At 44.5% G+C, this 245979-nt stretch overlaps 3 protein-coding genes and 1 long non-coding RNA gene across 12 annotated transcripts; 2 read left to right on the top strand and 2 right to left on the bottom strand.

Annotated features, from left to right (window-relative positions):
* The first annotated feature begins 33873 nt into the window (after positions 1-33873).
* Positions 33874-56430, top strand: NAA30 (N-alpha-acetyltransferase 30, NatC catalytic subunit). 3 transcript variants are annotated; one of them, XM_054826923.1, is made up of 5 exons: positions 33874-33999; positions 34294-35199; positions 42628-42751; positions 44799-44854; positions 52701-56430. In XM_054826923.1, exons 2-5 carry the CDS (start codon positions 34297-34299, stop codon positions 52836-52838), a joined length of 1221 nt encoding a protein of 406 aa, XP_054682898.1. In that variant the 5' UTR covers positions 33874-33999; positions 34294-34296; the 3' UTR covers positions 52839-56430. The 3 variants fall into 3 exon arrangements, with proteins under 3 accessions (XP_054682898.1, XP_054682900.1, XP_054682901.1); XM_054826925.1 differs by lacking the exon at positions 44799-44854; XM_054826926.1 differs by lacking the exons at positions 42628-42751; positions 44799-44854.
* Positions 56431-74798: 18368 nt separating this feature from the next.
* CCDC198 (coiled-coil domain containing 198) lies at positions 74799-86420 on the bottom strand. Its single transcript, XM_054828827.1, has 6 exons — positions 86134-86420; positions 82961-83037; positions 79072-79158; positions 78288-78386; positions 77692-77857; positions 74799-75486 (listed from the first exon to the last, which is right to left on the bottom strand). Exons 1-6 carry the CDS (start codon positions 86348-86350, stop codon positions 75239-75241), a joined length of 894 nt encoding a protein of 297 aa, XP_054684802.1. The 5' UTR covers positions 86351-86420; the 3' UTR covers positions 74799-75238.
* A 5300-nt stretch (positions 86421-91720) lies between these two features.
* On the top strand, positions 91721-94607 carry LOC129207601 (uncharacterized). Its single transcript, XR_008577480.1, has 3 exons — positions 91721-91936; positions 93216-93296; positions 93768-94607. It is a non-coding gene; the product is annotated as an uncharacterized LOC129207601 (long non-coding RNA).
* Positions 93492-224957, bottom strand: SLC35F4 (solute carrier family 35 member F4). 7 transcript variants are annotated; one of them, XM_054828783.1, is made up of 8 exons: positions 224714-224957; positions 117078-117266; positions 112740-113037; positions 104987-105206; positions 98408-98533; positions 97117-97309; positions 94903-94992; positions 93492-93900 (listed from the first exon to the last, which is right to left on the bottom strand). In XM_054828783.1, the coding sequence occupies exons 1-8, from the start codon at positions 224814-224816 to the stop codon at positions 93659-93661; spliced, it is 1461 nt and encodes a 486-aa protein (XP_054684758.1). In that variant the 5' UTR covers positions 224817-224957; the 3' UTR covers positions 93492-93658. The 7 variants fall into 7 exon arrangements, with proteins under 7 accessions (XP_054684758.1, XP_054684760.1, XP_054684759.1 ...); XM_054828785.1 differs by lacking the exon at positions 224714-224957 and adding an exon at positions 162366-162427; XM_054828784.1 differs by lacking the exon at positions 224714-224957 and adding an exon at positions 131334-131465.
* Positions 224958-245979: the final 21022 nt, after the last annotated feature.

The following is a 245979-nucleotide window of genomic DNA, read 5'->3' as shown; positions in this document are numbered from 1 at the left end:
AAAGTGACCAAGCCCTGTGTCAGTGGTATTCCTTTAGCTCTTTAAAAAAATCAACAAGTGTTTTATATATTTTGAATTTCGTTGCAGGTATCAACTGTATGAGATCTATGCAGATAGCTTTGCACAAAGACTTTCAAAAGGAGTGGCCAAAGAGTTCCCCAGACTTATTATTGTATTTTGGAGGGCTAGAAGAAAACTAACGTGCAAACCCCTGAAAAGAATAACCAGAAGGACTTAAATAAATAGTGGCTTGTCAACCTGACATTTTTCCCAAACAAAATAAAGGGTATAAATAAGAAGTTAATACAGAACTCACTTAATAAAATGAATGTGCTTAATTTCATTAAAATTTTGGGATAATGCAATTAATGCCAATTAATATGAATTTAAAGCAAATATATACAAACAAACTTTTTAGATGAGAGTGCACATTTAGTTGGCAAAGAGAATCGATGTAACAGACCTCTAAGAAATTAAAATAATCCAAACTGCATGTATAACCCATTAAGCAGTAAAAACAGGCTGACGTTTCCAAACGCAGTGGCAATGGGGAACCATCATCAAACATGTTTTGGAGCCCGACTGTGTTACTTAACGCTTTGTGGAAGGTATGGAAAGAAATGGGGAATTTGAAGAAGAAATGGAGAATGAAGTTTGCAGTGGGTGCAGTGGCTGAGAAGCAGTAATAACTGAAGGGGCTGAAGCCCTCATTCAAACCCCGATGGTTTCAGTGTCTCAGGAAAAAAAAAAACAAACCCTAAAAAGATAAAAGTATATGTTCCAGCACAAGCAGGTGCAAAGGTGTGGATCTGAGAACAGATGCCATCGATACAGGATGGGAGGAAAAGGGGGCCAAAGAGTGTCAAGAAGACGAGGTATGTGGCTTAGGTGTGCATTGCTGTGGCCAGGAGAACCAGAGTGCTCACTGAATGCACAAGGAGCAAAAATGCAGGAAGAGTGCTTGGTGCTGGCGTGATTCTCATCAGCCTGCGTGACCCCCGTTTCTAGAAAAACATCCAGACTCTGAAGTTTCTGAGCATTCCTGAGCTTCTCACCAAAATCTCCCTTGTTCTTCCCTGCCCCCCCCCCCCGCCCTTGCTACCCCTGCCTCTCCCTCAAAGTGCGGTGTCCAAAGGGTTGTATCAAGGTGCCATGGTGAGGAGAGGGATCTCCTTAGGTGTCATGGGAACTTCTTCCCCTCCAAATCCTGAATCATACCAGAAGCGAGACAGGACCAGGAAGCCCACCTTCCCTTGACTGGTTAACCACTGCTGGAGAACAGCCTCCCAAGTCCTGGGGAACACCCTCCCACTACAGTCACCTCAACCGTATCTCCTGAGCTTGTCAGTCATACTGGGAGACAGAGTCAAAAGCATCACCAGTGTCCATGTATGAGACAGCAAGTGTGTCGCCCCCCAAATTCACAGGGCCTGTTCCTCTCACCGCAGAAAGGAATTGGTCCATCTACCACGGTTTGATGTCGTCAAATCTGTGCCGGCTGTTACTTATCACTACTCAGTAACCTGGTGCTTTTCTAGTTTTCTGGAAGCCCTCTCCTCCCACCAGGATCCCAAGGTATTTGGGAACAGCTCCAAGATGGTATATGCCAGTTCCTCAAGTATTTTGGGGTAAATCCTCTTACTTCAGATAATTTCTAAGCAGCTACTTTTTCTACATAATTCAGCGCTTCCCCCCTCTGTGTTTTTATCCTGGTTTTACCAGTGTTAACTACTTTGTCCAATGTTAACAAGTAAACATGGAAACAACAAGACATTAAACTTTTAACGGCAGTTGTCCTCTATATATTCACGCTATCCTAGAAATTTCCCACACTTTGTCCTATTTGTACAAGCCCTGCTAAGTTTTAAGTCATAACAGAGCTTGTGAGTAAGTCCATGTTTGTCCTTCACTACTTTTGCTGTCTCCTTCACACCACCTTGTTCTCTCATCCTTTAGAGGATGGCAACACTTTAGAAAATACCCTCTCCCCTGGGCAACCTTGTCTCTGACTTATTGCCTGTAGGCATCACTTACCAACTTTCTGAACATACTGAAATTTGGTCCTATTCCCCTTCTTCCCCATGGCTGGAGTTCACCAAGCTTTATTTTACTGTCATCATCTCCCACATTGCCTCCTGCTGTCCCATCACCTGTTGGCTCCTCACTCCTCAGACTGGGATCTGAACCTGGATCATGTTGTATCTGCAGCAAGAATTTACCAGATAGTCAACGTGGACAGAATACAAGGTATTACCAACAGCACCTTTTAGGGTAGCGAAAACCAAATCTACCCAAAGCCGTGTCCATCCTGAGAGCACCATGGCAGGAAATCCCTGCAGCCCTCAATCCCAAAAGAGCCGTTAGATGAGAGTTTTGTGGATCTCAGTTTGGGAAGTGCAAGTTTCCTTGGAAGAGCTGCCATAGCATCGTATGGCTGTCAGTGGGAATTCCACAGTGGCATCCTGGGGTTGTTCCTAAACTCCCTTCCTTTCATGCCACCCCAAGTTATTCAGGTTCAGGGAACAGAGAGTAAGGTTTTAACTCTCAGTCTGACTCCTGTTGATATTAATGCTAAAATTTCATTCAGCACAAGTAGGACCCTGTATGGGCCCAGTGTAGGCTACTTAGATAGGTGCATTGCCTCAATTATCTAAAATTTTCCTTCATAATTTCCACAAATCTCATTTTGCTCTTTGCTGCACCAATCTGCCAATTTTTGCAAGAATAAGATGATGATTCATGCAGGGGAGCAGGATCTGAGAGAAAAAAGGCTCTCTTCTCGAAACGTGAATTCTCTCTCTTGTGAGCAAACTGGCAATAGAGCCACTGGCGCTCTCCACCCACACCCAGATCCAAAGGACCAGAGGTTCATCGCTTACTGCAGCCTTCCAGGAGACAGGACAACTAGCAGCGTGTTCCCAAGAGGCTTTCAGGATAAATCAGCACCCTTGGATATTGAAAGCTGGTCCATAAGGGGCTGCTTCATCTGCGGGATGTCTGGAGGGACAGCAGTCCCATCGGTCCATCCCAAATCAATGGGGCCAGACAGGAGCTGGAAAACAGAGGAGCTGTGCTTCTCCCAGGGGAAGGGATGTCCCACTGTGCCCCGAACCTCACCTCTCCACCCACAAAGGGGCTGCGGGGCTCTCCCAAAAGACTTTCCCATCCAACATGTGCCCATTCGCACAGATGCGTCATCCTCAACGCATCAAGCCAAATGCTGGTGGGGAGGTCTCAACCCTCATAGGGGTTTTTTTCAGGGACTCACAACCCAGAATGCAACTAAAAATCACACATTTTAAGGCAAAGGCCTGCCCCCTTTTCCCCTTCTTGCTTTCACAGAGCCTCCTAGAAACCTGGTTGAGCTCTAGATAATTTTTTGAAATCCTGATGCCATCTGTAGCGACACGTAACAGCAGAGAACTAAACCCAACCTATTTTCTTCCCAATGAGATCAGCTGGTTGCTTTTGATTTTCTCTAGAAACCTATCTCTTCAGGATCTTTTTTTTTCTTTCTTCTTCTTCTCTTTTTTTTTTTTTTTTTTGAAGTCAAAGTCTGTTTCCCGTTTGGTAGGTGACCTGTTTAATGTTTTCCCTGTGTCTGGGAACTCCTTAGTGTAATTAGCGACCTTTGAACTCCACAACTAATCCTGAGCTATTTTGTATTCCTTACTCATCTTTAAGGCTGGACCTTTCTTTTCTTTTGAGTCCGCTGCCACAATTAAAGAAGAAACAGCTGCATTTCAAAGGGATTCCAATTCCAGAAGCTTAATCGTGATTGACATGTTCTTATTCTAAGCTATAAGAAACTCTAAGAGTCCTTTCTTGGGTTAAAACTTCAATCATTTTCTAAAAAATTATCTCAATATGGATTTTATTCATTTTCTTTGATAACCATTCTTTGCAATTTTTTAACTTGAAAGATGCTTTGAGTTTGCAATGAATATGAACTGCGCCCACTGAAAGAATGAATGGTGTCAGGCGCAGGCTAGATGCAGAAGTGGCTAAATTCCATTTATTGTCAAAATCTGATTATGAAACCTGACGTCTGCCATGTAGCTTGACATCCTTCCATATGCCCAAAAGGTAGGAGAGGTGGAAGCACCTGCGAATGAACCCCAGGAAGGCTGCGGAGGGAGATGGCAAGAAAGCATTCTCCAGAAATCTACATTTTTTTAACCTGTTTTTCCCAATTTTTATAGCGCAGATTAAAAAGCCGTTGCCTTCCAGCCCTGGAAGAGCCCTTCTTCTCTCTTCGAGAAATGAATTCTCCATGAAAAGTCACAGCAAAAAGCGACTGCCATAAACCAGGGATAATTCGTACGGTTTAAAATCATTGCCACACCACCACGACAAACCCTGAACAAGTCTGCGGTGCTTCAATCCCTTCCGAGGGCTGATCCTAAAAAACGATGGCAGCCTGTTGGGTCCCGTTATTTAACTAACTCCATCTCACCTTCAAATTCAGCGCAACCTCCAGAAGACGGTCTTAAAAAGAACAAAAAAAATCCCAAAGCCTGAAAATCTGTTTGTGTGCGTGTGTTTGCATGGATCCACACGCGCGGTGGGCACGCCGATCCGCGGGCATCGCTTGCAGCCGCGGGTATAAACCTGCACGAAATGATCCCAAGGAGCCCTGGGTAAGGCAGCAGGCAAGACCCGGTGTTTCTAAGACAAAGGTCAAATAAAAAAAGGATGTTAATAAACAGCCCTCTGGTTTAAAGGGACTTTTTTTTTTTTTTAAGGATTACATCTTAAATTCCAACAAATCAGATTTAGGAGTTACTGAAAGTGAAATTGATCCATCCCTCAGCCAAACTTTGCAATACTTTCCTGTTCTGACATCATTTAGATAGTTAGCTGTATTATCAGATTAAAAACCATTGTACAGGGCCACTGAAAGGAAAAGGAGCCAAAAAGCTAAACACTGCCTGAATTCTGAACCTTTTAACCTGGCTGAAGTACGTTGGTCCCTGTTATGCAAATACCTTCAATCCTCTGCTAAGTTCAGTGGAAATAATTTTCTTGAATGACAGGTTTATTCAGCAAGGATTCAGTTGGCGATTAATCCCCCTTTGATCTAAGGTATTTCACTTAACTACCAGTTACCTCGTCCTGACAAAGTGCAACCGAGATTAGGGAGATCACTAGAACACGACCAGGGTGTGCGTTTATTCTCCCCAACCGTTCAAAGCGAAGGGCCAAGAATGCAATCTATTTTCAGTATTTGAAGATGGAAAGTCCTGTCTCCTAAGTTAGAAAGTCAATTGAATACCAAATGGTGTTTGGTCCTGACAGAACGGGACAAACGGCTGAGACGTCGTCTTCAAAACCAAGATATTCCCACTAACCGGGTTTTGCTATGACCTTGTTTTGCAGCCGGGTTTTTCGTTGCTCTTACAAAGCTGCCGCTTTATTTCAGATTAGCACGTGGCACGTGTAGAAGATCTCTGCTTTTGAAAAAGCAGATAAGGCACAACATTTTAATCTGCTCAATATTATTCCTTGGGATTCACCTGGCTTTTTGCTAAAAAATCCCTTTTCTACTTCTCCAGCGAGTACAGGCGTGGCGCAATATTTTTGTGCCAAAACCTGCTCACGAAGGAAAATACATCGCCACAGATTACAGAAATCATTCACTGAAATAAAAGATTTAAGGCAACTGATCTGTGGCTGCCTGAAGTAATATATTTTTTTCCTCACTTACTCATTCACCAATATGTTGTCTTTTTGCTGAATTATGACATCATTTTGTAGAAGTGTAAACTGCAAAAATGCTGCAGCGACCCAGACGGCACCACGGGAGCACGGTCCTGATCCGGGGCTTAGCTGGGTCAGCCCGTGAGAAGCTGATTACGGGATTGGGTGTAAAGCTGTATTTTCTTATTGCAAGTGGAAAGGCGGAACAATATCATTTGTGGTGGGGGTTTTTTGGGGGTTAAAGTGGCTGCCAGGATTTTCACTCTGAACTCTCTGATTTTAGGGGGGTATTGTATGTAAATATACCTGTGAGAGGGGAGAAAAATTATTTTATTCCACTTTTAAGACTTTCCCCATCCTGAGATATTAGGCAGTTGCTCAAACAAATTCCTTGTCTGCAAAATCTGTTAAAATCAACCTCCTAAGGCGAAACCGTGTACATATCTGAGCTGTATTTGGGCATTTCTACGTCCCACAGGCAACCTTTAAAACATCCTTCAGATATGCTGTTGGTTTTTTTATTCCCTTATGTTAAATACTTTGAATTTTTAGAATGCTGCTCCGCAGGGTGAGTACTTTCATGTGAAGGGGCTGTAGCCCGTGCTGGGGTCCCCCCACCCCGGTTGCATCCCCTCCTCATTTACTCCCATTTCCAATGAAAATTTCCAAAGCGTTTCCTTGTGGGACTCCTTGCCCGCAACAGCCGTAAAATCCCCCCAAAGGCTCATCGAAGGCCCCCATCACACTTGATCAGGTCAATAATACACAAACTAAGAAGGCTTTGCACTCGAGACAGTAACAGCTTCTTAAGAGCCATTACAGTGTAGTGGGTTTAAGAAAGAAATCCTTTTAAGAAATGCCAAAATCTGGAGTAACATGATAGTCTGTAAGGCTTTAGGGTCTTTCTAGTAAATATAACGTTACATGTACTTACGATTCGGTAAAAATAAAAAGGGAGTATTTTAAGATATTTTCTATATTTACTATATTGGCTATACGAACTCCACAACGAGCCAGTGAGGGAGAGAAATTAAGCTTTGAAAATAAGTCCGAACTGTCGTCTGCCTAACGCTACAGCATAACAAATACGACCCAGTGACCACAAGCAATCAAAGCAAAGACCCACAAGCCCCATGCTGATCTCCGTACTGCCTCGTTGGTGAAAGGTAATTGATGACTCGATTTAGCTAATGACTACGTTAAATTATTTAGGAAGATTGGGTTGTATTTATATGAGATATAGAAAATGCCTCGACTGCATCACTTGCGTTTTAAGCAAAAAGAAAAATGTGGAGGGGGTGTTCTTCCTTTGCAGTGGTTGTGTGAGTCTGTGTTCATACAACATATACATATGTAAGTATATAGTATAAATAAGGTGGGAAATACCTTAAGGCAAAATATCTGAATGGCGTTTATCAGTTTCTTTGGCTGTTTTTCCCAAATCGAGCAATAATAAACTTTCATCAAATACATAATATAGGATGATAGTCTATTCTGATTATATTAAAAGCTATTTCCTAATTGATCATAGTAATCTGTTGCTTAATTTCTTAAGAGATAGGGGTTTGTTCAAAACCAGAAGGCATCTCCAACATCCCTAGCGTGCGGATAGTCTCTCTTTTCAACCCTCAGCAGCATTTCCAGAGGACAAACACCTTAAACCACTGCACAGAGCTCTGTTTTAAATGTAACCTACAACAGGTCAACCTCCTAATTTCAATAAAGGGCAGGGATATATTAATAAAGGAAGAACTTGATTCACTTCAGCGACGTCGCAGTTTTCCTGGGAAAGGCTGATATTCTTCAAAGGCCTTTTCTGCCCCCCGGTGGTGGCACTAAACCAGCGCTTCAGCTGCAAAACCCAGCCTTGCGCTCGTACTTGTCATCGATTGATGTTGCTTATATATGTCGCGTGGGTTATCCAGCAGGTCACTGGTTCGCTGGTGCAACTGGTTTGCTGCACCCTGATATCGTGTGAGCATTGCAAACCCCTTCGCTCTGCTGCCTTGAATTCAGCCATGCAGTTCTTCACCCTTTTTATTTTATTCTTTCATTTATTGCTCCTCTAGGTAGATGTTTCCTCAGAGTCTGGCTAGAGGTAGCTTAATTTTGGGGATGGAAGAGGATTGGGAATGACTTTGTTACTGAAGCGTGGCCTTGGCAAATATTTAGGCTCATTCTCAGCTTAATTCTCTGCAGCGGCTACCGTCCCCCCCGAGCCCAGAGCAGACACACCTTCAGCCCCAGCCACAGCAGCTCCCTGGGATGGTCCAGGTGAGCAGAGGTACATCATGCTAGGGAAACCTCTGATGGCTACGACAAGCTGTGCAAAGGTTTGAAATGGACTCGGGGTTATATTCTCAAATTGCTATGAAAACACTTTGCCACTTGCAGGACTTCTCCAAGGTTTCTTCCAGTTTTCGGATGCCACACCTGCAAGACTCGGGCGGGAGCACAATATTATGAGCCTTTCACCCCTAAACTGCATTAAAAATGCAACAGCAAGCACGAACTATGATTTTGTTTCCATTTACCTACTTACTGGCAGAAAAAGTGTGTCCATACTTAACCTTGAGCTTAATTGAAAGCCAGTAGAAACAAGGTCAGACTCCAGTTGGTACCGTTGTATTTATTGATACCAATGGGTAAGCTGAGATTGCAGACTAAGCAATTAGAAAAATAACGCTTCACGTTGCTAGAACAGACACATTTGGCCTGAAGTCACAGAGAGAACAAGCAGCATGAAACGACATCAATCCATTCCTACAAAATCACTTTTCGAATCGCTGCACTCCCAATCCTTGCACTAATGCATCATTTATGCTTCTCAATCTCATTTGTGTTTGTCCAAGGAGCAGGCTGGAGAATAACTGGTGCCAGATGAAGGGAGTTTTATTGTCCGACCAATTTGAGAAGAGAATTGGGGGGTATCACCGGGGGAATAAGTCATCTCTAGACATTTCTTCACCTTCTCAACAGGTGCACATATCTGTTTCTGCAGCCGAAGGGAGCTGCTTTCCTACCTGAAACCGTAGATCCATAGGCAAGCTCCTGGTGGCACTTCTAATTCAATTAACTTACTCACTGGAACTACCGGAGAAACTAAATATGACGAGAACAAGAGGAGAGGCTGGGCCAAATTAATAGGATGAGATCCTTTTACAGGCTGGCCAGCAATCCTGATCAGCAGCCCTGAAAAGCAAATTGGAACAAGCAAATTGCTGTTGAAAAATTCTTTCAGCACTCGGCTGTTGCTACTCAGCCGGTCATTGCTGGGAGTCAGAGGTTGAAAAATCCCGGGTTGGTGCTGACAATGGAGGCATTATTATGACAAACATTTACATTTTATTTATTGAAGTGTTGGAGGTAGATTAGGCTCATCTTCAGCTGCTCTGGATGGGCTGCACAATTCTGAGGGAAGACTAGTGGAAACAAGCATTTTATTGTGGGGGGAAAAAAAATAAATCATATTTCCCATTCCCAGCCTAATGAAAGGAAACTCAGGTTTTGAAGATTACACTCAGGAGAAAGCTTTTGTCCCCCAGGACTCCTTCTTTTTAGGAAAAAGCACAGTATGGGGGATTTTTCCTGATTCCAAATCAAGTTCTCTTGAAAAATAATGTCATTTTATGCATATGGCTGACTTGACATGTGCTTTATGCAAAAGTCCTGCTGCTTTCCTTCATGGAGACCAGGGTACACAGCAAACAATCCGTTCAAAGTGTCCAATCAAAGCTTTATACAGATGCAAACTAGTGTGTGGGTATTGTTTAAGTGGTTGTGTAATTGAATATAGCGATCACATATGCATGGGATATCCGTTAGCTTGTAAAAAGAGTAATTGCATGTTCATAGCGGCAATTTCCACTGAACCTTTTGACTTTAAATAAGCAGTGGAGAAGGAGAGGGAGGGGAAGCTGAGCTGGGCGAGCAGAGACAAGTACGCACATCATCAAACAACCTTCTTCTGACTTACATCCCGGATTTTATTTTTATAAATAATGAAGCACCGATGCATCTGTAGAATAAATGTTGGGGCAAAGAAAAAGGAAACATGCCCAGTTAAAGCCCAAGTGAATGGTTTCAACTGGAAGAATAATTACAGTGATTAAGCGCAGTAGTTCCTCTCTCTCCTGGCAGCGCTGGCTCCAATGCAGCAGGTCCCACGCCAGGACTCGTGTTTTTGGGGAGGGGTCTCACCTCAGATGTCCAAGCGGGGGGCACCATCTCTGGGATTCTGACCTAAAATGCTCGGGGCCTGCTGCTATAGAGGAACGACATCCATTGCCACCCTTCTCCTCGGCTCTTGCATGACGAGGCACACAGCAGAGAGCGGGGCTGGGGCTGATGTTTTTCGCAGTAATGGCCTCAAATCCAGCTCTGTCCTTGTCAATTATTTGGGAAAGCTTAAGCCCCAAATCCTTTTACTCTCTCCTGCCGCTCCTGCTTGCTGGCCCATAGACAAGAGCCAAGGGAGTGCTTGTTCACGGGAAGATTTTTTTTCAATTTTTCTGCGTTTTCCTTCTTCTCTCCTTGACATCTGGGGGCAGAGTGGAAGACAAGAGAGAGGGCAGCAGCCAGTCCTTGATCCTCGGGTCAGGAGAGTGCTGGCCCCAGGCCCAGGCTCGGCACAGACCCCATGGGTAGGATTTGAGTGTTGGGTGCTCTTGGCCAGCGAGGATGCTGGTGACCTGTATGCCCAGGCCCTGCCTTTCCCTAGAAAGCTGTGAGCCTCCAGCGCTCTTCTTCTCCAACAGGAGAAGCCATGCTTGTCCAGCCTGCCTTGGTGTGTGGTCATGGTACCAGGCAGGGGCTGTGGCAGCGCAGTTATGAAAGGCAAGAGCATTTTTTGGGGGGATCTTTTGCCTGTAGATCCCAAAGGGGGGCACTCCATGGGCCACAACATCTCTCTTGCCCCACACTCCAGAAGTGGCAGGAGAATAAGTCCCAAAGCAATCCATCAAGGAGCATCTTGCAGCAAACACATGTGCGTTCCCTCTGGCTCTTCCTAGGCAGCAAAGGCTAGAACAAGCCATGACAACTCCAACCTGTGCTGGAGGTTTGATGTCACGCTCAGCCAGCTCTAAGATCTGGGATGATGGCCAGAGTCCATCCGGATCTCCAAAGCTGCACCAGATTGAATTGCAATGAGACCACTCTGGCCAGCAAAGCTACTGCCCCAAGATTTGTGTGCCTACAAGGAGGTGTTTTCCTTCCGATGGCCCAAAAACTGGGCCAGAAAACATCCTTTCTGTCACTGCCCTTCCACATTCCCTTTTCCCCTCCTGTGTCTGGGTGATGGTGCAGCCCCAAAGCAAGGACCGTTTTTGGTTTGTGTCTTGCACAATGCTACCAGCAAGTTTCACAAAAGCACAACCTAAACAACTTGCTCAAGCAAAAATCTATAGGTGCTCCTGTCAGTGTCCTGCTAAAATGTATTCTACAGTGAAACTTGGAGCAGCATCATGCACTAAGGAAGGATGGAGAGGAAAAGTGTCCACTGGTTTTCTTTTGCAAAAGCATGATCACGTATGAAAGGAACCATTTCACCTATTTTAGGTGGGATTAGCAATAAACCTTTATTTACCCCCCGAGAAGGGGTGTAGGATCCCTTTACACACCCTTGTAAGCCTAAAGCCACCCTAGCAGTGTGAATAGTTGGACTACTGACAGCTGGTCCAAAGAGTAGTGCCACTGTATTAAATTCTTTGCACCTTTTTAATTCCAGTGACTTTATTTAAAGCATTCAATATTTTCTATCATTTTTGTTTCAACTTATTTTTAGCCTCTTTTTCACTGTCAAATGTATTGAAGCTGACATAATTATCGCTCTGACTTCCCCAAAGGCATGTATTTACCTACTTGTTAAAAGGCTTTTTCCATGCTGCCACGCTGTTGCTGTGACAAGATGACTTTGAAGGCACAGTAGGTAAAATAATATTGTGTATTGCACAGCAACCCCAACAACGAAATGTTAATTTAACCAATAAAGTAACCACATCGTAATTATAATAATCACTATTCCTTATCTCTTAACGGGGCTAAAAGTGGAATTCAGATTTGCCATGTAGTGCTTGTCAGCTCTGAAATTACTACACAAATCACTCAGAGCAGTGAAGTTTTCAGCCCCACTGACTTTAACTCAGAGAAAGTGAGGAAAGGATTCTCTGGAGGAGACCGATGTGGTCTCGTAGCCATTATCTTCCTCCTCCAGCTCCCTCCTGCTCCAGCTTCCCATCCTGCTATAATTTTCCTCATCAATTAATGGGATATTTGGATGGATATTTGAGATTTTTCCATCTTAGTACTTCTCCAGCTGCTGTTAATGCATCCCTCTGCTCCATAGTACCAGGGTCGAGCAAAAGAGCCTTCTCTAAAGCAACCAAACTCAAGGCATCAACCCTGAGGAGAAAGTGAAGGGAAACAACGTCACCCACAGCACAAGGGGAGCTCTCAGTTTGGCCAAGCTCAGCTGGTTTCACAGGTTGGACCTACACTTCCCCATGGTTTGTGCTGGGCCATGCTGTGCTAGGGCATGGTCATCCTCACCTTCCGGACTGGGCCAAATTTGGGGAGCATCTGGCTCTCATCTCTTTTACAGGTTTTCATCTTCCTTCCGTCAAAATTGAGGTTCAAGAGCAGCAATGCTTAGGCAGGTCTCACTCTGGGAGCAAGTCATCAAGGGGTGTGCCGGGACATACTCTCTGGTCAGGTAATTTGAAATCAGCCATAGGATTTAGCTGTCATTCTTTTGTGCTTCTAAACCTCTCTGCTGGCTTTGAAAGTCCCATCCTAATTTTCATTCCCAATGTCACATAAATAAATGGATGGCAAGTTCTCTTTTAGACTCAGAAATGAGTTACTGAAAATATAGTAAATCTGTAGCGATGATGGACATCTGGGAAGGGAGAGAGCTTACAGTGAGAAAGAAAGGGAAAGAGAGAGATGGAGAGTCTTTTTGTGTTTGTAGGCATGGCAAAGAGATATGACAATGCTGCAAAAACTGTGCTTGCCCTTTTGCTGAGCAGCAAGTTAGAAAAACCATGGTTCAGCGTAGCTTGAGGGAGGATGATCTAAAGCTGTACAAGGGAATTAGCATGTCTTAATCCATGGCTGCTCCCCAAAATGGCAAGCCAGGAGCCATCTCAGGGTGGTTATCTCAGCCCCAGCGAGGAAGAGTCTGGCACTGCAGATCTCACTGCTTGGACCGGCAGCGAAAGGGCAGTTGGCCCCAGCCCGTGCCCAGGGTCCCACACGTGGTATGGGGAGACCCACAAGCAGACTCAAGAGCTCCAGGGACAGGGCTGTGCTTGGGAACCGTGTCCAGCTCAAGTGAAAGGGGCTTATTTTCCTGCCCTTGCAACCCCTTTCTGTGGCAGAGACAGGATGGTCTGGACAGGATGGAGCATTAGCTCAGCCCTCAGCAAGGGCAAGCTCAAAAGCATGTGATGGGAAAGTGCCGCAAACCCTCCTGAGATGTGGGGCAAGACTTTTAGTGCAAATAGACCTGCACAGGCTGGACTAGAGGCAGCTGCAGGCAGAAGACCCCATAGATCAGTCAACACAGTGCTAAGCCTGGACTAATATCTGCTCCTGCTCCAGGACGTGGCTTCCAGACCAAAGATGCCCGGGGTCCCACTGGCCAGGAGCCCCTGTGGTACGGGGGCAGCTGTTGTCCCCTCTGAGGGGATGGATCTGTAGGTGATGCCAGGAAAGTCGACATCCTCTACAGAGGGGCTTGATGAGGACAATTATGTTACAGGCTGAGCAGCGTTGAGATACTTTAGCACCACGAGCCTGTGTGAGGTCTGAAAACAGATTTTTCCCTTCTCACATTTTATGGGGTGTGGAAATAAAGCCAATCCACATCCCTGGCCAAATCCCCCAGCCAGATGCCAATCTGGCTCCTGACTGCGATCCTCAAGCTAATATTAACTTGTCAGAGAGGCAACAACAGAAATGAAAAATGTGAAGAGAGGGTCTAGGTCCACACTAGCATAGGTTTTGAATTTTGCTCCAGAATTTTTGATGTGAAAATTGATCTATGACTTTGCAACACACCGTAGGAGTCACCATTAAAAATCAGCATACCTAACACTTGCTGTAGGTGGGTTTTCAAGACACCATAGTCTTTCCCTTGCCTTAAAAAGCCATGGAAACAGCAGTATTCCAGGTAGCACAGTGCAGTAAACCTTGGTAAATGTTGGACTTCAGTCCTTAAACTGAGCTGACCAAATGACCCCGCAAGAAATGCAGCAGCTCTTGGTGAGGCGAGTGGCTGCTGTAAGCCAGGGCTCACGTTGTCCTTTTGCACTACTAGCCAATATGAATCCAGCAAGATATTTCCTATATTTCCCATTGCTACTTCCAAAGCTGATCTTTCTTCTTTCTTCTCCTCTGGGGATATCGCAGGGGCTGGACACCAGAAAATTACCCACAGCGAATCCATCCTTTCCCCTGGCTAATGAGGAAACGTACCAGTAACTCTTCCCTCTGAGTTAAAAGAGAGGGGGGTTTAAGCTGTCTCTGCACGCCTTCTCATCACCCCAGCGCTCCCAAGAGCCTTTAACACCAAATCCGCAACACGCATGGCATTTCCCAGGTCTCAGTGGTGAGAAACCTTCATTGTCACCGGCAAATGCCACTTTGTACATTCTGGGGACTAATGGTGAGAAAATGTAACCGTGCCTCTTTTTAATTTTCTCATCAGGTTAGAGGCATGTACATCGTAGGGGTTAATTGTCAGAAACTTTAATTGTTACCCTATGACTCCTGCTTCCCTTGTGTGTTAGTGGCACGCAGTCGGGGCTAATAGTGAGAAAATTTGACTGTAGCTCTACCACACTCTCTTCATTAGGCTAATGGAACATTTTCCTCTCATTTTCTCCCTAGGGTAGCTGTAGGAGTGCTACCTTATAATTGTTGCTCTTACTGTAATTGGCAGTAGTAGGAGGATGTATAATCTCATTGTCTTTCCTGTGTGGTGGTAGATTTATTTATGACCTATTGACAATTCCCAGCCAGCAGCTGTAGCGCAGTGAGTATTGCATTAGCCTTTCCCCCCAGCAAAGGGAAGACTACACAAAGGCTGTTATTAACTAGAAAGAACATGAACCCAAGATGTCCCACAGGACCAAATATTAACATCACTAACTGCAAATAAAGGCGCTGCTGACCCCGAAGATATATTGGTACCTTATTCCCAGGAATAAGAGCAACCTTTGTGGATTCGCATGGTTTCTGGCATGCCTCATCTCACTGGTAAAACACAAATAGTTAAATTCATCTCCAGAATTGCTTTAGCAATTAACACCAAAGATGGACCAGGCTGTCTTCATGCAGATGCCATGCTACCTTGCACCTTAGTTTGGTGAGAAAACGAGGTCTTGATTCAGCAGGGCGTGTAAGTGAGGGATATATTCCAGCCCCACTTGGCAAAGCACATGAAGACATGCTTAATTTTCATTTCCTGCTTTGGGATTTTGCTGAACAGGGACCTAAACTGGTTTGCCATGAATAAACCTGATCCTTCTTCCCAAACGTGACTGTTAGGATCCAGAAGCAGCTTGTAGGTCACAGCTGCTGTTGCCAGGTTGCTGGAAGATGCAGCTTTCCCATGGATGACACCCTGCAAGTGGCTATTTCCATCCGAGGCTGACGGCGATTTTATCTATGTCTCTGTGTCCCTTCTATCTAGGAATTGCTGCTCCTCTCGTTCTCAGCTCCAGAGGAAGGATCTTGTTTACTCACAGACCAATGCAGCCTCAGACCTTCAAAAAAGCTGGGGTCAGTGCAAGCAACGAAGCTCTCCAGGCCGGAGGAGCATCCTCCTGCAACAGCCTGTGGACAGGCGCTTACCCAGCGGGCCCAAGAGAGCCAGGATCAGGCCCTGAGCCATACTGTTATACTGAGTTATAGCAGCCACTGTGTCATACTGCTGCTCCACGACCACCCAGGGTGGAGAAAATAAATAAAGGTAAATAGCGGTGTAAGTCAGTGAGGGATCAGAGCCAGAATGAAGGTAATGCAGACTCCTTCCAATATCTTTTTTTCAGTGGGTGAAGTGATGCTCTTTTTGTCCACCTCTCATCCTCAAGGCTGAGGCAATTGAAGTAACATCTGGAAAATCCCCTCTGTCTCCAGAATAGGGAGTACGTTAAAAAGAAAATCTCTCTCCTCTACACTACTAGTTTTATTTATTTATTTTTCCATCTTCTCTCTGCTTTTCGAAAAAGCAATGAAGAGAACAAGAAAAAGGGAGGGAAGGAAAATTACTGACCCAGATTCACTGGCGAAGCAAAAATAAAAGAAAGGGGAGGCGGGGGAATACAAGATGTTTGTATCCTGATATTGCATTCATGCTTACGACAAGGGTCCTGCTCACCTTCACGCTGCTCAGCCAGGTCTATCCATGCTCCTGGCTCTTCCCAGCCCAGGAAAAGCAGGTTTAAAGTGGGTCAAGGGCATTTCTTAGCAGGCAGAATTTTCTCTCGTGGAAGTGTTTGCCAGCTACGCCCTGGAACGTGACCCAAGTAATGAGCTTTGCCATTCGCCACATCGCGTGCGGGAGCTATTTTGGGAGCCAAACCAGCTTTCCTCTGCTACTGAAATGCTTTGAAGTTGGAGGGGTTGTCTCAGGGACGTCTCCAATGATGAGAGCCGTAACACCCACCCTGACATATTTAGCACAGTTCGTGGTGGAAGCTCTCCCAAGAAAGGCTGGGATTTTGAAAGGGAACCTTGTATCTTCGGATAACCCCACCCAGAGGCAGAGATGATAGAGGTGGGGTTGCCCATGCTTGGCTGGAGCCTGATGTCAACGAGGTGGGAAACCAAAGCAGGCAGATGGTCTGCAGAAGCGAGAGCCTGGGTTGTCCTACAAGAACACGGTGGCCCTGGGGAGTCGTACCCTGAAAACAAAGTTTCCAAAGAGAAACGGGCACATGGCCCATCCAGGAGGAGATGGACGCAGAGCCTGTGGTCTTTGCGAAGCCTCTCTTGAGCCTTGCATGCCCCAACACAGGCACCACCTTGCCATATTTCTTAAATCCCACCATTGATCCCACTCTTCGCTCTTTGTCCATGCCCAGACCCCGAAGCAGACTGCTTGTCCTTCTCACCACTCTAACAGGGTTCAGTCCTCCCAGTCTGAGCCTCGCTGGGTGCCAGTGGAAGTTTTTCTTGCACAAGAGGGAAAACCAGCCTGTATCAGCACAGGATCAGCCCCTACCAATGGCAGCACATGCGTATCGATAGACAGCATGGATTTTCAGTGTCAGAAGAGTGGTTTTGCTTATCTTTCACTGCACACAGATGAGCTTATTAAAGCCAAGTAGGTCAGGCAGATGATATAACGGTATGATCTATGTGAAAGGCACTGGGAGGTGTTCATTGTGCTGAGGCACTCCACTCCTGACAAATTTATTCCTCTTCATACGAAAAGACTTGACCGAAGTCAAATCTTCCCAACAAAGCCAGTAGCAAGCTCCCCACTGACTTCAGTGAGACCAAGATTTCAGCATCATTCACTGGTTTGTACATTTTAATGAGTCCACAAAAGGAAGAAACAGTTTTTTTTTTTTCCTTTTTTTTTAGCCTGTAAATAAAAGCTAGAGCTCATTTATGACTTTGATGGAGGACGAGTTTATTTCCCCAAGCTGTAACAGTTCGTGTCATTGCTGAACAGAATCGCCGTTGCTCTACCAGACCCAGCCTAGCAAACCTGAGGTGAGCCAGATGATCATGTGTTTCAGACTCACACCTGGGGAAAAAATTAAATAAATATAACACTTTTACAGGCTCCTGAATCCAGGGAAAAGGATTCTGCAATACATGTGTCTGTATTGCGGCTGGGCCTCCTTCCTCCCAGCGCAGCTGCACAGATGCGAGCAGCCACATCTGCCCCTTCATCCAGCTGAAGACTAACCAGGTTTTCTCCTGCTTTGTTCTCAACTGCATCCTCTCCCTGACCTGGCTGGCCAGAGCACGGATGCTGATATAGCCCTGCAGGCTGGATACAGCCCAGGACTTCACTTCACCTCCTAGACAGAAGATTATTCTCATTTAGGTATTAGCTAACCCTGACTTCTCACTGGTGGGCAGCTGGAAGTGGTACGCCCTTCAACTGGTGTTAGATTCAGCAGAAGACGTCTGCCTCCGGCCGGCGGAGATAATCTCTCTCTCATGTGCTCCCCAGCGACACGCACCATCCAATGTTATCAAATCCAGCTGGTGTGCGTGACTGGCTCTTGCTCAATCAGCAGCTTATTTAGAAAAGTCAGTTTGCTAATTGAGAAAAGTTTAATGAATTTTTGCTGTATGAAAAAAAATATGATTACTTTATATTACCAATGTGTTCATTTGAAAAATTCATTACATTTATGTATTGTGTTTTCATGTAAATACCTCTGCCAAAATGTATTAGCAAAGAATACAATATTATGGTTCATGGTTCATGTGGTATCTGAAAGGAATAATTGTATAACTAATCAGTGAAAACAAAGTAAATGTTCCTCTTGAGTTTGTACAATAAAAAACTGAATTAAAACTATTCAGGCTCAAAAATGCAAATATGCCGTGTTTCCCATCAGCAAGAAAATAAAAAATTAATATTTAGAAACCTTACAGGAGATCCAGGGTCTCTGGGATTTTCTGACAGTATCATCACAAGGCACCGCTCCAGTCTCTGTTCAAACCACTTCTCCGTAACACCGTCCTACAGCCCCACCAAACAGTCCAGGGCTGGTTTGGGTTTGGGTAGTTTAATTTTGGGGGGTGATTTCTAACTGCAACTTTCTCAAATGACTTCTCCAGTGTCAGGGAAGAACGGGAGCAAGGTGATACAGGGAAACAACCCCGGGGGTCTCTCGGAGAACAACTTGCTGTTGAAATGCACAATATATTCAAAGCAGATAACTAACACTGGCATTTTTATTTCAGAGTCAAGCCTAGGGGAGGTGGCTCCAGCACGACCTGCAGTCACCATGACCAGGTCTGAAATGGGGCAGAGCTAAGGGACCCCAAATTTGCCCTCTGCTCTAGGAGCTGCTGCATCTCAGCCCAGCTCCGACGGCATCTCCCAGGAGCGGTGGGACTTGGTGGCTCTCTTCTGTCCGCATGACAGCAAGTCATCTCAGAAATGGTACGGCACCAGGGCACTGTCTCGTTACCTGCACAAGTCCTCACCTCAGTCCCAGGAGGGAGCAGGGAAGGGCTTGGGAAGTATTTCAGTATTTAAACTCCGTGCTAAGAGCAGAGAAGAATCATGCCCAGCACTAAGCAGCCGGTGGCAATTCGCTGGGGAAGAGTCAGTGCAGCTCCCATGCAAACCCTCTGGAGTTATCTGGGGTTACCTGTAAAATACAGATAGGAAGCAACCAGCAATACGACTGGGAAGGAATATTGGTGAATTAAGGACACTAAAGTCCCAGTTATTTCCCATTTATATATCTCTTTTCATGTATATATGTAGCCACAGCCTCTGTGTTTTCCACAATGGCAGGGAGATGTGGCAAGCAGGGAGGGAGGGAACACCAAGGGGAGCCCCCCTGACCCTGGGCACTCCCCAAAAGTAGGGGAAAAGGAAGTTTTGCTCAGACTAGAGAGAACTCAGCGTGGTAACTGATGCTGGGTCTCTGATGGACCCCAGGACCTCAGACAATGCACAGCATGGAGCCTCCTGGATGGCATCTGTGTGTCCTGACAGCAAAGGAAAAAAAAAAAAAAAGCAAAGCATGAAGCAAAGGGGAAAAAAAAAATCCACTTTCAGCAATACTTTGTGACTTTCTGATTTTCACAGCCAAGTGCCAACACCTTTTTCATCACCCAGGTACTAGCAGGGCTGATGGGCTTCACCCAGGCTGCCAGCGAAGCAGCCACCTCTCTCAGCAAAACCACAAAAAGCAGAGGCGGAGGAGATTCAGCTCAGCCAGGCCAACTGCCAAGGCCGCGGGTACGAGATGGAGAGCATCCAAAGCTGCTCACCTGGGGAGGATGCGTAGGTAGGGCTGCCTGTTCCCAAGATAAACAAAGTCATCCAGGATGCCCGATGTGGGGTGACACAAATCCCACCCTCTTAATGGAATGGGGACCCCAAACCCCCCACCCCTCGATGCAGCATCTTTCCCCAGGACCAGGCTCACTCCTGCAGAAGGGTTAATATCCGCACTGCTGAATTATTAACCGCCTCAGGGCACACACCATGCTCGGAGCCGAAGCTGGATAAAAGCACTCACGCAGGCTTTTAAAGCATTTTGGGGCTACCGCAGTAGCCTTAATCATTACGGATGCAGTGGCTGAAATGTATTAGCTGGTGACTTCTCGGTGGGGGGAGTTCAGCGCCCGCTGCCAGCCTGCGCCCTGAGCAGAGCAGGCAGGACAAGCCACAAGGCCACCTTGGTGCCTTCAGGCTGCTGTGAAAAAAATGGCCTCGTTCAAGTGTGCACTAGCTGTCTCTAACCACAAGAGTGTGCCTGGACCACAGTTTTGGGAAAATGTTAGCATTTTGCTAAGATGTTAAAATCTCTTCTTATCTGCAAGAGAATGGTGGTGGGTCTACCCTCCTACCCACACGGGATCCCCCAAAACATGGCTGTCCTCTCTGGAAGCCACCCTGCTCCTCCCAGCCCCCAACCATTACTGCTCCCCTCCGTCTTGCACCCACTCTGCCCCAGCAAAGCTGGGGTTTACCCGAACCACTAAGACAAGGTCTGGCTTGGTCCTGGGAGACTCTTGGTCGTCCTCTCATTAAGGACCGGCCATGATCCTCTGTAGGTTTGGAGAGAAGAAGTAGGATTGTGGAGCAGGCACTGCCTTTTGTTACATGTCTGAGTAGGGGTTTTCTGCCCCAAGGACATTTTTATTTCCAGGCATATAGCACTGGGCAACAGTAATGTTCCTTAAAGCTGTAAACTTTGGAGATGAGTCCCTCACAGGGGGACTGTGAGGTGCAGGGTGGATTCTTCTCATCAGTCTTTAAGAGGTGTCCTAACTGCTATCTTCATCTGATCTGGTTATTCAGGTTCTTCATTACAAATAGTCATTTCTAGGGCAAGACCCATCTGAACTGCTTCAGTCGGTGGCTGTAGGATGAGCAGGGTTCAAAAGCGTGTTTCAGCCCACGTAAAGGAAGCCAAGGGTGTCCAGCCCAGCTGTAGGTGTTGGTGCTTGCAGACATTGAGATTTGGTCAGCAAATCTCACCTCCACTGTCTGGATATGATACATTTTTGTATGATACTTTGGGGTAAGGGGGGATTATTTTAGGGGAAGCCAAACTGATTTGGAAATTCACTCCTGCTGTTTGAGACCTGCTTTCCATGCAGGACTGTTCATATCCGTATATCACTCACTTAGCTGGGCATGACTGCTCTGAGCACGGCTTGATCTCAGATCATTTGAGCATCAACTCCGACCCCTTACGGCAAACGCTCTGTTTTGCCAGTGTCCTCTGAAACAGCTCGCCCCGACTGTTGCCAGAAGTAGGAGGTGGTGGAGCGGTGAGTCAGTGCTGTGTGGCTTTGCCTTCTGCACAGATGGGCAGCCTTCTGCAGCCAACACCAGCTGCAAGGCCCAACACATAGGCAAGAGGTTTTTGCCTGCTGGGGCTTCAGAGTAGAGGTCTGTGCTTTTAAATTCACAGTAATGTATGTACCAGACCGATAAAAGTGATTGCTGACCCGCATAAGGTTGAGAGTTTTCACAACACCCAGCTCCATATGGTGGGCTCACACCAAGGATCTGAGGTCTGACTTGGAGCTGAACACTCCCACGTCCGTGATTATTTGGATGGAGCTGTTTGGGAGCCACTGTAGAAATCAAGCCAAGCTGCCAAGTCTTGGGCTTGGTGCAAAGCTGAGCTCCCTCAAAGCAAAGGTGATGGGGAAGATGGATTCGGGTTGGCAATAGCTCCCTGTCATTTTCCATTTGCGAATGAAGACCAAACTCTGCCGGCAGTTGCCATCTGTATCAGCCTACTTGGGCACTGCCATTTCTCTGCATGGGATCCAGGCAAAATAAGACAGCCAAGATAAACATTTGGTTCAAAAAGTGCTCACTGCCTACCAGGAGCAAAATGACATATTGCTCATCTGAAGGCCAGAGTTCCTCCTGGTCCACTGTCTAACCTCTCCAAAAAGGGACTGGTGGCCTGCTCTATCTGTTCATTGGTCTTGACATCACCTTTTCTTATGCATATAGGTGGGAGGATTGAACATCATATACATGTTATGAAAACATGAGAGCAGAGAACATTTGGGAAGCTACCTGGCGATTTCACCAGCAGTGGTTCCGGCTCTCCATCTATCTGGCTTCTGAGATAAGCTGATTTTGAACAACTTTTGTTGCATTAATTTAGCAGAGTTGTTTCTGTGGGAGGAGGTTGTTGATGCCCTCTGTACATGCACTTAAATGGTTTCTCCCTCTGCTTCGGGGTGCAGCAGACTTGGGGAGCATATTCTGACCAGGCTTCCCAGCTCCGATCTGCCTCTCCCAGCAAATGATAGATTTAGAGAATTTTTCTTTCCCTCATCCGACTTATACAAGAGTCAAATATTGTAGCCAATAAACTAACCACGGTGATTTTCCCCCCCCATATAAATAAGTATATATTACTTTCAAATGTCTTGAATTATACCTTACAGATGAGGTTGTGCTGTCAACAACACTGGACTACAGCAAGAGTTATATGCAGCAACAACGTCTGGAATACAAATGTGACTGACAAATAACTGAGTGTTAAATGCTTATTAGGTATTCCGATGGTCTTTAAAAAAGAAGTTGTGGATTATGTTAGGACACAGATTCTGTCTTCTCTTTCTCTGCCTAGTCTAATGCTTATCTTCTTCAGTTTTGCTGTGAATTGAATTTTTGTTTCCATAGAACTATCAATACTGCTACCCAGATTTCTTTCTTGAGCAGGTAATAGCCATTAGAGTCTATCATTACAGATATATAGCTAATTTCTTTTCCTGTGTTTATTGTTTGGGACTTATCAACACAGAATTTCCCTGGAGTTTTCCTTACAGTCACTTGATACTGGGATCCATTCTCTTCCCTTCACACAAATCTTTAGCTTCGACTATCCCACGTAATCGTGTTCTACCAGCAAGCTGTGGCACCTCAGAAATCCCTTTCTTTTCTGGTCAGCTCCAAATATTCTGAACAGCTTGAGTAGACCTTTAGGGAACCCTGCTTGATAATCTCTCCATGGTGAAAAATGATCATTATTTCTATATTTTCTTTCCTCACTTTAAAAAAAATAGTAATTCCTGACAGGGCTTCCCTCTTACCCCATGATAATGTCATTTCTTAAAGAATTTATTGTGATAAACCTGCTAAAAAGCTTTCTGTAGTAACTAATCTTCCCCAGTCTCCAATATTTCCAAGTATCCTAGTGTAAAATTAGATGCTGCATCTTGCTAGTTTGCCTGCTAGCGAAACAAGACCTGCCAGTCTGTGGTTTCCAGGGTACCCCTTGCATCACCCAGCATCATAACCACACTGAATCAGACTGATTCAACCCACACTTGCTTTTTATCTTGTCTCCAGCACTGGCCAAAGTGAACATCGAGGAAAAGTACAGGAAGAGGATGAGCATAAAGTGTGTTTCCTCTGATACTATCTCAGTCTCCAACGGTTTGCCTCTTGGGAACTTCCTGAGCCAAAGACGTTTGCAGATGATCAGAAGCCCTCAGTCGATGCTTCTCTCTGGCCTCCTGAACCCACATAAACTGTTGTCATTCACAATTCCACATTATAGCCTTTTGCCACCCCCCTATACATACATATATATATATATACACACACACCCCTCTATATTCATAAAGGAACCAGAACTGAGGTATTCAAGATGGAGCGAGTCATAGATTTACATCATGACATAACAATGTTAAAATCTGGTGTCACATTTACCACTTTCCGTTCCTCTGGTAAGGATGATTGTGTTCATAAGATTTTTTGGTTACATTTCTGAGGTTTATTTTTTCTCTTTATAATATTCAAATTCAGGAAGTTTGACATTTTCTACCCTGAATGTTTCAGAGGATGCTGGAAAACATCCAGTACTCATTTTATCACTTTACTTTTTGGCTGGATTTCAGTGTAGCCTTTTTTCTTTCATGCAGAATTAAAAGATCATACAACAGGTTAGTTTTTCATATGTTTTATTGTTTTAAATAATTAGTTTAATTTAGGCTTCTTTTGTGTTTTCTTTTCACAGGCTTTGCAATCAATATGTTTACTAGCAACTGAAGACATCATGAATATATGTGTGTATTAGCGGATAAATGCAGAAATTACATTTTGAATTCACTGACACGAGCATTCACCCCTACAACACGATTTTGAGAATTTAATCAAGAAACAAAAACTTGTGAGCCCAAACAAAACATCTTGACTTTCTCATTTCAATTGCTAAATACTCACCCAGGCTGCATATGCATGAATTACCGACCCGAAATTATGTGCATAAATTATTTGGCAAACAAGTCTGAGTAATGAACAAATGCGGGTGAATTGCTGTGTTGGGGAAGAGAAAGCGAGGCATGATTCATTCAATCACCTACTCATTATGGCTGATTCCCTAGGCTCAAATTAGGCAATAATCAAGGATCCTTCAGCACGGCGGCTGGGGCGAGCTGGGATGGGCCGTGAGCCTGCACACACAGATTTGAGAGCTTCTGCGTAGCTGGGGCCGCTGTCTCCAGCATCCGACACCCATTTGTAGCACCGAAGTGCCCAGCCAGTTCTGATGCTGACACTCGGACACCCCACACGCATCAGGAAATTGCAATTCCTGATCTCACTTCAAAATACTCTCGAATGTCTCTGTGCCAAATAATAGTCAAGACGCGGGGTTAGCCAGGCCGACTGGTACCTTGTAGCGTCAGCAGGGTTATCAGATAGGCACAGGTAAAACTTATCCGGTGTCGGAGTTTCAGAACTTACGCTGGATACAGAACATGCACTGAAGCCTCACCAGGACCAGGATAGCTCCTGCAAACTCCACTTTCAGCAAATCCCACAGGATAAACCCCGATGAGGATTTGTTTGCAGGAAGCCCTGAAAGGGCCACTCTAAATATCCAAACATAATCCTCATCCTTGCGGAGTGATGGGCCAGAGGGAGGAAGGGCTCTCACTGCCACTCCCAGGACATCAGCCTGAACCCTCCTGAAGGTTCCCTCCAATCAACCCGGTGGTGAGTACCAAATCACGGGCTCAAGCAGTCCCACTACCCTGCCACCACGCCGTTGCCTGCAAAGCTCTCCCCTATGCTCTCCCAATGGATCTAACGAGACTTGGACAACAGGCTTCCCAGCAAGTGGGTTATATTGCAGGATAAATTACCCCTTGTTCCACTATCTGCTGCGTGATGACTTTGTGCTCTGCCAAGGAGCAAGAGATACTGCTATGATTATGCACATCCACAGAGCAGAATAGCCATTACCTGAAAATGTGAAAATGATGCAAAACCAAATCGGATCCAAATTGATATTCCCAGTTGTAATTACAGAATAGTTTTGAGAGTGATTTAGGAGATCCCTACCTCTTGAATAAGGCTGTCTTCTAACCGTTTCTTCAAAGGCTTGTTCCTTTTCCATGTGGAATTATTGGTCACTTGGATTTTGAGGTTTGCATGGGATTTGTGGAAATCTTGTTCTTGATGAAGGATCCTGACAGACTTGTACACAGCTTACACATCGAGCATGACCTCTAACCAACAGCTGCTCTCCATCCAGCCATGCCTTCAGCCCCACCTCCTGCCTGCTGAGCCAATGCAATGCACAAAGTTCAGCTTCACAGCTTTCCGGCTGCCCTTCGGCCTCACCAGGCACGTGTTTCATAGCTCTGATGTTTTGGGGAGAAGCATTGCGCTAGCTGTGCTAGCTGGTTACTCTGTGCATGCACAAAACAGAGCTGCTATCCAGAGATCATCCAGGAAGCCAAGGATCAACAAAACATCCTCTGTCCTGAAGCTTTTTGGTTAAACATCTCCCCAGTCAGACTTTTGGCTACTTAGTCTTCTGCTGAACTACAGGACGCAATGCACACTGTAGTAATGAGCAGTAGGTGGAGGTTTTCTATGCAAACACGGGGCTAGATAGATTATTAGCACGGGCCAAAATGAGCTACGTTCTCCTTTCGTGTGTCCCATCGCATTTTCAGAGTCTACCCCTGAAATACCCACAGCCTTGGTTTTGGCTAGCAGCGCTCATTCAGTGCTTAGGAAACATGGAACATGTGTTCAAAATGCCTTGAGGAATGCAGAAGTTACTATCCCCGTTTTAAAGGAGAGGAGAAATAAAAGCAAGGAAAGAGATTAAAACCAGCAGTCACATACATAGTAGAGAAAGAGGTTTCCACTGTAGAAATCCACTGTCATGTTGACAGCTTTACCATTAAATGTCATCTGTTTGTAGCAAAGGCTGTAGCAGCCAGTCTTTTTTTTTTTCCCCCATGCACAACTTTTAGTTCAAGACCATAATTGTAACAGTTTTGTCCAGGGTCGTGACAGGGCATCAGTGAAAGAGCAGAGTAAAAGCATTCAGAGCGTCAAGGGTGCCGTTATTTTGCTTCAGGGAAAATATACAGCGAAACAAGATGGAATGTTCAGATAAATCTGAATTTTGGTTCTGCTGGCCATCAAAACAAGTGTAAAGCAGAGATTCTCAGGCAACTTTTACTCCAGCCATCCTCCTCCAGCCGCTCCTCATTTCCTGAGTATCAGTAGCAGGTGGTGCAGGAGATACTGCCAAGGCTTACTTGGAGGATTTTTTGGAAAGTGTTAAAAAAATTCCCTTGAACTATTCGGAGCACTGCAGGCAGCGCTCTTCTGCCTCAGAAAGGAATGTGGAAACTTGTAGTTCCTCACTAAAAGGAAAATACCACTGCCTATCTCTGGCCCTGCATGAGCCAGCTAAGCCTCAGTGTAGAATAGGCAGTACGAGCTGAATTCTTGCCCCAGGGAAATCAGAGCTGAGTTATTGTTCAGTGGCATCAGGATTTGATTCAGTGTGAACGGGAGAAAAATCAAGGCAAAACTATGAGATCCCAGCCAGCAATATACTTAAACCCACATCTAAGCTTAAGGTCATGAATAGTCCCAAACCAAATACAAGCACTGGTCTTAAGTGAATAAAAAAAGGTTTATGCATGCACAGTAATACATTTTAAGAAGGATGATGGTTTAATTTGCCTAATTCTCTGCAGCATTTTGGTGTTTCTGTTTCTAGTTATCTTAAACATCTACACCATGATGAAGAGAGAGTGACAGCATTGCCACAGTGTGGTGCGGAGCAAGCGGGAGTTTCACGTCCCGGGCCAGCTATTCTCCCTCTCTGCTCCCTGAGGGAGTCCTGTTGAAGGGGAAATTTGCCCCTGTAGTATCATAGAAGAGAAGTGAGCAACAGCTGCATATCCCACTTTGTTTAATACTCGGTGTAATGTACCTTTCAATATAATTAGATTAGCAGTCATAAAATATTTTGCTAGTTCTGTTCTCAGTGCCCTGCTAGTGAAGTTAATATGAGTGATAAGGCATTAGCTTCCAGTCTGACATATGTTCCTGTGATCTAAAATCCACTTTTGACAATTTTGCTGGAATTTTAATAAAAGCAGAGTACGAAAAGACCTCAGATACCTTCTCTAATCTATTCCTGTGTAACAAGAAAGGATCAGCTCTATGTTTTTTGTTCTTGAAAGCTGTCCATGATAACCTTCTCCAGGAGCTTATTGCAAGGCTTCACTGTCGGCACGGTTAACGTATTTTTTCAGAATTCTCTTGGTCAGTACTTCTTGTCCTGTCGACCATGGACATGAAGAAAAGATTATGGCATCCTGCCTAGCTGACTCTTTCATAAGCTGAAGAACCCCAGCATGCTCACTTTTTCATCACAGGTCCTGTGCTCGAGCCCTCTGCTCGTTGTTGTGTGCACACTTCTGAATTAGCCCCCATGGCTCTTGGAGAGCAAAGCCCAAAGCTGGGCTCCAGCTGGTGCTTCCTGATGGCTAAGGGGAGAGAAAGGGCTCCTCTTCATGCTCTTTTCCAAAGAACTCCAGCTGTTCTCCACTTGTTCTCCAGCCTGTATTTGTGTAGCTGTTTGCTCCTTCCCAAGCCTAGCACCTTGTGCTCGTCCTAATCAGCATCCTTTCTTTTTCAGACTGTATTTCTGATTTCTCAGGATCCTTTGCAACTCTGACCTTGTCTCTCTGCAGTCCATCCTTGCATGGCTTTGCGTCCAAACATAAAACACATCTTTTCTAGTCCATTGAAAATAGTGAACAATACACCAGCTCTCACACAACGCCTCTTACACTTCACTGGTGAACCACTGAGAATTCTTTTCTGAAACAATTTGCACTCAGCCATTTATAACTTCATATATACTGTGTTTCCTAGGCTCGCTTATGAAACTGTCCCATCAAAACTTTAACTAATGTCAAGACTTACGACTTGAAGTTTCTCCTCTGTCTCAAAGCCTGTTACCCTGTCATGTAAGAAAATGAGATTGGTTTGACATGATTTGTTCTTGACAAATCCATGTTGACTGTCACTAATCTCCTTGTTTTCTCTTAAATGCTTACAAATTGTTTGATTATTTGTTCCAGGATTTTTCAAGAAATTGAAGATAAGCTGGTGTGTCTGTAATTCTCTAACTCCTCCTTCCAACCCTCCTCTTCTTCATTAAGTTTCCCTTCCCATCTTCTTTGTCCTCCACAGTTTTTAAAGGTATTTACTCCCCTAAATATTTCATACCGTAGGGAGTCTATCAGCAAAAGAAAAACAGCAACTGGCAGAGGACCTTCTAAAAAGATCATCATACTTTAATGACCATATGTTAAATCATATTTTAAACAATTTTAGGTAGACTTTTTCAAAAGACTATCATGTTGGTCTGTCTCTGTTCCTGCTGAAGTAAAGAGATTTCTCATTGGCTCCAACAGAAACTCACAGATTTTGAAAATTTATTTCCCTAAGTCCAGAGATGTTCAGTATACATCGGTATGGTAAATGGTGGATATGGTGCCTATTGTACAGCTTTCAGCAAGCTCACTCAAAAAGATACAGAGTCACATGATTTTTTAATACCCTGTAACTACATTCTCCTTTTCCTTCACAGCTGTAAACCAAGCCCAACTGCAGTGGTCAAACTGAGCCTAAAACTGTTGATGGGTGTTATTGCAAGAAAGTATGCCTGAATTTCCTGCCACTGTGCTCCTTTCACACAGTAAAGTGGGAAGAGGCAGAGCAGTTCATGCAAGAAGATCAACATATTGACTTGCTCAAGTGAAAATATCTCCTTGTGCAATACTGAGAGCACCGCACAATGATGGAACGAGCACCCAGCTGGATGAAAAAGCCAAACATGCGTAATTCTCACAGCACTTCCCCTCCTGTGCCAGGGACTGTTTTCAGCGGAGTTGGGTCTATATCCACCAGTTGAGATCTTAGCTACTGACTTTAGCTTTGCAGTCGTACATGGAGCTTTCCCGTACATCACACTTGCAGCTGCCCCCTGAACCCTTCCTTCTCTGCCCCTTTTCAAGAAAGGGTTGGGAAGAGAAGAGCTGTCTCCAGCTGTTTGCAGTGCAGCGCATCATTTTAAATTAATCATTCCCCATTAGCTTCACAGGCCCGATGCCAGGCATAGTGAAATCAATCCTCTTCTATGAAATCATCTCTAAATAAGCCTCTCTGCTCTTAAGTATGTTTTCACTGGGTTTCTAAGCACACATCAACAGAAAGGCGGGGAGATTCCCTCTGCTCTACCCGTTGTTTCTTCCAGCACTAGTGAGGGCTGCTGTGTCCCCATGAGACGGTGAGAATTGAGAGAAGTTTTGGCAGGGCAGCAAATACAGAAAGAAAGTCTTCCTGAAAAGCACAAGAGCGCCTTATTAGAAGGAGCATTCTTGAATGAGGTTACCAACACAGCCTTTACTCCTCCAGCTGAGCCACGATTTCTTCCTGCCATTGAGACTAGGCATGGGTTAGAGAAGTCAGCTTTAGTTATCAAGGAGTTACACGATTTCACCTATAGTAGGGGAAAAAATAGGTAAGACCAAGAAATGGAATAAATGTTGCCATGATTTACTCCTCCTTCACCAATCTCTGCGCTTTTTTTTTTTTAAACCTGTCAAACCTCTCTCATTCTCATTTCACACTTGGTTTCAATGTAACTACAAAGGTGAACGTGGCAATTCTGCTGCTGTATTGATCGTGACACTACGAGTCCTTGTCTCGCGCAGAGAAAAACGCTATCCTCCCAGGGACTGCTGTCAGAAGAGATCCAGGTAGTGACTTTTGTATCTTCCTCTGGTAAAATAGACTTGGTTTGTGGCACAGGGTCACTGCTGTGGGAATTGCGGAGGCTGGAGCGCTGTACAACACTACCCCCTTGTGATTTCTCTTGTTACAACACTTTCTAAACCGCAGTTTTTCCAGACTGACCATTTTACATGGAAGATTCCCTCTCCGAGCACAAATCCTACCATTAAACAGTCGGTTTCCTCAGTAGGAACTGAACAACACTATTTGATACATACACACACATTTTGGTTTTACTGAATTCCTCTTTTCTTGTGCCTATAACCTTGTGTAATTTTTATATGATTCTATATTTGCTGTTTCAGGAACTTGGGCAGACCTGATATTTCCACCTCTTCCAGTCCATGTTGCATTTCCTCTCTGAATGCAGAGTTCAGTGCAGAAATTTCAGACTTGCATGTACATCTTTGCTAACATCTGGTATTTATCTGAGCTGCAGAGGACCAAAGCCAAGCTGCTTTAGTTGAATGACAGCATCTTTGCCCACACAGTCCATGGCTGGGCTCTGAAGAGATCATAGATGATGGCCGGTACAGCGCCAGGGAGATGCTACTTCAGCTCCAGCCTGAGACAGGTGCACAAGTGCAGCCCCCAAAGTACTAAAGCTGCAGATATTTAGCAGTAGCCTCACTTCAGCTGGCTTCACGAATCTGAACAGCCTGCCAATTGTTCACACCCTCTCTTTATCCTTGGAGCATCACAAAGATGACAAGGAAATCAGCACAGGGATCCCCGCTCTCCATCGCGAGGTGCAGGCATGCTCAAGGAACAGCACCTGAGCAAAGCAAGCAGAGACACTTTGATGACAGCAACCAGGTTCAGCTGAGAGTCCAGATTGCCAGAAAAGTCCACGGCAATGGGGCAAGCATAAGGTGAAACCGGCAGGGTCGTGCTGCTCAGCCATCGATTGCACTATTTCAGAGCTGTTCCCAGGAAGCGGGGTGCCCTCAGGGTCATAGCACTGACAAGGCCCATGAAAAACTTTAATGTGCCTACCTAAAAAACTAGACTCCAAAATGTCTCATTTATTTTTGACTTGGACAAGTGGAAAGGAAAAAGAGGCTTAATTTTATTATTACTTTGCTGCTGAACTCAGAGTTCAAGTAACATTGTCAATGTTACATGCTGGGTAACTTTAGAGAATCATTGTTGATAAGCGAAGAACAATGGAGAACATTTTAGTTGGAAGGAATTCTACTTGCATGTCAAATGCTCACGTCAAACTACTTCCCCTTCTTTTGAGAAAAAAAAAAGAATGCTTCTTTGTTAAGCATTGACCTGCTCCTACTGTTTATTCCCCAGGTTAAGTACATCTCGATATTCTGTCTCCAACATCCCTATTTCTGGTGCAGCTGGGATGTCACCTTTATTACGACAGGGATGCAGATGTCCATTTTCTACCAAGGTTTCCTTGAGTTCAGATCTAATGTAGAGCAACTGTGAAGCTAAATCAATGTGTAGGTACTTGCCTTAAATACTTAGGAGAAAAAGAGGAAGGCCATCAACAGCTCCCTTTCTTTTCATAGATAACAGAACCATACAGGAAGAGTTTCCTAAGTGTGTGCTGTTTTCTTAACAAATAAATTAGCCATAGAAACCCCCAAGGTCACAGAGTTACTGAACAAAGAACTAGAAACAACGAGGCTTGTGTTCAGGCCCCATCCCTACTTCAGGCGATGTGGTTCGCTGTGGCATGAGGTGCTCAGGGCTGCTGGAGGTTCAAAAAGCAGTAAAAGAAAATTGAGGGAATAAAATGAACCTAAAGCTATTAGAAAAAGGTGCCACTTCTGGTTCAGAATGTTTAAAAAAGCAGCTGTTGTCATAATAGAGACAAAAAATAAGACAACTAAGAGGCACAGTAGGCACTCAGACCAAGAACATCTCAACAGCGGTCACAGGACAACTTCCACTGAACTTCAGAGAGTGACAGTGGGTGTATCTGTCTGACATGAACTAATTACACTGAAGTCCCTTTTTTTTAATGGGATGATGGCACCTCCAAAGTGCAATTCACCCAACCTGCTTTAAAATCTACTTTAGGATGAGCTGAATCCCACCACAGGAGTGCCTTTTCCTCTCCATTGACATTAAGGGGAATCAAAGGCAGCAGCTCAGAGGTGTCTGCCCTACCCATGCCTACCTTTGGTCAGACAGATCCTAGCTCTGGGTAGTGAACGGTTAAGAGCAACATCAGAACTAGGACTTTCTGAGTTCTGAAGTGGTGCAACAGGTATTGGAACAAAAAATGTCACCAGTGTGTTCGAGAGCACACAAGAGGCTTTTTTCTATACTACCTGTAATCTCATTGCAGGTAACGTGGTGTTTTCATGGTAAATTAGATCATCCTTATCCTCTCTAACAATGTTTGCTGGTGCTGGATCATCTTCTTAACACATATATCACCCTCTCAATCACAGTGCCACGACGTGGCAAACGAGAACCAAATCAGGGCCATCCCTACACTGACAAGACATTTGTTTGCTCTTTCTGTTTAAACTAGCTGAGGACAGTGAACACAGCACTGCTGGTGTGCGAAAGCAGTTCAGCTCCAGCTCGTGCCCACAAAGGTCCTTTGGTGCCTGAAAACACACATAAAACCCCATTAAAACCTCAAACAAAATGATGTACGCGAACACCTTTGTAGATAAAGTGTCTAAAAACTGACCTGCAGAGCAACTGCAGGACACAGAGCCAACATGAGTAGAGATAATATGCATTAATCTTTCTGAATGGAGTCTTGGAAAAGAAACAAATCTAAAAGGATACAGAGACCCATTTCATTCTCCAAAAAGCAAGTATTTCTTTCATTAATTAATTTGAATAAAAGCCTTATAATTCACTCACTTTCAAACAGGTATTTTATTCTTTTCCTACTTTATTTCAGAACTCAGCAATTCAGAAATGGAAGCCTGCAACCCCACAGACTATTTTCTTCCTTATTAAACAAACTCTTTTAGGACAGGCAGAGAAGTTGCTGGATTGTCCTTTAAAGTCCAGACCTGTCGCTTCCTTGAGAAATAACTGTAGCAAACGAAAATGAGTAAGTCTTACACATGTGCAAAGCTTCCACATTAGGAAAGGAAGAACCCACTATTTCTCTGTATTTTGAGGGGCTCTCTGTGTATTAGAATCCTCACATCTAAAGGACTTGTTTGTTGCTGTGCTATCTAGTAGCGTGTTCTTAGACCAGAGATTATTTAATGTGGAACAGCAGTGGAGAAACTGGATCGCTTGAGACTTTGCCGAGTTTCCACTGTTATCAGTTGCCCAACGCAGTCCAAGGCCTGCCTTTGCCTACCCAGACGAGGAAGAACATCCTTCACGCTCCTTTGGAAAGGAAGAGCAACAACTCCTGCACTCTTCCCTGATCTGCAGGAGTCACCAAAACACTGCTGGCAGTGTCCTTGTGGGCAGCGCCTGTGCCCGGCCAGGTTTGGGCTGATCACACAGAACAAAGCACAAACACTAATGTGAGCGTCTCCTGGGGTGTGAGTGAGGACTGGGGAGGCAGCAAAGGAGACGTTTGAGGGCAGGGGTGCCGCCGCCAGAGGATTCGCAGGGGAAGGGACACCGGCCGGGACACCGGCCTAGGCCCGAGCGGGCCCGCAGGCCCGAGCCTGACCCCAGCAGTGGTCTCACCCGGGCAGGCCGCGACCCCCACAACAGCCCCGGAAGCGGGTGCCCCGAGCCCCCCGGGCTGACCAGCGGTGGCGGCAGGACCCTGCGGGCCAGACGCTCGGGCTCCGGGTCCGGGCCGAGCCGGCAGCATGAGGGCGGCCATGCCCTTCCTGCGCCCCGTCCCGCCCGGGCCCATGACGAGCCCGCCCCGCCCCGCCGTCGCTAGGCCCCGCCGCCAAGGGAGGAAGTGTCGTAACGGCTGACAGGAAACTTGGCCGTGGGTTACGGCAGCGGCGGCCGCGCTTGGCGGCCGCTGGATGAGCGGAGAGTGGGAGCCGCGGCGCTGAGGAGACGCGGGGGTGAGTGGCCGCGGCGGCGGGCGGGGAGGCCGCGGCGGCGGCGGGCGGCCGCCCGGGGCCCACAAGGGACCGGGGAAGGGCCCCGGCGGCAGCGGCGGGGGGAGCGGGACAGCAGGAAAAGGCGGCGGCGGGGCGGCGGGGCGGCGAGGCGGGGCCCGGGCACCGTCTCTGCCTTTGTTCGCGCCCCCCCCCCCCACCCCCGACCGCGGCCCGTGAGGAGGCCGCCACCCCCCCTCGTCCCCGTCTCGTCTGACCCCCTCCCTCTCGGTGGGTTTGTGTCGGTCTCTCCCGTAGGATATGGCCGAGGTACCGCCGGGGCCTAGCAGCGTCCTCTCCCCGCAGGGGGATACGCTCTCCCCCTTCCCCGGAGGAGGAGGGGGGGCTGCTTCCTCCTCCTCTTCCACCTCCTCTGCTGCCGCCGCCGCCTGCACCGGGGCCCAGGACGAGGAGGCCGAAGAGGAGGAGGAAGAGGAGGGACCCGCGGGCGGACGGGAGCAGCAGCAGCGAGGAGGAGGAGGCAGCGACGGCGGCAAGGGGGGGCCGCAGCAGCACCGCCTCCACCACCACCACCACCATCCCCCGCACCACAACCACCAGCTCAACGGCCTCATCAGCCCCGAGCTGCGGCACCTGCGGGCCTCCCTCAAGAGCAAGATCCTCAGCTCGGAGGCAGGGGCAGCCCCCGAGGGGCTGGAGAACAAGCGAGCCAGCAAAACAATGGGCTCCGGACAGCAGCAGTCATCACCCCCGACCACAGCACCGTGCTCATCCTCCCTTACCAACCACCTCCCTCCCCAGGGAAGGACTGCACCCTCTCCTCCTTCTCCCCCAGCAGCAGCAGCAACAGGGGACAGGAGCCAGCCTGCTGCCACTACTACAGCTGCTGCTAAGACTGCAGCCCGCAATGGACTGGCAGGAGGGACTGGCTTGGAGGAGGAAGAGCAGGAGGAGGGGGATGAAGGAGAGGAGGAGAATAAGTCCCTGCTGCTACTCTCCACGTCCTTAGCAGCAGCTTGCAGTTTGAAAGGCTCGGGAACGGACTCTCAGCCCGAGGAGGACCTAACGATACGATACGTCCGATACGAGTCAGAGCTGCAGATGCCCGATATCATGAGACTGATCACCAAAGATCTGTCTGAACCCTACTCCATTTACACATATAGGTATTTTATCCACAACTGGCCACAACTTTGCTTTTTGGTAAGTCCTGGAAGGGGCAGGGAGGGCAGGAATTGGGAGTGGTTTGGGGCTGGGGAGGAGAGCATTAAAGGGTTGACATCTGTGGAAATACTTCTAATGATCTTTTTGTGGGTAAGGCCAAGCTTTTTTGGAAGTACCTGTCTTCCTGCAGAAGACCCCTTGTGACCTGTGCTTGTATAAGTAAAGCATATGCCTGAAGTTCCTACATTTGTTAATACATGTTTTAAGTGGTGGGGAAAGGGTTTGAGCACAGGGCTAGCATCCAAGAATTCAAGGCTTCTAATCTTGGTTCTGACATTGACTTTTGCGACCTTTGGTAGCTCATTTTATCATTCTGCCTCAGTTCCTGGGTTTGTATTTAAAACAGAAAGTCCTTAGCCCACTAGTGTCTTACGAGTGCTTAGTAATTCTTGCACAATGGTTTTGAAACAGGCTTCAGCATGGCTAGCATATAAATGTTGAGTGATACATGGAGAAACAAGTACAACTGTTTTGCTTTTTACAGGTGTGATAGTGTATGCAGCATGCAGAAATTCTCATGCTGCTTAGATGATCTTGCTCTACTAACGATGTATTTAGTTTTATATTCTTCCTAATGCACTACTGAAAAGATTGATTTAGTTGTCACCCTGTCTTTCTAAATGTTTAGCGTTTCTTATGGAAGAATTTGTGCCTCAGTTGAAAAGTATGCTTTTAGGATGCTAATCTGTCCACAGGTACATGAAACTGAGCATAAGTTGGCCTGAGGGGTATACGTGCATAGTGGGAGCTTAGCTCTGTTTGATTTACTCATAGGAAAACTTATGTCTGCAAAAGAGAAACGTTTATAGGAGTGTATGGCGCTTCCTTGCTAAGGTAAATGATGAATTCTTCTCTCTTGATGTTTTAATCAAAGCTGGACACCTCTCTGAAAGGTAGGATTTAGCCAGAACCAAGACACCCTTCAATTCAGGAGTATCTCTGTAAAATTTTAATAGGATATGAGTACAGGAGGTGAGGCTAATGGAATCCATCTGGCCTTAAACTTCCTGAATGTTCTTGGTTTAGGGTCTGGTATAATTTATAGCGGGATTTATATGATTTATAGGAGGATTTTCGGAATGGTGCCTCTTAAAACCCTGAAGAGGGAATACAGTAGGATTGTAGGAAGTCGAGCAAAGTATTACCTTCTGGAACAAAATAGAAATACAAAAATACTTGAAAACATTGTTCAATGCAAAGTCATGTTTGTCATTATGAGGATGCTGATCAGAGCAGAATGGTATTTTTCAAGCACTGAGCTCTGTGTGTGACTGATTTACCCCATACTGAAATGAAATGCGTGTGAGCTACAAATGTCCATACTTTCAGCATCAAGTGTATCACTGATAATGCCAAGGCAATGTTTGATACTATTAGATTGCAATTCATTTGTTTAGATTTTAAATCTTCTTTTTTTTTGGGTGGGGAGTAACTTGAGAATTTCGTTATGAAAAGAACAATGGCAAGTTGTTTAACAGAGCACTAAAATAGATGTTTTCTAATATTTATTTTTAACAAGTGCATTCAAAGAATGAGATATCACTCAAGGAGAAGAAAGTGTCTTAAGCTTATTTTATAGTGACAGCTTTTTTTTTTTTAATAGCATTGAAGAATCAACAAAACTTTACTGGAACTCTGTATTTGCCAATTTTTTGAAGGGTGGAACGTGTAAAGTACACAAAACTGTAGAGAAGCATATGTGGCTATTAATGTCTAAAGTTGTCAGCAAATTGTTATCTACTTCATAATTTGAAGCTTTTACAGTATGTTGAGTCAAATTTGATGGATTTTTTTTTTTTGTGACATTTTAGTATTTTTAAGGTTTGGTTTTTAGAGGTTGTCTTGAAGACTTTCTGTTCTACAAAATGTAATTTGTTCCTGCCATTAATGGATTCCTCAACTGCTTCAATCTAATAAGTCTCTTTAAAATATTTATCTTCAGTCAGGGACTACATATTCCAATTAGCAAGAACAGTGTCAGGATGGTGAACAGAAGCATAGCACCTGATCTCACAGAATCATTTGTCTTTAATGCCTTGTGGTTTCATACCCTTCTGGTTTCAGGTTTTGTTTTGGTTTTGATTGGTCTTCGGGACAGGGGTTAGACTGAAGTTTGATTGTATTTGAAAAGATATCTGTAGGAGTTCAGTTAATTCCTTTACTGAATTTCACCATCACCATTTTTTAAAATCTTCCAATGCATGCTCCACTGTCTTTCATTGCACTGTCATGGGCTTCTTTCCCTTTCTCAACATGTGAGGAGAAAGTACTAACACCATTTAAATTTGAAGACGGGATGTGTATTTTTCGTAAATGATCAGCAATTGTCCTTTGCTGATATTTATTCAGTAAACCATCTTAAACACCATAATTTTGCTATCTAGCATTTTGGATACCTGACAATGCACAGCTGTTTTCTGGGGGCATTATTAACATTATTCCTGTTGATGATGATCTCATGGGTTTGAAACTCGCTGAGTTTTGGCTTGGCCTTCCCAAGTTGCACTGTTGCTCTAATGGCTAGTGCAGCCCAAAGAGCTGCTCGCTTTTCCTTTCTGTTCAACTACCTCTTCCGCACTTGCGCCAACCCTTGTGTTTTACTGATTTGGGAAGCTAAGATAACCCTCACACTGCCACTGTATATTTTTAAGTGTGCATGTATGTTTTAGGGTCAAGTTTCTCTTGGTTTAGGGCTCCAAACACGTTCATAATAGGATGTCACAGGCACAGGTGTTGGTGCAAGAGAAGAGGTGAGTATGCGTAGCTGGAGGAAAGGCGTAGGACCAATTCTAACTAGTCACTAGCGTGGTTTTGCAGTATCAAACCACTTCCTAACTTTTTCCTCAAAAAAGAAGTATGTATTCCACTTTAAAAGGACCTGCAGATACTAGGAATCTTCAGAACCTCTTCATTTTAATGTCAAATTCATCTGTGTAACTGTCTTCCTGACTTTAGGGGTAACAGGTTGGGAATACTTGATGATCAGTTCTGATGTGTTACACTGCAGCATTATCTGAGTGAGCTGTTGCAAGGTAATAACCTTCTCCTCCATAAACCGCAACTGTCTGCTTCAACTCGGGTGTTGCCTGTCTTTGCAAGAGCAGTTTCACACTGTGTGCTAGGTGTGGATGCCCTGTTAAGTGCCTGGTTTTTACTTCGTCCCAGGAGCTCTGTCAGCCCAGTTTCTCTTCAAGTGACTTATGATAACCACTGCTCTGTCAAAAAATGACAGAAGAAAGGGATATGTTTTGTTTCACATGAAGTATTTTTAAGCATTGCTACAGCATCATCCTCATATGGATTGTAAATGCATTTTCCAAGTTGTAGCTCCCTTTTAAAGTGTTTATGCGGCTTCTAGTCTTAGCAGTGTTAAAGTTCTAAAACTTCCATTTAGAACTGATACATTAAATATTTCAGAAAATTGTTTTCAAAATACTTTAGCGTGAGAGAGGTGAGCTTAGGAAACCTTGCTCTCTGCCAAAGTTTGGATAAGACAGGATGTAATAAAAGCAGAGTTCTGGCTGAGTGTTGTAACCTCTCCTGTAATTCACAGTACTGCACCATCCAGCTGCCTTTTAAGAAAGATCTGGAAAATCTGTGCTTTTATTGGGTTCTTAACTTTGCCACTAGCTATAGCAGCATTTATAATTTAAACTTTCACAAGTTTAAAAATAACCTATTATTTCCATGTAAGTGGTTTTAGATGTGTTGTAAATCCTAAATGACTGCAGTTAAGATCTTGTTTTATACTAATGCTTTGCCTTTTTTTTAAATTGGATTTTATTCATGAGTCTAAGCGTACTTCATGTTGAAATTAACACTTGTAAGACATCGTCTCTGTTTTTTCAGTTGCGGAAAACTTGAGACTTAAAAGAAGAACCAGAAAAGTTAGGAAACTGTCTGGGAAGTCTTCCTAGCCTCATGGCAGACATAGGAAGAAATTCTGTAATATCCAATCCCACTCTGCAAACTGTATTGCGGTTTTCTTTTAGGAATGATCGCGGGTTTAGATACAGGCTTGCCATGGTACTTCTCACTGTCAGGCTTTGTGAAAACTTCAGTCATTGCAGCATCTGAGTACGTAACAACAGCTAGTGTAGTTACTCTGGCAATGCCCTTGCACAGGAGGGAATTACTCGTGTCCAGTTTCACAGGGTGGGAACAGAGTGACTTAGTGATTTGCCCAGTATCATAAAGACTGCCAGACTTCAGGTTAAAACAATTAGCCTAAATGTATGCTGTAATGGCATTCAGTAACATGATCGCTATATGTAAGCCAAAGGATTCATGCAGAGCTGTTCCTGTGATACTTTGGGATGGATTTTGGCACATATGCGAAAGGGAAACTGTATTGCAGTAGCGCAGGTTCTACTGCATTTGAATCGCAAAGTATTTCTCTTTCAGGGGCTAGTTGGTTGTTTTAGTTTACTATAAATGGCAACAAATGTCACAGGATCTGGGTATGAAATGCATGCTCAGACTGTGGCTGACAGACTTAATGCCATCTTTGCTAATGAAATTAATGCCAATTGTTTACATTTGTGAAAAGTAACATCCTTGCTGATTTACAGACATTTCTGTACTAACTCTTCTAGTAATACATGGTTGCAATACAAAGATACTGAACATTTTAAACATTTGAATCTATACATAAGAACAAAGTTGATGCAAATATTGGATTTGAATTCATGTGTGTTAATCCTGCTAATGACTTTACGATAGAAGTAAATCTTATAGTACTCTGTGGGGTTTATAGTATATAATAGTAACTTGGGCTGAATTCTGTTTGTAGAAATTTGTATGTTTAGAAGTACTGTCATATACCTGAAAAGAAAATTTGGCCCATGGTTGTTTTTTCATAAATGGTGGTGTGTGGGAACTACTTTTTGTCTCTCCTCTCCACTCTCCTCCCTAGTTCAGTCTAGTATTTTTTATTTACGCAGTTTAACCTTTTCCAAGTTCTCCATGTTCATTTCCAGGTTTAGATAGGGTGGGAAAGAAGGAGAAAGGAGACAAAAGGCCACAAAACCCCCTCAAATTGAGGTGGAAATAATGAAGCACTCCCTCTGTAAGTGGAACAACTATAGATAAATTGGCAGACTTACCTGCCTAAAGACAGAGAAATAGGTGTAAGCATTTGGGGAACTAGTAACAAAGTCATGCTTTATTCAGCTCTCTGGCAACGGTGGTAAAACCAGTGGGTTTTTGCTTCTTTAATCACAGAAACAAACTTCTTTGCTGTTCATTTAGCATTTTAAATATATGATTCATGAACATAGCTTTTCTGAAAAGTGTCCTAAACAAGAAAGAACACAAGAAAGAACACAGATATGCAATGTCTAGAATGTCACTACTCTTGAAGTGTGTAAAAAATATATTTTAAAAATTCTCCGCATGACTGTTACGATCAACAATTTGCACGTGTTCACTTCAGGGCAAAGCATAACTATAACATGCTTGTTTGCGGTGTGATTATTTTTTTTTTTTTTTTTAGTGAGGTATAAGATTACATCTAGGTACTCTGCGTAATTATAGCAATGTTATGAACAGTCTGTCTGATGATACTCTTTATTTAACTCCCTGGTTTTCTCAGGTCTGAGCCGAGATACAAAACTTGCCTTGAGCTGCCACTTTGCGTACACATTTTTAGTATGAGTACAGCTTTTCTGTGGAATAAACTGTGTTTTAGAACAAATGAAAGACTGCTTAGAGGCTGTGTATTTCAGTCCTTTAAGATCATACTACACTTTTTGTTTTAAAAACCACTTGTTTAGATTGTTCAGGGTTGTTCTTGGATACTACTAAAAAATGTGTTTTCATGCCAAATAAAAACTTAGCAATAATTATATTTGCCTGATGAGCTTAAACTGTACTAGAAATGATGTTATGATCAAGCTGCATCAAGGAGCTTTGGAACTGCAGCTCATAGGTTTTGGGCTGCTTCATTTCACCTTTGATAGAGCTCCTGGTTGACAGCTAACTTGGTTAATAGCCCACCATCCAGGTAGAGAAGCTAGGAGACATTATTCTTCTTGAGGCAAAAAAACGGTGGGTCTGTGCCTGCAATACAATCTACATGAATGAATCTTCTGTCTGTAGAGTCTTAGCCTACAAGCTGCATACAAAAAGGTTCAGGTGATTGGAGACTATAGAAATATGTACATAGACTTTGGAGAGGTGAACACTAGGTTCACAGGTGGGCTGCACTGAGACCTGGCAGTACTGGCTTTGGCAAGTCCATTTGACATGTCTTACTGTTGTAAATTTGGATTATCCAGAAGCGCTTGGCACAAGCATGTGCTGTAGTCCCAGTTAAGTTGCTACACTTGAGCTGAAGGCTGGTTCCCCCCTGAGATACAGGTCTATCAAAGTCTGTGAATCCACTTATACACCCATACATACAAATATGAGTTTTCTTTTCGTGTCCATCAATCTTTCCTGAATGAATAGTAGTTCCTTCTCCCCTTGGATGCTATCCTACTCTGCAGCATTATTCAGTTTTACTGCTGCAGGTTATAATGTCATTAATCTCTCATGCTGCCTAATCCTTCAGTTAACATATGATTTAGATTTTCTACACTCTTTCTTTAATATATTTAATGGTAAAATTTTGGTGAACACAGTGGTTGTGCAAGTGGTTTGATAAGTGTATGGGGAGGAGTTGGGTTCTTTTCTTTTGGTTTTTTTTTTCTTAATATTTCAGAATAACTACATCTCCTTGATCACACTTTTTGTGACAATGGTGTTGGGATTAACTGTCAGTGCACAGCTTTTAACAAATGAAATCTCTGAACAGTTAAAATGTGTAAAATTAACTGTGTGGTTTTTTGTTTGTTCTTTGGGTGTCACATGACTGAAAATGACAGTTTCTAAAGATTAAACACAGCAACATTTTTCTCTGATCCATTGTGGTTTTGACATTAAAACCAGACAAAAATTAAGCATGTTATCTACCACAGCCCTTGTACATGAAAATTCAGATCACTATAAAACAGGAATGGACTTTTTTTCCTCTGTGGCAGCCCATGTGAAAGGATGATTTACTCTTTAACCTGGTCTTTTCTTTTTTTTTTTTTAATATTACTATTTTTCTTTCTTTCTCCCTGCTTTTCTATCACACACCTTCTTGCGCATAGACTTCATGGAATAATACTGTGATTCTCTCCAGGACAATCTATTGGTTGTTAATTGACTGTAACTTTATTTGAATGTAATAAAGAAATGAATCCTTTAATCTTATTTATATTTTTGGAGATGTTTTTACAATTTACCTGGGTTTGGTTTTTTTATAGCTTTATGCAAACAAATTTTGTGTGGCTGTTTTCACTTAAAATGAACTGGTTTACTACTTTTGGTAGCACTGTAGATCACAAACTGAGAATGCATACGTGTATGTTTGTCTTTAAGGCCATGGTAGGTGAGGAGTGTGTAGGTGCCATCGTCTGCAAGCTGGATATGCACAAAAAGATGTTCCGCAGAGGTTATATAGCCATGTTAGCAGTGGATTCCAAATACAGAAGAAAAGGAATTGGTAAGAATAGCCTTTTTTGTTATTTCTTACTTAAATCCGGTAGTTGGGATAACTGTAGCTGTCAAAGATTTAAGCAGAACTGAACTTCTAGATGTGGTGATTTGTCTGTCGTTCCTGCCTTACTCAATGACACGAGCTCCCCAGTGGCTTTTTTTATTTTGTTAAAATAACCTGATTGCCCTATGAGATTTACATCTGGGATACAATAAAGCTAAAAAGAAAGGCAGGCAGCACCCCTTACCTCTGCCTATTACCACTGTCAAATAACAACAGTGGGAATTGCTTTGCCTTTTTATATGTGCCCTCATCACTGTATTTCTATGTTGTGTTCAGTCTATCTTCTTTCAGTGAACTTATCCCCTGGCTTTCCTGTATCAATTATGCATATATTGCCCGTTGGGGAGAATGTATATAGTTCATTGTTGTATTAATAAGTGAAGAAAAATAGTGTATTGCTACTTGAATGACTGAAATGGAGATCTGTTTTGTTGGGATGTTACATGATAAAAGAAATCACTCTTGACAGGGTGTTTGCCCTCCCTCATTAATCAGTTTTGCCCTGATGAAGGGATTTTCATTCTAACACTAATTATTCCAGTTGGCTTAATTAAAGATCTGTTTTTATGGAACTTAATTTTTTTGGTGTTGGTTATTGTGAAATTAGATTTTGTAACATTTTTTAACTTAAAACATAGACGTTATCTTTAAAGTCTAGAAATGTGCTTCACTGCTGATTCACACTGAAGAGCTCATACTTTTGTGATTAAAGACAGAAAATTACTTGCAATGGAAAAATATGGTGATACATTACAGAATGGTACTATTGTGTTTGTTCTCCTCTTCAGAAAAAAAAAACCTCCAAAAAACTTGAAGCACTGTGTATTATCATGACTATTCAAGCATGTGCAGATTCTCCCCCCCCCCCCCCCCCCACCGTGCAAGTCAAAAGCCATTGTTGGTTTCTGTAGTGGAGCAGAGGGAAGAGGATACTAAGCAATCACTGTCTCTCCTTTCCTTTTAGCTGAGTCATGAAGGAGCCTGCTCTAATTTAATTGCAGGTGCTTGGATTCATAAGTAAATAAGAACTAATGCTGTTATTATGAAGATCTCTGCAATATTTTCCCCTCGCTTTAGTCAGTTCATTATTTTAGAATTATATAAATAGAATTTATATTTAAAGCCTTGCTTACTTTAGCATTATGTATGTTGACTTTTTCCTACATTTGCCACCTTGCTGTTTCTCAAAGTGCACTGTTAATCTGAAGATTTGTTTTATATGTAGTACAGTTTTGTCATATGTTCAATGAAAATCTTAATTTATTAAAGTTTTGAGACTACTTTAAAACATTCTCTAGATTCCTTGGGGTTTTTTTTCCTTTTCCTTAGCCTTCTTATGGAAGTGAGATTTATGCAATTTCATTGAACAGCAGTTTTTTCCACTAATAACTTTGAAATCAACTTTCAATTTCACCCCAATTCTACAGACAGGTAGGGATATTACATTTGTAGAACTGTTGTGAAATAGATGAAAAATAATGATAAAGAATTAAATTAATGCTTGACTGAAGGGGAAGGGATGGGCTTCAACCATATTAGATACTAGCAAATCCAAATGGGATAAGCCACAAGCAAAGTGGTTTCATAAGTTCTGTTACTAATGGAAGTATTTGTTTTAGTAAGAGGAAATTCCCTTGGAAGATGAATGTCCTTCAAGTACATGCCAGCAGATTTTGACTTTAAATGCAAGAAAAAGGAATGAATCACATCTTGGAAGGCTATATATAACACTATGTTAAACATAGAAGCCTGTTTCTAATATCCTTATATTAGAAGAATCTTGCACTCAAGCTGAGTCTCTGGACAACTTTACAGATTATTTTATTGTTCAAACTTGAGGCTGCAACTTGACTGCATCTTCTTGTTTCTTTCTTTTCCTTCCTCCCTGCTTTCCCCAGGTGTCATGTCATGTAGGTGGCACACGTTAGTCATATATAAACTAGCATCTTTTGCATTGCAACTTTGACACTTACTGAAATCTATATTTCAGGTACAAACTTGGTTAAGAAAGCTATTTATGCTATGGTTGAAGGAGATTGTGATGAGGTAAGATTTTATAATAAAAAACTTTCATAATGTAAATGGCTTGCATTCTCCTATTGTGGATTCATTTCACAGGTTTTTCTTCTACAGGACTTTTTTTTTAGGCGGGGAGTGGGTTGGTAAGAAGCTATTCCTTTTATAATAAGAGGAAAAATAACCTCAGAAAACTGTATGGCACAAATAAGAGAAGGATTTTCTAAATTTGTTGTAAGTACTTAATTTCAGTGTTTCAGGTTTTGTTTTACTTTGCGAAGCTGCCCCAGCCTTCGGTCACAGGCACATTTTCCTCCAGAGGCTCTAGTTCAAGGTGTTACTGACCAGTGTAACTTGCATGTGGTGTGTAATACTTCCATGCTTTCAGAATGCAGGAAGATACTGGAACAGTACGTGCCGCGGTCTTGCAGACTGCATCAGGCTATTCTGACAGTGCATAGCTGTATTGTATAGCAGTAACAGAACTCTCATGATTTAGTATGTCAGTGAAAACTTGGAAGGAAAGTGACTGAATCACTGTCAAACTTTCTCTAGCCTGTATGTTTCTAGTCTTTCCTTTTACCAGATTATAGTCCCTACTCTTTTTTTATATATATAAAAATATATAAAGCAACTAACTACCTTTATATGCCATGTTTAACTTGTGAGGAACTCTTCCTGCATCCATCCTCCTTAATCTGGTTATCTGTCCCTTTAACTTTCATCTCCTTGGTACAATGCAATTGTTAGCTTGTTCCTGATATGTGAGCACTGTGTCATTTCAGTGTGTCAGAGTTAATGATCCTTTGATCTCTATGTTACCTCGTTTAAACTGCTCCCTCAATTGTCCTACTGTGGTGTGGTGAAGTTTCTTATGCAAAACTACAATTGTTGTCACAGGACTTCTGGCACATACTCTGTTTATTTTTCTTTCCGCTTGTTTGATGCCTCTTGCATGTGTTCTGACTTCATTGTTTGAGATATTTATTCTTCCCTTCAGATTCCTTCATGCCTCTGCTTACTCATATCTTTTTTTTTTTCTCCATAATTTCTGTTGTACTCGGGCAGTGTAGTGCAACCTGATAGTTCTGTAATTCTTTTAAGTTTGTTTTGGCTCGTTGCTTCTGTCATCATATATAATAGGCTTTGCTCTAATCTCTTTTACTACTTGCTACATTGAACTAATCAAGAAAAGGTTTTATTTGTTTGGTTTTTTTCTGTTGCTTTCCACTGTGGTCTTGAATTCTTTTGCCTTTGCTAGAGTATTCAAGATTAAAAAAAATTAAAAAATAATTGAGGAATGATATCACACCATTCACATCACAGTTGGAGAATCGAGATGCAGAGAAGTGAAGTGAATTGCCTACTGTAGTTAAGGGAGTCAGTAGTAGAACTGGCTATTTCTACTCAAGCGATCAGAGTTGCAGTAATTACCATATGATTTATGAATGTATGTGTACTACTTCTCATGTAATTTCATTTCTAAATGCGACTATCTAACAGATATACGCATAATGATCTCTCCTGTGTCTTTTTTTCTACCACTGTAATATAATACTGAGAGTCCTTCTTACTGTTTTTTTATCTTTGTAAAAAGGAAATAAATGTGATAAGGATTGCAGACTAGTCTGCAGTGAGACCTCATTAAGTCTTAGTCACAGGTTTTCATCTATGGTGCTGCTTAAATGCTTTGTACTAAGTGCATTAGGGCTTTTTTCAGAGACTATTGCTGTCCCTCTTTAATTGACGACACTACAATTCAAGCTCCTTGAAGTGTGTGCTGGACGGGTGCAGGCACGTTTCAGTTCCAGTTTGGAAACTGTGTAACCGTATTTGTGGGATGATGATTCTGAACTAATTATGCCCTGCTTCTTGGGGACTTTTGTATCAGCTGAGTCTTGTGCTAGCACAGAATTTTGAAATGGGAGCTTATTATGCCCAGGCAACATGGAGCACAAGTAGAGTATACGTCTGACTTTCTACACTGGTCAGCAGAGGCATACCCACGCTGATTTAATTCATTTATGTTCTTTTTCACGTACAGATTATCTACAGCCAAATAGCCAATGTTTTCTTCTTTTCTTTGCCACCAAGTGTAGGTTTCTTCCAGATATATATGGTACAAAATAGTGATGTTGGTTACTTGTACTGCACTGTGGATTGCTGAGTTCTCAGTCATGACCAGAATCTGAAAAATCCAACCAGCCACCCATTAAAAGCTCAGTCTGACAGAGCCAAGACACTTGGCCTTGCCAGTTTTTACAGCAGTTGTTGGGGGAACAGTTTCTGGCTGGCCGATTGATGCCTATAGCTGATCAAATGTGAATTAATGCATCACAGTAATTTGTCTTTGTGAGGTGCGTAAATAATTTAATCATCGCTGCTGCTCTTAAGGTATTTTTCTACATCCTTTAATAAAATCAGAAGCATAATGAAAATTAAAAGATGCTGCTACTTGATATAAGATAAACTGCAATTCAAAAATACAGTTTTCTGAAACTTGTTTGGAATAGGATTAAGAACAGGAATATGCAGCTGTGGGTGTCATGAAAAATTTCAGAAGGCTGCTTGGAAAAACTCTTCCCTTCAATCTAATTGTGGAATAGATGCAGTAAATGTACTTAATTGTAATAACTTGTGACATATAGTCTGATAAATGCTTTGTTCACTGTATTACTTCTCAAAGTACCGTAGATCGGACTTTTGAGTCCTGAAAAATAAAGGATTTATACACCACCGTAGATGAAAACCTTGAAAAATCACTACTTATGTTCTGGCATTTCAAAGTATGCCACAATATTTTAGTGATTAAGGACTTTTTTTTTCCCATGTAAGCTAATTTAGTGGGAATAAACTAAGCCAGGCCTATGCAACAAGTGATTTACAGTGCAACTTCTGTGGTCAGCCAACTGCCTAAGAGGTAGTTTATGCTATATGCCATGCTTCAAAGTTGCGAGGCAATATCCTGCCAGCTGGGTTATTTCCTGGCTTGAAGAAGCTGTGGGGTGAGTAAGTGAAGAAGTGAATTGGCTGGGGTGGAATCTGTGTGGAGGGGAGGAGATGGCCACAGGGCTGGCCATGGCCTATATTAGAATAGAAACGAGGGAAGTGATCTGATGTTGGGGTGAGTGGTTGAGGTGGAAATAACCTTCAAGCCTGAAGAAAGTAGTCAACAGCATGCTTTGAGCTTGAGTGTCTGGACATAACACTACAAAACTTGAGGAATCTTTGTTTTGTTTGTGGTTTGGGTTTTTTTTTTTTTTTACCTTGGTGACATTCTTAAGCATTTGATGTTAATGAATTCTGATATTTGGGGTAGTGAACTGAAGGTTTTCAAGATTATAATGGCCTGAGTTTCCAACAGGTCACAACGATGTAGAATAAGTTTATGGGCTGGTTGCATAGAAAATGTGAACTGTGGAAATAAATCAGGTGAAGGTGAATAGTTTTCTCTCTTCTCCAAAGTTTTGAGGATATTATTCTTCCAGTGTGAAAAGGAAAGTATGTGCTAACTTCAGCAAGTTAGGCATCTGGCTGCTTTTTGTATATTTGCTTAGTTTGTACTGACAAGCAATTTTCAAAAATTGCACTGCTTAAGACCTCATGGTGGAACTGGTACATCCCTTAATCACAATAGAAAGGAGTTGTTGTTCATTCATACATAGGTTTTTCCATCTGTAACAAATGACTGTAAGTAATCTGCATATGAATCATTCACTTCGTATTACAGAAATAATGTACCATGTAACTGGTAACTCATCAAAGTAAGACTCTGATAGGTGGGACTTTGAGCTTTTTTTTTTAAGCAAAATGTAGAATGTGAAAAGGAATTGCAGCTTCCCCTGGGAATTTCCATTGAAACTTTAGAGTCATTTAAAGTGGGGTTTTTCACCACACCAGGAGGCGTGTCATTTTAATTCAGTACCACACTTGTAAAAATTAAATGTATATTTTTATATAATCCTATTTAAAAATATCAAACTATTAACATCTTAGCTTTTTCTTAATCTACACATCATCTAAGGTATTGTTTTATTTTGCGTGCTACCTTTCCTTAAAAGTTAAGGTAGTTAAACTGATTAAGAACACTGGACAAGCACCCAGAACTTGAGTCTGATGATATGTCAGACTTAGAAGCAAGAATAGCAACCTCTTCTGTGAGTCCTGAGAGAGTACTTTGTTCATTTGCTTATTTGATTTGGCTGTATTCATTCTATGACATGGTTTCTAAACTTGAGTTCATTCAGCGTTTGAACGCAAGAAGCAAAAAAGCTTGACCCCTCCATTTTTCTTGTTTAGGAATAAATTCTAGGTATGAAAATGTAATAACAAGAAACATTGCACTCCGCTCTCGCTGTAGAAGATTTTTTACTTCTAAATCCAGTTAAAAATGAGACAGTTGAGATAAAATGTTAGGCTTATGAAATTTAAGACATAAGAGAAAGTAACAGCCTTCAGAAAGTTGCAACTTGTGCAGAAAATGCTGTTAAATCCAATCAGACCTTTGCTGGTCTCCAGGAGAGGATGTGATTGTGTTATTAGAGGATTTAACAGGCATATGTGTACAACAAAGTAGAACCTATGAGACCAGAAATAAATGTAACGATTGAAGATTTGGGGCTTGATTGAAAAATCTCGTACAGGAAGAGGTGAATCCTTCACAAAACAAAGCTAATGAAATTTGGATGAAACATGGCTGTGTTTCTTTTTTAGATAATAGAAACATGTCTTTACCCTTTGAGATCAACGCAGTATGTTGAGATCAGGGAATTAGTTTTCATTGTGCCAAGTCTTCCTTAGAAATACCAGAGCAAATCTCTTGCATTTGCTTTCAAGATGAGCATTCACTCAGGTAGTGGAATTCCAACAAACCTGAATTTCAACATTTAACCACTCCCTTAAATTCAGTGATCTGCAGTGTTGTAAGTCTTTTAGCATTGCAAGGTGTGCGAGCTTGCAGTTTAATACAGATGCGTTATATCACTCGGCCAGGTTACTAAACTTTTATGAGAGTGAATGCCATTTGCAGCTAGAGTTCAAATAATTGTCTCCTGCACTGTGGATTTACATGGGTCAGATTTCCTCTTTGGCGTAATGCTTTGTTTTATTTTGAATTAAGAAGTTGTACAACGCGCATAATTGTGTAGAAAATAGCACTCCTCAGGAAAACTATTGTGCTTCCATAATTTGTTACAAATTAATAGCCATTTTAATGGATTAAGGATGTTAAGAATAATCGATCAAGTCACAAGACTTGATAATAATATTCTGTGAAGTGCCAGCAAGAGAAATTAAATATCTAATTCTTGCCATAAGACTAAGAATTGAATTAGCTTGTCTTAAGAGTGAAGGTACAACAGACTGTCCTGCTCTAATTTAAGAACTCTGACTATTAATATTTTAATGTGTGGCTTGGTTCCTTTTTGGAAAATGAATTACTTCTAGGTCTTTTTTTCCCCCAGTGTATGATGTTCATTGGGTTATTAGCTTCATATTTACTATTATTTCAAACATTCTTATGTTGAGACGCATAGGGGGAATTATCCATTGGAGTGTGTTCAGAGTAGCTTGAAACTTGAGTGATGGTCAAATATATACATTTAATGGATCTTAAAATCTTTTTGAAGGTGACCAGTCTAACTGCTGGCTGCCTCCCTTTTTTATATTGGCTTAGCCATGACTCAGACTGCAGAAAACAAACCTGATGGAGAGAAGAAGGAAAGGTTTTCTACCAGGTTGCTTTTTGAAGTAGCTCAGCAACAAGTCTGGTGAGCTGGTGGAAGAGGTGAGGGAGAATGGAAATGCAAGTCTGAAGGCAGTGCGGCCACAGAGTCCGTAAAATAGATTAACTTAAACTGCTCTACAAGTATAGGCTAATATTTTGTTCCTGGTTTTAGGGGAGTGGAGGGATGTTAACCAATTATTTTGCTTTTTATTGGAGGAGAAGGGAGTCCGGGGTTTTGAGCTGGGGTAGATGACTTTTTTGGACTGAGTTTTATGTATATAGTTCTAACTACACAGAGTGGGTATTAAATACTGGGTTAGAAATAGCTGTTAGTGGACTTAACACCAGCAGTGATCACTGTTTTGCTGCAGAAATTGCTTAGGCTGTATTTTCATTATATGGTCTTTCTACAGCTCTTGTTTAACGTGTAAATGTACATTGTCATGGGACTGTATGTAGTCTAGTCAGCTTATTCAGCCCGTGTTCTTGCGCAACCGTGATCTGTCCTTAATAGCAGAATCCTTAAATAATTGAGTTGGACAACAGTAAAGAGGCAAAACAAGTTTTTATCATTTGGAGCGGGTGCACAGCTTGCCAGTTACAGTTGAGCTCTGCTCAGTGCATTTGGAGAAAAGAGGGGAAAACAATTCAGAGGGACATACTTTAAGAAGTTTTGTATTTAACTTCTTGTTAACGCCAGTGTAGTTTGTTGCCTGTACTGACTTCTGGAATAATTTTGATGGGAAGAGAAAGGATGAGATGAGAAGCTCAGCATGAGCTGGCAGTGTGCGCTTGCAGCCCAGAAAGCCAACCATATCCTGGGCTGCATCAAAAGCAGCATGACCAGCAGGTTGAGGGAGGGGACTCTCCCCTCTACTCTGCTCTTGTGAGACCCCACCTGGAGTACTGCATCCAGCTCTGGGGTCCCCAGGGCAAGAAGGACATGGAGCTGTTGGAGAGAGTCCAGAGGAGGCCATGAAGATGATCCGAGGGCTGGAGCACCTCTGCTATGGAGACAGGCTGAGAGAGTTGGGCTGGTTCAGCCTGGAGAAGAGAAGGCTCTGGGGAGACCTTAGAGCCCCTTCCAGTCCCTGAAGGGGCTACAGGAAAGCTGGAGAGGGGCTGGTGACAAGGGCAGGGAGTGACAGGACAAGGGGGAATGGGTTTAAACTGAAAGAGGGGAGATTTAGATGAGAGATAAGGAAGAAATTCTTCCCTGTGAGGGTGGCACAGGTTGCCCAGAGAAGCTGTGGCTGCCCCTGGCTCCCTGGCAGTGTTGAAGGCCAGGTTGGATGGGGCTTTGGGCAACCTGGGCTAGTGGAGGGTGTCCCTGCCCATGGCAGGGGGGTGGGAGCTAGATGGTCTTTAAGGTCCCTTCCAACTCAAACCATTCTATAAGTCTATGATTTTGAGTCTTAATTTATACTACATTTACAATTGGGTTTGGTCTGAGCTATTTATGACAGGTCTTCCTGCAGCTGGGATCTTACCAACACAGGGGCAAAAAGATGGAAAAACCTGTTCGTTCTTCCTGGTGTGCACTTTGATTTGAGTTTGGGATACTTGCGTTGTGCACAAACATTCTTTGCAAACGTTGAGTCTGACAGCTAGTTGTAGAATGCTGAAGCTTTTATCTAGGTCTAAACCTATTGAGTTAGATGTCAAAGATATTAAATGACTAAACAAAACCTTACGTGCCAAGTTCTGACATGTAAAAGTTCAGTTGATCATTCAAAATTCAAAGTATGTTTTCGACCCTGACCTGTTCGGTAGAGTGGGTTTTTTGTTTTGCTTTTTTTGGGGGGGAGGGTGTTTGGAGGTGGGGATTGGTTTTTGGGGTTTTTTTGGGTTTTTTTTTTTTTTTTTACCCTAGCTATTAGGTGATGCATTGAAATACTATTTACAGCAAAGAATTAAAATGTTGATATGAATGAAACTTGCTTAGAATGACAATTGTTGATTAACTGCTAGATTCTTGCTTCTTTTTTAACGTGGGAATGGAGGGGGGGTTGCTCAAATACATCATGACAAGAAAAAAATTAATTCCACTCATTGCTCATAAGTGTACCTTTAAATAAAAACTTTGAAATTGTCATGTATTTGCAACTGCTTTCTAATATGATATGATTTTTTTCTTTTCTTTCCTTGAAGGTTGTATTGGAAACAGAAATCACAAATAAGTCTGCTTTGAAACTTTATGAAAACCTTGGTTTTGTGCGAGACAAGAGGCTGTTCAGATACTATTTAAATGGAGTTGATGCACTGCGTCTTAAACTATGGCTGCGTTAAAAGAAACCATCACATCAAGCAACTGACGTCCCAACAGCGCAGAGTTGTCCTTTGCATGCAATGCAATTTGTACAAAATTGCTTTGCAGGTGGACTTATAATTTCCAAGCAGCTCTTAATCTGTCAGTGTCTCATTGAGTGTCGCACATATTTGTTGCACTTTGGCATGGCGCATTTGTTCAGAATTAAAACCGATTGTTTCAAACTTCGAGTTCTTTTGGTACCAGCAAGATGTGCCAGTTGATAGCCAAGATATGTTCATTCATTTGCAAGTCTACTGACTGTATTACATACACAGTGAACGTTTTATCAAAGAACCTGTATGTGGAACGCAACTTTTGGTTCCAGAAAAAAGCCAATGTAGATTGTAAAATTCTATAAGTATACTAACATTTCATACAAAAATTACCATAGTTTTCTGGAAAAAGGCTTCAATTTTAGGTTTTATTTTTCAATATTGAATTTTCCATTCTTAAATATTGGTACCTCAGTGATTAGTGAATGAAAAAATGTATTGTAGGGTGGGGTGTGTGTTACAATGAGTAACAGTAACAATTAAATTGCGTCTGCCAGTGCCTGTATAGATAAGTATATTTGTCTTCACCTCTAAGTTTGGAGTGCATGCTTTTATTCTTTTACTTTCTTCAATTGTCTTTGCAAGAAAATTTCTGCTTTTATTTAAATTCTGGATTTGATAATAAATTATTTCAGATTTTTATAATTTGGATACTTCTCCCAAACGAGGGTTTGGAAGGCCCTTCTTTTCTTAATAGCAAGAAGTGTAAGCTATTTTGAAAACCTTGAGTAGCTGCTGAAAAATGTCACCAGTAAATCGCTGCTGGTTTTGGATGCACTTTTTTCGTTAAAAAGAGTGAGGGACTTTAAAAAGAAGATATAGAAAATTAATGTAAATTGGTATGATTTTATTTAATCAAAATTATTGCTAGAAGCTCTGAAAAACAGCTATTTTAAGATAGTTGGAATTTTTTTTTTCTTCAGATTCAGATTGCTTTGCTTCAGTGTTCTAAAATGCTTCAATCTTTGGTTCTTGGTCTTGGAAATAAATTTCAAGGTGTATTGTATGCATTTTTAGCTGCTCTCATTTTCTCTAAACTTACATGAGCTAAATTATTGGGGGATTTTTTTCCCCTCTAAAATCAAAGCAGAGGGGAAGGACTTCTCTCTTTCTCACATTTGCTCTTGCTCTGTTTTTCTTTTTTTTTTTTTTTCCTCCTTTCTTTAATTGGGCTTACATAGGTTTTACTGATACCCATCAATTTTTTCAGTAATTACAGTGTCTAGGCTTTTGTCGTGGTTTAACCCGGCAGGCAGCTAAAACAACCACACAGCCATTCGCTCACTCCTCCAGTGGGGTGGGGGAGAGAATCGAAAAGAAAAAAGATTCAACCCATGAGTTTTGATGAAGACAGTTTAATAGGACAGAAAAGGAAGAGAATAATAATAATAATAAAAGGATATACAAAACAAGTGAAGCACAGCACAGTTGCTCACCACCCAAAGCCGATGCTCAGCTTGTTCCTGAGCCACATGACCTCCCAGCCAACCCCCCAGTTATATGTGGAACATGACGTCGTATGGTGTGGAATATCCCTTTGGCCAGTTTGGGGCAGCTGTCCTGGCCGTGTCCCCTCCCAGCTTCTTGGATGCTCCCCGCCACCTTGTTGGTGGGGCAGCTGAGAAGCTGAAAAGTCCTTGACTGCTTGGCAACAACTAAAATCAGTGTGTTACCAACATTATTCTCATCCTAAATCCAAACCACAGCACTGTACCTGCTGCTAGGAAGAAAATTAACTCTATCCCAACCAAAACCAGGACACCTTTCTTGTTCAGTGTGATTATGTAGCCCAGTTCTATGAATCAGTTGGGTTTTTTTCACTTTTGGAAAAAAAACAAACCCAAAACATGATACTAGTTGACTTGTGGAAGAACCTATGTAATCTATTAAAAGGATGGACTCGGTGAATTTGCTCTTCTGTAGTTGAGCATATCTTCAGACTTGCCTTACTACACTTTTTTTTGTTTTTTAAGGGTTTGGTTTGAGTCATGGGGTTTTTTTGCTAATTACTGTACATTTAAAACAAAACCCCTACCTCCAGTAACATTTGGAAAAGAGCCCTGTGCAGGAAAACTGGATTTAAAGGAAAGCCTTGTTTTGCACAGACCAATCACACATGGTGATGGACATTTCTTACCATGTACAAATTATGAGTTGTATTTGAAAATAAAGATTTTTAATGGAAATTGGCCCTTCTGAGTTTTCTGCTTGTAGACACCATTTGTGCTTTTGAGGGGTTTTGTTCCCCTCAGAAAACTCATCTTTAAAATGGGGCTGGAGTCTGTTATTCACAGAACATGGTGGAGTTCAGCATAAAGCCTGTATGTTGCAGCTTCTCAGGAAGTTTCATTTCTAGTTAAGACTTAAACGTTGGTAATGTTAATTCAGTTGAAACAGATTTCTCTCATACACATTCCGGGGGTCCAGGACGTAGTGACTGCTCTGGCTTGAAGTAAGGAGAGAGATCAGGGAGGTTTTGTACCTTGTTAACTGCCGTCGGACTTGTATCACAAACTGCAAACCAGGCTATCTTGTGTGTCTGCTGATGTTTAAAAACTGAAAAGCCAGACAGGCAAGTTTTCCACGGGTTAATATTTAAGCTGTGGGTGTCTTCAGATTCAAAAGCTGACTTAGAACTTAGCCCAAATCACTTTTCACGAAGGAGCTGCCAAAAACATGGCTTCTGAGCAAACTTCAAATACAATTCCATTTGTTTATTGTAAGAAGTAATTGTCGCCATGCACATTTTGAAAATACTGCGCAAAATAGGTGCACGTTTCTTTTAAAAGAGCGCATTGCCTGGAAGGTTCTGATATTGCTGCCGTGTAACACGCAGTTCGCTATGGAAGATGCTGAAGCGTTATGTGTTGGTTTGTATTAAACAGATTTGTTCTCTGTGTTCTTGGGATTCTGATATTAAGTGGGAAGTTCCAAATATGCAAAGAGGTGAAAATAGGTTTTCAAAAGAAATCTAGCAATGAAGTTGGTTATTTCTCAAGTCTGTTGCTAAAACAGAGTCCTCCCCCTGCCCCAACCTTTTGCATTGACAAATCTAACGGAGAAGTTGATCACTTTTATGTTTAAATTTGCCCAAATGTTGCTATTGACTGACATGTCGGTATGGATGTTTGCATTATATTGTTTTTTAAGAAATGGTCATGTTCATCACCTTCAAGAAAAGTAGGCATAATCTAATTGGCCTTGCATAGTACGTCACGAACTATTTTTCAGGGCGCTGCAAGACATTGCTAAAACTGAGTGCTATTTTAAAAAAATTTCAGGTCTTGTATAAACCTTACAACCTATATTGGAGTTCGGGTATCAGGTGGGCATCTCTGAAAATACCAAGTGTATCTCGAAATACTGGACTGCTGTTTTGAGTGGATTATATTCTTCTGTCCCTTTATCCTTTTTGATGAGAACAAAAACAGTGGGGTTATGAAATGTACAAGCTGTCTAAATACAATGCGGTCAAATAAATGGTTAAGTTGTTTATCTTTTTCCTTTTGAATGGAAATGCTCTAATGCTTATTTTGCTTTGTCTACAAAATAGGAATGCATGCTTATTCTTGAGGGAGAAGTGGTGGAAAAAAATTTTTACAGGAGAATTGTTTATTGCTACTTGATTTTCATTTCCGTGCCTCTGTTAGAAGCATCTTGAATAACATTTATATGAACTTCAGTTCCAGAGATGAACTAAAATGGATCTGTTTTTCATGCCTGTTGAGTTACAACCAGTGTAATCATTCTGGACTTTCCTGGGAGAGAAAGGGTGGGGTATTTTTATTATTTCAGTTTTAATAAGCAGGAGTCGAGAACAGCTTGCAGCCCTCGCAAAGCCGAGAACTATAAAAGCGTATGGAGGAGCCTATGGATTTTTAAAATCCTTTGTGCTTTATTCCCTCTACAATGATGTTTAGGCTCCTAAACCCTTCTGAGAATTTGCCAGCAAGCGTTGTGTGTGTTTGGCCGTGTGTTTGTTGAGAGGTGTGTAGATGACTGAGTTGTAACCAACTTCTGCTAGAACTTGCTGGTTGCCTGACAGCAGCTCCAAGCCTTTTGTTCTTCCAGCTGCTTCTCAATTCCTTACAGCTAGGCTATCCGATTACGAGAGTCAGTGATGAATTAAGGCTCCACAGACATTTCACTGCTTCTTTCTGTTTTGTCCCAGTAGTAGGAACTGTGGTACATAAATGGAAATTTCTTTCCAACTTCAGGAACTGGATGCTGAGTGTTGCATGTAACTCTTTACCTGGTCATAAACCAGTGACAAACAGCCCTGCTGCTTTTTTTTTTTTTTTTCACTCCTCCAAGTATTGAATTCTGTGCAAGATAAGGGTTAAATTATTTTAAATTATTTGTTATTATTTTTCCTTGTCTTGCATGGCAATGTATTTATAGCCGTAATATATCTAGTTAATGTGCACGGGCTAAAATAGATTTGGAGAGGCCTAACATTTCTTTTAATGTGAAATTGTAGGAAGTATTTTTCTCACAGGTAGTCCAGACTATACAAGACTGGTTAGGTAATATTTTCAGGAATGAGCATTTTATGTGTTGCCCACCAATGCACACTTTAAAAATCGGTGATTTCTTTAAATGTGCTGTGCAGAGGGATCCCAGGCTACGACTTGTACAGGGAAAAGAGAGAGATCTGTAGGTCTGCAGAAATGGTTTTGGTAAAGCAGCTGAGGTTTTGCTCCTTCTATTGCTACCCGACTCCCTGTAGGAAAGACAGGTCTGTGGCAACGCTTGATCATTGCTCTGCATTGTAAGGTTCAAGGGTAAGGTAAAAAAAGGGGGACATTCAAAAGAGTTTAGAATAGATGAGGTATTGATCTCCTTAACGTGATGTACTCCGCAGGAGGAGAGTCCCCCTTCAATGAAGTCTGCGTGAGCCCTCTTCAAAAGGAATCGTGGATACCCGCAGTTTCTGTGGATTCGAGGAGGCTGAAGGAATACTTGTAAAGAGGGATGAGTTGAGAGGTGCTAAGCAGACAAACCGTAGGAGGCTCAGGAAGCTGCCAGAGCTGAAAAGCCTCAGCAGCTGGGAGACCGCTGGGCCAAGCAACGCCCGCCATGTATACTTGCCCCATCCCTCCTTTTCCCGAGACGTCTCCTTGTGGCAACTGTTCTGTATTCCCATTTTATGGCCAATATATATACTGGATATACTCTTGGTCTGAGCCAGGGTACCCGCGTAGGACAGAGCGATGCTACCAGAGGGCAGGAACTGGCCAGCTCACAGGGACGGCGTTCATCCTTGCAGGCGTTACAGGCTGAAAAGGGTCTTGATTTGTAGACTTTGGATCTGGGGCTCTGTAGGACCAGTGGTGCTTTTGATCAGTAATATTCCTCTGCTCTAATACAGTGCCAAGAAAGCTGCCCTGGGGATAATCAGAGTTTTCTATGCTTTTTTCCTACCGAGCCAGGGGTCTTTCCTCTTGCACAGTCAGAAAGATGAGTGCAATACCCAGTTACAACTAAAAAGTGCTTTCTGACCTTGGATTTTTCTAAAATATGCCTCGTTAAGCGATGATCAGTTCTTGCACATTGCTGGTGGTACAACTGCCAAAGTACGATTGTTTCCTTCCTTCACCGAACATCTGTTATCGTTTAGAAAACACATCTAAACAAAAGAAACATCCCCTCTGTCTCACTGCCAGCAATCATTGATCATTCTTCAGCTGCATAAGGTAGGAAAAGGTGAAATCCAATGTATGATTTACGGTCTGCACGGTCCTCTGCCAAAGCTCGAGGGCAGGTCACTGCGCGCTTTTGTTGTATACATTTGTATTGCCCATGGGCCGCAGGTTGATGATTCCGTGATTTTAGCCGACTGAGTAGGAAATGAGAGATCTTCTTAGTTTTAAAAGACCTGAGTAGGAACAAGAATGTACTGAAAAGTTTTAATAAGATTTTTTTCAGAAATTTTAAGGTCCCTGAGACACACACACACACATGACCCCTCATTCAAATTTAGTTAAATCTCAGTATCTGACTTCCTTCTAGGCAGGGATGGAGAATGATTCCCTGAATTTTTAGCCGTTGCCCTGCAGGTGGCTGGAACATGTAATCTCCAGGTGTGAGACATGGATTTAAATTCTACCTCTGCCTCAAGCAGAAGTTCCGTCCTGGACCTAAGAAATTCTCCAACAATTGAAACCCTGACTCCAAAGAGCAACAACAACAAAAAAAATTGTCTAAAATGTTTTCTGAACTTTGATAGATGTTCTTCCTAATTTTTGCACCAGCTAATTCCTTGAGTTTTGTGGGATGTTTTTTGGTTTTTTGTTTTTTTTTTTTTAAAAAAAAGATGCAAAATCAGGAAAAATAATTTCTGCTGAAGGGAATGCTTCTTTCCAGGTGCTGGAGAATGGGAAAAGCTGCTGGATAGGAGGTAGTGGCTAAAGGTGTAATATGGCAGCTTGGTAGTAACTGGTTTCTACTTTCTCGTTTCTGTCTGTAATAAGATACAAACAAAACAATTAAGCAGCAGGTGTTAAAATACCAGTAAAGATGAAAGTTGAAAAAGGAGGTGACTGTAAAAAAGCTTTATGCAAAGCAAATGTTACCAATATTATAAAGGAGGTGGCCAAAACTGTTAGCCATGCAACCCCCTTCCAGACAGGCCTTTGAAAATACATGTTCTGTCCACGTGAACGCACTCCTTTCCACGAGTAATTTAGAGCAGACGACTAATTGAATACTCCCGTGTTGCCGCGGCTCCCTCCCGAGGGATGGTTGCACTGGAAAAAGCTCTTAATCTAAATCAAAATTAGTCTTTAATATTGGAAAGAACAAACAAATGTGCCCTCCGAGTTTGATGCATTTGATGAAAGCGGTTGATGTGTCACTTCAGAATTGCGCTAAGTGTGCTTCAACCTCGTTGACTCAAAGCATAAGGATTTGCTGGAGGAGGTAATTATATTAAGAAGAAAACCAGCTGCTCTTCAGCCAAATTAAGGATCTCCTTCTTACTCGTCTGCCTTCTCCACGCAGCAGCATGCTCACCGAGGGTCCTGCAGCTTTCCAGGGAATAAATGGCAGTTTCAGGTGATATTCACCAGAAAATGTGCTCATTTTTTTTTTTTTTTCCCTCCCCATTTTTTACACAGAAGACTTGATCCAGGAGCCTTTCGGTTGCCTTAGGTCCAAAGTCTGCCTCGTGGCTGGCACAGAGTGCATTTTTGCAGCTCTAAACCGAGCTTGTTGGGGACGAGTGAGCTGGGGCATCTGGAAATGTAAACAGCCTCAAAAAAGTAAATAAATTGGGAAGTGGTTCAAGCTGCAAATGGCAGTCAGAGTCTTTTTCTGCAAATAGCAGAGATTTTTATCTTGCTATCTGAAAGTGACATTCAAAAAATTGCTCTCTTGGGGCTGGAAGAGAAGTTCTTCATTACAGAAAACAGGGCTGGATATGATTAAAAAGAGAAAGTGTTCTCCTTGGGGTTTTTTGTTTTATTGAAGTGAAAATTGAAAAGCTGGCAATCTCTGAGCTGTCAATGAACCAGCGTTCACTCAAACAGTTTCATATATAAGCTGACGAATGGAATATGTAGAAAGCATCTGTACGGGTGCTACCTTGCATTGGGCAAAGTGAAGGGGCTGCTGTGTACTCAGCATACTCAATCCTCTGTACTGTATCGAAATATGCCAAAAATACATTTATTGAAATGTAAAACTTCAATGTTTTGTCTTTGCTCGCGTAGAAATAGCTTTTCTATCTCTCGACAGGAATTCTGTAGTTCTCTGTGAGATTGTTTTGCAGTAAACTATGCGTTCTTGGAAAGTCCTGCGGAAGAAGTGCGCTCTGAAAACTTTCCCAGCGTCAAAATCCCAGGAACATTTTGAAACCTACAGAAAGAACCCTTTTTCTTTCACACATCCTGGAAGTGACTTCTCTTGGTTTTTTGCTCACCAGTTAAAGAGCTTAGTAAATACTTCCAAGCGTGGAAATAAAAATCAAAGGTTTGGAAAAACATTTTTAAAATATCTTTTTAAAGATCTTTTGCCAGCTTCAGCCCTCTTCCACTCCTGTTTGAGCTTTGCAAGCTTTTCGTTTTCAACCTGTTCTAACATTGAAAGAGCATGTTACTGTAAGTTTTCTTTGGTAAATAGTTTCCAGGGAGACTTAAGTTTCTTTAAGCTGCAAATTTCTGATCCTTGAAATTCCAAGATAATTTTTTGAGGTTTCTTTCAGTTGTATCCAGCCCCAAAACTATATTCTGTTACCGTGCATCAGATATCCAGCAGTATTGCTGGGGCTATTTTACAGTGAGTTGCTGCTAAAGCACATCCTGTTGTCTCTTGGAGCTTTTGGAGGCTCTCTCTGACGCTGCGCAGGGGCAGAATTCCTGCGGATGGGGCAGAGAGTGCCCACCCCACCTCATCTGCGAGCAGAGAGTTGTGCATTCACTTGTGCTGTTGTGCGTTCACTTGCACTTTTGTGCGTTCCTTTGGACGCAGCCAGCATCAGACGGCTGTGTTAGGGCAGGCTAGGAAAGAGCCGCAGTCCACAGACAGGGAGAAAAAGGGGAAACTGAGGCAGGGCAGTCTGGGTGTGCTGGCATCCTTTGAGACACACAAATTCTGGAAACCAGAACTGCTGCTTCTTCGGTGGCGAGTGCCGTCATCATAGCTTGGAGTATGGGGATTCTCTGAGTCTCGTACAGACGGGAGACTTGGGACACACCGTGGGTGTGTATCCTTAGGAAACGCAGTTTTCATCATCCACGCTTTTCTTCTCCCTGTACGAGAAAGAATGACTTCAACTAGCATTAGCCTACTTAAACCACCGGATCATACGTTGGTGGGGGAAATGCATGAAGAAACAGAAAGCAAGAATTTGGTTTGGGAGTTACCCCTTATGGGTGCTCAGTTATTACAGGAGCCTGATCTCATGGACCTGTGCCAAAGCAGTTTTTGCTGGGACTTTATGCAGCCACGGGGATTAATCCTTAGAGCTGATCCTGGCACAGGATGAGGCCTCTGACTCCTGTGGCTCAGGTGAGGCTCGAGGGTTAGACCTCCTCACTTCACCAAACAGAAACCAGATTTTTCTTTAAAATGAGGACTTTTGGGAAAAATGGTGAACTGCTGTAAGTTATAAGTAACAGAACTGTAATAAAGCAAACCATCCTTTCCTGGTCACCTGAGGTAGCAGCTACATCAGAAGCCATCTCAGCCCAGGCAGCTCTTGGAAACCTTTCTGGAACAGGCAGTAGCTGTAGTCAGCACCTCTATAGCCCTGCACCCATCACAGCCATCCTGGCTGTAACCCTTCGGATGCCGCTCCCCGTTACCCAGCACTGAGAGCAGAAGGACCCCCCGGCCATGAAACTACAACTGCAGTCGTACCCCTGGGTATTTTGGCCATTTTTCCCATTTCTTGCTGTTGTTCAACAAGAGGTTTCACCAGGGTGCCTGCAGACCTGGGCAGTGAAGGGCTTCAAGCAGGTATGAGGTTGGGTTCAAAAGGCAGCGTGAAAAAGTGCGTGAAGGTGAATAAAAAGGAGAGTTTGGTGGGTTGTTTTCACCATACGTGTATCAGGTGTAGATAAATGCACAGATCCTCTTAATGGGCAGTCAAATCTCCTTGGAAATCTGCTAGTTTCCTAGTACGTTTGGCAAGCTGAATTCCTCCCCAAAACTTGCGTATCATGGGGCTGCCCTGACCTCGGCCAGCTTATCCCCACACGCACGGGGATTTAAGCAGTGAACAAAAGCAAACCTCACCTTTCCTAAAGCTCAGGCTATGCGTGATTTAAATGGTGCTCACAGCCCGCTTTTCCATAGACCAGCCCAACTTGCTTAGAAATGAATAGAAAATATTTTTTTTTTTTTTTTTAATTTAGAGGCTAAGGGAAAGTTGCAGTTCTCAGACACAGCATCATGTGTTTGCTGGTCTCTGACTGCTCGGCTTATGCAGTCATACTGCAGACTTATGACTGAATTTTCAAGCTGTTCTTTATCATGGGTTTGCATGTTTAATTTGGTTGATTTAGGCTTGTCTGACTCCTCCAACCACAAGCACGCCAGCATCAGTAAACACCTGGATACAGTGCTGGGGGGGTTCAGACTTCACATCCCTGCTCTGAGTTTACAGTGGTCACTCAAAAATCTCAGGATACAGACCCCAGACAAAGGATTTGTCTTTTCAAGAGAAATATTTAATTCAGAGTAGCCGGTTTTTGCTCCACGTTAACACCTGGGCACCTTTTAAAGACAAAATTTACCACCGTTCAAGATTTTTCCCCTTGTGAAAGGCTCTGTGAAGCTTCTAACTACTTTACAGTCTGCTGGCTCCCATGGCTGTGCCCCACACCGTTCTTCCTCCAGTTCGACAAGTACTACCAGGCTGCTTTCCAAAGATCTGGAGTATCTACGGTGTGTCTGGATTTCGGTCTGCTCCACCACTGCCTGCACGATCCAGCTCATACGTGTTGGGTGAATAATCTGCAGCAGCAGCGGTTTGGGCTTCCTGGCGTGACTGGTTAAGAGCTTTACATAGAAATGAGGCAAGAGAAGGTCGGGATACACAGGTCTAATCTCTCTGCTTGGTTTTTAATAGGAAATAAGAGGAAAAGCAGGTAGATAAGGCTGTGCTGATGGATAAAGCAGTACTGTAGGGCAGAAGATGGAGAGCAGGGACACATAAGTTCCGTATTTTCATGTGCTTTACGCACTAAGGTTAAACCAAACCTGGTTAAACCGATTCTTCCTGACAGTAAGTGCTTGGTTACCCACCCCTCAAATCACCCTGCAGGGGTGGGGAAAAGGGGTAGGGGCTGGGAGCGAATAGGGGAAGAAGGCGGCAGCGATGGAAAATCAGAGGTGTGGAGCTGATGAACCATCTCCTGTGTCTCCTGCATGCCTGGGGACAGGCTCTCAGGCTGAGGGGGGTCTCTCCCCCTCTCTCAGGGGGTTTTTGCAGATAATCTGTGACTGAAAAGCATGAAAACACGAAGCCTGTTGCAGAGGGGTCAGGAGGGCCTGCACTGACAGGGCGATGTTTAATCACCTGAGGGGCTGTGTGTGGCCAGGAGGAGACACCTGAAACCGTTGAGAGGTGATGCCAGGAAGACTAACCGAAAAAAATTGAATTCTTGGTGCAGAATGGGCCACCTGTGGAAAAACAGAAACAGGGTGAAAAAGCATTCCTGACGGCAGACCAGGTGTGTGCCCTCCTCCAAGAAGACTGTAGCCTTTGGTGATCATATACATCTTCTGATGTATTTCTGCTGCGTTAGTGAGCTGAACCAGCTCCGGGAAAGGTTCAGCTAGCGGGGGAAAGGCCGAGAGCAAAGGAAGGGAGAGGTGGACCTCCGTATATTGGCTGTGATGAACTGAGAGAGCAGCTCAGCCATCGTGAGTAACTTTCCCCGGAGACAGTTCAGGTCTCAGCTGAACGTTGGCAGCACGAACTGCCCTCTCTGGGTGTGTTCCCACTGAGTGGCTTCCAACTCGGTTATAAAATAACCCAGATGTTAAACCCAGATTAAACCCTGCTCTTGTATACAACTCCTCTAGGAACAAAAATACCTGCCCTTGAGCCTCTGGGTTTCCAGCCACCTCTGATTAACCTTTCTTCCCCCAGCGTGATGCAGCAGCGAGGACTCTCCCAGAGCAGCAGGAAGGCAGAAGGACTTCTCAAGAAGTTGCCCCCAAGTTCTGCGTCCACTGCGTCCCCTGCCCCAACATGCACGTGGCCAGGGAAGGACCACATCCTTCTCGTACAGGCATCCTCTGGGTGCTCTGACCTGTTGAGCTGAGCCTCCTCTGGGATGGTTTAACCAGGCAGATAAATTTTTTCATGTTTAAGAGCAGGGAATTAATCACACCTGCCAAATCCTTCTTGGTAAATAAGATTAAGCTTTACCAAGGAAACCTGAAATTATAAACCCTACTTTTCCATTTGAAAACTCACTTGTTTCCTTTTAGTAAAGCTTTTTCTTTCTCAAGAACGCGTTCGGGATTATTGTCTGCTTCTGGCCAGTCACTGAAATGGGAAAAATTCATGAAAATTTGTGCAAGAGCCCTTTCCCCTTCAGGTAGGAAGAGCCACCTTAGAAGATGTGGGCTGTGCACCCCTGAGCCAGCTGCGTCCGCTCTGAAGTATCGCAGGGAGACGGATGCTCAGGGCTCCCTCAGAGTCTCCGCAAAGGCCACAGTTTGCTTCATCTGCTTCAGTCCCAAAACATGGTGGTGCTCATGTCCCTCAAGAGGCCCCTGAGGAGAACTTGAGCCCAAATCCAAGTCTCTGAAAAACCACCAAGGGGAGAAATACGTTGGCTATAAATGACCAAGGACCTGCGACTCTTAAACCTTTAGGAAATGTATCACTGCAGCAGAAGACATTGCAGGTTGGGAACCTGGGCAGAAGCTGAACAGCCTAAGGTAATGTCACCTCAGGGGATGGGGAAAAAGCCCATGTGGCTCTTTCAAACCAGGCTCTGCTTTCTCCATCTTCCAGCACATTTAACCCAACACGCTTATCTGGGAGAAAAGGCTGGGTTTCGTGTTAAGAGACTTGAATTCGGTGGGTGGTGCGCTTGCTTCTCCAGATGTTGGGTTACTGGCTGTTCTCTGAAAGCAAGGATGTTTCTCCTCAAGGTTAGGAGCTTCACATAGATTTATTTTTGTGGTTACCAAAGTAAAACCTTTCTTCTTGTGACAACAGGAAGGTGGTGGTGCTTTCTGTGCTGTGAAAAAAGCATCAGCAGAAAACCTGAGGTGATGTTCACGCATTTGGGGGTGGGTGGTTGTTTTATTTTTCTGTCTGGGATCTTTTTGTTTGTCTTTTTAAAAACCTTGTCTTTCTTGGGCTTTTTCAAATGCACCAAGTGGATGATTAAGGGCAGGAAGCATCCAGTCTCTGGGCGTGATTTGTATGCTAATCAATGAAACCAGCACTGCTGAGTCGTGTTACACTTGGACATCAAAGCGAGCCGTTAGGGAATGGCTAGAAGATGGTAGCCGTGGACCAGGGGAGCTGGTGGTGGTGGCTGGAGGCATTGCTGCAGGAGCAGAAGTCTCGTTGGCAAGCAGGGTAAGACTCGACTTTATACCTGACTCACTGGTGTTGTCTAATAGGGGAATCTGCATATGGTTGGCAAAATCTGCCACTGAAAGGAAGTCACTTCAGGGAAAACGTTGCCCTAAAAGCATTTCATTATTTCTCTTGTGACAGAAGCCGTCTGAGTAGAAGTGCCTTGGTACGTTGAGCCAAATTTTATAAAGCCCTCCACCCCGATTTTGTGAAGCCTTCTTTGCAAAAACACCACAGTTTCAAAAACAACCCTTCATGACCAACAGTCCCATGAACCCGAAAGACAAAGGACTTCATTCTGTACAAACAAGCAAAACAAATAGGTAGGGTTGCCATAGGTGGGTGTTATTTTCTTGGCACAGGGCCTGAATCGGAACACATCTGGTTTAAGAGTAATGATTTTCTTTGGAGGTTTTTGTTAGCACGGATTCACTCCCTGCTCCAGATCTCGGTGTCCCTCTCCAATTCCTGGTGTGAGCACAAAGGCAGGTCTTATTGGACTTAATTAGAACATCAGTTACAGAATCCAAGCACTGGAAACCTGGGAAACAAAGAGGTAAGACTTCATTCATGTTAGCTATTTCCACATCATAACCACTTACATGACTTTTCTTGATGATAAACAAAAGCCTTTACCCTCTCTGCAGCTACCTAATTCCAATTCAGACAGATACCTAGCAGTCTTATCTGGTTTGTTTTTTTTTTTAAATAGATTTTTTTTCGGTTTTAATTTTTTGTAATTCTTTTTTTCCTTCTTACACAGATGAAGACCAGGCTCCTATAAACACCCAGATTAGAAAACTCATCAGTGCATTGCATCAAAAGAGCAAAACCGGTGGCTAACTTTGTATTATATGCAGCTGAACATCTGTTTTCCCACAGTAAGTGAAAATGCATCGCACTGGCTATGTCCCAGGTCCTTCAGGTCCCCTGTCCAGAAGTTACAACCTTCTGTAGAGGCCACAGTCCTACAGGGAGGACACCAAACATCTGATCCTGCAGCTGCAAAATCATAGGCTCTTCCACCTTACTTGAAAGGAAGCCCTCTGCCACCTTCACGGACTGGCATACCCATCAGGACCACCATCAACCCCATCAAGCCAGGTGCTCCCACGAGGCCATAAAGCTCATTCCTGCTTTTGCACATCAGCAGCGACCTCCCATCAACACAAGCCGGTGCACGAGTCCACCGAGCCTTTGCCATACTGAGGTCTTTAAGAAGGATGGAAGTTGTGAGAAGGGAACCGATGAAACGGTATCTCAGTATCGCTATCTTGGAGTAAAACCCCAGAGGTTGAAGTGTTTCCCCAAGCTCTGCAGAGCCGCTCTCCTTTGCCTGTAGCCTAGCTGTGGATTTGCGCTCCTGGCTGTTTTCCTGGCCATGAGCTGAGATGGAGGAAAACCTCAGGTTTGATACTCCAAAAATGGGGGGCTCTGGGGGTTGCCATGGGATGGTAGAAAGTAAGAAAATATGGCAGAGCTGGGAAAATAAGTCAGAGGACTGAGCAGCTGGCTGCCAAAGCAGAAGTTGGAGTTGCCTCTAGCCCTGTATAGCCTAATTTTGGGGCCACAGCCACCAGGCTGTCCAGGTCTCCAGCACCAGCAGGACCACGGTGGCTTTACCTCTTCATCACGCTCTTTCTCTAGGAGATGGCTTATTTCGTCTATGATGCCTGAAGCCATCCCTGTATATTAGATCTCGATGGGAAAATCTGGTTGCTTAAGCATGGAAAAAGTGCAAGAGTCGGTGCTGTGGTGTCAGATGCTGCAAACGCCCGGGCAGGACCGGTCCCCGCCACGGGGAGGTCGGAGCAGGCTCCCGGGGCCAGGAGCAGCGTGTGGGTGTAATGGAATCGGAAAGGGAGGAGCCCCTCGTCCTTAGAAACTGTACAAGGCTGGCTGCCTTCAAAGCAATTTCCAAACATTAACCGAGCTGCACAAGATCCCTCCAGGTAGTTAATTAAGTATCATCTTCTTTTGAAAGATGGGAGGGAGGAGAAAAAAATAAAATAAAATGAGGGCAGAGCGATGTAACATGCCCAAAGGATGAAGGAAGCGGTTATCAAAACCCAGAGCAGCAACGGGCTGTTCCCAGCTCCTCACCTTCGGCTTCGAAAGGAGGCCGGGCAATTTGTTTTTAGCAGGTAATCCTTCAGCAAAAAAGATTCAGGGTCTGCAGGAAGATTTTAGTCTTTTTTTTGCTTTATGGCCACTTCCAGTCCTTCTGCTCACAACAATGAAGTGGACCTGGAGAGCCTTGGGAATGAGAAAATTCAAAATAAAGGTTGAAAGCAAGGGTTACTGCAAAAATTGGTTGTAAAGATTGAAGGGACTTCTTGGGGTTTGACTTTTTTTTTCTGCTCTAGCATTAGCACAATACTTTCTTCCATATTTTTGTGATTATTTTTAGTAAGATCTAGCAAGACCATTGTGACAAATTAACTTTACAAAAATAGCAACAATAACTTGTGGCTAAAAGTTGGGATTTCGATAAATCAAAACCAGACAAAACCCCCAAACCAAACCCCTACTCTAAGCTTGGTTTTTAGGAGCAGCCAATTCTTAGGGAAAAGTGCAATTTTAGAAATATTTTTTGCAAAGACCTGCTGACACATTTTGAACAAAATAAATTTTTCTCAAAATAATATCAACTTTTTAAGTATCAAGTTTGGAAAAACATCCAGAACCACGTCAGCACCGTATGCTAATTTAAAAAAAGCTTTAAACATGTTATTTTATCAATCCCCATTACACTGAAGCAGGAATGGGCTCACCATATAGTGCGACGTAGTGAAATGAAGCTTCTGTAGCTTTTTTTTCAAGACAGAGAAGCACTGTAAGAAAAATCAGCTCCAGCAAGTCTCACAAGGGAGGCTTTGTGTGGCAAAAAAGCTGTATTTTTAGGTCAGCTCGGCTAAACTGAAGGAGGTGATTCGTGTGTTAAAGAGAGGGACTGCGTGGCTTTTAAGCTCAGCCTTTTTTTGCGGTGCAGGCGTAAGTCGTGAGCCAGGCTGATCGCTTTCGGGTGGTGTTCGTAACCGGGTGTGCTGGTTTTGGCTGGGACAGAGTTAATTTTCTTCATAGCAGCTAGCGCGGGGCTGTGTTTTGGATTTGTGCTGAAAACAGTGTTGATAATACACGTTTTTGTTGTTGCTGAGCAGTGCTTACACAGAGCCAAGGGCTTTTCTGCTTCTCACCCCGCCAGCGAGTAGGCTGGGGGTGCACAGGAGTTGGGAGGGGACACTTTCTCTCAGCCCACGAGTTTTCTCACTCTTACTCTTCCGATTCTCTCCCCCATCCCGCCTTGGGGAGTGAGCGAGTGAGCGGCTGCGTGGTGTTTCATCGCCGGCGGGGGTTAAACCACGACACCGGGATCAAGCGGCTAGCAGCAAGAGGCAAGTGCTTGGTCCTCAGTGTTTAATGAAAGGTGTGTTTCTGCAAGGGGTGACTGCATAACTGGCGCTTTCTTGCTCCTCTTTTCTCCCACAACAGTTGTTACCTCGCATTTTAATCGAGTACCAAGTCAATAAAGTAATTTTGGATGTTAAATCATATGCTGCATAAAACCTGGTTTGATTAAACGGGTCGTTTGCAGTCTGCCTGGACCACCAGCTAATGCCAGCATGGGTATCTGCTGTGTCTCAGGGTGACTTAGGAGGAACAGAGAAATTCAAGGCTGGATCAGCAATGTAACAGGTTTTTGCTCTACTCCATCACTGGGGGTGTCCGTTGGCAAAGCACACTGCTGATGGGGGTGAAGGAGAAGGAAAGTTGCACGGACCGAAATGAGAGAAGCTGTGAGCAGGTGAAGGATTCCCCAGATTTAAGGCTTTCCAGGACCGATGCAGGTATCTCTTAATACTGAGGACACCTTGTCAAGGCTCGTATTTCTGTTAAGAGCCGTTGGGAGGCCAAGGGTGAGCGTGGTTGTTAAGGACAGAGAGGAGTCAGCTCAGCTGAGCTTCACTGCAACACCATGAGGGGACGAGAGCCGCATCAAAACTGCCGCTGCAGAGACGACACCTCATTCAGCATCTCTGGCAGGAGACATGAACACGTGCGCTCGGCTCCCTCGTGGAGGCTGAAGTCCACTCTGAGCAATGAGTTAGCACTATTAGCTTCGTGCATTGCTTAAGCCATCAAAACAGGATTTAAATGAAGCTTAAACAATGTGCGGGGTCCTGCAGAGACCTTCTGTCCTCTGATCAGAAGCCCTCGGTGGAGCTAAGGCAGAAGAAAGGTCCCCTAGGTAGGGGCCAAAGCCAGGCAGAGGCTTTAGGGGAAGATGAAGGGGAAAAAAATAGATGAATTGGGGGAAAGATAGAAGGGGAAGAAGCCAAGGCTTTGTTTTGCAAGTGAGATGCATGATTTCTCCCAACTTCCTGCTCTGGAATAATGAAACAAGGTGCTCAAGGGATGGGGTAAGGAGGGAATTCCAGCAAGGAACAACCGATCGAATATGTGTTGCTCTCCTGTCAGTGTGCCAAGTGCTGTATTTACTCACTTTTATTGTTGTGGACCGCTCAGCCGATGCTGGATGCACTATCAGCCAGAGCCAGCGCATGATTAAGCCTTTCTGCTGGAATTCATGGGATGAGCCGTTCCCACAACATGTCAGTAGGTGGCAAAAAGCAGCAACCCTTGTGCTAAGCAAGAAATAAATATTTTTTTCCTACTCCTGCAAGTACAGGAGGTATCTGTGGGCAGCTCCATCCCATCGGTGGAGATGGATCACGTTCCCCCCTGGGCCGGAGATCCCTGCACCAGCACTACTGGGAGGGAGGGGACATCCCAGAAAGGGCAACATCTCACACAGGGAGCAGGTAAAGAGGCTCAGAAGAGAAACAGGAGTTGCTTTCCTCCTCTTAATTCATCAGGGGAGCCTTGTGCCATCTCTTGGCCTTGCTCAGGAATTGTGTGAAAAGCTGGAAACCGTAAGGGCTTAATCGCTGTTTCCAGTGTTGGAAAACAACAGGTTTAGGGCTGTATTATCACGGCACAGTCTGAGGATACCTAGTTAGACAAACCAAAATGTGCCACGGTTGATATTTTTCAAGCTGCTGATAATACTTTAATCTTCATGTACAGCCTGAAACGGAGCTGCTCAAGTCGATGTTCTTGGGCGCTTTTCTCTCGCGGCTTTGTGTAAGCAGATTGAAGCAATCCCAGTTCCCTGTCACACACCTTCCAGTGAGGCAGGACAGATAAAGGGTTTAATAAGGTTAGTGGATATATCCCAGTGCCTTTGATGGTGGGTTTTTTTTCGGCTTTTGAATGTGTGTGTGTGTTGGGGAAGGGAGGATGTTGCATGATGAAAACTTGCATTCCTGAGGAGGTCAAGTACTCAGCACCAGGTGGGACAGAGCCCAGGAAGGTCAGAAAAATCACATTAATCCAGAGTACTCAAGGAGATCCAGTTACAGCATGGCTTTGTTCAACTTTATTTGCTTAACACTTCTCTTTACTAAGGGTAAGTAAAGCATTTTTCTGCTCAGGAACAGTAAGAAATATTACAGTAACCCTGGCTGCAAGATCGCTGAAATACCTTTCTGCTTTTTTTAAATACAGAGGTAAGGTTCATCGACATTTCCTCTTTTAAGTTGTTCATTTAATTGCTAATGATTTTGCCAGACATTAACTGCTAGTGCTGACTTCCCCCAGCTCGGTTGTCTGCTTCAGGCTGAGCATTATCATTTTGATTTAACATTTCAGCAAAACCGGTTCAGCTAATCCTGAGCTGGAGGAACCTGTGTTGCTCTGGCCATGTTCATACCACCAACGAAAACATCCTATAACCATTTCACTGGGAAGATCAAATGTCCTTACACTTTGGGGCAGGGATCTATCTGACCCACATCTCCCCTTTCTCCAGAGCTCTACTGTTTGCTGATACCCATAGCCACATCATTAACTTCATAAAAATCTCCATTCTTTGTCATTTTGGTGAAAACCGATAACATGAATTCTCTGAAGGTGCTGCATCTGGGCTGAGCAGCCTCTGCCGCAGCACAGCTCCTCTGTGGAGACACAGTTAACCTGCGGGATGGATCCAGCCTTGCCTCAAAGCTGGGTGGCTGGTGTGCAATAGCCACAGAAACACCTTTTTAGCCAACGAGAGAGAGGCTTCAGAGCCCTTAGATAGCCATAATTAGGTCAGACAAATCCCACTCCACTTCCCTGCTCTGAAAACTTCTCTCTTGGCTCTTCCTCCTCTGACCATGAATTGCTCTGCACCACCAAAATCAAACCCTGCGCAGGTTTCCTCATCGTTATCCTTTAAAACTCATCCTGCATCGGTGCCCGCCAGCCGGGATGCAGCACTGGTCCAGCCTCTCCTTCCCCTCTCCCCTCGGTCAAGGCGAGGGGCTCTGCTAAAACACGGGCGGTGTTTTTTGTGGTGCGTGACTTGGAGTGAAGATGTGTGCGCTCGGTTATGCCGAGCGGCAAGTTTCATCCTCTCTATAGTTGGCTGTAATGACTCAGCCTTCAAATGATAAGCTAATACCGAGCTTTTGGAATCGGGAGATATTCAGAGAAAAACAGCTCTGTGAAGCCTTCCTTGCTGAGTTGCAGCACATGCATCCTGTTTTGGGGTTTTTTTTCCATCTTCTGTAATTTATAGAAAAGTCTAAGTTTCATCTTTAGTAATAAAGAAAACATTTTCATTTCAGCCTCTGGAAAGGATGTTAGAGAATATGAGAAGAGGATGAGTTGCTGTCTGCCTCTCTACAGGTTGTGATGAATTAATACAATCGAGAGCAGCACAGTCAAACAATTTTGAGCACCAGAGTAGAAAGCAGGTTTGCTGGTTTTATTGCCTCCATAGGAGAACATTTTGCACACTGTATATTGATAAATTAATGCTCAGAGTCTCTTCTCTGCACATCCAGTGATACGGATCGACTGGTCCACACACTCTTCTCCGTGGGCAGCACTCCTCCCCAATGCTGGCAACATGATTATTGGAAAACTAACCAGCTCTATCTGAGATAAATTGCATTTCCACCAATTATAGCTTAATTGTTGACAGATGGGAACACAGAAGGGAGATGTGTCACATCATTAAGAGGACAGGTGTATAGACAAGTGCCAGATTAATTGTTCCAGCCCATTAAATCATTGACCTTTTCAGCATACCCTCAACGTTGAATTCAAAGCTCTCATGATATTTCCAGCTCACACACGATGACCCTGTTTATCAGTAAACTTCCCAGAGGCATTTTTAAAACACACAGACGCCAAACACGGACTCATTAGCCATGAGCAGTTCTCCTTTCTTGTAAAAATCAGTTCTCTTCTTCCTTCTCTGTGTTGGGGTTTGTGTTCTTGGCTTTTTTGTGAAATCACACACAGTGTGTGGGCTTTCTCCAAGAAGCAGTTTTCTCTGTGAAGCATGTAGACATGCTGTAAGGGGATATACATTTAGGGGTGTCAAAAAGAGAGAGGTGAAGTCAGGACAGAGAAGCTCCGCGCTGGGCAGCTGTGCTGGAGGCTCCAGTTTTGATTTGGGGCTTTGGCTGTGATTTCCAACTCCTTCTCTGCCTGGGATTTTCAATAAACCCTGAGAGAGACAAATAGCTAAATACCGCTGAAACTGAGTCAGCCATGGGTGTCTAATTCCCCTCAATATGTGTAAAAATGTGTCTCCTGTTCTTTTTCCGGCTATGTAATCCAGGAAGCTGAGGGTGCAGCACAGACACATCCAAAACAGCTTTGTGGGAGGTAGCTCAGGTTTGAGGCAGTGATGCAGGACATGCTTCATCTGTCCTGAGCTACCCAAGCCCTGAGCTGTCCTGGATAATTGAGAACTGACTCCAGGTCTAGTTATTCTGGATGTCCTGACTTGAAAAATAAGAGGATATGATTTCCAGCTGAAGGAAATGAAAGTCGCTATGATGATAATCATATTCGTTACTCCTAGAGTCCCTGTCCTGTGCCAACGAGCTGATTTGAATATGTATTACCCTCCGGTAGGTTTTAGAGAGAGCAAGTGGAAAGTAACCCAGAGAGACAAGCAGGAGGTACAAGGAAGAGGTAATGCCCTTCATCAGCTCTGCAACTTCAAACAGAGGTAACATCGATGTTGGGAATCAGGCAGGTCTTCTTCCCAGGGCCAGGGCTGGTGGTGGGCACGCTCCCTCCCTTGTGTAGCACCAGTCCCCCACATACCCAGTTTCTCATAATAAAACAACCATAAGATGTGTAACTGAAATCCCAGGGAATCATTTTATATATGTGCTTGGCTGACTTACTGCGTTCCACAAAGACGATGCACCTTTACTGCAGTGGCCTTTACAGACGTACAAAGGCAACAAGATAGGAGACAAGAGAACTGCGTGAAGTTTTCTGTCAGGTAACAAATGATTTTATCAGGAAAAGGAGATAATTTTATGAAAAAAATACAGTTTAAGAGAGATGGAAACTGCATGGATCTCTCTGATAGATCTGGTACCCTTCATATAACCATCTTTTTCAATATACTTGGAAATGTCAGGTTGCAACAGGGCAGCCTGACCAAATTCCTGGTGGATGCAGCAGCCTCGACCAGCACACTGCACCACTGGGCTACGTGTCAGCAGGAGATGCTGGAGATCCCTCAGTTTCCACCACTCACTGTGCAGCACTGACCCCTGAACAGAGAAGGCAAGTGAATGAAAGCCAGCTTTTTAGAAGTTCAGCCATAAAACTGGAGGTTAGTACTTAAGAAAGTATTTGTATTTCAGTGTGTTCAGGGCAGGGAAGGAGAGGAAATTCCAAAAAAAAAAAAAAAAAGTCAAAAAAGGCATTTTAGAAATACCAGAATATTTATTTTAAAGATTTCCTAAATGAATCATTTTACCTTGCATTTTGAACTGGGTTTTTGTGGTTTAGAAAAGGATATAATGTTAAAAACTAGTTAAACAGAAAGGCTGAGTAATCCAAAGACAAGCGAAATATTTCATTTCAGTTAGAACTTAATATTTGAGGTTAACCCAGAATATTTTCCAGCTTCTGCTTGGCTTTTTTGCCAGCCTCCTCCTCCTCCCTCTCCCCCTACTTCATTGTCCAAGTTATTTTTCCCCCAGATATTTTGATTCAGCCACATGACCCAGGCAGTCGTTATTCACTCCACATCAGCGATCTCCTCATTTCCAGCTGTCCTTTCCACTGGCCCATACTCCCAGAAACACCACTTACTGCGGACATCGTGTCTCCACCCTCAGTCCATCCATCCAGCCCCACCAGACGTGGGGCTTGTTTCTTTGGCACATCCCTCTCATCCCAACCCATGACACTAGAAATCCTTATCAAAGAAGTCATCAAAGAGAGAAACTCTCTCCGTCTTGGTTCTCACAAGAGTAGGTTTGCGGTAAATCTTCTTCTCTTCCCTATCCCACTCCTCAGAGCCCGTGCTGGAGGTGTCCCAGAACAGATCCCTTGTCCGTGACTCCTTGCAGAACCACAGGTCAACCTTCCTGCTCTTGCCTGGAGAAAGTTCAGCCCCATCATGCTGCCTGGAGAGTCCTCCACCCCACGTGTTTCCTTGGCGGGGGGGGAATAAAACAAAAAAAATCATAATTTTGTGAAGCTACATGCCCAGTCCCCTAGAGTTTAGCTGGAAATGGCTATGGGCAGCTGGAGGCATGTAAAGAAGATCAGGGCTGGGCAGGGCCAGGTATAATATACTCAGGATTATATTTGGTGAAATTATATAGTCAGGCAAGATGCAGTATGGTTTTATCCCTGAGCAGAAGAGAGCTGAGGTGAAGAAACACGAGGTAATAGGCACAGCCAAGTCTGTTCCCCTTTCTCCTGGTGAAACCTCACCAGCAGACAAGTTTTTCACTGATGTAAGCATTTTTACGCTCCCCGATACATCTCCAGCCTGTGCTGAAGGTTGTCACGTGCAAGCAAAGCAGAAAAGGGCTCGTGCCTCGGGGATGTCAGTACAAAGTGATGGCTCAGATCCGCTTCTAATTCCCCCTTGTTGGAGACAGTAAGGTCACCTTGTGCGTCCTGGCATCTTCAAACCCCCCACTTCCTCCCCCAGCCTGCATCAATGGGTGCCCCAAAGCTTAGATCAGAGCCATGGCCAAATCCAAAACACTTGTGGGTCAGCCCTCCAGATTTATGCTACATTTGTTCCTGCCGCTCTCCCATCCTCGAGGCATGTGGGGGAATGAAAAGCCCCTGCTCAGCGTTTGCTGGCGTCGCTGGCACGCAGACTGTGCCGTGCTCCTTCCTGCGCTATGGCGTGGGCTGCAGCAGGGAGACCTGCCCGAGAGAGGCTGAGATCTGTCGCCATTAAATGAATTTCACCTGATGTGTTTTCACATCAGACGTTGAAAGTAATGCAGAGCCATGGCTGGAAATTGTCTAACCGGGAACACCTCACCTTAATTACACATCACCCAGAGGGATGCAAATCTGTGATGGAAATTGCCTGGCTCTAGGCAGTGGGAAGTGGCTTCCATATAAAACCAATTCTAAAAAGTGAGTAACCTCAGTGACTATAACATTTACCCCGTAGTCATTTAAAGATGGGCAGGAGTCCAGAGGCTACACCGTGCATATGAATACAACATTGTGGTGGACCATGCAATGATGAAGCTGGGAGCAAATTTCTGGCATCTGTTGCTCAAGCAGCTCCTTCTCAATCTCTTTCCTGGGCCTCGCCAGCAAGGAGTATTGCTGTTATCCTTCATAGAACCATAGAATCATAAAATGTTTTGGGATGGAAGGGAGCTCAAAGCCCATCTAGTTCCAACCCCCCTGCCATGGGCAGGGACGCCCTCCACTAGACCGGGTCCTTCAAGCTGTTCAGCAGTGTGTCCTGCTGAGACCAGTTCCAGCTTCCCAACATGCCCAAGGCTGCTTTGCCAAAAAAGACTCGCTGCAGGGTTCAGCACCCCAAAATGTACAAGGGTACCCTCCTTCAGTCCTTCATGCATGTCAAGGAGTAGAGACGAGGCTGACTTTCTCCCAGAAACCAGCCTCACAAGGTCCCTGAAAATAACCAGCGATCTCAAATCATCCAGGTTTCCCTTTTGCTGCAAGGGAACATCACGCTTTCCTTTCCAGAGCAGAAAAAATTGAGGTGTAACCAACCTGGTGCAGTAGAAGAGCCCTTCTGAAGCCCACCCTGCTTGACCCTCGCTGAAGATTTGAGCTGGTTGTTTGCACCACACGCCCTGGTATATTTTGCCGGGGAACCACACAGTTGCGTACTCACCGATGATTACCCTGTGCTCCCTCCAGGAAGGGACCAGCTCTGTGCCTGCACGGGGCAATCTCTGAGTTAGCGTGGGGCTGGGGCTTGGCTTTGGCTCCCCACCCAAGGATGGATGCATGTTACAGTAGAGACTCTACCAGAGTAACTCATGTCTCATGCTTGAAGGAAAGCTGTCAGGGCAGGTTTTAATTAGCGACTGCCAATTGGGAACCTGCTCCTGCAGGGGCCTGGCCCTGAGGACTTTGCTTTTATGCCGCTATGGCTATTCCATGGCTCTTAATTCACATCTACTGAGCTCTGTTTGGATGCTATCAGAGAAGCAGCCCAGAGACCAGCAACCTGCTCTGAGGCATCCTAACGCTTTGCCTTAGGACCACATCCCCCCGGTCTTTTGAACTTGCAATGTGTCACGGCAGGAGATAGAGCAGTGGAAGCAGCTTCCATAGGAAAACTTCTCTGATGGCATTTAAGTGGCTGGAGAGTTTTACTTCTCCTTGGAAAATTATTCTACTTACCACGGTCGTCTCCATGAAAACGCTGATTGTGCTCAGCAGGGACGAGGTCTTGGCTTTCGGCGCTGTCGCCTCTCTGGAGAGTGTCAAGGACTTTCTTCGGGCTGAATTCCTTGATTTTTTGTTTATTGATTTTTGCCTCCCTGTGGAGATTTCGCTTCAGCTCTGCCTGGGTTTGCAAACTAGTTGTCAACACAAGCAGCAGAGGAGCAAACACGTTTTAACAGCTCGATGCGGCGTATCATTAGGGAGCTGGGGCTGAAAATAATTACGCAGCCAAGTAGTTTAACCAGGGCAAATGGTATTTGCCAAACTAAGTACGTGACAGAACACAACCCAGACAGAGATTTTTTTGGTTTCTGTGTGGGCCACAGCCAGATGAGGGCAAAGCATTGCAAAAATCAGAAGTAATTAGTGATCATGGGGACCCTGGGGATGCTCCCCACCTCACCTCTCCCTAAACCACAAGGAAAGCTTCATTTCCACTTCCCAGCAACAGGCTTTAAGCCTTTTGGTCCATGGGAGAGACACCAGGGATGGGCAGACCCCTGTCTGAGAGGGGAAGCCCCAGCTTTTCCTCAAATCCATCTCAGCATTACCTCTCGGCGCCTGCGGGTCAAATCCAGCATCTGCAGCTTGTGCAAGTGCTGCCGCCTGCCAGGGAGGTGTCTCAGGCTTTGCCCCCTCTTCTCCAGAGCCTACGAGGTGTTTAAAAACATAAATAAATACACCTGCATTTTCTGAAAGAGAAAGGAACAGCCACCAGCTCGCAAACCCACGCCCGGCCCCTCGGGCACTCCCCGGATAAAGGCAGCGAGCGTCTCCCTGTGTAGCCAACTTGCAGAGATTTAGCAGAGATTTCTACTGTGCTTGCAGTTTATCTCACAGCTCTGGGGCACAATGGAAAAAAAAATCTTAATTAAAACAATGTATACATGCTTCTGCCCCCCCCCCCCAAGGTGTTACCACTTTGAGTCAGCTGTCCAAGATAATCTCACGATCCAAAGGGAGGAACCACTTTTGCACGTGTGAGGTTGCAGGGGGTATTTACGGCACACAGTGCTTGCAGCTTTCTTCCTGACGACTGCAAACGATGGGTGTTCAAGTTGCTCAGCCATTTTTAAAAAGTGGTCCTCAAACCTTTAGCCTCAAAAATATTTAAGGTCCTGGCTCAGCAGATCTGCTTTCTCCAGGGAATTTTCATATTGGAAATTCAGAAACTTTTCCCTTATTTTGTATCCCTTCACCCATGTACTGGTGTTTCAGCCAGTTCCTGGGCTCAGCCCAAGTGTAAAACACCAATTTCTGCTCCTTGGGGTGCCCAAACTGTGAGACCCTGCAGCTAGCAATGACCCATGCATGGAGCTCAACCCATGCCCTTACCTTCATTTTTGGGGTTGCAGCCACTTCTTGCTGACTCCAGGGCTTTGTAGGAGTAATTGCTTGTGGAAGGCCAGCAGGTTCAAGCCTCTATAAGTACAATATTTATAATCATAGAATCACAGAATGGTTTGGGTTGGCAGGGACCTCAAAGCCCATCTAGTTCCAACCCACTGCCATGGGCAGGGACACCCTCCACTAGCCCAGGTTGCCCAAAGCCCCATCCAACCTGGCCTTGAACACTGCCAGGGAGCCAGGGGCAGCCACAGCTTCTCTGGGCAACCTGTGCCAGGGCCTCACCACCCTCACAGGGAAGAAGTTCTGCCTCACATCTCATCTCCATCTCCCCTCCTGCAGCTTCAGGCCATTCCCCCTTGTCCTGTCACTCCCTGCCCTTGTCACCAGCCCCTCTCCAGCTTTCCTGTAGCCCCTTCAGGGACTGGAAGGGGCTCGAAGGTCTCCCCGGAGCCTTCTCTTCTCCAGGCTGAACCAGCCCAACTCTCTCAGCCTGTCTCCATAGCAGAGGTGCTCCAGCCCTCTGATCATCTTCATGGCCTCCTCTGGACTCGCTCTAACAGCTCCATGTCCTTCTTGCCCTGGGGACCCCAGAGCTGGATGCAGTAGGATGCTCCCTTCTAGGATGGGAGCTCAGTCCAGCTTTCATAAAAGGGGAACACCATCAAGAACTTCATCAGTAAGGCCTGACTTTATGTGGGACATCATTAACCTCTTGAATATGAACTGGAGTGTCCTCTAAATGGTGACATGTCTCTGACTGTCTGCAGTGAACTGCTGCCAAAGCCTGAGCTGTGACTTTGAAACATCCTGTAAGTCTACGCAGTAATGCAGGAGAAAAAAAAGTCAGCAGCATCACGTAAAGGAGACACCCCCCGTCAGCCCCAAATGCCAAGTTCGCATGTCTTTCAGCATCAAAAAAACCCACCAAACTGAATATGAAGCTTAAAAAATGGCACTAGATGGCAGCATGTGACACCACAAACTGCGGTCCGGGCTGTGCATCACTCCTAGATGCCACCAAGGCAGTCAGCACCGGGTGGCTGAAGGCAAATTAACTCCCGCATCTATCGGCTCATCTCACTGCGCCCAGCACTTTCAGGATTTCAGCTAAAGTTGTGTCGCAGGCTGGAAAATTGACTCTTTTCTTTTGTCTCTGTGAACCTCATGGGATTTTTTCTCTGGAAATACTCCCTGACCAAAAATCCTCTAAAAGTCCTTGAGAAGGCCACGTCATCCCGCTCCGTTATCTTTGAAAATATTCCCACAGGGAAAAAGGCTTTTGCTGGTGCTGTTTACACTCCCTAACAGCAACGGAGGAAGCGCAGGGTAGGATTAACAGTGCCTTTCTCCTGCAACGTGTATTATCAGTGTTTTAATAATACATAAATACAACCATAATGGAAATAAGATCGATGACTAAAAATTACATGCTGGTAGGAGATTTTTAAATGAGGCTGCGATTCCACGTGACGGTTCACTGGGGGCAGCTGGTGTCACTCCAGGTGCTGCTGCCTCATCCTCCCACCAAATCCAGGGACACATCGTCAATGGTTGGTGGCCACCTGTGCTCTCTGAAGCCCCTGGTCTTGACCAGAGCCGCAGCTTGGGTTTCAACTGCCCCTGTCTGGTGGCTCCTCTGTTCTTTATTTTATTAAAAAGACCTTAATCACAGCAAGGAAGGCTTGAGCAAAGCAGCCCTGCTTCAGCGGGTTTGCTGTTGTGGGACATGTGCAGAGGGTTTGTCACTGAATTTTGTGAAAGTGTAGATGCTCTTGAGGAGGAACCAAGGAGTCTCAAAGCAGCGCAGGGAGGTGAGATGTTCACCCAAGGATTTTAATTGCAAGGGGTTATATAGGTGGCTGGGATGGAAGATGACCAGTGGTAGCTGGTCCAGGCTGCACCCAGTGCTGGGATGACCCTGCACCTACAGGAGTGCTACAGAGGAGCACATGGCCAGTCAGCACAAACACATCTCTTTCATGGGTTAAACAGCCAAGAAGTCCATTTGCCTCTGTTTGTCCCCAACCACCGACTGCTGAGGACTCTCTCCAGCCACCTAATTAGGCAGCTGATGTGCCCCATGCAGCTGGGCTCTCCTAGAAGGGTCTCAGCAGCAGGTACAGCATTGGCCCTTAATTGCTAATTAAAAGTCCTGCCTAAATGAGAGCATGGGGAGAAGGAAGGTGTTTTCAGTCAAGTGCTTCCTTGAGCAGGCTATCTTGCTGTGCTCCTTGGATGGGTCTGCTGAAGTTGTCCCCTTTTCCTGTCTGATTTTATTCCTCTGAACTCTGTTTGTTCTCAGTTTTGGAGCCCCCAGACTTGGGCCAAGCAGCAGAGAAGAAACACAGCTGAGATCCTCAGGCCAGGGCTCTGAAGGACAAAGATCTGAGGAGCAAACTGGGGGAGCTGCAGCTCTGGGGCATCCAGAGCAGGGCTGAGCCTGGTGTTCCCCAGTATCCCTCCCTGACTTTCTGTAGGGAAGGAGGGAGAGCTCAGTCTTGGCCAAGCACTGACAGCTTTGCATCTTAAATAGTGATCAGGTAAGAGATGGGGAGTTGGAAGGTACTGCTGGCTGGTTTGGGAGGGTGTGGAGCAGCAGTGAAATGTAGGTGGAGCACAGAAAGCAGTGTGCTTCTCTGGGTTTGGGTTTTAAATAACGTGATTCATGGTGGGAATTGTACAGCCCTGGTAATGCAGCTCTGGCTTAGCCTTGTGAGCATGCGATGGCCTGAGCCTCACCCAGGTTTTGTGTTGTATAAAAGCATCAGTGCATAAAAATATCAGCACAGAAAATGTATGTGGAGGGCCTCTTGTCTTTTTTTTTTTTTTCTAAATTTAAATGAAAGAGCATCTCTAAGCCTTGTGTAGCATGATATACTAGCAGTGTTTCCTTTCCTTCTTTGCAGCAAATTATATGGATATAAATATATTTGTTGAGCTTTAGTTATGTTGTGTTAACTCTTGCGCAGGGAAAAACCAGATTGCCAGGTCAGGCAGAGTCATGGGTTTCAGGGCTTGGAGGGGAAGGGATCTGGGAAGTGCAGGAAGGGGAAAGGAAGGTCATGGAGGAGTGAACAAGGGTGTTTTGTGTTTTGTTTGGGGAGGATTTTTTTTAATATCTAGATATGCAGATGTGTGTGTGTGCTTGCATATACAGTGCTATTGAGAGAAGGTGAAGGTACGTGTAGGTACCCGGCATGCATAGCAATTATTAAACTTAAAATAATTGCTCTGTACTTTCACTGGCCCCTATTGCTAAGCACGTCTGTCTGCTTTACCTGGCTCTCTGCCCCCAAGGCTGATGCCAGACCTTGATGGGACATTTGGCCTGAAAATCCAAAACCAGCCCCACATGATGCAAGTTGAGGGCTCTGTCTTGGCCACGTTAGCCTGATGTGGGCACTAAGATTTGGCTGCAGGTAGCCGGACACCACAAAGGAAAGTGGGTCATTGCAGGAGAGGTGGCCTCATGGCCAGTTCTGGGACACATGTCCTCATTGGGTATCTCCATAACACCTGAGGGTTGTCCAGTGAGCCACGACCCATGGAGTCAGGCAGGAGGGCAAAGACAAGGCCTCACTGCATTGGCCCCACTTTGGCCCTTCTTAGAAGGTCAAGTCCTCTCCCTTGTGCTAATGAACCAAAAATAACCTCTGTGGTCAACATACCCGCTCTGCAACAGATATCAGACTTGGGCTGGTGATAAAGCTCATCTGGGGATGATCATCTAGAGACAAGACCTCCTACTCGCGTTGCTCTAGGATATTTGTTCCCCCACACCATGGTGCTGTGACATGTGCCCACATCTCCAAGAAAGCCCATGTCAATGGATCAATCGGAGCAAGTCATAAGGAGCTTTTCAAACTCGCCTTACTTGAGGTCTTCGAGGTGGGTGCTGTTTAATGATGCTGGTTTCTCCCTTTTCTGGCACGGTGTTGAAAGAAAGGGGCCCTTAAGGATTAGAGAAGAAATGGATGAAATTACTTTTGGGTGATCATCAACTGCTAGGCTGTACTTGGCAACAGTTTTCTGCCCTATTTTTTGGTTGGCATGTCCCACTAAAGTCTCTCTCAGGATAGCACAGTAACACACGGTATGAATTATTCTGTTAGCCTCAGAACTGAAGCGTGGATGTATCTGTGCCTGCAGTTTCTAACAAACATCTGCTACGTACCTCTCCTACTTCCCTCTACAACCTTTCATGCATCCTATATGTGACAATAACCGCCCTCCATGTCTCCTGTGGTCTCCCCAGACTTTTAAAATGGGGAATGGGTAGCAGTTTGGATCTCTTCTTGCTGCTAAGTCCCTGCGATCTTATTATTGTTGTTTTTTGGTGGAACTGAGAAACATCTCGGATGTTTTTACTGACCACAACAGAGCTGGACTACAGCCAGCCAGCGGGTTCAGAAATTAGTGGGTTATGGACAGGCAAGCAGTACGATCACAGACCCTCACTGTCTTTGGAAATCAGCCCAAAATAACCTGCTGTGCACCAGTGATGACCTGTTAGTTATTAAAGCAGAGTTTTTGCTGAGGCCTGAACATGATCTGGGCTCGGCTGCGTTCTGCACTGGTGCTCTTGGGTGGACGCTGCTGCCTTTTTTTTTTTTCTTGCACAAAGAAATACTTGCATGTGAAGTAAGTATTTCTTTGTGTTAAAAGAGTTTCTCTATCCCACATTTTGTCCCGAAAAACTGTCTTGGTGCATTCAAATATCATTTTATATGTGGAGTTGAGCAAGGTGTTGCTGAGCAGCTCCTGCTTCCACATGGTGGGAGCCCCAAGGTGGCCACAGGGGAGGAGGGTCAGGGATAAAGGGCAGGAATTATAGTTGATACCAAATTTAATAGTTATATTAAAAAAGAAAAATAATAATTTGGAGGTCACTCTATGGGAGACTTCATTGTTCCCTTTAAATGAGCCCCATGTAAGATTGCCAAGGCAGGGCTCTTGGAGAAGAGAGATAGAAGGCGATGGAGGGTGTTGGGGTATGGGAGGAGATGGTGACTCCATCGGATAAATGATTGCTGGGCTCTGCTGAGCACCAGCAATGATTAACCTCTGAGCGAAGCTGCGGCTGCTCCGCGCGTGCAGGAATGGGTGCCTGAAGTGAAAATTTCCAGCGCAGGCGGCTCCTCCGGAGACAGACTTCAGCTGCTGGGGAGCAGGCGCTGAAATAGCAGCTTGTAATAGCAAAAGGAGGGTATTAAGTTATTGCCTCTCAATCTGCAGGACAAATTAGTGCATAAGGAATTTCTAAGGGGGAAGTAAAATGTAAGGAGGTGGCTCACGGTGCTGGGAACGTGGGATGCAGCACAGGCAAGGGGCTGGGGCTTGGGAGAAGCTTGTTCTGGTGAGGGGTGTGGGAAGTTATTTCTCCCTTCTGAGGTGTGATGGTTTGTGTTGTGCGTGTTTGGGATTTTTTTTCTTTACAAATCATTCCCTCTCATCCTATCCATGCACGTGTCTTGTAGGAGATTTGCCCTTATCCTGTACAGACCCAGAACTGGGAGCCAAGTGCTCGCTGTGCCCAAACCTGCTCGGTCCTGGGGCAGGGATGGTCCCTGGCACACCTGCATGATGCCAGCAAGGAGGGACCGTCATCCCACCGACAGCCACCGCCGAGGCAGCACGGGGCCTGAGCTGAAGTAATTCTCATGACTTTTATTTTTTTTTTTACCCTTGCACTTTAGTAGCAGCAGATCCTCCTCACTGGAGGAAGCGAGATTTAACACAAGTCAAGATGAACCCTCATAAACTAAACAAAACCTGTTCTCTTGGAGGCTTTGCTTATTTAGACAGCAGCTCAAGCTAATACGTCGCTCAAGTACTCTTGAGCATACTCTTTTTATTTCTGAAAATGAAAAGTAATAGAAAATGACATTTATTGAGGGGGTTTTTAAGGATTTTTATAAAAGTACACATCTTACAAGCACTTGTTAAATGCCCAGTGATGATGATTTTCCATAACAGGAATATTTGGTTGTTCTTGCTGTCACGAAGTACTTGAAACCCCATATTGTACAGCCAGACCTGATCTGTATTCATGCCAGGCCCTCCGGCTCTGGGAACGTCATTGCTATCATGCCAGAGGTTTATTTGCTTTCACCATTTCCTGACGCCTCTCGGTGGAAGATCCTGGAGGAAACATCCAGCCGCCAGCGTAGCAATGGTGGTTAAAGCTGCTCAGTGTGTGTGTCAGAAATTCATTTTTGGAAATGGAAAAGAGGGGAGGAGGGTGCCAGGGCTGCAGATCCTCCTTCCTTCTCAAACCACATTTGCGTTCATGGAGGTTTCCCCCCACGCTCACCTAACGTGGCTGCGGGAAGCCGTCCGTCACCATCCAGCTCGTCGCGCAGAGCTACGCATCCCCTTTCAGATGTGTGCAAACTTTCCTCGCCTCCGGGAAGGGTTTGGGTATGGATGGAGCTTAAACCCCCCCTGTGAAAGGCTGCAGGAGAGGCTGCACGGTGCCACTTGCAGAAAGCCCCTCACAGCTACGCTATTTGCCTTCCTCTGCCTCGTGGCTTATGAAATGAGCCCTGTGCGAGACACGGCTAAAATTTATTTTAATGCTGAATTTCACCTGCTGAGCAGATTGCCCAGAATCTAATTTTAATTAAGCTAACAATAGCAATGTGCCCAGTGGTGGCAGGTGAGCAGAACGGGTGTATAACTGGGAGTTACGGGGCTGCTGTACAAGGGCTTGCTCGGGCGCAGGCTGCTGTCGCTGCATGCCAGGTCGATGCTGGGGAGTGGGGTTGTTCCCAGGGGACAAATGATGGGAGCAAGGAGCCTGGGATCGGGGCTCTGTTGACTGAGATGTTTTTCAAACAGGTTGGAAGGGGGGGTGGGGGGAGAAGGGAGGTGGGGAAAAAAGTTTTCCCAAAGCTAAAGTGTCCTGGAAATAGCAAAAAGCTGCTGACGCAGAACGGCATGAGCACAGACCTACAACCACCCTGCGCTGCAGCAAGCAAACCCCTGGCTGATGCCCCCTGGGTCTCTGCCCTGCGCTTCGCAATAATTTGTTGATGAGCCCCTTACCTGCAGAGGCTCTCCCGTACCAGGTTTCCCGGAGAGGTGGAAGTTGCAGGTGAAACATGGGTTTTCCCCGCTCCGCTGCGGCCGGTGGGTGCAGGCTGAGCGCTCCTGACATGCTGGGGAGTCGATACGGGGTGGTGAGAGCGGGCAGGTCCTCCCTGGTGCTCATTGGTGCCACCTTGGTCACCTTGGGGTGTGCCTTGGAAGAGCTCAGGCCCATTTTTCAGAGCAGTGGCTTTGAAAGGAGAAGGAAAACACCTCATGCACCATCCTCCCAGAATGAAGAAGGACTCAGGGAGTTCCCTGCCGGCCACCGAGGCTGGGGCTGGCTCCCACGGACATGCCCTCACGTCCTTTCCTGCTCAGTTAAACATTGACCCAGCCATTCCACTGCAGGATGAGAGGTGGTTGCTGCTGACGGAGAAGTGGAAAGCAGTTTGGGGACCCAGTGCCAAAGCCCTGGGGAAACTTGGTTTTTTTACCTACCAGTGATTTTTTTCAACCAGGGCACCACCTCAGCTGGCCATTACCTGACCTGGAGGTACTTCTACAAGCATCTCTTCTGCTAAATCTTTAGTTTTTAGAAGGAAATTCAATCCTCAGAGCACCAAAAGCGTTAAAGCATCTCCCACCCTGTGTGGGAGAAGCAGCCTGGGGACAGGGGCTGGCTCTTGCTCCTGCTGGTTGGTGGTGCGGATGGGGAAAAATGCAGCTTTAGCATAAAACCACCTGAAAACATCAGCCAAAGTGAGTATATTCTGCAGTTTTGGAGAATTTGGGCCAAATGCAGGATTGGTGCATAAGGGAGAGATCTGCACTTCTCCATCTGCTCCCCAGGCAGATAGGGGGTTCAGAGGGCACAGCATCCTCAGAGCTGTAGGGATCCATTCATTTCCAAGGCGGAGTGGTTGGAAAACATGGAAGGAGGATTACTTATGCAACAAGATTAATATTGCAGGGTGGGTTTTGCAGCAGGAGTTGTGGGAGGAGGTCAGAGCACCTGTGGGGTCTGCTGTGAAACACATGGAAACCAGCAAACACCAAGAGTGTGAGGGAGAGCCCCAAATGGTGTTGGAGCTGGGATTTATTTAGCAGAAGCTCATCCCACTGGGATTCCTGGAGCAATACTATATTGGTTTGGAGCGACTAGGGACTCTCTTGGCTTTTCTCTTGGGAGAGGAGAGCTGGGAGTAGGGTTGTGCAGGGAAATGAGGATCATGGCAGAGCCAAGTGTCCAGCACTCATGGCCAGTAGACTGGTGGATGAACCACTCAAATCCCACTTGATGGAAATGGGGAGGTTTGAGCTGCAAAATGCCACCGGCCGGGGGTGGCATCTCCCAGAAGAAATTATTCATCCCTGGAGCACCCCAGCGAGTTCATGTTTTCAGCTGCAAAGCACCAACATGACTTGTGAGTTTGCTTCACAACAGGTCACACAGGGTATGAGGGAGCAGAGTAGCTTAATCTGGGGTTTTTTTGTTTTATTTTTCTTTTCAAATGAACATATAAAATCAACACCCTACTTCCCTCCTGAGTTTCTCAATGCTTAACGTCTATTTTTCCTTTTTTTTTTTTTTCCCCCCCTTCCCCTGCTGAGAACAGGTAATTCCTGTTAAGCAGCTTGGGAAAGCTGTGAATTAACTGCAATGACGGATGTATCAGAGCAGTGGAAAAACCCACGTGGATGTTAAAGCTAGCACACGCTGTGCTGTATCTGGGTGTTTCACTTAGGTGTGATGCTGTGGTCCTGGCCCTGCTGAAGTCCTCACAGGGTCCCACTGCTCCCCATGCCACCAAACCCCTCTCTTGGCCAGGTTTCTTTCCAAGCCATATGGGTTTTCCCACCTGTGGTACAGTGATTTAGGGAAAGGGATTGCAAAGGGACACGTAGCTGAGGTTGATAATGCTCCAAGCGCTTCATCTCTGGGTGAGGAGATGCTCCTCTTTGCATTTAAAGGTGATGCAGTATCCTTCTGGCTGGTCCATGAGCACCAGGTCCCACGTCCCCTGCTGCAGTACAGCTCTGTGCTACGTGTGCCTGAGGATGTTAGCCTGACAGCACTGCTCAGCACCTTGATGCTGCATCAGTTAAGGACCAATATCTCCCAGTGAATCTCTAGAATCTCAGCATCTGTGTCCTTCAGAGCTGCAGGAGCTGCGCTTTGATCTTCTCATGCCTTTACTTTGTAAAGCAAGGTGCGCCAAGAGCAGCCAAGGGGGCCGAGAGCAGTGGCTGTAGGTTTGGGGTGGGGGGAGGAAGGCGGGCTGCCAGAAGATGCCCTTCCTGCAGGTTGCTGGGGCAAACTGAGAGCAAATTTGGGGTCGAACTGGATCCCAGAAGGGCCCCATGGTACTGGAGGAGGCTCCCAAATATTATCACTTGCAACTGCTGTGCTAAAATTACCACTTTGTGTCTTCACTCAGGCTCCCTGGACTGCGGCTGTGCAGGGTGTTGGGTGGATGCGGGGGGGTTTGCCGGGTGAGCTGTGCACGGGCAGTGGTGGAAATCGTGGCTATCGGCATCGTATTGACCCGCTCAGCTCGAGAGCGAGCAGTGATGCCCCTGCTACAGCACAAAGTAATCCTGTGTTACCCCCCTGGCTTAAACCTGGCTTTAACACCAGCCGGTGGCATTTGATGGGGGGAAGGATGCTTGAGGTGTGCCTGAGCTTCAGGCTGGCTTCATCACTGCCCTCCTGGTGATGTGAAGCTCATCCTTTAACTGGGAGGTTATTTAATGCAGCCTTTAATCTGTAATTTAAGGTTCAGTTTGATTTCCAAGTGCCATGCTGTAGGAATGTGGGGCTGGAAGGAGCTTTGGTCCTGTGCGTTGCCATTAGGGACAGCACGTCGTCCCTCCCAGGAGAGTTGGAAGCTCTTTATACCTTTCTCCCATTTCATTTATTGCCTGAACCCCCCCACCAAATTCAGATGGAACCTGTAAGTGATACTGATCTTGCCAGAATTGGATTTTCCAGCAAATTTATTATAGTGAAAATGAAATCATTGACCCCTAAGTGCCCTGATGCTCTCATTTTAAGGAAGATGCAGGGAAAAGCCCAAGGGTAGGGCAGTGCCATGACTCGGAGCAGATCACTTTCCCATGGAGGAGCAGAGGTTGTTACTCGCCCGCACATGGAGCAAAGGTGAACCAAGGGGAGGATTCGGCATGGGTACCAGTCTAACATCCAACTGCAACAACGCATTGCCTCTGCTTTTAAACTTCTCCTTAAAAATGAGTTTTAAATTACTGTCACTGCTGCGTGTGCTGTGTGTGCTGCTTTCCAAAGCGCGCGTCTTGTGCCAAACCACGGGGAAAGCGGCTGCTTGTCAGAGCGTCACGGCTTGTCATGAAGATCAGGGTCGGGGAGGGGCGTAAGGTCCCAAACCCTGGGCAACAAATCCCCAAGTGCCGAGATGTACTGGTGTCAGTGCGCACGGTCAGGTAAGCGTTTCCTTTCCTCTGTGTTTTACCTGCCAGGAGCGCAAATGGAAGAGATTTGTGACAACCTGATGTGTTGCAGAGACTGATGCAGGTTTTGCCCTTGAATCCCAGGAAACGTTGGTCAAGGAGGAGATGGAAAGAAGGAAGCACTGATATTTTGCAAAAATAACACCTGAACTTGGTGCAAATCCTTGGTGAGTAAAGCAGAAGGAACTGGAACAATGAGGATAGGCTTGTCGTCTTTTATTATGCTTGCAGCATGTTTAGCCAGCAATAGCTCAAAGAAACGGAGCAGCAAAGAGGGGAAAACAATCCAGCCCTGTTTCACTGGCTGGGATACACACCAGTGCAACTAATAGACCCTGTTGTTACACATCTGTAAAGTCAAATACGGCTCGTTCCTCCCTCTGCTGCATGTCACTTGTACTAACAGAGGATGTTCATCTAATCCCAGCCAAGGCTGAGGATAGGGGTGGTGCTGAGATAACACTGTCCGCAGTGCCTGGTCGCTGAGCCTTCCGGTGAGAGCGCGCGCAGTCGGCGATGCTCGAGGCAGGTTATTCGCAGCACGTTTTGTTTTCCTTCCAGAGAGCCGGGCCCTGGCGGGAAGGAGAATCTGATAACGCAGCTGATGGATCAAAACTGGCATTTTCCTTGGAGTGCAAATGAGACGGTGCAACTGAAATGAAACACGTTGCTGGAGACGGTAGACTGGCTCATCAGGAACGCCCACAGCGGCAGAAGTAACCACATCAGATAGGTCATTTGATGGGCGTGATTATTGGCTTGCATTCCTGTGATGGCTCATTGATGCCATCAAGCAAAATAGCCTCCATTCATTGTCCGATTTCTTGGATTTAATGGGTTTTCTCGGGCTGAAAGGCTGAGCTGTGGTCTAGGGAAAACAATTACCTTCCTCTCTTAATAAGGAAGATAAACTGCAGGGTGGGCAACGGGTGAACGAGGGGCCCTTAAGGAATCGCTGGGCAGGATGAGCACCCCTGGAAAGCATCCAGGCACGATGCAACCCAGGAATTAGGTACCTGCTCGCCTCCGGGGATCTGGGGCACTCATGGCCACAGCGGTGGATGTTGCCTGGAGCTGATGGTGGGGGAAGGATGCGGGAGAACGTCCCTGCTGCCCACCCACAGCAGGGGCTGGGGGGAGCGAAGGGCTGGCAGGGCCTGCAGCCCCCGTTCAACCCCTCCACGCTGTCGGCTGTACAGGCAGCAACGTGGGGGCTGCTGGCTCCTAGCAGAAAGCTTGGATTGGGTTAGACGATGTCTGTTAAGCCTGATATGAGGCAGAAGGTGGCTGCTGGGCTCAGAGCTGCACGTCTTTTCTCCCTGTAGAAATGCAAGGGTGATCGCTGGTCCCTGGGGATGGGACGTGCACAGGCTCTGCTCGTAGAGAATGACAGGCTGGCACAGTAACACACTGTGCCCCTGGCCATGAAACATCTCAAGCAGGGGAAAACTGACTCAAACGCAGGGATTTCACATCACTTTCCCTGCTGCATACTCAGTGAGGTTCCTTGAAGGATCCCGTCCTGGACCTGAAGATGCTGCCATGGGGCTGCTTGCCAAAATGTGCTCATCAACGCATGCTAAAAGGAAATGTTTGCTTTTCCCATGTGTTCAGCTTGGCAGGAACCAAAATTTCAGTAAAACGCATCTCTCAAACTATCTAGTAATATAAATGAATACATCAACTCCAAAATCGACTTGGGGTGGTGCCCAAGCTGCCATGTGCTATCTGCTCTCAGCTGTATGGTCCCATCAGTATCTCCTGTTCGATATAATTCACTTCTTTAGAATACTTTTAATGTCCAGCTTGTTTTAAAAGCAGCAGACAAGGAGCTGAGCCCATCTTCTCAAATGCTAGAAGAGACTTTTAAAAGACCGTGTGTGTGTGTGTGTGTGTACCCAAACCTTACACCTCTGGGTTTACTGCAAAGGGGATGGTTGTTTGGGTTGGTTTCTACAGCCCTAATGTGATGAAAGAGCCCAAGTTTGGGATTTTTTTTTTTTTAATATACACAAGTATTTTGTGAGCTCTGCTGGTTGCAAGGAACAGTTTAGACATGATAAAAAACATCAAATAGAAGAGAGTAAAATAAAAAGGTGCTTTTGTTATTATTTACGTGAATTGCTTTGTTTGCAGAAGTATTAAGCCCTAATGGCTGTGGGGACCGCCCGGCTGCCCGCTGCCTCCCCATCACTGCCACCTCTGCTCCTGGTGACCAGGGATGTCCCCAGGGCACAGCTCCAAACCGCGGGGCTCACACGGGACCCTGCGTGCATCGCTGCAGTGCGAGGGGTTCGTTAGGACGTGCCAGCCAGGACACGCTCATGGAGAGGTGAGCTTGCAATCAGCCCTGCAAATAAATCACAGCTTTGTGCTGGGTGTGCTCCTGCTGTTACTTTAGTAACACAAACAGTTGTTACTATCATGTAACTGGTGTTAATAACAAACACTTCCTTTTTCTAATACCTTTTTTTTTTTCCTGCCATCAAAAAAACCCCAAACCCTACTAGCTGCTGATCAAACTCACAAACAGTGGGCAGGCCAGTAGAGCTCAGAAATCTGTGATACTTTCTGGGTGTTTCTATTCTTCCTTATAAAAAAAAAGGAAAAAAAAATGCTTGTCTTCCTATCAAGTGCTCTCAAATAAAAGTAATCTTGCATGGTCAACCCTAAGAATGCTGTAAGAGAAAACAGCCAGCCTAAATTACACAATCACAGGCTTAGGGAAGGAACTGGGTTGGCTGGTTGGTTTGTTTTGGCCTTTTGAAAGGCTTTTCCACTGTGAAGGTTAAAAATATTTGTTTGGTCCAAAGCTCTAGAAAATAGGAACTGACGTTTCCCAGGGACACTGGCGATCCGAGGTGCTCAATCTCTCACGAGAAGCTTGTTGCTCAACTGGGAGTGCAGCTTTTCTGGGAGAAAAAGAGATAAAGGCTATTTTTGGCTTTACTAAAGGCACCCAAAATCCAGCACCACTGCTAGACAGTTGGAGAGAGGCACAGCTCAGCGTGGCTCAGGGAGGGATGGGGGGGGGCTAGGACTGGAGCCCGGTGCCTTTCAGGAGGGCAAAGCTACAGGTGGTGCACGTATATAGGGTGTTTGCAGCTACGTGGTCCAGACCATGGGTGTCATGAGTGGGGTCAGTTCTTTAGCAAAGGCTGGGACTGAAAGGCAGCCAAGGGTGCAGCAGCAGTCCTGGAGCCTAGAGTGTGATCAGCATCAGCCCAATTACTCAGTTTAGGTGACTCGGGCCGGTAGCAGAACCAGTTTGCATTGTTTAAATTGACAGCAGCTCACGCAACCACGCTGTTCTCCCACGTTCAGCGACAGACTTCCTCTTCCAACCGGACTGGGAGGCAGGGTGTCTCAGCAGCAGGGTTAGGACATCAGTTCTGCGCCGTGGATTTCCGCTGGCTGCAGGCACAATATTCAATGGAGACAAGCTTGCAGCGCTGTGTCTCTGGGCTAACAGCACTGTAGCACGTACAGGTTATGGGCGAAGTAGCTCTCATCTCATATTTCACGTAACTTAATGAAAAGTTGTTTTGCATGTCACAATATTTATGCTGATAATAGTTCCTAATATCAACGTGAACACAGGCTTCTTTCAGAACTGAATTCTCAAAAGTGCCAGGAGAGGTTTGAAAGGCTTTCCAAAACTGCTACCTCACTGAAAGGTCACTTTATTGAAAGTAAGTCGACACATTCGATTTTGAAATTTAACTGGAAATATCCAAGATTTGTATCCTTGAGAATGACTCTACTTTTGCCAGCAAAAGGAGATAAGTGATGTAGACTTGATGCATATTTTAAACCTACCAGTCCAGTAAGACACAAGCGTAAATGTTTTTTATTACAAAACATTTTATTGTAGTTATTTACACCCGTTCCTTGATAAGTGTATAAATGTAAACATTTATTATAGACGTATTTCTCTTATCTTACAGTTCATCCCCAGTTCAGAGTAAATGTCATTTTTAAGCATACCAGTAGTGAGGAAATTTAAGCTATATTCACAGAATATACATCTGCGTGCAGTTAAAGTCCACCAGCCCTAAGCTAGTGGTATAGACACTGTCCCATTAGCTCTACTTCTGCTTCTCGTGTGTACACTGGAGTCTGTGATGTCGTCGGCATGATCCTCACTTTTCTTCTCTTTCAAGCTGTTGATGAACCTCAGGGTTATTTCATCCCATTCCTCAGGGAGCAGCATCAGCAGAAACCCAATGCAAATGATGATGGTGGCTCCCAGCCTCACTACGCTGAAGATCATTTTGTGCTTCAACAGATCCACAGCTGTGAAGGAGAAACAAAAATGTCATCAAAACTGCAGCAGGATGATCTACAGCATCAGACCAGCCTGGTACAACTCCGTAACCAGTGTGTTGCACACTGGCTGTGCTACTGGCCACGTTGCCCTCAATTCTCTGGAGTGACCAACTCCTCCAGTTCAGAGAACAGCTTTGACCTGACAGCGTGGTGCCACGTCTCTCTTCACACAGGCTCTGAGGAACCCTCTAGGGCCGGTCTAAGCCTCTAGGTTTCCATTTCTGCTCTGCAAGGGAAGGTACTTTATGGTAACTCTTCATCTACAGCAGGTTGCATCAGCGTAATGTTTCCTTGGGCTGTGTGGACCAGCGATGAGGTGAGAGCAGGATGCGGGTCAGAAAGCTGGAGTTCATGCCTCCAGGCTCAGCCTCCCAGCCCCACAACCAGCAAGAACAGCACATGTGAGCCCCTCAGCAGCCTCTTACAGGGACTGATTTTCACAGCTCTGACCAGCATTCCCCTAAAAATAGATGTTTTCTTTGAAAACACGCTCAAATACCTGGAGTGGTGAGGCTAAGAGGGTGGAGGAGGACACTGGAAGAGCAGAGGCAGAGGCTGTTCAACAAGACAGGACTCTGGAGTAAACTTCCATGTGTATGCCCTGCCGGGCTGCTACATGGCAAGTCACCAGCGCAGCGCTGAGCTGCAGCAGCACGCTGACCCCACCACATCTCAGCAGCACCCAGCAGCTTTGGGCTGCTGGCTGGAGATCAGCCTGCCCTCTCCTCTGCGCGGCATGGACACCTCCCCTCACACACAGGGAAAGGAGGCAAGACAAAAAAAAAAAAAAAAAAAGGCTTTCACCAACTGAAATACCCACCATTGCCAGGAGCAGCTGTGGAAGCTGAAGGAGACTGAACTGCTTTTGAAATATGTGGCAACAGCTTTAGACTATCTAGACAATAAATTGCTTCTGCTGTCTGCATGCCCCTGTGCTTATTTTTCCACCAACAACCATGGTGCTTGTACCTGCATTTCCAGGGACGCTGAGCACTGTGCCGATAGAGATCAGAATGGGGTATGTAAGCACGACGCCAACATTAACCAGAATATTGAAAGCTAGGGAAAAACAGAGAAAAGAATACATGATTATGGGGAAAAACACTAGAGTGAGACTTTTCTCCTCCACTTGATCAAAGGGCTGGAGCACCTCTCCTATGAGGACAGACTGAGAGAGTTGGGGTTGTTCAACCTGGAGAAGAGAAGGCTCTGGGGAGATCTAATTGCAGCTTTCCCATACCTGAAGGGGCTACAGGAAAGCTGGAGAGGGACTGTGCATCAGGGAGTGTAGTGACAGGGCAAGGGGTAATGGGTTTAAGCTAAAAGAGGGTAGATTTAGATTAGATATAAGGAAGAAATTCCTCTCAATAAGGGGGGTGAGGCCTTGGCACAGGTTGCCCAGAGAAGCTGTGGCTGCCCCTGTCTCCCTGGAAGTGTTCAAGGCCAGGTTGGATGGGGCTTTGGGCAACCTGGGCTAGTGGAGGGTGTCCCTGCCCATGGCAGGGGGGTTGGAACCAGATGATCTTTAAGGTCCCTTCCAACCCAAACCATTCTATGAGTCTACGATTCTACCTTGACCCCACAAGTGTGATATATGCTCAGTATGCACACCACAATTATGTAGTTGTCACAAAGTGATTGATTTTTATTTTTTTTGTATATGAATGTGAAACAAGGGGAAGTTCTGCATGGGGGAAGAGGGAGGGCTGTACGTCCTTTCACAAACTGTAATACCAAAGTTATCACACATGTATTTCACAGCTTTGTCCAAGCTTTAATCAGATACCAACAGCCTAGTTTTGCTGCCACAAACCATCATTTCTCCTCCTAGCAGAAAGATGGTGATCCCAGCTTCCCCTCTTGACTGAGGCTGTGCTGTCCTTGTCTTAGTAGGACATTTCACTGAGGAAAGGCCCCTCTAGCTGGACCACACACCAAAGCAGCAGGAACTCATACTCTAAAGGACACTAAATACAATTAGCTGATGAAGTTAACTGCAGACTAAGCAGATTGGAGTGAGGTCTTGCTGCCACGTTGAGGGCAAGGTGAAAGCTGACAGGTACAAATGGTTCAACGCTTTTAATTTTTTACAATTGCATAACTGACTTTTACATGAGAGCATTCCCAGCCCGCTCCAATTTCTCTGAGAGATCAAAAGCAAACTGCAAAAACTTCCCTTTCGTATCATTCTCTAGGGTGCTGCTGCAAGGCAGGCTGCAGGCTCTTCCAGCTCTCGCAGCCAGGGGCTGGTGCTGTGGCAGGACCCCAAGTCCTCCTCGAGTGCCCACCAACCCGTCCTCTTCTGCTGATGAGTCCCCTATGTGAAAGGAGCGGGTCTGTCTGCTCCACAGGGTCGCTCCTTCGTGGTTGGGATTATACACTTGGGTGGGTCTCTGGGTGTTAAGTTATCCCTACTTTTTGTCCCTTAGGTGCTCCCAGAGTGGCTACAATTCAGGGTGGAAAAGTTTCAAGGTGCTCAGAGCACCTCAGCTGTCAGCCTGACCATGTCTCAGGATGGCTGCGTGGATGGGCTATGTACCAGGCAATGACATCCTCTTTGTTTCCATTTAATATACTTGTAGCAGAGACAAAAACCTCTTCAATTATGAAATAATAGAGCCTTTACTAAAGGAAAGGATGTTGTTATAGCTGGAAATTAAAACACCCCTGGGCTGAATCCAACAGATATTCTGCCTGGCTAGAGGATAGCAATTGTGCCTGTGAAAGAGGGAGTGTTGTGGAGGAGCGGAGGGGAGCTGAAGACCGCAGGAGAAGAGACAGCACCAGGCTTATGCAAAGCTGCGTGAGCTCTGCCCAGAGCCCTGCAGCACCCACAGAGCACGCCAGGAACTACTGGGTGCACGCAGCCCTTTGAAATTGGATTTATAGCAATCCAGCTGTGCCAGAGACAGGGAAAGACCGATGAAACTATGGTAGGAGTGTAAAGATGAAAAGTGGACAATTAGTATGACTGCTTCATGTTTATTCTCTGCTATTAGTATGAAGGCTTCTTATGAAAAATATTAATAATTGCTCAAGGACTAACTGTTAGCACTGGGATCAGATTTAACCTGTGAGAGAGCTCTGCTGCTTAAGGGGAGGAATTGTTTGTGCCCGAGGCTAATTCTGTATTGGGGGAGAGGAGAAGAGCTAGAAAAATGAGTAAATTTTTTTATCACGTACCTAACCAGAGGCCGGCTACGCCACACAGATAACCCCACGGCACAGCAGAGAAGGGGGACCAGTACTCCACTTTCGTAAAATACAGTATGATCGGGGTTACAGAGATGAAAATTAAATTGAAGAAGCCCAGGGTAGAAACAAAATGAGCCGCTTCCCCAAAGTTTGCACTTCCGAGAAACATTTTGAACAAAACCTGCAAAGGAGAGGAGAGAAGGGGGTTTTAGACTTCATGCCTGTCACGGGAAGCGTGCCACAACCTGGCCCTTTCCTACAGAACTTTTGCAAGGGGAACTTTGGTCTGATTGCTGCCCTTCCCTGCGTTTTAGCACAGAGGGGGGTACCACGTTATTGCAGTGCGGATGGTTGCGTCCATACAAGACAGCTTAACACAAAATGCCATGAGTGAGTGTAACTAAGAACCTGAAGACAACACTGTTCACACAGTGCAAGTGACAGGATTTGGGCTGTACTTGGTCCCCAGTGGCTTCCAGAGCATAAACCTGTGGTGAGAGGAAAGCCTCGCCTGGAGGGACTCGCTTCAGATCCACAGGTAGCCCAAGCCTCGTGGATGATTTGTCCTACACGAGCCTAAATTAACGCACTTCGAGAGACTTTGAATGGTCACAACAGATTTATCAACGAGACGACCAAAGTCTAAAGCTGGGAGGCAACTTCTCATCCCACTAACTCCAAACTTCTGCTCCTCTTTACACACAGTTCACCCTCCCCGAGCTGACAATAAATACAGCCGCCTTTAGCCCAACCTGTTTCTAACTCACTCAGACACATCCCTGCCTTCTTCATCCCTCACCTTCAAGAGTGAGGGTCAAAGCAGGGGTCAAAGCCCTGTGTGTCCCTAATGCCAGGCACACGCAGGGGCTCCGAGCCCAGCAGGAGTGCGGAATACACAGGGATGAGCCGTCCGTCTGTCCATCCCCGCTCAGGAAAGCGGCACTACCTGCATTCAGGCTCTCCTCCCTGCTGCATACGACAAGCCCCTTTGAAATAGTGTCGATAAACTGTGGTGGCAGGAAATGATTAAAACATGCAGTATAGTAATGGAGATTTCATTAAAGGCTCATAAAGCAAAGTCATTCTGAGTGTTTGGCAGCTAACAACTAATTACCCCCATAGTAGACTTCCTGACATTGTGACATCACCCAGTTATAATATGAATGACGCAGGAGGGACGAATAAAATAAAACATTTATAGTGATTCACTTTGTACTCGTGCATTTTTAACATCCAATGTTAAAGAATGTAATACTACTAATAAACACTTTTGACCTACCTTATACAATGCAGATGTAGAGGCTGATCCAACAGCATATGCTACCCCGATAATTGAATCACCCTGGAAACCATCTGCATATGCCATCATTACGATTCCTGTGATTGCCATTATTGCTGCAACTATCTGCACAGACAAAGCAAAGCGATGTAAAGCTCAGTGCAATTTCATTACACAGAAAGAGATTATCACTGCATGGGGTTTTAATGAGTGTCACTAGCAGCTTTCTCTGACTTGAAGCTTTCTTGCTTTTCCTTAAATAGGGAAAATTATGTATGGTTGGCAGAGATGTAAAACATAATGAAAGTGTATGCACTGACAGTGATATGGATCTATAGCATTGCAAATTCTCCTGGGACCTACTGACAGAACATCCATCATTAAGTATTTTTTAAGTTAAACATCCACTTTGGAGATATGACTCCAAGATCAGGAAATTTTAAGACATTATGCACTACTATACAACAAGAGAAATATCTAGCAACACCATCAAATTAACTAGACATGCAAACATTTAGACGGCTGACCTTCCTGGACATCACTCCAGGAGAATGACCCCTGTACTGAGGAATACAGTGTACTGCTGGGAGGTCTTCCATGCTGCTCCAGCTGTGCACGGTATTTCCTAACAGCCCTGCTAGCTTTCTTGGACAGACATGTCCAAATTTTGTTATGAAGCCTTCACCTTTGTGCTTAGGGTTTTTGGCCTCATTTGAAAATCCCAGACAGAACTTCTAAGGAGCTTCAAAGAAGAAGAACAGAAATAATTAACTACACCGTATCTTAAATCCTGGGTCTTGACTTCAAGGACCTAAAGGAAGTGGTAGGGACCGCAACATGTTTTATTCTTTGAAAAACTCTCCCTCTCTACCTAATTGCCCTCAGCAAGTAAATACAGAGTCTGAATGTCAAAGACATTGAATACCTAGCTTCCACAGACTGCAAAGGAAAGTATGTTTCCTCAGACCTGTGGAAAATCACAGCCCCATTTCTGAAAGACAGGGTTTTTAATAGAGATTTTAAAAAAAAAATTAGTATGATGTTAAACAGGTTATCATTACAAAAAGGTTGTTTGTGTATTAAAGCTGGGTGTAGAGCAGAAGATGCACAAATGTCGATACCCAGAGCTGGCTGTTACAGTATCAGCAGCAACACTGAAAGTTCAGATGCTATTTTCTGTTCCCGGATATCCATTACACAACTCCCCAGTGGACAGGCAAGGCTGGCTCTCCCCATTCATACAAAGGAAGAAACTGATGCGGTTCACCTCGGCAGCGCTAACCTCTACAAACACTGCCACACTGACTGGCTCCCAAACTCGACTGCTGAGCCAGGCAGGGCTTTTTATCTTCTGGTACAACTCCTGAGCCAACACCAACGTGAGACGGATGCTTGCTTCCTGGAGCATTCCTTAAACTTCATTTAAGAAATATTTACTACCAGACAAACCTAAGCTTCATGTGCTTCATGCCACAGACTTTAAAGGCATCTTGATCAAACCATGCAGAGAAGCCTGACTTTCAGATCTCATATAGTTTTACCAAGAGTCCCCGAAAACCCACTGACACAGGTATTGAGCAGATGTGAGCCTGACTGAGGCAGCAAGCACAAAAATCCCACAGAACAATTTCAATAGAGCCAGTCAGTGGAACAAAACCATGGGGGACACATGGACACATGGCTGACTCAGGTAAAGGTGTCCACATATGGGACACAACGGGGAACCAAGAATCAACTCCCAAGGTGGAGCCAATCTCTGAGACTACAGGTGAAAATGTTATTGCTCCTAGATCCCATTGGTATCTAGGCCTATGTCTTCACTGGGGGACTCATTTGGGTGTGCTTTAAGGCAGTATTTCCCTCTCATCGTTAGCCCTATTTTACCAGTAACTGAGGCACACAGGTACCTCCATCTCATTGTAGTTGCAGTGCCGAAAGCAGGGTCACAAACCACAGTGCACATCTATATCCCACCTTACTTCTATTTAAAACATCCAAGCTCCAAGCTCCAGTTCAACAAAGGTGCCTAGCTGTCACCTAGACCTGAAGATACTGTTGATACCTCCAAATTCACCATGAAATGGCACTTGAAATCCAAGTCCTCCAACTTACTGACAAGGGCTGGAGTCACATACGTACTCACAGTATCTCAGGTGTAATGCAATGGTTCGATGAGATCTGGAAGAGCTTTAGCTAGAGGGGACCAATGGCTTCCCTCCCTCCTTCCCAGAACAACACATCCCAGCAGTCAGGCCACCCCGGGAGGAGGGCTTGAGTCCCTCCATCCAGAGGAAGGACATGAAAGCACCTTGCATTTTCCAGTGCCTAAATGGGAATCTGGCCTTCACTCCTTAAGTGAGTTGGGGTGCTGAGAGACATCACCCTCTGCTGTTCACCCTGCTGAAAAGTCAGGGCACATCTGGCACAGGACACACATACCATCACCCAAGATGCAGCAATGCTTATTTTGATCCCTGAGCTTACATCTACCCAAGGACCTGTGAGCAAAACACAGTTAAATTCTCTTAGAAGAATGAGTTTCAGTCCTGTTCAGTGGGAACGGTCCCTACAGAGCTACCCTCCTACCCTTGGTTTAGTGAGTAGTTTGCTGTAATACTGCCGTTCTCCTTACAGCTTCTCCTAAGATACAAATGCCACAAAAGTCCAGCCTTGAAGCAACGCAGAATTACAGTCAGGACCTCTCAGACATCAGAGAGACTATCAAACTCCTATCAGTTCCCAGAAGCCACCCCTTGCCCTGCTACACAGCCTGGCTGGTTTCATCTCAGGCTGCACTATACATCTTGCCTTGCACATAAATTCAGATGGAGCATTTCAGCTGTCGGCTGGAGTATTTCAGCTGTAATATTTCAAGCAATGTCTCCCACAAGGCAAAACAGAAAAGTCCAATGTAGTTATCCTCTTCTTCAGAGGGAAAAGATCAAGATTTAACTCTTGGTGTACTCACTGCTCAGACCCAGCAAGTGAGTCTTTTCCTTGTATTAGTGGAAATGAGTAACTCCATCATCCCCAACAGAAGATTCTTCCTACTGGGAAAACCATCTTCCCAGTTCGACTACACCAAATTCAGTGAGCCAGTTTCCTAATTTAATCAAATATTTAGAAAGCCAGGCACTTTTTTTTCCTTAAACGACTGAAATGATGGATGCATACGGAGTATCATCTCATGAGACATGAGATAAATAAGACCTGACACTGGAAAACAGCGAGAACATTATTTAAGTTTCATGTTCAAAGCTCTTCCTGCAAATTATACATTGCTGTGTTAGCACAGTTGACCTCTGCCTAGCAATTGTCGTGTGTTTGCTTTAGAAACCTGGGAGCACATCCTGCAGGCTTCTGTAAGCTGACGAGAAGCAGCAAGGTCATAGTGAAGCAAAGCTGGTTGTTGTAGCTGACAGCTCGTTAAACAAGGCTTTTTAATTAACAGAAGAGGGTAGTAACTTTCTTTTGGAGCCTCCTAGGTAAGGAATGAAATCTTTTTTTTTTCTCTCTTTTTTTTTTTTGTCCCCTGGAAGAGAACAAGGCCAATAACATTTTACTCAGGAACCTTTTTTTCCTATGTGGAGCACAGCAGTAAATGAGGTGCTGTAGTAAAGAAACCTGTCTCCAGACTACAGCCAACCTTTTTTTGGGAAAAAATGTCCCCAAACCACTCCACATCTACCTAATAAGCATTAATTCAACTTCACAGATGAAACACAACCAAGGGTACAAACATGCAAATATTTAAGCACATGGCCAAATCTCAGCAACACAAGCCAACGGAACTACTCAAATACATGAAGTCTTTTAAATATTTGTGCTTGCTCTAAGCCAAAGCTGTCTGGACTTCCAGAAGTCCCAGTGTAGCATGGATACATTTTTAATTTGTGAGATGTTCAGAAATATCCGAGCAAAGAAGATTACAGTGCAGGCGGGGATTGTGCTATGTGTCCTTGTGCAGGGCAGTAGGTACTCAAGGTACCTAAGGTCTACCTGCACTACTTTTATAGGTAAACAGCTATACAGGCACTGCTGTATATGTTCTTCTCATCTGAATACTCTTTCTTCAGCCGGTGTTTTTCTCTCTTGGGTTGGGTGCAAGCTCCTTCCCATGCTACAGCATCACTGCTGAGGGCACGTGGCTCTCACTGCACAACGCACACTCCGGGTAGCTCAAACACAGCCGGCGCAGCCAGACCTCTGCACGGAGCCCCTGGCAGCACTTCTACAGCCAGTCAATGCTTCCATGGGCGAGATTATGCCGTAACCATAAGGTGGCCATCAAGACAAGTTTGTCTTTAGACAAGCTCCTGGGTGCTGAGTGCTTTTGCAAAAACACTGGCTCAGAGTGTATGATTAAGCCCTTATTTCTTTTCATCCTCTTACTGTCCAAATAACCTAATTACACTTGCTCTCTGAGAGGCTGGGGAGTGAAAGCAGTAGCGGCATTCAAAGCACAAAAGGCTGGGTCTATGCTGCTTTGTCGTATTTTAGTTCTCAAACTCTCTCCTGCGTGGTTATTAACGTCATTAAGTGTTATTCTGGCAGGAGGGCTGCTGGAAAACGCTGCTAATTACCTTTCCAGCACTGTACATCCAGAATCTGCCAGTTAGCAGCAAAAACAGTTTCTTTTATGTGCAGGATTTGCTGTTCACTTCTTCTGCCAGGTTTTTCTTGTGCAAACCTCACGGTGTTTACAGCATTAATACTAATGCATATTTATAGCAATGTGGTTTTTTAGTGAGTGAAAAATAACTAATAACTGAAAATTGCTTTAGTATTTCTTGTCTAGGTTTCTTTAAGAGAGTAGGCTAGGAAAATACAATAGCTGTGTTTGTTCTTCTAGAAAGAGGTTGCTCTTAGACAAAAATTAGCTTAAAGGGATCAAAATTTCCTATTTTTTCAGCTAGACTCAATATCATCTGACATAAGTGAGTAATAACAGCTGGAAGCTGAGATGATGAAGGGCCAGAGAAGGGAACAACAGCCTCAGAAATTACCGTTCCTGTTGATTTCTGTAGAGAAGAACCAAGGATTTCAAACCCTGCTTAGTTAGTCATCAGCAGGCTGAGGATGGGTCACATTAACCTGAGGCTTCTGTATTTTAAATTGTATATGAAATATCCGGCTTTAGCACTGCAAGATGAAATGTCCGTGTCCTTACCTTCAAGGGCTCTACGGCTGAGGTCTGTGAAACACGGGATCACGCCCCTGACTGCCTGGTCTGGACAGACCCTCCACTGAGCCAGTCCAACAAAACCCACCTGGCAGATCCCTACCCAAGAACTCACTTGCACGATGGCACACGTATCTTGATGTGCTCAGGCCCCGTGCCTGAGAGGAACTGTTTTACTTTAAACAATTTCCTCTTGCATTCCCAAACCCCAAGCACAACACTCTCTTCAGTGTGCTGGTGACTGCACCAAGAGCTGGATCAGAAGCTTGCGAAACCGGATGCCTTTTCCTTTCATTTCTGAACCCTTCTATCACATTAATAACAAAAAAAAGCTGATGCCTTTTCCTTTCATTTCTGAACCCTTCTATCACATTAATAACAAAAAAAAGCTGATGCCTTTTCCTTTCACTTCTGAACCCTTCTATCACATTAATAACAAAAAAAAGCTGATGCCCTCATTTTTTTAAAAACGAACCCACTCAGACAAGTGTCCTGATCCATCACGCTTTCCATGGAACTTAGATCCAATTGCTGGTGGCCTCTTCTAGTCGCAGGCATCACACCTGGTCCCAGCCAGTTCCTAATGAAGTTCAAGGCTCTTGACGGTTCAATCAGGATTGTACCCAACATGACCATTAGGCCTTGAGCCATTTCAACGGGGGAATCTGCATGAGCAGAACTGGCAGCAGGCCTAACTACTCCTTAGCCAAAGTATAAAGTTAACAGTTTAAATTGCTGCATATGAGGAGATTTGGGTATGTGAAATTACAGGAAACATGCTTGCTTTCCCCCAGATGCAGGCACACATCATTTTGCTAGAGCTCTTTTTTTTTTTTCCCCTTTTTCCAGGGTCCATATTACTGCCAGTGAGTCCTCTAACACTTTAGTGCAAAACACACCCTCAGTTGCTGTCCCTTTTAAACTAAATTTGGCACATGCACATGTGTATTCATTTATGTGTATGTAAAAAGTAATAGGGTGGCATAAGAAAAATACATTACGTATTGAAAACAGCTATCTACCCAAACAAGAAATAAAATAGCTTTGGTTAGAAACTAAACATTTATCACTAAGTTTAAAATAAAATTAATTGACTATACTTCAGCACTGGAACCTGAGACAGAATAGGTTTATATGAAACTGGATGTCCTCCTATTCTAATTCATCAAATTACACTTAGCTGTAATAGCATCTTGAAATTCCCACATCGTATTGCCTCTGGAGTCTGAGATCTCTAAATGATATTCAGGCTTAGGTTTGCATCATAACATTAAATGAGAAATGGTTTCATGGTATATACATACCATAATGCAGCAGTACTGCGGCAGCACAATAGCTTATGGATTTAAGGGCAATTATGAAAACAAGAGAGAGTTGAAAATCAGGCATGTCATTACCCTTGCTCCCATGAACCTGTCTTTCAGCACAATCCAAGAAAGCAGGAAGACAAAAGCTTTGTTACAACAGAATAGGGCAGAGACGTCTGTGGCTGTCAGCTTCTTTAAAGCCAGTAAATACAGGTAGTTAGTCAAAGTCCACAGAATAGAAAAGGGAGCAGTCCTTTTAAGAAAGAGCTTCAGCGTCAGACCATCTTCACCAAAAATCCGACTGCATTCCCTATGAAAAGAAAAGAGTTTAAAACTCAGCTGGGATTTTTCTTAGCATTCACTCCAGCACAACAATCATTCATTAGACTTTTATCTCATTCAATTAAGTACTTTTCCCAACTACTCCGCACACCCATAAGAATCTATTGTTTAATTCACACAGAGAAAATAACCTACAATCTTCTTAAAACAGCAATTTCGCAAATAGAAAAGAAGTAACTTACCTGGAATAATCACACTCTATGCAACAATAATCCCAGGGACTCACAGACAGAAATGAAGGTTATCTATAATGCACCGACAGTTCTCAGACTCTGCCTTCAAGGCCACGAACAGAGGGATTATAACTGCAATTTTTTCTCTGTAGCTTGACAATTTTTTCTTGCTTTGCTCCAAAACCTGTTTTTCTTCTTACTGAAATATATTCTAACGTATGGCCAAGTAAGCTTCAAGAATTGCCTAAAGATACTAAAAAATACTGCCAGACACATCACCATGGTGGGAAAGAGAGCCATCGGCCAGTGAGACTGAGCCAGTCAAACAAGAGTGTCAGGAACGGAAGGGGAGGGAAGGGTATTTAACAGTTCTATTTTGTTATACAGTAAAAAGTTGTGTTTGTTTGGAGATGCTTCTTTGCGGACTAAATGGCAAAGAAAATCTCTAGCTTCCCAAACGCTGTGTCAGAGACAACTTGTGAGCTGTTTGCTTCTGAGGATTTCAAGCAAGGGTCAGGTCAGGAGACACTGCTTTGGGGACAGCACTCCTCTGCAAAGTGGTACCTGCATTGACTAAGAGGAGACCAAGCACGGAGCTTGATTAAAGGCACATCACCGCACCCCTCCTGAAATGTCTCTACCCTTCCCAAACTGGGAAGGATGGTTTTCAGAAACTCCACTGTCTGTGTTCTTGGTTAAAGGGATTTCTCGAGATATTCCTGGTACGCTTCATTTCTTGCCATGGCAGGCTCTCAGACACGTCTACTTAAAACATGAGAGGTCCCACAAGTGAATGCTTCATACAACCGAAGCACCAACGGAGTGAACCAAGGTACCATCAACCTGCAACACATCCTTACGAGGCAACATTAAGGGACTGATCTCAATGCCACGAGGCCTCAGGGCCCCAAAGTATTCACAGCAAAATATGGCTGTGCTTGGAAGATTGCTAAACCACTAATTATGTAGAACTAGTTAGTAACTTCAAAGATTGCACTGCAACGTGAAGACAAAAACACTTGTTATTTGGGTGGTGGCGGTGTAATAATTATCCTAATTTGGCTTTGCCTGAAAGACAGAATTGTCTTCAGGTCTCCTAAAGCACTTTTGGTAACTCTGGGAAATTCTGCTGTTAAAAATATTGCAGCTTTTTACTATTAAAAATGGAAACCATCACTCTCGTTTTGTGGAAAGTAGAATAATAACACCTATGTAATACGTGAGATCAGTTATGTCTGTCTTAATAACCATTCATTCCCTGCTGCCACTAAAATGACCTGGGGTACAAAGCAGTCATTTCTGGCAATGATAAAATCCATTCTCAAACTCTGCCAGGGTGTCCAACAAGTTAATGCTCAGCAGACGGATCTGCTAATTACCTCCTTCACTCTGGTTGTCCTAGACGTTCTCAGAAGTCATCCTGTTCTCCAAAGATCAGAACAGAAACATTACACAAAGAAAGAGAAGAGCTTGTATCATTTATCTGAGATGCAAAGCAAATACTCAGTGAAGCAAATAAATTAATGCTTAAATTTGACTGTAGGCTTTTGTATCCCTGATTCCAATAGGAGTTAAAGGTGACGAGTTTCCTCGTCTGCGAATGGACTCACTGGTAGCACAGACTTGAATGTTTGTTGACATGCAGATATAGCAGTTTACATTTAAATGATGTTTTTCTCCCCAGGAGACTTAGGTGAATGCAGAGGGTGATTCTGAGCTCAGACTATGTCTCACTTCAAGACAGGTGGCCTCTGACTTGGATGCAGTGTGGCCGTGTCACCATTACATGATGCCAGAGCCAGGATGCCCCATCTCCTGGCAAGAACAGATCTGCATTGTGAACTACAGACCTGTACGAAGCCTGCTCTCTCCAACCCGGTGGAAATTCTGCCATTGGTTCTGATGCACAATTGGATCGTTACACAGTTGTAAATCCAACCCATCTCAGAAGCTGTCAGGATGTGTCTTAAAGGAAACAAGCTTGTGCTGTGTTAAAACAAGACAGAAAGGTGCTTGGGCTGCTTCCAGTAATGCAGGGCACGGTTAAGTACCCCAGTGCTATGCTGAGAGTGTACAAAGGCAACTGCAAAACCATCCAAGCACGTCACTGGTGGAGTCTGCAAGGCAGCAGGAGAAGCTCTTCTACAAATGTGCCATGGGAAATTATACCCCAGTCATCCATTGTGGCCCCCCACTGCCAGGGAGATGCTGGGAATAAGCCTGGCACTTCTGCTCCTCCATCCACGGGGAGGGTGAGTGGCTCCCAAAGCCAAAAATGGTGGGGAGGATGCCAGAATGGGTCAGGTTTTGTCGTCCTGCAGATCCCTGGGATGTCTGCAACACAGACAAACTCGGAGCAGAGTCAGGAGGATGGAGTCCAAAGTGCCCTGACTGAATCCTCAGAAGGAGGAAGACTCAGTGATTATTATGTTATTCTGGGTTGGACTCTGTGGGCTGGTCAACTATTTGGGAGAGGCAGTTGTGGCAATGCCACCAATGTCACTTATCTCTGAGATCCCAGAAGCAGGGGGAGGCCTGAGCAGAGATTCACAGCTAGGAAAAGAAACCTGGAAATGCTTCACAGGCCCCAGGCAATGGGCTGTTTGAGCAGATGGAAAAGCCTCCATCACACACAGCAGCGTACAATGACCAGACAAAACAGGGGCCAGCGGTTCCTCACCTCTCAGTTAAAAACAAACAGCAGAGACTTGTGACAGGGTTGCGCTGAGCGAGACAGAGACCTGATGAATTCACCTCCATGCCCAGGAGAACTCCATGAATAATGCTCAGCGAGTGAGGAGATAGGAAGAATACTTTATTTTCCCAGTCATGGCTACAGTAGACGATTGCCTCGGGCTTTGTGAGGGCTGGTTGCTCAGTGGTTAACTCAGCCTCTTTGGCATGCAACTAAAATTAAACTTGCAGGAGTCATCACGACATGACAGTGATTAAAACCTTGGGCTGAGGAGAGACAGCTCCATGGATCCCTCCCCATCCAGATAATATTTGTAGGCTGTTGACTTAAAGGCAGAGACATATCTAAGGGCAGCTGACCCTGAAACCATGACGCAAACTATTTCCAAATGCACAAGAAGTCTATTTAAAACCTGCCCTCTAACATAAATAGCTCTTTTTATTTGCAGGTAGCCCTCAGCCCGCAGCTCTGGGCAGTGTGCCATGCTCTCAGGAATTACAGCACCTCAGGCAGTCATGTAGCTCTGCCTCTGGCACCCACTAAATAGCTTGCGTCGCCTCTTAGTTATTCTGATGCCAGCCCCTGCAGAAGAATGGGTTTATTCACCCCTGACACACAGCAGCCTCTGGAGTGTAATGCAGCAGCTGGTTTTAAAACAGCTTACAAAAAAACCCCAGAGCTAACAGACGCTACCTGGGGTAACGTGAATACAGCAAATGTAATTACATCCCCCAGATTAAAACTTTGCAAGGCCACCAGTGACATTATGGTAGTAAGAAGCACTGCAGGACCTTTTGTGAGCACAAGTTATTACTGTGTCATTTGGTCCTTCTATCTAAATGGTGGCATCTGCTGCAATAAAATATCTTCCAGCTCCATTTCAGGAGATGGACACCAAGCAGACTAATGGTGGTTAAGCAACTGGTGAATTGTTTTCCAAGACTGATCGAGTTCTCGTTTTGCTTCTCCTCTGAACATTCAGAAAAAGCCTGGCCAGTTGCATTTGTCTGCTCAAGAGCTGGAGCAAAAGGAAAAGGAACTGTGTGTGAACCTCTCACATAAGCAGTGCCTGGCTTGGGGGACAGCACCACGGGAATGCTGTCCCCCACAAGGAATGGCCCAAGGGAAGCCCTGTTTTCTGCTGCTGGTCTCCCTCCCTACTGTTGAGCCATTAGCGGTAGGAGCAGCTTCAAGGAACAGAGATCCTCATCTCTCCTCTGAAAACTGAAGATCTAGATTTGCAGTGCTCTTCCAGAAGTGGCCGAGGAAGCTGGGCTGAGCTACTGCTGCAACACAGATGGAGAGATTTCTAGGTGACAAACTTGGAGATGACAGATGACAGCAAGTATCAGCTACTTATGACCCTGTTTTTACTTCAAGTGATGCTCACATCTTGTTATCCTTCTTGCTAGAAAACCAACTCTTCCCAGCATGTTCATCTTCCATTAAACCTGTACCTACCGACACTCTTTCTAGCCAGTGCCTCAAGGCTGCATAGCACCTGTAGGACCAACTTCAGCTATTACATCGTGAATATATTCTGGCAGAAAGCTGTTGAATGTCACAGCGTTGTCCTTGAGAAGCCAAGACAGCAGATGGGGAGGAAAAATTTATTGACACTGAAAATATTATCCACCTATTCCAAATAATAATTCTATTAGGATCCTATGTTAAGTCTGTGGAGTGTCTTCTGCTGTGGTAAATACCAGCAGTGTTAGATTGCTGAGCTTATTGAGCTTCAGATCATTTTATTCACCACTAATGTAAGAAGTTTGAAGCTTTTTATGTGGGACGTAGCTTTTATCTACAATACTGAGCGGATACCAAGAGCTGTGTCTCCTGCCTCAAGACAACCAAGATACTTTAATGAAATGCAGCACGAAGGTAATAACCTTGAGTTAGTTTCTAAGACCACAAAATTTAATCTCTAAGGTAAAGCGTGAAAGGTAAGAAATACACAATTTACAATCTCAAAGATTATAAAAACTTTCAGAAAGCCAATCTAAAGTTGAAGACTGAGACTCCTATCCTTCCAAGTGGGATTTATTAAAGTAAGAGTGGCTCTGTACAGCTTTGCCAGCCTGGGGCAGCACTCTGCAAGTCACTCGCACGATCACTGATCTCTGCCAAGATATCATAGACACTGTTTGTTCTGATCCACCGGGAATATCTGCTGGACAAAAAGTCATATGTCTTTAAAGCATCCAGTGAGTAACTACATCCTCCAGAAACACAAAGACAAATCACCTCTGGACTCTGAGGCAGCCCTGGAATCACTACAGGATGGGCTTTATTGACAAGAATTAGCTACTCCACAGAAATAAAACCAGCAAATGAAACAACAAGAAATTTTACAAAATGTAATAAAAAGCCCTGTAACAGGAAAAATATCAAGAGCACAAACCAAACAATTATACAAACAATTGATCTAGCTTTGAAAATAACCCTGTTCTGAGTAGGAGGCTGTGTTTAATGACCTCCAAAGATCCTTTCCGAACTAAATCTGTCTATAACTCTCTCAATTTAAAAACTACATATGATGCGTTTCAATTCTTTAAGTCATCAGAAAATCAAGTGCTCATCCTGAAGAGATGTCCATTCCCATACCCAAACTGAAAGAGTTTAGCTTGTCCAGTCATAACATGGCACAGACCAAGTAGTTGGTCCCCATGATAAAGTCAGTATTTGCCAATAGTTACCTCCTCCCTGGGATGTGAGTTCCAGATATATCTGGGGTAGGAAATACCCGAGGAAGATTTCTTTCCATTGTCCCATTAGCTCTAATGCTGGTCTCCTGTTTCCACACATTCACAAACCTACTTCACGTCTCTGTGTGTGCAGAAATTCCTCTGGGCATGTAAGCACATGTCCTCAACTTTAAAAGCTCCTAACAGCTTGGGAAATGTATCAATTATTTTAGCATACTTTTATTATGCATTGCCACAAATGTTTTGCCCCAAATTTTGCTGTGATGGATATATAATCAACCGACTAACTGCAGAGGATCTATCTGCAAGAACATTTATTCTCACCTTCTTCCTTATCTGATGTGCATTTGTTATTACTTTACCCCACACCCAGAAGCCAAGCTGACACTGTTAACGTTCTCACAAATACTCCAGCAAGAATCTGAATGAAGGCATCATTAACGTACAAAGCACTAGGGTTTTCAGAGAAGCAGTTAATTAAGTGCAACTGTTCAATTTCAGTCACGCTGATTTGACAGAAATGATAATTTAGGGCCAAATTACATCCCAGATCCTGGCAAAGGCAGTCGAGAGAAGAATTTGGCCCTGCTACACTCCAGCCTGACAGTCACAAATTGAATTCCCTGTGTGCTCAGTGACAGCTGTGCTAAACCCTCTGTCAGTGGCAACACAGTACGGGCCACATGCTGGCTAATACCTTGCAGAACAGACAATTCTGCTGAACTCAGTAAGGCTGTTTTCAAAGCAAGTCTGCACTGGAGTAACAGAATTGCGTCCCAGCTCAAAATTATCCTGTGAATTTCTTCCCTCCATGGTCAAGGTGTCTTATCTCTTGGCAAGCTGAATTTAGTTCCATCCTTTAAAGTAGCTTCTACGTCACTGTCAGATTGGTAGAATAACGGAAGTGGAGGAGGAACTGTGAAATGAATTGTCCCAGAACGTGGTGGTTCTTCCAAGCCCTGAGGACACGTTAGATATGGCTTTCTTAAGAACTGGCTAGGGTGAAGCTAAGCCAGCTTGTCCCTGTTGCAGGATTCCTTTCTAACCTTATATTTCTATAATTTCGCAGTGGCTACTGAAGAGGGATTTATAAATTTCCAACCCTGCAGACTGATGTTATCGTTAGTACTATGGACTCCTTTGCACTTGAGTTTAGAGTTCAATTATAATGTGCAGACATGTGGCGTAAGGAAAGGCTGGAGTCAGAGGGATGTCTTCCCCTGCTCTCACAAGACAGAAGAAGAGGTATTTCCATGTGGAGCCTGATGGAAGATGGGACAAAGCCTTCACATCATTTCCTCAGGATGACAGCTGCTCAGCTATGCCAACTTACCCCTCGGAGCTACAGTGGGAGGAAAACCAAGAGTTTGCAACCTGCTTTAATTCTTACCCCACACAAAGGAGAGCAGAGAAGTCTACTACGATGCTCTTCCTCCATGCCATGATCCAGCAGGAGGTGGAAAGAGCAGTTTATATCCTGCTGTGCTTGCTGAACATAGAGAGCAAGCCATGGTCTTCCACATGGAAACCATCTCCTCAGCTTTCAGCATCTTTCTTCTTGACTATGAGTTGCTTTGGTTGCACTTTACACTACTGTTCTATCATAAATGGACCAGAACAGATTAATTAATGGCCTGATCCAGACAAGAACACAAAATATATAGATATTAGATAATATAATAGCAAGATTATAAGCAAATTACTGACCTTTCCAACTCAGTAAAAAACCCCTACCAATCAATTATCCATTTATTCAAGCATATATCACTCATCAGTTAGCCTTCTGTAAGCTATTTATGAATGAGATTTTTTGCAGCATGACCTTTAGTCTGCCTTCTGACACCATGAGTCAAACCGAGAAGTGCAGTGATCTTAGTCCAGAGAAATCAGGTTGTTTAAAGGGCTATTGCCACGATAAAGCCTACCTGAATTTTTTGATTGGAGACTGCTTTTCCTGTGCAGTTGCAAGGTGCCCAGAATAATAAATGGGAAAAACCATAATGTTCCAGTTTGTTGAGAACCAAGTCATGAAAAAAGGACAGTCAAAGGTCTCATACGTGATTTTGACAAACTGTGTGGTCCCGACCCAGGAGGAGGAGACGGACAAAATGATCAGAAATCTCCAGATAAGCTTGAGAAATGTGGATGTGCAAGACTGGCATCGTGTCTGTCCTTCAGTTTCTTGGCTGCTGCTCTCTGTGTGCGTTTGTGTTCCTTCCTCTCCTGAAAAAAAAAAAAAATAGAAAAAGAGAGGAGTTGCACTCATAATGAATGTATTCAAAACAATTCTTGGCAAAATCTCCCCTTCAGATCCAGACACAAACCATCCCTTGCCTTCTCCCTGTAATTCCTCTATGCCCCACAAACACTGAAATCCTGCACAGAAATACTCAGTAATACCGTCTCTGTCATTTCAAGGGGATAGGAACAAAATACAAACACAATACCAAGGCCTGAGGTAACAGCATTATGGTTCAGCTGTTGCCACAGTTTGCTTTATCAGCCCTTCTTTCCTTCTAGAACAGAACTACATCCCTTGGAACCAATGGCATTATAAAGTCAATTACTGTGCATGTATGCAACATAAAAGCTATCTGAGCCCGTACATCTGAAGCCAGGAATAAGTTCTTATTATTCAAGATTTTAACTCAAGAATCACTTTCTTTATCTGCAAGATGGGAGTGGAAAAAGAAAGAGTTTGGTGCTTTTATATACCCAAGCGGATAAAGACTTTTTTTCAGTCAAGTTAGTGTATTTACATTTCTCAAGTTAAAAAAGGAAACTGGACAAAACTGAAGCTTGGCAAGACTAGAAATAAACCTCTACACATCAACAAAGAGGAATCAGAAAGTTGTAATTTCCCATTTTAGTACAGTACTTTTCCGATCTAATCTGCAGACCACTGCAGATTTCCTATCAGAAGCGCAGACCGGGTAGAGAATTTAATCTTGCTCTCCAGACACATCTTCCAGAGGTGTGACCCATGAGCCCTATTTTGATTTCACAGATCCCAGCTGAAAACCACGGACTGAACTGGGTTGGACACTGAGAAGCACTGACAACATGTGGCAGTAATGAGCTCCAACCATTTACCCCGTTAGACCCTATCACATCGGGGTGAAAGGAGAAGCATGAGTTCCTTCTAAAAAGCTTGACCTGCAGCTATTCTTAACTAGTACTATCAGTTATCAGTTGCATCAACGCATGATGTGCTATATGTAAGAAATAAAATAGTTGTTGATGTTAAGAGGAGCTATAGATCCACTGCACTGAGTGCATATGCTGTCCTACATTCAACTTAAACAAGGTACCCTTTCAGACTCAGGTTTACTTTCCTTTTGTATTACTGTTTCTGCTACAGCCATAAAGAAATGTCAAACCGAATGTTCGAAGTTATTACATTAGACCAATATTACATCTGAAAAACGATTCATCATAGCAGGGAGCACATTTGCAATCAAGAATTTTCCTAAACAGTACATAGAGCTTTTTGTAATTGTAATTGTATGCTGTATTTTTTCCCTAAAAAGAATCAGTATTCAGTGGCTCCATTGTTTAGTGGTGAATCGAGAATTTAAATAAAATTACAGGTTTATTAAAAACATGCAGAGGGTAATCAGACACAGCTCTGAAAAGGCAAGCATCTTTTTAACATTCTCTTTGGCTGCTGAGAGAAAATAGATATTTTTATGGTACTAATAATGACTGACATCTTCTAATAAAAGCTAAATTACAGTTTATTTGCAAGTTAGAATGGCTTAAAAAGAATATATTATGTAGCATCCACTTGCAGGTTTTCCTGCTAAGCAAAACTACCATGCAGTTAGTCCTTCTTCAGCTAACAGTTAAAATAATCATACAATGATAGAAGACCAAAGCACCTTTATCCGTGCTTTCTATTTTCCAATTACCAAATAACTATGTAATTGCTGTTACTATGCATGACACTACCATTAGCATTTGACTTGGATTTTACAGTCCCAGATTTGAATGTTAGGGAAAGGCACAGCAATATACACTTGTTGCAAGTCCTACCTTGGATTAAAAGACCTAGGGAAGTTTTAGCCTGATTAAATGCACAGTGGGAAGTTTACATAAGTGCTTAATGGGTAGGATTCATCCCATGTAATGTAGTTAGCAAATAATTGTGTATTCAGAATAAACATGTTGTCCAGGGCCCCTTTATATTTAACGATAATGGACAGGCATGGTGAGAAGGTGGCTGATTTCATCCTCGTATATCTAAGCCCAGTGGAGGTGCATATGTCTACATTTAAGTGAAATTGAGATGGATCCTTGGCCAAAGTGACGCAGCAGCTTGACAGTTGCTTTCAAAATCCATGAGAAGCACACACCTAAATGATTCTTGGCCAAAGAATCAAAAGGAAAAGATAAGAAATACCTTTAAAAATAATGACAGGGCTTGAACTCAAAGACACATGGCGAGCAGGCACACAATTCATACTAAATAGATTTAAGGATTTCCAAGTCATGAGGCTGGGGCTGGAGTAAGCTAGAAAGTAGCACTTGTGTTCAGATACCGAATGAGATGCTAATGAGGAGAAAACAGATTGGTCAGCCAAAGTGGTTGGTAGATAGCATTCTACAACTAGCAAAGTGGTAGAAATCCTTGGTGTGTGCATTTAGCTCAGTCTGAAACAAACCAACAGACTTACCCTGTCAAGAGCACAAACACAATCTGAAAATTCAACAAGGATGAAAGAATGCAGATGACACTGCAGGTGACACGTGGAGATGACACTGGTCAATGGCAAACTGTGTTGAAAGGCAGCTGGCAGAAATACCCCTGCATGGTTCTTTTGTCTATAACATAATTCTTGCTTGTGATGTCTCTGTGACAAGATGGTAACAGAAAAACCTTTCGCTTTCATTTTTCAGAAGAGTGAGATGAGGAAAACCAAAACCTACAGATTTCCTTCTGAACTTTTTTGACTATTTGGCAACTACATCCTAGAAAATTAAGTTCTTTATATTTGTTTACCTACATGTAAGGCCAGTCTTACTTAGACCTCACTGATCAGGAAAGAAAGATCAAGATAAAAAAGGAAATTAAAAAATGCAAAATAAATGTTGAGAAGAGTATGATGTCAAGGCACTAGTCTTTTCTCAAGGGGACTAATGTCCTTTCTTAGAGAAGATGGATTCTGATTTTGGATGTACCCTGGTGCCAGCATGCACAGAGTATTTTCAGCCTGATATCTGCAAAAATGAGAAGAAATTGGTTTTGTGGTATCTCTAGGTATGGTCTTTACTGCAAAATGCTGTATCATCCACTCCTTGCAGCAATAATCACCACCGATATTTTTCTGAGGGTTTCCATCAAAAGAGGTCTCCTAGAGTACGAGATCCCTCCATTTTCCAACACAAGAAGAAAATGGCTGACTCTTGCCGTCATCAGTGGTGAAGTGACAAGAGAAAGGTTCACCTCCCACAGTTCCACTGTGCAAGGGAGATCCAACCTGTTCTTCCTCCCCTTTTTGCTCACAGTATCTACACAGACAGTCTTCCAAAGAACTTGGACAGTTAAATTATTTCAGTCATTTAATGGCTCTCTCCTCAACAGTACAATTCAGCAGACTCAAAGGCCTGTGGTTGCATATTGCAATTGCTCCCATCCCTGCTGGTGATGGATGGACATCATGGTGAGGAAATCTGTGTTCACCACACCTACAGGTTCATTTGAGCTAAACTTCTGCAGTAAAGTGGGAGACACATTCCTGGTGGAAGCCCTGATGCGCAGCTGATTGATGATCTGAACTGTGATGGTCTTCCCTAGATATCCTTCCACCTGTTGCTCCTTCTCTTCCTCTTCATCAGACCGTCCATGGTATGAGCTGAGATTCTCATTGTCTTTGAGAAAGAACATGGCTGGCTCTTAAGGGTCCTGGTCTCTGGCCAAGCTGAAGCTGAGGAAACACAACCACTTTGTAAAAACTAACTTGTGTGCTAATGTCAATCATCCTTTCAAGATCTTCTGTGCCTACTGGCCTTACGATTTCTCAGATATCTAAAACATTACATGTTCCTACTGAGGCCCAGGCCTTTTCCTCCCATCCTTGCTTCCTTCCCGCTTAACCCCAGTTTGCACCCAGGAACAGGAAGGACTTTCATGTGGCTTTGCTGTTTGCAGCACCGTAAACCAACGTCAACATGCTCGGACTCTACACCATCTTTCAAAATACAGACGAAAGAGGCCTTTTGCAGGCATGCTGTGAGGCCGGGAATGCGGCTGTTGTGCCTACCTGATCTGCTCTGCCTCTCGACTCTGCTGTGCCGATAGATTCCCGAGGGACTTCGATTCTGCAGCTCAAGAATGGGAGCAGCAGAATCTTCAGCAACAGATAGAGGGGAGAGCTGCCTAGTCATGCCTCTGTGTCTGCTGGGGCAGTTGCCTCCTGGCTTGCATTGGATGACAGATGATCGTGAGGCACCTGAGAAGAAAGAGTTTGCATCAGTTTGGCTGTAAACTCCCTGGAGGAAAGCGGGGCTTTCAAACACTCTGTCAGTGAAATGCATACAAACGATTCAGCGGGAGAAAGGAAGCACAGTGCAAAAATCAAGGTTTCAGCTCTGGTCAGAATAAAGTAAATAAGTAAATAAATACTTAACTCTCTCCCCCCCTATAGATAAAAAGGTGCTGTATGAAAACTAGTCTTTTCCCTGAAGAAATGAGAGCCCTATGCTGCAGTATATCCTTAGCCCCACGGGTCCATCCATAGGGTCTGAACAGTCAAAGGAATTTGTACTCACGTGGGCCCCTTCCTGAGTACTGACACTGAATCAGGCAAAAGGAGAGGTCACCATTCCCCCTTAGGGTGGAAAGGAGGGCTGAGGAACCACTGCCTCCTGGGGTCAGTGGTGACAGTCTCCCCAGAGGAGAGCTTCCTTTCCATCCTCCAGAATGATCCCTGACACTCTTGTATGGAATGAAGCCACAGTCACTGACAGGTCTTTTGGATGAAGACTTTTGCTAAACCATTGAAGATGCCCATTTTAAGCCTTTACATGCACCAAATCAGAATCTCCACATCTTCAGAGAAGTTGCTTTTTCTTCTTCTGCTAGGTGCAGACAACACCAAGATGCTGCATTTCATGTGGAGGCTGTATAGAGGCAGAAGGCAGAAGACCCAGGTCCCAGAAATACCAGTGGTAGCAGATGAAAAATTTGCCAGTGAGCAGGACAAAACATTTTATGAACAAGAGCTTGAAGGACTGGATTAAGAACCAGCAAACAACAGAAAAGAGTGTAGTGCTGGAATCTGGCAGGGTGTGCCTGGTCATCTTGCCTGTGCTCCCGAATTTATTGAAGGTGTCTGTGTGAGAGGTCAACACATGAGCAGCACAAGAGAGTCCTCAGTCAGAAAGTCAAGATGACAGGCCATTTTGGTAAGTATAAATGTGTGTTCATGGTCAGTTGAGATCACCCACCGCTTGTTTTGCAGCTGCTACTTCAACTGGTGACCATCTTACCTAAACTTATGGAAGACGCATATACCCAGAGCAGCCACTGACCTTGGAAGGATTAATTTGACAATCACACCTATTTCACATTGTAAAGAATACAAAACCAGACACAAACCACATTTGTAAGGTGCCAAACGTGCAACAAATATGGCAGACATCTCAGAGGGTAACATGTTACAACATGAGCCATTCAAGCACAAATAACTCCTTAACTTCATGCAAGTAACTCCATGCCAAACAACAACATAAAAGCATATTCTAAAGCAAGGACTGCATTTAAGATTCAAGAGACTGCATTAATCAAGTCAATCAAGTTCCTTTTGCCAGAGGAAGCTAGGGTTCATATAACCTTCAATGAACTTAAAGCTATGTTTGATTCACCAGGTCTAACTACAAAGATTGCAAAGGAAGAGATGTATAGAATATGGTATTATACAGAAAAATCCTCTCTCAGCCTATTCAGAGCCTCCAAGGTTAGTTTTTACCCACCAAGTAGACAAGTGACTGAACCAGCAGCTAACCCCCTAGAGATGATCATTCTCAAAGATGCTCTTCCCTTTCTCCTCTGTCCAGTATGAGGGAACTTTGACACAATGAGGACACCCAAGTCTAGGGTCCACCTTGCCACGTAGTCCTACAAATTCAGTCAATGCAGTATACAATCCACAGTCTAAGACAGTAGACCCAGAAAAGTTGACTTCGAAAAATTAAGACCTATACGATGTTGAAACACTGTATTGTCTCTCCTCATTTTTTTGGTGAGCATTACTCTCTACAGAAATTTTTTAGAGCCTACTGGATATTTTCAGACCTTTAAAATGCTATTCACCTTCATATATTTACTTTTTAATGGAGAAAATAATGATCTAACAGCCACAGAACTCCCCCCATCACTTTGTTCCACCCGTTTCATAACTCCAAGCCTTACTTCTCCCACTTGCCAAACAAGGATAACATTGCCTACTTCATAAGACTTTGTAAATATCTTGCAAGTCACTCTGAGGTTGACAAGTACATTAGAAATGGCAGCCCTTGGCCATTCACCCCACAAGAAACAGCATAACACCTTTATTTGGCAGCTGAAAGTTGTTTCTAGCCTCCACAAAGTTAAGACAATCAGTACTTTTGGGGCTACATAACCAAAAAGGCACTTAACGATTTTTCAGGTCCCCAACTTAAAGAAGTTTTATTTTCACAAAGCACTTTCTGACTGCTTATCCTCTGAGAATCAGCCACCAAGGTGCCTCGACCCAAATCACTTCTCACTTTGATATGCATCATTTACAGAGATTTCATTAAGTTGAAAGACACATGCTACATCTCAATTCAGGCATCATTTAGAACAAGATCAAGATTCAAATTACATTCAGCAGAAGTCTAGCAGATGATCCGCAACCAAAATTTCAAGGAAACCTATTTTTTCTCATGTGCAAAAAGAGCTCTAAGTTATTTATATCTGCTACGACAAAGCAGCATCAATTTTTTCCTGTACATTGAGAAACTCAGCAGTTGAGACCTGTCGTGGTTTAACCCAGTGAGCAGCTAAAACAACCACACAGCTGTTTGCTCACTTCCCCCCTGCAGTGGGATGGGGGAGAGAATCGGGGGGGGGGGGGGGGGGAAGTAAAACTCATGGGTTGAGATAAAGACAGTTTAATATGGCAAAAAAAGGATGAGAATAATAACAACAACAATACTAATAATGATAAAAGAATATACAAAACAAGTGATGCACAGCATAATTGCTCATCACCCATAGACCACTGATGCCCAGCCAGTTCCCGAGCTGCTGTCTAAACCCCTGGCCAGCTTTCCCCCAGTTAAACACTGAGCATGATGTCATATGGTATGGAATATCCCTTTGGCCAGTTTGGGTCAGCCGTCCTGGCTGTGTCTCCTCCCAGCTCCTTGTGCACCCTCAGCGTCCTCACTGGTGGGGTGGTGTGAGAAGCCGAAAAGTCTTTGACTTGGTGTAAAAATTGCATAGCAACACCCAAAACATCAGTGTGTTATCAACATTATTCTCATCCTAAATCTAAAACACAGCACTATACCTGCTACTAGGAAGAAAATGAACTCTAAACCAGGACAAGTCCAAAACTGCAATTCAAGAGATTGCATTTAATCAAGAGTCACTGCTTGATTTACTGAAATCTTCTTCCCTTATGCTTGAAAGCAATCAGATAGCACAGCAATTTAGCAGTATTTCATTGTTACAGCTAGAAAGCCTGGGCCATCTAATGCTACTGAATCTGAACATATTTTAAGGCTATACTTTGACAGGGAAGGTGAATAGATATACGCTGGGCTAACTTATCCAAACCTGGTACCAGCAGCAATGACAACAAATCACCATTTACACAGTACAGCACTGAAACCCCACATGTTTGCAATGTTACCCCACATGAGAGGAAGGGAAGGCAGCACTCCTGTAACTCCAGTTCTTTGTCTCACACAGCAATTATCAGCTATCAAGCAGGGATTCACTAAGATCCTCCAAATTTAGAGGGATCAAGAGCCGCATTTTCCACTGAACTTCTGTATACCTTCATAAATCCCACGTGCTTATGGAGACCTCATGGTCTTAAGCAGTGAGACCACGTCCTCTCCAGAGAGGACAACAGCAGGGTGCTGCCACAACTTGCCACGTACAAATGGAGAAGCAACTATGTAGTAAAAAATCACCATAATTCACCTCCTCCACAGCAAAGGAGGAGTGACACTGCTTGGGTGCATTCATTTGACTTATTTTAGATGTCAGCGTTAGGATGAGAAAAATAATGCCCTGGGACTATGTGCATCTCCCTGTGACTATACAGGGAATAACAGAATCACAGAATGGTTTGGGTTGCAAGGGACCTTTAAAGGCCATCTAGTCTGACCCTTCTGCAGTGAGCAGGGACATCTTCAGCTAAATCAGGCTGCTCAGAGCCCCGTCCAACCTGACCTTGGACAACTATCCTGAGCAGAGGTGTTTACACTGGGTGGGACTTTTTACCTGACCACTTTACCTGACCTCCTTTTAACCTGACTACTCTATGTACCACTACTACTCCCCCTACCACTACCCCGATGTAAGAGGTTGCACAGTTATGTGTAACTCACTGTGTACGGAAGCATCATCCAGTTTCTGCAGACTGACACAGTCAATGCTGAGCATGAACACAGTTTGTGGGTTTAGCAGAGGTGAATCACAGGCTGAGAATGAATCTAAATTATGGGCATCAGGTGATATTTTAAGGGAATGCTACTGGAAGATATTGGGAAAAAACTAACAAACAGGAAAAACCTTGCCAAACTGCCAGATTTTGCTGCTAGAAGTGTTCCTTCTTTACTTGGAGGTTATAATTGAGTGTCAAAGCAACACTCAGACCATGAGATTGACTAAGGAGGGAAGGGAGAACTGGAAAGGACCACACATGATTGTATAGAGCACATCTTAATGAGCCAAATCCATCTGGATGACTCTTCATTGTTGGATAAAAACAAGCCCCTGCTCTTTCCCATTTTTTTAAGATTATTTTTAGTTTATCATTCTGTTTCAGCAAATCTTTTTCCTTGCCCTGCAAATGTGGATGCTTCATAGCATAAGAAGTAAGGCCACTTCTCTGCACATGGAGACCAAAGGGAAACCAGCAAGGGAACCCATGGCTTTCCACATGCTTCTAACAAAGTCTATCCTTGTCTTGCACTAATTATTATATACTTATCCCAGTGTACTGCAATTTAGCAAGGTAATTATGCTTGTGACTAACCTAAACCACATGATTAATATCACTGAACTCCATGCCTTCATGTTCTTGAATACCATTCTGAATCCCAGCTGTGGGAGGAGGTGGGCCACCACGAGGTGCTGCTGCTGTGTCCACTCAAACCAGGAACCAGCAGCACATGCCTTGTCCTGACAGCCGTTTTCACCATCCACCTGTAAACTATGCACAGCTCCCTTGCCTCCTGACCCCCTGAAACATGTGATACGTGACTTGTGGCTTTTAATTCCTATACAGATTTCCATATGCAGCTCACACAGTAAGAATGTATGTCCTCACCTTGGCTAGAAAAATCGCTTTTGTTATTTTGCAGGGGGTTTGGAGAGAAGGGGTTATGCTTTGAGGTTCAAAACCAATTCTTTTCAGATTATCTTCATGTATATGACATATTAAGTATGTGACAGCAGTGCTTGGAATACAAAAAAAACCCCATGCCATTTCATTTGGGACAACTTTTCTCGTCTCAAAGTTGTTACTAAAAATGGATCGAATGGACTGCCAGTAAAATAATCAATGCAACATAAAAATGCAGCTCTGGAAGTAATTTTTATGGCCAGGTCATCACAGAATTGATCTTTTCTTTTTCTTTTCTTTTTTAACCAACTGCCTTGATGGACATTTAGAACCTCTCAAAGAGGTAACTGAATTCCCTTCCAAACGTCATCTGTGCATTCATGACACTGGATTACCGACACAAAGCGAGACAACATCATCTGGCTGCTGGTATGCATCAAAATGCATACTCTTTTTTTTGATTCCACAACTAAATTGATGGTTAAACAGGTGATGTAAACGAGCTGGACAGTTTCTTCATATTATGTTCCCAAAGCCCTGCAAAGCAGTGGTCATCTGTGGTCAGGAGAGAGACCAGCTTTTCCAAAAAAGTCAGTCAAAGCATCTATAGTCTACCTTTTACTCATTTGGTATTAAAATATGCTTATTTTACCATGTCCTCAAAATCTCAGCTCGTAATATGTCATTGTTTTTGCATTGACAAAATGATGTCTTCATACCACTGCCGTGGAAACAATTGCTGGATTTTGACAGATGGATGGAAGTAGAAGCCAGTCTGGTGTTATGTGGAAAGTACGTCAATTTAATGTTCCTGCTAAATTGGGCACCGGTGAAAGAATTGACAGCATTTCCTTTACACTGCAACGTTACCTGTTAGAGCGAGCATCTGCGGCGATGACGGACTCACTCACACATCACAAGCCTATTGTTTCCAGAGCCTGTGCACGTGTTCACGTTGGCAACAGTCAGTTCACGATGGTGAGGGCTGGAGGCTTTTGCAATGAAATTCTGGTCTTTATGCCACACAGTAAGGGGAAGATGATGTGAATTTTGTGGTCAGGGACATATTGGATGCACGTGGCCCTACAGGAAAGGGGACTGAGTTGCACTGCTATTGGCAGAGGTGAAGAGAGCTTATTCTGTCCATTTTACAACAATAAAACCTCATTAGGTTGGATTAGCCACGGCTTTAATTGGATTTTTTGCTACTGTTAGAACACAACTGAGGGCAGGGCTATCCAACGTTCTCAATCCAATGGCAAGTTAGGCCCGCAGGTTATTTTATTTCAGCCAAAGGGACTGTCTGTAAAATCAAATCCTGCCCTTCCTTATGCTGGTGTAACCCCACAGCAACGCAGTACAATCAGCAAAGCTGTTCTGGGCATACGCTAAAGTACCTGAAGATAATAGCTGACCTGGGAAGTTAAAATTCAAGGGAAAACTCTCCCCAACTTTTAATGAGTTCGGAACTAGCAGATTGACTCAGGACATGAAGAAGTAATTACATTTACTAAAACCAAGCCAACAAGCCACAGGGAGGGTGTCTTTGCAGACAGTGTGCTACACAGGTTTGAGGAATAAGCACCTCTTGTTCAGTGAGGAAAAATCATCTCACCGTGTCTCAGACGTTTGGAGATGATGTTCTCCATTTAAACACATCCTTCTGAGACACTGCAATGGTTTCTGTGTATTAGAGTTATGCACATACGTTCGTTCAAACTAACGCCTTGTTCATTTATTATTTGCTTGTTCTGGAAGTTTTTATGTTTGAAGGGGACGAGAAGGTTACAATAATATTTTTTTTGTCCTAGGGGAAAAAGATTTTCAGATTTTAATGAAAAACAAATGACTCAGTGATGGTGTACAGCATTTCTCTTGTACTATGATTAAGTATTGTCAAGAGCAGAAAGCAAAAAAGCAGATATTTTTGTTGTAGTTTAACAGTGACATCCATCAGCAATTTCTGCCAATTATCCCTTCAGTGTCTGTACACAGCCGTTCAAATCAGCAGACAGCACCTTCACTTACAATTAGAAATCTCAACTACTTCCACGTGCCCTCCTATCCTTGCAATAAAGTGAACAAAGAGGCAGCAGAGGGAGTAGATAATTTAAATTTCACATCCTATAACTAACTTAGTGCCTGATTGAGGGATGTGTCACTCTACACCCTTGCACCTAATTACTCTTTCCAGATGAGCAGTTCCAGTCTAATTGTCAGGGGAGGAAATCCAAGTTAAGACAGTCAAAAAAATCCCCCCCCCCCCGGCATCCACCAGTCACGTCTCGTGCTTGGGTACCAAATCTCACCCACGTGGCTTCCCACCTCCCACTCCTCTGACCACCAATGCACGGAACAGACACTGCGATGGTAGTGCCGTGGTCTCTCCCTGTTACACCATCCAATATCTGGGGAAAGACTGCCCTCACATCCCACACAGGGAGAAGGACAGCTCTGACCACAGTGACCATTATGTGCCTGGAAAATGGTCTCACAGCAGAGACAAATGACAGAGATACCTGTCAGGGGCGGTCAAGGTGCATCTGACTCTGCCTTAGAGGAGGGATGACACAGATAACTTCCTGATGTCACCTTCCATCCCTGCATCTCCTTGCCTTCGTGACGGTAATGGTGTTGGGACCTAGTCCCAAGGTGCTAACTTCTCCTGATTTAAGATCCAGACTGCTGAACGATACGGCCATGGACCTTGATTCCACTTGTAACTAAGATCTGGAAAAGAAGCACAACAATCTAAAACAATATATAAACAGCAAGAAAACCTGACAATAACTGGATAGACTGAGGATGTACTATTAAATCAAAGAGAAAAGATGTGCCCAACACTGCCAACTGTGATACCATAAGTCAGTTTTGAGCAAAAGAAACATAAAGAGCTAATGAGAACGAGTTGAGTGCATCTGCATCTAACACTATGAGATCTGACAACTTAAGGAATTTGGAATTAAATTGAAACAACTGGAATCAGGCAGGACCATCTGTGTATGGTCTATGACAGTTGTGAAAACAACCTGGGATTCCACTTGGTCCTGGCACCCACAGTGTGTATTTGCTCCCAGCTTCCTTGGTTGCCACACAGAATGTTTTGGACTGCACTGCCAATATGGAAGCTACATCATGCTACTGTCCCAGTGCCTGATACAATCTCCTAGATGAAATCTGAAGTCAAAGCATCGGTGACATCTGTTCATATAAACTTCAAGGTCTGTGAAAGGCCCCTACAAGACAAGGTGTAGCATCTGTATGCACTGGCTGTGCTTGGAATGGAAAGATGGTGAGATCTGTACACAAAGTACATGCAAATATACCATGTTATTGTTAGAAGTAGTAGTAATAACACTGAGATTTAACACACATATATTGAAGAGTCAAGGAGCTTCCACTTGTGGTCAATACAGCGAGGTCATATGGGTAGATATATATATGATTTTCACTTTTTGCAGATAAGGAAAGTGGGAAATAGTTGCTAAATAAGTTGCACAAAGGCACCTACTCATGCAATCGTTGATTCTCATCTCCCCAGATCCCCACAGCTGACTGCTCATCACTGAGACTGGGGTTCCCATATGAATTGCCATATGAATTGCCATATGCTTGATGCCTTGGCTTCTGCATGCAAACCTGATGAACACTTGCAAGTCTGTAAATCCATCTTCCGGCACATCAGCTACATGTTCTCCTTATGAAGAACCTGCTCTGAGATGGATGTTTTCCAGGCAAACCAGGGAATATAATGTGCATGGTCTGCATCCAATGCTGTATCCTAAAACCTCCAAACGGGGTCTGCAGCACAAAATTAATCCAGGCTGCAACATCCGTTATGTTCAACAGCTGCAACCATTAAAAAACAGGGGGAAAAAAATAAAAGACCTTTGCTGGAAGCATATAAAGGCTTTGCTGGCTGTAAGCAACCCGCAGGCTGCCATTTCAGGAGCCCTAATGCATAAGTGTAATGGCCAGCTATCTCTGGAGGACTTCTCAACTTGTTTCTTGCTGAAGTATTGCTCTGGATCAAGACTCTTCCTCAAAACACATAAAGATATTATTAAAAACCCCAAATCTCTGTTCAAATCTTTGTTCCACTTGTTCATCCATCTACATTTTACTGAAAGCCCAGTTAAAAGCATGGAAGTATTTTTCCCTGGCTTTTTTTCCTCCTTACTCACTTTAAGCCAACAAGACTTTTTTCCCCATTCTCATTTCAGCATAACTCAAACAAATTTATCACTGCCTCTGTTTAAGCACTGACAAGGAATTCCTTTGATTTGACACCAAAAATAATACACCAGCACCAGCGTGGGGGTGGCAGATCTTGGAAAAAAAGTTTATTTGAGAACATCTGTAGCAGAACTGGCAGCTGGAGTATGTATTTGAAACATACTGGCTACATATATATTTTAAAGTTACTGGGTGTGACATATTTAGAGTTTGAAGGAACATGGAAGAAAGTGCTGCAAATGAAGAATGATTTTTATATGTTGAAACCAAAACTTCTACAGCTTCTACACCAAATGATTACACTGATCTACAAGAAAGATTTAAAACATCCATTTAGAGTGGAATTATTTTGGACTGATGCCTGCTGTGGGAAAATGTTGCTGGCATCTCCATTCGCCTGGAAAAACAAACGCTGTGTCAAAATCTCATACTTAGCTGTGACAACTCTGGAGTTAGAAAACGCTGACCTCCAGTGAGGGTATGAGCATCTCCTCCTTCAGCACAGAACCGTTCCCATGCAAAGAGCCTCTGCTTATGGCTCCCTCCATACCCGTCTGGACACTGTATCTGGAGCGAAGCCTGGGATGCACGGAGCCAGGCACCCTCCACTACCTGTGCAACTCACAAAGAAGTTGCATGAAAGATTTTAAGACCCCTCCATGAACATCTCAGAAGGCAACTTTCTGGCTAAGCGCAGCTGGGGAAAGCCAAGCCAAGCTGCCCAGTGCTGCAGAGGAAGAGGAGGGCAGCACAGAGGCACCCAGAAGTATGTCTGCACCCCGGTACCCAGCCAAGCTAAGCCCATGCCAGCAAACGACTCCAGATCACGGGGACTGATCCAATCCCCGCTGCAGTTCCTGGGAAAACCAACCGATTTTATTGAGCTTTGGCTCAGCCTCCGAGGAGGACGACGGGGGTACTTCCAGACCAGACTGCTCTGGAGGAGGAGGCAGCTGGACCATCAGATGTTTTTATTCAGGTGAAGCCAACACATACCTGGCTGAGGGAACAACCCCCAGGGACTTACTAGCCTTTGTCCCCTTATCGCAGCTCAGGAGCAAGGACTTTATTTTAAGCTTTAGCTTGCATAAACAGTCCCTATGAGATCACCTCTCTTAACAACTTCTGAATGAGTCCCTTGAACACACATTCAAAGGGATATCCTTCGCTGCAACAGACCTGCGTGACTTTCTTTTCCTCAGATATGCTTGACCTGACACCAACTCAAACCAATCGCAGGATTCATTGGCCTGGGATCAGACCAGCTTTTCACCACTTCAACACTGACTGAGCAACAGATAAACACAAATCATTCGATTCAAAGCTGCACACCATCCCATCAAAGAAATCTCTGTTACAAACTTTGTAATAAATTATACCAGATGCACCTCCAATAGTTTCACAATTTATGCACTTTGCTCCAAAATAAAAGGCTATGAATCTCTATTAAAAAATCCTTTGAAAATGAATCTTGTCATTGCTAAAATTTAGTGACATTTCCAAAAAGAAACAGACCTTCTGAGTTAAACTCTCATTTTATTTTCACTACAGTAAATCAAGAGTAGTTTCAATGAAAACCATGAGGCTGCTTTGACATAAAGTTGTTGTGAAACAAGTTTAGACCCAGGACACTCTAGGAATCACTCATATGCATCTCATTATTAAATAATTATGATACAGCTTCTACTTTCAAGAAACACTGCAATAAATCCAGGCTGGTTCACAGGTCTCCTAAGATCCAAGTGTATAAGAGTCGGCACACTGACACACAACTCGCTATCAAATTGCTTGTATTTATCTCCTACACAAACTATTGCCTCTCCCGTTTGATGGGTGCCTCCAGAGGGTGATTCATTCCTGCTCCCTGAGATACCAATCTTAGGAGATGAATCACCTCTCAGAGGTGTCCAGCTCTCCTGCTGACTCCAGGCAGCTCAGACAACTTTCTTAGTACTTACCGAGACTTACATTTAAATGCATCTGGATGAGTCCAAATCTGACTGGCTCGGGCTCAGCCATGGCAGCAGCACTGCAGTATGTGCTTTAAGCACATGCTTCAATTTCCTTGCCTGACTTAGAGCCCAGTTAAGCACATTTGAGGAAGGGTGGGGTAAAAGAACATTTTACAGGTAAGCAGCTGAGGCAAAAGTGAAGATTTATCACTGTCATGTTGCATGTTGTACCCCCTGGAAAGACTTCTGACTGCTTTCTCCATTGCTCTTGGGATAATAGCTCCATCGGGTCTCACCTCTGCCTTTCCCTGATGGCACATTTGGGATAAATCTCCTCCAGGCAGTGTCCATACAACCCATTTGGCTCCAGCACCTGCACACATACAGTCTCCTCACCGTAGCTGATGCCGTGATGAGGAGCGAGGCCTGGCCAGACCCAGATGAAGATATGTTCTCAAACATATTTGGTGGCTGTGGTCTCAGATTGATACACACCTCAGGTCCTCCAGAACTGCTCAGCCCACACACCAACCCTTCTCAGCCAGCTGCCTCTGCTCCATTGCTTTCCATGTCAGCAGCGTTTTCTGACCAGTGATCTGCAAACATCTGGGTGCCTCTTTACTACTGAAGGAGTCTTCTTGCCTGGATTTCACTCCACTACCCAGCAGTTAGCAGTTTCGGTGGTTCTACCAGAACATACCTAGGAAGCCACAAACTTCAACAGCTTGAAAACCGCCAACGTAGAGCCCGCTGCTCCTCCCCTCTCCTCCCAGCACACAGGCCCAGAGCCCAAGTTGCTGCAGCATCTCTTCCGTATGTCCTCCCCATGCCTGGGAAGGAAAGGGGGGGCAGGCACAGAGCTCTTGGGAAGCTGGCTGCCCTACCCCATTAGGATTCTTTGGGAATCCCTGCTAAAATCTTTGCTGATCTGTAAAACTGGCTGCACACACTCACATTTAATGTATGGGGTCCAGTATTAGTTCAGCTTGGGCAAGCTTCATCCCTAGCAAGAACCTTTCCATTTTCAGCCTGTCAGATATGACAAGTGCTGTCACGTAGTCACTTCCAGTCTACTGCCCTTTCCTCCTACAACGACTGGATTTTCCCTCCGTGAGGAAACAGGCAGTACAATATTTGACGTTGCTGCTGCAGCCCAGCGTGGGAGAAGGGTAAGGCTGGACTGAGCAGAGGCACCTGACAGCAGCTGGACTGGTTCATTTGGAGGCAACCACAGCTTGTGAGTTGTCTTAGACCCTACGGGGAAGGGACAGTCTTTAATCCTCTGCATTCACTGCCTGGTGTGACATGAGCCCGGTCTGTGCTGGGAGCTCTCAGGGAATAAAGAGCAGCAAATCACCCTGTTATTGGCACGGCAAGCCAGCTCACCCGGCTGTAACACTGCTCCTTTCATTACAGTTTCACACATCCTAAAATCTGGTGCTGTGCAACAGCGATGGACCGACGTAAGCAGCCAGATCTATCAGCTCCTTCAACCTTCTTTAAGTCATTTCTCCCTCAAGAAAGAAATACCAGGTAACTACCAAGCCTGCAGAATACTCAATATCACACATACACTCCCAAGAAAAATGACACAAACTATTGCCTCCTGGATCAAAAACCAGCCCCATTTGTAATTTAAGCCAGTTCGACCCAGGTAGACCGAAGAACTGGAAGTCATGCTCTGCTGACAAGCACTGGACCATGTCTCTTGCTTTCGTTTTATCCTGGATGTAGCACTGAATTTAACTCACCAAGGGGAATCACATTTTCATTGCTGGTCTGCATAACAAAGCTCAAACCAGAGACAGCACACACCTCACAATTTTATGACTCGAGTGTTCTGAACAATGTACCACAGCTGGTGGGAAAAGAGTTCATTTCTGGCAGAACAAGCAACTTTGGAAAGTACCGCTCAGCTCTTTAGAACATCTGACACTGAATATAATAAGCTTGCAACAGTGCACTTAAAGCCTGAGTTTTCTACAGATATTTAAAACAAAAACTTGAACCTGAATATTAGGAATATTTTTAGAAAGCTTGCCTTTCAACCTTTGATTTATACCACATATATATCTCCTGCATATTATCAGGATGCCGAGCTTTATATCTGCATCACAGCTATCAGCACAGTCGTATCTCATGCTGGACAACATCACCACATTTCCAGCTGACACTAAAGTGTGATGTGAAGTTGGTACGCACTCTGCAAGGAATGAGGCTGTCATGTCCGATCGAGAGCACACAACAGATTTCACAATTTCTATCTTGTGGTTTTTGTACTAAGGAATTGCTTTAGAGCTGACACTTCTGAAAATATGGGGGGAAAAATCAGTTTAAGGAACAATTTCTATCTCAAGCTGAGGGACAGCAAGCACAAAAAGTTGTTGCCTCTGTCTTTAAAGCAAAAAAGATAAATCTAGAGCACAATATTAAAATACTACAGAAAATTCGATAACATTATATGGATCTAATTTCACACATTTTAAAAACCAGAATTGAAGTATAACAACTTTTCAGTTGTTCACATTTCAACATTAGTTTCTTCATCAGAAATCACTCACACAGCAGTTGAACACAAGCAACAGAAATTTAACTGAGCTCATCCCAGATGATATTAAAGTGCTAAAAATGCTCTCCAAGCATTAGTTACTTTAAAAATACACACACACACACATCCACACACACATAGTCATGTTACTTTGCATGGAACAGAGCAGGAGGAGCATGCAAAGTAAATTCCTGCCTAAGGTTAAATACACAGGAAAAAAAAAAAAGCATTTACCGTCTGGCAGAGGCGAATTTAATTCAGAAACATTGTAAGATGGTAATGGTGCCACTCTTGCCGAATGTTTCTTCATCCTTTGAAACTGCTCTCCTACTCACACACTCACTTTGTCTTTAGTCTGCATCGCTTTTGGTCCCGAGTACTATAGTAAACACTCGGCTATGGCTGGTGCCTAGATGTTGTTCTGGAGATGCTGCAGTAGGCTATGAGTACTGATTTGCTGTTTCCCTGGGAAACCATTTGCAACACATTCAAACAATGCTTGACCTCTGCTAACACTTTTCTTTCATTCAATTGTTAAGCGCAGCAGATAAAATATAAATATATTAGCTATCCGCTTCGTAAACTTGCAAGCGCGGCAGCCCCTTTGCATGAAAGCAAGGATTTCACATCAAATACCTGCGCTGTGTTAGCAAAGCAGACGGGAGATTTCTCAGACAACTGCAAGGGAATTATGCAACACAATTTTCTGGTTCCTTACGCTGTGACAATATATGGATGATTACAGTAATTATTTTAAATAAACTTTGAATAACGTAACTCCTATAGAGTTGCTAAATCAGGAATGCCTTGGGCAAAAGAGCCGGTAACATCCAGCTCTGTATCTGATAACTAAGCAATGGTATTGCAGGAGTCTCTCCTCTTTTAATGCCCTACAAAAATTGTCACAACCAGGATATATATGTATATATAGGCCACAGCTGGTCTACATTTCTTCCTCACTTCCCTTGAGGCAGCTAGGACATTTTGGTCCCTCTTTCCCTGACATATTCTCTCTCTTCTACTCCCTTTTTATTATTATTATTCTTTATATTAATGGAAGTTGTTCACTCGGAGCAATGAGAAGGTTTCAGTGAGCAAACCAGTGACAGCCCATACAATTTCCACAATTCTTGGAAAACCCATCCACTTGTGTAACCCGCCACTGTGCTGGGAGCTTTCTTTGCCAGGAGGTGGTTACCAACACCTCTTAAGAGTCCTGGCTTCAGAGCTCCTCACCAAGAGAACTACTATCAAGTCTTATCCGAGAATTTGTAGGTAGAAAGCTTTACCATTGATATTCAAGGTATTTGCTACAGGAACTATGGGAAATAAAAAGGAAAAGGACAGAAAGGCAGCTTAGCTCTACCAGAATGTGCCAGCAAAGCTGCTGAATTTTTAAGGGCCACAAGTATATACCTTTCATCTACAGTCTTTGTGCCTTTGATAGTAACTGAGAGTGGGGATTCCTGGCCTGGGGCTTGGTCCTCCATCCCCTACTGTACCACCAGACAGGGGAAATTACCGGCTGTAAGGAAGGCCATAAAGTGATTTGAAAAGGATCAAGAGTCACCAACCTAGAATGTCATGGGGTGGGCTTCCTAAAGCCCAACAGGGATCTTGTGTGTTTTACACAGCAACAAGCACCATGATGGCGTACGTGTGCAAGGACTGTTCCCTTCTCTCACCCGTATGGAGCAGGGATATGTGGAGGAGCAGAGGGGAGGAAGCAGAGTCCCAGCCGGATCATCCTTTTGGGTGCAGCCACAGAAGAGCCTGGCACATGCGGAGAACTGAGCTATGGCATTCTAACTGATGAGGCAGCCCATGACCCACTATACGCAGAGGGGTAAAAAGTGACTCTTGGGTGTTTGAGGCAACCAAGCCACCAGCACATCCCTTTAATGCTGCTGTTATTCCCCTCTGGGAGACAGTGTGGTCTGCACTCTTTATTACTAGGATGCGGTGACACAGTAAGAAAGAGGCAGTGGTTCACTGGGCAGAAAAAAGGAGAAATTACCTCATCACCCCCTCTCCCAAGGCCATCCTGCTCCAGTGTTCAGTACCTGGGACACACTACAGAAGAAGTACAGGAGAGAGAAATGGTTACAGCTGCCTGGTCTTCCACCCAGCCTGTCCTCTCCTGGAAGGCTTGGAGCTCTCCTTTTAGGATCTTCATTATATCCCCTGTGGCTGATAAGGCTCTCCACCGTGACAGTCTTTTCCAAAGCATCACACTACATCTCATAAAGCTAACCGGCTTTTACTGCTTATCTGCATGCAGAGGATTTCCAGCACTGTGTAACAACCACTATTCCAAAGAAAATTATCTTCCCAATATGGAGAAGAAATTTTATTCTCCCCTCCAAAGTGCTGAGACTCAGCAGACTTTGTGATAGAGTAATCACCAGTCAAGTAATTGCTGGCTCCACAATCACAAGGCTATCTATTAATACATGTCTAGTCCTTGAGCATTTATATAATATAAACAACATAATAATATAACACAGAGATTGTTTTTAGAAAACCATTTCTGCAAATAGGAGCTTATAATGAAATCATTAACGAACCTTAACAATGGTGAGGATGAAACGCATGAGACAATGTCAAGCAATTCGAGACGTTTCTTTCAGACAATTTCAACATTAATGGCAGAACGTGATTGCATCTAAAAGTTGCTGCATTTTTTTTCCAAAGGAAAATCAGCCATCATTTTAACACCATATCTCAGAAACCATATTCAAATCCACAAAGCACTCTTTCAAATATCCACCCCAGCAATCTCTGCTTCATACAACAGTTACAAGAGAAACAAAGCAAATACAAAATTATTTTAAAAATATGTGTTATTGGTACCTATAACTCCCATCAAAGATCGCAGCTTGAAAAGCATCAGCTTCTCTGGCTACACAAGCAAGAGCTTTGGCCATCTGTTTCTGCTCCTACTATGAATAGCTGACTGCATTTCTGTATGAGATGCTATTATATAGGTCCTCTGATCCTTCCTGTGTACTATCTCCACTCTAAGTGTGCTGAAGAAATGAATAAAATAATACGGAGCAGAAGTGAGAGAAGCAAGCTCTGTCGCTCTCCCCTGAGGTACCTCAGACACAAACCCATCCACAAGTGGAATGTGATGTCCAAATTTACCAGCATGGCATGATAGTTACTCCACAAATTGCTAGTCAACATGAAATCTGCAGTCCTGTGCTATCTTACCTCACATTCATGCAAGGCACCACAGTGGGCAAATATGGTTTCTTCCCCAAAAAATTCAAGAGTAAACTAGTTTCCGGGTGCCTTTAAAACAGATTTTCATACGTTGTTGCTTGCCTCAAGTTCTGCGCCTTCGGTGTGCAACACGTTAAAGTTTTCTTATTTGCAGGGAGTGGAAGCTGTGTGATACCTGGCACCTGGCTCACAGCTGGGAGCCCCAGATCCCCGTCAGCCACCGCTGAGCGGGCTGGCTCGCAGTCTACAGCTAACAAAACCCGATACAATCCGATGCTTCACACAATCAATCTACACAGCCAATGATTTTCACTCAGGGTGTCCCTATCCGTCAAGGAAACGTGCAGTATGAATTATAGCAGTGTGAATTATGCAGTGTGTAGCTATACAGTGTAAATGATAACCCAGGCTGCAGGCTCACAACCTCCACATCTGTTCCTGCTTAAGGCAAGCACTGTTAAGACACTAACCAAAGCTCTCGAGCCAGACGAAGTATCCATTCCCTTGCACCGGTTTTATTGTAAAAGATAATAATTGAATAAGGGGTATCTCAGGAGAGATTCCTCATCCCTGGCCAAGAGCCCCAGTGGTCCGAGGCCTCTGAACCGCATCCAGATTGCTTCCTGCCGCCTGCCCTGTGCTGGCACGGTGCACGCTGCCTGCAGCAGTCTTTGTCCCCTGGCTCAGACAATATTAATCCAGACGAGAGCACGGGGAAGCTGCGACTTTGCTGACTCACTAACCAGACAGCAAACCAGCGCTGGAAGTGGAGTCAGAATTAGAGAGTGCTGAATCACATCCAGTAACGAGTACTCCACGCTCACAGCAGAAAGGGACTGATGCCATCAAAAGATACACTGTCCTCTTGGCTTAAAACATCTCTGTTTGGAGTAGTTAGTCATACATATTTAAGAGACCTACTGCAAAAGTAAAGGCTGTCCTTCACTGAAGTTGCAACCTACATCAAAAGCTGTAGCTGAACTCTGGGTAACCACGGGTTTATCTTAAGTGTCAGCCACACACGGATGGATGTTTGCTTGCAACAAACTGTGCTCCAGCCACGGATGTACTCAGTTTCTGCTGACAAAACTGGCAAGAGAGAGTAAAATCATCCGTAGTTTTACCTTGTGGTAAGATATAAAGGATAAGGTCCCTATGGAGGACGCTACACTGTCCTGTGTTGTTATTTGGTCATGGCGTCTACAGTTCTAATCAATGAACAAACTGACCTATGTCAGGTTCAGTTTGGGGGGCTTCTTTTCCCTATGGGAAACAATTAATAATCAAAATTACAGTATTAATATAATCCTGACAGGGAGTGACAAAATATTTGATGCAGAGATGAGAAGTGTTCTACGGCCCCAGGGAGACAGAATCATCTGAGCTAAAGGAAAACAGCTGCACAAGTACACGAAACACTGAATTTCAACACTGATAATGAAATTCATCTCACTTGACTTTGGACACCAAAGTCTGAACCGGTTATACAAAATCTTTTTAAGGTGAGTGATGGGAAACTGATAACTGTAGAAGACAAGTCTCCTGGTCTCTCTTAGATGTCTATTGTAACCTGAGATTAGTAACTCTCTGAGGGCACCCACTTCTGCCCACTGACTACAATGGTGGGGAGGTGACTTGCTCACACCTGGTCATCTGGCTTTTAGACACCCTAGTTAGGGTAGATGCTCCCAATGGGAAACGCCTTGTACGAATGTCTGATAAAGACATGTGGTGGGTTGAGCCTGACTGGGGCCAGATGCCCACCAGAGCCGCTCTCTCACTCCCCTCATTCACTAAACAGGGGAGAAAAGGCATAACGAAATGCTTGCAGGTCGAGATAAGGACAGGGAGAGATCACTCACTAATTATCGGCACGAGCAAAACAGAGCAAACTTAGAGAGGGAATTCATCTAATTTATTACTAGGCAAAACAGAGTAGAGGAATGAGAAAATAAAATCAACTCTTAAAAACACTTCCCCCCACCCCTCCCATCTTCCCGGGCTCAACTTCACTCCCGGCTTCAACCTTCCCCCCCCTCAGCGGCACAGGGGGACGGGGAGTGGGGGTTACGGTCAGTTCATCTCATGGTGTTTCTGCCGCTTCTTCATCCTCAGGGGGAGGACTCCTCTCATCGTTCCCCTGCTCCAGCATGGAGTCCCTCTCACGGGGTGCAGACCTTCAGGAGCAAACTGCTCCAGCGTGGGGTCCCCCACGGGGTCACAAGTCCTGCCAGCAAACCTGCCCTGGCGTGGGCTCCCCTCTTCACGGGTCCACCGGTCCGGCCTGGAACTTGCTCCAGCGTGGGCTTCCCACGGGCCACAGCCTCCTTCAGGTGCTTCCACCTGCTCCGGCGTGGGGTCCTCCATGGGCTGCAGGTGGAATCTCTACACCCCCTCATCCTTCCTCCATGGGCTGCAGGGGGACAGCCTGCTTCACCATGGCCTTCACCACGGGCTGCAGGGGGATCTCTGCTCCGGCGCCTGGAGCTCCTCCTCCCCCTCCATCTGCACTGACCTTGGTGTCTGCAGAGTTTCTTACATCTTCTCACTCCTCTCTCCGGCTGCAAAAGCTCTCCCTCTCTAAGTGTTTTTCTACTTCTTAAATATGTTATCACAGAGGCGCTGATTGGCTTGGCCTTGGCCAGTGGCGGGCCCGTCTTAGAGCCGGCTGGCATTGGCTCTGTCAGACACAGGGGGAGCTTCTAGCAGCTTCTCACAGAAGCCACCCCTGTAGCCCCCCCGCTACCAAAACCCTGCCACGCAAACCCAACACAAGACATGAAAGGACTTTCTTCAACTCTAATTAATTGCGGAACAGTGTTCAGATCCAAACCCGCAGTCTGTCTTTGTTTTGAACACCGCTAGTTACAAAATCCGTATGAAATCCACTTTGCATACATCCCTGCAGCTGACAGGTCAGTCCATTCCCAATCACTAGACTCTCATAAACATGACTTTTATTGGCTCTTCCAGGCTGAGCATGTGTTTTAAGATGACAAGCTAAAAGGCCATTATCAAGTTCATTTTATCCTGTTGGAATATAAATTAGATGCAAGACACAGAAGAGACAAACAGTCAAACTGAGATCAAAACAAATGTATCCTACAAAAGAGGGGTTTATGTATAGCAAAGTCAAGGCTTTAGTTTGAACTTTTACATTGCTTCTGGCAAAACCAGAAGCATGCAGCAAATGTTACTCGATTCAAATAACAAACTCAAGCCAAAACAACTTCCAAAACAGAAAAAAGAACCGTACATCTGACTGCTGTGCCCAGTCATGCCGTATGGATTTTGAAAACTCAAATCCTGAATTCCCAACTGTCTTAATTCTCACTGGCTTAAATACTGTTGGATACCCCTGCTCAGCAACCCAGAATATCAGTGCTGTTTGATAAGCATCCCATTAACATCTAGCAGGCAGGTCACAGTCCTTCAGCCCTACCAGCGTGTGCTCACACACCATGTGGCGTGGACAAGGCTGTGCACACCTTTTCTCTCTGTGCTGTCTGCAGGAGCGACAACTGTCTGCCCACACATCCAGTGGCTACGTGACCAAACACACAACTCCATCACAGAGATACGGCAATTAATTATTCCCCAAGTGTAAATTAACCAGTGTCCACAAGCCCATACTCAGGTGGTGAACACCAGAGCCATATAACTGGCTGTCTTCTCCAGATCTTCTGTCCAAAGAACCAGAATCAGGCAAATGATTCTTCAACGGCATTTCAGCCTGGAAGCCATGGCTCCCAGCCATCACTTGGCTTGCGGTAGAAAGACTGCCTTAACCTCAACCTCGCTAGTAACCAGGTATGATCTGTTTGAGAATATTCATGTTGAAGGCACACTAAAGTCTCACGTGTTTCATTCACTGAGGCAGAAACTGAACTTTATCCAGATTTTCTAGTATTCTGCAAATACCTTGAAGCGAAGTGCTCGCTGCCTGCTAAAATCTCACCTAATAACGGCAAGAAATACCTACTAAATCTGAAGAGACTTTAATTCCCTCAGGGGCTGGATGTTTATATACTGATCTCTAGTTCATGTTAACATGGGTTGCTATTTTCAGTAAATCAGCCCAGGAATTCACTCTTTAATACCCACTCTATTTTTCTAACAGAAAAATGCAATGCAATCTATTTTTAGGCTTCCCAAGCAGGCAATTTCCATAAATAAGATTAACGGCACCAGCTAAGCATCCACTCAGAGATGATGATACAAAGATTTGCAGCGTTACTCTGCTGTCCAGGACAGGAAAGTTTCTCCCTGCTGCCACAAGCAACCTTTTCAGACTTTGTGGAGTGGCTACTAACCAGCTGACAGCTTGATTCTGCTTCTGGCTCTCACACCACCGTGAAACCAGTTTAAAAACACTCAGATCACTGACAGCAAGTTGTGCCTCAGCTACCAGAGAACAGATCCTGTATGCACCTGAAAAGCTCCTAACAGTTTTGATGCTACCAAGTGGCTAAGATGCTGCACATCACCATGATATGTTGCTTACTAACAAACCAGGAGCTGTTGGAGTGAGTCCAGAGGAGGCCACGGAGATGATCCGAGGGCTGGAGCACCTCTCCTACGAAGACAGGCTTTGGGGTTGTTCAGCCTGGAGAAGAAAAGGCTCCGGGCAGACCTTAGAGCACTTTCCAGTACCTGAAGGGGCTACAGGAAAGCTGGAGAGGGACTGGTGACAAGGGCAGGGAGGGACAGGACAAGGAGGGGGGGGTGGCCTTATGCTAAAGGAGAGCAGATTTAGTTTAGATATTGGGAAGAAATTCTTCCCTGTGAGGGTGCTGAGGCCCCGGCACAGGTTGCCCAGAGAAGCTGTGGCTGCCCCTGGCTCCCTGGCAGTGTTCAAGGCCAGGTTGGATGGGGCTTTGGGCAACCTGGGCTAGTGGAGGGTGTCCCTGCCATGGCAGGGGGTTGGAACTGGATGGGCTTTGAGGTCCCTTCCAACCTAAAGCACTCTATGGTTCTGTGATTCTAAACCCGAAGTATCTGATGGTTCCCCCAATATCAGCAGCCCTCCTCACCAGAAGTAGTCAACTGACTTGAAAGTATTAAGATCTTCTGGTGCACTGCTTTTGGAAAGCTTTTTATTTGCTATGTAATTTTATAGACCTGAGAACTAGTGTTTCCAAGCCTTCCCTGGGAAGCACAGGGATTAACAATTTCAGTTAAAATAAATATAAAATTTTCCTTAATCATGCAACTTTTGAAACATAAACCGCCCACCCACAATGATCAGCAGATATAGGCTAATGTCTCCAGAGCTGGCAATGCAGCTTTTTAGGTTTTTTATACTGTTGTAACATGAAAATGTCATATAGTAAGAAACATTACTCTTCCAATGCAATTAAATGTGTAAGGAAAAATATGAATTGTGGGCATGGAGAGCTGTTCTTCAATTTTAATGAAAGTAATTCAGCATTTCATGGAAACAGGAAGTATATCAACTTAGATGCATCTTCAATATTTTGACATTATAAGAAACAAGACATGGATTTCAGGTTGACAAAAATATTCAAAGTTACCTCCAACATTAGAAACTCGTTCATATTTACAGAAGAATCAGAAGAAGAATAAAAAGGTGCTCAACAAAAATCCAAAAAGGATTCAAGACAACTTTATTTCAGCTGCCCAGTGCACACAGTGCTACTGACCTCAGACAGGCTGAATGGATCCTGCTGTCCTAACCCTGAATTGACAAGACGAAATATGTTTAGTACTCCATCATAAATTTCAGCTTCGGGGCTTTACCGACTGCCAGGCACGGTGAAGAGCAAGAACCTTATGGGGAACACACAGAAATCTCATCTGTAGCACACACAGATCTCAGTTGACAAACCCGAGCTCACCAGAGTCCCTACAATACAGCCTACCTGCTTGAGGTGGAAGGATCTGCTCATTTGAGAAGCAGGGCTGGCAAAATGGTAAGGCTGCAAGATCATGCCATGAGCTTCTGAAAAACTACCTGGGTAGCCTTCAGCTACCCAGTCTGGGCATCCCACATCAAAAGGCATCTGAATTTCAAACACTTTTCAAGTTGAAAAGATTGCAAGAAAAGTTCCTACTTCAGCCTGGCCGCTCCAAAACTCACTGGAAGTAAAACACAGCACAAGTAGACAATCGACACACAGTCTATTCAACAACATAGAATAAATCTGCTATCAATTTCAAATATCCAATACAGACTTTCCAGACAGAATAATAAAATTAGATGCCCAACACTTATATTGGTTTTTTCCCGAGGAGAACAGCTTAGATGTAATTGCATGTCAGATAATTATTTGCCTTCCCAATGTTTTATTAACAAAGCTGCCACAAGTGAAATAAGCTGTCTCCATTTTCTGGTTCTGCAATTACGAAGTGCCTCCTCTTTACCACAAGAGAGCATTTGAGCTGAGAAAACTTCCATTTTGTGTTTGTCATCGTGACTGCAGAGCATGTCAGTGAGACAGTAAATCACTTCTCATATTTACTGTCTTTTGCGTAGCCAGCAGTTAATTAGATGGCTTAGGACTTTTTTCAATACCGGAATCAGGGTAGCATAGCAGGCTAGAAATCCAGGGCTGGATGGTCCCAAAATGTAGCCTCCAGCATGTTCCTGTCTAGGCAGGTTCTGTGGTAGGAACAGGAGCTTGCGCCATCCAACACTGCAACCTCTACTACCCCAGATGGCACCACAAAGTTCCTTGGATGAAGAAACGTAACTAATTTTTAGGACAAATTACAGCATGAGATACTGTTTGTTGTCATGTTAGTGGTGCTGCATTACATTTCACAGCCCCTCTAATTTTAAAGTCTGGGTGCAGAATTCACAGAGCTTTTGAAGCAAAATCTGAAGCTTCAGAAAAGATCCGAAAAAAGACTAGAGCAATCAGAGGTCTAAAAAAAACCCCACGGTGTGTGTGAAGATGGAAGGAACCAGGGTCAAACAAATTAAAGAAGACAGAGGGGAGACAGCAAGTCAACTTAATGTGTGTAAAAGGTTCCTGCACAAAAGAAAGTATTAATTATGTGTGCCTATGTTAACTGGGCCAGGAGAAAGAGACTTTAATGGCATTAATGGTAAGTTCAGTGGGACAGCAGGCCAACTGTTAAACAAGGAGAACAGTGAATCACTACATGAGATGATGCCTGGTAGAAAATCCCCATTGCAGGATGGTTTTCGGATCATGGATGAAGTGGAGTTGACCGCCTCAGATAACGAGGACAGAGTAGATCCACTTCCTATCATAAAATGATTGTGATAAATAATTTGACCTCCCAATGAAGAACAGAGCGCCAGAAGGTGCTAAACATACTCAGAAATACCAGTCCTTCAACGTGACTACATTTGGGTACTTAAGCCCTCTTGAAAGGAAAGGCCTTCCATTTCATTTAGCTTGTCCCATTCATTCACTCGACCTACATTCATCAAGCAACCCTGAGCTAATAATGAAAAGGTGCTAATAATAAAAACTAGCTATTATTAGCTGAGCTATTAATAAAAACTAGGGTGAAGGAAACATACTGTGAGCTCGGAATTGGTGTCAGAAGTAGGATGCTCTGCAGAATTCCCAAACAAGCATCCTGTCACTGTATCCAAGTAATTTGAAGTGGTGTTTTCCAACCTGTATACCACAGACAACTCAGGACCCCTGTTAAGGACAGGCACGAAATGTTAGGAAGAAAAGCAAGCCTGCTGCCAGCAAATACTGCTTATCATGCAGGCTTCTGTTGTCTTCTTCAGAAGGAATTTAGATCTCAGTCAAAATAGTTTGACACCCACTAGCATCAGACGCCGCACTGTAGAAGATTCCCAAGGCAGATGTGAAGCCTTGGGAAAGGCTCCTACAGCAGAGCAGCAGGGCTTCACAGGGAAGGAGCATAAAAAAGCCAGTCTGTGTCCCAGCTTGGCTTCAGGAGCTGACATTGATCACACAGTGTTGTAGCTTTTGAAGGAGAACAAAGTGACCAAGTCCTGATTCAATGGGTGATTCTGTTTTAGGTCCTATAGTAAGATTAATTTCCAGCAGCTCTGATGGTTAGTCATAAAATCTACTACCCCATTGTTTCTGTGATTTCCTTTACAAGCATTTTTACTTTCTATTTTAAGTGCTGATATGGTGGTTTTGCCTCTACAAAATTACAGCTACATTTATTTACTGATGATGAAATAACCGCCCAAAATTTCAGCTGCAAGACATCAACCTTACTTTACCGCAGCCAGTCCTTGGAGTTAGTAGTTAAGTAACTGTGGCTGCAAAGGCTCAACGCAAAACATCTTCCAGCACCCGTAGAGCTCATCTGAAATCAGTGATCTCTGCTGAGTGTCAAGTCTGTCTGCAGTCATCCGCAGGGGTACCACGGAGGATGCTCATGTATACCTGCTCCAGCAGAAGAGGGATCCCATGTAAGTTTAATTCCCCCTGTTTTTTCCCCCAGAATTTGGGTCCACTTTTAAAGAAAAACAAGCAAACAAAAAACAAACGACAAATTCAGCTATTACTAGTCTAAAAAATAACCAGTGCTGAAGTTCAAGAGAATTCTTTTGAACAGTAACAACTTTATGAATTTTCTAGCAGAAATTCTCTACAAATTAATTGGAAAAAAGGTAAAATCCTTGCACTTTGAAATTAAAAATTTTGGTACTAAGAGATCTCCAACCTTTTGTGAGTACTTCTTGTCTAATCTTCATATAATCCTCCCTAATACCTTTCAGTGTAAATCTCTGTTACGTGCAACATCTTATTAGCAAGACAATGAAGATAACACAAGAAAAGTCTACTGAGCAGCATTAGGGGATTAAGGAAGGATTAAACAGTTGTGACACAATGAAAATGTCGAAGCTATATATTCACCATTATTAGTGTGGTTTCTAATACTCTCACTGGGTCAGTTACTCAAGTCCCTGGACTGTCCCGTGGGACTGTGCTCGGTGTGACGAGTGGTGGCAGGACTCAGCCATCGTCTCACGACTGGGGATGTTTTTCCACATAAACATAAAAAGGAGGATACGGACTCTGTTCTCAACATACATGAAAAGCTGAGTGCATAGGCACCAGAAAACGGTTGGTAAAAGTGAAACAGGCTCTTCCTAGAGCGAACAGCTTTGTCTTTCTTTAGGATCATGATACCCTTTCAGCAATGTGGTTTTATGGTTACCTGAAGGGTCTCTCTCCCAGAGAGGAACTGGCAGCCCCATGCACAATGAACCTCTTTCAGGGATACTTCAACAGCTCACCCTCCCCACGCATGTCCCCATCACGGGCCGGGGAAGCACGCACACCACCACAGCGACATGTCCTGGGGCACAGCCCCATGCAAACCCGCTCTACCTGGTGGAAATGGGAGTTATTTTTATGAGTAGTCTCCTCAGGTCCTCACTCCGCTGACAGAACTGAACAAAACAAAAAGTGGTTCAAAGTGAAGGTCCTCCAAACAAGGGTACCCCTGAGATCTCTGCCGCCTTCCAGTTCCCAGGGAAGAGACATACTCCTGCTTTCACCAGCTCCCCAAGCAAGGCTTTGCAGGAGCTGAGATCTGGACCAGTGGGGCCCAGCAGTCATCCATAGACTTGATCTGCTCTTTACTTGAAAGACCAGTGCACTCCATCCTTTTAAAAATGAGACCTTAATCTGAAATAAATTCTTACTCAATACTTAAAATCAAGCCTATTTACTGCAAAAGAGCACAGTATTGATCTGGCGCTGGTTTAACTTGCCAGAGGTAAATCAGAGCCTGCAGCAGGATTCTATTAAGTTATTGGAGAGCCCGTCTCCTCATTAGGGAACGCGCTGTGCTATCAGCACTCAGTCCCTGAAACAATTAATCTGGCACCCAAGCATTCCCTTACATTCCCTGCTGGTTAGTGGCATCTTCGAGCCCAAGATAAGTCCCTGCTCACAATAACTGTGTGCCAGCATGGCCCATTAGTGGGTAGGAACTGGTGGGTCTGGTCAGAGCAGGTCAAGTGCACGGTCCTTGAGAGACTCAGCAGAGAGGAGCACAGCTTTCCACAGCCTGTGGGACACAGTAACCCACTCAGAGGCTTATTTCTAACACCTCAACTGTCATGTTAAATACCTGAGGAGAGGTTGCCCCACTTTTCCAAAATCTTTCTGCGCCTGGAATTCACGTCAGTGAAAAGATGGAGGGTTTTCAGACCTTTTTTCCTCCCTGATGACTCTCTTGCCTCAGCCATGCAACAAATCAGAGCACAACAGCTGATTTCCAGCATTTCTGAATAGGCACTGCATCCTGCCCACTGCACCAGTGTACAAAAGGTCTCCCCCAAGTAAGTGCTGCCCAGGGAATAGAGGGACCATGATTAATCCTGGCTCTTAAACTTACACCCTAAGATTCCTGGTGCTGTGCGGACCACATACAGTAAGCACCAGCGTTCACTGACCTGAACACTCAGCTGGTGTGTTCAGCCTCTGCGAAAGTGGGTGTATTTGCTGGCACTGATGGGTGCTGTGGGCTCACCTCCTGGGCTCAGCATCCAGCACAGACAGTGAGTTGGATCTCTGCGGACTGGCACTACAAAACAAGGCTGGCCCAGCACGCCTGTGACTAAACCAATAACTTTGGGGGAATAAAAATGCAAGAGTCCAAAACCAGGTAGTAGTGCATCGGTGAAGAAATGTGAGCTTGAAAAGAAACCACCCTCCTCAGAAGGAGATTAAAAAGCCCAGAAAATTGGGGTACACCATAGGGTGTTTTGTGGCAAGGTTCCAAGCCTCAGGCTAGGGAAGAACAGATCCAGATAAGGGCAAGGAAATAACAAAAAACCCCACTGCTAGGTGTGGTGCAGTTCTCCCGGGTGTGCTGGGTATTGGGAAAGGGGCCACCCCTGAGATGCAGCAGTACCAACGCTGCTGGCTTCTCCACGGCAGCCTCTCCGCAGCTGGATGTCAGGATCTGGCAGGAGGGGTCCTGGGGGAGCAGCGCGCCGGGGATAATGGGAATGCAGCAGAATGGTGCAGAGGCTCTGGCAGAGCACACAGACTCTTCAGCTTCCTACAGATGCATCTTGGCAGCAAAATAACTTTGCACTAGCTTTTCATGCACATAAAATGCCTGTAGGCCTTACTCTGCAAGAGCTTAGTACAAATGCAGTTTCCTGGGAGAGCTCAGTCAGACTAAGAACCTTTTTTCCTCTCTCCACCAAAACTTCAAGAGTCTGAAGGAGGAGGACCAAAAAATAAAGGAAAAAGATTTCTATGTGTCATGCCCACCCAAGCCTCTCCAGCTTGCAGGCTCACACCGCTGCGGCTTACCCAGCAATTCAGATCTGCATTTACTGTGCACACAAACTGCTCTAATGATGCAAAGTGCCTAGTGAACTCACCCTTTGGAAACACACGTCCCCCCGTATTTCTCGAGCTCCGTTACAAGTGGAGCAAGCCTGACCTCTCTCGCACCATGCTCTCCTTTGAACAGCAGCTTTTCTCTCAGGGGTTGTATTTTGAGCCAGTTTTACTCAGCGAAATGTCATCCAGGATGGCTTTCCCTGCTCCAAGGAACCATATTTCAGGAGAGCTTCTCCTGCTATTATCTCCTGGGGTTTGTGACGGAAGAAAAACTCAGCATTAACCTGACTAATTACTTCAAAAGGAGGTTGCAGAGGGTTTCATTCCACATCTTCTTTTATCTCTCCTTTCTCTATCAGATATAGTCCCCTGCCCCCTGCTCGTTCCATTGCAGGATTCTGGGTGTTTAATATGACTCTCTCCTGCATGCCAAAAGCAATAAAAAAGTGTGAAAGAAGAGAGGCATAGGACAGCCCACTTGAGACCAGGATTTTATGCACGTTAGCAAGTTGGTCTTTAAAGCGACGTGGAAAAGTGCTCTAGCTAATGAAGTTTTGGCCTCATTTTCTCTGGCCTGTGAGCATGTCTGTGCCATTGTGTGTCTATATAGAGAGGGTACATGTATAGCCATATATATATACACACACATACACACATGCACGTACACAACCACTCTGCCTGTCGTACAGCCAGGAGTAGGCACAGGGTTCAAGCCCAGCCCATTCAGGCAGCAGCACCAGTCGGCCCTGGGGCTTGGCTTATGCTCTAGATGACACCCAAGTGTTGCTGGCATAAGCCTGGACAGCTGAGATTTCCCTGCTTGGCTCAAGTATCCCCAGAGCTGTGGAGTGGTGCTGAGCCAGGAATCAACATGGACAAAAGGAAAGTTAGTTTTAACCCGGTCCCCAAATGACCTCATGATGGTTTTGTTAGGGTAAGTGAGAAGCTGAAAAACAAGACAGGAACAAATGGCTAAGCATGCATGCACGAAGGATGAGGCTAAATCAGCGTTTTGGCATCATCGCCTAATTTTGTAAACTGATACTGAAACTCAGTCCTCATTTCTTTCAGAGGAACACAAGCTACTGAGCTCTGGCCTCAGGAGCTCCCAGTTCCCACCAGACCAGGTACCACCATGAAGGACCCCAGAAGGATGCAGCAGGAGGGAGCTGGCAGTGGAGGAAGAAGTGCTGCACAGAGGCAGCTCCAGAGTAAGGGACAGGAGGCAGCTCTGGGAAGTCACTGGGCATGGGGAGGATTGAGAGGACAGCTATGGAGATCAAGGCAAAGGGCAGGATGGAGGGCAGCAGTCCAGGAGGAGAAGCAAGGAGGCAATGAGGAGGGAGGAGGACAAGCTGTGAGCAAGCGTGAAGCCGCTGGCTTCACGCGGCACTGACAGGAGACCAGGTCTCCAAGATAAAGCTTCTGGAAGACACCTAAGTCAAATTCAGCTTTAACCTCCTCTTCCTATAATCCCTGCTTGTTTAAAGTAACTATTTAAAACACTCTTCCCAAAGAGGGAAAAGCTGTGTTGGGAGAGGGCATGGAAAATGTAGACTGAAGCAGCTGCTCTTTCTCCAGCAAAGCTCCGAGCAGTGGAGCAGGATGCCAAATACTTGTCTTGGCGTACAAGCACACAGGAGGCTTTGGAGGGAGAAGTTGGAGGCTCTCAAGCCAACAGAGAAAACCTCTTTTGGATGCTCTGCATGCAAACATCTTTCTGCTTGATACTCTGTCTATGTTTTGGTGTTGTAGTGCAGAGCTGTAGGTTACACAGCTGTAGAAATGAGAAATCCAGCAACCACATCCTTTGCAGCTTTTATCATCTTCTACCTGTGCCTTCCTAACCAGAGGCTCAATTTAATTGCAAAAGCTGTGCTAAGCACAGCTGCCAAAAACACAGTCAAAAGCCTGAAACTATTTTCCTCATGGCAGGTGAAGCAACTATCTCTCTCTGCAGTGTCAACAAGCATCTATCAAACTAGCCCCTCTTCTGTCCTTCCTTCCCTTTGTCGCTCCAGCTGCAGCTCCCTCTTAATCTGCTTGCAGGCAACCAGCAATGTTGGGGTTTTCTTCTAAAGCACAAAGCAAATTAAAAGACAAAAGCAACGTCTGAGATTTGGCCATTTCTCCCACTTGTGGAGCCCCTGTTTCCCAACTTGTCCTGGAGCAAGGAGACCCCATAAGGAGACTCTTCAGAGCCATGAGGACCAGGAACGCACCTGCAGGTCCAGCTGCAGCGCTGGGAGCCTCCTGCAGAATAAACGCATCATCTCCTTTGACGATGCTCTCTTGCATGAGCATCTGTGGCATGGGTAAAGTAGCCACGGGCTCCACTTCCTTTATGGTCTTCCTACCGTGTTTATAGATCTTCATAAACTCAAAAAGATTATTTCTCTGCTCATTTTCCAACATCTGCCTGGGTCAGCAAGCCTTGTAAGCGTGAAGGCTAGGGCAGGCTGCAGAGCTGCTAGGCAATGCATGCTGAGTGTGTAGCACGGCTCAAAAAAAAAGGCTGAAAAGCACCGGGCAGGGTCCTCAGCATCAATGCAATCTGTCTTAACTTTAACATGTGGCAGCTGCTCTGGCCGTAGGGGCAGCCCCAGGAGCCAGAGCACGGCACAGGTACGTGCTGCTCCCTGTACCCCCAACCAGGGCAACCGCAGCAGGTTAGATGGCATTAGTCAATGCCTCCACCCTGGGAAAGAAAGATACACAGCTGCTATTTTCCCCAGCAGTAACACCTGTATTTTGGTTGTTTTATGGCAGGGTACCAGTTCCCTGATGCAGGAAGCAATCCATATGATAATCTACACCTCAGAAGTATTTTTCCTTTGCATTAGTGGAATACTGGCTGGAAACTGTGATTTCAAATAGCTAAATGACTGGGGTAATGTCAGTGCTACACACTCTCTTAAATTAAAACACAAACTGCGTTATTCAGCAAGCAGCACCCCAGCAGAGCGCATTTTCATGAGCACAACCTGCCGTCCCTGGTTCGTCATCAGTTCTTTGAGTGTCAAAAATCACAGACCAGGAAATCTATCTGTGGGCATTTCTACTTGTGCTCATTAGTGTGGTAACTCAGTGCTATACACTCAGCTGCGTAATCTAATTCGATCTGAAGACTAACCTGAAAGCTGCCATGATATACTCACAGTTGTACTTTTCCATGTGCCTAAATACCAGATTTTATTTTCTTATAAAGAAAATCTCACTCATTCTCCTGATGGAATCCCTGTTGCACTCCCATGGACAGCAACATTTTCAGTGACTCTAAGAGAGCTGGCACCACATTAGGACAATTACAAAGGGACAAAGTTCTGCAGTTAACCTCCAGCCACAACTCACCAGCAGCACTCCTGCAGTGGATCTGCAGATGAACCCCCTTTCAGCAACATTCAGATCAGGGTAACAGTTGCAGCTTTTGACAAAAGCCTACAACCACATTTCACGAAAGCCAAAGTGAAATGATGGATGTGAATTCAAGGACTTGCAATGTTTTGCCATGAGGATATAAGCGAGTCTATGGTCACTCATTGAGAATCTCATATCCCTTACATACAGAAGGGGCCTTACTCCCCAACATCCCCACTTCACTCTGCTGCTGACCTGGGGCAAACTTTCCGTGACCCAATCTCTCCACTAATAACACAGTGGTGGAGATCAGGCTCTTCCATCCATGCTCAGGACCCAAATATAAAAGTGACCTGATTTCCAGGAGTCCTGAGCATCACAAATTCCCATTGAAATCAAGGATAACAACAAGATTCAGCACCTCAGAAAACGAGGACATGTACACTCTGAGATGGCTAGGCACAGATTTAGAAGCACGTTTGAAAATCTGGCCTGCTAATTTTACTTTCCAACAAACTGCTTCTTATTTATAGCTCAGACTGTATCAAGTATAGCACGTAGTATCCACCCAGGAACTGGGGTGAAAGGCAAGAACGAGGACAAAAATACAAGAGGTGTTTAAAAAGCTTTAAAGGAGAGAGGGGGAGGGAAAGCAGCAATTTTCTTTGAGCAAAATTACACTGGATATTTGAGAAGATGTACAGCCCAACACACAGGGCAGGGAACGGTCAGGGGATGCTGATGGTGCTCAGAGCTACAGACCACCTGATAACTTGAGCGGTGCCGTTATTTGGTAGGTGAGGTGGAAATTGGAGATCTGCAGTCCTCCCTTGCCCATCCGCAATCAGATACCAAAAATCCTATGAAGTCCAGCAGAACTAACTTCTTTTTCTCCAAAATCAAGACTTAAAAAGGAACAAAAATGAAATACAGATAAGTAGGTATTTTCATAATGCCCAAAGTCTCGCATCTTGAGCAGTCAGCCTGGAAGAAGCCATTGAGACAATGACACTTACCTCTTGGGAAGTGCTCTAACTGCTACGCTACAATGCACGTATGGACACTGCTTCTCTGCCCTGGCATGATTTTGAAGCCAAGTGTTGTGCTGTGTGTAAAGCACGCTGCTGTGAGATGAGCAAGCACATCCCTGCCCTCTCTGAAGACGCTGGATGGCCCTACATGAGAGACTGAGGAGTAGCAAGTGGCGGTGATAGCCCTCGACTCGTGCAGCAGCTGATCTGAAGCCTCTGGGAAGCTCTGTTGGTACAGCTGGTGCTTACAGAACTACGAAAGGGTTTGGAGGAATCCCTGCCCAGGTCTCACATCCTAAATTCCCCTTAAGTCTCATTGCCAGGACGAGGCCTGAGCAACATACCTCACGCAGCCCACAGTGTCGATTACACAGATAAGTAAGGAGACAAACTTCAGGCTCCTGTGTCTAAGACTAGCATTTGCCCCCAGGGCCATCCTTTCCTTTGTAAGTCAAAGGTAGGAAAAGCACTTCACACAAAGCAAATTTTAAAGGATTGACCATTTATCACATGGAATTACAACCAGGTGTAATTTAAAATAAACAGGTATGAATAAGCACTGAAGCTTAACATTTGGATAGCAACTGTAATTCCCCACATCTCACCCACATGTCCATAATGGTACCAGAATCAGGAACAATCGTCTCTTATTTTTCATCTGTATTCCCCAAGGAAGAAGTCTTCCCTTCCAACTTCCTCTCCAGATCATTTAGGGTTAACTAGTAGCAAAGTAATCCTAGAAGTACAAGCACAACAGATGCCTGGTCTATCTTTCCAGAGGCTGCTGTGCTCTGAGATTTCTTCTCCTGCCCATTCACATGCGTATTTACGCCTGGGTGAACCCTACTGTATCTCAGGAGAGTCCATAGCTCCCTCTTGTGTCACTACAGCATTGCTGGTATTTGCACCTCTGATCTCTCCAGCCACCCTTTACCTCTGGACACCTCACCTCCAAGCACAAACTCACCCTCTTGCACCATAAATTCACTGGAAACCTGAAGCGCTGCCAGCTCACGCTGCAGTCTCCTATTTTTCATGCCTCCTGCTTGCACACTACGCTTTCCAGGCTGCAAGGTCATAGATCAATATCTCAAGGCAGTGTCGAACGGAGCTGAGCGAGAGGATGAAGTCAGCTTTCCCACAGCATGCTCTGGGGCAGACACTGTTATCTGGATGTATTTGCGGGAAGACAAGAAAAGTCTGCAGTGACATACTGCTGTAATTCTGCACCTGATGAAGTGGTTGAGTTTGAGGTTTCAAAGTACATTTGAAGGCAATCTGGGAGAATAGCATTTCTTACATTTTATGAGCCTAAATTATTCATTATTCCAAAGAAAAGAACAATTTTTTTAAAAAAATTAAGAGTTAGGAACAAATTCAGAGAGAAAAAAACATACAAAAAGATGCCCCAAAACACCCTTATTTGAAGGGAAATGTCTTGAGCATCCTGCTTGTTGCAGTAGAGAGCTGTCAGATTGCCTGGCCGCAGCTACATTAAGACAGTATATTTTCATTGGCACTCTCCCGATCAGGCTTTTCACACACTGTCCCTTTCTAATATTCCTCTTCAGATTCGGATGAAGTCAAGGACCAACTGAACCAGAGCCAAGATACATTTGTAACCATTTTTGCCCATTTCCTCTCAGTTTATATCACCAATTAAGTGTCAGCATTATGTATTAAATGGAATTAGCTTGTTGTTGAAAGGCGGCGACAGAAGGAAAAGAGATTTATATGCTGTGCTGTTCTCCGCTAAGCAGCTTGTCTTCGATGGATGTTACCAGATATTAGTCACCATCAAATGAACCTAACTGAATCACGTGGCCACACAGGTAATGAACCCTGCAGGAGGGACTACTTTTCAAGGTGACCCCATCACAGAACAAGTAGGGATCACCATGCCAAACACATTTGAAAGAATCAGTAGCTGGCAAGCCAACAGTGGGTTTCTGCCTTTGATCACTGCTGCATCAGGAGCCAGTCACTGCTAGGACGCTGTACCCTCAAAGCCAGTGATGGAAGACACAGAGGTGCAGGGCTGAAACAGCCACGTTGCTGTTCCCATCAACCCTCTGCAAATGGTTGTCCTCACCACAGGAGGTGCTCTGTGGCACAGCACGTCATGGAGATAGCAACAAGTGAAGTATGAATAGCCTCCCTGCAGTATCACCAGATCAACTCGGGACGCCAGGTCTGCAGCAGGGATGCCATGCCTCCACGTGGATCAGTGCTCTGGGGGAGATCCTCCAGTGGGTCCCCAGAACGCTGCCACAGGAGCACGGGAGTAGGCAACTTCATTCACTGATCTCCCTTTGAGCTTATTGCCTCAGTGCCTTCAGCCTGGCTGTGGTCTCCTTTCTGTCTCTGCATTATTGCTTGTCTCCTGCCATCTCCCCTTCCCTCCAACTCACAAGACATCTCCCGACCACTCTGGCCTCCCAAGAAGAACCCAGGCGCTGGCTGGCCCAGGCTAGCCCCTCATTTAGGTGCAAGTCCTGAATGGCAACCTACCAGTTGGCCCTGACACCTCAGGCCAACTGGGGAGAGAAGCTACCAAACCTCCTCCAAGGCAGACCCTACCTGGGGCTCAGCACCCTGGCAGCTATAGGGGAGTCAGTGGACATACACACAGGGCACAGGCACCTACCCCATCTAAGCACCACCGCTAAGATGGGGAACTCCTGAAAGGAGATTTGAGTCCATGGGAAACATAACCCTTGGGTGCATATGCCTTCACACAGACAAGTCTCTCCTTCACTCTTCACCTCACGCAGAGATGAGCCAGTCTATAGCTGAAAAAAATCACTTCACTAATGAGGCTAGACTTTCAACTGATATTAAGTGACTTTATTTTGCTCCATCCTCTAGAAGCTCTTCTCAAACAGGGATTACTCTTGCCAACTCCATTACCATACGCTGTTTGTTATAGTTCTGGAGCATTTGGAAATTTCATTCTATTTCCAGGGGTTTATCACCTTCCAAAACTGCTCCCTTTCAAGCCAGTATTTCTCACACTGGCACTTAGCCCAGAGGTGAATTTCTTTAGAGAGTCTGAGTATAATCTCTTCAGTATTTTCTTTATGATAATCAGCATACATAGCAGTACTATCTTCTGATGACATATTTAATCCAAAACTGTGCTCTTTGTTTTGCTTTAAAAGGAAATCTATCACCAAAGACAAATAGGGCTTTCGGTGAAAGCAAAATCAAGACCTTGAATTGTACAACATCAAGAGGAGGAGACGTAAAGCTGCAGCACCAACTTCAGTTCTGTTCCTTCAAGTATATAGGGATTTCATCCCCATGCAGTAGCACAACAGAAGCAAAGTGATGCACACTCAGAAAAATAGTACTGAATGGGAAAACATGGTTACTCCTCCAGGAAAGCTAGATATGCCTTCTAGCTTTTATACTATATTTTACCTTTAAACTTTCCTTGGGTACACATGCAGCATTTTGGGTCACTGCCTTTAAAATGTATAATCATGAAAGGAGATGAGTGTAACCAGGGAGACACAGCTACAATTTGCTCTGGGAATCTTAACTGAATTTCCCAATTTTGCTGCAATTAAAATCTTAAATTGACTTAGAGGGAAGCTGGGTTTTTTCTCAGTCATTTTAATGGAAGATTCTGACTTTACCAGAATCTCAGGAGGTTAGGTAATTATTTACCTTTCCTTTTAGGAAATTTTAAAGAGTGATTTTTATTTTACTTTCTTTGCATAGTGCTTAGTCTTAGCAAGAGAACTGCTGTAAACTGATAGCTAGTGTTAATTATTCATACACCATGTTAAAATTCCCTTGAGTATTTAGCAGACATTGAAAATTGAAGTAGAAGTTTAGTTATTTCCAGATTTAGGACTTTTTACTGGTCACTTACCTACTAAAAACGCTGCCTGGAAATCATCTGGCTCTGAGACCGTACACGGACACAGACTGTGTGATCCAGAGCACACACACGACACCGGATTTGCACCTAAGGGGTAGAACACCAACACTACAACTCACCTTCACTGAAGGCTGAGAGCCAGCCTCTGGGAAATATTAACGCGATGGTTTGAGTAAACCTCCATGGCAGTTAAATTTGGATCACTAAGTTTTGATGTTTGGCCAAAACTCCAAACTAAATGAGCATAACCTCCCTAACATGAATTTTTTCAATAGTGATACTGTTAGCTTGACAGAAATCACACCTCATGGTTCAAGATCAAATCTCTGCTCTTACAAATCACCATAAAAGTGACACGAAACACATTTTACCTTGCCTCTGCTTTCTGCCAGCTCCCCAAGACATATCTGGTGGTGGCCACCAACACTGAGAGGGTACAGAGCTACAGGGCTCGGCAGCTGAACCACCTTCGCAATTCTTCTCTCCTATAATCCATCCCTACTGCAGCCCAGAACCAGACCAAGCCTGTAAGGAGTCTTGAGGGCAATGCCTGCAATATTATTTCACGCAATTGGCCAAAAAACTCACCATTATTCTTCAAAGCCACAGCTTTGAATCACACGAAATGGGCTAATAAGGCACCTCCAGAAGTCACTCAATCCATTTCTCTAGCACAGTGAAGGATCCACTCAGCCTTGCAGGAGGATGACGTGTGCCCGACCTGCTATTTAAACCCTCCAGTAACAACTCCACAATCTGCTTGAGAGATTCACTACCCTGAAGAGGTAACGTGATGCTGCCTGACTGCAGTTTAAGCCTTTTACTTCTTGTCCTGTTCCCAGTGGCCCCCACAACTAAAACAAGTTGACCACCTCAGTCTGGGAGAGTCTGCAAGCTTTTCAAGTGTTGCTGTCTGCTCCAACATCTTTCCGTCAGAGCTACGGAGTGTGCACCAGATTAGAGCTATGGTAGTTCTCTCACGCATGGCCACGGGCAAGCCATAGCCGTTCCCCAGACAGCAGCAAAGGAGAGATTTTCAGCGGCACTGCCAGTAGCACTGAAACAGACATGTGCAATGGTCACAGCATGGGTTTTGAGGGCAAAATCCAGGAGGGAAACTGCTGCCCTTACATAAGCAAATATGCTATTGAAGTTTGACAAATGTAGCTCAGCTCATCGTAAAAGGTATTTCCCTGTAAATTAATTGATGAAGGAGTGACACATACTGAGCAAGATTTACACAACTCAAAGATGGATTTTCCTGCACATAAGAGAGCCCTACAGGCGGTGCTTAGTCTGCTGTGGTTACAAATAGGGAACATCATTAGTATTTGAAGGAAGAAGGGTTGCGAGGTTTCCCAGGAATTCTCTTTGCCATCTGGCTATGCCCATCCAAACATCTCCGGATAGTCCCACCGAGGCTGCCTGCGGAAAGCTGCCCAGGCCAAAAGCACTACCCGGCACAGGGCAGCTCACACCATCCTGCCGAGGTACCCTCTCTTCCTCGGCCACGGAGGGAGACAGGTTCCTCTACCTGACCCCTTCGGGATCAGGTCTGGAAAGGAATCCTGTCCTTGCTCGTTTCTGTGCATCTGATTAAAAGCATAAAGACTCCTCTTTTCGTGAACAGTCAGCTCCCAGAGACGTCATATTCCCTTGCCAGCATGATGCTCACAAAGCCGTTAGATTATCCTAATACTCTCCGACATCCCCCCTCCCCAACTGTGTGATATGTGTGTTTAGCAAATAAATCCCATGAAGCAATGCAACTTCCCATTTGACAACTTCAAGGAAAACTTCAAAGTGCTGTGCTCTGCCCCTGCTTGTTACTGGAGGGCGGTGCTTCACTCTGTCTTTCATCGTTAAGGTTGGAAGAGACCTCGCGGTGCTGCTGCACTGACATGGGTACCTGATTATGGAAAGACTCCATCTGATGGCGGTCAACAGCAGAGAGCTCATCGTGCAGCAAGGACTGAGCTGAGGTCAGCTCTTCAAGGCACTGACTGCTCCTCTCTCCACGTCTGAAACCAGATCCCTGGATAGTAAGTAGTTCAAACTACTCATTGCTGTCTTAAGCACAGACACTCCGATAGTCACATTACCTAAATTAGGTATCTGTCGTAAGCAGCCTACATGTGACCTTGAGTCCATGTGTGTGAATTGGGACGATTCAGCTGGCAGATGTGCGTGTGGTATTTATCTGCCTCATGTGGGTGTAGGAAAAAATCAGACAACTAATTCCTGAGAACTGCTCTGAGATCCGCCGGCAGAGAAAGTCAGACAAACAGCCCAGCATCATCACGGCTCAGTCCTTGGGAAGGAAACGAATGTCAATAGGTTTATGGAGATCAAGGTACCAATAAAATTATAAAGCATCATAGACCTGATCTCTGAAAATACAGCTACTGAATGATGTTCACTACATTCATCAAGCAGCTAACGTGCGTACTGGCCCACTATTTATCATTGTTCTGAATGATCTTGGCAAAAGTCAGCGTGAACAGTTTCTTGCTGACTTTGTTGGCATTTGGGAAACCAAAGTGTGTATTGTTTTCCCTCCAGTTTTCCAGAGTAAGAAGTACTGGCACTTACAAGTCCTCTAAAAGCCACCATCTCTTGCAGTCCTGACCTTCACTACTCCAAGGGCCTGGCTCAAAAGCTTTTCAGCTTCTGGATTCATTTGCTTCACTCATCTGTAGGCAAGGCATGCATCAGGGGTGTATGAGACAGTGCCAAGTTAGGAAGGCGTGATGCTTCATATGCTTTTTAAACAGGTGTCACAAATAGCAGCTAACAGAGAATGGAAAACGAGACTCCTGTCCAGGATATTTTTAGTCATTTAGGTTTTGTTCCTATGCAAAAAAAATTAATAGAACTCTCCCTCACTGAAAACGATGGCAGTTCTAGTGTTCACCTTGCTGGGTTTAGGACTTGGCCCCAAATATAATTTTTTTCTGCCAGCCAATGTTCCGCAGCAGGCAATACGCTCCCAGACAAAACATAACTCGTCTTTAGATTCTGTTTTTTAGGAAACTTTGGGAGTAGGAGGGAAGACCTAAGAGCCTCGCTACAATTTGCACATCAGTCAGAGCGACAGCCAAGCTATCCTGGGCTCTCAAACCTACGCGACGAGAGGGGACATCACGAGGGCTTTGTGCCCGAGGTACCTGTTTCGAGGAAACCTAGGAGGGTGATGCAGGCAGCTCAACTCAGCAGAGTGACCCTTGGCTTGCACATCTGCAGTACAAGCTGTACCATTAAGAAGTGAACCCACTGTCTCTTTTCTGTTTTTCCTAGAAGTCACAGCGGGCACAACACTTTAGGGCAATGTATGTGAAGGTCAAACCTTTGTTGACAGAAAAGAGCCACAAAGCTCAGCTTCATCACTGTTTGCATTACAGGAGCCAACCCCGATTGTAGTTGGCACTGCAAGTATACAAGAAGAGCTGGTTCCTGGCCTGAACAGGCTGTGTGCGCAGAAATACAAGAGAAATACTTAAGGTGGAAGAGCAAGGAGGGAAGTGACATAGGCAGGAAATCAAGCTTCATGCACCCCCAAAAGGTATCCATACATTTCATTCTCACCAGCTGAGGTACCAAGTATGGTTGCAGATTGGAGTCCGCACTTTTCAAGGATGAAGACAAGTCAAACCCAGAACCGAACTGAGACCTCAGCTACTGCCCAGTGACTTCATCGAAGCCTGTCCTCTTCCTTGTCCTGCTCTAATGGCTCAAATTAAAAGAAAAAGAACAAACCCAAAACAACCAAACCAGTGAGTTGATCCCAATAAGATATTTACAGTTAAAAGGTTAGTGTGAAACTTAACACTGCCAGAAGAACAAGACAACTACAGTGACAGCCAAGTCATTCCTCTAAAGTCTTCAAGGAAAACCAACCTGACCCTGAACAGTGCTCTCCGGTGCGCTTCATGGCAGGGAAGAGAGACAAACTGCCTCTCCCTTATTCATATACCCTTTCTTAAAGAGGGAGTACATGCTCCCTACAAGACACCAGAAACTTTAATCACAACATCCAATTCCAAAGAAAATCCAAACACCTTGTATTAGGAAAAATAAAATAAAATCCTTTGTACTGGAGGCATCATTGAAATAATGTGACTACACGAATTAGAAGCACATCAGTAGGTAGCTTTGCAAGCAAGAATTTTTTACAAATAACTCAAGGGACATTTCCCAAGCCAGGCTTTGATAAAAAACACAGCTGATTTGGGGTCTATGCATTGTGAATGAGCCTGATTTTCAGAAGGTAAGGGGACCCTACCTCTGAAAAAGGAATAGCCTTTAAAGTGTAACACCCCAAAATCACCAGGTAGTTTGAAAACTATTGCCCACATCTATCTCCTCTGCTCAATGCAAAGCCATAATGAGCATGTTCTACTCCCATTACCACGGGGAAACAGGACCCATGTGTGTCCCAGCCCCATATACCAACTGCAGAGAGCTGCTACGGACACCACTCATCCATCCGCTACAGAGACCTACCGTGGTGGGCACCACAGCCAGGGTGGGAAGAAGCAGCATGAACCTCTGAGAGCTGCTCCCTTGTTCCACCCCAGGCCCCAGCCTGCAAGATGCCTGCAGCCAGAACTGGATGCATTTTTAAATCAACTTACCCAGTGCTCAACTCAAAACCTCATGGATCAGTGCTTCAGTCAGAAAAATCACTGCTGTTGGGGAGGTTGTATATTCAAGCCCTCTTGTTTATTCATTTCAGTGCTTAACTCAGTAACAGCTAGTACCTTCTGCACTGATCCAACAGTCTGAGCAGCCTCCCCACATGTCATATATACATTGTTTTGACTCTTCATGCCAGGGACTATGGATCCTAACCAGAAGGGAGGGCTTCATTTTTTGCTATTTGCAGCTATTGCAAGTTGACATGAACAACAGCTGACAGGGAAGCGCACAAGGAATTAAGGTTTCAACTGCTTTGTGGCAGGAGGGGCAGAGAGAGGAAGATCACCCGGTTGGAAGTGTTTGAGAAAGGGATGGAGCCAGAGGCTCAGCTCTGCCGGTCAGCGGGAGGTGATTGGCAGGAGCGGAGCTGGAGGAGTCCCATGATATCCACATCCAGGCCATGCACCACTTTCCAGAGTCAGAGCTCATTTCCCAGTCTTCCTCCTCTCTTTTCCCCCTCCTCTTCTGCTTCAATTGTCAAAGTTTTCTCCCCAGCAGAACTGGATGCCGAGGTTTTCAAAATCTGCGTTGGCTCAAGTTAGACACCTCAAACGATGTTCTGCCAGCAATCCAAAGGCATCTACCAGAGCCCTTTGCAGGAGGAAAATACTAACAGACTCTGGCTGCTTTGACTTCAGTGCCTATTTACCAGTTCCAGAGACTCAGATGAGGTATCTGAGCTCAACAAACATGGAATATTTCAAGTCTTTTTGATACTTCCCCCCCCCACTTTTATACCTGTGGAAGCACAACCAAGCATATCAAAAGCAGGCTGGCATGTCACAGCATCAGCATCTCCCTGCTGTGTGATCTACCATAACATTTACTCTAGCAGGTAAAAGAAGGAAGAATATTTTAGGGTGATTATCCTGGAAACAAGAGCCAGCATGCTCAGGATCTGGTATACAGTGGCAATCCAGCTGCAGAGACACGCAAGTTTGCATTTAGCGAGGCTTAGACCTGTGTTAGCTCCACGTGGGTGTCACTATGTTGTACGTGCATTGACGTGCATCCAGTGGGCAAAGACTACAGCTTCATTTTGAGCACAAAGATGCCATCTCAAGGAGAACAAGCCTCTGGTCCATTATGAAAGCTGTTGGGGTTTTTTTGGGTGGGTGGTTTTTTTTTGGTTTTTCTTGTGGGCTTTTTTTTTTGGATAGGGGGGAGGTGGGGTGTTTTTTATGGCCATGAATCCTATTTGGGTCTGTACGTACCATTACAACTGACCAAAATTACCGCCTTCTGTGTATGGTAGAGTTTAACAGCATTGTAGAACAGGACTGGATGAACTCCAAACTCCAAAGCAAGGGCAGTTTAGGCAGACTGTATGACTGCATATTACACTTAACCGTCTGACAAAGCAGCACCCCGCTGTGGTAGCCATGGTCAAAAAAACCTAGCTGGAAACACTTTCTCCTTCTGATTCAAAGTGTTTTGCATCAAGGGAGAAAGTATTTCATAACAAGGTTTCTCCAGGGTGCCTGATGAAAAGCAGAAGTTTCAGGTCACTTCTGCTGACATAGAGTGAAAATATTCAGGAAAACTGACTTTTTTTAACACAACTGCTTGCTGTGGAAGTCACCCATCTTAGGGCTTCTGCTCCCACAGGCAGTAAGAAGAGAGACAGAAAGCAGAGCATCTGGTCAGTCCTGAGATACAGTCCCATGAGTTTGCCTTTGGGTGTTAGGTGACAGGTTACAGGACTTGCTGTGGAGGCACAACATGAGATGACATTTTTAAGCAGAGAACTGAGAAACGAGCAGAAAGGATGTGGCTGCTTACAGGATGCCTCCCTCATGCAAAGAGCAGTAGAGGTGAAAGTGTGAAGGTACTTTGTGAGTTGTCTTAAGCAGGCAATGAAGAGCAGCACCACGGAGCAAAGACAGCCAGGAGATTGCAGACAGGACATGGATAGGTCAGCAGAGCCCTTACAAAGGCACTCACATAATTTACATCCGAGGCAGCGGAAAAGAACAAAGATAAAACAGCCGCACCACTCCAGGGCAGTGAGCCTTGCAGCAGCGCTTGGACGGGTGTGAAGGAGGCAGAGGGGAATAGGCACACACAGGGATCCATCAAAGCTGCCCCTGGATTTAGCTCACATCCTTACCATCTGAGTCAGAGAAGACAGGAATGGTACAACAGCAGCTGCTGCAACTGGATTTTCTTATTCATAGAGTTTCCCTATATCTCCCTTCACTTGCAGAGCTGTAACAGTGATGGATTTCAGCTCTATGCACTTCATTCGTGACCAAGGTTAACCGTGTTTTGTACTGTTATTTTTTTTCTTCCCGTGTGCTGCTCACATTGGCACAACATGACCTTTCTGCACCATAGTACTGTACTCCTTCACACGTGTTCCCCAGTTTCCCGCAGCTTATTTGTTCACAATGGACAAAATATTAATGTATCTGGCACCTGGTGACTAGCTTCCACACATTTTTTTCTCTGACAAATCTGAAGCTGAACCCAGCTGAAGACAAATCGCAGGTCTGATCTGGCACGCCTTCTTGTCCGTACAGCAGTTAAAGCTTGTTCCGGTCTCTGACTGCAACTCTGAAGAGATAAATAGCGACAACTCGTAAACTGCAGTGCAGAGCCCCTACGCAGACTCTGACCCTGGCTCTGGCTGCTCGGAGCATCTCCGCTGTCACAAAACAGCCACGGAGTGGCAGACGAGGTATCCTGAGAGCACATCAAAACACCCTCAGACAGCTGACAGCCTCACAGCAACTGTCTGCAGCACAAATCTCCCTGCCCTCAGTGCAGAGAGCCCGAGCAAGGAGTCAGCAGTGTCCCAGCCTTGCTGTGCTCCCCAGAGCTAGAAAGAATAATTAACAGCCCTAGGACAACTCCAGATTTTGCAAAAAGCACCTGCTTGACTGGCCAACTAGCCTTGTACAATCCCTCATCTATAGATGATAGCGTTTGAGCATCCCATACTTAACTCTGTAAAGCCTACAAAAACCAACCCCACTGTCATGAAACAGCAATGAAATACCACAGGGAGGCCAGCGTTGCGGGCAGCATACCCCAAACTTCCATTTAGCTGAGATCCAGCGACTATGTTCTTCAGAGAGCAGAAGACAAGGTGATCTCCAAACAGGGCTCACAAGCAGGGGTCAGCAGCTCCCCAAAGACTCATTGCTCCCCACCACTACGGGATGATGTTGGGCTGGCCTTGCTGTTGTGGCCCTGGTCAACAGTGTCTTACCCCCCTCCTTCATCCCACAGGAACTCCTTCAGCATAGAACCACTGCCAGCTGCACAAAGCCACCCCATTTGTATTGCGCTTAAGCCACATGTGGCTCAAAAGACACAGGTTGACCACACCAATTGCAGGATTCAGGCTTACATAAAACCCAGAGCAGAATTGGGCCCCTTTTCCCTATTACACTGAAGGTGGATCACACATATCAGCCCGTAACCCAAATACCCTGGCTTTCCACCTGGAGTCAGCAGAAAGAGCTGGTTTCAAATAAAAGCCATATTTCCCAGAAGATAATATCTGTGCCATAATATGCATGAGCCAGAAATAGACACTTCTGTAGAAGAGAAACTGCCTCCGGTACCAGCCAGCTATTATCATTCCCCTGCTCTGTCTCTACTGCAGTTCTCTGCTTACCCGCTAGTGCTTCCCTCCTCAGCTGTCCCACGGTAATAGGAACAGGCTGCAATGCATTTCTCACCCAACAAACTTGATTACTTTATATGCTTTAAATCACTGAACTATAAATATAAGGAAAGATGCATGAAATCTTACCTAGCTCACATTTCAGCGCTTGTCTCTCAATGGGAATTTAATAGATGCCAGAACTTCTCATTTCAAGTCACGTAAACAGAATGAGAGAATGCAGGCTGCTCGTTTCGGCACAACCACCAGAAAAACACTAGCGAAGAGCCAGATTGCAAACGTCAAAACAAGTGATTGGTTTTGAAATATAGGGAAAAGTTCATTCTAATGATCCTAGCAGCTTACACCCTTATGTAACGTAAAAAAAAAAAAAAAAAAAAAAAAGAAAGCAACAAAAGCGTTCTCCAAGTTCCCTTCATTTGAGGGGGTGATGTCAGGCATGATGTGCCTACAAAATGTATCCCTCTCAGCCCAGCCCGATGAGACAGCTGCCTGCTTACAAAAGGTACCATGGTCTGCGGTGCAAGGGAGCTCGCGAGGTTTTTGTTTAATATCTGCCTCTGCTACCAACACCCTCATGACTTTGTCCTAATGTATTCACCTCTCTGCAGCTTCCTTGTCTGCTTGAATTGGATGCTCTTGGGGCAGGATCTCTCTAAAATTTAAGCATACGAACAGTGCTTCAGCACAACACACTTCACATTTCAGAAACAGCCTCTCAGGTCTTACCGCAACAGAAAGAAGAGTAAATATTTGCTGTAATTCTTCATGCTGTGGGGTTTAAGCCTGTCAGATACTGATGCAAAAGCAGGTCAAAAAAACTGGAAACCCCACAGGCTGCTCAGCTGATAGGATCCTAAATTTGATCTCCTGTCCCTGTGGGAAGCCACTGAGTTGTCACTTCCAAAAGGCATTCAAACCTAGAGATGGCCTTGGCAACTGAAATATCGCTGGCAGCAGCAATGGGCCATGCAGGGCAGCCCAGAGGCCAGAGGTAGGTTTGGTTCAGGAGCTGGGCATGAGGTCCGGGGAGCTAAACTGGGAGCTGACCAGTGCTTCCAGTGGGAAGGAGCTAGCTCCTGCTCAAGGGTCACACCATGCCGCTGCCACAGCAGTGGTCTGGAAAATCATGCCTGAAAACCAGCCTGTCCCGGGTCAGACACATGCCAAGGACGAAGAAACTAACATAAGCACCAGAGACAGCAGAGGGATGTCAGGATAACACAAATCCTGGAATTTGAGAAGTGACTCTGTGACCACTGATGACAAGGTCACTCATATACCTGGGACCAAATAATCTCCAGGTGGCCAAGGTCACCCCTTGCACAGCTCATTTTTTGAGGTCTGGGTCTTAGCCAAGGAAGGTCATGGACTGGAGGACTTTGAAACCAAGGCCAAGAAGATCAAGAAGCTTGGAAGTCCAAGCAGAGCATGGAGAGATTTGAAAAATTGATGTCTTTTCTGGGACAGTAAAGAGGGTCTCCAGTTGCATACCACAGCAGAGCCACAAGACAGGAGGAAGAGAGCAGATCATAGATCAAAAACAGGACCTACTTTACTGGGTAAAATTCCAACACATTCGTCACTGTTTCTGCTGAGTCTAGTAGCTCCTCAATTTAGGAATTGGTCTGGGCTCATATGCAGAAATAATAATTATTTTCCAAAATTATTTAAACTGATGGGAAGAGTTATTTATTCTTCTTTTTACACATTTTACTTAATTTATTCACTTTTCACCCAAGCAGTACATTGCTTTTTAAAACAGGACTTCAGAATATATTTATTTCATTGATTAATAATGGAGTAAATTAGTCTTTACTTACTTTTTGCTTAATGACCTAGCAAAGGCCTCAGAATTTGGCTTAATAATAGTGCTGCAAGATACTTTAACTGATGAATTATGGGATAATAATTAACATCCTTGCAGTTGTCAGGCACGAAGCCCAGTGATGTACAAAGCCTCTACATACACAGGCTATAAATGATTTCAGTAGCCCAGTTTGATGTGTTTATTGCTGTGATATCATTGCTGATATTCGACATATCTGTAAAATATCCCGAGACCACCCTTTCTTTCAGTTAAAGCTGTAAACATATTTAAGCTCCAGAACATCAACCACAGATTTAATACAAACTGTTAGGAAACAAGCCCTCACCTAGGCATTTTTGTCTCAAGAACTCATTAAAAATATCAAGGCAAATTTTGCTTCCAGAAGGATCATCTTAGCATAAATCAGGGAGCTGTTCTCAGCTCTACAATTCTCTAATCATAGTTGATCTCAGCCTGACCTAAGCCAGAGCAATTTACAGCAGTTAAATGGCTGCTGTAATTTATGTGACCTGGTGTGGCTCTTTGGAGAGTACCCACCAGCTCAACAGACATATCCACTCCCAGCAAGTCCTACCCAAGCAGTACACTGTGCAGCGTTTCATCTCGTCTAGCTTTTAACCAAACAGCTTATAATAGTGTGGAAAACTCAATTTTCAAAAAGAAAGAATAATTCAATCTGGAAAGATGGAAACAATATAGCACACTTGGATGAAGCCACCTGAAAACACAACCTGGAATCTAATTCTCTACGCATGGCATGAGCAAACTGTGAAAGGAGAAGACAAGCTATGACCTCCCTGAGCATTAGTAAATAACAGGGCAGGAGATTCACGTAACTCCCAGTACTTCAGCACTCAAATACTGCTTTGCAAGAAATACGCTTGGGCAGCTGATGATGCCCAGAGCTATAACCTACCTGTCAAAGCAAAGGGCTTCCCTGACCAGCTCCTCCGTTCTAGTTGTGACAAGGATTGTAGGAGAGTCCGGTGGGACCAGAAGGTCCTCAGGTGGCACAGCAAAGATGCACCTCGGTGTTTCTATCCCTTTGCTAAGCAGCCCAGGTAAAGCCAAAGATGGCCCAAGTTCCACTTAAACTGATAAAGACCACAAGACTTATTCAGTCAATAAGAAAAACTAGCACAGCAACATCAGTGCAGCCTAAGTTGTCTGGAAACAGCCATAAATATTAAAGCAGGAACCCCTCCAAAGCCCTTTGGTTTGAAACAAGCAGCTTTCACTCAGAAGCCAACATGACAATCAAGTCTGTCTGAAAATCTGCCCTTAAGCAACAGATGAATGTGTCCATCCTTCAAAAAAACAACAAAAAAAATCACAAAAAAACCCCAGCTTATAAGAATCACTTCAGCTCATTTAGCTGTAAAACAATTGTGTATCTGCAGTTGACTGGGCTGCTTCATCAGATGTTGTACACCTCAAACGTCTGACATTGGGACTCATCATGAGGATGAGTCAAGAGCCAAGGAACTCTTTATAGAGGCTGTGCAAGTTGTCCGATGTCTTCTGATCACACTCATCTGTCTTCTCTGGGTAAAAGAACCTGTGAAAATGTCATAGGGTGGGGGAATCTAGAGCAACTGCTATACCAAAGAGACATTGAAATCCATCTGTTTTACCAAAAGCAGCAAAAAAATGAGGAAGGTAATAACACACTTCCTAGAAAGTGGTTCTGTTACAGTGTTAAGATACCAGTCAAAGCTTCAAGACAAGGCTAAAAGAAGTGACGGCTTGAGCTGTGATTTTAAAACATATTTTTTGACCAGGTAGGTTTAGCAGATTCAGTTATCTGGTTAAAGCAGTTACTCTGTTGACACTGGTGTAATTGCCCACCTTGACTCAACAGAGCGGTACTCATTCCCATCAGCAGCCACGCAGCTAGTGATTGCTGGCACCTCCATCCACTTTTGCCTGAACAAAGGTTTAAATTCAAGAGCGAAATTTCTGTAAAAACAATTAAAGTGGAAGATTTGCAGCAGCTCAAGCTGCTGGAGAAGATGTCAGCCTTCATGACACCCAAATATAAGTGATCTCCTTGACTGCCAAGCTGTCTAACCAACGTAGAACCAACTGCCGAATTTTTGCTGCTTCTACAAATAGGACTATATTGGCATCAGCAGGAATCACAAACTTTCAAAGGCAGAGTGTAAACTTGCTGCGCAGGCTCCACCACGTACCTGATGCCACTTTGTTTTAGCCACTACTAAATTTATGCATATTGGATAGCAAGTGACTCTTTCATGAAAAGGGTCAAGTTTGGCAAAATTCAGCCAATTTTGAATGCTCAAGACTGAGTTTCAGTGGGCTCTCTGATTTCTTAAAAGAAGTCTTAGGAATGAAAAGGTTGTTTCAGCAAAGAAGATGATCCAGTTTTGGTAGCACTTTCTTCACTGAGCACACTTAAGCAGAACATTTAATCAATCCATTTAACATAAAGTGATGGCTTGCCGGCACATGCAGAATTGAAAGCACTTTATTTTTAGGCTCAAGTGGTAGAACTTCAACCTGACAATGAAAAACATCACAATGATTTAATGACCACATCATTCTGGTCAACCCAGCAGTTTCCTGACATTCTGTCTGTAAAAGCAAATCAGGTGCTCTTAGGCTTTCTTGTAATCAGTTTTAAAACCAAAGGTTTTAAATGTACCACATGGCAGACTTCAGGCCCAGGAATGACTTTAAAGAAAATCAGCTTTACAAACTCCACCTCAGTGACCGTGGACATAGTCAGGAAACGATTGCAAAAGCCAGGACAAAGGACACACGGTACTTGTTGAAGAAGGAATGAGATACCAGAGGTTACAAGGAGAGAAAAGCAGAGATACCACAAAAAATTCACCAAAATGCAGGTGAGAAACAGTGAAAATTGTCATGGAAAGAATACAGAATGAAAGAGGGAAACTGGAAAGGAGGAAAAATGCTGAGGAGAATTAGCTTGAAGAGCAAGGGCTCCAGCAGAAATAGTGCATTTGTGCAGAAGCTTTGCCTCTGAAGATCAGGGCCAGAGACCTTTTTGGGACCAGTTACCATACCTGTATGCTCTTCCAAGGCACCCATCATAGCACGGCAAACAGTAATCCTGTCAAGCCTCAAGATCTGCCACTACCCTGTGTATGGTATAATATATCCCTCCAAGGGTGACACTGCAGGCAGTTTTTATACACCCTAAAGAAGATGCTGTCAGAGAGGTCCTTCAGGTGGACGATTTGCTACAACCATACACTGCACTGTATAGATTCCACAATGGCCCTGAAGCCACCATTCTTCCAAAGATGTAAAGAAAACCAAAATTTTAAGCTTCCCTCCTCCACAAGGGCAGTAAGTTCTGAGAAAGGGTTTACTGGGTCCTGGTGCACTCCAGAAGGTGGCAGCAATCTTGTAATCCAGTGTCTTTCCAATAAAAATTAAGGAGCTTTTCATGAGACTTTTTCTCTGTTCTCATCCCTCCTGATCTCAGTCCACAGGGACAAAACAACACTCAATCTCCAGCACTGTTCCATGCTACAAAGCAGCACACAACAGCCAGAGATCACCAAGCACAAAACGTTCTTGCACCAGAGCTAGCTGGCACCAAGTTCAACTGGATCTCTTCCAGTCTACAGCAGGACAGCTCAAGATGTGTCACACCATTCCAGGTACTTGGCTAGAAGATGTAAGGATGTTGTCTCCTGATGAAAGCCACATCCTGCCCTGGGGGACAGACAGATGAAACACAGCTTCAGCTCTCATGAGAGAAAGCTGTGAAGAAGTGTGGACAAGAGAAGTTTGTCCTGACAACACCTTGTACTCTGCGGCTACCCTGGTTCAGGTATCCCCAGCAGGCCTGAGAGGAGATCTGCTCTCTGCAGATCTGCCAGACGGGAAGGGCAGGACAGAAAGATGCATGACAGCTAGCAGGGACCTGCTTGCTGCCAGGATACAGGGCCGAGCCGTAAGTCCACAGAGGAAGATCTTTGCATCTTCTAATGAGGTCTCAGAGGAGATTAGCTGTAACTGTCTTCTGGGAAATACATGAGATTATTCTGCAGGTAGCAGACCGGCTGAAATGCCACAGCTTGAAGGCTTTTGAGATCTCTAAGACCTCCAGTGGTTTTGGACTAAGGGGCTCAGTGTCTTTGAAGAGAATTATTTTGGCAGGAAGCTTTGTAAGAAGGGACAAATTGGAGACCCAAAGGTACGTCCCAAAAGAACCGACTGGTGATCAGAGACCTCACACCTCTATCAAGTACACCGCAAGAGGTCCACGGGGAATGCTGTGAGTGTAAAGTTCCTGTAAACGTCCTAGCAACAACTCTGGCTCAGGTGTATGTTGGGTTCAAAGTGGAAATAATCACCGAGTCGCAGGCACTGATAGTTAAACTCCTCAGAGAGAAAACTGCAAAATGCTTTGCTACTGCAGCAGAACAAATGGCAGGACTACTTTTTCAAGAAGAAAATGCTACTTTGCCGACAGCAGGCTTATCATGTGCAATTAAGAGTAAAAATTAGTGAAAGGTAGGCTGCTAACATCATCGCTCAAATCCTTCCTCAGAGATATGCTGTAGTATAATAGAATTTCTCAAACCCAAGATAGGAAAAGCAGGCAGTCTCCTTTGCATGAAGATTAGCTAAAACGATGGCTTAATCTTTCTTTTGGACTGCTTAAATCCATGCTTCTCTTCACGAATCCAGAAGGCAAAGTTAAATGCAGATAAGGTGGCTGTCAGCTTAGGCAGGACCAGTGGAAAAAAAAAGCCACAAACCCTTGAAAGTGTCTCCATTAATTATAAATCACTGAAAAGCGCTCAGCCAGCTAAGGTGGTGCAGATTATTGCTGGCACAGAGAAACAGCAGAGACACCCTCCCTGGCTGCCAGCAGAGTTGTTTGAGTTTATATTGAAAAGTTATGGAACAGGACAAGTTGGGTCCTCTTGGCCATGACCAGCCAGAGTCACAAAGAGGTTTAGCAGCCCCTCTGATTTCCCAGCTAAACCAGTGGGAGGAGACAGTAGCAAGCTCATATAGGAGCTCCAGTCACTGAAGGATGAGATACCATCATCAAACCAAAACTAAGAAAGATCCAAGTCCACCAGGAACAAAAGGAGATAGGCCTAGTTGAACTTGGTCATAAACAGAGACTACCCACCCACAATCGCTCCCCACCTAAACGAGCGTGGCACGTAAAAAGGAGACATGTTGCCTAAACTTTACAGAAAGCTTAAGAATATTCTCAAGGTCACATGAGGAGCTTGCGGAACAGCAGGGAACTGAAACCAAACCTCAGACCCATTTCCAGTCTTAACCCCCAAATCATCCTTTGTCTCCTCTCCAAATGCTCGTCTGAGCAGACTCAAGATCATTTGCAAGCTCTAAATAGAGTATAGAGAATGGAAAATAACTTTCAGCACTGACAATATTGTCCCTATTTAGCTAACAAGTATTGATTTTTTTCCTCAGCTACTCAAACACAGATGAAAGCCGCACAGATTTGGTTCTTTTGTTTAATTCCCTGAATCCACTCAGTGTTACTGATGCTGTCACCAGACTCTAAGGACTGATTACCCATGTGCTATTTAAAGTCAGAGAGGTGCTTACATCTCATTTTATCTGGGACCAGTGGGAATTGTAGGTTATGCAGGAAGTTTTAACTTTTTTTTCCTTTTTTTTTTTTTTTTTTGTTGACAAAGCTCTCCCGTGTGAAGGGACAGATCTCTGAAAAAGCAAGCTGTTCTCAGAGCCAGAGAACAGATGATGTCTTGTTCTCCTACACATTTATCCCTTTTCTACACAAGTGCAGAAACTCTGCTTCCACTTTTGCCATAGTTCCATATCTCCATGAAATTTTGGAAAAACTATTATCTTCCATGAATCACTTTACAAAGTGATTTCCCTGTCATTTCAAGCTGAAGGAGCTCCAGCTGAAGTTTTCTACCTGTGACTGAGAAAAACAGAAAGCAGTGGGGGAACAATTAGTCTATATATCATTTATTCTTTCTTTATAGTTAGATCTTTCCTCTCTTAATTCAGATGCAGTGAGCACTCCAGCATTTGCCTACAGCCTCACCAGTTGTCCACATCCGTTATGAAGATGAGCTGTCTTAACCAAGATGACAAATAAAGATGCTAATTTATCAACTGCCAGTATTTTTGCCAGGCTTGCATTAAGAAAAAAGCCCCAGAGTTTGCAGGCAGCAGGGTCACGAGGCATCACTCCAAGCCTCACAACCGTACAGCTGCAGGCAGTAGCAAACTCTGGAGATTTTTACATTTACAATTAAAATACAAAGTATTTACAATTCTTTGCCTTTAAGGCCTTCCCATTGGAAAATCTGTTCTGCCTGCTCACACAAAGCAGAACCTCATTCAGCGATTTCTGCTTTAATTCAGCTTTGTTTTTTGTGTTGCCAAATTGAAGACATCTAGTCTTGATGTCAAGATTGCAAGTGATAGAGGATTACAAACTGGGCACATACGCCTGCATGCCTGCAACATACACATCCTCCTGGTATTCCCCATATCCTATATAGGCTCATGTACCAGCCGCATTCACTGGCTCTCTGCAAAAATCTTCCCCAAAATCACGTACAGCAGTAAATGTCTCTCTCGAAATGACTGCTACTCCGTTCCTCATTTCCAGTCAAGGGTACAATCGCAGACAGGTTCATCTTCTAAGTAAATACATTAAGCCCCCAGAGACAGCTGTCACTGCTGCTGCAGCAGCACCCCTGCATTTCAGCAACATCCTTAAGAAAGACGAATATGAACCACAGCAGCAGCAGAGAGCCATCTAAATTCTGTGCCCATCGCCACACTTCCTTCCCACAGTTGTAAATCTATTATCAAACATACTCTCAGACACAATCTGGGACACGTGCCTGATGCACATGGTATCAGGCTATAAATAGTCAGATATAGACAATCATACCAGCTATACTGAAGATTATTTGATTAAGCTGGGACTCTGCCCTGCTGAGCAGCCTGTGAGCAGTAGAGACACCTCATAGATACTGGCTCGGATCAGCACAACCATCTCCCAGGAGCAGAGAGATACTGAAAGACTGCAGTTATACCCCGTGCCCTTGGAGTGTTAGGGTTTTTTAGCCCATGTGACCAAAGTATTTCTAGTAAGTGGAATATTTCTGTAAGCAATAATTGAAGAGTGTAGAGCCTACTGGAAAGTCTAGTGAAGCCTATATGAATTTTCAGCAGTGTTTTTTACTGGTCCCTGCTGGTTTTATTTGGGGATTCAGAAGTAAGCAGACACTCATTGCTTCATTCAGAAAGTACTTGGCTAGCAAGCACCAGTGGGGACCATTTCAGCATTTGCAGCTGGACTTCCTAGAAGGAAGGCAGGCAGGCAGCAACAGAAGGTCAAAATACTCTACACATTATTTTCACCTTATCCAACATCTCTGTACAACAGACACTGCACAGGGAGCTGCATTACTCTTTCAGAGCTGCCACATCTCATACACTGGGTGTGAAATTGGTGCACATTCCCACAGCAAGAAGGCAATGGGTCTTGTATTGCTGAAGTGACGTGCAAAGCATTTCAGACCACACGAGTCCCAGCCTCAGCAGGGCAGCGCAGAACTGGACTACATGTTTAAATGCAGACAAATCTGAGCACGTGCACTGAACCCGCTCCTGTATATTACACCTGTGTGCTCATCTGCTAAGAAACACTGAAAGCCAGCAGGCTGCATTCTCCAGTGCTTTGCATTTGGCATTGTCACCCACACCATTACAAACCAGCATTGCACTTTTCTTCAGATTAGATTCACTGGAGCACTTTAACCCTACTTTGTTCAGATGTGGCAAGTTTTGCAAACCACAGTTAACAGTCAGACCCAAAGACTCAAGAAACTAGTTTGGATTCAGGGCAGAAGAGGAGCATTCGGAGCATTCAGAACCTGTGTTTGTAGTCCAGAGTGAAACTCCCAGCACAGAGCTCTTCCCTGCTGCAGCTGACGGGGCAGCAAGCTCCCCTGCCTGCAAACAAGTTAAATTATATATAAACCAAACTACCTGCTGTGAGCATCCGAGAGCTGTTCTGACTGGTACTACCACAGTCACTGTTGGGTTGCTTAGCTCAGCTGAGCTCTTGGCTTGCCGCAGCAGTGTCTGCACTGGGACACAGTCAAGACGAGCCGCGGCAGCTTGTGGATCTGCTTTCCACATCCAGCCCAGCCAGGCTGCAGAGATCTGACTCAAGCCCAGGGGACAGTTTGACAAGGTGCTGGTTTTGGCAGAAAAGTCAGTTTAAAGTGTTTCCATCCCTTCCTTTCCTGAACATTTATTAATGCCATGTTCGCTTTTCTGACCACTTCCTCCCTTCAGCTGCATCCCACTTGTGGGCCTGTTTCGTTAACTGGATCACTGAACCGATCAGGATGAAAACAGTGCCAAACTCAAGCAGAGAGCTCTTTCTGAGAGACAAAGTCAGATCGCTCCTCCAAAGGGATGGAACAGCAGAGGCAGCACCACAAAAAGCCCAGGGAGGTTTGATAGTGCTGTTTCCTCTCTTTGAGTTACGCAGGTCACCAAAAAGCCACCTCTGAGGCAGTAAGTGATGTTTACACCACACAAAGTGTATGCTGTGTACTATCCAGCCAAGGCAGAAGTACCACCTCTTGGTTCCTAGCTGGGAAAACACCCATTCTGAGTGCATCTCCTGCCTGAACCCTCCATCAGTCCAGTTACCAACACACATTTCAACTGCTCCGCAATGCAAAGTTCACAGGACCCAGCCATCAGCAATCCAAGGCTGAACTGTTCTCCGGTTCACAAACAGGTCTTTGAAAGCTACTTGCATCCTGTTGGCCACATGCAATCTCAAAAGTGTAAAATGTAGCTGAAGAGGAAAAAAAAAAATTAAAAAATGCTTGCTCCACATATGCATCTTATCTGCTTATAAAGCAGGGCAGGAAAATATCAGTAATAAAATACCTTGAAGACACACAGTCCTCATGAGGCAAGATTCCTCTGCAGTCATAGGGCCTCCCTACGAATAAAACACTGTAGACAGTGATTAAACATTACCATAATTCCTGGTAAAGTCAAAGTTACAAGGAAAAATGTAACTACGCTATAGGCAGAATGAAGAAATGCCTTGCAAAAGGCATTGTGCAAAAGCCTTGTGAAATAAGCTGTGCAGGAAGAGGTTTCCCTGCTCGTTGGAAGCTTCCCAGCCTGCAGCAGGATAAGCAGAAGACCATTCAACATGAAAAAATAAAACAAAGAAAAGCAAATAACAGCAAGTCTCCATGAGGTCAGGGTATCTGCTAAGACCAGCGTCCAACTCCATGTATAAGGAATTTGCTAGAAACACTGACCTAGTGGAAAGCCAAACATCTGTTCACACAAAATACTTCTGTTTCTAGGGATAACCCTCCCCAAAAGAAAAAAAAAACTCCTGTCAGTACGTATCCAAAGCATCTCCAAAGTCTAAGAGATCTTTAGAGCTCAAATAAAAAGTGAAAAAGATCATATGGACCGTAAAAGTTATCCTCCCCACAAAACTACTTCTACCCATTACCACTTCTGTTCAGCCTGTTGCATGCTATCACTAAGTGCATCTAGCAAAAAATAGCATGCACTGAACAAAGCGGCAATTAAAACTCCAGAACATTTAAAACCCTGTTCACAACAGGGATTAGCATTGCCTTGGGCAAGTGAAAGTTAATGCAAGACCAATCCTGCCATGTCAGGTCCATCTACGCAGGAAACCCATCTCCAACAAGGGCCATCAGTGAAGCTCAGCAGAAAGCCCAAGACCAGAGGTAAGCACAGTGGAATATTCTCCCAATTTTGTTGTTCTGTGGCTCAGTGGGTTCCTGGTAGATTTCCAGCAATAGCTTTAAATATTAGATCCCAACCTGCATTCAGTCCTTCCTTAGTGCTACAACAGAAATGTAAAACAGAACTAAAGTTGGAGTTGTTACATCCTGCATGAAGAACGCAGAGAGGACTCTGTGCCACCTTCTTACCAGGGAAGAGGAGTGAAAGGGGAGCTATAGGCAGCACAACATGCTGGAATAACTTAAAGCCACCTAAAGACTTCTCTGAAATCTGTGGAACACAAAGCAGGTCCCAGGTACCGCATCGGAGAGGGGGACACCACCTACCTCTGTTGTGCTAATCACAGCTTAGGTATGCAGCTCTGTATCACCAATCAGAATTAAAATTATTGTTCAACTTGAACCATTCAAAAGCAGCACAGCATCACTGTGATATGGTACCCTTGTCTTTTCCAAGCTCTGCTAAATAACTAATTCCTCAGCAGAACACCAGAGATGAAGAATGCAAATATGAAGGCACAAAACAGATAGCTCTTTTAGTTTCTCCCAACACAGCATTCAACTTTGCAGAGAGCAAACAAACCGAGCTCCCAGTTTTACTTAACCCCACACAAAGCAGCATGAGCCGTGCTACAGCACTGGCTTCAGAGAGGTCCCTTCCAGGCCTACATTCTGAATCCACAGGAGTGCCACTGTGCCCAAATGTCCTGCTGATTGTAAGCAGCCACATCATCCCCATTAATCACACTTACCAGTGAAATCCCGACTCAGGTAGTGAATCTAAAAGCCAAAAACTGTCCTTTCTTTGGAGCACGTAATTTTCATGGCTTTCAGGATATCCGAGAAAGTCTTGAATACAAGATGCCAGCATTCGGAAGGAGGGACACCAGACCCAAAGTGGATGCAGTTATGTTAATCACAACTAAGTATTAAAGCAAATGACCTTACAGAAGAAACCCACAAATTCCTCCTCTGGTGGCAATTTCACTCAACATCATGTTATCTGCTCCCACCTTCACCTCTGCTTGAGAGAAGTGGTCACAGGCAAAGCAATGAGATGTCCCTGATAACCTGATGAGTCACTGTCATTAAAGGATCATGCCACAGCCATCACCCTTGTGTGTCAACCATCTGATGATGAAAGCACCTCTCTCCTCAAGCTGATACGGCTCTGCTGACCACATCTACATATACAGGCAGGGTTCAAGTCAGAGGCAACATCCCTGATCAAATCCAGGTCAGCTCTGTGGTGAAGAAAAGCCACTCATCTGTAAAATTATTTTAAAGCACCAACTCACACCAGTCTGGACTGTTACAGCGGGGCTCAGAACAAGCCCTGATACGACCAAGGAGAGCACCAGCCCCAGGTAACCCAGCCCTTCTCCCCAGGCTTACACAGACACTTCTGCACACAAGACCTGCTCCTGTATCCACAGGAATGGTATCAATCTTTGTGCTATAACCATTCAGAAACTTCAGGAACAACAAGATCCTTCCTTTCTTCCTGGAGAGAAATATGAACCACCTGCTTTTCCATAACACCACTGTTTCTTGACTACACAAGCATACAACCACAAAAAGCTTAGGCACGTAAAACTAACAGGAAAATAAATGTGATAGAATACAACAAACAATTTGGGAAAACTAGAAGTGGTTTTCCCAACTGAAATCCCAGTTTCCAGCAGTTTTGTCCCCTGCAATTACTTAGCTTTGGTATCCGTGATGATGCAAACTCAGACTGAAGCATTTCCTGTTATTAGAAAATGGATAAGGACCATCTGCTGCTTCTTCTCTGATGTCTAGTAAGGGTTGAGCTCATGCTACAGACACTCCCAGAGCTGGGTCCAGAGGACTTCCTTCCTTAGCCTGCCTGCTGTATGCCCTGAACTAGCAAAAAGACAATCTCTTCGAAACTGAATCTGGATTCAGCTGAGATTCCAAGAGATCCAAAGGTCCAAGGGATTCAAAATTCTGGAGAGGATGAGATGAGCACCACAGGCACACACGCAATGACAGCAACATTACTTCCTCATACCCTGAGAAAATGAGATTGAAAAGAATCATTGCAATTAGTGTTTGATATATGTGAATGAACAGCCAGCAATGTATAGAACAAGATTCCAAAGAAATTCAGTATAAAAGGGTTTATAAAGGTCACACAGTATCTATTAACAACAAAATGAACTTGTGTGAACCAGCATCAGGTAGCTCCCACCATTATAATCTCTGGACGCATGTGTCCGAATTCACCTCCATCTTTGTATCATCTGACAGCAGTGAAACAAGAGGAGGGAAAGGGACCAACGTTACTGATGCAACATTACTGGTCTTGTAGTAAAAATATTCATTAGTCTCAGGAGAGAAGTTGAAGCTGGCAAGTAAAACGGGATTTTGTGTCCACTGGAGAATTCCAAAGCAGCTAGCAATGCAAACTCATTCAGCTACATTGCTCATTTGAGATAAGTCCATTTTTTAATAAGTTGCAAATCTTCTGCAAGCAAAGCTTGCTTTTAAGGAGAGGTACTGTCTTTCATTAGCCAAATTGATATATCGTCATTAAATCTGACACTTGAGCACTTCCAGCTTCTAAGGGCCAGTTTGTTGGGTTTTTTTTAAAAGTAGCATTAGCCAGAAGGAGAAGTTTCTCCAGCAAACCACCAATGTCTTCAGGTAAAGTGGCTCACTGCAAGGAACAAATCCAACTGGAGAAGTTTCGGTGTTTCAGAGTATTAGTCTTCTTTAGTGATTAATTAGTTTATTAAAGGCTTAGTGAAATTTTATTTTTTAAAGTGCATGCAAAGAAGTTTCTGCTTTATTGTCTTCATAACATGTTTGTGCAGCTTAGCAAAGCCTATGGCCCATTCACTAAATTAATAAGTTGTATGCTTTCTTTCTACAGACAACGAATTGAATTAAACTGTCTGGGGAGGTGTATTCTCTTGAGAATTCTCATTGGGGAATTAATTTGAAATACTGATTTTTTGCAAGTAGCTTTCAATGCTTTTGTTAGAAGTTGAAGGGAGAAGCTACATTCTGGAGATAGAAATTCAACTGTAGACAGTCACAAGGTAATTTGAGTACAATTCTGGAAACTAAGCCTGTTTTTAAAAATGAAGAAAAAAAGTCTGGGTCAAAGACTTGGTAGAGAGGCCCCCTTAGGCAGAATTGCCTGGTCTTGGTTATGTTGGTTAGCTTAGACGATGTCTGTCCCAGTTTAAAGTCTCCAGGACAGATCAAGTCTGATGAGGAGCAGTTGAGGGAACTGGGGTTGTTCAGCCTGGAGAACAGGAGGCTGAGGGGAGACCTGATTGCTCTCTGCAACTACCTGAAAGGAGGTTGTAGCCAGGTGGGGTCAGTCTCTTCTCCCAAGTAACAAATGATAGGAAGAGAGGAAACAGCCTCAAGTTGTACCAGGAAAGGTTCAGATTGGATGTTAGGGAAAATTTCCTCACTGAAAGCATTATCAAACATCAGAACAGACTGCCCAGGGAAGTGGTTGAGGCACTATGCCTGGAGATATTTAAAAGCTGTGTAGATATGGTGCTTAGGGACATGGTTTAGTGGTGGACTTGACAGTGCAAGGTTTGCAGTTGGACTCAATGATCTTAAGGGTCTTTTCCAACCTAAATGATTCTATGATCATTGCTAGTCTTAGTTTCTACTGGTATGAAAATTATTAATAAGCAAATCTCTGCTATAAGACTCTGGGAAGTCCTCCACAATGAAGATGACAACAAGTGTTGCACTTTGACAACTCCTTAGAGTATTATTAAGACAGCACCAGTCTGCCCTTTACTTGTACAGCACCCAGGTCCCACCAGGGGGTTAGTTTGGTCCATCAAACAATTAATAATCTGAATGTTGCCCCTTTGCCAATAGGTAACTGAAGCCCAGGGGTTTTTCATTGATGCTTCACCCTGGAGAGAGCTGAAGACCCCCAACAAACCCTGAAGTTTCCGTATAGCTGCCTCAAGTGAGATGACAGACTTTTTAGTAGGGCCTGTAGCGATAGGACAAGGGGTAATAGTTTTAAGCTAAAAGAGGGTAGATTCACACTAGATATAAGGAAGAAATTTTTTTTACAATGAGGGTGGTAAAACACTGGCACAGTTTGCCCAGAGAGGTGGTAGATGCCCCATCCCTGGAAGTGTTCAAGGCCAGGTTGGATGGGGCTCTGAGCAACCTGGTCTAGTTGAAGATGTCCCTGCTCACTGCAGGGGGGTTGGACTAGATCAAAGGTCCCTTCCAACCCAAACCATTCTGTAATTCTATGATCCTAAGACTAACAGCACAAAGGACCATTTCTTGTACCAGGCACTGGGGCCCAGTGCCAGCACCTGCTCTTGAGAACTGACTGCCATTAGAAACCAAGTCAAAGGAAAAAAAAAAAAAAAAAAAAAGAAAAACAAACAAGGGAGGAGAGAAACCTCAATCTCCAGCATTACACAATTGTGGTCCTTAAACAATGCCAGTGCTGTGCAACCACCACAGATATTTCTTTTGCAACGGATTTGCCTGTGCTCTACTAATCCAGAACTGGCCTCTTTAGCAGCTGGCAGTGAAAAGAAAGTGCCAAGTCATCTATTTCCACATTTGGGGATGATGAAAAGCACTTGAAAATGCTCAGCACTTCTGCAGTAATTATAACAAGCACAGTACTTGTTTTGGGAAAGTATAATGTATTCTGGTGAGCAGAATCACATCAAAGAGGAAGCTTTCAGACACTTCAAGGAGCAGAATATGAAGACATATATAGATATAATTATCACCAAGGTCACAAGTCCCTCTTAGGCAAGGATCATAGGAAGGAGAAGCAGATGAGGGAAGTGTAGTGGACATATAGCTGAGCTGTAGGTTGGCGTAACATAAGTTCTCATTACCTAGATACGGTGCAAGCCGGGCTGGTACTGCAGCAGCGTGGCCCACTTTGCATGATTTTTCTACCTGATGATGAGCTATGGCTGTTCAAAAACTCCAATATTTCTCTTGGGACAGTGCTCCACAGCTGTCTGCTTCCTCTAAAGGGCTCAAAGCTGGTCAGCGGCTTGAGCACAATGCATCAAAGGTCTCCCTGTGAATCCCCATTTCCTCCCCACAACCTCAATTTTGCTACACACCGGCTGTTTAGGCATTTGTGCATGTCTGTCTGAATGACGCCTCCACCACATCACCCAATGGATGCAAGTACATGTGAGATAAAAAGTTATATCTGCAATGCACCTCTGTCTACAGCCCCAGGCCGGCCCATTGCAAGGGAAAGGGGGCTGAAATCAGTAGAAAAATCAAAGGGATTCAGCAAGTGTAGCTGCTGGCTAAGCCAGGTCTGGGAAGTTCGGCCAAATTTTTGTTGTTTAATTGGCAACCAAACTGGGGACTTAATTTAATCAGTTCAGCCTCATCATCATCATCAACTGCTCAGAATTCTCATGCGAAGTAACATGCAGCATGTTCTAGTCACAGATGCAACGTGGAATTACATGCAAAATTACTTTTCTTTTTGGCCTCATTTGGAGGTAGGGGAAAGAAAAAAAAATCTGGTGCACCTGGAAAAAAAAAAAAGAAAAAGTAACACAGAACTAAAATGCATTTGAAAACCTCACTTGGTATTTTTTTTTGCCTTTTGACTTCCAGTCATTGCTGGACATGTTCAAGTCCCCTTGTCTCCATCTAGCATGGAAATAAGCAAATCCAGAACAGCAGAGCCAGCAAAGCCTGGCTTTTAAGGATTTCCCACTCCACACTGGCCTCTTGCATCAGTTCTCTGACTTCCAATACTAATTACTCATGGAATTTATAAAACCTTAATACTAATCATCAATTTTTATTCCAATAAGAATAATTTGTAAGATCAAATAACCTCAAGATCTGCATCTAGCTTGCTTCAAATCAGACAATGGGTTAAAAAGTTATGAGTTAAGAACAATGAGAACCACACCAACACACAATCTCAACTGTCTCCCAAGAAATCATGCTAAAAATATGGCATCCACCTGAAGCCAGGATTTATTGAAAACACTGTGCAGTTTCTCAGATGCATTTTCCCTGCAACGTTTCATACAGTAACCTGTTATTTTCAGTGAAGAAGATTAAGAACTGAGGTCGTTTGCTGAACACTGAGGCTGGCAGCTTTATCTTGTTAGTTAACCACAGAAGTCCTTTGCCTGGCAGGGTGCAAGCATGCGAGTACTAAAAATATTCAGCTGAGATGGGGCAGTGTTATCTTATTTGAATAAGAGGAAGGGGAAAGCAAGCACAGAATAGCTTCTTGCACATTTCCATAGACAAAAAGCTCAACCCACCCCCAGCCTCTCTCCTCAGATACTCAAGGGGTTTCTTTTTTTTTTTTTACTCAAGGATTTTTTTTATTTTTTGCCATACAATTTCAGCCATAGAGAGGATGAGATGATGACGGCACTGTCCCAAGATGAGTGCAGCAAAGAGATGTGTTCCTCCTTCCTGCCTGACCGTCATCTCCTCTGTTTCCAAAGGATTTATGGCAAGGCGGTGTGTAACCAGCTCCAAGATGAATCACACCTCCCACCCTCACCTAATGGCTCTCCAAAGGACAGGAAGGCAAATCCTGCTTCCCAGACTGCTGCCAGCATTCTTCATTACAATTTTGCAACTTTGCTTTTTCTGGAAGCCTGAGATGCTAGTGCAACATGCTTGTGAGACCCCCTGCTTGACTGGTACAGTTGGAGGTGTATTTTGCGCTGTGACTACTATTAGGAAAGGTCTCTCCGTGCCCACTACCTGTCCTTGGTGTCCCCTCCCTAGCGATCCCGTTTTTGCCTCCAGCCACCCAATCTCAGTTCTCCCCTGCACAGCTCACAGTGTCTAAAATTGCTAGTCTGGAAAGATGAAAGAAATAAAAAAAAGTATTTGTGGTGCCTTTTTCCACATCTGTGTTTGCTTTCTGCTGGTTTAGTGAGTTAAATCAGCACAGCGCTCAGTCAGACGCACCCCGAGCCGGTGCAAAGTAAAGTAAAGTGGGAGCACATAGCTCCGTTTCTGCAATTTGACTTGCAGCGTTTCAGTGCTACAGGCTGGAAACGCAGCAAAAGGAATCTAAGACTTGGGATTTTTAATGTTTTTTTCCCCACAAGAACCTGCTGAGGATGAGAATTGTCCCTGTAAGCCTAGATGTTGTGCCTCAGGGACTCTTTAAGCACCACATAGACAAGGAGAAGCAGGGCCGCAAGCTGAACCCCTCCAAATCCCTTAAAATATGCCTCAAGACTGCACTGCCAGTTCTATCCTCTGTCATTCAAAAGCCTCTCAGCCCTCACCATCAAACACAGGCACTGGAAAGCTCGTCCTGGCTGGTAAACATGTACAGCATGACATTCCCCATCCTTCTCCACCTTCCACTAGAGCAGCAGGGACTCTAGAGCAGGAACAGCTATTTGCATTACAAATGAACACCAGTGTGCACTGGTGGTTCTGCTGAGCCCAACCTGGCTGTCACAGGATCCCACAGCAGAAGCAGTGGTGAGAAAAGGCAGAGGAAGGAGTTCAAACTTGCACACAGAAAATAAAAGAAACCTATATGTTTTCTGCAGTGGCAATTCCTCCTCCATCTTATTGTTCCCCATGAAAAGATCAACAGCATCTTCTGGGTCACCTGAAACAATCCTCAACAAGCCTCTTCTGCTCCAAAATCCACCTGCCTCAACAAAGCCAGAGATCACAGAAGACAGTGCTGTAAGGGACCTTAGGAGTCCTTTACCCTTCACTCAGCCTTAAGGCAGGCTCCACTGTACTTACCATTGCTGACAAACTGCTGTCCATCCTGTTCACAAAACAACAGCTCTTACCTTGGATGATGCTGCCTTCTCCAGCCTGCTACTAAACTGCTTTGCTGAATGCTCACAGGAAACCACAAACACTGAGGAATGGGTCTTTTTTGAACCTGTTACAGAAGATCAACAGCAGAGAGCAGCTGCTTGGAGGATAACAGGCAAACTCAGCTTTGCACCTGGAAATATGCTAGGGTATCAGACGAAGCAAGGCCATCATGTCCACAGGACTGTCATATTGACTGTTGGCTTGAAACCGTGTTCTCTTCCTTTGTGCCCCAGTAGTAACACAGGAAGACGCTGGTCCCTAAGGAGAAACCGCAGGGATGTGACCTGCTGGTGTAAGAATGCTGAAATAGCCTGGGGTCACCAGGCTGAGACTGCGTCAAGAGGACTGGAGACAGAGTCTGACACTGAATGGCAGCACAGAGAGACCAGGACTGGGATAAACACACGTTTGGTCCTGTGATCACCAACACACTGAGCCTGTGTGCATTTGCTGGGTGGGGAAAAACACCCAAAAGTGGAAAGCAGAGAGTGGTGACCTTCGGCTATGCTGAAATTCCTTCCTCAAGTAACCCAAACATAGAATTTCGTATGAATACATAATAGCACCACCTCAAAGAGGGACAGAAAGTTCAGGAAAGAGTAATTTTTCCTGCACGAATTCTTACATTTCAGTTATAGCAGGCTCTGCCAGCAGAAGGAAGAATGATCCAAAAGGTGTTAAGAGACAAGTTTGAATCCCCTCCCTGCCCCAGATTGCCTGGGTAACCTTCGACAAATTACTTCATCCATCCAAGGTGCAATTCCTCATCTGTAACACCAGGACGCCAGAGCTTTCTCCATGGCATATCCTCAGAACATCCCAGAAGGACAGTGAGTCACTGAAGCAGCAGAGGCCAGTTTTGATAGATGGTATCTCCACAGCATCAAAACAGCCACAATGACCACTGGCATCATCACACTCCTAAGATAAAGGAGGACCTAATCAGAGGAGAAGAGAAATGACCACTTCGATAGCAAGTCAACTCTTCTAGGAGGAAAAGCAAATTAAGATTTTTCACTTCCTCACCTCAGCCATCCATCAATAAGTCAGTCTTCTAATTGGGAAGCAGCAGAAGCACCTGCCTTTGACCTGATGCCATACAATGGCTTTCAAATCAACCAAGCAACAATATTCCTTTCCAAAGCAGAAAATTTCTCAGTGTTTCTCTGCCTCATACTTGTAATGGCTTAGTCATCAAAACAGACAGGCCTCGGGTAAAGCCATGTACTTCATTAGCATTACAGAACCAGCTGGATGACTGACAGAAGGAGCTGCTCATTGGCAGTGCCATTTTCAGGCCTGTCACCACAGAGACACTGTCCCTCCATGGAACCACCTACACCAGTACCCCTCCCCACCAGATGCCAGTGAGATCCAAAGAGCATACTTCTCAAAGACACACATCTGGAACCAGTCCAGACCAGCTGGAGCATCTGCTTTGTATTTGCATCACTTCACAGGATCTTTCCACTTGCTGCTTTGCTGCAGGGATGTGAGCAATTAAAAAACCTCAAGCTCACGTCTGTGCTTCTACCTGTCTTATCTTGGCTCTCTGATTATCACTGAAATAATCACAACAAAAATCACAACAGAGACCCAAACTCTGCTCTCAGTGAAATCATCTGCAGGCTCAGAATAAACTATGGGCTTAAGAGCTTTGCTGTACCAAGCCCTAAATAATGGATGTGAGAAGGGAACAGAGTCCACAGCTACTATAGCATCATGAAAAGCAAAGTGAAAAGCAAAGTGAGACTAAGTGAGACTTTGCACGAACAACTCAGACAAGACAGAGAATCCAAACGTAACCGCTTTGACACGTTCTTAATCAAATCATAAAAATCACTGCAGAGCATGACAACACTGTGGCAATACAGGCAGGAGCACAGGAACAAGAGTGCTGTGAGCGCGACACACCAACCCTGCCAACCTGCTTCCACCGAAGCAATCCGTGTCATAAAAGCACCATGAAAGAGACCCTCTCTCTGCTCATTAAGAAGCAAGAACAGAACAAGTGAAAGAAGCCAGACGTCTTCTAGTCTCAGGTCACAATCCTGTTGACTTGTTTATCAACCATGGTGGGGGAAAAAAAGAGAACAAGTTGCTCATTTTAGTCTCTTTTTGACCATATCCCGGATGGCAAAGTCACAAGTTAAAGAAATGAGGACAGCTACATTTTAGCTCTCAAAGAAAGGCAGAACTGAAGCATCTCTTCTCCTGCCTTCATTTTTCAAGAGCTTCCAAGATATTTTCACCCCACACAAGTCCTACTTCCCATCCACCGCTGACCATCAGCTGATCTGCTTCTCTGATGCAAAGCACCTCCTCCTTGAGACTCCCGAGGCGCTCCAGAGGTGAGGATTGCTCACCCACATCTCTCGCTCCTGAGGTGAAGCAAATCGGGCACATGTGGCCAGCCACAGTAAAGGTGACTAAGATGCAAAGCAGAGGAGGATTTATACAGATGAAACTACAACGTGGCCTTCGAGCAGGCAGGCTGTAACTATCTAGCGAGGAATATTATATGGGACAAGGACTTCAGAGGTGACTTAGCATCCATTAAGATGAAAATGAAATCACACAAGGCAGTCATGGGACAGGAAAGCAAACTCTGCTGAAACATCAGCACCCATGAGGGACACTTCTTTACCAGATCCCTCTGGGTGGAATGACTTTGCTCTGGGACCAGAAGTCAGGAGGCCTCCAAGGCTGCAGCATTTCCAAACATGAACACTTGTGGCAGGGTTTCCAAAACAGCACTGGGACAGAATTTCAGTAGTGGTTCAAAGCCAGCCTAGCAAGGATTTGCCAGGCTCAAACATCAAAAGAAGAGTGAAGACAGCTGGCTCCTGTCTCTCAGGTCACCTTACTGAGCCATGCCCTGACATCACCTGGGCCAAGGCTGCTGTGTACAAACCACCCCAGTGTGTATAACGATGGCATCTCAGCAAATGAGCGTGTGGCTCAGTTTGACCAGACAGATGAGCAAAGGAAAAAGGGAAATATATGCTAAAGGAAAACACCCCTGCCCTCCTCCCCTGCAAAACAAACCCCAAACCCCAGAAACTTCTTCCCAGCTAGCAAAACAGTATGTCCAAAATACTGTAACAATAATTCCTCAATGAGGCACTTGCAACAATAAATTCAACCCATACAATCCCCTGAGCAAAGAGGCGACAAGAACACAGACCATTAATGGCAAGCATATGCACGTTAGATGCAATTCAATCTGAACTGCATTGTGCTTAAGTAAAAGGAGGTCATCTTTATTTCCAGCTATGTGGGGGTTTTATTATTATTATTTTTGCTTTTTACTAGCAGCATGGGACAAATGAGGAAAACCTCCTGTTTTGATACGAGCCTTGCACATTGCAGGGGACGCCAGCACAAAGGCAAGAGGCCAAGTGACTGCCGTGGGGCCAAGGGCTAACGGACATGACTTCAGCCTTTCCCCGTTAGATCTACAAGGGGGAGCTAATTAACTGAGGATGCAGTGCGGTCCAGGGCACAGAGCCGTGGCCAGGGATTCAGCTGCCCTCAGGCTCCGCTGCTGGCTAGCCTGCGCAGGGGAGGCAAAGCCTTTCACATCCTTGTCCCTGCCTGTCCCTTCCCACCCAGTACAGAGGCTGAGGAGCTCCCCTCTTTCCTACAGGAAGAGTTGAAACCATGTCCCCAGTCTCTGCAATAGCAAAGAATTAGTTAAGTAAAATAATAAAGCATCAAGCCCTAAATGCAGCGAAAGCCTCACCAGGAAAACACCTTCTTCCAGCCCCATCACTTAAAAACCCACAACAGTAGCAAGCGGTTACGAAGCATTTAAAAGAACAGACGCCCTGGTGGGCTGAGATCAGGAACAAGAAACCTCGTCTCCACAGGTAATTTTTTACTAAGTTACGAGCAGGCAGAACTGTGACTTTGAATGAAAAAGCCAACTCAGCTTCCACTGGAGCTCCAGTACTGCCGCGCCAGCATAAATTTTAATAAAATAGCAATATAAATGTAGTCTTTTTACCCCTTGAAATGTTGCTGTATATAGAACAAGACTCGCAGGCCTTTAAATAACAGTCTATTCGAGCATTACAATAAGCTATTTTGCCCATGTAAGGAGGTACTCTATTCCAGCAACCTGACAGCGATTCAGAGAGCTGCCTTTCCCTATTCTGAGCCATAAAGCCACTCCACATACTGACAAACTGATTTGTCATGTCTACTACTACTACTACAATTTTTTTTTCGGCCTGTTAGTCTATGCCCCCATCACCAAACAACTCACGAAGTCAAAGAGCATAAAATTTTAATTTCTTTTTTAAAGGAGCAGCCTCTTTCTTGTCTGCCACAGCACTGATTTAAACCAAGATCAATGTGAAGATCAAAGACAGTGTAAATACATGGCATTCCTTGTAGATGCTGATGCACCATAATGCAAACCAGCCCCTAACCAGCAGAGGAGGCTGAGAGAAATCTTCTTCCTTTGAGGTAGCAATTATCGTGACATTCCTTGCATGCTGCTTAGATGAATCCAATCGAGGCCACTTTCAGACACACAAGGCTGGGCTGGAAGGATTGACCGAGCAGAGAATTTGTCACATTTCTTCACGTACAACATGCACGCACGGTGAATTCAGGTACAGACCAGAGTCAAAGAGGCTCTACAAAGATCCTCCATTGCCTGCTACAGCTGTAGGCAAGGTCTACACTACAGATGCATCTTTATGAACCTATTTAATTTTTATTACCTTTAAATTATGGAACAGCCACACTGATTTCACAGTTAAGGTAGGAACTAACATTAATAATTGTAAGACACGTTTATTTCTAACCTGCCCCAAAAGGCTGCTTTCTTCATGCATTTTCACTACATGCCTTTCTAACCCAAGTGGAACTTGGCTTGCAAAGTCTACCATAAATCAGGCACAGCAAAATAGAGGTAAGATTCCCCTTTGCACAAACACGCTACCTTCCGAGTGCTGTACCTCAAAGAAGTCAGCCTAGAAAACCCAAAACTACCTTATTTACAACTCCTATGTGAGGGCCAGTATTTGAGAATTGAAAGTGTTGGGAGTTAAAGGAAGAAAATAGCGCAGTTTCCAAAGTATCAGCTGGTTTTGCTTCCTGCTGACATATTTCATTTATGGGATTTACATGATAGATGACTGCAGTAAAACAGTGCTGAGTGACACAAGACAAGTTGGCATCACCCCCATTGAGAATGTGCTGAAAATACAGAGTAAAGGAAAGAAGAGAGCATCACCGTGCTGAACGCGGATAACCTCTCCCCCTCAGATCAGGCACACCAGTGATCTCCACCCAGAATGGGAAAGTGAGATACATTACATAAAGGTGCAGTTTTTATATCCTATCTCATTTTCTCAGCATCTCTTGGGCTTCTTACAGTACAGCATTGATTGCAACAGAAACAGAAAAAAAGCTTCTCCTGACTTTACCCCAAAACATGGCAGGGAGGGGAGGTGACACAAAGGCAAACAACACTGTAGGGAAAAAAATTATTAGAAAGTAAACCCCTCAGACAGGAAACTGAAATTATTCAAGCCAACACTTTAACTGGAGTCCATCAGCAAGAAAAGGGACAGAACCTTCTAGTTACAAAGGTCACCTGGATCAAGCACTGCCCTGGGCAGACAATGAACGCACCCCTCTTGAATATCCCTATGGCAGAAAGCAGCCCTGGCACCTTCGCTTTCTGTGAAGCAGCAGACTGATTTCAGGACAGAGCTGGCTTTTGTGCTGACATCCCAAATCCACTTCAGAGACCTGAAGTGAACAGCTTGTTCTCCCGTCCATGTTCTTAACAACCATGCAGCCTTGGGAGCTGTCAAGCTGTCTTGTGACAGATGGCCTTGTGCCCAACACGGGCTTTCTGGAGGATGGCAGAAGCTGTGCTGTTTTCACCTGGACAGCTGCAAACCTGGAGAAGGGATGATACAGAAGGGGTGGTTATTACCATGCCACCTGCCCACTTCTACCTTATGCTTCATGCCATGAAAGCAAGAGCACTCAGACATCTCTAACTTCTTTATGCCTCTGAAACAAGGAGTCCTCTGAGCAGGTGAGTCAGCTCCATGGATTTTAGGGAAGACTACCAATGTGTAGTAGTAGCATAGTAGTCACTACTCTCAATGTATTTTGCTCCAATGTATGTAAAACAACCAAAACATGCATAGAAATGTTGTTGGGTCTCACTTTATCCTCTCTTGGCCCAAGCTATGACCAAACATAACCAAAGAGAGGATGTCTAGGATTGTCTGGAAAACTACTGCTCCTGCACCTCCAAGCACTGACCCATCCTCCCCAAAGTAAAAGCTAAACATCTCTTCTTGCAGTCTCAATCGAAATACTTCTTGTCCTTGCCTTCAAGGAACATGGAAAACAGGTCATTCCCTTCTTTTTAATGTTTTGAAGACAGACACCGTATACGACCTCAGTCTTCTCTGTCCTGTACTGAACAAGCCCGTTGCTTTCAGTCTTTGAGGACCTACTGTATACTTGACTCTGCCACAGAGGTCATCGTCCATCTGCTTTCAGAAAAGCATTGGAGTGACCTTGACAGGACACAGAAATTGTGATACTGCATCTAGACAACTGGACCAAACAGTTTAAATTTTACTCTCCAACAGCTGGGATGTGATTCTCAGTTGCTGAACAAGCAAAAGATTGCAGCTTTTGCTGAAGACAAGCCTTGCTGAAGGCTGCCAAGCTGGGACATAGACTCCATCTCCACCAGATCACTATACTTTCCTACAACAAAACACTTGATGGAAAGATTTCTTCCCAATGTGAGCACCAAGTTTATTTCCATTAACTTGCAGAATGTCTCAGAGCAGCATAGACCTTTATGATGAGGCTCATCCCTTCCCCTACAAGAGCCCTACAAGCTGTCCAGGTGATGACTGCATGGTGCAGAGAGCATACGGTTCAGCCAGTGAGGACTCACAGCTACATTTTTCCTCTGGGCGCAAGCCATCCGCATGCAGAGGGCCCATGATTATTGGTTCATCACCCTTCCCTACTCAAAACCCAGGTCTCTCCTCTCCTCCATAACCAATGCTGATATCAGAGCCTACAGGGCATCCTGGAAACACAAGAGCTGCCCAGAAAACAGACATTAAGATTTTCACATTAAGGTTTTTTCCACAGAGAGAGAAAGCTAAGAGCCTACATCATTTATGACAAAACAGGGAGAGGGACCCTACCTTTTTGGAGCAGGGAGCCCATCCTACACTCCAGCTGGCCAGAGAAGGGCTCCAGCTCTTCCTTGACAGGCTGCTCAACCACAAGAGTAGAAAAGCAGGCTCTCACTGCTCCTACAGGAGACAGACAACCTCACCCTACAAGAGCTATCACCCCAGAGCTGGGAGCACTCAGCAGAATTTGGAAGACCAATACTTAAATTGCAATGATAGAGTAACTGAGGTTGGAAGGGACCTCCATGTGCTTATCCAACCTTCTGCTCAGGCCAGGACCCCACGTCACAGTTAGGTAAGGTTGCCCAGAGCCTCATCCAGTCAAGTTCTGAATATCTCCAAAGATGGAGATTCCCCAACTGACCCCTATTTCAGCACTTACCTGCTTTCATAGTGGATTGCCCCCCAATATCCAATTGAATTTTCTTTGTCACAACACACATGTATTACTTCTTGTCCTGCTGTGCAGGTCTGAAAAGAGTCTGACTCCATCTTCTATATAACACATCTTTAACTAACTGTAGGCCACAACTACATGCTGTGTCCAGGCCACCTGACCACCTTGGTGGCCTTCACTGTATTTCCTCCAATCTGGAGACTTCCAGCCTCTCTTGAGCCAGGGTGCAGAGGGTGCAAAACAGAGCAGTCCAAATGTGGCCTCACAAGTGCTGAGACAAAGAAATTAATCACTTCCTTCAGTTTGCTGGTTACACTCTAGCTAATGCTAATGCAGCCTGGTATTAGTTTTCAACATCACAGGAGCACATAGCGACTCAAGTTCAGTGTGTTGCTCCCCAAGAACCCCAGGTCCTGCCCTGAAAAGCAACTACCTACCCAGCCTGCAGCAACGCAGCAGGTTGCTCCATACCAGAGGCAGGATTCTGCATCTATCTGTGTTGAAAATTCCACACGTGACAAGTTTTGAGCCCCACACTCCAGCAGCACAACCCTAGCGTTGGTTATTCCCTTTGATCAGAATTTCTTCTTTGACCTGAAAGGTATTCCTCATTTGTCAGTTCAGATGAAGCATTCCTACAAGAATGCCATCCCTCCAACAAATTGCTGTCTCCTGGCATCTGTCAGCTGGAAAATTCCCAGCTAGGTGTTATGTGATAAAGCCACCGCTCACATCCAAGATCCATCCTGCCTCAGTTGGCTGCTTTGCACTGTTTGCTGCCCAGAACATATTGTTAAAAATGCATGTCTGATACGGGCTGGAAAAAAGAGGCAAAGTAGTAGCATTCAGTCAACAATATGGACACCTTCCAGTGGCAAACCAATGCCTCTGAATAGTGATGGATGATAACCAAGTAGAGCCAGCTTCTGACTAAGGAAACAGGAGCAATCAGTAAAAAAAAAAGTAATAATTCTTGTCTTAGGCTGTGTGGTCTTTCTTATGTGAACACTCAGGGAAAAAAAAAAAAAGACATCAAGATATGCTGAAAGTGCACATCAATAAATTAGAGGACAGTCAAGTTTTAACATTTTTGCCACCTAAAAATAGGATGTGATCACTATAAGCAGTTAATCTAAAACATGTTCCTCCCTCAGTTTCAGGGCAATATTCACTGTACACTCACATTCCTTATAGGATCAGATAACAAAGCAAGCATAGAAACTTCTGAGTTAAGATTGCAAATCCAAACCTGTGATGGATATGCAGGTCTGTGCACTAGCATTTCCTTAACTCTGCCCTGCCAATTATACCAAGCAAAAGCCATATGAGCAGAATGATGACACTTCAGCAATGTGACAGCAGAATAAAATAAACTGGGAAGTAGGGTTTAGACTGCCTTAGTTCTCCAATTCCTCCCCTCCACTTTCTGCCAGCCCTAGTGTTGTACAATGGGAATATACTTATTCTGCACAGCAACAACAGGAGCTATAATCCTGTGGCTGATGAGCTAAGTTTTCCAAACATAGCAAAATATCCAAAACCTGGAATTGAACTATTTCATACACGAGATCAGCTGAAGAAATCTGAAGTGTTTTGGTGGTTCAGGAACAAGAAGCCTAGCAAGAGCACAACTGTCTCTAAATTCCCTTGGGCTGATTCTGTTTAAGTATTTAGATAACTAAGAAGCACGGACAGATGCCAAATCCTTCCCACAGGTAGAACCCTGGTATTTGGGCAAAACTACCGCATGACATTCAGGATTGCCATAGGTGGAGGATGCACTGGCTCTGCTGGCAGGGAACCTTTGGAGAGAATCATTAACTTCCATTTCACTCTGTAGTCAGACACTGCACTGCACTGTCCTACTCAAACAGGGTAAATGTGATCCAGCAAGTGCAAAGCTGCGGTGCAAACGTCATAGCTTGTCCTCTGCCTGTTGAAGAGCCTTCAGTAGCCTTTAGCACTTGCACTATTTCACTGAACTCGCTTCAGCGTACGAAAGCCTCCACTAAAAAGACTGAACAAGCCAAACAAGAGAGGCAAGATTATTTGCACAGATTTAGTTTACCAAGCCCATCTCCTCTGCAGTTGGCATGCAGCCTGCACACTGCAGACCAATGAAGGAGTGATGGAGAGCTGTCCTGAGAAACATCAAGTACCAAACAGCAGCAACAAACAGCCACAGGGGGCTAAAAACCACGTGGAGATCCAGAGGTTTACACACTTCCACGTGCAGATGTGGCTGGACTCCCTCAGTCTGAAACTTCCCTCTCTTTGAATTGTGCAAGTTGCTGCCTGGCCCCTATGCTCCTTTCTCCTCAAGGCAGAGGTAGATAAGGGCTAAAAAGTTGGTGCTAGCCTGAAGTTGAGATGCTCTGATTTGCTCTAGGAAAACCCCAAGGGTAGACCCGGACAGCAGTAACCACTGCAGGAAAGTGTATCAGAGACTGAGCTGGCACAGAAGAGTGCCATGTCTGTGGGATACAAGGTACAAATGACTCAGCCACGCTCGTGATCATGGAAATGGTCCTGAAGTCACTTGAGGCATTTCAGAGTGCACCAGAGTCCTTCACACCATTAAAACCAGCACATCTCACACTCAACAGGCAACAGCACCATGCTCTTCATCATGCAATAAAAAGGCTCCCAAGCAAAGTGAGACATGAACTTGTTTTACTATCAAAAGCATGAAACTAGAAGGCACACTTACATTGTACATTCAGCAAAGCCCGCTGAATGGCTCACTAGAAGACACCATTGCTGTCTGCAAAATTATCCATGCTCCAGCAAAACATTTAGTGGAATTATCTAAGGATCAAAATTACTAAATGTTCTATAAAGACCCTGGATTATTGTGCTGTTCTGTTGCATCAATAAGATGGAGATATGAAGTACCAGAAAAAATAGCCTTCTTAAAGTAAAAGGAGGATTGTGGTCTCACCTGCTCCCTAGTGGAGAGGGCTTTAAACTAAAGGTGACGGGGAAGGGGAACCTCAGTCCATCCCAATCCTACCAGTTTGATGACAGTGCCAGCAACAGATGCCCAGAGCCAGGAGAAAGATCACAGGTCAGCAGGAGAGCACCTGAAGTGCAGCACAGAGGAATTCCAACCACTCCAGCCAGTCAGCTTCATTGGGGGCCCAGCTGAAATGCCTCTACGCAAATGCACGTAACACGGGGAACAAACAGGAGGAGTTAGAGAGGTGCGCACGCCCGCAGGGCTGTGATCTCATTGGCATCATGGAGATGTGGTGGGATGGCTCCTATGACTGACTGTTGGAATGGAAGGATACAGGCTCTTTAGGAATGAGGGTCAGGGGAGACAAGGAGGGGGTGTGACCCTCAATGTCAATGACCAGCTGCAGTGCATGAAGCTCCACCTGGGAATGGATGAGGAGCTAACTGAGAGCTTATGGGTCAGGATTAATGGGAGGGCAGGGACAGGGGACACTATAGTGGGGGTCTGCTACAGGCCACCTGACCAGGGAGACCAAGCAGATGAGGCCCTCTATAGACAGATAGGGAGCAGCATCACATTCACAAGTCCTGGTCCTCATGGGGGACTTCAACCACCCCAGTATCTGTTGCAGGGACAACACAGCAGGGCATAAGCAATCCAGGAGGTTCCTGGAATGCGTTGATAACTTCCTCCTCCAAGTGACAGAGGAGCCAATGAGGAGAGGTGCCATGCTGGACATTGTTCTCACCAACAAGGAGGGGCTGGTGGGGAATGTGAAGCTCAAAGGCAGCCTTGGATGCAGTGACCATGAAATGGTGGAGTTCAAAATCCTCAGGGCAGTGAGAGGGCGCATAGCAAGCTCACTACCCTGGACTTCAGGAGAGCAAACTTTGGCCTCTTCAGAGATCTGCTTGGTAGAGTACCATGGGACAAAGCCCTGGAGGGAAGAGGGGCCCAAGAAAGCTGGTTAGTATTCAAGGGTCACCTTCTCCAAGCCCAGGAGTGATGCATCCCAACAAAGAGGAAGTCAGGCAAAAATGCCCAGAGGCCTGCATGGATGAACAAGGAGCTCCTGGGCAAACTCATACACAAAAAGGAAGCCTACAGAGGGTGGAAGCAAGGGCTGGTAGCCTGGGAGGAATACAGAGAAACTGCCTGAGCAGTGAGGGATCAGGTGAGGAAAGCAAAAGCCCTGATAGAATTAAATCTGTCCAGGGACATCAAGGGCAACAAGAAAAGGAACCTGAAGGTGCGCAAGTCCATGGGACTTGATGAGATGCATCCATGGGTCCTGAGGTAACTGGCGGATGAAGTGGCTAAGCCACTCTCCATCATATTTGAGAAGTCATGGCAGTTCAGTTAAGTTCCCACTGACTGGAAAAGGGGAAACATAACCCACATTTTTAAGAAGGGAAAAAAGGAAAACTCAGGAAACAGGTTGGTCAGTCTCACCTCTGTGCCCAGCAAGATAATGGAGCAGATCCTCCTGGCAACTATGCTCAGGCACATGGAAAACAAGGAGGTAATTGGTCACAGCCAACATGGCTTTACGAAGTGCAAATCGTGCATAACAAATTTGATGGCCTATGATGGGTTTACGGCATTGGTGGATAAGGGAATAGGAACTGACATGACCTACCTGGACTTGTGCAAAGCATTTGGCATTGTCCTGCATGACATCCTTGTCTCTAAATTGGAGACACATGGATTGGACGGATGGACCACTCAGTGGATGAGGAATTGGCTGGATTGTCACACTCCAAGAGTCATGGTCAATGGCTCAACGTCCACGTGGAGATCAGTGACGAGTGGTGTTCCTCAGGGGTCGGTAGTGGGACCGGCACTGTTTAACATCTTTGTCGGCGACATGGACAGTGGGATGGAGTGCACCCTCAGCAAGTTTGCCGACATCACCACGCTTTGTGGTGCGGTCGACACGCTGGAGGGAAGGGAAGCCATCCAGCGGGACCTCGACAGGCTTGAGAGGTGGGCCTGTGCGAACCGCGTGAAGTTCAACAAGGTCAAGTGCAAGGTCCTGCACGTGGGTCGGCGCAATCCCAAGCACAACTACAGCCTGGGCGGAGAATGGATTGAGAGCAGCTCTGAGGAGAAGGACTTGGGGCTGTTGATTGATGAAAAGCTCAATAGGAGCTGGCAATGTGCGCTTGCAGCCCAGAAAGCCAACCGTATCCTGGGCTGCATCAAAACCAGCGTGGCCAGCAGGCCGAGGGAGGTGATTCTGCCCCTCTACTCTGCTCTTGTGAGACCCCATCTGGAGTACTGTGTTCAGCTCTGGGGTCCCCAACATAACAAGGACATAGAGCTGTTGGAGCGATTCAAGAGTAGGCCATGAAGATGAACTGAGGACTGGAGCACCTATCCTATGAGGACAGGCTGAGAGAGTTGGGCTGGTTCAGCCTGGAGAAGAGAAGGCTCTGGGGAGACCTTATAGCAACCTTCCAGTACCTAAAAGGAGCTACAGGAAAGCTGGAGAGGGACTGGTGACAAGGGCACAGAGTGACAGGACAAGGGGGGATGGCCTTAAGCTGAAGGAGGGGAGATTTAGATTAGATATAAGGAAGAAATTCCTCTCAATAAGGGTGGTGAGGCCCTGGCACAGGCTGCCCAGAGAGGCTGTGGATGCCCCATCCCTGGCAGTGTTGAAGGCCAGGTTGGATGGGGCTTTGGGCAACCTGGGCTAGTGGAGGGTGTCCCTGCCCATGGCAGGGGGGTTACAACTAGATGATCTTTAAGGTCCTTTCCAACCCAAACCATTCTATGATTCTATGATTGCTACACCTCCAAGGAATCAAACATGGATATAATTTTGCTGTTCATTAAAATGAAACAGTTCAGTCAAAAATAATGGCTTCTGCTCCAACCCTACATGACTAATCCAGCGATGCACACACCAGGCAATCTACTTCATTACTGTTTTAATAAAAAATTATTTCACGGATTCTTTTTTTTTTCCCCTCCCCTGAGATACCAGCATATTGGTGATTACTTAGTATTATAGCAGTGCTCATTCCATTAAGCAATCCATTTCACAAGGCATCTATGATTTAGACATGCAGTTCTGCAAAAGGCTTGATGCTGCTGTGTATTTCCTTGGAATTAAGAGGCCCAAAGAATGGGAAGCACAGACTGGGATGTTTCCATCGACTTGAATGCCTACGCAGTCTGAGGATTGAGACCTTGAGAGCAATTCCGGGCTGGCATTAACAGGCAAATTCTGCCAGATTCCATGGAACTGTGTAATGGTGCAATCACCATCCACCAGAAACACGTTTCTGTCATCCAGGTGTGATGCCCAGCTGTTGTGCCATACACCACGGCAATAAGCAGCTCAGATTTGTATTAGCAACAGAAAGGTGAACACTGAAGCAAAAAGATACTGCTTTCCTCTTTGTCTTCAGAGCACAATCAGCCAAAACATTCCTACCATCCTGAAATCAGTGCAGATCCTCATGATAAGCATCATCTGCTGATGTGGGCATCTGGCCACATCAGAGGAAGCAGCTTGGTTATCGCTAGTCAGCCAGAACAGTGCAACAGCTCTGAGGAAAGCAGTCTCTGAAATAAATTTCAGGCCACAAGGGAGTATTTGTAACCACTGTTCACCGCTGCTAGTCTCTTTTTTCCATTTCTCAAATGCTCAATACTAAATCAAACTCATTCAGAGATGTGTTCTTCTTGGATCAACATACATTACTGCAGAACTGAGTAAGCTTCTTCAGAATATAACCATAAAGTTCCCACCAAAGGGTCAAGCACAGCAATGCTTATATACTGCATTTTATTTCATTTACTTGCAAGGCGAGAACAACTCTGAATTCAGTTATTTCCTAGAAAATGTGCCTAGTTTTTACCAGCTTAGTTGGGCAAATCAAAGGTTTGTGTTGACCTTAGTATCTGTTTTACAGGCTATGGGAGATTATCCGCATGCAGCAGTTAAAGGATCTTCCTCAAGAAAGAAAGAATTAATCTCTGATAAGCAAACATTGTTAGCATTCCAGCAAAAGCGTAAGAACCTCACTGAGGAAGGCTGATTGATTATTTAAGGCATCTATTCCTGCCTCACATATTTTTTACTCTATAATAAAGATGATTAAGAGCCAGAAATCCAGCAGCCGCAGTCATACAATGCAAGAGAAGTTACTATAACAGACAATCTGATCCCAAATATCAATTTTCTTTCTTGTACCCTTACAAAAGCATAATTAAATACTAGGAGGTGAAAGAAAAATCTACTTAATGCACTCCAAATCATTTTACACCAGTATAAAACAAAATTCAAGGAAGTTAGTTGGGAGGAGATCAAAATAGAACCTTTGCCTGCATCAACCAAAATTGACAGCAATACTGTTAAGGAGAAAAGCATCACAGAAAACCAAAGCAATAGTCTTAATTTACTGCTGAATCTTTCGCTTCTGTTTCCTTCCTTTGCCTTCCTTGAAAAGTGCATGTTTTATTTATGATTAGAGGAACTTATCCCTGAAGGGCATGTCTCACCAAGCTGATCTTTTCAAGCAGACAAAGTTCATATTAAATTTACTTTGTCCCCTAAATTGCCAGAATGTTAAATGAGCCCAATATTTATATCAGGTTCTCTTATTCAGTTGCTGTGTCTCAGTTAAAAGGAAGGAGCAGGCTCTGCTGCTAGAATTAGTAATGTCTTACTTTCACTCAATACCTCCTTTCACCATGAAAAACTACTTACAGACAAAATAATATTCTTTTCCAGAAATATAGGAAAAGCTTCTTTCACTGATAAACTAAGTCAAAACTCTGCAAAAGAGCTGAGCAAAAATAGTTAAAAATCCATGTACTTGCCTTTGTCTAACTTCATCCTACACAGAATTTCAAGAGACAGATCATTGTCAAAGATAACAAATTTTTAAAATAACAAACAAACAATAACCCACACAACACCACATATACCTCTACTCCTAAAAACACAGCCTCTTGCTGTGGAATCATAGAATAGTTTGGGTTGGAAGGGACCTTAAAGCCCATCCAGTTCCAACCCCCCTGCTGCGGGCAGGGACACCCTCCACTAGCCCAGGTTGCCCAAAGCCCCATCCAACCTGGCCTTCAACACTGCCAGGGATGGGGCATCCACAGCTTCTCTGGGCAACCTGTGCCAGGGCCTCACCACTCTTATTGAGAGGAATTTCTTCCTTATATCTAATCTAAATCTACCCTCTTTTAGTTTAAAGCCATCACCCCTTGTCCTGTCACCACACTTCCTGATAAACAGTCCCTCTCCAGCTTTCTTGTAGGCCCCTTTAGGGACTGGAAGGCTGCTGTAAGGTCTCCCCGGAGCCTTCTCTTCTCCAGGCCGAACAACCCCAACCTTCTCAGCCTGTCATCATAGCAGAGGTTCTCCAGCCCTGTGATCATCCTTGTAGCCTCCTCTGGACTTGCTTCAATAGCTCCATGTCCTTGCTGTACTGGGGACCCCAGAGCTGGATGCAGTACTCCAGGTGGGGTCTCACAAGAGCAGAGTAGAGGGGAGAGTCCCCTCCCTCAACCTGCTGGCCATGCTGCTTTTGATGTAGCACAGGATATGGTTGGCTTTCTGGGCTGCAAGCACGCACTGCCGGCTCATGTTGAGCTTCTCATCAAGCAACACCCCAAGTCCTTCTCCTCAGTGCTGCTCTCAATCCAGTTTCCAACCACTCATAGTTCTTTATTCAGCTGACCTAAAACCCTTTCTAGAAGTTATCCTGGACTTCCTGGAACAACTGACGATCAACTTAAGGAACACTGTCCTTGAACAATGCACCCAGACAAGACACATTCCTGTTCTATCACTTCTCCTCACCCCAGCTTACATGTTACCAACAGGGGCAGCAGACATAGTCTCTCGAGCAAGCTCAGACTTATATTTAGCTCACAAGTACAGACTTATCAAGTGATTAGATGGAGAGTGAATAAGCTTCACTGGAGGATGGACACTTGATTTAATTAGCACAGTTTGCACCCATTGTAATGGGACTCTTCATCACCAACAGCCATATCTAAGCAAATGTTCTAAGGTTTTAACTCCTTTTGCTTCACAGCAGAGAGATGAAGGACAAATGACAGTATTTTGCTCAGTACATCAGTTCATTTATTTCCTGCCTCCAGCAGATGAAAGCAATCCTACCGATGACTGATGACTAAATAGTTCAAGGGGTAAAAAAAAAGCCAAGGATTAGTCCCATGAAGCCAGCCTTTCTGGAGCTAATCAAATATTATTTGCTCTAATTTGATCCTTATTAGACTTTGCAAGGAAGATTTTCCTCAGATCATCTAAAAAAATTCCTTTTTCCTTTTTCATCGTCATGCTGTTTGTAGGAAAAGCATTCATTTACATGTAAAGAGCAAACTATCTCCAGATCTTCCAGCAACTCTGAGATGCTGTTTGCACAGAAAATCCTGTAAAAGAAGAGAGGAGGACTGAGAGCACCTGTTCATGCCCAAAGTGCAAATTTTTGTTTAGTTCTTCCTTCAAGTGTTTGTTCATGCCATTAGAGAATTCTTACCAATTGCAAATTATATTAAGTCCCTGCTAGGACAATCATGCCAAGTCAAATGCTTCACTATAACAGGTAATTCTCTAAGTAACCCTCTAGCTACTTGCATCAGACTTTACCTCCAACTTTCTCATCTTCATCACATTAGCCTTCAGTTCTCCTGGCTCTGTCAGAATTAAGTTAACAGTCAGATGTCACAAAACAGCCCAGAATGACAAAATGGAAATGCCCATCAGAAGCTACAAAAAGTTTCGTACGGTTGCTTCTGAAGAGCAAAGAGAGTCCAGGTTTTGCATACTGCTTCAGTCACAGCAGCAGAGAATGGACACAACAGCAAGCAGGCAACTCTTCCCCCCAAGGACTACAGATGTTACAACACTCCACCAGAATGGAGTTCCAAATTAATATGCTGGGGCATTTAGCACTGTTAAGGCAGCTCTCATACAATCAAATCAAAAGCAGTTCTTCCACCGTGCAGGCTTTCACACATTACACAACTGTGAGAGGTTAGATCCAAGGAGCTAAAAGATGACAGCTCATCGCATCTCAAACTTCTCATCTTGGGACAGGGCACAAATACTTGTGGAATAAGGAATAACACAAGTAAAGAAAATACTCCAAGTGTGAAGAATGAAGTCTAGCTCAGCTTTCCAAATGGGAAGGACAAACAGAGGAAAAAGTGCTTCATTCTGAATTGTACTATTCTGGATGCAAGTATGTGCTCACACAGTCACATGCAAAAGCTAAGCCTACAGAATATATTCTTGATACAGTAGTACCTCTTCTGCCTTGCTGCCCAACTCCTTGTGCAGAAAGAAGTAGGTAAAAATTAGAAAATAAACAAACTACCACAACACAAACACTGTCTCTCAAGAACAGCAGTGATATTGCTGTGAAACGTGCAGTGCTGGGCACTAATTATACGCTGCTCGTTAATCAGTTATTTATAAAAAGCCGTTGTTCTGCAACACAGACACAGAAATGCTGGAGACATTCAAAGGTCCCTTCACACCAACCTCTTGCTCAAAGCAGTACCAAGGCCAATATTAGATCAGGTCAGCCATGACTTTATCCAGCTGAATCTTGAAAACCAAGGACGGAGTTTCTGCCATTCCCTGGGACAGCCCACTCCTGTACGGCACTACCTCTAGTGAAAAGTCCCAAAACGAACCTCCCAAGCTGCAACTCAAAGAACACTGTCCCTTATATCGTTTGGATTATGCTGAGGAGTTTGCCGCTATCACCTTTGCAACACCCTTTCAAACAGGCTGCTAGGGTTCACTGAGGCTTACCTCCAGCTCGGGCAGCAAGACGCAAGGAACAATTTTAGAGGTTCTCAAAAGATGAAATTGTAGGTTGTAGCTGCTGCAATGCTGGTCAGACAGAACAAGACCATAGAGCACCGAGTTTCTTCAGGTTCCTGAGCTTTGAATGAGTGCTGAGTGACAGAGGGCAGATTTTAAAGTTCTCAGTAGCATTTTGTATCATGATCAGGAAGACAAGCACAGAGCCACTGCGGCAAGACGACTTCAACAGTCAAAATTCAAGCATCCCACTACTATTCACTTGCACGCATGCACAGTGAATGGTGGAGCCAAATGACCTCCGAACAGGCCAAAGCAAAAGTCTGGGTGGCCACACAGAGACTCTAAAACACACTCTCTAAAATGAAAAGTCACAGTTCAGGGCAGACTCGATGCAATTCTTGTAGCTATCTTTCAGCTACCATATCTGGGGCAGGGGAACACCATTTAGTTAATGAAGACTGAAAGCTTGGCAGCATGGATTAGATAAATGTTAGAGCTGGTCCTATTCCTATCCCTGCTGATGACAGGTTTGTGACTGTGCCCCATCCTCCTTCCCAGTTTCACTCTCTATTGCCTCAATAGAGAGGATGCTCTTTTGTATACAGACATTGTCTCTCACTCTGTGTGTGTGCATAGCAGGATGAGGCCCTGATTCCAAGTGGAGTCTTCAGGCACTTCTATAAAACAAATAACAATTCCTTACTGCAACAACAAAACATCCCCAAGACTCCATGAAAAGTACCAGGTATTTTTCCTTCAGTAAGTTGCTGGTATCACATGAAGTGCAAACTTCTTTTTTTCTCTCAAAACAAACATTTCTTAGGCTCTGAAGCATGAAATAAGTAAGCCCCATAGAGAATGGTATTTTTAGCTTCCAGGATCACATGATGTGCCAATGGCTTCTGTCAGGATCATCAGTCTTGCAAATGTAAATTGATTGAAGCAATAAGAGTGCTTGGCAAACATACCAAGTTGAAACATATAAAAGGCCAAAACTTCTAATCAGACAGCATGAAGTAAATGCAGTCCTCTTATAAAACTCCTAAACAATTCCTATCAGCACTGCTGGAAAAAAGCTTACTGTGTTGCAAAACTATAAAGCAATTTTAGTCTTATTTTTTAATTTTATCATAACCAGTTATTTTTCTCATCACTCTGTCCCTTCTTTCCAAGTGTTTATACAAAGCAGTCTCATCTGCATGAAGAACTAATTAATTCAGTATCGCACAATAATTTCTACTACAAACAAACAGCTGGATACTTGGAGTTATCCCTGCATTATTCTTATCCTGGATGGATGTGTAATGCAGTATGCAAAACAGGCAAAAATAGATGATGAAATACTCTTACAAGCCTGGATTTATACTGATCAAAGACAGAACAGCCAGAGAAAAACTTCAGAAATCCTCCTCAGTTTTGGTGTGTTTGTTTTTTCATTGTGATCAGACATAAGAATAAAACCATAGTGGACAGAGATTTTCCATTCCCATGGCCAGCCGTCCATCACCATTGTGACTTTAATTGGGAGGTCCGCACCTGCTGAGCATCCACCAACACACATATGCAAACATCCCTCCTACAAACACTAGAGAGGATTAAGAGCAAGAAAAGTTAAAGTAACTGAGGATGACAGAAGAACTCGTATTGGTCAAGGTCAATGACATTACAAATTAAAATCAGCCAACCTGCAAGTTTTTTTAGGATTTTGTATTTCTTTCCATTTTAATGATTTCATGCTCTGGATATGATGTATTGATTGAAACATGTAAGCTGTGTTTAGGAAAAAAACAAACAACACATGAGCCAGATTTTCTTAATTGCACCAGGGTAAATCTCCCAACAATTCCGGTAAAATCTGTGGGTTTTCATTAGGGTAAAACAGATGGAAAGATCTCCCCTGATTGCCACTGTCATTCTTGAATTACACTGGTAAAGGTAACTAGAATTTCTCATCAAGACTGGTCCCTTCTTATATTTAGAATACGAAAAAAATCAAAACTTCATTCAGAGATACAGTCTGTCTGCTACAGCACATAATTGTGGTCGAATCTAATTGCTAAAAGCAGGTGACTTACGGGAAAGCTCTACTGACACGAGCTTGGGCTAGGACACACAGCAAGAACAAGGTCTTAGAACAAGCCTGTACACTACAAAACAGTCTGCATTTGCTCACATGACTAAAAATAATTGTACTCCCTTTTCCATTGATTGGTATCTATAAATATTCACTTTCAGCTTGAAATGACTTTCCCCTAAGCAGGAACTGACCAATTTAAGTCCAAATCTGGGAGCCCAGGAGCTAGGCACAGCATCCAAGTTCGCAGCAAGCTTGAGGCATAAATCTTCATGTTCCCTTGCTGAGATCCACAGACCGAGTCCAGCCACAGCTAAAGACTATCCTGAGTCTCCAAGGATTTCTCATAGCTTAAAGAAAAATTGATTGTTAAACTATGGTTTTAACACACATGCCTTAAAATTATATTACATATATGTCTTGGTTTATATATTAAATGTTAGGCTATATAATAATGTATATTTCTATAGAACGTAATACAAAATTAAAGGAGGTCAGATTAGGCAACCTTAACTGTCCCTTCTGGCCTTAAAAACACCTATCAGTCACATGGCTTTAAAAACACAGACACAGAACCAGCCGATCCAGCTGCCAGGTAAACTCAGTCAAGGAAGTCCGACCAGATAAGCAGCTCTCTGGTTTAAACGTCACTGAAATCTAAAGATGCCACTGGTGGTAACAGACAACCAAAGCTCAGGATTCACAGCGAGCAGATTGCCTCCAAAGGAAGTATATATAAACACGGTTGCTTTTGATAATGCTGGGTGAAACCCAGCAACTTTGGAGGTCCTTCTCAGCTTGTGTTTCAGCCAGAAAATTTCCAGTCCTGGTAGGATTGCTTTTCTCTGATGGTACCATGGATACCTGGAGCAGGTAAGCACCACAAGTGGTAAAGGTTAAGCAGAGTTTACACCAAAGGCATTTCAAACTTCTACTTTCATGTTTCATCTCAGCAGACCCACAAAGCACACACATGAAGGAGACCTCTGGAGCTGAAGTACTACAGAAAAGAGAATTCCTTGAGAAGTGATTCCAAGGTACAGTTGTCTTCATAAAAATTCAAAAAGCTCTCAGAGGATCAGTGATATCTAGGAGGCTCCACTACTTGTTCATTTCAGGGATTATCAAAACCTCTTCTCCCACATGCTTTCCACCCAGACACAGTTGGAAATTCAGATGCGTTACATCTGGGTGAACTAGATCTGGACGGACTAGTAGGGAAATCCCATAAAGGAGAAAATATAGAGCTTTTATTTATTTATTTATCATGTTTTCTTTAATGCATGACAGATTAATGAGAGGAGTACAATCATTAATAGCCATCCACAGAGCTGGAAGAATGCAGCATACTTTCCATTTCCCCTCACTAGCCACCCCAGAAGGTTCATCTGTAAGTTCACAAGAATTGCAAGAGCTATTCTAGCTCCTGTGTTACAGTTGAGTCACTCAACCCTCCCAGCAAACAATTTGATTTTATTATGCTCTTCTTAAGCAAAACAACAACAAAAAGTCAGACTGTACAGGTAGCAGACTATACTTTTGTTCAAAGGCAATTTAAATTCCAAGTTACCACAAAGCTCTAAAACTGATCTCTCTCTATTTCCGCATCCAAGGGCTGGGCAGCACTCTGATCCTGGTTACATCAGTGTAAACCTGAAATAAATTCCTCTGCTGTAAAGGAGTTATTCATAAGCAGTTCCTTCAGACTGAACACAAGCTCACAAATGGCCATATTTCATATCTTGGAGAGGAAGGTGACAACTTAACAAGGAAGTATTAAAAAAGCATTTTCAACTTGAGCAAACTCTGTGTATTCTGCATTTAAAGAGCACCCCAACTGTCCACAGGAGCTTATGTGTCAGATGCTCAAAATCTGTGCTATAAATAGACTCCAGCAGTCTTCTGAAAAGCATTGAGACATAAGAATTGTCAAAACACAGACAGAGCACCTAAATATTCAGTGATCTAATTTTGATCTCACTCACACAAGGTATGCACTGGTATAATGCCGTATTTTTTTAATGGAGAGAGGATTCATCTAGACACAAGATTACTACCCTATATTTATTTCTATTTTTAATCCTTGTGATTAATTATTAATGTTACATGGCATGTTTAAGATAAGAACATATTGCTGCTCTAGAAAAACTAATAGAGTAGGCTTTCTGGCTTTTCCAGATAAAAGAAAATAACAAAGATACAATCTTCTCTAATTTCACACAACAGTCCTGTCTTCCTGTGATCACTAAATTAACAGTGCTGCTATCACTTTGAAACAGTATATAACATTTAAGATTATTAGTCAGCTGTTTGCTTTTCTATTAAAAAAAACTCAAAACAAACATACTCCACAAAGCAGCAGACAAAACCTGAGCATATCCCAAGTGATCTGCTCTCCCAGTTTGATTCTTTCTCGTTTGCAAGTTAGGATCTGCAGAAATTATCACTGAAGAAGGCAAAAAAAAAAAAAACCCACACACACTTACAGGCATAGCGCTGATAGATGAGTACCTGCAAATAAGTACAAGCCAAGATAAAAATTAACTCACTTTATGCACCAGTAAGTACAGTCTATTTGCAAGCAGATTCAAACTAGACAAAATGCAAAAATGGGGGAAAAAAAAAAAAAAAAAGACCAAGGGCTGACTTCTGCTGCCCTGACTCAAGGCAACATTGCCATTAATTTCAATAGTTTTGCCTGAGTCAGGACTCCAGCTCTAGAACCCTAATTACAGCTGAATAATCAACCCACAAAGAGCTCTGCCAACACATCAGTACCTCTCTCTAGTTGTGTAACAGAGCAAGATACTTCATTAGCTTCTTCCCCGTTCCCCATGACACCACAAATGCTCTGTGCCCACCAGCTCCAGCCAAGGGGAAAGTCACAAAAGGTTTGTCACCGACATGCAAAACTCGAGTTTTGGGGCTCAAGCTAACGTAAAAATGAGATGGTTCTGGAGAAGACAGTCAGCGGGCAGCTGACTTCAGGCAGCCTTCTCTGCACAATGCAAAACAAGACTGGGGCACTCATTGCCAGAGGTTGTCATAGAGGCCAAAAGCAAAAAATTTCAAAGTTTTGGTTCAGAAAGTGACTGATGCCCTGACACTGGGAGGGGATGGCAGAAAAGGGTCACTTTATTCATGTCCTGATTCGTTTTCTACAACATCTCCTGCCGGCTCTGCCATATGATGATCCCATGCTAAACAGACTTCTGGTGGAAGCATGGGAGATTTTATGATCTGCCATGCTGCATTAAGAGTCCAGTTATTCAGAAGTATTGCTCAGATGCCTGTTCCAGGAGCCCCACAACTACACCAAGCTCTTAGCTCTAAAAAGAGATTTCTAGCTTTTATAATTATTTTATTAAAAAAAAAAAAAGTCTGACAGTTTGAGCAAAAAATACACCACACGCTGCTACAGTCTCCAAAGATACAGGAACAGTGGTTTTAAGACAGATGAGTCATCATCCCCCATTGAGTTGTATGAGGGTTGTGATGCTTAAACCAAAGTTAGGTCACCAGGAGTACAACACTTCACATACAAAGCACTAGGGAAAAATAAAAACAACTTTAAAATATTAGTGAGTCACACTAGGAGACACAGTGATGTTTATGAGCTCAAAAAATTATTTTCAGGGATTTTCAGAAACCAATACAGTCATGACCTATCCAGCCAGGGCTTAGTATGTGGAAAGTGATGAAGAGTTGAGTTTGTTGGGCCCTTTCCCCTGGGTGGCTGTAGGGAGACACTTCCTCCCAGAGACCATTTCTAGTGTGCTATGGCTAGAAAGGAGATTCTCCTACCCAAGGTGGGAACCAACATCCACGCTGGTAGATCTGCCATTACCCCAGTCACTGCTCCCTGTTCTGATGTCCTTTACAACCTACTTACAGATATTCAGATTTTTCAGATGTGGGCTAGATTTAGTTTTGAATTGCAGCCCCTTTTCCTTTCAATATTCCCATGGATAAAGGTGCAACTCTTGGTCCAACTCGACAGCCTTTTCATGCAGTGATGAAGTGGGAGATGTTTGGCTACTGGACTCACCTGCTATTTTAATGGATATTCTTGACTTCCCAAGGCTACAGGTCAAAAGGCGGTAGGCTAAATGGCCTGGATTGCAACAATCACAATCTCCTAAACACTCTTACAATGTATTTATTGGGATCATTAAACACATTTTTTTTCTGGTACTTAAGCGGTTTCTGCTTCACTATTCATTTGGCCTCCTATAATTTGTTACGTAGGTGGATGTTTCAACCTGTGCAAAGGTCAGGGTGATGTCTACAAAGCACTTAAATCTAACTCCAAATGGTACCTGAACCTTTGCTTGTCATATACCACATCTAACAATGTCACCATCTGTGAACAATATGCCAAGATGACTCCACTTGCAAAACACTGGCAAAATACTGGAGAGAAAGATCACAAAATAAGTTGCAAAGTTCATTTCAAAGTCACTGATAACTGTGCCATCAATTTTGCCTCATTATGTGCCCAGCTCTGGCCTTGATCATCTCATAAATGTAGGGGAAAATTAGAAATTCATCTTAACTACAAATTTTGAGTTCTTAATAGAGTATTGAAATACTGTATCTTAAACATGCCTCGGCAATCACTGTTCTGCGGAACAGTAAATTCTGAAGAGAAATGAGGTGGCACCAAACCAAGGTCTGTCTGGAACTTCTGCATCTAGAGGGAGGCAGTTTGTATCAACAATTTAGGTCTGGTATGTCCAGGTAAAAAGAAAGCATTGGTCTCAGTTCTGGGACCTTAGTTTAAAAAAATGCTACAGGGACCTTTTTCAACTCTAGGTAGGCAAAAGAAATTCTGAAAGAGTGGGAAAGCACAAACTTGAATAAAAAAGAAATATGAGCAGCTGGATGTAATAGGCAGCCTGTCCTCCATACCCATAAAAATACCCAACCAAATAATCAAAAAGGCTACACTTAAAAAAACCCAAAAAACTAACCCCACAAAAAAAAAAAAAAAAACCAAAACAGGAGAACAATAATCAGAGGTTTGTCAAGACTAAGTCCCATCAGATTAATGTAGTTTCTTTCTGAGATTTGTGAACAGCGAAGGACAGGAGACATTACAGATCTTGACACCAGTATGGTTCCTGATACTGCCCAGTACAAGACAGGGAAACTATTTCACTGGGTGGAAAAGTGCTCAAGTTGCTATCAGTGGCTCACTGTCAAACAGAAGGATGCTAAGGGAGGGTCCTTTTAACAGTCGTTATTTACATAATAGGGAGCTTAATCATTCTGTCTAAAATTATATTGAACAGGAAAGTATGTTGCAGGAAGAACTGGAATGATTTTAACAACCTGGAGAAATTGCCTGGAAAAAAAAAGAATTATTTGCAAAAGTGAAGGGTTACTCCCACCTAAGTGGGGAATCAGCTATACTGTCACAGTTCAGGGAATAGCTGCACTTTTCTAAAAGAGGACCGGGACTTTAGAAGAAACTCCAAGCTGAAGCTGCATCACTTGTTATACTGTAGCCAAAAATTCAGACACAGAAGTGAGATGGATAATCCATTGCACACTAAGGACGTGAAGTAATTCTTATCTGCAAAGCTGTGCTGGCAAGACCTCAAGTGAAGACCTGTGTCCAATCTGAGGAACCAAATTTTAAGAAAGGCATAGGCTCACTGGATAGAGTCCAGAGGAAAGAAAAGATAGGCAAATTTCTAGAAAGTATGACTACACAGAAGAATTTGGTTTGTTTAGTAAAGATGAAGGAAAACAAAAAAGATCCTGAGGTCTATAGGATATTGCTGCAGAGAAAGAGACCAGTCACAAAGTGACTAGGACAAGCATTGGGTCCGAACTACACCAAGAAAGGTTTAGCCATGAGGAAATAACAGTAAATAGAGTACTGTAACAGACTGCCTGGAAAGATGGGCAAATCTCTACCACTGATGTCTTAAAAATAGATTAGACATGTATTCATTAATAATGATATAGGTGACCCTGGTCATTACGACACTAGTTCTTTCTCCATATCTCTGACGGTTCTGTGATCCTCTTATTAGATGACCACTGCTCAACCCTTGGAGCTCACCAAAATATTCTTTAAAAGTGACCAAATCCCAAACATTGTAGTTGGACAAAACTTCTCCTGACTCTGGAATCTGGATCAACGGCAAAAATATAAAACACCTTGTTCAGGTTCTGCCAGTCTTCACCATGTACCTTCATTTGAGGAACAAATAATTATTCAGCCTGGGTAACATCCCACTTGAGAAAGATGATAGCAGACTGACGCACAATTTGGATGCCTCTCCATGATCTTGTAAAGTTTGAGGACTACCTTTGTGGTTTTACACTTGCATCCAATCTCCACAATTACTTTAAAATGTTATGCTGTAATAGAATAATCAGAGTCAATTACGGAAGGTCAGAGAAAGAGCAGGCATAATATATTCTGTTAGCTCCTTCTGATAGTTTATGATGTGGAGCTTTATTAATGTGTCTGGGACACATCCCCCAGCCCACTTCAGAAATGCCAATGCTCCCTGAGGGATAACACTGAAGGGATACACAGCTTTCACATCTCTCTTCAAAAAGACAATGACTTTCACAGAAGACCAAGGAAATTGGAGACCTTTTCCCCCAAAATCAAATGGAAGCATGCACAGCTGTAAGAATAGGTGCTGTGGCAGAAGGATTAAGGCATCCTTTCACTAACCCAGAAAGGCAAAGGTCAGCCTTGGTCCAGATTTGTACCAAAGGACACATTCCCAATTAATTTAACCCTGAGCAGCTCCTTGCTCACTCAGGCCCAAGCATTGAAAAGCAGTTGGATATCATATTAGCCACTTCATAACCTTATGTAGTGAAGATTACATGCACTGCTATGGTTTGAGCTGAACTGTCACCATGGCCAAAATCCCCAAAATTGGTTCTAGAGGGGAAATACAGAACTTTCTTCTCTGCTCATCTCACATGTCAATGCCAGGCAAGTGCAAGTTCAAATTTAAGGGCTGGTTGTCCTTCTCATCTGATCCACTCCAAACACACAATATTTTATTTCCCCTGCTTCTTGCATTTTTATGCTCTGATGGAGTAGGCATAGATGCCTCTGCATCTCCGTCACTGGAAGATCTTTTGGGGCAAAGAGCTAAACTTCTGATACTGAATGATACTTCGCATTAAGGGCACATTTATAAAGAATATATAGAGTATGACTAAGTTGCTAATTATGTCTGCAACAACCAAAATCAAAAGATCACCAAATAATTTATAAAAACCTATAAAGTCATCTAGTGATGTGCTTCCAAGCACCTGTTTATATTTCTGTTTTTGTAATAAGACTAATCATCCTGACTGTGCTTACAGTAATTATTACTCTGTTCAGAAATGGAGGGAAGAAGCATTTGTGTCTTGGGCATGCCCTGCAAATGACTTCCACTGTTCTCGACACCCCTCTTTGCCACACTACAACTGACAAGTTACATATGATCACAGTTAACCTACAACTTTTTCCTTCCAGCTAATAACAAGCATATGTTTGAAAAATTCAGGGAAGAAACAGGTAAATGCTGACACACCTGCTCCTTAACCTCTTGTATCCTACTCTCAGAGTAGTACTGAAATTATGGGTATGTCCCCGCAGTCTTTCACAGGTAGACAGCAGCAAGTTGTGGCCCCATTCAGAGCCCACCACACTCAAGAGGGCTCATTAGGGCTAGCAAAGTGCAGAGCTGCCATGGCACCACAGCTAACTGGGAGTTGCCCGACATCCACATGGCTCTCAACACAAATAGAGAAAATTCATCTCTACCGGAAGACTAAACATGCACAGCAAGAAGCTAAAGCCAACTGCTCTAGAGCCATTAGGGCAAAGTCATTAATTGCCAGTGCTGTACCTCTCCATCAATCACAGGACCCCTAGGACTCCAGCACAAAATCTGCTCCAGTATCTGATCTTCGTACAGGAAAATAAATCAAGCTGAAGTGGTTCAAAAATGCCATGGGACTACTCTTTCTCAAGCTATCTAGGCTTCTCTGCAGCCTCTGCTAAAGCAGAAAAAGCCAGCTCTAGTTTGCTGTCCAGCTGCAACAGTCCCTTCCCAGTTCCCATCAGGACAGCATCACTAGGTAGCTCCAGTCCAGCCCTCTCCTGGCACGGCAAGGACCACAGCAACATAGTGAATCAGCACAGCAAGCACTCGACCCAACTCCACGCACGTAGCCCTCAACTGCCCTTGTTACGCAGTTTATGTTTAAACAGCCCAGAAATGGGATAACTAAATCAGTTTCACTGATAACTTTCAGCATCTCTTCTCAGAGCTCTCTTATTAGGGCTCTCAGCCTGGTTTCTCCTGTCCCAGAGGTTAAGAGCCAGCCAAGAACCCAGCAGGCAGCACTTGTATGTTAAACCTGCTCAAATGCTCTCTACCCTCAAGGAATCTGGGCAAACCTGTAAGGTAAAAACAGGAAAGATCTTAATAAACCACCTTCTGTAGGTTTGCAAACATTATCTTGTCATCAGCCACTTCTTTGCACTTAGGAAAGCAAGACTGAACTTTGTATTTTACCTCCAAAGCAGAGCAGAGTCCTCCAATCCGGCAGCATTACATAAATGAGTTTCACACCAGTGGGGAGAGCCTAATAGATTTTGTAGGTCGGTGCTTGCAGTAGATATTTCTCTAAAGACTATGTTTTGAGTTCAAGGGAAAAAACCTGTGCTTCAACTAGATTTTTGCAGACACAGTCCAGTAAAAGTTAGTAAGAGTGGAGGAAAAACAGAAGGAAAAAGGAGCTCAATTGATTTGTTGTAAGCTGATCTGAAAATGTTTCAAAAATTCAGGGCATGTGAGGACAAAATAAAAAATATATTCTAGCAGAGAACAACTCAAAAATAAAAATAGCAGCAGTGGCTAAGAACAGTTCTTCAAAGGGATGTCAGACTTTACAATACTTTGTGCAGCAGCAGTGATTAAAAAGGCTTCGTGTTGTTGCTACATGGCGATATTAAAAACTAGCATTTATTTCTTTGGGGGGGGGGGGGGAACCCAAAACAACAGAAAAACATACAGCAGAATAATAAAATGCAACCATAGGAAGGTTGCTTTAAATCAAATTTATAAAACCCTGGGGCATTTTTCCTTGTTCAGTGCGGTCACCACAATGTCAAATTCTAATTTTCAACACAGGTCAGAAATGTCATAACTGGCAATGCAATGGATAACACGGGTGACGAAAATAATTTCTAGTAACTTAGCCTTTAAAATAAACAAAACTGGTGGCATTTCTTTATTGCTTTTTTTAAAGTTAAGACTTACGCTGCATATTAAATTTGCTGTTATAATGGACAAACTTTTATGCTTTATATGAGTCCTCTTGAGCTGCAACGTTTTCTTTCCCTGGGCTCTTAAGGAGCCAAGATGTCTGAAATGACTGCAGAAATCTCTCTCTCACTAGCCTGCAGGAGAAAGAAGGGGAAGCTTACTTTTCCTGCTCTGGGCACCATGACATATTTGTGAGCCTAATAACATCCTTGCAAAGTAGATAAAATATTAAGTATTATCTCTACATTACACCAGCAAAGAAATAGAGGGCCAATAGTCAGCCACCAGTTTTCCACAAGTACAAAATTAACCTTAGATTTATTATTTCAAATAAGAGGAGATGATCATCATGAATATTTTATAACATTTTCTGTAGCCTTAATAAAACAACTACATTCTCTCCATTTTTTAAAACTGCAAAGGGTTCACAACCATCATCTGTGATGCTCTACAGACCTTTACCAATAGCTGTGGCTCTGGAAATTAATCTTTTAATAATTGAATTTCAGACCAAAAATTGAAACTGCCCTATCAAAACATTTTATGTTTTTTACTGCATCATCTTAAAGTCCCAGACAAAGGCAGATGAACCCTGTGAGACTCCTGGCATCCCTGTACAGGCTGAAGTAGCAGCCAAACAACATGAAGCCAACGTCTCTCCTCCCAGGCTAGTATCTTATCTGCGTGCTGGAAGGAATTATGAAATAAAAGATGTTTTAGCTTCACAGGATGCTTATTCACACCGAACAGGCCAATGCTTTGGTTTCTTTCTCCTCCTCTGTCTCCATATATATTGGGGGGTGGGAAGGACCTGACTTCAAAATTTCATGGGAGTTACCCTCATTCATCAGCTGAAGAACCATATTCAAAACAACCAGCAGCAACAGAGACAAGCAATCCTACAACAGCAAAATGGATAAAGTCACTTTCCTACAGAATTGTCTCTTCTGGCCAGATTCTCTAGTGCCTAAACAGCAATTAGACAAATTCAAGGAAGAAATATCCATCAAAAGCTACTAAAATATACATACACCAAGAACTTCCCAAGGTACAGATCAATGAAGGACGGAAATGCACCAGGGACCTGCATTATACTGTTGTCTGCACATCTCCTGTTGACTACTGTCTGAAGTTGGATGTTAATTAGATGCATCTTTGATAAGACCCCAAAAATTTTATGCAATACACCTCATCTAAAGGAGCAAGCTAATTCTACAGCTTTCCCACTGTGGGAGAACCAAGAAACTGCCTTTTTCTAGCTGGCCACCTGTTTTTATAAGGTCCATCAGGGTTCCACATCCTTCATGCTGACTTCTGATAAGTTTGCTTGGATTTGGCTGATAGATTCAAAAGTTACAGGGGAAGGAGTAGGGACAGAGATATGATGTTCACATAAGCCTTGTTTCCTTAAGAAACCAGGTTAAAAAAAATCCACAGATGACGAGTTACAAGACGTTCTGTAATCTGCCTTTAAAACACCCAGGAATGAGGTGCAAAGTCCTAACAGGGCATATGAGGATGTGTTTGACAAGGAGCAAGTGCTTACATTAGGCAGAACATCATCATCTTTAAAAAATGATTCCATGATAAAAGAGAGACCCAGTAGCAACTCCAAAGAGCAGGAACCTGCTCACTCACAGACCTACCACAAGGTACAGGGCTATTCTTTCCTTTCTAAATCATCCCTTTTACTCTCTTCCAGACCTTAACAGACTGCTACAAAAATACCATAAATTATAGAGTATGAATGATGTCAAAGCCTGCTCTCAGATGGAGGCTAGGAACAGCAATCATGTATTCTTCAGTTTGGGAATACACAGACACAAATTTTGTTCACAGCCTATTAAAAAAGGTTCTGCACATCAAAGGCACCAAATACATGTTCTTTCAGATCTTCCACTCAAACAGCCCAGTCCAATGCCACAAACACAGGGAGAGAAGGGAGGCTGATAGGATGAAAAAGGAAAGTCAGGACCAAGGAGAACAGCTTAAGCCACTGAAATACACAGGGAAAGCATAAATGCAGCAGAAGGCCCAGTATCTACATACTCAGTCCAAACCACACGGTGTTATTCCAGCTGGCTTCCAGAGAGATCTGCTTCTGAATACCTGAATGTGACAAGAGATAATGACCATAACCCTCAAATGAAGACCTATAAATCTTCTCTTTGTGTGCATAAAGGATATTTGGTAATTCAGGCTGCTCTAAACTACAGTACCTGTCATAGTCCCAAGCAAGGAAACAGAAAAACTTGGGGAACGTGAACAAAATGGGATGACTTGTTTTACTCAGCCACACGCTATCCATCATCCACAAGGAGAATGTGAAGGCCAACAGTCATTAAGCCACCAGAGGATTCTACTGCTCTAAGGTGATCTTTTGCCAGGTAACACGTCATTAGAACTGCTTCACCACAGGGGAAAAAAAATAAAATAATAAAGCAGAGGAAATTATCAGAACCTTGATGCTGTTCTCCAGAGCTGTGTTCATCAGAAAATCTTAAAGGGGGTTAACTTTTGTCTACAACTAAACCAAAAACATCCTCAGTTGTTAACATCCCACATCTGGGAGCAACTTTGGAATTAAAGTAAATCTGAATCCAGATAACTGATCTGTCCATTACTATTATTTGTAGTTTCCAATCTGAGACCCTAGCTAAAATAGAAGACCAAACCCAACATCTGTTAACAATGTGCACAGTGATAGTGTTGGATTTCTTCTACCCTCCATTCCCCTACATAGGATAAATCTGAGAGCTGTACCTCCTGTTTTGTTTGGCTCCTTAAAGCAGTAAACGACAAGGAACGCCTTAACTCCACAAAGTGCTATGAAACTTCACTACACTGTATAAATGTTTTACATCAATAGTAATTAAGGGGTATGTTTTCAAGAAGTGCCTCTAAAAGTTACACACACAAAATTTGAGAGCACTGCAGCTAAATCACATGCACACGCTCACCAGAGTGGTATTTCCAGGTGTCTGCCTTAGAAGCTTTGGCTCTCAGAAGAGCCACTGCTGCATCTGTGCACAGCGTGAATACCTAAGTTTAAGCAAGTTCTCTGGAGTCTGCCCACGTACAGACAGCTTTTCTTCTAGCTGACTTCTCTAAGCCCACAGCTGAGGATGCCTGTCTTCACAAGGATCCTCAAAAAAGTTGCTCTGAATTCACTTCAAAGCAGATGTGCACAAAGACACTGCACAGACCCCACCTAGAAATAGAGTTGCCCTAATTTGATCTAATTAACCTCCTTTCCAGCACTGAATGTGTGGAAACAAACACAATGCATTGGAAAACCCAGCTAAGCAGGCTCTTTGGTGCTTTCACCTGCCTGCCGCAGCACATCTACAGGTAAAGTACAATCTCAGCCTTTTAGGTCAACCTTCTGAACAGCCAGTGAGGTCTGCATCTGAGAGCAGATGGCCTTCAGAAGGCATGTTCTTGGACCCACACCTCCATGAAGACACTAGGTCAGATGACAGTTGTGCACTTAACTGCACATTGAAGTCAGTCCAATGCTCCCTGCAAGCGTCAAGCTTTGTGGTGCACAACCACAGATAAATCCATGCCCGTTGCCAAAGGGTCCCCCAAGAAGAGTGACAGAAGGCAGGCCTTGTACTGGATGAATCACCTTGTCAGGACACATTTGGCTCGGCACACCAATAACAGCTCAACTATGCTTTTCAGCTGAAAAATGTCTTTTGTTCCTTCCTCCAAGGTTCTTTTTTCAATGCATGTGAAAAGTGGCACTTCTTTAGTGACATTCTGGACACTTCAGTCTGAATTTTTTTCTCAGAAAAAATGTTCTCAAAATGTTTAAAGTTTTTTTCTTATCCAATTCCTCACTTTTTTCCCCCATTCCATCCCACCCTGGAAAGAAGCAAGAATTGATAGAAAATTAGGAAACTTCATCAGATGTGATCTTCTTTTCCATCTTCCCAGTAAATGTTAAGTTCAATCATCTTCCACCTGCTCTTTGTGTTAGCAGCTTCACTGAGTACTGAGAATTGAGTAAGTGCTTTCTCACATGTAGAGCCAATCCTCCTCAGATTGAAGTCCAAACCATGGTACAGAAACACCACAGAGTTCACCTTCCTACCATCCATGGTGTCAGCATTGAAGAATTTCCTCTGGTGGAACACTGTGAAGCATCCCACTTGCACACAAGCTGCTACAAATTCTAGCCCCTGTAACGTATCACACAACAGGTTATTTCTGGCACTGCAGAGAAAAATCCCAATCTGCACCCACACAATTCCAAGGCTACAAATTCCACATGGCAAACTTTGTCTAAGAAAGGATTAAAAAGTCCCATGTTTTAGACATATAAAAGAAGGTCTTAATGACTGCACTATCAACTGTACTGTAACAACTATGCCTGAATATAAATCACATCGTGTGAACTAATGCATCACTTTTCTGTCTCAGAGCACTCCAACAGAGAACATGTGTTCCAGCCCTGTTTCACACTTCTCTTACATAGGCAGAGCAGCACATGGTTCCGGTATTGTCCTTAGTCATTCAGGTATATGATGCCCATTAACTGGAATGGACCTGCACAGTTGTGTTCCAATGAATCATATGAAAAATCAGTCCCCAATAGGAAACTATTTTTTAGCGAAGTGCACAGCATTTCCAACTACCCCATTAATAATAAAGGTGTGTGTTAGCACTCATCAAAAATGTCCCCCAGAAGACTAAGTCTCTGCAGGAAGAGAGATAGCTGTACTGTATATTGCTTCAGCAGGCAATTGCTCAAGCAATACTGCTTCAGCGCCATAAACAGACACTTTCCAGTCATAACACAAGTGCAAAATGCCCAAAACAGGCAGGAATAAAACTGGAAGAGTCACCAGGTTGGCCTAAAGCTACAACTGCTTTCTCACTCTGGATAGAAAGATCACTACCAGGCCTATGACTGGTCTAGTACTGAATTTGGTGGAACTTTTTTGGAGAAGTCATACTGACCCATGAACTGCCACGCTGGTGCTTACCTCTCCCTTCTTCCCTGCCAAAAATGTAATTGGAAACTTAAATGAGACTCAAAGCAGACATAGGAGTTCTTCTTGCATCAGACAAAATAGACTGGACATCTTTGAGACAAGGAACAGCTTTAAGATTGCCAGAAACAGGAGGAGGAAACATCATCTTCCACTCTAGACTTGAATCCTGCTCCCTCATAAGGAAACCAGAACAGAGGCAAATCAGCATCTCCTTCCTTGCGTCTACAGAAGGACAGCAGAGACACCTTTCTCACTCTGCTACCCCTGATCCAGGTCAGCCCTGCTGAATGCAGGAAAGGGCAAGTCCATTTTATCAAGAGTATTTGCAAGGGAAGTCTAGGAAGAATCAATATGATTTTAAAGTAATAACAGAAAGGTCGTCTTTGTCCGGCAGATACATTGAGAGCCTGCATCTTGAGCACAAACTGCATGCCTTTGAATAAATGCAGTGTTGCCGCTCAAAAGTGCCTAGGACGCTCTCACTTACAGCTCTGCCATTGCTGTGTAAGCCATACCCTGGGTATTAGCTAGGCATAACATTACAAATTCCATCTTTGTGCAGTGAAATGTGCCATTCGCAGAGGGCCAACCCAAATTTGTAGGGCCACTGGGGAGTCCCACTTCACCTTACTGCAAGAAAAAAGATTTTCAGTCTCACTAAGTAGAGTTGGTCCACTTACTTTTGGTGAATAATTTAACTGGTCAGTTAAGCACTTGACTTTTCCCCACACACATTTGCCACAAAGAGATAGTGACTTTTTTTTTTGCAGGCATTTTCATTATTCATTATTGTGATCATCCAGCAGCAGGTTTGTGTGAAAAAATTCCTACCACCAGTTGTTGAACAAACAGCAAGCCACAAATTCACTTTCATGGGTGAACTCTCACGCAGGTAGCTGAGCAAAAGCCCATCAATTTCCAAATGTGCAGAAGAAATAATTGAAAACTTTTAAAACCATCAAAAAAAAAAGGAATGCAAGCTTTGGAAGGATAAAAGTTTGCTCAGAACCATCTGTCACTTTGGAATATTATTTTACCGCATTTAACCAAGATCAGATATGTAGCTGCCTGCCTGAGAGGATGGGGAAGACAATGTATGCGGAAGAGTGCTGAAAGGACAGTCAAAATGAGGAATATCTCCAGAAGAGTGCCAGGAGCTCATGGCACACCCAGGTCATTTCTTAATGAGCTGTATGCAGCACCAACTCTTTTAGGAAAAAGAAGAAAAGAAGGCAGCATGCAGCTCCATGCTGCCATGATAACAGCAAGTTGAGTGAGCTTAAAGCCACCACCTCAGGTGAATCAACGCAAGTGAGGCGAAGCAGCGGGCTGCTGGAGAGCCGTGCCATGTGTGAGCACAAGGCACAGCCCAGCCATCGCCTGGAGGGCCAGGCAGCAAGGAAACCTTTCTGCGAGAAGGGCTGGAGCTAACGAGCACGACAAGGCAGAGGAACTGAAAAGCAGGCAGAGTAGATGTAGAAAGCTACCAAGTTACTGAAAGCATCTCTACCAACCTTAGCACCAGGCCAGGTTCAGTGCAAGACCTGCTGCCCAGTCACCACTGGAGGAAGAGATCGGTCCATCAACATTATGGCTTGTTCTGCGCAATCTTTGGCAAATTAACATCCCTCCTCCCCACCCTACTGTCTTAATTTCCCCTGCCAAGTAGGGGTATTTTTTCTCAAAAATCTTGGCAAACTTCTTTATGAGGCATCTTTAAAGCTTGGGAGATAATTCTTATTTAGATACATAAGACTGGGAGAGACTTTTTGGCCATTAATTTCAGCCTTCTGCTAATTTCCAGCCTTCATTTATTCATGGCCTGTTCATACCCATTTGTCTGTGTGCCAACATGCTGTTTCAGTTTAAATAACTCTTCTTTCCTACATTTCCCTTCCCAAGATGTATTTGGAGCAGCAGCCATGTTCCCATCTTGGCTAGTCTACACAAGCCAAGCTCTGTCAGTCCCTTCTTGCAAGGGTATGCACTCCTTTGCCCTGGTCCCCATGGTGTCCTTCCTGATTTAAATTCATCCCTGCTGCCCTCAGTTGTTCAGAACTGTACCCATACACCATGGCATACTTAGGTACTGCAGTTTCATGGCTCAGCTGCCCAAGGATTTGACCCAAAGAGACTGAATCAGTCCCTGACAAAAGGGCCAAGGACTGCACCAGCTCCCTCTCCTGCCAGCTAATGACTCCCCTCATGCTCCAAAATGCTTTGAGACGCCAGATAAAGGGGAGGTCCCACACTCTGGCCACAACTGCAAGGCTGCCATACCGTCCCTTCCAGCACAAACAGAAATCCACACAAAGCCTGGCCCTACTCCATTAAAGAATACATACCTGGTCTTGCCAAAATTAGTGGGCAAAGGAGTATTTATGAAATCTGTTTTGCTGAAATTACTTCATGAGTTATTGCTACTGGTGCTGATACACAGCCATACTTTTTTTTTTTCCTGAACAGATTGACAAGCCTGCAAGGAGAAGCAACTACAACAGGAGTGCATCCTATACCGTGACATCCACTTCTGCCCCCCGAGCTGGAGGGGAAAAAAAGAGATTGTTAAACCTACAGTTTGCAATCCAGCCCCACTGCAGCACAGTCTCCCTAAAAGAAGGGCTGCGAATAACTCTACTATGGAAAATCCCTCTCCACTAGGGAAAGGAAGGGCTTTGAAATAAACCTCTTTCCAGCCAGGCCTGCATCTGGAGTCCTCGCAACCCGAACTCTATGGGGTGGCACAGGGCAGCTGCCACAACTGGTACAAGCTGAAACAGCCCTGAGAAGACTTCAGGTCACACAGAGACCGATTCAGACACCACTGCCTCCATCCCAGACTCCCTCGAACACAGCTCGATGAAATCAGCTTCATCCACCAAAAATTTCAAAGTGCCTTTCCTCGACTGCTCCTTTCCCAGTCTCTCCCATTGCATGTGCTCTGCACAGAGAAACTGAGGGCTCTGCGAACGGCTCGAGAAGCAGCTGGGTGCCTCCAGTAAACAGACTGAGACTTTGTTCCTCTCGCTGGAAGTGACAAGCCACCGGGAGGGCACAGTGTTCAGTAAGCACGGAGACGATCTGGGCTTGCCATGTGATTCGTACTGCAGCAGTGCTGCTGGCACAGCTGCTGTAATAACCAGAAGAAAATTCCCTCCAATGTTTCGGAGTTAGATTTCCCCTCTACAGCCTTTTACTCTGCTCAGAGAGCTGGAGAGATGAATTGCCAAGCACTGATGCTGGCTCAGCATGCCTGTAATCCCAGTCTTATTATGCAAAGCAATTAAGCATGGACTTAACTTTAAACACATTGTCAAAGCCCAGTGGCTTAGTGCAAGTTCAGACTTAAGCAGATGCTTAAGTTCATTGCTGACTTGAGGCTTGACTTGCCAAATTAAACCACAAAACCTCACTTGAGCTGTTCTAGGGAAGTAAGAAAACACAAAGCTTATTCTTTTCAGCAACTGTGCTAATGTTAAAGACAGGTTCAGCATTTCTTCCCAGATGCCAACCACCACTAAGGACACACGCTGCTGTAAGGGCTTTCCTTGGCTGACACATCTGACCACACAGCTGCACCAGAGGGGTGGTCACCCAGTACCGTGCTGCGTGCCCAGGAACACAGCCAACAGTCCCACTGCTGCATAGGCATGAAACACCACTCTCTGCTTCTAGGGGCTTACACAGCTCCAGGGTCTCAAGGCAGGTCGGAAGGAGAGAAGGGGATTTTGAAGCAGCACGGGACAATGTACAAAGGAAGTGGTTTAAAAGTCTAGCAAGTGTCTGCTGGAGATTCGCATTCATGACCTGCTGTGGCGGGAATCAAATCCTCCAGACATGAATGCGTGTTAAGAGAAGTTCTCCAAGCACGATGAAAAGGAGAAGGTGATGGCCCATGTGAAGAGCTAGGAGAACAAGCGCAGCCACTGCATTCTCAGGAGAGTTAATGCTGTGCTCATCTGGGCCTGAGAAAACAGCATTACAGAAATGCAGATCTGCGATGCTGAGAGCCAGGACAAGACATAAGACTTTGTGGATGGTGGAAAGAACTCCGTCAAAAAGACATTACACAGGCAGGAACTGCTTAACTTGGAGGTGGACTTGGTGAAGCTGATGAAGATTATTGACTGGAGCAGTTTTAATTCAGTGGAAGGCACAGAAAAGGTGTTAGGACAGATTGGAAGGAGAGGAACTTTGTAGTGTGAAAGTAAAAAAGCTTTCAGTACTGAGATGAAAGGCAGATGGGGTGGCAGTTGGAAAGAGTGAAAAAAGAAAGAAAAACCAAAAACTGTACATACTTTTAAGACTGGAGATACTAAACATGATTGTATTACCAGCAAAGAGTCAGAGAAGAATGAGAAGTTATGACAAAGCTCAGGAGAGGGAACAGGGAGCTGTTGTGTAGATGGAAAAGCTGGATCAGACCAAATGAAAATGCACACGTTGAAACATGAAGCCAATGGGTCACAAACATGGGGGCACCATCAACAGCCCCAGGTCAAAGGCTGGAGCATCTGATCTACACCAGCACCATCCCCTGGGAAGTTATGGAAGAACTTTGAAGAAATTCACTGGAAGAGAGACACAGTCCCTCTTCCTTCCCACAGAAGCCAGAGACCTCATACATACTCTGTATAATTTAAATGGAGGAATTGAGGGATCAATCCATGATTCCAAAGGTACAGGGTGACTGGGATCAGGAAGAGCCCTTTTCATCTAAGGAACAGGTGGAAGGAAAAACCCAACATCATATCTTGCTCCAATTCCTGTGTTTTCTTATGCAGGATATGGGGTTGGGGTTTTTTTGCAATATACATGGATGCAAATATCAGACCAAAATACATGCTTCTGCTTAACCAGATACCTTATAGAGAAATAAAAAAAAGGAAAATACCTTCTTTAAGGATAAATGAAAATGACAAGCGCCTGACTTAAAATTAACAAAAGAATCATCAGATGTATACTCCCAAGTCTGAAGTAGGTTAGTGCACACAAATATAGAAGATGAAGCAAAAGTCTCTAGAAAATACTGCAGTTCTTTATAGTAACAGTTTTTGAACACTACAGTCCTCTGACATTAGATTTCATGACGATTTGTGACCAGTCCTTAGCTTTCACACACAGAAACCTAGGCATGACCTCCTGTTAAGCCATGGAACACATGCCAGTCCACTAAGGGAGGGATATAAGTTACCAGCACAATTCACAGAGCCTTGGGCTTTTATTTTTTTTGGTCATTTTCCAGGACCCCTCAAGAGTGAGTAGAACAGCAGCCAGCCACCCCCTGCTTTCACCTTTTCTCATCAAAAGAAATCTCCCTGTCCCTAGCAGGGCACAGCAGTCTGGGGACAAAGAGAAGCCTCAAGGAAGGTGGTGACCATCAGCACGCTGTCATCATCCAAATAACATTCTCATCTGGTGCCTGGCCAGCTCCCTGATCAGACCTGGGGGGGGGGGGGGGGGGGGGGGGGGGGGGGCGGTGTGTACTCAAGAAACAGCACAAAGCCATCCTGGGGACAACAGTTCATCCTCAGCTGCTCTTTTCCTCAGGCACCCTTCGGACGCAGGCAGGAGCAAGGTGACAGCGTAAGCAGATGATTGCACATGCTACGTGTTTGGGCATATGACAGGACAACAGCTCCTCTGCCACTGGGGAGGGCAGAGACACAAGATACCTGAAAGTTTGCGCACATTGCATGCTCTCCAGCAAAAGCCATGGGCATTGTTCAGTTGCACTAAAACTGTATTTGGATAGCAGTGACAAAATCATGCCCTTGCCAAAATAAACTGAGATATCAAGTACATTAATAATTAGTTGTACAAACTTCCCACCTTGAGTGTTTACATTTTGACAGTGCTGTAGCTGCACTGAACAATTAGCTAGGAGAACTGTCAACAGCACTTCGAAGCAACGCCACTCGAAGGCAATCCTTCAGCCTATACACAGGAACAGAGTAAGATCTCCGAGCCAGGACCTCCAAGAGTGAGTCTCGCTGCCTCAGTGCCAAGAGGCTGTGTATGTTCAAGATGCCTGAAAGATGCCTGTTTTTCCCCAGGTAGGGGCAGAACATTTTTGTTAACATCCTAACACATTAAAGCACTTTATAAACCCAAAACACACAGCCGTAAGGATAAGGCAGACATTCACCGACTGCAAGCACTCCAAAAATTATGATGATGGTTCCAAAACTTACAAGGCTGCTTTAAAAAGCATTCACAGCTTAGAAGGGGTACATAGTTTTCATTTACCTGAGGGCATTTAAGTATTGGGATACCTCTAGGTTACACACTTCCAGTTTTCCTCTAAGCATGATGACCACAAATTTTGTTTTTCTTCAAACAGCAAAACCTGAGATTCAAATCACTTCTGTTTTGCCTCAGCACCCAGTCCTCAAAGATACAAAAGGCTAGGAGATTTGTAATAAGATCCCAAGAGTCAGCACTTTTGAAAGCCCTGGCCTCTCCCAGCATGCTTTATCTAATTTTAAGCAGATGCAATTTGTAGCATCTGCAGAACCTGGTCCTGGTCCTGTCCGGGCAGTCCTCTCCTGGCCTCCCCGATGCATGCATGCAGCGCCACTTGCATTACCAACACTGAATTCAGGTCTGCATTTTGATAGAGAGTGGGAGTGTTACTGCAGACTGAAAAATTGCATTCTGCCACTGAAGCAAACTTGCGACAAAGTATTAAGCCAGTGTCCTCATCCTTCTCTGGTAAATCACTCTGTAGAGATCCTCTGGAGCTGCTGCAGGATTTGGGACACAAGGCCCACCTGGCTCAGACTTAAATGACTGTCATGCATCCTTTCCTCCAGATTGCTCCGAGCTTCTTTCCAACTCCTCTGACTACAGACAAACCAACTGACCTCACCAAACGATCATGACACCTGCCATGCAGTTAGCATGCTACAAATAACAGCTGAATAAAACCACTGGGCTTGACTGTTTGTTTTTTCAGCTGACCATTACACAAACAAATTTATTTTTTTAATGGGTTCAAGGCATGGCTTTCCTCCCTGTCATAAAAAGCCCACAGACATCTTTGTCTGATATTAGCAGTTTATTAATTGTGCTTTTTGTGTATTAGAGCTGGAGAGGACTGCACTGGCTGTTCTGGAAAGCAGTTCACCTCCTTTGATTCCAAGGGGAGTTTAAATACACAGAAGAAAGTCTGCTCCTTAGTGCTCACCTCACTAAGGTGGGTTATTTTACCTTTCCTTTTTTTTTTCTCCCGACTTTGCCTCCATTCCCTTTTTGTCTTTTAAGCTGTGGCGTGGCATGTCGTAGCTTTTGCAAACTGCAAAGTAACTATTAGACAGTAAAACCCCAATGCATCCATTTCCTCGGTGTTAAAAATGAATCATTTCTCTTATTAGCCTAACTTTCCCCATTAAATAGCTCCACAGAGCACTGGGACAGCCACAATCCCAGAGAAACCCACCAAGCTTCTCCCAGCTGCTAGAAACCCACCGCTCCTAATTAAAAACTTCAAAAGCAAAAATAGTTAATTTCTGCAAGGACCAACTGCTTTAATTTCAGTTGCTTCTTTTAAGGCAAAAAAAAAAACCCAACCCACAACAAAACCAAACCAAAAACCCCAAACCAACACCAAGCCCCTAAAGCACAAGTGTCTCGTATTAAAATGGCACGAAGGAAAACCCCTCGGTAACTCCCCACTTTTCTGGAATAATCTAATTAGTTTTGTGAGGAAGATGACTAATCCAGGAGCTTCACGCTGAAGCGGCCGCCCGGGGGGACCCACCGCGACCGAAACTTTCCCGGTGCGGCGCGGAGCTACCGGTGAGCAAAACCCCCCGCGGAGGGGGGGGGGAAGGGGCGTGTGTGGAAATGTTTGTGTGGAAATAAAGAATAAACCTAAAAACGACACTGAAAGGTCCCCAGCAAAGCGCTGGCTGCAGGATGGAACCGCGGACGCCGAAGTTACGCGGCGAAACGCCGTCTCTCCCCTCTCAGCCACGCTCCTCCACCGGCCACCCGGCCGCCGCCGCTGGCCCGACCCGCCCCCCCTCCCCCCGCCGCAGAGCCAGCGGCTCGCCCGGCCCGCCGCGTCCCCTGAGGGGACAGCAGCCCCGCGGGCGGGGAGCCGCCCTTGGCCCCCCACACGCACCCCCCGAGGGAACGGGGAGGCATTTTGGGGGGGACCACGGGCACCCTCAGGGCTCTGCCTGCACCCCCACACCCACCCCCGCCAAGGGCCGGGAGAGCGCCTTACTTTTCTGGCTGGAGTAGCCCGGGTAGTATCCATAGTAGCCCGTGATCCGCAAGATCCTGTCCTCGATGGTGGCCACGCCGTTGGGTGCTGCCTTCCCATCCATAGAGGGCGGGAGCCGCGCGCGGGGCGGCCGGGCGGGACGCCGAGCCGAGCGGAGCCGAGCCGGCAGGAGGAGGAGGAGGAGGAGGAGGAGGAGGAAGGCGGTGCGGACACAGCCGCCGTAGCTTGCGGTGCCGCCGGGGCGCTCGCTCTGACTCCGCCGCCTGGTGCAGGACGGGCTCCGCAGCGCGGCGGCCCGCACCCAGCCCGGCCTCTCTCTCCCCCCCCCCGCCGCCCGCCCAGCCCCGGGCGAGAAGCGGCGGTGCAGGGGAGGCGGGGGGGGGAGCAGTAATTCAGTCGTTATTTAAAGGCAGGGGTCGGGGCAGGAGGAGGTGGGGACGGCGGGTTGGTTCCTCTGGGCAGCAGCTGAGGTGGGAAGGAGCTGTGAGGGTCGGCTCCGTGGCCCCGGCAGATGAGGGGTCTCTCCTCAGAGCAGCGGGCCCTGGCTCAAGAGGGTTTGGTCTGTGTAGAGAAACCCTGGTGTCACCCTGTTCCTGCCAAGCCCCCAAATCCTCCCCAAGCTGGGGACTGCCCAAGGGACACAGTTGTCTGTGGAGTTGAGTGGGGTTTCTCCAGCTTGGTCAGCATTTACTTCCCCACACACCGGTTGCTGGAGGCTTGACATCGGTGGGGAAGATGTCCTGCGATGGAACCTATGAACCACAGACCTGCAGGTCCAGATCCTCAGATCTGTCCTCCCAGGGGCTGCCCACAGATGTCAGGGAAAGGACAGAGACCACATTTGGCCTCAGAGGACTCGGTGGGGGAGGAAGGTTCCACGGCTGCGTGCTGTCCATGTCCCACCAGAGGAGCCCCAGCTAGCTGCCTGTCACTCGGGGACACACTGCCTCGGCTGTGGCAGCTGTGCTGCCCCATGCTCCAGTAGAAGGGGTACGTGCCCTCTGCCACGCAGGCAGGTTGTACGCTTGCTCTAAGATCTATCCATTGGATATCCTCTAAATCTTTGTCTGCATTTGAAAAAAAAAAAAAAAAGAGCTGAGAAATTCACCGTTTGGTTTTGTAACTCATTAGTAACAATCAGGCTTTGAATGACTTGACTTTTCCTGCTACTAGTCCTTGCTGGCTTCTGTCTGCTAGACTGAGACCATGAGTAACCAGCCTTTTTTCCCTCCAAGATGTATTTCTGTCTAGTAATCAATTCCCTTTTTTCCAGCCTTTTTATTGTTTTCTGGCTCTGTCACCTTATCTTTACCCACTCCTTCTCTGTCCAGCCATTTCCATTAACTGGTGTATAGGGGATCTGGTCAAGCCATTTCATATCCCTCGCTTCCTCCTCTGTTGACGTTCATTCTTCTCCCTTCTGTGCTTGGCTAAATCAGCTGATGGCAGTGAGCACAAACAAATAATAGATGTATTAAAAATAGCCGTTGCTGTGGCTTTGCATGGGGAGTCATTAGCTGGTTAGTGTTCATACGGTGCTTTGAAGATCAATGTTTTCATGTGTATGAATGCAGATATAATAAATGCTTTTAAGATATTAAATACTCTTTTGATCTTGATTTCTTGTCTCCTGCCACGCTGCTAGGTAATACTAATGGCAGTTAAAAACCAGTGATAAATCAACCACCTATAACTCAAGAGTTCAAGGCATAGCTCATTCCACAGCTGTTTCACTCCCTTTTAGGCTGGCTATGAAACAAGCTTAGTGACTTTTAATGTTTTTCAATTTATAATTATTTTTTTTCGTATTTGTCCAACAGAAGCACAGACTCCTGCACGGTGAATTTACACCAACCAACAACAGACATTTTCTTTTTACTTCTGATCTGTGGAGTGTTACAAGCAGCCCGCACCCCTCCAGGGTTTCACAGACTGTGGGACAGAAGTGGCCGGAAGCCAGACCGTGTATTAGTTGGCTTTGGGTGATGCTGGGTCAGTAGGAGCTGGTAAGGTTCTGACCCCTTCTGCAGGATTAAAATTCTCTGTCCTAGTTAGGGAAGCACAGTTGATGCAAAAATCACTTGCCTCGTGTGTTGTGTGGAATCTCTGAATAAACCACAAGTCGTCCCCCCCTTCCCAATTTCACCTCCAGTGGGAGTTGGTGTTATAAGAACATTACCAGCATTGATCTCAGCTTCAAAGTCAAATTTCGGGACTTAAAAGTGTTACTTTGCAGAGAAGGAAAGAAATGACTGGTTCATTTGAAGGTTAAACTAATATGCCCAGAAACAACTCTAAGCTTCAAATTCTTTCCAAACACCTTAGTTCTGGCTTAATTTTTCATCTCCTCTCTTCCTTTTATCCCTACACTTTCAAGGACATGCTGTGCATGTTTAAACATCACTAGATAATAATATAAGCAAAGCCATTCTTGAAATTGCTCCTGACTATGGTTCCCTTCCAACATCACTCTATGCAATAGATGCACAGTGGTACCCTCTGTCTCTTTGAAAGCTTATAATGAATTGAGGCTTCGTATTGTTTCTGAATTCTTACTGTGCTGACAATTTTTCTTTTAAGAAAAATCAAGCAGATTGCTTTTTTTCTGCAATTAGGCTTTTTGTAAGTTATGGTTAAAGGAGTGCAGAGGAAGCCTAGCTGAATAAGATGTATAAACTGCCATTTATTACCAAGAAAAAGACACTTACATGATTAGGGGCACATGGGGACTTACTTGTTTCATCTTTTCAAGTTAAGATGCCCATCAAAGTCACCAGTTGCATAAATATGCTAAAGTGATTTTGCAGAGAGATTTGTGTATTTACCATTCTGACTAAAATCTAAGGGTTGATCCAGAAAAGAGCTTTAAAAGCATCAATTTAACCTGGAGCTTGTTGTATAGGTGGAATTTCCCCCACACTCTACAAATGAGTGTCTTTCTCTAGAGAAAGAAAGAGACTTACACCATTAATGGCCACAGAATTTGGCCACAGTTTTTAAAAAAAAAGTCATATTTAACTCCAGGCCATATGTTTGCAAAAATAACCTCTCGAGTGAGAGAACAATGTAAATGTCTCCTGATCTTCTTGCTGATTCTGCAGACAAACAGTCCCAGTGTCTTTTTTGCTGCTCACAGCTTTCTCGGACAGCCTCAAACAGAAAGGAACAAGAGTCTGGGTGTATTTCACAGCTGCCTTTCAAATCCCTCTGGCTGGTGCTGTCGTGAAACGATGAGTATCCTCACATGAGTAGAGCCTGAAGAAGATGACCTTTCCTTGCATGCCTGTTTTCTGACCACATTGGCTCTGGTTCTTTCTCCAAGAGGCATCATTTCCTCTTTCTCGGTTCCTTATTTATGTTGCAAAGTACCCTAAAGACCCAATGATCATCAAAGCTCAGTAAATCCCCACATTGGACAAACGGCCCAAAGGATTTATGGAAAGATACAGCACGAGAGGGGTAGTAAAAATGCTTAGCATTAAGTGACTGCCTGAGGTCCTAAAGCAGATCAACCACAGCCTTTGAGGAATACAACCCAGTTCTCCCATTTCCCAAGCCAGTTCTGTCTCCTTCTCCATCACTATTTCCTCCTTCTCTACGTACCTCCCAAGCCCACCTGAGGTAAGAGAAAGAGGTGATTTCTGTCTGTGAACAAGGTTACTGCCAATCCTGCCGTCTCATCTCTTTGAGGAGGTTCTGACCTAAGCTGTTATCAGTAGTGAGCTGTAAAAAACACAGGCAGCTTCGGTCTGTCAGTGCCTATTTCTTTCTGAATGTGGCTTACCTATGAGTCTGTGAACATGTGAAAAAAGAAAAAAAAAACCTGACACAGCGAGGAATGTTTAATGCGAAGTGGCTCCTTTAAGTGAAAAATTAATTACAAGTTGATCATTCCAAATTAACTGTTTTCATTCCAATATACTATTGGGTTTTTTAACAAGAATGTGTCACTTTGGCTTGGACTGCAATTTAGCAAGAATCTTTAAAAAGTCATGGCAAATAGGACTGTTCTCATGTCATTTGGAGAAAATTATTTTGTGTGTTATGGGCCCAGTTACACCAATCTGGTGTAAAACTAGCATAAATGTGAAGAAGCAGGACCCATGGAGAGGCAAAAGAAAGTCTGTAGCATTTAAAATTCCTCTAATTGTCCTCTTCAGTGGTACCCATGAAAGTCACTGGAGCATAGCCAGTTCCTGCACACTCTGCCTCGCACACATCAGGGGTGAAGGATGGACTTCACTGACGTCGAGGTCAAAAAGGACTCATTGACAATATGAAACCATTTAGTGTAAAGATGCCTGAAGCTGGCAGCTTGGTTTTAAGAGCTTTTCCCCTCTGTTTGAAAACTGGGGAGATTCAAGCTTGGAACAAAATTTAAAGTCCAGTTCCAAAATATCTCAGAGCATCACCAGATATTAAAAGGTTTTGATTTGGCAATGAGCTAGGCAGCTTTTTTAATGCCAGCTGATTTCATTGAAGAGGGGCAGAACAAGAAACAATCAATTCTTTCTGAAACTAAGACACAAAGATGGTCTTAAGGATGGAGGAGAAAGCTGCCAGAAAAATAACAAAATGAATGTTGAAGAACAAGAAAGAGAAATGAGAATGAGTGGGAAAGGAAAAAACAGAAAGAAACAGAAATTTGGAAAAAGAGGAGGCTGTCAAGCGAGGTGTGTCCATGCAGACACCGGAACAGTGACAATCTGAACTAGAAAAAAATGCCTTCCTCATGCCAAACCAGGCTGTGGTTTTCACTCCTGGAAGGGGAACAGATTAATCCCAGCCCTTAGAGCTCACCCACGCTCCAAGCCTGCAGCAGGCAAGAGGAGACCCCCTGAACGCACCCCTTCCGTGGGCAGTTGTGCACGTTTTTTCTTACTGTGCACCTCACCTGTGGCCCAGAGAGCAGCACAGCGGCACAGCTTTAAACAGTCCCCGTGCCGCAAAGCAATCTGAATGACTATGTGCATGCCCTGATCCACTTCAGGCATGAGGAGACAGAGGGGTAGTTAGCATTCATATAAAACTGCAAGCCCCCAGCTCTGTACATTTTTTCTAACTAAAGCTAACAAAAAAGGAGCTTTCAGGGCAGTCGTTTTTGTTTCCAAATAGCGAAGGGAGGTAGTTATTCCTCTGAGCCCATGCTCTCAAACATTTCCTGGAAGCATTTATTTAGCAGTAGCACTGCCAATTTATTGATGCCTGTTTCAAAGAGAGGGAAAACAGACAAAGAGACTCAGTCCAAGTTGCAGCTGGTTGTTGCAGGTATTTGCTCCCTAAGGGTCATCCAAAGTACCTCTGCTCAGTCTCAATGACAAAAAAAGAGTAAGTTACAGAACTCCATACGAATGCAAATAGCACGTGGCTACTGCGTTCTGCATCACTTAAGGTGGGCCAAGACCCATTTTTGTGAAATACTGACCATGCCTTTTGCCTTCCTTCTTCAATGGCTAGAGTTCAGCTGATAGACTGGTTTATACGCATTGCTCTACTTTTTCAATTCCCACTTCTTCAGCAAGGTCTGAGAATGATGAATGGCCACAACAAGGTTCTTGTGCTGTTTTCAGTAGAGCTGTGACCATGTATACCAGCAGATCTTTCTTGGCAACAGTGATAATTGGAGTGGACAAAGCCTGGCTGGAAATCATTATTTGTAGAGAAAACAAGGTACTTTTTGGAATAAATCTATGATGGTCTTTCCAAGGAACAACTTTCCTGCTAATGCCTGCCCTTTCCATTCAAACCAGGATTTGATCTCTGACCAGCCTTCAGCATTCAGGAAGCATGGAGGAATTGGAGTTGTCCATTGTGACTCAGGAATCAGCTGTGATGGGACCCACACTGATTTCTTGAGCATCTGGTAAGATTTCATGTACTTCTCCTTGTCCCTGGACTTGGAGGCTGGTGTCATTCGAAAGTGAACATGCTGCTGCACTGACATGGAAGTGTCCAGATGGGTGACGATCAGGACAATACTGAGCTCGTGATGCAGTGTCAGGAATCTCCTCTGCCCTGTGAGCATCTATGACAGTTTTTCAATTGCTTTTGACATCAGCAGGAAGCACAGCAGAACCCACAATGAGCAACATTCCATGTAACACACACAAGAAATCTGCAACACTGGACAGTTTTACAAAGCACCTTTCTTGCGGGTAACAAAGTCCTGGCTCTTTCAATACGTCTTCATATCACCTATGAAGTTTCCCAGATGGTGTTCTGAGATGAGAGTTCATGAAAAGTTGCATGAAAAACTCAAAAATCTCTACTACCTCCTGGTGGCAGAGAATTGCTCTCTGCATGAACAGAAAAGATGCTGACGGAATGAGGCCTGATCATCTGAAGTCACTGTAAAGATTTTGGTGTCTTCAGATCAGTTCTATAACCCTTAAAACTCCCAATGATACATAAGGTATTACCTGAGCAGCAGCTGTCCAGTCTATCCTCAGCTTTTCCTTCCCACACTACGCCCTGCCTACATCAAATCCATTCGTTTAGGCTGCTCCATGCTCTGGCCAGTTAAGCCAAAACAAAAGATCTCCTCCTCTATCTCCTTCCTTTTGACATATCTTGTGCTGTTGGAGAAAGTGATCTCCTCTCCTGACTCACTCCCAAACTCATGGAGATTTAAACAAACAATGTGACTTGTCCCAGCAATAAAATTAGTCCTGTCCCCTGGCCTTCACAGGTCCTTCAGATCAATATGCTATAGCAGGATGGAGGTTCAGCCCCTTCTGATGTCCTAGACTGAATCTGGCATCTAAAGAGAGGAGTAGCCTTACTGATCATCTCCTGCTGAGGAATGAGCAGCTGGATGATATGGCTGTGCGTGCCCTGAGGACTTTGCAGTCCCAACTCTCAAAAGAAGAGCTCAAAAGGACCCTTTGTGCCCAGTCTCCCATCACACAGGTTGCACTTTCACTCCAGAAGGCTTCTTAATGTGAGTCCTTTCCACTTCTTAAGGTGAGCGAGGGCTCAATTCATTGACCTGAACATCAACATTTGGTGTCACTTCAGATGCCATGGGGCATCTGAGAAAACTGCAGAGCACTGGCAGGTCTAACAGAGGATCTAAGGAGATGGTACGTTTCTGCACTGGCAGCCAGAGGCTGTGAAGCGTTCCATAGCACATCCCAAATAGCTCTGAAGTTTTGTGCTAATCAAGCCCTCAGTGTCACCACCAAATAACTGCATGACTTGACTTGGAAAAAAAAGTCATCCTGATGTTTCTAAAGGCAGGGAGGTTTCATCCTAAGTCACGTATACTTCCAGGAGGCAGCAGAGCAGGCTGTTGCATTGTCCCAAGGCTGATGGATTTGCTGACTGCATCCTTTGAGGTACCTGAATTGCACCTGGGAGGGTATAGGGCAGCACAACTCCAGAGAGGCCAAAGGCAAGCACTCAGATTAGCTGAGTAAGAGTGTGCGTGTGTGTGCCTATCTTCCCTGAAAGCGTGATGGCTAGTCAGCAGGATAAATTATGTGGAGAAAGCGAGGCTCCCAGGCTTGGGACAGTACCTTTAGCTGTGCTCTGCTTTCCCTGCTAGCCTCAGGAGGCTGGGTACATCACCCTTTGAAGGTGTACAACTGCAAGCTGAGCCTTTTTGCTTTTGGGAATGAGGTTTTTGTGGCGCGAACTATCTGTGAAGGTGAGGTTGATTTTTATCCTTTCCTTTCCATCTGTTTACCATGCTGGGCTAAGTCAAGCAGATTGCAATTGGTCTTCGCTGCCCAGGCTCAGCACGCTGACTTTGTCATATCACCAAGCAGCGCTGACATCCCTGACCGCTCTCCAGAAGGACCTCAGGAATTCAGATTCCCTGGATTTTCTCCAGTCAGGTTTGTCATGGTTTTGCACCTTTATCATGTGACAGATCTGGCTGCTGCTCCACGTACCCTCCTCTTTGGGCTCACGCTGCCGCATTCGTAGCCCAACACTGTGACGTCTTTCTGCCCCACAAGTGAACGCGTAGGACTTGTGATCTGCTGCTGATGCTGCATGTGTAGTCCCTGCAGCAGCACTGCATCACACCCAAAGAGCCTGCCGACGGAGCCCAGCCACCTTCCCCCAACGAACGCAATGAACTTGGCCCAGGCTCCTTATCATGGTCTCATCACACTTTGCAGCCCCATTACCCGGAGCGTTCAGTCCTGTTTCTGTCGTACGCCTCAAATCTGGGATCTCTCGTGACAGGACATTAAAAACAAAACTTGAAGGGTCTGGCCAGTACCCTAGAAAAATTGTGAGCTTTTCCCATAGTTTTTGCTGCAATGCATATTTGGAGACTTTATTTTTCTGCCTTTGTAGCTATTTCATAGCCGTGGGAGAAAAATTACATCAACTAACACTTTCTCTAAAGCATCAGTGGGTGAAGTCTGTTTTTTAACATCTGGTTTCTCTCTGGAAACAACTTGGATTAGATACATATGTAGGAAAAAGAAATCTGGTGTCCCGCTCCCTCTGCTGGTACAATTTTTCAGCCATTACTTTATACCAAAGGTGAAGGTCTTCCAAAGCCTAAGCTGGCTCTATCACTCTTTGGCGATCTATCACTGTGTCCAAGGAGAAAGCCTCGGAGGGATGGGACAGCAGATCTCTTTTTCAAACAGTTTTCTAATTAAATTCAGGTTGTTCCCAGCTGACAGTGCATGTTTTATGGCTGCCACTGAACTTTCTGCTTGAGCTCTGCTATTTAGAGATTTATTTCTGTGCCTGTAGAGATACCTGCTGCTGCCCAAGCTTTTCTGCTGGTATTTTTTCCTGCTTCCATAAGCATTTCGAAATTCACATGTATCACCACATCTTTTCTTTCAGGATCACCTAGCCTGCTGCTTGTTTCATTTTAGTGCTTCAGCCATTAGAGGTAGGATCCCCGGGGTACACATCTCATTCTCCCCTTCTCATTGACATTGTATTTAAAAGAGATTTCCAGACTGCTAACAAGCGCTGGGCAATCCTTTCAGTCTGATATTCTTATTTATAATAAAGCCTCTTATCCCATGTTTGTCAAATGCCACGCATCTGTTTAAAATCAGGTAGAAAATGAGGTATGTTGCCTGTTACCACTAAGCGCAGGCAGGGATGTCTCTTCCAGAGGGCTGAGCCAGGTGTGCCTCTCCAGATACTAGTGAGCCAGAGGAGCACTCCCATCCTCCAGAGCCCCAGGGATCATAAAACCATTGAAAGCTGCACCTGAAACAGCATCTCAAGAGGTCTTTGCAGCCAAGTCCTCTTCCTGGGTTGGACAATCAGCCCTACCTTAAAAAAGACTCCCACAACAAAAAGTCCATCCAACCCCAGAGCACCAGGGATGCTGTGTTGTTAAAAAAATCATTTCCTTTCTCCCTCTTTATCACCATACCCCATTCCAATTCTAGTTACTTCAGTTTTATCAGGCAAGATATAATCAAATGTGACCTATAGGGCCAGAAGGAAAATGGTAATATGGTTCTTCCTTTAACAATCCCACATATTGCACTGAAGTAATTTAAATATGATTTTTGGTGTTTACATGATCAGAGTTTGGCTTGTGTATCTAATGGGGCTTGTCAAGTATCAGCATGGACCAGCATATTCTGCAGCCAGAACAAGCTGTCATATTGAAATACTGACCCAGATAACATCAAAACTATTTGCTATTCATAACATAAATTATTAAATCTTTCATCAGGAACAGAGCCAGCTGTTAATGTCTTTAGCTAAAAATATTCTTTTTAAATTGTAAGACTTTTTTCAGTTTTCCAAAGTACTGCAACTTGCCATGAAAAACATTCTCAGTGGCTGGTGATGATTAATTTTCCGCTGCTCCCTCTTGCACTATTTGAATCCCAGTATTTTTCTTTACTCAAAAAAGAAGAAATGCTCAATTCACATCAAACACTGCTAGCACCATCAGTTTTCAATTACAAAAATGGTACTTGGGGTGGTGCTGAGATCTACCTGAAAGAGTCCCAGGGAGCACTGGCTCTGTAGAAGGACTATTATTATTATTATTATTATTTTAATATATGATAGCCCAATGGTATTTGGCAGAAGTCACACTGCAGGGCAGGAAACCTTCTCCTGTCACAGCCAGGGCAGTGCTGGGTTTCTGTTTGAAGTGTAACACTGGACTGACACGTTTGCTAGCATAATCTCTACAAGAAATAAATCTACTAATCCAAGGGCTGTGACTATTATACTATTGAAATTTAGAGCAGTAATAACCATTTCCTATCATTTGGTGTGAAGAATACAGCCTTCCAGTCATTTTCCTTTGTTTGTAATAAATTACCGCCCTGCTAGCTATTTGATTGTGTTATAAATCAAATGTTTCCATTTCAAGGAGATGCCATGTGTATCTGAAACTTCTGTTGCTACTTCTCGATTACATAGAAAACAGAGACCATTAGTGTTAAGGTTCCAAAGTCAAGCACTAAAAAGTTCAGAAACACTGGACTAGAGGTTGTCTGTGCCATCAAGGCTGTGCTGAATGGGTTTTAACAACCCGTTAAAATCATGTCCCATACCCAAAATGGCTCTGGCAAGCCCCTCCTTCCCTGTACAGCTGCCCCACTTCCAAAAGCTGTATTATTTATGCCTAGCTAAAGGATGGCTCATCCTCCTCATCCTCTCCTTGCCCCTTGACTTGGACACAGAGCCAAACCCATTCTTGGTCGTACCACACACATCCCCTCTCACATCTCTAGGGCTTAGTAAGTAGCACAACTTCAAAGCTAGCTTTTACTTATCCCCCTGAATTCAAGTCCATATTCCATGACATTATATTTCCTGCAAGTCCCTTACCTCCTGGAGATGCTGACACAGTGGGGACAAGACACCAAGTCACTATTTTTCCACGCTCTTTAGTCTATGTGAGAGCTGAGCCCCTATTTTCTGCACAGCACCAAACCTCTGCACTGAATAGAACATGAATAATTCCCTGTGGGACTTTTCTGGGACACTCATCGCAGGAGAAACTGGGAGTTTTGCAAACAAAGTGCAAAAGTCACTTTTTTGACTTCATCTTCACAACACACTGCTAACGTCAAAAGGCCTCGCTGCCCTCATTTTACCTGCAGGGAAGTAGGTGCAGAGACAAAGGCACCAATTTTCCAGGTATTTAACTGTGTTTGAGCGCTGTATATGTTCAAAGCACAGCTCCCAGTGGCTTCAGTTGTAGCTTGGAGAGCTCAAGACACCCACAAATCAAACCCAGCAGGTGTTTGAGTGGAGCTCACAAAATGAATCACTGATAATCACTAACCACATGGGAAAATGTGAGATAAGAAACTTGCCCATCATTCCTCCTCCTGCTTTGGTTGCCTTGCCATGGCATGCTTGGCAATGAAACGCTAACAAAGGTTTTGCTTGCTTCGAGCAAATCTCAATGTCTTTAACAGAATTGCAGCCCGCTCCTTAGTGCATGTACCATCCTGTTCGCCTGAGAGAGCACTTACTCTACGACAGCATTGTTTGGTGAGATACAGGAGGAAAAACAGAGGCAAAATGAGATGCTACGCACAAAGATGGATTATGACTGTATTAAAAAAAAAAACAAAAAACAAACCAACAAACCACAAATATAAGCAACCACTTTGGAAAGTAGCCTCAAAATGTAACTTAAGAGATTAAAAACCATCAAAACAAACTCGGTTGAACCTATAATATGCAGAATTATTATCACAGCTGAGGGAACACTCATGACTTTCAGGACTTATAGTTCCCTTTCAGCGTAAGCAATGATTGATGCCAGTTGTGTGCTGAGGTCTTGCCAGTTGTGTACCAAATGTCCGGACCATCTCTCCTCCTGCCCCTTCTCCACTCTGAGCCACCTGGTTTTGCTCCACTCCCTTCTGGGTCTGCTTCTTATCTTTTCAGGACACTGACTGCTGTCCCTGTGCTTTTCCAGCACTGAGCCAGAGAAGTTGGCTTTTTGCTGACTTGATCACAAGTTGGGCTCATCACCTTGTACCTGAAAGAATTTATTTTCCTACAAGTCTTGTGCAAGTCAGCTCCAAGCAGAACTTGTCAGAAAGGGTGAGAAGGATTATCACACCTTCCTTTAGCTTTCCAAAACATACACATCTAGCCTAAACCAAACCTTTATGTTCCTGCTGTAATCAATGGAGAAAGATAACCAGTTCCAGAGAGTGCTTCATCCCATCCTAGTCCAAATGTCTCAGGCTGGTAGCATGACATTTTTCCATGTGATTGCAAAAACGGCATCTAAAAGGACTTTTCTTCCCCAATTTTTTTGAATGCCTGTAGGCTTTTCTACAAACAATGTCTTACAACAAGTTCCTTGCATTAAAATGCATTTTGTGGAAGGGAATTTGTTTTGTTACTTCAAAACCTCCCATTTGACCACTCAATAGTGCTCCTTAGTGTCTTCATTATGAGAAACAATGTTTGACTGCTCCCTTAAATCTTCTCCATGCTACTTCTGCTTTTACAAGCCCCCACCACATTCTCTCCCTGTTAACCTCTGTTCCAAGCTGAAGAGTCTTATTTATTTCACTTTTCCTCGTGCAGAAGTTGTTCCATACCGTTGGCCATCTCTGACGTCCTTCACTGTGTCTTTCTCTAGTTCTGCCTGTCCTTTTTGAGGTGGGGGAGCAGCACTGCACACACCACAACTGCAGACACGCTGTGGATCTGCAGAAAAAGCCAAGTGGTAGTTTCTGATTTGTTATTTATCCCTGCCTAATAATCCCTCTCATGCTGTTTTCCTTTTTGAGCACTGCTGAGTCTGGAAGCGTTTTCAAAGATGTTGCCACAATTTGAAGACCTCTTTTCTGGATGGTAGCAGCTAACTTAGAGCTTGTCCTTGTGAATGTTTTGTAACAAGGTATTGCTCTCTATTTACTATCTTTGAATGTCATCTAGCATTTTTTACCACCTCATTAGTATCAACACATCCTTTATTTACCATTTGCACTTGCTCTGTGTTTTTACCACCCCTTAGGTAGATGCCTACCTTTTAGGATCATATCCTAATAGGCACTCGAAGGAAGATTAAACAAAAAACTTTCCAAACAAAAATCTCTGAAAGCAACAATTTCCATGACTTGTGACTCAGGGGAAACATCTTGCTGCTAGCGTGACTTTAGGCCAAATTTCAATTCCTCTTGCGTCAGGCTTCCTCTGCTGTAAAATAAAGATGCATTTGTAGTGCATGGCAGAGGCCAGAAAACTTCCCCCAGTCATTTCCACCTTCAGCCTCACAGGCTGCCGGAGCTTGTGCGTGTTCTTAGGATGATACCCTGTCTTCCTGAGATTTCTCCTGATGGGGAATACAAAAGCGACTTGTCCAAATGGACAGTTACTCCCACCGTGAAAAAATAATATCTTTATATAAAGCCTGAGTTTATTAAACTCCCTTAAAAGTTTATTCTCCTTTGTAAGTAGCTTGTAGGTCTGCACATGCTTTTAAATAGTCAGAAGCATGGCACAGCAAAGGTTAATCAGCTTTCCTTGTAGGCAAATACTCCTTCCAGCCTGATCCCCAACGTGCTATAGGTTTTACAAATACAAAGCATCACTGCTACCTACCTGTAAAAAAATTTCTGCATTTCCTCTATAAACATGTCTAATATTTTTTTATCTAGAACCTCTTGAAGAGGTGTCTCATCATGTGTGAACCCTCGGTTCGTAGCTCAAGCCTACAATAAAGGCAGGCAGATACTCCACCCCACTACATTCAGAAGTGTTTAGTTTGGGCTGTCAGAAGGCAGAGATTGCCAGCAGCATGGGCAGAGAATGATTTATATTCCTGATAGGTTTTCATTTCAGATCTACAAGGAATAAGCTATCCACTCCAGCAGCCTGGGCAGCAAAGGGTGATGCTACGTGAACAGGGGATGTGACAGCAGGAGAGGCCACAAAGATGTCCAGTGAGGATCTTTGTCTAGCTGACACTTCGCATTGCCCAGGAAGAAATTTGCCTGTGCCAACCGCCACCGAGGCTCCTCGCAGCAGATCCACGAAGCAGCATTAACATCAGCAGCCAGAGACTGTCAGTTCCAGTCTGCTGGCCACAGGATGCGCCCCGCGAGCGGCAGATGAACGGCAGCATAAGGTGATCAAAACCAGTAGCCAAAGGCAAACAGCCTCGACTACTAGACAGCCACAGCCCTGGTGAAGACAGTACCTCTGCGCAAGGGGAGGAGAAGGGGCCTTTGAGTTCCATTTTAACCCTGATTTTGCCTGAGTGACCAAAGCTTCCTTGTCAACTGCAAGCAGGAGCTGCTCTCTGTTTTGTGTGCATCAGGTGCTATGCAGACATCGAGGCACGGATGTGAGGCTGTGCTCCTTACCTGAAAGACGGTCTGTCAAGAAGATGGAAGATCACAGGGTTGTGCCAGAAAATGGCACCCAGAGAGCTGTGGCACGACCAGTTTTCTTTGCTACAACCAGCCAGTGAGCCTTGCCTCTGCTCCGGCAGCTCCGTGGGCTGAGTGTGGGGGCTGGATCCTCAAAGACTCAGCAGTACCTCACTCCTAGCCACGCTGCCACCACACAAAATCCTCCTTACGGTGCAGAGCTCCACGGGTCACCACCCAGTGCATAGGGAGAGCTGATGCTGAGAGATGTGATGCTCAGAACCAGATGCAGGATGCGAGGCTGTGCAAAGACTGAGTGAGCTTGGGTCTCAGAAGCAAGACAGACACATTAGTTGAGTGTTTTGCCTACCCTAATTAGCCCAACATCATATAGCTACATCCATGATCTAAGCAAGTCTCACTTAATGCCTTTGCAGTACACTTCATGTATGGACAAGTCAAAGGACCTGCACTGGTCAGAAGAGAAAAGGGAAAGAAGGGGTTGAATTAACAGGATTAAGCAACTGGTCTAGTCAAAGATAAACCACCATCCGTGTAGGATATTAGCACATGACGTTTCCCTACCAAGGATTAATCTGTCGCTCCCAACAGAGAATAAACTCCATGCCGAAAGTAGGCAACAGGCTAGCTAATCGGGCTTGGACATGGAAATCATCTCCCTGATGCGGTGTGGGGACTTACACTTCCATCTCCCATGTCCAAAGCAGAGCATCCTGACCACTAGGACAGTGATACCACTCTTGGCCAGTCTCTTCTCTTGGAGATCTAATGTACAAATAAGTACATGTTTACTGGACCTCGACTCTGGTGTGTTTCTGATTTGAACAAAAAGACTTTATCTAGAAATTGTTTGTGAATAGACATAAAAATGACAACTACTTCTTTCACGAGAAGGGAAGAGTAATTTTGTATAGAGTGTGGCCAGCACCAGTTTATTGCTCCTCTTGCTTCTCCAACAGTGACTCTGCCAAACGAAATCCACCACAGAGGCTGTCCATGCAGAGCTAAAGAATTTAGCATACAAACACAAGAAAACATCCCAGCACTGTTTGGGGAATGATGGAAAACATAAGTAATAAGAAAGGAAAGAACTATATTACAGAAAAGCGCATGGAGGGAGTTTGTGAGTCTCTCTGCAATCAGCATGAAAAGTTCTACTAGCACAAGAAAATGAACCTACACCGAAATCATTAGTCATACTCAAATGAGGTACTTAAGGTGACAGGATGGACACCTCAAACGAGACCCCAACACGCTCCTCTTGCCAGCAATTGTGCACTCCTCGCTATGCCAGGGAGTGTTGTAGGTACATCTTCATCACATCAAACTAGTCAGTCAGAGCACACGTACTGTTTGTTGTTTCTGTATCAGGACTGCTTGGTATAAATACTACATTGAGGTTGTGAATAATATGCTCAGACATTCTGGAAAGTCAAAAAAACCCATTACTGAAAGTCTAACAGATGTCTAAAAATAAAAATTAAAAAAAATTAAAGTGTCATACTTATTCCTAGCCATACAGTACAGTTTGACAAAACCAATCTTTGTTTCAAGATTCACTTGCACTGAGGGAGATTTGGGAGCAATTACAGTGGCTTTCACAAACTAGTAATTTTTATATTTACAGTTCAGATACTGATAGTAAATATGACAAAGGGGCACTAAACCTTTAAGTAACTGAAAATATTGCTGTGCTCGGAGTAAGGCAAATTGAAAGAGAAGCCGGAAGAATACTTATGCAGACTGTGTTATCAGAAACATTTAAGGAGACTGCATTTATAAAGAAAATTCTTACAGTCAGTTATTAGCCAATAAGTGGAGCAGTTCATTGGCAAAGACACAGTAATACACAGCAGGCTGCTGGAGCTCTTAGGGAAAATACAATTAACTTGGTAACAAAATTAAATATAGTAGATCTATAATAAGTGTGAGCAGCTTATAGTAAACCCAAAGGGAGTATTAAGAATTCAATCCATCAATCATCACAGCACGTAACCACCCCTGGACAATGTTTCTAAAAACCTGTTTGCAATTTTATGTCTATTCCAGTTACTATATGAATAAAGCTGATCTTTGGCTGTTTTTAACTCCTATGGCTCCTTGAATTTCAGTGCAAAAGTAATACTTCACATTTTGATATTCTTGATTTATACACATGTTAGCTGTTGCGGTGCTGTAGCTAGACCACTGGACTATCTCCACCTCTGCCAAATGATCTTTGACAAGATTTTCACCAAAATGTGACTCATTTTCTCCATCTAGAAAATGTGGATAATGACATTACTTTCCATTATGAATTGACTGAAGATCTAAGGCTGCTTAAATGGAAATGTGCTGGTAGTGCTGCAGCCAACTTTCCTTTTACCTAACCTAAAGTAATCATGAGTAATGCCACAAACTTGGTAAAGTTACTATGGTAAAATCTCAGCACAAGAGAAGACTGCGTCATACATCATTCTAAAGAAAAAAACATTAAGAATATTATTGCAGCTTAGAGAAAACAATCCAGCATAAAAAATTGCTGCCTGCTCTGTCTTACGATGATAATCAAGTTTAGGCTCCGCAGCAGCGATTTGGAATTACAACACGTCCACTCAACACCTTGTCATTCTTTGCAGCCTCCCTTCTCCATCACAGGGACAGAAAAACACGCCCTGTCTCGGCCCCGCGGGGAGGACCCTGCTCCCAGCACACCTCCAACCATAACAGCAACTTCAAGGTAATCTCAAAATACAGTTCAACTAATTTAACTGCCCTCACAGCCACAGATCAATTTGCTTCTCTCACCCTGGATGAAGCTCAACACTGACGAGAGTGCTGGTACATGAGTACTCTGGTACTCCTGCTAGCCCAGCCATTCCCAACCCTGGATAAACTGAATTTTTCCATAATTTCCCCTGGAAAATATAATCCTTTCTTCTTCTTTCTGTTCAAGATGACATTATCCCAGGTAGCCAGAAGTGTCTTTAAGTGGAAATCTCAAGCTGTGCTTCCAAAAGCTGGTGATAATTCATAAGATCGTCTTCTACTTCCAAAGCCCTCCCGGGGTGTGCAGCCCTGGCTCCCTCACCCCAAAGAAATCTGGTGAAACTGCAGCTCCCAGGAATTCATACAAGGGTAGGGAGACTTGTTACAACCCAGGACCTGCAAACCTGCAGAAAGCAAGACCATGCACTTGAAAGCAGAGGAACACTGGCTTAAGATACCACCCAGTGAAACGCTTCATGCCAGCCCTGCCTGGAAAGCTGCCACTGTCTGCCTCCCCAACAAAAACGAATGCTACCTCCAGCTGGAGTGAAGTCAGTGCTGGTGTTTGCAGCAGGACTGTCACATACAGCTCTTTGAAACAGCTCATCGCTCCCCATGAAAGGCAGACGAGCAGCAGCTCTTGTCATGGGCAAATATGCTGAGGCCAACACTGCCATCTCCCTGGCAGCTTCCCAGGTCCTCACCGCAAGCTGCATCTCTGTCGCAGGGAGCAGCGATCTGTCCGGCATGGAGCAAGAGGAGACTGAGGACAAGGACCCAGCAGCCTCTCGCTGTGCCCAGGGCTGGGATGAGTCCCTGCCGCACAGCCAGCTCCCGAGGCACCTGCGGTCTGAGAGAGCAGGTCTGGATTCCTTTTCGTACCCATCTCCGTTCATAAATCAGGGAAAGTACTAAGGTGAAAATTCCCACAGTAGGAACATTTTAAACTCAGACAGTCTCCACCCAAGGCAATTACAGAGAGGAGCTGTTAATCACCGTGCAGACAGGGTAACCTTTGAGAACTGTGTGATGAGAATTTGAGGAGCTGGAGTGAAAGGGTTTGCCTGAAACGTTTTGATTCCAGCACTGCATTTTCTTTGGAAATATCAATCTAAGGTCCACTTACCCACAGATTCCTCTCTAGGTCTATTCAGCAATCATCCAGGAAAAAAAAAATCTCCAGAGCCCACTAACCATTAGTTTCATAAATGAAACTTCATTCAGAGAGAAAGTCTGCACCAGTTACTTTTCTAGAGAGACGAACCAAATGTTTCTAGTCTCCATGCCCTCTGCATCTGGAAAACATATGCGTTGACTGAGCATTCTGTGCAAAACAGAGCTATCATTTCACCCTCACAGACCGGGAGATGCTTATGCTCCAAACCAGGGCACACAGTGAGCAGAGCTGCTCTGGGTGAGCTTCCAGCAAGTACTTCCAGCACCAGGAGCATGGCACAGACCAGTGGTGAGAGCAATAGGGGAAAGCGTGGACCTTGAATACGAAGTATGTTTACAATCCACAGGATGCTGCTCCAACTCAGGTAATGCAGAGCATCCTCCAGCCCAGAGTAGTCCTTATTCACCGGAATGGTGCTGTTGAATGACTCTAAGGGCTTGAGCAGCCCCTTCACCTTTTCTCTCTCCGTTTATATGGCTCAGGGTGACATGAACTCATTTCTCTTAGTGGAATCAAACCCTATCTTCCTTTCCTCCCCCCCCACTTCCTCCTGCCATCACCATCAACGCTCAAACCAAGGATTAACAATAGAACCAAGACAAGGGAAAAAATCTACAAGCATAGTTCTCTCAGGCTGGCTGATGGTTTATTTCTTACCCATTTAATTCCCTAATGCAAATGCACAGCAGTGGAGGGTCTATTGCCTCTATTTGAGGCATTCCAACAGAGACTGGTGGTGTTGGAGATACTCCTCCATTCCCTGGAAGCTGTGCAGATGATACAAAACCTGGACCAAAGTGGACTGAAGCATTCCCAGGCACGACAAACCCTCCATGATCCCAAGCTGGCCACTACAGTGATAGGCATGGAGATGTTCTCTAGGGGTTTGATCACAACCAAAGAAGGTCAAAAGACACTATTAACTTCAGAAAACAAGGAATCAACTTTGTCTTGCTGCCACTCTGCGCAGCACTTACTCAAAGGGGCAGGCAGGATGGATTGGCACATTTGCCATGAACAGTAATGGCAAGAGGACGGCTAATAATGCAGAGCCTACTTATGCCAAGTGAAACAGAAGTTTGTCACTTGGGACTGTTCTTCAAAGTGCAGCTCAGGTAAAAATCTTTAAGCAGAGCAGCCTTTAATGTTTAATAGAAATAGTATCTTAATCACCGAGGAGCCCCTGGGCCTCACACGAAATGTTCTGATTTAAACTGCATTAACTAAGTGCTGCACCCAGCTACCAAGATTTATAGATGACCTTCCTCTTACTGCTGGTCATAAACGCTTGAGCTAACGGCCACTTGGAAGTGCTAGCAGAGGTGATTCGTGTGCATGTGAGAGAGGGGGTTACACTGATTCAAATAGTCTTTGGATCATCTCCTAAATGCACCTCGTTAAGCTAGCTATTTCATTAAATCACTGTGCCAGCACGTATGGATCTTGACAGCTTAGGAGAAGGATATTAATTTTTGATGCGAATCTGCAGCTTCATTGATGGAGTGCCATCTGTAATATTTAGCAGTGCTGCCGTGCCACAGCTACCCCAGTAACATCTCGCCAGCTACCACCTCTCAGATTAGGAACTGGACTGCATGTTCGGTGAATTATTCATTTCACTGCAGAGCAGAGCCAGCAGCCTGTGGAGCTACAGCCATGGGCTTTGAGTAAGTTATGGAAGGAGCTCAGACCAACAACTACTTGCCCTCTCACATGTTATTGCTCTTTTCATTGTTCATTGCTGGCAAATTTGCATGTGCCTAGTGCAAAATTCTCAGTCCTATACTAAAAAGAAAATTAAAAGGGGGAATGTTCCCATTAAAAAATTTGGTTACTACTAAGCCAGAAAGTCCTTTCATAGCCCAACAATTTCTGCCTTCAATATTTCTCCCATGTATCCTCTAGAGTTTGCCCAAAAATTCCCTGAAAATTATGGAAAGCTGCGTAGATCCTCTTTGGCACAAAGATGTTTCATGGATACATCTAAATAAAGTCTTGAAACATTGCTACTCACTGGCTTCAGGGAAAGCCTGCAGTGCTGCTCAGAGTATTGCGGTGACTGTCCTGACACTTGGCAGGCCTCTGAGAGCAGCGGCTCCTGCGGTCCTGAGAACTTCTGGTTTCAGTGTCTTCTCAGGGATGTCTCTTATGTTTGCTGGAAGAGCTTGAACTCACGACAGGAGCGAGCACAAGCTCAAAATAAAATTAAAAGATGATCCTCTCCTGAGTTTATTAACAGAGCTTCAGTATAGCTCAAGGCATGACCATCACTTACGGGTTATTGCCTGAGCTGGGCAATGTGGCCTCCTTCGCCCTCGTCGCTGGGATGGTGCTGTGCACGGCACGGATCCAGAGGAGCGTAGGGTTCATACACACAACACACGGCATGGAGCATCTCCAGGCTCTCTGCCGACAGCCAGGCTTTCGTGAGGCAGCGCTTGTATTTTAAACACAAAGGCAAGGTCCTGTTATAACCCGTCCTCCACCCAGGGTGCAGTGGAGTCACCTCTAGGCCAGCTCTCTTCTCAGGCCACAGCTGCCATCACATCTTTTTTTCCCCCCTTCAATTCCAGCCCTGCTCTGTAACCAAGATGGAACAGAGCAATATTTATTCTTTGCCAGACTTGAGATAAAGAGATTGGTTTGTGAAGAGCTTAGCACAGGCTTACAAAGGGATTTAATAAAAATCCCCCTCTATTTTGTCTGGAAACTAGGAGTTCAGCTATAATTCCTCTTCATGGAGGAACACGCGCTGGCTGGGTGAGCCAGGAATTCATGCACTTCTTTAAGCGTCCTCTCACTTAACCAAGCACCGTTGAGACGCTGTTCCATAGGAAGCTTTCACCATCCATGAACCCATCTGTGGCAGAAGAGATCTGTGGTGGTATACAGACCAATCTGTGCTCCTCTAACCCACCCCAGGCACCACCCTCCTGCACAAATAGCCCAGCTGAAAGGAAACAGATGACTCAGAAGTTAGTGAGCGGGCTTGCTGGCATGAAGGAAGAACAATCTGC

This window comes from Grus americana, chromosome 5, assembly GCF_028858705.1.
Source record: "Grus americana isolate bGruAme1 chromosome 5, bGruAme1.mat, whole genome shotgun sequence".
In the NCBI taxonomy this organism is placed as follows: Eukaryota; Metazoa; Chordata; class Aves; order Gruiformes; family Gruidae; genus Grus; species Grus americana.
The sequence above is the reverse complement of the archived record's forward strand: the minus strand, read 5'-3'. Positions and strand labels throughout refer to the sequence as shown.

Coding starts and splice junctions, on each gene's coding strand:
- NAA30 (XM_054826923.1), top strand. CDS start 34,297: ATGGCCGAGGTACCGCCGGGGCCTAGCAGCGTCCTCTCCCCGCAGGGG. Junction 35,200..42,627: donor GGCCACAACTTTGCTTTTTG/GTAAGTCCTGGA, acceptor TTTGTCTTTAAG/GCCATGGTAGGTGAGGAGTG. Junction 44,855..52,700: donor TTGAAGGAGATTGTGATGAG/GTAAGATTTTAT, acceptor CTTTCCTTGAAG/GTTGTATTGGAAACAGAAAT.
- CCDC198 (XM_054828827.1), bottom strand. CDS start 86,350: ATGGGCCTGAGCTCTTCCAAGGCACACCCCAAGGTGACCAAGGTGGCA. Junction 78,387..79,071: donor CTGCAACCCCAAAAATGAAG/GTAAGGGCATGG, acceptor AACACCTCGTAG/GCTCTGGAGAAGAGGGGGCA. Junction 75,487..77,691: donor TTTTCATGGAGACGACCGTG/GTAAGTAGAATA, acceptor CCCCCCGCCAAG/GAAACACGTGGGGTGGAGGA.
- SLC35F4 (XM_054828783.1), bottom strand. CDS start 224,816: ATGGATGGGAAGGCAGCACCCAACGGCGTGGCCACCATCGAGGACAGG. Junction 97,310..98,407: donor CTACATCTGCATTGTATAAG/GTAGGTCAAAAG, acceptor TCTCCTTTGCAG/GTTTTGTTCAAAATGTTTCT. Junction 93,901..94,902: donor CAGCGTCCCTGGAAATGCAG/GTACAAGCACCA, acceptor TCTCCTTCACAG/CTGTGGATCTGTTGAAGCAC.